Genomic DNA, 288,358 nt, shown 5'->3' with positions numbered 1-288,358 from the left:
TCTTTAATAACAATAGATAGTAATACTCATTTAATAATAAAAATAGTATTATTAAATAAATAATAATAATAATATTTATTATTTATTTAAATAATGTTATTAAATAGGGTAAATTTCTTAAACTACCCTTATGGCTTAGCTAATATCCTTACTGTTTGAAAATTGACTAACACTACCCTTATTATTTATGACAATTAACTAACTCTACCTTACCGTTAATATTCCGTCAAAGCTCGTGTACACATGACATATAGTTTTTTAAACCCAGTTTTACCCTTATGGTCTTCTTCCTTTCATGAGCAGCAAAACTGAACTAGTCGGTCCTTAGCTTGCGGCGGCGATTGTCCCCTCCACCTCCAGCCCCTTCATTTGAGTTGTAGGGGTGATGGCGGAATAGCAGCATATCATGAAGAACCTGAAATTGTTTGCGTTGAATTTAAAAGATATCATTGTAGGGGCCCACCACATGAACTTCTCGTTGGGAACGTTTGCATTGAAACCTGATGGCACTAGCGGCTGCGTCATTAACTCAGGTTCCGCTTTCAGTTACATTGATTAGAAACTTTGCAAAAGTATGAAGAATGTATTGGTAGATTAATTTGCTTGACTGAAACTAAAGAGGATTTATCTGAAGACATGCACTTTGGATCTCTTTTACGCTTGCCTAAAAATTTTTCTGGTTTTCCCAAGTTCCTGATCTTGAAGTGATACCAAAAAATGTATTCTTCTAAGTTCTTTGTATAAGAATCAAGAAAACAAGAGGATATAGGTAATTAGAAATGGAGTCCAAGATGGGTATGGAGATGGAGTCAAAGACTGCCCTTTCCATCCCCTACGAACTCAGACCAAATAACTCTTCCATCCCGGGCAACTCATCAGTGGCAAAGAAGGCGACAGGACAACCAATGAAAGAGGCCAAAAGTGAGACCTCACTGCCAAGATTTTTATGGAAGTTTGTTGGAAAATGGCGAGCAGACTCGGAGGCGGCCTAACAAGTATAGTTTGGATTTTGAAGAGATGAAGCTCCGCCTCAGACTACCCCAAGAGAGAGCTCACTTATCTCAATGGAGATGGCGGAGGTGTCAGTGGAGAGGAAAGCAGAGGAGGCGTGAAATATGAACTTGTCATTCCAGGGGGGGTTTCGTAGCTGACAGACACTGTAGGAAAATGGGGTCACTATAACTTTGGAGGAGAAGCTCTGAGGCGTGTTTGAAGACACTATCTTTAGAACGTTATTTGCCCCCACTCAGTTTCACTGTATTTGCGGTTGGGTTACAGGAAAATCCGTTCCAAGGATACAACAAAGCCTTGGGCGAGAATATGCAACCAGCAAAGTTGAATAATCTCCGAAGAAACCTTTTGTGAGACTGTAGCAGACCGGACTGAGAGAGAGAGAAAAGTGGATTTCAAAAATGTGTGTTTTTGAAGTCTGATTTATGATCCTTAAATAGTTTATGAAGAGGTATGAAGAAAAGGTAGGTGCTGGTTCAGAGAAGGCACCTTGAACAGAGCCTTGGGCGAGAATCTGCAACCAACAAAGTTGAAGAATCTCCAAAGAAACCTTTTGTGAGACTGTAGCTGACCGGACTGAGAGAGAGAGAGAAAGTGGATTTTGAAAATGTGTGTTTTTGAAGTCTGATTCATGTTCCTTAAATAGTTTATGAAGAGGTATAAAGGAAAGGTAGGTATTGGTTCAGAGAAGGCACCTTGAACAGTCACAATTTCAAACATTATGACTATTAACTTTGAATTGTGCCTCTTGATCACACCTGATCAAATCATGACCGTTGATCTCATCAACGGTCAACATTGCACCAAAACCAAAGCCGCCTTTCGCGAGCCACACCCGCGTGGCTCACAAAGTGCACCTCTAAAGCACATCATTACACCGCACACATTAGCACAAATGCGTAACCGCGCGTTGCGCAGTATCAAACCCCCATACTCTCATCTACTATTTCTAAGGAGTGTAAATCAGCTCCTATTTAAATACTGGAAACAAAGCTTATAATTTTCCAATGTGGGACAAATTCAAAACTAGGTTTTGTAAGAGAAAAACTAATTTTTCAATCAAGTGTGCAAGTGCAATTTCTCATGTAATTAACCAAAACCCTTTTGATTTAATCTCTTATGAGATTAAAACCAACAATCCCCCACATTGATTGATCAATTACATAGTTTTCTCTCAATCCAAACTACTATGACACAGTTATGCATACAAAAGGTGTTTATCAATTTAAACCTTTTGTTAGTATAGATATCTCAAAGCATTGTCAAAATTATTGGTGGTAAGACCTTAAATTAATTACTCTTAAGACAAACTAGAGACACCCATACACACAAAAATGTCCAGTCTCTGCAAGAGTTCAAGTTTTGCTCAATACTGTTATGGCCATGTGTTTCTTTCCTGGTTTCATGAACAATCTTGAGAGTAAATCTAAACTCTCATGAGAAGCGACACCACTTCTATGTTCACATAGGTGAAGTTCCACTATGTGTTCCATTATTTGACACGTTTCAGAACTTCATTAAGAGTTTAAATCAACTTCTCATTATAACGGACAACACTGTTTATGTTGTGATGGGAAATTTTTCAATGTCAGTGTTAATAATCACATTGCTGTAACTTGTTGTTACCCATTAAATCCAATACTGATGGTTTTCAGTTCAAGTCGGGTTACCATTACAGGTGACTAAGTAAAGAGTTCAAGTCGGGTTACCCATAACCCCTACTATGCTTTTTAATTTTTATTCCCAAAATGGTATCAATTTCTCCTAAATCTTTCATGTTGAAGACAAAAGTTAAGTAGTTTTTAGTTTCATTTATTCCAATCATATTTGTACCCACAATAAGCATATCATCAACATAAATATATACAATTATTCTATAATTTTTAGTGAATTTTGAGTAGATGCATCTATCAGCATTATTATGTTTAAAACCAAAAGCTAGAATGCAAGAATCAAATTTCTCATGCCACTGCTTAGGTGCTTGTTTTAATCCATATAGTGATTTAACCAGTTTATAGACTTTCTTCTCATTTTCAGGAAGAAGAAATCCTTTTGGTTGTTCCATATAAACATCTTCATTTAAATCATCATTTAAGAAAGCAGTTTTAACATCCATTTGATGAACAAATAAGTGATAAATGGATGCTAATGTTATGAGCGTTCTAATAGAAGTTGTTATAGGTACTGGTGCATAGGTATCAAAGTAATCAATCCCTTCCTTTTGACTTAAATCCTTTGGCTATCAATCTAGCCTTAAAAATTTGTACAGTTCTATTAGTGTTGTATTTTTTTCTCAACAACCATTTACATTTTATTGGTTTTGATCCTGGAGACAGGTTTACTAGTACCCATGTGTTATTTGACATTATTGAATCCATTTCACCATTTATAATTTCATTCCAAAAGGCAAAATCTCTAGAAGTCATGGCCTCATTGTAGGTTTTTGCTACCGCCGTTGGTTCGAGTTGTAGTAGCGGCAATGGTTGTGCGTCTTCGGAACAGGTGAAAACAGTAACAACGGTATAAGGGAAATCCTAGATCTTCAAATTTGATTTAAGGGCAAAACATATATTTTAACCCTTCAATTAATATTTTAACAACGATGATAGTTTTTTGAAACAATAGGAATAGTGTTAATCAATTTTCATGCAATAAAGTTATACTTATTCAATTAACTAAACCATAAGGGTAGTTTAAGAAATTTACCCTATTAAATGTTATTTAATAATAATAATAATTTTTATTTAGTACTAGTTAATAATAATAAATAAAAAATAACTACTATTATTATTATTTATTTAATAATAATAGTAATATTATTATTATTATTTGATACTATTTTTATTTAATATTATTTTTATTATTTTTAGTATTGTTGTTAGGGGATAAACTCATGTAACAATGAAGTAATGCCAAAGACCGGCAACCATGACTAGATATAACCAAGTGTGGACCTTTAGAACATTAAAACTCAGGCTAAGGAAACAACCATGGACATCCCTCAATAAAATAAGCCCGTAGAGATACTTAGTAAGGACAAAACTAAGCATAGGGAACAAGCGACTAAAAAAGCCGTGGTTGGTGCTAGGGATGGCCACGAGCCAAGCTTCTCACGAGCTATTCAAGCTCAGCTTGGCTCATTTAAATCGAGCCTCGAGCCTATTATATAGGCTCATTTGTTAATCAAGTCGAGCTCAAGCCTAGTGAAACTCGGCTCATGAGGCTCACGAGCCTAATCGAGCCTAGTATAATAAATAAATAATTTTTATTACATACATACATACATATAAATATTTATATAATTATTTTTTGTATGTATAATAATATATATTTTTTATAATTTTTAATTTTTTATAAAAAAATATTTTTATATGTATAATTTTTATTTTTTAGAAAAAGCTTGGCTTGCAGTTGAGCTTGAGACGAGCCGATCTCAAACTTGTAGGCTTTTGATCTTAGCTGAACTCGATCTCAAGCTCATGCCTAACACTATTTTTATGAGCCGAACTCGAATAACCAAGTATTTGGCTCAGCTTGACTTGAATCCACCCCTAGTAGGTGCTTGCAAGTATGGATTAGAGTGAATATGCTTCATGAATGTAGCCTGACATGTGCCACCACATCAATGGCTCAAAGACTTATCTTCGTAACCATTTGGATGGTATTCTGAAATTCTTGATATGCCCAAAATTAATCCCCTCCTTTGCCTCTAAATAGAAGGGTACTTGACGGGATAGAAATATATCCAAGACCAAACATACTGAAACTCTATCATTTTCTCACTAGAATTATTCTTGATGTTTGTAGAGATATTCTGATTCCATCCTTTTATTACTTAAAGCCCCCTTTTCAAGCTCACTTACACTATTATTTTCTTTGTATTTTTGAGAATAAAATAGTAAGTTTCACTTTGAAATTTTAGAGAATTGCTCAAAGTCAAACGTTCTTATCATTTCATTGCCTGGGCATATGCAAAGTAGAAATCATTTCTACTTCTTTTTCCGATTTATGATTTGAATAATAGCTTTTTAACCTCTCATACATTAGATTTCCTGATTCATCAAACTTGGCCAATCCACTGATGGCGTCTTACTTGGTAGGATATTTGACTCATTGTGATAGTGACATGGGATTTCTGCCACTAGGCTGGATTGGAGGGGTTATGGGGATGGGCCAGTTCTGATGTTTGGAAGTAGGGGTTGGGATCTCATGCCAAGAAAACGACTCCTGATCTCCTGCCCACGTGAATTCTATTCAAGTCTATCCACAACACACTACCCCTTTGAATTGGGAATATCAGATGTTCTTCATGTGTGGCTGTAATGTTATGTGGGTAGACTTGGACAGGAGATCTTGGACTTGAAAACACGCTCCAACACTCTTGCCCAAGGTTCAAAATTTTGACAGTCAATAGTATCATATTGGGGCTTCCTGATATGCCCCTATAGGGGGGTGTTTAGGGTTTAACCCAATTCAGGGGGCAAATAGGCCTTAAATCGATCCATCTGAAATAGATTTAAAAAAAAAAAGGGAATGAGCCGATGCAGTCTGACATACCAATATTGGCATATCGCGCTGTATTGATATTTTGAACCTTATTCTTACCAACATCATCTGATACCACCCATCTCACCATGAGACTTGCCATAAAAGTGGGACTCGTCATATAAATGTGGGGCCCACCATGTAGATGTACAGTATCAGATGTTGGTAGGGTGTGAGAACGTATTTTGTCAACAGTTGATATTGAAAAAGGAAAAAAAATAATGAAAGAAAAATACAACCGAACTAATGACATGATGAGAATAGTACATTATTAGCTAATAAGTCCACATTGAAGTTGCTAAACTAGTTCGAGTTCAGATCTCCTGTTCACCAAAACTCTACCCACGTCTACCAATATCTCATCCTCCTATATAGATGTTTCCAATTACGGGAGTAGTATGTTATGGGTAGACGTGGAAAGAGTTTTTTCTGCGTGACACGTTAGTTCATAAACGCAGCCGTATGCTTACGGCATGGTTTTAGACTAATGTATCACGTGGGGACTATCGAACATGGACAGCCCTTGTTTTCTCCATTGATCTTCGTTGTTATCCGTCAAATTTGGAGAGCTTTCTGCGTTCAAAACTCAGCTCTGCGTCAATTGACAAGTAATTAGACGAACACACGAGCGAGCGAGAGAGCTTCAATGGAGTCTCCGTTCAAGCCCGATATTCTGAAAGGGAAGGTTGCCCTTTTGACGGGTGGAGGCTCTGGAATTGGGTTCGAGATAGCCACTCAGTTCGGCAAACATGGTGCCTCTGTTGCGATCATGGGCCGCCGCAAACAGGTCCTGGACTCTGCTGTTTCCACTCTCCAGTCGCAGGGAATTCGGGTAATCTTCCTTTCTCCTTTATACATTTGTTTTCTTCTCGTTTTCTGCAACTCCAGTTCCCATGAATTTTTTCTCCGCCGACCTTTATTGTTTTTTTTTTTTTTTTTTACTATTTTTCCTGAACATTTCATGAAATAGCAATTTGGTTCGATTCTCTTTGGTGGGTAACTCTCGACTTCGAGTGCATCGAGTGCAATTGGGTGTTTCTCAATTCCAAGGACAATTGGGCTTTTTTTTTTTTCAATCTGAAAAATTTGCAAATTATTATTTTTATTTCTTTTCTTACCCTTGATATGGGTAATTTTATTCGTCTCCTTATTTTCTTGTCTGGATTACAAGTTACGACAAAAATGCACATATAATATCTATCTATTTGCCTTCTGTCTCAACGTTGCAGTGCAATTGATCTCTTTCTGGTTTGTTTGGTTTATCTCCTTTGGAGGTTTGAAGCTTGTCGTTTTGATTTGACGTATTTTTTTTTTCTATTCGACTGTTCCTATGAGTTACTGGTTCAATTGAGTTTCTGATACTAAAAATCTTCAGCATTCGATTACTAACTCGTGCACATTCTTGACTAGGATTCTGCTTTTAGCCTGTCTCAACTCTCAAATAAGAAATTTCATATTTAGTGATGATGCGCCAAATCATATGTTGCCCCAAAATCTGATTTGTTGCCACTTTTCCAGTTTCCCTTTGCATGTGATATTTTGAAATGAGTTAGTAAGGTTATTCCAGATACCTCCAAGAACTAGCGGCAGCTCTATTGCTATCATATCCATGATTCCTATGTCCATGCTTGGATTTTCCTGGCTGCTTAACCATACTGTCATAGGTATATATATATTTTTTCTCAGTAATGCCTTGTCCATCAAATCCTCAAATTGTATATCCTTTAGGTTCATGAGTACTTTTTTTATAGGTTAGGTCCATATAGCATTTTTAGAATAGCAAGCGTAACTATTTAAATGGACTTAACCATTTAACCATAATCGATTTACTAATTTTCCAATAATTGTATTGCCAATCTGAAACAAAAAATTTCTTATGCTTTCTATTTAATGAGGAATTTCTTTATGACGTCATGCGAGCGAACAAATTCATCCAAGCCTACATGAATTCTGTTTCGCCATTCCACTCTATTTAATGTCATATCTATTGTTAAATTATCGTCACTTTAAATCATTTCTTACTACTTCTACCCATGTTCTTTTTGGTCTACCCCTAGCCCTTCTAGCCCCTTCAACTTGTAACAAATCACTTCTTCTTAGGGTGTTATTAATGATCTTCTCTGGACGCGACTAAACCACTTTACTCTACTTTCTCTTATTTTATCACCTGTTTGATCTACTCCTAGGTTCCTTTGAATGACTTCATTTCTAATCCTGTCCTTTCTATTTTTTTCCACTCATCTCATCCATCTCAACATGTACATATCTACCACACTCATTTTTTGGACATGTTGTTTCTTGACTACCTAACACTCTGCTCCATATAGCATATCTGGCCTCACAACTGTTTTATAGAATTTTCTTTTAAATTTAAGTGGTATTCGCTTATGCATAGAACTCCATATGCACCCCTCCATTTCGCGCATTCTGCTCTAATCCTATGGGCGGCATCCTCCTCAATATCTCCCTTATTATGAATTGTCAAACCAAGGTTTGGAAGAAAGTCACATTGAGTTATCTCTTGGTCTCCATTCCTAAATAGACCTTGATTTTCACTCCTATTATATAATTAAATTTACATATCATATATTTCATTTTAATCATTCTTTTTTAAAACCTTTTGTTCTTAAGGTATTTGACCATAAACATAATTTTGCACTTAATCCTTCATTAGTTTTATCAATTAAAACAATGTCATCAGCAAACAACATGCACCAAGGAACTTCCTCCTGAATATGTTTAGTCAATTCATCCATGATTGGTGCAAATAAATAAGTGCTAAGTGCTGAGCCTTAGTAAAGGCCCATCTTCATTGTAAAATCTGATCTCTCTCCCACAAGTGTTCTAAAATTGGTTGTTGCACCCTCATATATATCCCTAATTAAGTCTATATACCTATTTGGAACCCCATTCATTTCCAATATCTATTATAATATCTCTCTAGGAACTCTATTGTATGCTTTCTCCAGATCAACAAACACCATATGATGATCCTTTTTATTTCTCTCTAAACTTTTCTATAATCGTCACAAGAGAAAAATAGCTTCCATAGTTGATCTCCTTGGCATAAAACCAAATTGGTTCTTTGATGTACTTATTTCATGTTGTAATCTTTGCTCAATTATTCTCTCCTAAAGTTTTATAGTGTGGCTCATGAGCTTAATCTCATGATAGCTATTATAACTTTGTAAATAGGCACCATACTACCCTTTCTCCATTCACTAGGCACCTTCTTTTCTTCTGTTATCATATAAATAGCTTTGTTAGCCATAATAAGCATACTTATCTCATATCTTTCCACAATTCTGTTGGAACCTCATCAAATCTTAACGACTTTTCCTTCTTCATCTTATTTAGCACTTCTTTTACTTCAGTAGTTCTAGTTTTATGAAGGTACATGTTATTTTTAACATTATTAGTATTATTAATCTCTCCTCCATTAGCACCCACATGTTCGTTTAATAAATTTCAAAATAGCTTTTGTCTTTACTTGGCTTTCTCATCTTCTACCCAAACTCTTTGATCTTCCTCTTTAATGCACCTAACATGGTTTAAGTCTCTACCTTTCCTTTCTCTCATCTTTGATAGTTTATAAATTCCTTTTTCTCTCTCTATTTAGTGCTTAATTTATGATAAAGATCATCATATGCCCTAAACTTAATTTCATTTTCTTTCGAACTTCCTTATGGTTTTATGTTTTTTCCCTGTTTTCTGTTTTTAGTCTTTTACCATTCTTTGCAGTATGTTCATTTTAATTTGATTATATTTTGAGCCTCTTCAGTTTACCACCAAGTTTCTTTGGTACTTTATGCAGTTTTCTCATCTATTTTTCTTCCCTTTCTTATACACACATTTATCACCACTAATCTATGTTGTGTGGTTAAGTTTTCTCCAACTTTGCGATACTTACACATCATTCGTTCTATTCTCCTAGTAAGAAAAAAATCTATTTGACTTATGTTTGATCCACTTTTAAATGTTTTCAAGTGTTCATCCTTCTTTTTGAAAGATGTGTTTAAAATTGTCATATCGTAAGCTACTACAATTCTAAGCTTGCATCTTCTTGTTGTTAGAGATGTTAATGGACCGTAAATGGGCCGTTTGTGGGCCTATTTATGTGTTTAATTCTGTTTGTGTAATCAGGAGTATTCTTGTAATATTACCTCTTTTTTTGAACGCCCTAATATATAAGCTAGTGGGGTGCCACCCCCTAAATACTTTTGGCAAACTCTCTTCTCTTCTCTGCTATTTTCTCTCTTCTCTCTTCCTCTTCTTCCATTCCAGATGATATCAGAGTGGGTGTGACAGCAGATTGGTACTTGAGTGGACTTCTCTTCCTCTTTCTTCTCTCATTTTTCTCTGGAAAGGACCGTAACACTTCAGATTTGAGAAGGAACTGCTTGGGTAAGGGTTTCTTTTCTATTTTTTTCCCTTTCTGGTCGTGGGACTGAAAGGGTCATTGTTTGAGTGTATCCCTTGTATCCTGTAATGGAGGTTTGAGTACAAGGAGAGGTGTCTCTCTGTGTTCTACATAGTTGTATGGTCTGTGGTCCAGTTGACAGAGTGTAAGCCTAGTTTCTTGGATTTTTTATATCAGGTCTGTGTTGTTAACTTGACTGTACTGTGTTTCTGTGTGCTGGATGTTCTTAACTTTGCTTGAAAGTTCAAGACTGTAGAAGTGTTTGACCTGTGGAGTTTGGATGGATTTTTTTTTCTCTTGTTCCTGATTTGACCTATAGGGCCATGGCACATGGAGTTGCAGAATTTTGTGGTTAAAGAATATGTTAAAGGAGTTGGTAGTTGAAGTTCACAGCCCAATGTCATTGTATTGTGACAACAAGGCAACAATCAATATTGCCCACAATCTTGTGATGCATGAAAGAACAAAGCGTATTGAAGTTGACAAGCATTTCATTCATGAGAAGCTTGAAGCTGGTGAAGTTTGTATCCCTTATGTAAACTCTACGGATCAGTTGGGTGACATCTTCACAAAGGGTGTTTTTAGTACCCACCATTTGAATATTTGTACCAAGTTGGGAATGATAGATATATACAACCCAACTCGAGGGGGGGTGTTGTTAGAGATGTTAATGGACCGTAAATGGGCTGTTAGTGGCCCTGTTTATGTGTAATTAGGGGTATTCGTATAATCTCCCCTCCTGTTTTTGAATGCCCTAATATATAAGCTAGTGGGGTGCCGCCCCCAGCCCCCTAAATACTTTTGGCAAAATCTCTTCTCTTCTCTGCTCTTTTCTTTATTCTTTCTTCCTCTTCTTCCATTTCAGACTCCTATTTAATTCCTTTCCCCAAACTCAAATCCTCCATGCACCATATGACATCCTATACTTATTTTCCTCGCATGCCTATTTAAGTCTCCTCCTATAAAAAATATTCTCATTGCTTGGAATTTCTTGGATTAATTCTTCTAAGTTTTCCCAAAATTGTCTTTTAATGTTTTCTTCTAAACTTACTTGAGTGCATATGCAGTAACTATGTTAATGATTTCTTCACATAAATAAGTCTAATTAAAAATTATTCTATCCCCATTTTTTTGAACATTTGCACTTTTGTTTTTTTAGATCCTTAACTATTATAATTGATACTCCATTTCTGTTATTTACTTCTCTTATATACAATAATTAGTAGCCATCTATTTCTTTATCCCTTTTACCCTTTCTTTTAGTTTCTTGTAAGCATGTAATATTAACCCTTTTCCTCTTAATTGTCTACTAATTCCATAGTTTTTCCTATTAAATGTCCCATATTTCAAGTGGCTAAACAAAGTCGTGTTTCTTGCATTAGTTTCTTTACTTGCCTCCATTCTGAAGGATGTAGGGACCTTGCCTATTTAACACCACAACTAGGCTTTGTTGTGGGTAGTTAATTCCTGGGACCGTCATAGCATACCCTTGCCTTTTTGACACTAAACTTGGGTTAAGGTGCATCACATTATTTTTGAAGGACACCCTAGCATGAACTTGAAAAGACAGATTAGGATCCATGATCATGGTTTGGCAAAAGTTTTATTGCTTGCTGCCAACTTGACACAACCCTCCTCTATTCGGGATTGGGACCAGTAGTGTTGGACAAGCTCACACTGGCAGACTTTCTTTATATATAACTCTATATCTTGATTATCATCATCATGCTTGAGATAGTCATTTACTTGAATAACATTGAAGATGGGACTGGCATTAGTTTCTAGTTGGAGTTCCAATAAACCAGAAAGTATTCCTACTTCGAGAAGAATTTTCATGTCAATTTTCTTCATTTCCAGTTTGTGACATGTACCTTGCAGTGATCTCTCTTCCTCATTAGCACCATAACCTGATTACTCACCATATTCATTGGCTCATATTTGCAAAATTAGTGCTATCCTTGTACCTTCTTGCTTTAGGCTTTTGTCACTTAGTGTAATTGCTGGATATGATTTTCTTATATTCCTCTTTGATAGAGCTCCAATGTCTATGGGTTCCCCATGTTCTTTTATCAAATTCATTGGATACTATCAAAGTGGACTTAATGGAAGTATTTAGGGGCTTCTACCATGTTCCAACTGATGCTACAGTAACCCGAACCAGCAAGAGGAAGAAGAAGAAAAGAAGAAGAAGAAAAAGAAGGGACTGTCGAATCTGATGGGTAAACCCTATAAGTCGACCCCTTAATAGTAATTAGTCTCTAATAATTTCTACAAAGACTAAACTGCCTTACTTAAGTGTGGGGCAGAGTGTCTCTAATAAAACTGCCACATAAGCATACAACTTAATAAGGATAAGATGACTAAACTACCCTTAATCGGATCACTTTAACACTCCCCCTCAAGCTGGAGAATATATGTCATATAATCCCAGCTTGTTACATAGATGGTTCACTTTCTCTGAGCTTAGAGCTTTTGTAAACAAATCTGTCCACTGATCATTTGAGCCCACATGTTCTATGCTTATCTCTCCAACAAGAACCTTCTCCCTCACAAAGTGGCAGTCAACCTCAATGTGCTTCGTTCTCTCATGAAAAAGGGTTGGATGAGATATGGAGTGCAACTTGATTGTCACACTACAATTTCATAGGTTTATCCATGTGAAACCCAATTTCTTGTAGGAGATTCCTCAACCACACTAATTCATAGGTAGTGTGTACCATGGCTCTATACTCGGCTTCAACACTACTTTTAGCCACAACCGTCTACTTTTTACTCTTCCACGTCACAAGATTTCCTCCAAGAAATGTGCAATAGCCTGTAGTAGATCTTCTGTCATTCACTCCCAGTTTGCATCTGTGTACCGAACTACTTCAAGTTTTCCTCCTGGTTTATACAATAGTCCACGGCCTGGAGCTCCCTTTAGATATCTTACAATTCTAAGAACTGCATCCCAGTGATGTATACGAGGGTTCTGCATGAATTGGCTCACCACACTGACTGCAAAGGAGATGTCAGGTCTCGTGATAGTTAGATAGTTCAGCTTCCCCACTAGTCGTCTATACCTCCCAGGATCTTCAAATACTTCTCCTATATCACTACTCAACTTAACATTTGGTTCCATAGGGGTCTCAGGCGGTTTTGCATCTAATTGTCCTGTTTCTTCCAATAGATCAAGAACATATTTTCTTTGGCACAGATTTACACCTTGTTTTGACCTGGCAACTTCTATGCCCAAGAAATACTTCAATGTCCCATGGTCTTTTGTTTGAAAATGATTTTGCAAAAATACCTTTAGTTTGTCAATCCCCAATTTGTCACTGCTAGTAATAACAATATCATCTACATAGACCACTAATAAAATCTTTCTAGCTTTTGAGTAATAACTGAACACTGAGTGATCAACCTGGCATTGTTTCATTCCAAAACTCTTCACCACTTCACTAAACTTCCCGAACCAAGCATGCGGTGATTGTTTCAACCCATAAATTGCCTTCTTCAGTCTGCACACCTTACCATCCTCCCCCTGAGCAACAAACCCAGGTGGTTGCTCCATATATACCTCCTCCACAAGGTCACCAGGAAGAAAGGCATTTTTGATGTCAAGCTGAAACAGAGGCCAATCATACATAACTGCCAGGGACATTAGCACACGAACAGAGCCAATCTTAGCCACCAGAGAGAATGTCTCCATGTAGTCCACTCCATACAACTGTGAGTAACCTTTAGCAACGAGTCTGGCCTTCAGACGCTCCACACTACCATCTGGCAAGTATTTAACAGTATACACCCATTTACAACCCACAACATGCTTACCAGGTGGGAGAGTAGTGAGCTCCCACGTTTGAGTATGTTGAAGAGCAGAGAGTTCCTCCTCCATTGCCTGCCGCCACCCAGGTGAACTAAGAGCTTCTTGGACATAGTTAGGTGTGGAAATATATGACAAAAGTGAAACAAACTAACGGCGTGAGGTGGAAAGGCGAGATAATGAAACAAAATTGGAAATGGGATGGAGAGTAGAACTGCGTTTACTTTTCCGTAAGGCAATGGGTAGGACAAGTTCTGATGGTTCAACAACAGGAGCCATGACAGGATCCGTAGATAAGGTAGAAGCTGGAGGAGGGGCCGGTGTCGTTCGATGTGTATACACTTGCCGGATCGGTGGTCGTTCAGTGGTGATCTGCACTGGATGAGGTGATGAGTCTACTCCAACATCAACATCCAGAACTGGATCACTGACAGGAAGAGGAAGAGGAAGTAAGGGTGGAGACGAAGGTGCTTCAGGTCCTGAGAAGAAGGGGACAAACTTAGAAAAGGTGACATCAAGACAGACATAACACTTTCGAGTAATGGGATTATAACACTTGTACCCTTTTGAGTTTAAGAGTAGCCAAGAAAGACACATTTAATGGAGCGTGCATCTAGCTTGTCTATTCCAGGACTCAGATTGTGGACAAAGCACACACAACCAAAGACACGAGGAGTTAATGGAAATGGAGATAAAGTGGGGAACAAGATAGAGAAGGGGGACCGACCATGAAGAATGAAGGAGGGCATTCGATTAATGAGGAAACATGCAGTGAGTACAACATCACTCCAAAACCGTTTAGGAACATTCATATGATGAAGAATAGACCGAGCAGTTTCATGGAGCTGACAGTTTTTTCGTTCATCCACCCCATTTTGTTGAGGAGTGGATGCACATGAGGTTTGATGAATAATGCCATGTTGTTCTAAATACTGTTGGAATGAAATAAGAAAGTATTCACAACCATTATCTGAACGAAGGACTTTGATTCGAACACCAAATTGTGTACGTATTTCAGCATGGAATTTTTGAAAAATGGAAAATAATTCACTTCTTTCTTTCATTAAGTAAATCCATGTCATCCTTGAACAATCATCAATAAAAGAGACAAAATACTTGTACCCATTATAAGACTATTTTGATCGAGCCCCAAACATCTAAATGAACCAAAGAAAAAGGACTCAACATACGACTTTCAACTCTAGGACTGAAGGAAACACGACAATGTTTCCCAAATTGACATGACTCACACTGTAAAACTGACAAATGATTCAAAGACGGAACTAATATCTTGAGTGCCTTGAGAGAAGGATGTCCCAGTCGGCAATGCCACTGTAGAGGAGTAAGTGAAGTCTGAAGAGCAATTGAGGATCCACCACCATCAAGGTAATACAATCCACCAGCTTCATGCCCCCCACCAATCTTCTTCCTCGTTTTAAGATCCTTAAAAACACAAGAGGAAGGAAGGAAGGTAACAAAACAATTAAGAGTCTTGGTTAATTTACTAATAGACATAAGATTGAATGGAAACTTAGGTACACATAGAACAGATGATAAAGAAAGAGAAGCCATGTCAACATTACCAACACCACAGATGGGAGATGAATAGCCATTGGCAAGTGTAACAGTTTGTGATGTGGAAATTTCAGAAAGAGAAGAGAACACACCTGGAGTCCCAGTCATGTGATCAGAGGCTCCAGAGTCAATAATCCAGGGAGAGGTTTTAGATGACATGCAAGCAATACCTGAGTGGGCAAGAATAGCAGTGGTATGCTGTGAAGTGGTTTGAAGGAACCGTTCATACTCATCACGCGGTACACTCACCATCTCCCGACTAGAAGCAGATGTAGATGTGGAAGGAGTTAGGTCTGCCTGTTTACTGTCACTAATATCAACCTTACCAGCTACAACATGATTAGCCCATTTAGAGGGAGGGCCATGTAGATCATAGCAGAAATTCACCGTGTGTCCTTCCCTGCCACAATGAGTACACTTCCTTGCAGAGTTACTCTTTCCTTTGCCACGACCTCCCCCTGAGTCACGACCACCACCCCGGCCAAACATGAAACTGCCACGGCCTCCTCGGGAGGCATTGTCTCTCCCTTTCGTACCATGTCCACTTCCTCTAGTTGTCACAAGTGCTGATTTATCAAACTGTGTGGGATTCTCTGTCTGTCCCAAAGAAATCCTACGGAGCCGTGCAAATACTTTCTCGAGAGTAGGAAGGGTAGAGCCCCCTAATATTTGGGCTCTAACTGGTTCATACTCCGATTTCAACCCCACTAAGAATCTTGTAACATCTAGTTGTTCCCTCTGTTATTGCTGAACTTTAACATCTGGAGTGAGGGGATGATAGACATCGAGTTCATTCATTATATTCTTCATGCAGGCATAGTACTCTTCTAGGGTTTTGTTTCCTTGTTGCAAATCAAAGTATTCCTGATAAAGTTGATATACCCTTGTAGTATTATCTTGTCCAGAATACAACTTCTTAGCATGTTCCCATATATCCTTAGCTGTATCTAGGAACATTAAGTTGGCACTAATTTTGGGTTCCATACTATTCCATAGCCAGGTCATGATTTGAGCATCCTCTTGTTCCCAATCATCAAACCCTGGAGAGTCAGTCAGTGGTTTATCTTCTTTTACATGCTTCACTTTCCTCTTTGCCTTGAGGAAAACTTCCATTGGTTTGGCCCATGGAACATAGTTCTCCCCATTCAGTTTAATTGAGGTCATCTGTACACCTAGGTAGTCAAAGGGAACCACCACACTAGGTTTCTGATCATTATACCCATCTCCAATTGCTGCCGTGGTACTCTTTCACCGTTGCCTCTAACCTGAATTCTCAGCTACAAACTGAGTGTTGTTATTAGGAGTTTGATGTTCCAGCACTTATAGCAGCCCCTAAACACAATAATAGGTACACAAGCCTTGTTCTTGTTCACACTACTACTGATTTCACAACAATGAACCACATAAACATCAATTCAACACTTACTAATCACATGCAAGCCCTCTTACAACCACTCAATAAAAATTGTGCATCACAAGCACCACCACATAGTCATATCTGTTACACCCGGTACAGACCTGTTTAACACCTTTAAGAGGGCACTACACGACCACAAGGCACTCGGCTAGGTCACTGCATTATACTTTACACCACTCGGCCATTTACAGCAGCCCTTAACCACTCGACAACTTACAGCAGCCCCTACACCATTCGGCTACTGTACACAGCCCGTTCTTGGGATTTTCTCCAAGAACTAGGGCAACAATAAACCTAGTTCTCTAGGTTCTGATCAATACTAGCAGGTTCTTGAAGATTTTCTACCCAAAAATACTAGCAGCGCAAGGAGAAGAAATAACCAACCTTCTTTTGAGAGTCTCAACCAACCATTCACTGCTGAGGTCGTTTTTCTTAATGAAGAAGGTTATGCGCAGCAGAGAGAGATGAGCTGAGATGTTTCAGACCTAGGACGAACCAGTTTTCTCCATTGACAGCCCAGAAACGAAGAAAGAGAGGTCACAAACACTGCTGAGATGTTTCACGAACTGAAGTAGGTCAGGAACATGGCTTTGATACCATGTTTCGACTGCTGCTACAGTAACCCGAACCAGCAAGAGGAAGAAGAAGAAGAGAAGAAGAAGAAGAAAAAGAAGGGACTGTCGAATCTGATGGGTAAACCCTATCAGTCGACCCCTTAATAGTAATTAGTCTAATAATTTCTACAAAGACTAAACTGCCCTTACTTAAGTGTGGGGCAGAGTGTCTCTAACAAAACTGCCACATAAGCATACAACTTAACAAGGATAAGATGACTAAACTAGCCTTATTCGGCTCACTTTAACATACCAATTGGCTATTGTGAACATAGACAAGAAATTAGCTTTTATTACTCTAATCCCAAAGAAAGAGGGAATCTTTGAAGTAAAGGATTTTAGACCAATTAGTTTGATAGGGAGTGTTTACAAGATTATGGCTAAGGTTCTAGCGAGGAGGCTGAAGGATCCTGTGATTGAAAAATGTGAAAAGAAGTTGGCCATGTGGAAGAAAAATTATCTTTTTAAGGGTGGTAAGATCACTCTAATAAGAGTTTCTCTTGGTAATTTGCCCATTTATTACCTTTTGGCGTTCCAAATCCCTGCCAAAGGATCCAGTTGGAAAAGTTGCAATGGGAATGTGATATAATGGTTGCAGAAAGGGGAAGGGGTGACATGGCAGTTGAAGAATGATTTCAGAAGATTTAAATGGATATCAAGGAACGCGCCAATTCAGGTGGGATGAGTAAGGAGATCTGCCAACAGTTTGGCAGATAGCTTAGCAAAGCAAGGGGTTCAAAGAACATATATGTTTTGGGCACATTTGTAATTCTGTACTGGGTCAGCTTACTATGCTGATTTCTTTTGTAACTTATTGTTGTATCCTAAAGTATTTTAATCAATAAAAGTTTCGAAGTTATTGATCACAAAAAAAAGTTGCAATGGGATTTATTTATTTTTTGATCAGCAACACAAAAATTGATTCATTAAATTAAAATCGATATATACAACAAGAAGTTGTGGGAAGAAACAACAAGCCCGAGAAGAAACCACCCCAATATTTACAAATAATCCCAAAACATGGATTGTCTCTGAATTCCTTGTTTAGCTAAACCATCCACCATACTGTTTGTAGATCTCCTAATCCAATTTAATTTGGATCAACATGTGTTTAGATAGTTGTTTTAAGTGCCTGAACTCGTTCCTTAGCTGCCATATTACCCCTTCCCCTTTTTTCCGCCAACCCACAACTATTTTCGAACACCTTCAATGATCAGCCTATCAATCCCCATTTCTTTAGCTTTCTCTACTCCATAAACTGCTGCCATCAGTTCTGATCTCACTACATTTCAATCTTCTTCTTTAATTACCCCACCAATACCCGATGGGCCATGATTGCCATCCGATGGGCCATGATTGCCATGCAGCTACAATCAAAGTTCAATTTCTTCCACCCAGCACATGGAGGTGAGGCCTCATGTACTTTTTGTCTTCTAGAGGAAGAGTTAGCAATTAATCCTGATGAGCTGAAAAAATCTTCAACTTTAAAGTCAGCAAAGAGCTTTAAAGTTTTCACCCAATGTGCCACCCTTAATGTTATAACCTCTATCACAGCTTCCTAACTCCTTTCTTTGTCTTCAAAGATTCTTAAATTCCTTTCTTCCCAAATTGTCCAAACCACTACTGCTCTAGTGCATCTGCCCAGTATCCTGTCTCTTCTTTTAGAGCAACTAAGGCAGGAGAGATGAAAAATCCTTCCAGGCTATCAGGGGGAGCCATTTACAACTGAAAAGAGACAAAAGGCACTTGCAAATAGAGATTGCAAAATGACAGGAAATTAAGAGATGAAAAGCAATCTCACCTTAGAACTTACATAAGAAGCACCAACTTGGGGACAATCACCAATTTGGTCTTTTCTTTTGAAGCATATCATAGGTGTTAATGGAGCCATGTCCCAATAGAAAGCATTGACTTTTGGAGGAATGGGCTGAGACCAAATCTCCTTAATAGGGAAAGGAGAGTGGGAGGTGGCTACAAGAGAATTCAAAAAGACTTTGTAGGAAAATGACCCTGTTTGATTAAGGGCCCACACTCTAGAATGTTATGGGATGGGTAGGTGAAAAAAGAAGCCATCTAGTAAATTAAGAGTAGGTTTGTAAATCAAAGGAGACTGGTGGCCTTGGCATCAGACGTATTAAAGAGAGGAACATTGCTCTTTTAGGTAAACGGCTGTGGAGATTCCCTCTTGAATTTGGTGGGGTGAGTCTACCTTAGCTGAGTTGTACCCTTGTGTTTTTAGCCTATCCAAAAACTGACAAGCTACCATCTCTTCTTCTCTTTCTTCTCCCTCTCAAGGAATTAGGTGGAACCTTAAACCTTGGAAGACCCTTGAGGAATGTATAAATTGATGAGATTGCTGTCCTTCTCCATTCTTTAAGGGAGCTCTATGTATCTCCCTTTTCTAGTGATCACCACATTTGAAACCTCCACCACATTGGTAAGTTCAACGAAGTTCTTTTTCAAGGCTCTAATTGTGGGAGGGCTAAATGCTTGAAGAGATTAAATACTTTTGACCAAGGTTTAAAATGTCGGTATTGATGGAAATGTCAGCCATCCAAATATAGGAAACATGTCGGAAATGATGCAAAAATCGTATGGAAATATTGTAAAAATTATAGACATGGTGGATACATTGTAAAATATGCAAAAATATAGAATGATATTTTATAAAATGATAAAAGAAGCATAGGCACACTTTTTTAAATTATTATCTTGCTCCAAATCATTAAACAAAACTAAGAAACTAAGGTTATAGACAAAAGATTACGTTATGAAGTTGTCCTGTAAACCTTAAGATTCAAAGCTTTGGGATGGAATGAGTTAAAGCAAAGTTTAAACTCATAGAAAATGTAAATGGTTGTAATAGATCAATCAAATAATCTATTACAAAAACAAAAACTAATATTTAACTTCATGTTTCATTTTTTAAATGAATATGGAATTAGCTCAAAGTGGTAACGTGTAAGTTAGATAGGCAATAACATTGTTACTCCACATATCTACAATATTGTCACCAACTTATGTTATAATACCATATCTTGTGCTCTGCATAGTGTTCATTGGAAAATATTTTGATTCTAGTAAAATTTCACATTGCTACCCATGGAGGTGGAAATGGAAATATGTCGTTGAAGCTATCTCTTGTACTCCACAGTCCACAGTGCTGGTAGTGTTCATTGGGGAATATGTTGATTCTGGTAAAATTTCGTGTCGCTACCCATGGAAATGGAAATATGTCATGGAAATATTAGGGAAATTAGGGAAAGTATTGGCTATGTTTTCAGGTCCCTTGGGGTTGGGAGACTCCCTAAAGGCAGAACTGATGGCACTATTGCAAGGCTTAAGACTTGCTAAACAATCAAACTCTTTAGGTTTCAGCAGTTGGAAGTAGAGGGGGATTCGAAGATGATAATTTCTTGGGCCAAGAAAAAACAGCTCATGCCATGGATCTATAGGCATGGGGTTTAGGGAAATAGAAAGCATTACACAGGAGCTGAACATTACATTCAATTTGGTAAGGACTGCAAATGGGACGGCTGATACTCTAGCAAAACAGGGGGTATTATAGGCAACAATTGTTTTGGGTGCAATTATAACTTGTGGGGATATGCCTGACCTATTGTACTATAAAGATTTAGTACATCTTAATAATCTCTCTCTCTCTCTCTCTCTCTCTATATATATATATATATATATATTAGGGAAATTAGGGACATTTTTTAAACCATGCTTTTGACCTCTGTTAGAGTGAGCCGAATAGGGGTAGTTTAGTAATCTCATGTCAGTTAAGTACTTTGCTTATGTGGCTGTTTTATTAGAGTACTCTACCCCACATTTAAGTGAGGGCAGTTTAGTTTTTGTAAATGTAATTAGAACCTAATAAACATAAGGGGGTCGATTGAATGGAAGACTAATAAGTTTCGACTAAACCCTCCTGTTCTCTATTTCTCTTGTCTTCTTCCTCCTTCTTCACTGGTTCGGATTACTGTAGCTGCTCCAAAACATGGTATCAGAGCGAGGTTTCTGACCTGCTTCCGCTTGCAAAGCATCTCAGCTGTGTTCGTGGCACCCTCTTCTTCGTTTCTGGTTAGTTAATGGAGAGAGCTGGTTCGCCCTAGGTCTGAGACATCACAACTCGTTGCTCTCTGCTGCGCACAATTTTTCTTCATCAAGGAAGGTGATTTCAGCAGTGAATGGTTGGCTGATACTCTCAAAGGAAGGTTGGTTATTTAGTCCTTTTGTGTTGCTGGTATTTCTGGGTAGGAACCCTTCAAGAATCAGTTAGTACTGATTAGAACCTAGAGAACTAGGTTCACTGTTGCCCTAAGAAGGGCTGTGTGTGCAGTAGCTGAATGGTGTAGGGCTGCTGTGAGTTGTTGAGTGGTGTTAGGGCTGCTGTAGGTGGCTGAGTGGTGTAAGGTGGAATGCAGTGACCTTGCCAAGCTCCTTGTGGTCGTGTAATGCCCTCTTAAGTGTGCTGAACAAGTCTGAACTGGCCGAGCCTTGCCAAGCTCCTTGTGGTCGTGTAATGCCCTCTTAAGTGTGTTAAACAAATCTGAACTGGGTGTAGCAGTTTGATTGTGTTGTGGTGCTTGTGATGCACAATTTTTTTTATTATTGAGTGGTTGTAAGAGGGCCTACTGTTGTGTTGTGGTGCTTGTGATGCTTATGTGGGTCGTAGGTGTGTGAAGTCAGCAGTAGTGTGAAGAAGAACAAGTGTGTGCTCCCACTGTTGTGTTTAGGGGCTGCAATAGGTGCTAAAGTATCAAACTGTGAACAACATCAATCAGCTTGTAGCTGAGAAGTAAGGTTAGAGGCAACTGTGAAAGAGTACAATGGCAACAATAGGAGATCGCTACAATGATCAGAAACCTAATGTGGTAATTTCCTCCGACTACCTAGGGGTACAAATGACCTCAATTAAGCTGAATGGGGAGAACTATGTTCCATGGGCTAAATCAGTGGAAGTGTTTCTCAAGGCAAAGAAGAAAGTAAAGCATGTAAGAGATGAGAAGCCACCGGAGGACTCTCTAGGGTTTGATGATTGGGAGCAAGAAGATGCTCAAATCATGACTTGGCTGTGGAATAGTATGGAACCCAAAATTAGTGCCAACTTCATGTTCCTTGATACGGCTAAGGGTATATGGGAGCATGCTAAGAATCTGTATTCTGGACAAGATAACACAACAAGAGTGTATCAGCTTTATCAGGAGTATTTTGATTTACAACAAGGAACCAAAACACTAGAAGAGTACTATGCTAGCATGAAGAATATAAGGAATGAACTCATGTCTATCACCCCCTTACTCCAGATATTAAAGTTCAGCAACAACAAAGGGAGCAACTAGATGTTACAAGATTTTTAGTGGGGCTGAAGTCGGAATATGAACCAGTTAGAGCCCAAATATTGGGGGGCTCTACCCTTCCTACACTTGAGGAAGTATTCTCAACGCTTCGTAGAATTTCTTTGGGACAAACAAAGAACTCACACAGTCTGATAGATCAGCACTTGTGACAGCTAGAGGGGTTGGACATAGTACAAGAGGGGGAGGTCATGCTCCCCGAGGAGGCCGTGGCAGTTTCGTGATTAGTCGGGGTGGTCGTGACTCAGGGGGAGGCCGTGGCAGAGGGAAGAGTAACTCTACAAGGAAATGTACTCATTGTGGTAGAAAGGGACACACAGTGAATTTCTGTTATGATCTACATGGCCCTCCCTCTAAATGGGCTAATCATGTTGTAGCAGGTGAGGTTGATACCAGTGACAATAAACCGGCAGACCGTGGTGAGCGTACCGTGTGATGAGTATGAACGGTTCCTTCAAACTACTTCACAGCATACCACTGCCATATTTGCCCAATCAGGTATTGCTTGCATGTCATCTAAAACCCCTCCCTGGATTATTGACTCTAGAGCCTCAGATCATATCACTGGGACTCCAGGTGTGTTCTCTTCTCTTTCTGAAACCTCCACATCACAAACTGTTACACTTGCCAATGGGTCATCATCTCCCATATGTGGTGTTGGTAATGCTGTCATGGCTTCTGTGCCCTTATCATCTGTTTTATATGTCCCTAAGTTTCCATTCAATCTTATGTCTGTTAGTAAAATAACCAAAGCTCTTAACTGTTCTTTTACCTTCTTTCCTTCCAATTGGTGGGGGGCATGAAGCTGGTGGATTGTATTACCTTGATGGTGGTGGATCCTCAATTGCTCTTCAGACTTCACTTACTCCTCTACAATGGCATTGCCGACTGGGACATCCATCTCTCAAGGCTCTCAAGATTTTGGTTCCGTCATTGGGTCATTTGTCAGTTTTGCAATGTGAGTCATGTCAGTTTGGGAAACATCGCCGTGTGTCCTTCAGATGTTTAGGGTCCAATCAAAAGAGAGTCTTATAATGGGTACAAGTATTTTGTCTCCTTTATTGATGATTGTTCGAGAATGACATGGATTTACTTAATGAAAGAAAGAAGTGAATTGTTTTCCATTTTTCAAAAATTCCATGCTGAAATACGTACACAATTTGGTGTTCCAATCAAAATTCTCCGTTCAGATAATGGTCGTGAATACTTTCTTACTTCATTTCAGCAGTATTTAGAACAGCATGACATTATTCATCAGACATCATGTGCATACAACCCTTAACTAAATGGGGTAGCTCAACGGAAGAACTGTCAGCTTCTTGAAACTGCTCGGTCTATTCTTCACCACATGAATGTTCCTAAACGTTTTTGGAGTGATGCTGTACTCACTACATGTTTTTTCATTAATCGGATGCCCTCCTTCATCCTTCATGGTCGGTCCCCCTTCTCTATCTTGTTTCCCACTTTATCTCCATTCCCATTAATTCCTCGTGTCTTTGGTTGTGTGTGCTTTGTCCACAATCTGATCCCTGGAATAGACAAGCTAGATGCACGCTCAATTAAATGTGTCTTCCTTGGCTACTCACGGACTCAAAAAGGGTACAAGTGTTATAATCCCATTACTCGGAAGTGCTATGTTTGCCCTGATGTCACCTTTTTTGAGTAAGTCCTCTTCTTCTCAAGTCTTGAAGCGCCTTCGTCTCCACCCGCACTTCCTTTTCTCTCCCTGTTAGTGATCCAGTTCCAGATGCTGTTGTTGGAGTAGACTCATCACCTCATCCCGTGTAGATCACCACCGAACGACACCGGCCCCTCCTCCAGCTTCTACCTCATCTGCGGATCCTCTCATGGCTCCTATTGTTGAACCTTTAGACCTTAACCTACCCATTGCCTTATGGAAAGGTAAACGCAGTTCTACCCTCCATCCCATTTCCAATTTTGTTTCATTATCTCATCTTTCTACACCACATCGCCAATTTGTTTCACTTTTATCCTCTATTTCCATACCTAACAATGTTCAAGAAGCTCTCAGTTCACCTGATTGGCGGCGGGCAATGGAGGAGGAACTTTCTGCTCTTCAACATACTCAAACGTGGGAACTTACTACTCTCCCACCTGGTAAGCATGTTGTGGGATGTAAATGGGTGTATACTGTGGAATACTTGCCAGATGGTAGTGTGGAGCGTCTGAAGGCCAGACTTGTTGCTAAAGGTTACTCACAGTTGTATGGAGTGCACTACATGGAGACATTCTCTCCGGTGGCTAAGATTGGTTCTGTTCGTGTACTAATTTCCCTGGCAGTTATGTATGATTGGCCTCTGTTTCAGCTTGATATAAAGAATGCCTTTCTCCATGGTGATCTTGTGGAGGAGGTATATATGGAGCAACCACCTGGGCTTGTTGCTCAGGGGGAGGATGGTAAGGTATGCAGATTGAAGAAGGCAATTTATGGGCTGAAACAATCGCCGCGTGCTTGGTTTGGGAAGTTCCGTGAAGTGGTGAAGAGTTTTGGAATGAAGCAGTGCCAGGTAGATCACTCGGTGTTCAGCTATGACTCAAAAGCTAGGAAGATTCTATTAGTGGTCTATGTGGATGATATTGTCATTATTGGCAGTGATAAATTGGGGATTGGCAAATTAAAGGTATTTCTGCAAAATCATTTCCAAACAAAAGATCTTGGAACGTTGAAATATTTCTTGGGAATAGAGGCTGCCAGGTCAAAAGAAGGTGTAAATCAATGCCAAAGAAAATATGTTCTTGATCTATTGGAAGAAACAGGACTGTTAGGTGCAAAACCGGCTGAGACCCCCATGGAACCAAATGTTAAGTTGAGCAGTGATACAGGAGAAGTATTTGAAGATCCTGGAAGGTATAGACGACTAGTGGGGAAGCTGAACCATCTGACTATCACGAGACCTGACATATCCTTTGCAGTCAGTGTGGTGAGCCAATTCATGCAGAACCCTCGTATAACTCACTGGGTTGCAATTCTTAGAATTGTGAGGTATCTGAAAGGATCTCCAGGCCGTGGACTATTGTATAAACCAGGAGGAAAACTTGAAGTAGTGGGGTATATAGATGCAGACTGGGCAGGCTTAGTGAATGATAGAAGATCTACTACAGGCTATTGCACATTTTTGGAGGAAATCTTGTGACGTGGAAGAGTAAGAAGCAGACGGTTGTGGCCAGAAGTAGTGTTGAAGCTGAGTATAGGGTCATGGCACATACTACTTGTGAGTTAGTGTGGTTGAGGAATCTTCTACAAGAAATTGGGTTTCACATGGATAAACCTATGAGATTGTATTGTGACAACCAAGCTGCACTCCATATCTCATCCAATCCTGTATTTCATGAGAGAACAAAGCACATAGAGGTTGATTGCCACTTTGTAAGGGAGAAGGTCCTTGCTGGAGAGATAAACACAGAACATGTGGGCTCGAATGATCAATGGGCAGATTTGTTTACAAAAGCTCTAAACTCAGGGAAAGTGAACCATCTACGTAACAAACTGGGATTATATGACATATATTCTCCAGCTTGAGGGGGAGTGTTAGAGTGAGCCGAATAGGGGTAGTTTAGTAATCTCATGTCAGTTAAGTACTTTGCTTATGTGGCTGTTTCATTAGAGTACTCTGCCCCACACTTAAGTGAAGACGGTTTAGTCTTTGTAAGTGTAATTAGAACCTAATAAACATAAGGGGGTCGACTGAATGGGAATCAGTTTCGACTAAACCCTCATGTTCTCTCTTTCTCTTGTTTTCTTCCTCATCTTCTTCTTCCTTCTTCACTGGTTCGGATTACTGTAGCTGCTCCAAAACAACCTCTTACAAGAGAAGAGCCATGGCAGATGAGACTATCTATTTACTCATGTCTGTGTTTTATGTCTCAGTGAGGGAGAAATGGCTGAACCTATCCTTTTTTTATAATAAAATAAATATTTTTTAAAATAAAAAGAAAGTACAAGAGGAAGGTGATAAGAAACCACCCGAGAGAAGAGAGTAAAGCCCCCACATCAAAGTCACTACGTTGCTCATTTACAGCTTACAAGAAATCCCGACCAAGAAGATGCAGCTAAAACTATTGACAACAATCAATATCCTTTTCACAGAACATAACAAAGAACAATGGACTTCAAAGTCTTTTCTCTGAATGATATTTTGAGAACCTGGAAAGAGGTGGCACTATCGACTCAAGACAAGACAAGGATAGTGATGGAGTGGAGGAAGCTTTATTGGGAACTGGGGATTGGCTGGGGTAGGGGGTATTTTCAGAGATATAGAAGGTAGAGTGGTGGCCTTGTATTCAGGACCCTTGGAGCATGGTGATGCATTGACAGCAGAACTGGTCAATCTATTGCAGGGGTTAAGGCTTGCGAAACAATTGGGCTTCCACAATCTAGAGGTGGAAGGGGATTCCCAACTACTCATCTCATAGACCAGGAACAGTTCCCAGATTCCTTGGGTATTCCAGTATAAATTCACGGAGATTGTAAGCCTAACAAGGGAGTTAAATGTTGCCTTTAAGTGGGCGAGAAGAACAGCTAATGGAACGGCAGATTCTTGGCCAAACAAAGGGGCTGTGTGACAGCAAACGTTTTGGGCAAATCTGTAATATTTTGTTGTTTTGGGGTGGAATTTACACCCAAGCTCTTGTAACTCATAAATTTTCATCAATAAATTTCTTTTCCTGCTGATAAAAAAAAAAACAAAGAACTCCACAAACTCCTCCCAAAGCCAAAATTATTTGAGAGATCTTCTTCCTGACCTTTATACTCGATTCATGAGTCTCTCCCTTCCCTTGGAATGGTCTTCTTATGCCTTTTCCTCCAGATTTCGTTTCTCGAATTCTTTGAAGGATCTTCTGGTGAAAGCCTCTCCACCTAAGAAAAAAATGGCTGGACATATCCTTGTCCATTGTCAGGAAACTGGAAAAATCCGGTATCACTTAAATCTCAATGGCTATAGCTGAGTTGCTCCTGAACACAATATGGAGTTTATTTGGCAATGGCATGGCAAATGACTTGGAAAAAGGGGTAAGATTTACTGGCTATAGCCTTGCATGTCATGTTGTGGGGTGTGTGGGAAGAAAGAAACAACCAAATTTGTGAGAACAAGGCAAGATCTCTGGATGAGTTGATTGCCCACATTACCTTTTTTGTGTAATTTATGGCTGGAAAGTTCTATGGAGTTTCAAGGAACTTTGGTGGGAGATTTGCAAAGAAATCTTAGTGAACATCTTATAAGATCTCTGGATGAGTTGATTGCCCACATTACCTTTTTTATGTAATTTATGGCTGGAAAGTTCTATGGAGTTTCAAGGAACTTTGGTGGGAGATTTGCAAAGAAATCTTTGTGAACATCTTATAATCTTCACCTATGATTCTGACCTGCCAATCTGGCCCTGTCTCTAGACAAGTGTGGGTTAAGAAATTAAACTTTGGTGGAAGTGCTTTTGACAGTCCAGGTGATGCTGGCATTGGGGGGTGTGATCAGGACAAGCGGCGGAAATATCTATTGGGCTTTTAGTGGCTTCATTGGGACTGCTGATTCAACTAAGGCAGATGTGCTAGATGCTCTTACTGGAATCCAATTTGCTAGAAATTTGGGTATCTCAAGTTTAGCCATCGAAGGAGACTCTGTAAACACTATAAACTGGTTAGGAGCGAAAGATGGTGGTTCCTAGAGGCTGGCTCATTTCCTGAAAGAGGCTAGGGACATTTTAGATTCAATTACTGTGACTTTTCTTCGGATTCCTAGAGAATTAAATTTTCTGGCTGATAGTCTAGCCAAGTCTGGGACTCAGAGGGATGGTGGGATACTATGTATAGCAACAGAAATCTGCCAATGTAACCTTGGTTTAAGTTGTGCTGGCTTCAGCTGTACATTATCTTATGCACCTTTTTTTTAATGAATTTTCTGTTATTTTCTCTCCAAAAAAAAAGGAAAAAGAACCAACTATATTTGATGACTTGGTGTTCAATCATATAGGACTCTAAATGGTGCCTAGCCTACACTCCTATTGGTGATGATGGGTATGCATGTTTAGCTTGCAACAAACTTGCAACAATGTAATATCCCATATGGAAATATGGAAATCTGGTTAATGGCCCTAGATGTGATTGATTACCTTAATATGGGCATTTGGATGAGGAGGTTATGTGCCAGAAAGCTTGAATTTGGTTCCAAGCTTCCTCTACCATGTTGGTTAAAATGGCTCATTGACTTAAACATTCGTGGTCTGAAACCATGGATTACTTAACTGTGTGTGATCACATTGGGTGTATTTTAGATATTATGGATTGTATAAGAGTTATGCTAGGAGATCCTTTTGACTGGCTGGACTTGTTCAATGAATAGGGCAATTGAATGGTGGGAGACAGTTCAGATTATCTTTAATGTTCTAGTAAATTCTTGATATTGTACAAGTATAAAAATTGTTGATATGTACAAGTATAAATTCTTAATATACTCATCAATTTTCATTTTTCTTTGATAATCATACATTCATTCAAATTACTGATCTGTTTAGGACCTTTAGGTTTTGTCTAGCACATATATGTCATGTCTACTAGATCTGAATTTTATTGGATTGTGAAATTTAGTATGTCTTACACAAAGTTCTTAAATGAACAGATGTAGTGCTCACCTGTACCACATATCTTACTGCATCATGTCATAATGCTTTAAATTTCTTGTATAACTAGTAAGATTGTAAAGAACGCATAAAGACTAACTAGAAGTTCAGGACTGTTATCAGTCTTGAACCCTAATGAATCTCAGGATCGAAGATAAGAAGGAAGAAAGAGGAGAGAAGAGGAATAGGGAGGAGAAGCAGTAGAACACAAGGGTTGAAAGGAGGAGCAGAAGCTTAATGTTCTGCCGCTGCCACTTTAATTAATATTTATAGGTTATGCTCATTACATGGAAAGGACAGATCTGCCCTTAGTCTTTACATAACAAATAGAGTAAAACAAAGACTGAAATAAATAACAACTGAAACAACTAAATGACCAATAGCGAACCCTAGGCAGACTAGAACATCTTCTACCCTACTAACACAGTGGGACCGTAGCTGTGGGGCCCACATCAGTGTTCTCTACAGACTATATAAGTAATAAGATTGCAAAGAATATATTAGCTTGTCTAATTAATAATGTTGTAAAAAAACAGGTGAATTAGTTTGGTTGTATCATATTCTCCAAGAAATTAGGTACTTTGTACTGACCTCTATAAAGCTATATTTTGACAATTAAGCTGTTGTTCACATTGCCTCAAACCTAGTCTTCCATGAGAGGACTAAGTAATGTCTACTGCTTTTGTGAAGCCTGAAAATCAGTGGGTAGATCTGTTAACTAGAAGTTTGAAAAAAAGTAACAAGCATGTAATCTATATATATAAGTAGCAGCCGACTGGTGGAATTCGTTAGTCATTTGAATCAGTTTTATATTTGCTTAAGTTTTGTCCCACTTCACGTGGCAGAACAGACATTTTATTGTATCCTAGAAATCTATATAAGTGGCAGCCGACTGGTGGAGTGACATTCTTTTTACTCTCACCTTTTCTTTCTACTTCTCTCATTCTCCTCTTTTCTCTGTCTACTTTTCTGCACAGGAGTATTATCACACATATTGTGGAATTTTTTGAACAATAGTTAATACAGCATAATTAACATGATTTTGGAATCTGTTATTTTCTTATTGATGTTTCAGGCTATTGGACTTGAGGGAGATGTTCGCAAGGAAGATGCAATGAGAGTCATTGAATCAACCATCAAGCATTTTGGCAGACTTGACATTCTTGTGAATGCTGCAGCTGGGAATTTTCTTGTAAATGCAGAGGATTTATCTCCTAATGGATTCCGCACAGGTTTTTCTTTAGTGCAATTAACGGATGATAGGCATTCTATCAATTTGACACTGTTGATCTAAATATTAATTGGTATTTCTAAAATAAAACTAAAAATAAGTCCTTAATCTGTAGTTGAATTAGTTTAATAGTTTAATCGATTTCCCATCCAATTTGATTTTTATATTGTTGTTGGGGGGCAGATTTAAAGAACAATAAACCAGAATTCAAAATTTTCCTTCATCTTTGGCTGAATGGAATTAGATTAGTTTGACATGAATTTAGATACTGTTAAGACGCAATAGCAGTTTAGTTTTTGGTCCAATTTAAATGGGGTAGGCTTAAGGATAAGTAGACAATTGATTTTTAAGATCACAAAAGAGAGAATACAAACATGCTTTTATGATGATAATCTGGTTCCAAGTTTTTTTTTTCCTTTTTTTTTTGTGTATAAAGTCCCAAGATATTGAATACTAATGATTTTGTCTATTTCTAAATTTATCTTTGCAGTTATGGATATTGATTCTGTAGGCACATTCACAATGTGCCATGAAGCATTGAAGTATCTTAAGAAAGGGGGACCAGGAAGGGGCCCATCTAGTGGTGGAACAATTTTGAACATTAGTGCAACTTTGCATTATACAGCATCTTGGTATCAAATTCATGTATCTGCTGCTAAGGTTTGTCAACTTAGTTTACTAGTTGTAAAGGGGGTTAGCTTTTATTGTTAGATTACTTTATAATATTCTCCTTCTAACAGGCAGCTGTTGATAGTATTACAAGGTCCCTGGCACTGGAGTGGGGGACCGATTATGATATCAGAGTTAATGGGATTGCACCAGGACCCATTGGTGATACTGCTGGAATGAGTAAATTAGCACCCGAGGAGATAGGGAAGAAAAGAGAGGAATACATGCCACTTTATAAATTGGGGGAGAAATGGGACATTGCAATGGCTGCTGTCTACCTAGCATCAGATGCAGGTCCGCTACCTTGTCCACTTCTACTTTATCTATTTGTGCTGTTATGTAAATATATTAATATACCTTTATGCTTCTTAGGTTGTGATCTCCTCCTATCTGGTTTATTAAAAAACCAATGAAAGAAGCAATGGAATTTCAGTGTTTGTTTTCAGTGAAGGAACTGGTGGGAATTGTTAGCATGACTTGCTCCTTATATAGGAGGTGCTTGGTACAGTTGTGTTGTGTTGCTGTTGCATTTTGGGTTCATCAATACAAATTTGTGAGAACTTTTGTTTTTACTTGAAATGTTTTGGGTTGATCAATACAAATTGCTATTTCTACCTGAAACATCAAACCTGATTGTTAGTGGTGTTAGTGAAGGGGTATTTCGGTCTTTATACTTGTTGAGAAGGTTGATGTGTACTGTTATGTTAGTTCGAGTGCTTCTTACTTAAAGAAGGACACTTAAGTCTTTTCCATTTAGTTAGTAATATAATAACAGGTCTGGCCGAATCTAGGGAGATAAATCTTTCTCTAATTCGAACCAGCCTTTCTCTCTTTCCTCATCTTTCTCTCTTCTTCTTTCTTCTCCTACTTTATTTTACTTTGCTTTACAGTCAACGAACAAGACAGAATTCTAGGGTAGGTCAAACTTTAACATGGTATCAGAGCAAGGTTCAACAAATCAGACTTGCTAGAATTCTGTCTTTTGTGCATTCGAATTAGGGTTTCTCTTGGGTTTCTCAATTGTGAGTTGGAGACTGGGAAAAGGGCTGAAAAGGAGTGATCGCCCTCTTCCCTAGGAGGTTCTTATGCCTCCGATTGTGTCATTGGTGATTGGTTGCTGTGGTTTCTAAGCCCTGGTTAGGGCTGGTACGTGTGGTGCAGTGATGTCTCAGCCCTTCGTGTGGTTGGCCTTCAGGTGATGAGGTAAAGTGTTTTTTTATGCATATTTTCTGTTATGGAATGCATGAGAGGTGTAGTACAGTTCACATGATGGGTTTCGATTGCAGTGTGCTAGGGTTTATGCTAGGGTTTATGCTAGGGTTTATTTTGGTTTGTGTGTGATTCAAAGGGCAATAGTGTGGATTAGGGTTTGTGATGTTACAAGTGTGGTTTTCAGCACTTGATATCGCTGAAATCAAGTTGTAGACTTCGGTGAGTAGGGGCTGTGGTGTTGCAGTTTTTCAGCATTTAATACTACTAAAATCAGTGTGCAGATTTCGGTGATTAGGGTTTGTGGTGTTGCAGTTCTCAACATTTATTACTGTTGAAATCAGTGTGCAGATTTCGGTGAAGTGTCTGTGTGTAGTGTGCAGTGTGTAGTGCTCATAATTTAGTGCTCAGAATTCAGTGATAAGGGAGTTCGGCAATGGCAAATAACAGTGATAGTAAACCTAGTGTCATGATCTCTACTGACTACCTGAATGTCCAAATGACCTCCATTAAACTGAATGGAGAGAATTATGTTCCTTGGGCCAAGTCTATAGAGGTTTTTCTGAAGGCAAAGAAGAAAGTGAAGCATAGAAGAGAGGAGCAACCCCCCGCTAAACAGTCCCCTCGAGCATGGTTTGGTAGGTTCAGTGAGGTGGTCAAGAAGTTTGGTATGAAACAGTGCCAAGTTGATCACTCTGTCTTCAGTTTTGACTCTTCAGCAGGCAAAATAATATTGGTGGTGTATGTGGATGATATCGTTGTGACTGGGAATGACAAAATGGGCATTGACAGATTGAAGGCATTTCTACAGGAACACTTTCAGACAAAGGACCTTGGCAAGTTTAAATACTTTTTGGGCATAGAGGTAGCAAGATCTAAGCATGGCATTAATTTGTGTCAAAGGAAATATGTGCTCGATTTATTGGAAGAAACTGGGTTGTTGGGTACTAAACCGGCTGAGACACTTATGGAAACAAATACGAGGCTGAGCAGTGATATAGGTGAAGTATTATAGGTGAAGTATTTGAAGACCTTGGCAGATATCGACAGCTTGTAGGCAAACTAAACTATCTAACCATTACTCGGCCAGACATTTCATTTGCGGTTAGTGTGGTGAGTCAGTTCATGCAGAAACCTTTGGTCACACATTGGAATGCAGTGCTAAGGATTGTGAGGTATCTGAAAGGAGCTCCTGGTTGTGGTTTGCTGTACAGGAGTGGTGGAAAACTGGTAGTAGAAGGATACACCGATGCTGATTGGGCAGGTTCTATGTCTGACAGACGATCCACCACAGGCTATTGCACATTTCTAGGGGGTAACTTGGTAACGTGGAAAAGTAAGAAGCAAACAGTTGTGGCAAAAAGCAGTCCAGAAGCAGAATATAGGGCCATGACACATACTGCTTGTGAATTAGTGTGGCTGAGGAACCTTCTACAGGAGATAGGATATGACATTAGTACTCCAATGAAGCTCTATTGTGACAATCAGGCAGCAATTCATATCTCTTCCAATCCAGTGTTTCATGAAAGAACCAAGCAGATCGAAGTTGGCTATCATTTTGTGAGAGAGAAGGTGCTGAATGGGGTGATAGAAACTGCATATGTTAGTACGGAAAACCAGTGGGCAGACTTGTTTACAAAAGGTTTGAGTCGGGGGAGAGTGGACTACATATGTAACAAGCTGGGATTATATGATATATACTCACCAGCTTGAGGGGGAGTGTTAGTGGTGTTAGTGAAGGGGTATTTCGGTTTTTGTACTTGTTGAGAAAGTTGATGTGTACTGTTATGTTAGTTCGAGTGCTTCTTACTTAAAGAAGGGCACTTAAGTCTTTTTCATTTAGTTAATAATATAATAACAGGTCTGGCCGAATCTAGGGAGATAAATCTTTCTCTAATTCGAACCAGCCTTTCTCTCTTTCCTCATCTCTCTCTTCTTCTTTCTTCTCCTACTTTACTTTACTTTACTTTACAGTCAACGAACAAGATAGAATTCTAGGGCAGGTCAAACTTTAACACTGATGTTTCTCACACATGCATTTTTCTAGTTGAAATGATATTCATATATTATGTGGCAAACTGGCAACACATATTTTCACAAATTTGTATTGATCAACCCAAAATTCAGCAGTATCACAATACCAAACACCCCCATGGTTATAGTTACCAAGGCAATTACAGCAGACTTCAACTATATGGGACTGAGATACACTTATCTCCCAAAGGTCCCTTTCTTGTTGCACTGATAAAAATTGTAATGACTCCCCAAGCTGACCCAGTTGGCCCCCACCACAACCAAAGAAAGCCACTTAGGTAGAATGGATCCAGACTATTTAACACTCCTGCCTATACTGCTCCCAGCTAATCAATCGGCTAGCTAATTGGTTGGCTGATCTCCAGACCTGACAGGATGAGATGTTGAAGTATCACTTTTTAGATATATGCCAATCTCAGTCTCTGAATAGAGTTGAATAAGGTTCCTTTTTCTAGCTCTTGTGAACAAGGGAATGCTGTTTAAAAAATTATCAAAAAGAAAGAAAAAACAGAATGCTGTTTAAAGGCTACTTTCTTTTTAATCGGATTACTTGATCATACCTTTATGAAAATCTAATATTCTGGAGACATGATCTTTTACTTACTACTTTTTAAGGTATGTGCCTCACCTAACCCCTAGGGACACTTCATCCTTATACATTTAAATAATCTATATTCCTTCAAGGAACGTATCATCCTTATACATGTAATTCCAGGCGCATTTTAAGGTATGCGCCTTCCTACTCCCTAGGTGCAACACTGTCAAAGGTGTGCATCTGGTGCGCCTTGTGCTTCAACCAGAGCACGTGCCTTCTGAAAATTTGTGCATTTTGATTTTTTTTCCTGTTTTTCGCTTGCTCATCAGAGCTCCGAAAACCCCATATTTGCTAATGTTGCTCATTCATTCATCCTAATAAAAATATTTTTAAAAGAAATTAAAGTTATAAACTCTTTTTTGTAGGGATTAAGAATTTAAGATCCTGATATGGATTTGTTTGAATGTTTGGGCTTGCCGCAAGGGGCTTGGTACAAAGGCAGTTCATAGAAATAGGAATGCTTAATGTTTAACATCACATTATCTATTTGAAGTAATGAGAAAAGAATAAAGAGACAGAGAGTTTTACATGCTTGAATATCTTTTATATGTTATACTTGATTTTGTTTTTAAATTTTCATTTTAAATATATTTTACATGTTATTTTTATGTATTTTAATTTGAGTTAATAGGTTTTTTTAAAACATTTATTTTAAAATTAAAATTAAAAATTTTAATTAATATTATGTTTAATATATTTTAATTACTTTAGTTTTTTTTTTGGTGCCTTGCTTTGAAAAGGTGCGTGCCTCGCCTTGCGGCTCCCGCCTTGGGTGCAAAATCCCCCTTGCACTTTTTTTCTCCTTGTGCTTTTATAACACTGGAGACATGATAGCTAGAACAGCAAGAGGGTTTTCAGAAATTGAAGGAACATAGATTATTTACATGTATAAGGGTGAAAGCTGGTCAAATTAATTGGAATTTGATCGACATTCAAGCACCTGTTGCAAGCAACAACCAATTGTGTCAAGTAAATAGCAAGGAAAGAATTGTATAGAGAGAACAGGGGAAAGCCCTAGAATTACTCATGTTTTTAGGAATCATACCTAGGGTTTCGGAATCACAGGTCCAAGTTGTAGCAGAAGCCAAACCAGTCATTTATTCATCAATAAAAAAAAGATACACTAGGAACTATTCTTAAAATTTTGTTATTCTGCCCCTATGGTCTTAGATACATAATTCCTCATTTACTGGATAAATGACTGGTGGGACTTCAAATAACATAAAAAAGATTTGGACCCAAGTAAGGTGAGACTCCACACACACACACACACACACACACCCACACACACACACACACACCAAGTAACTTAACATATCTGAAAAGATATCCAAAGACCCACCATATGCCGCATAAAAGATTTGTTTGGTAACGTTGCTCATCCTAGAATAGGTTTTCAGTGGCTTAGGGAAAAAAGAAGACTAAAGAAAAGTCTTAGGACAAAGAAGACCAACTGAAAAGACATTCAAAGACCCATCATGTACCACATTAAATACTTGTCCAATAGCCTACCTCCTCCTAGAACAGGTCCTTAGTAAGTTAGGATCCCAATTGTAATATTGCGATACTATATTGCCTTTATGCAGGCCTTGAGCTTCATGTTTTATATTCATACTCAACTAAGTTTTGTCTGAACTATATGGAATGGGTTACATAAATCCTATTCTAGTGCCCAACCCATTGTGAATTTGTGGACCATTAGAGATCCATTTCATCTTGTACATTACTTCCAACCGCCTAGAATTTTGTCTACTTCAAAGGTCTGCTTTTCTGTGTTATGATCTGCAACTTCATATTTTGTTTTGTTGTATGTACTTACTGATTTAGTAACTTTTTGGTACTCATAGATGCTTAGGTGGTTTTGAGTTTAAGTGGGTGAGTTTGATTCAGGTTTTTGCCTATTCATGTGAGAATGTACCTCATCAATAATTTAATGTGTGAAGGTAAATACATTAATGGAACAACACTTATTGTTGATGGAGGACTGTGGCTGAGCCGGCCACGCCATATTCCAAAAGAGGCAGTGAAGCAACTCTCACGGGTGGTAGAAAGGAGGTCTAGAGATGCACCTGCTGGGCTTCCAACAAGCAAGCTGTAACATTTGCATTGAAAATGATCATAATATATTTAGTCTGCTATTATAGCCTCCATGACTCCATCAGGCTCTTCCAAATTGAGACTTTCATTATATCTTCTGCTGAGTAGTCAAAAACCATTATAGCAACCCAGGAAAGAGGGAGTTAGTCGCATGTATGCATACAAGCTTAATATAATTTATAATTATGTATTAAACAATTCAAGGAAGGACATGCTCGTCTATTTGTTGATGGATTTTAACTTAAATGGTTTCTCTGAATCCTACTAGCAAGCCTGGAGATGGGAATTTGTGCCATGATTTTTCCAGGTACCTAAAGAATGCAGCATTCCGGTACTTCTCAAGATGTAGTTACTGGACAGATGAAAGACTTCTTAAACTTCACTACTTGGCGAAAGAGATTTCAGTCCAAACGTTTATTATCAAAAGTTCAAAACAATAGAAAGGACCACGAGCATGTTAATTTGATAACAATTTTACTTATTTCTCTGCTTTTTTGTCTACAGTATCCTTTACAAGATGGTGATGGGGTTTGGTACTGTTGTCATAATACAAATTTAAGATCAGGGGTCGTAACGTGAGCTTGGAACTTGAGTAAAAATTTCACTCATTTCTTTTCCTCTCTAAAGAAGAAAAATCACTTGATCCAGGGAATACAAATTACCACCTTTTGCTCAAAAATATATATAACCAACAAACTAGACTAGACAGCCCATAGAGGATTTAAGTCGATGAATAGGAGACGAGACTTCCAAGGGCAGGGCCAAACAATCAAGTTCTCGGCATTTCATTCACAAGCGAGACTGGCGAAAGCGAACTGGAGATTGATTACTTAGCAAACATGATGAGTGAGTCTTCAATACTTGATAGAAATTATGAGACAAGCAACCATCAGCCATCAGCATTCAGCACAGCCAGTAGTCGGGATGAAGAGGAATTGAATGGAAATTGAATAAGCACGGCAGCACGGCCAATGTTCAAAGAAAGGACCCCACACACTGACACACATTCAAGTCCACACACTTTTGGCTCTCATAGCATGGTCACAAGTAGCTAATAGCAAATCAAATAGTAATCTTTCTACCTCTCTCTTTCTCCTCCAAGGAATTGAGGTGCTGGACGATAATCTCAGGATCTTGATTCATAGTTTCTGAAGTTTTCTCCCTGTTCTTCAGACTTTCAGTGAACCAAGCAGCATAATATAATGACAAACTTCAGTGAGATGGATCAAGGATTCTTTTGGCCTTTAGACACCGAGAAGTGAGACCCAGTTGAGAATCAAAGTGGTTTTAGATCAAATAACTTCTGGTAAACACCAGGCAACCCACCGATACCTTCTCCACAGACAAATACAGATCAAATCAGGTTTATTCCCCAGACCAAATTAATGAATTATCCAAGACACATTAACTTTAGTAATCAAAATCATCAACAATAAATAGCTAGCTTGAGTGCAATAAGCTAATAACCAGACCATATAACTAGGCAGTTCACAGTAGTAATACTGATCACCCACATCACAATTCAGATCGAATAGCCAACTTTCATCATTTTCATCTCTCCCTCTCCCCCTCTCTCTCCCCAACAAGAAGAACAAAGTACAACAATTTGATCAACAAAAGAACAAGCTTATGCTTGCATATTCCCATTACCTAGAAAAGCTGAAGCCTTCATTCTATAAAATAAAATTGAAAACCCAAAAAAGATTAAAAAATATATAGAGGATCATAAATAAACAAATGAAAAAGAAAGTAAGAGGAAAGGTGGATCCCCCATTTTTCAGTCTAATCCTAACTCCAAGAATCAACCAAAAGGATGCTTATGAATGATGATCTAACATTCTAATCTATTCAAATCCAATACTACAGAACGGTTCTAATTTGTGCAACTTCGATGCAAAATCAAAAACAAGTGATTAACACCATTCACCACCACATAAAAATAAACCAGTTCATTCAATCGTCTTTGCAGAAAAAGATAGATGTGAATGTGATCCTCCAAGAATAACACTCGATGAAAACATTTCTCTTTTCTTTACAGAATGACATTATAATTTTAACAAGGTACAAATCCAAATCAAACACCTCCCTCAAGCCTCCAAGCTCTCCATCTGAATACTACCCTTCAGAGGAACATACTCCCCAAGATAACCCCCAAGATGATCATACAAAGCGCTCTTGTCAATTCCCTGGTGATGATAACTCTTGCAGACATAGTAAAACACACTCTGAACCAACAGCCCAACCAAATTCACAATCACCAACACTCCGACCAAGAATCCACCAGCCACAATTCTAACAAACGCCCCGTAGTCCCCGCCGTGAACCACAATCGATCCAAAAACACCCCCGATCACCCCGCAGATGGACAGGTAGGCGAAAACAAGCACGGCGGCCATCTGGGTCTTCCCCTTCAGCAATTCCCTACTCTTCTTCATCGCCGCAAAGCCATAGACTGGTTCTAGCACCGAAATGACGCTGGCGAGGTGCCAGAGAGCAGTAATGTAGACGTGAATGACGAGGAAGAGCGCGAAAATGGCGAGGAGAGAGAACAAGAAGAGAAGCGCGTTCTGGGTATCGATGGCAATGATGAGGGCAACGAGGGCGGCGACGAAGACAACGTTATAGACGATCATGAGCAGGGAGACGTAGATGAAGGTGATGAAGAGGCGTCTGAAGACGCGGGGAATTGCGGAGAGGGTGGAGGTGAAGGAGACGGGCTTGGAGGTGTAGAGAGAGGCCACGGTGAAGACGACGGCGGCGGTGGAGAGGAGGGAGAAGGCGAAGAGGAAAATAAGGTAGCAGAATTGGAAGATGAGGAGGAGAGTCCATTCATGGCGGGCTTGGGGATCTGTCGGGGATAGGGTATCGATTTGCTTGAGGAGAGGGTGGGTGAAGAGTGAGTGGGCAAGGATGGCAAAGGAGAGGGGAAAGATGAGGGTTAGGGTTATGAGAGAGAAGGTTCTGGGAGATGATTTGGGGATTGACACTGATTCTTTGACGATGTCTTTTAGGGTTAGAAATTGGAGCTCTTCTGCTGCAAGATCCATCGAAGAGCCCTGTAATTCAGATAGACAGAGAAAGCTTTGGGTCGGTGGGGGTAGAGAGAGAAGAAAGGGAGCAGCTGATCACAGAGAAAAGGTAGGTGAGAGAGAGTGTTCCTCTTCCTTTTTGTTGGGTTGGTTGTAAATTAATGAAAATTGATGCGGTGGATCTTTGTTTTGTGTCGGTTGGGCAGTAAAAATTACCTAACTTCTTCTGTTAAGAGAAAAGTTTAGGAACGTTGGATTGGAATCTTGTTCGTTGGGGGATTGATGATGAACTCTATGACCACGGATTTTGTTCTAAGCTGTGAAGATGACAGCATCTTCTCTAACCAATTTCTGAATATATATTTGTTGCCCGATGCAATTCTTTGAGCTTTCAACACCGTCGATCTTATCTTTAGGGCACAGAGATTTGATGAAGAATCTACACGGTATACCATGGCTGTATCGAGATGGAATTGAACAGCTGAAGTGGCTGAATTGATGGCCTGTTACTCATGGTCCATGAGTCGAGATCTCCTGCCAACTGAATACGTTCCTCACACTCTTCTGCCATGATCTGAGACCGCGCATCTCATGTAAGATGGGTTCCAGTTTTACGATATGTCCCAATATTATGGTGAGATGTGACAGTCAAGTGATGTTGGAAGGGAATTAAGACGTTTTGTTGGCAAGAGATCCCAATTGTTGGCTTGTTTGAGAGGGTTGAGATCACATCTTCGCCCATTGCACATCCCTGCCGTGTATTAAAATCATTTGGAAGATGTTATTTGTGAATCCTGGTTTCAATATGATCCATGTCAGCACATCTCATCATAATAGATTTTGTGGGACGTATTAGAACAGTTTGGTTGGGAGGAGATCCCAAGTTCAGCTAACATTCAGCTAAACCTAAGCTTAAGAATTCAGATCTCCTCCCAACAAATAGAATTCGACTTTCCTCCTCATAGGCACACACAACCTTACAACACTTGCAGCTACACGTCGAGAATATTTTTATACTTGAATGTTGTAATTCAATGCATGGTTGCAACATGTTGTGAAAGAGATCAGCTTCTATCACGGCAAATCCATGCCCTCACCGTTCCAACCGCCTTTTGCATCTTTGCATTAGGAATATCTCCCCATGAAGTAAAGCACATTAAGGGAGACATTTTCAATATGCAAGGTTGTAAAAGCTGTTTGAACTGGCTTTTCTCTCCGAAGCCGAATTCATTGTGAGACTGGTTTGAGGCATATTTTGTGAGGAATAATTCCAAATTCCAACAAATAAGTACACCTCATACATGATGGTAGACCTGTTGATGGGCCGGGCTTTTACTCATCATTAATGGAAATACGCTAGGCCCGAGCTTGAGCCCAAAGCCCGACCTAATAAAAAAAATTACAATTTTCCCTATTCAAATTAGAATTAAAAATTCAGATGTTTTTTTTATCCTATTTAAATGAACAATGGGTCTACAATATGTTTTTTTTTTCCTTTTCTTTTACGTTTCAAAACACTGTTTTACATTCTTAAATCAAAAAATTTATTCAAATGGATATAATCACATAACCCATTTTAAGTCTAATTTTAGGTCGGGTCGGGCCGGGCTCGGGCCGAGCTATTTTGACAAAACCCAAGCTTGACTTATTGCGGACCAGGCTTTTTGGCCCAAGTTTAAGTCTGCGGGCCTATAAACATGTTCAAGCCATCTGGAGGCCGGGTCAGGCCACCCGACCCATGAACAGGTCTAATGATAGGTCCCAAATCTTATGGTAAGATGTGCAGACATGTTGGGATGTGTTGGTATGATTTTCTTCTTTTGTTGGGCGGAGATCCAAATTCTAAATGAGATAGGCTTGCCATAGATTGTTTGAGTGGTTCCTGTAATTTTAACCAATATTTTAAGGTCGCATTTGGTTGCAGTGCCAATTATTTATATTGGTGCAAAACTATGATGGTACAAATGATTTGAGTGTAAATTTTGATTTATTTTTGTTTCATATTTTATCTTATTTTGTTCGATTACATAAAATAAAACATGATTAGAATGAAGTAAAACAAAATTAAACCAGAATTTGCATTCTTTCATTTACACTCCTAATATTCCGATAAAGCTATCCCCCCATCCCACCTTAAAAAAAAAAAAAAAAGAATACTGACCCACAAGTGATATAGGTTCTTTTGGTTTGTTTGTTTGTTTTTAATCAAAGATGGCATAAAGGTAGTCCATGGGACTGACCTCATAAGGTCAAAAGCAAAAGCTCTTATACTTCAGCTCTCCCAAATAGACACTTTGGTTGCTACTTAGGCAAGTCTAACATGAGATTTTCCATGAATTAGGTTTAAGATTTTGGACTTTAGGCCTGGCCCTGGGTTAGGAAATTAGGGCCTGACCTAAACTTAGATTGGGTTTGGGGTGAGGTCTTAGGTAGCCTTAACCTGATCTGACCAATCTGGGAAAGGGCAACATAAAGAGATAGAAGTTGTTTTTAGGTTTCAAGCTTTTGATCCAGACCATTTCTGGGAAAGGCATTAACCATTAAATTGACCACTTGTCCTAGATCTTTTATCTAGGGTATTAATGACCTTGAAAGTTAATACTATCAATCAATATGCACCGACATATTGTGATATTTTGAACCTTGCAAAAAGAGGGGAAGGTATTTATAATTCACTGGTTCCGAAGAGGGAGGGGGGAGTACAAAGTGCAGCTTGGGTGGGTTTGGGGCAGTGTTTTTAATCCGCCGTTGATTTGGTTGGTTGAACCATTTGAATTGTCATTCGATTAAGAATTCGAATCTGCTTTAGTCAAGACCCGTTAGATGGTAAAAAATTGTTAATTTGGTTAAGACCATTCAACCTAGCCGATTCAACCATTGACCCATTCGACCTGGTCATCGGGTCGTGGGTTGCAGACTCAATGTATGCAAACTTTCGGAGACCATAACTTTACACTCTGATGTTCAATTGAGGTGTTTTTTTTTTAATTTTGGGTAATTTTTCGAGATCTATGTGTCGCTATTTTTTTGCAAAAAAAAAAAACCCTTTCTTGGCCTCAAATTGCAAATTTTTAATATTTTTTTATAAATAAAAAATTGAATTAAAAAAATAAGTTAAATATAAAAATACATATAGCATATTTAAAACATATCTATACATTATTTATTTATATAATATATATTTATACACATATATACGTATGTATATAAATACATACATACATACATACATGCATACATACATACATACATATATATATAATGGTTTGAACCGTTCGACCCGGTCGATCGAACCGATGACCTATGACCCAAAGGCAAAAATAGTTCGGCCTTCGGGTCAATTTTTAAAGCATTGATTTGGGGTATTGTGTTGGGTCTCAATCCAAAATAAAGTCCTTTGCATCCCAACGACGTCCAACCTAATTGTAAGGTGCCAACCAGCTGGTTGGTAAGGTCTTATGCTAGTTGTAACTGAGATTTGGGATTGAATCTTGCTAACACCTGGTTTAGGGGATGGGCTACCTGCCATTGGGCCAGGATATGCATGGTTGGGTTTGGCTAGTTATATCACCAAAATTCTAGAGTTCATATTGGCGCCCCACAAAAACATCCCAACCTTGTATTGGGAATATCTCCTATTGATGCTAATGCATGCTTAGATGTGCATGTGGGGCGCTTATGCGAATTCAAAATTATATTCCATGTTCCATAACTATCTCATGCAGGGTTTTAAATTCCAATTAACTTTCACACAAATTTGGTTTTAGAGATGGTATTAAAATATGAATGAATTTTGGCTGAATTTATTCATCATGAAGTTTTAGAATCTTTGTGAAATTTAAGGATGTTTTAACTTGTTTCGTTCAAGATTTTGGGATGTAATATCAAGATTATAATAAATAAATAAATAATATCTATCTATACTATATATAAAGAGGATATTGCATTTATTTCAGTGCAGGTCATAAAAGTTAAATCCAAATATCATATATTATATATGGGTAATACTTATTGGACACGTGCATAGTACATTCTCTTACACTAAATATAAAAACAATGAAAATATTATACAATTTTTTTTTCAAAATGTTGGGATTTTTGTGAAGCTTTGGACAAATAAATGAAAAATTATTAATTAATATAGATAAACCATGTAAATGTAATATATATATATATATATATATATATATATATATATATATATATATATATATATATATATATTGAGATAAATATTGACAAAATAATAAAAATTATAAAAAATTTAGTCCAAAAATAATAGTCTCAATCTTTTCCATAATCAATTACCCCCCAAAAAATGGATTCTAGCTATGATACTAGAAAGACATGATATGCAATAAACTTGTGACCAATCAACTACTATCATAGACATAATAACCAATCAGGTGGTATTTTTATATAAATTCACAGGTGGGTTTTATTTGAAGCAAGCTCCTTCCGATCATGTCTTTATGGCATTGTAGATTTTCCTAAAAGAAAAAGAATTCAACTATGATATTGGAAAGATATGATACCCGAAAAACTTGAACGTACACCACATATTATAAATGCACACACACACACACACACACATATATATATATATATATAGGCCCAAGTTCAGTGTGGGCCTATCTAAGAGTGCAAAATTCCAGCCCAATACCATTGCAAAAGCTCGGGTTTTGTCGAAATTGGTTCAGGTTGAATAGCCCAAGTTTTGCAGTCTTAATCAGATCCGAGCATCAATCCAAGATCTGTGTGAACAAAATTTCTTATCTATCTTGACATCTGACTGTGTGCAGCAGACCCAAACTTGGCAGCTGGTAATCTGGTTTGTGCTAAAGCCAGACTGGTCCATACATTGAGTCCACAGCTTAAAATTCTCAATGTTAAAACAAGGGTAAATTATTTATACCTCCTATGGTGTTTTGGTCACATACCAAGATCTCTCTTCATATCTGCTCATTAACTTTATTGGGATAAAGCTTTTACTTTGAGGTTTGGGCTGTAGAAAACAAAGTTGAGCTAAAAATGTGTTTTAAACGTTTGTAAAACACTTTTAAGCCGCAAAGCACAGAGACTGCAATTTTGACTTTGTGCTTTTGTCATGTAAAACTGTAAAAGCCAAACCCTGAAGCTTATCAAAATGTAATCTTATTCATATTATGCTTTTGGGCTGTAAAAGCACCAATCCTAAAGCTTGTCCAAATGCAACCTTATTCGAAGGGATAGTTTGATGTCAAGTAGCTTATTCCACCCCTTCACTAATATAACATGTCCTCGAGTTTTAGCATAGACATGGCATTTAAAACTTGAGTTCAACTGCAGTGCATTCATTAATATTTGTTGATTCAATCAATCACATTAAAGATGTTATATAATTTACTTAATTTTTATTAATTCACATTTCACAAAGTATATTTTCATGTTTTATAAAATCTATTTATCATCAAAACTTTTACAAAGTTAAAAGATGTTAATTGGGTGCACCATAGACTTTGCCTTGCCTTACAACTTTTGACACTTTTGGCATTTTATTGTATTTTACATGGATAACAGGATAAAACAATTGTTTTAAAACTGGACCGGACTGGAAATTAGGAATTGGTCACTTGACCTGTTCCGTTTCACCCCAAAACCACTTTTTGGCCAAAAACCATTGATTTGGTCAGTAAATCACTGACCTAGGCAGATGAATTGTCAACCTGGACAACGGTTTTTGGCCATTTTTTGTTTTTTATTTTTTTTGTCAAAACAAGCTATCTATTCAGTCCGGATGGTCGGACCATTTGACTTGAAAACTGGTTCCCAAAAACGGTTCCCTGTCCAGTCTGATTTTAAAAACCTTGGGATAAACACCCTCATCTATAATTCTTGAAGGGACACAATCGGCAAAGATGGTAAGGTTTCTAGCTCTAGAGCTGTCAACATTCGGTGTACCTGATAGATCAAACTAAACTGAATCGCTTATACCAGTTCTGGTTTTAAGTTCTGTGTCCCGATTATAATTGGGCTGGGACCTTTTTTCTATTGAAACCCATTAAGATCATTATGTGTTTAATAATATATAAAGATTCTATGGTTGTTTTTAAACTTGTGTTATAGGGAAGTCTATGACATGAGAAAGGTATTCTAGAAGAGTGTTGATCAATGGATTTTGATAAATTCCACCTAACGTGTGTTTGGAACTGTGGGTGTTTATTGAACAAACGCTGTTACATAGGTGTCACTTCAGCATGTCTCCCATTATGTGAATCTGTATGAATAGGGGTTTGTAAAAGTATAGTTTGGTTTATGTGTGTGCCTACCATTGGGGGAAGCTTCATTTTAGCGCTTCCCCCAATAGGTAGGTGTTTATTCACTGTTTTGTTGATGTAGTGCCTAAGTATCAATAAACGGGTTCATCATGGCTTTTCCCAGTTTTCCAAACAAATCAAGTACAAAACGTTTAGTCAATAAACGTCCATAATTCCAAACACATACATAATTGGTTCACACGTTTATGATACCGATTGATTGGTTACAAAATCTTCATATATCATGTCTTTTCGCTATCTTAATTGTATTTTATCTCCAAAAAGGGTAAATTTTATATGTTATATAATATAATTTTGGTAAATAAGCAGTTTATTATTTACTATCATATTTATTTATTTATTTATTTGTGATGAAATACAATCATTTTCATTAAGGTTATTGATGACGCGTGATCTGGTCGGTCCTAGCTGCCGGTAACCTTGCCTCTGACGGAGTGGGAGATGCCTGAAATAGGGAGGAAGCAAGAGATCCTCGGGGGAGGAACCCGGCGGGAATGCTCCGACTTTCAAGTTAGCACTCTGAGAAGGCAAGGAAGATGAGAGATTCTCTTAGACCAGAAGGCGCAAAGTATCACTTACCTTTACTATGGGGGAATAGGGCCTTTTATAACTGCCTGGTGCACTCACTCCCAAGCCTCTGTTAGATCAGGTGTAACCGCCTCTGCAGGGGGCAGACATAACCGCCATTGTCTTCTTTGTCAGAGCCGTCTCTACAACAACCGAGATGGTGGTAGCAGGTGGCTGTTGGAGTGCGGCTGTCATGTATCAGATCCCTGATCAGTCAGGCGCGCCACCTAAGAGTATGGACTTCTTTGGTGTTAGGTACGGTCGTTCAGTCACGCGACCTAGAGCCGAGGTGCCGGAGTCGCACATGAGGTGAAGTCTTGATTTCGGACAAGAGCGTGGCCTGGACTTACCTGAGGTGGGTTAGTCCGGGTTTTGCCTTTCGTGGTGTTCATTGTAGGGCTCAGGATTTCTAAGGAAAGCTCGGGTTCTACCTCTTGGGAGGCACGAGTTCTCTTTGGCAAGCTCGGGCCTCTTCTTGGGCTATGGCTATGTCGCTGTGCCGAGTTGACGCTCCTGTCAGGTCATACCTAGTTGCCTCCACGTGTCGCACGGCCAAGGGGTCGATCTCCCTCCATCAATTGCCCCCCACTCCCCGTGTCTGGGGTCTCGACTTGGCGCGGGGAGTTCACGGGATGATGGTTGGATTTGCCTCGTGGCGCACTTCGTCCAGCTCGGTGATCCTCCGGTCTGACCCACCTATGCCTTTGGCTTGACTAGGGTTAGCTCGGCTCGACCAAGGGTCAACCCGGTCACATACAGCTAACATGCAGACGCCAAAAATTCGCGCTAAATTGATTTCACCTCAGGGGTCGTGCAACCGGTTTTCTTGAGAGCTGTTGGATGGCTTTGATCTTGGTCGTTGATGCACGGGTATAGCAGCTACAAATAGTGGGGGTCTTGGTCATTTTTCCCTCGCCATAGTCTTTAGCACTTGTTCTTTGAGCTCGCGTTCAAGGTCTTCAGCTCGTGTCACTTTTCCTAGTCCGGTAGCTTTTCCTTGGTGAGTCCCCTTAGCTTTTCTTTCAATTCCTTTCCTTTCAATGTCTAGTTCGGGTAGCTTAGATAGTCTTTTAGGAGAGCCTGAGGTGGGGACCCTGGTACGGGCTTCTTCTTTCAACAGCCTTTTGGATGAACCGGAGGTAGGCCTTCAGTCCGGGTTACCTCTAGCAGCTTGGCATCCACTTCTCGTCGAGTTCGGATGCCAAATAAGTTCGGACCTTCCACTATGACGTCTAGGAGACTTCGGTCTCTTGTTCGTTTGTTCAATCTACCTGGGGAGTACACCTATAGTTTACCTACGAGTGACTTCCCTTGGGAGCACGGTCCGGATGAGATGTGATTTTCCGGGAGTAGCTCATCACCGGGCTGTGCCTTCCTCTTCATTCCCTTATCGTCAAGGTCTTGAATCACTTCGGCATCACCGTTGGTCAACTCTACCTGAACTCCATCCGCAATGTTGTTGGGACCATCTTCCTCTGTTGTGAATATGTCCTCCTGCTAGACTTAGAAATCTTCTCCGCCCTCCTCACGTTTAAGAAGCATGCGAGCTTCCTCCCCCAGCACAGGTGGGCCTATTACTTGTCTCCTGGTCCGGGGTTTAAACTTCTATATGAGCTTCCAAATAAGGTCTCAGCGTGGAAGCGGGACTACTTTGTGGTCCGAAGTGCTACGGGGTGTCCGTTCCCCACCCATTGGAGGGCGACTATTCATGACCCTGGTGCCATGTTAGACAAGGACATGGCGGAGATCTTCCAGTCTTGGGCCCAGCTCGGGTTCGAGTGCAAAGATTACCTTACGGAGGCTAAGCTTATCCAGGCCGGTCTGAGTTCGGGTAGGTTTCTTACTCAGATGAATTTTTTTTTACTGATACTGAGCTCTTTTCATAGGTGTCATGGAGGAGGAGAAGACCCATGGCGACAACCTGCTCAACGGGATGATGAGGAAAAAGCGGGCTACTAAGCGGGCTCGTTTCGAGTCTCCTCGGGCTGTGGAGCCTGAAGTCCCAAGCAGTCCTCCAGTCATCAACCTGGAGTCTCTTAGGGAGCTCGAGATGGTCGGGCCTGCTCCGAAGGTTGCAGAGGTTCGGGACGTCAACCCTACGAAAGCTTCCCACACTCAGACGGTATTCTCCAGCTCGGGGAGCCAGGAGGGGGTCGATAGTGTGCTGACGCCGAGCTGTGCTCTCCGCAAGAGCAAAAAGGCTATCTACCCTGGGGAGGTTTCGGAATGGGCTGACCTTCCTCCAGGTCACATCGGCGCACGCGCTGCTTCTTACGCCATGGTGGTAAGTCGAAGTGGTTTCCCTTGGTGTATTTCCTGTGCTTTATTATTCTCTTCTTGCTGATTTGACTTGTTCTTGCTTGGCAGGTAAACTCCTCAATCCATGCCCTAACTATTCAATTGGAGAGAAACCTGAAGTGGGCACAAGCTGCCAAAGAGGCTTCCCGTGCAGTGCATACTGAGCTGAGGATAGCTCGGGAGCGGATCCATCATCTTGAGGGTGATACTTCAGCTCAGAAGAATGCCATCGAGACCTTGACGTCGGAGAAGGTCGCAATGGATCGCGAGTTGGAGAGGCTTTGGAGGGAGAACAGGGCCTTGAGGCTTGATGTAAAGCATCTCGCGAACTCAAAAGGGGTCTTGGAGCATGAGGTGGAATACCTTAAGGCCGATATCAAGGAGAAGTTCGAGATCTTCTTCCAAGCCATCGAGGACACTAAAGTGAAGGCCATCAAAGATTATATCACACCGGAGCGCTTTGACGACCTGATGGTGGGCTTGTATCGGAGGGGTTTCAAGTTGAGCCGATGGATGATAAGGCATACGTACCCCAAACTTGACACTCGTGCCATAACCACCTCGCGCATTACTCCGGAGATGGCTCTCTAGGCTGACGATGACTCGGACTCCGACGATGAAGCTGACGCCCCGAGTGCCGCCGAAGTTCCTTCTGATGTCTTGGCCAAGGGAGGTGTGCCTTTGAAGTGACATGTACCGAGCCTGTGAGCTCGTTTTTCTTTTGTCTTTGTATTGAATCGATTGTAAATGAAATGTTGGTAATGAAATACCTTTTTTTGGTTAAGTGTTGTGCATTGTCATTCTTTCCTTTTTCCGAAGTGACTATATTGTCGAACTGTTAGAATTAGGTCCCCAAAGCGGGGGCTTTCTCGAGGCGAGTTAACATAGTAAGGCCATAGGCCCAATCTGTTTTTCGCTTGGGTCAAAGTTGATGTCGGTTGTGTACTTCGAAGTGGGCTATGCACTTCGGGCTTCACACCCGTGCTGCCTGCTCTTTCGGCACTAACACTTGGTCGATGAGTTGCCGAGGTCATCATTAGCTCGGTGCTTTAGCCCCTGGACTAGAATACTCTCCTAGGGTTTGCCCACGCCGAAGAGGGGTCTTACGGTGCTGAGGTCCTTGTTAGCTCGGCATTTTGTCCCTTAGGCTCTAGGAGTGACTTATAGTCCACTCAGTTCGACAATTTATAGGTAATATCGCCTTAAGTTGACGATATTCCATGCCCGGGGTATTTGTTTTCCCTCCAGGGTTTCGAGCTCGTATGCTCCTTTGAGCACTCTCTTTACTCGGTAGGGTCCTTCCTAGTTTAGTCCGAGTTTGCCAACGCCGTGCTTAGGTACCATGACCTTGTGGAGAACCAAGTCGTCGATGCAGAAGTTTCGCTTCTTGACTCTGGCATTGTAGTACCGAGCTACCCTTTGTTGGTACGTTGTGGTCCTGATGTAGGCGAGGTCCCTCACCTCGTTGAGTAGGTCGAGGTTGGTACGTAGCTCGTCTTAATTGGTCTTGTCGTCATATGCTTCTAGTCATAATGAGGGGATTTCGATTTCGACTAGGATGACTGCCTCCGTGCCATAGGTGAGATTGAAGGGAGTTTCTCCGTGGCGGTCTTCTCTGTAGTTCGATAGGCCCATAGGACGCTGGGTAGCTCATCCACCCATTGTCCTTTAGCTTGGTCTAGCCTGGCCTTTAGTCCACAGAGGATAGCTCTGTTCATGACTTCTGCTTGACTGTTTGCTTGTGGGTGTGCAACTGACGTGAAGTTCTGTCGAATTCCCATGTCTTGGCACCGTTCCTGGAATTTGATATCCTCGAACTGCTTGCCGTTGTCGGAAATCAGTACCCGAGGTAATCAGAAGCGGCACACAATGTTCTTCCAAAAAAAGTTCTGAACGTTTCGGGTCGTGATTGTTATGAGAGGTTCATCTTCTACCCACTTTGTGAAGTAATCTACCGCCACTACTAGGAACTTCCTCCCACCTGTTATTGGTGGGAATGGCCCAAATATGTCGATGCCCCATTGCGCGAAGGGCCATGGACTGGTAGATACTTGAGATCGACAGTGGGCTGATGGTGGATATTGGCATGCTTCTGGCACTTATCACATTTTCTAACTAACTCAACAGAGTCTGCTTTCATCGTGGAGCACAAGCTCGGCTTCGGGGGGCCACAAGCAGCGCAGGTAGGGGAGCGTGTAGGATCTTTGGTACAATCGTCCATAAATCATGATGTATTTGGTTGCCTGGCACTCCACCCTCCTGGCAGCATTGCGGTCTATGGGAAGGGTCCCATGTAGCAAGAAGCTCGCGAGTGGATTGATCCAGCTCGGCTCTACTTGGACAATAAGAGCTACCTCCTCTGCCCCCCCGAGAATACTAGGCCAAGGTAAATCTTCTATGTACACGGTCCTCATGGTGTTATCACTAGTGTTGGCTAACCGGGACAGGGCATCGGCCTCGGTATTCTTTGACCTCGGGATTTGCCTGATGAAGTGTGATTGGAAGTTAAGAAGAGCCTCCTTTACTTTGGCTAAGTAAGCGATCATAGTCAGTTCGCAGGCTTCGAATTAGCCTGTAACCTGATTGACCACAAGCTGGGAATCACTACAGATGACGATGTGTTTGGCTCTTACCTCTTGGGCCAGGGCTAGTTCGGCTATCAACGCTTCGTACTCTGCCTCATTGTTGGATGCCGTGAACTCGCAGCGTAGTGCGTACTCCAATTTTGTGCCAATCGGACCGTGTAGAACTATTCCGGCTCCGCTGCCATGCTGATTCTAGGAGCCATCTACGTGAAGGATCCAGAGCTCTTCATCCCAGTTTGTGCTTGGCCTAACCAGGAGATATACCAAACTGGGTGTGACCTCAAAGTGCTCGGACTCAACAGACCTGGGAGCGCTGAGCTCGCCCGAACTGGGGGGCTTCGTGATCAACCGTGCTAGGGACTTCGGAGCTGAATGTGCACTCCGCAACAAAATCCGCCAAGGCTTGAGCCTTGATAGCTATTCGCAGCTTGTACTGGAGGTCGTATTCACTGAGCTCGATGGCCCACTTCGTCAGTTGACCAGAGACCTCGGGCCTGAGTAACACTTGCCTTAGGGGTTTGTTGGTGAGGACGATAATGGTATGGGCTTGGAAGTACGGGCGGAGCTTGCGGGCTGCAATGACTAATGCGGATGCTAGTTTTTCTATCTCCAGATATCTCGTCTCTGCTCCCTGTAACACTTTACTAACATAGTAGATGGGTCGTTGGACCCGATCTACTACCTTTATTAGTACCGAACTGACCACTTCGTCACTTGTTGAGAGGTATAGCTCTAGGACATTGCCCTCTTCGGACCATGTCAAAACTGGGATACTGGAGAGGTATCTTTTGAGCTCGTCAAACGCGAGTTGGCAACTTGGGGTCCATTCGAACCCTTTGCTTTTCATTGTCTTAAAGAAAGGCAGGCAGTGGTCTTTCAACTTAGACATAAAACGATTCAAAGCGGCTATTCCACCGTTTAGCCTCTGAATCTCTTTTACTTTTCGGGGTGGTCTCATATCTAAGATGGCCTTTATTTTGTACGGGTTGGCCTCAATGCCGCGCCGGTTGATGATGTACCCTAGGAATTTACCCGATGTGACATCGAAGACACACTTGTTTGTGTTTAGCTTCATATTAAATTGGTGAAGAATTTGAAAGACAAAATGCAAATCTTGTATTAACTCATGTGAAAATTAGGTTTTGGTGACCATGTCGTCTACATAACATTCTATCTTAGTGCCAATCAAGGGTTCAAACAACTTATTCACAAGCCTTTGAAAGGTCGCTCCCGCGATTTTTAACCCGAAGGGCATGACCTTGTAGCAGTACAGGCCAAACTCGGTTATGAAGGCGGTCTTTTCCTCATCGGCGGGGTCCATCCTGATCTGATTGTAGCTCGAGTAGGCATCCAAGAAGCTTAGCAACTCGTGCCCCGAGGTTGCGTCTACTATGTGGTTGATCCTAGGAAGGGGAAAACAATCTTTCGGGCAAGCTCGGTTCAAGTCGGTGTAGTCGACGCACATGCACCACTTGCCTTTGGCCTTTTTCACCAGAATGGGGTTGGCCACCCAGCTTGGGTAATGAACTTCCCTTGTGAAGTCTACTACGAAGAGCTTCCCGACCTCCTCGTCGACTGCCCTCCATCGCTTTGGGGCTAGGTTGCATTTTTTTTGTCTAATGGGCCTAATTACGGGGTCAGTATTGAGTTTATGAGTTATGAGGTTAGGGTTTATGTCGGGCATTTATGCCGTGGACCAAGCAAAAACATCTAAGTTACTGAGTAAGAAGTGTACCAGTTCGGATCGCAAGGGCTCCTCCAGGGAAGCGCTGATGTGAAGTGCTCGGGCTGGGTCCTCTGCCGAGACAGGGATGAGGACGGTCTCCTCCGTGGGTGTAGCTCACTCCTCATTCTGTTCCACGGGTTGCTCCAGCTCGAGGTCGCTGGCCACCATGGCTTTTCCCTTGAGGGTGGCGACGTAGCATTTGCGGGACTCAAGCTGGTCACCCCGCACTACCCCGATGCCGAAGTCCGTGGGGAACTTCATGGCCAAATAGTAGGTGGACACCACATCCCTTAAAGCATGGGTGATCGGCCGACATACTATGGCATTGTATGAGGAGGGGGTCGCAACCACCAATAAGTCATGTTTGAGCCTCACTGTGCTAGGCCACGTGCCGACTTCCACAGGTACTGTAACCCTTCCCAGGGGCCTGACTTCCTCTCCGCTAAAGCCGACCAGTGGGGTGTTCGTGGGCTTCAAGTCACTCCCTTGAAATTGGAGTTGGTCGAAAGCCGCTTTGAAAAGGATGCCTGTCGAACTGCTTGAATCAACGAGGACGCACTTGACTTCAAAATCATTGATCTTTACCTTTATGATGAGCGCGTCATCGTGGGGGTAGTGAACTCCGCGCATGTCGTCCTCGGTGAAGAGTATGGGGTCTTCTGTCCTTGGCCGCTTTGGCGGATTCTGCTCTTCTCTGGCGGCCTCACGGGTTGATGCCCGAGCTGCGGCCGAGGTGCAACCCACTACAATCGACCCTCCGACGATCACATGGATCACTCCCCGAACTGGTCTCTCCTCTGGGGGTTGCTTCTGTGACTACTCTGCTGGCCTGTTTCTGGACTCGGGAGCATCCCTACTATGCTCCCCCTGCCAACCTGCCTTATTATTATTATTACCATTATTCTGTACAAAATTCCTTAGGTATCCGCGATGAATGAGTTCCTCTATCTCGTCGCAGAGATTCTTACAGTTCTCAATACTATGACCATGGTCTCTATGAAAGCTGGAATATAAATTTTTATTCCTTTCATTCGGGTTCCCTCTCAGATGGGGTTGCCACTTCATGTATGGGGCATATTTGATCGCCATCAGGATCTCGGCTCGCTTCGCGTTCAAGGGTGTATAGTCTGCCCGATCTGCCACGGGGTCTTGGAACGGCTAACTTGGCTTTGCCCCCCGAGCTGAGTCTTTCTTCCTCCTATCCTCTTGGTTGGAGGGTTCGTTTTCACTCTTCCTTTTTTCAAGCCCGCCCTCAGTTCTTTGATTAATCTCCTCCTCTATTCTTATGAACTTGTCCGCGAGCTTGAGGAACTCAGCTATGGTTGCGGGCTGGTTGACCACCATGTGCCATTTGAATTTCTTGTGCGTCACACCCCTCTTGGCCGCCACGAGTTGTACTGTGGGGTCTAGGCGTGGTATCTGTAAGCACGGGTCGTTGAATCACTTGATATAGCTCTCAATGGACTCCCCTTCCTTCTGGACTATACCGAGGAGGCTCTCCTCAGTTCGGGGGCATTGCTTGCTGGTGATGAAGTGCGCGATGAAGACCCGCACGAACTGGGCCTAGCTTCTTATCGATATGGGGGCCAGGTTCCTATACCAGGTGCGGGCCACTCCTCTGAAGGTGGTAGTGAAGGCCACACACATGCAGGACTCGCTGGCCCTCACTAGTGGCATCTGGGACTGAAAAGCATTAACATGGTCACTCGGGTCAAAGGAACCATCGTATTCGTCTAGCGGGGGGAGTTTGAAATCCTTGGGCATGGGGACAATGAGGAGTTTCGATGACAGGGGGAAGGGATTGAAAGGATAGGAGTAACCTTTACCTCGTCCGAGCTCACTTCCTCTTTACCTCTGAGCTCGGGTAAGACGCGGGTGGTAGTTCGGCAAGCTCGTCGGCACCTCCGCTGTTGCTTGGAAGGTCCAGTGTTGGCACTGCTCACTTTGGTGTTGTCGAGCTCAATGAGCCCGAATTGCTGGTGGTAGTCTGCGGATAAGGCGCCGAGTTGGTTTTCCACGAGCAGGAGGCCGAACTGAGAGCGTCGAGGTGATGCTGACTTAATGGGTCGGGAGGTCCCCGATCCACCGGCGTGCTGTGAAGCGGGGATAATTGGTCTCTCCCTCCTGCCAGGGGATGAGGCTTGGCTCTTGGAGGGGTTCTAAGCCTGAGAAATTTCTCCTCGGTGAGGACGCCCGCCCTGAGGAGAGGGCTTGACTTGCTTGGCAGCGGGGTGTCGAGGTGGGAGCTGCGGTTGGCTTTGAGGCAGTTGGGGGAACTGTTGTTGGTAGTGGTATTGAGAGACGTGATGCAACACCTGCTGTTGGTAGAGTTGGTGTTGCTGAATCTGCTACATTTGGGCTTGCATGGCCCGCATGCATTGCATCAAAACATCGAGTTGGTTCTGGCTGGTCGCTAGAGGGGCAACGGTTGGTTCATCGAAGGTTGTCTCAACAGAGGGGAGGAGGGGAACATTCATAGGCGCCACTGTCCATGGCACATGCAGGCTAGGGACTCCGTCCACAGAGAGGGGGGTGGTGAACTGCCCGATGCAGATAGTGGGGGGCTGAGGGTGTTCCTCGACGGCATTCAGGTTGGTGTTACGTCTATCACTGCCGGAGGTAGCCATGAATGCTAAGTTTCCTCTTTTTTTTTTCTTAGGAAAGAGCTAGAGGTTGGGGGAGGCTTTTTGAAGCGCTTCCCACAGACGACGCCAAATGATGATGCGCGATCCGGTTGGTCCTAGTTGCCGGTAACCTTGCCTCTGACGGAGCGGGAGATGTCTGAAACAGGGAGGAAACAAGAGATCCCAGGGGAGGAACCCGGCGGGAATGCTCCGGCGTTCAAGTTAGCACTATGAGAAGGCAAGGAAGATGAGAGATTCTCTTAGACCAGAAGGCGCAAAGTATCACTTACCTTTACTCTGGGGTAATAGGGCCTTTTATAACCACCCTGGTGCACTCACTCCCAAGCCTCTGCCAGATCAGGTATAACCGCCTCTGCGGGGGGCAGACATAACTGCCATTCTCTTCTCTGTTAGAGCCGTCTCTGCAACAACTGAGATGGCGGTAGCAGGTGGCCGTTGGAGTTCGGCTGTCATGTGTTAGATCCTTGATCAGTCAGGCGTGCCGCCTAAGAGTACGGACTTCTTTGGTGTCTGGTATGGTCGTTCAGTCACGCAACCTAGAGCCGAGGTGCCGGAGTGGCGCATGAGGTGAAGTCTTGAGTTTGGACAGGAGCGTGGCCCGGACTTACCCGAGGTGGGTCAGTCCGGGCTTTGCCTTTCGTGGTGTTCCTTGTAGGGTTCGGGATTTCTAAGGAAAGGTCGGGTTCTACCTCCTGGGAGGCACGGTTTCTCTTTGGCGAGCTCGGGCCTCTTCTTGGGCTATGGCTATGTTGTTGTGCCGAGTTGACGCTCCTGCCAGGTCATACCCGGTTGACTCCACGTGTCGCGGGGCCAAGAGGTCGGGCCAAATCTCCCTTCATCAGTTATATTGTAAAAAATGAAGTTCCAAGTTCTCATATTATAGATGTCAAGTATAATTGGCTCTAATGGGGTCACACCCAATAATCCCAATTAATAATTGATTTAATTCTGGTTCTGAGTTTTGTATCCCGATTATAATTGGGTCGGGATCGGTTCTGCCCTGTCTAGACCATGCCTGACCCATTGCTAGTTCTGATTAGGAATGACAACGGGGCGGGGATCATATTCCCCGTCCCTGTCCCTGATTCTGAAATTAACCCCCGTCTTCGATCGTTGTTGGGGATAGAATTTGTTCTCCATCCCCGATTCCTGACGGGGATGGATTCCCCGTGGGGACCCAGATCCCTGAAATGTTTTCAGATAACAATATTTTTTTAAATAAATTTACTTAAAATAAATAAAAAAATTTAATTATAAATTAATTTTAAAATATGCTTTGATATATATATATATATAATCAGCGAGGACCTTAATCCCATCCCTGGCCCCGACCCTAACCGGGGATTCCTATTTATCCCCGTCTCTATCCCCAATCAACCAAAACAATCCCATCCCTGACCCCATCAGGTCGGGAAAGTTGGATCCCCGTCGGGAATAGGAAAATTGCCATCCCTTGTTCTAATTGTAGCGGATACTTGGGTTGGGGGTTATGGGTATAGGGGACAGTCCACCCCTTGTTGGGTAGCCCCATGATGAGACCAAAGGGGGAAAATGTTACATATTTTTGCCATAATGTCAAGGTAGAAAAGAAATTAGAGAAAAATACAGTAAAATAAAATTTTGAGATGGTAAAATCGTATATTCGTATTCAATATTTATATATGAGAGCATTTTATCAATTTCAATGTATATATCGTAAAGACAAAACTAATATTTCATGTTAAAGTTATTTTTATAAAGGGTTTCAACTCTCTATTCTCTATATACTGTAAAAACTTATAACCAATCAATCCGTATCATAAAAGTAGTAACTAATAAGGTGGGTTTTCATCAAAATTCATGGGTCTTTGATTGGTTAAAACCTTTTTAATATTATGTCTTTTGGGTATCATAGATTTTTCCCTTTCATAAAATAAAGGAATTTTTTTTTTTGTTTTTTTACATACTGTTATTATATTGTTTTAATTCAGTTTCTTTCACTAACAACCCCTTGTAATTTGTGGTTTTACTTAGAGAGGAGGTGTTAGTCTTTGATTCAAACCTAAGGACTAAGGGTGGTATAAGTAATTCACCCTTAAGGGGCATTCTTTTTTTGGATTTTGAGATGGGGGAAGTTGGTCAATAGGATTTTGGTTCCCATTGACCAATAATACCATGTTCTTTTTTCAGATTAATGTGGGGATCAGGGAAAGTTCATTTTCTTGGATATCATTTACCTGGGTAAGTGATGCCCATCTCCTAGGTGGGTAAATAACTTTTCCACATGAGGGAAAAGATTCCAACTAATAATGATTTTTTATGGCTAAAATGGTTATTTTCTTTTCTTTTTACTTGGAAAATAAAAGAACATGGGTAAATACATTTACCTGGGTAAGTATTTCCCAAGAAAAACTCAGGTAACTGCATTTACCCGGATAAATAACTTACCGAAAAATGAATGGGGCCTAAAGAGAAATGTTAATCATACTTCTTTAATACATTTACATGTATCCATGTAATTAAGGTAGCCAAACTACCAAACCACCTTGACGTGAAATGACACAAACACCCTCGGCAGGCATTTACAAAATTAATGGTAAATATTTGTACAAAATGTATCTCTTGCTCTCTCTCTCTCTCTCTCTCTCTCATACAATACAACCATTTGGTTGGTTGTACTCCATCTTGCTTATGTGGTTTTCTCGAGACTGATAGTAGTTTGACTTTCATTTCTGGTTTTCTTGAGCTATCTTGGAGAAAATAATATCACTTTTTCAAAGTGCTTTTGCCCCTCATAGATATGGACAATATTCTCCCAGCACTTCGAGCTTTTTGATTCACTAGGAAAAAGAAAGGACCATCTTTATGGATGTGCTATAAGCTTAGGCTACGTTTGGATAAGCTTCAAGTTTTATAAGTACTTTGCTTTGGGGTTTAAAGTGTTTTGTCTTCATATCGTTAAGTTTTTAAAAACAACTTGCACCAAATACTTAAAATACTTTTTAGCTGATTTTTGTTTCCCACATCTCAAAGCTCAAAAAATAGAGGTTTATCCAAATAGGGCCTTAGGTATGAACAAAATCTTGTGATGAACCAATATAAGAACTTCATAGAAAAACTATGTAAAAGTTTGGATTTCATGAACAATAGAATATATGGCTAACAGAATTTGTTTTGTTGACCTTCTTAAGTCATTGTAATTGGATATATGAGTGATGGCTTCTAGGAAACCTACATAAGAAAAGAAAATCCATTTATCTATATAATTTCATTTTATTGTGCAATAACATTCACAAGAAGGTCGTTCGAGGAAGCAAATGATAAGTTTATAGTTAAAATAAAATTTTCCTACAAGAATAAGGGTCTATTTGGTTCACAACCAAAATTGGAAGTAAAATCAGAACCAAAATCCTTTGAAATCAGAATCAAAATGGTCAATTCTCACAGTTTGTTTGATTCAGACAGGAATGCGAATGGGAATTGGAATGAATAGGAACGGGATTTCATTCCCAAGGGGCAGAGAATGGCCATTCCCTCAAAAGGGAGAATGATATTCCAGCAGGAATGGGAATGGGATTCCAATTCCGTTCAACCAAACAGTTGGAATTGAAATAGCCCATTCCGATTTCAATTCCCGAGAACCAAACGGGACCTAATAAAATATCTATCCTTTAATTTGGAGATGATTGGATTATCTATGTAAAAGCATTTCTTGGATCATGTAGTAAAATTTTAAAAGTACTATGAGAAGTTGAGAACTTATGGAGGCTTTGGGATTAAAAATAAACTTTGCAAATTTAAAGCTTTTCTCACAAAAAGCCCTTCCAAATAAACTCTGAATAGAGAAGATGAGGCCGAGTTCAGATCTCCTACCGATATGGGCCACATCTACCCATGCCTCATTGTACATTTATAATATCTCTCCCATTTCTATTTGCATGTTTCCAGTGTATAGCTGTAGTGTCATGTGGGTAGGAGGTCTGAATTGGATGAGGCCTCGGCTGGGGATGCCAAACTTGCTAGTGTGAGATGGGCGTGAGGCTATGGTCCTTGCTGGAGTGGGGTTTATTGATCTCGACATGTACCAGTGACAATTGGGTGGGCTGGGTTGGGTTGGGTTTGGGTTGAGTTGGGTTGAGCTTCAACTCAATCCATCTAACCCGCCAGCCCATTAATGGCCCAGTTATATAAAATTAAATGGGTTGGATTCAACCCAATTCAACCTGCCCAAACCCATTAATCTTATATTTATGTACTTAAAACAAAAAAACTAGCTCTCTTTTGACAAATAAGTTGGTCATAGTTTGGTGGTAATAGTAGTTGTTAGTTACACAAGTGGTGAATGTTCAAATCACATAGCAAGCAGAGAAGCCATTTGACTATGTTTGGGTTTTCAGGTGAAATGTGTTGATTCTAGACAAAACTAATTTTAGTCAATAATTAATAAAAAATTAATACATTAATTATAAATTATTTCATTGAAGAAAAAAAAAATTGGCTAAGGAATTAATACTTATACCTATAATGGTTAACCCAATGGTTATCCACAACCCAATCCATTTAAATTGACCAAATGGGTGATAAAAAAAAATTGCCACCCCTATCAACATGTTTCACAACTTGTATCCCTATGACAGACGTGCATTTCATGAACCAAACTCTCTCCTCGCCAAAAGACCACGTCACCCCTTGCCCGAGCCATTTGGACGCAATCACATTAGGTATAAGGGTCGTACAAACTTGTGTGAAGCGATGAGCCCCATAGAGTGTGCCCCACTGGTGCCTCACAGCATATCCCAACCATTTGGTGTATTGAGAATATCTCCCAATGATAACCATGGGACCCATTAGGGGTGGATTCGAGTTGAGCTGAGCCGAATGGTATGAGGCTCGAGCTCGGTTCGAGCTAGAAGCTTGAGCTTGGCTCGACTCGAGCTCTATTTAAGACAAATTTAGAAAAATAAAGATATTATATATAATATTTTTATTATAATTTAATAATTATAATATTTTTATTATGTATTATTTTCTATAATTTTCTATTATTATTATTTATTTATTTATGCTTGGCTCATGAGCCTCATGAGTCGAGCTCTATTAGGCTTGAAATTGAACATTTTTAATGTTATATATTCATCATGTTAAATAAAAATAATTGTTAAAATAAATTATTTTTATTTATGACTGAAATGGAATACAAATAATAATAATAATAATAGTAATTGTTCTTGTAATTTAAAATTTTCATGTGCGCATTTACTGCAAGTATTTAAGTTTATTTTTAATCATATTATTACTTTTTAATTTTCAATTAAAATCTTAACTATGCTATATACAAAAATCAAGTAATTAATATGAAGAGAATTTTATCACATAGAAAACATGTGCTTAATTACTAGTCATGAAAAAAGTATGTATCATATCTCGAGTATCATTGTAATATGTTAATATAAATAGATAGACATATTTAATTGGTTTGAGTCTTAATCTTTATAAATGAGGGATCAAGACCTAGATTGGATAACCAACCTGAATCATAAAAAATTTGGAAAATCAAAATCCAACCGAAGATGAAACCTGGGCCAGTAGGCCACTATTAAGATTCAAAATTCGCACAATATTCATACTCAATTTTTGATAGGAGGAGAAAAATTTTGCTGCGACCATGTTCGGAAGAAAAAGAAAAGTCGATTGATGTGATGTTTTGATTTTTCTTTCAAGCTCTGATGTGTGTTTTTATTGAGAGTTAGATGTTGGGAGATCATTTGCAAGGAGTACAAATACAAATATAAATATGTTGAATGTAAAAGTTTGTATTTTATATTATTTTGTATGTATTGAAATTCATTCCAAACTGAGGCTAAAGAGAAAAGCCCACGCACAAGCAAGCCTCAAAACAGATGTGAACCCTGCTGGAAAAATACATAATGGAAGCGTTTTGATGGGACAAATTGAGTTGGAGGAACAAATGAGAAAGGAATGTAGAAAAAATGACATATTTAGCATTTTTGGAAGCAAAGGAATTGCTCAAATTTCCAAAACTGCTCCTGTGTCCAATCAAGAATGATTGAAGATTCTATATCAAGCATTCAATCCTTAAGAAGACATATGTAGAGCAAGAACTGTAGCAGCTAAAATAGACTATTTTCAGTTGCATGTGAAGAGCAAGAACTGTCTTAACAAATACCTATGTAGTAAGCAAGAAATTAACTTCACCTAGGTTATGTTTGGTTTGAACGAAAATGTAGGGAAAGACAGGGAAGCCAATAAAAGGTTTCCCTACCTTTCCCTACATCTTCCTTCAAACCAAACATAGCCCTAGGGAAAACCATAACCAACATTTCTGAAGCCATGGCAACTGAGTTGGGATATAAGAAGAAATGGGTGGAAAGCAATTCAAAGCTAGTAGTGGGCTGTTTCACTGGGAAAGCCCAACCATTGTAGTCAATCATCAATGTAATTCTTGATGGGCTCTTACTCTTATGTTACCAAGTGGCTATCAAGTTCAAGCACACATTCAGGAAGTAAATCAAGCAGAAGATTGCTTTGTATGTCATTTGGAGAGATTGATTGTGTTAGCAGATATTCCTTTTTTGGGAAAATCTGGGACTGCACTATCCAACAAATCATTTAGTGCAACCCCTTCATGAACAGAAAAGAAAAAGCCTATCAAACTTATTCCATTTTTAGGATCATGTAGCTAGTAGCTATGATAATTTCATGATTCCTTAGAGTAGGGGTGCAACTTGGGTCTGGTTGGGTTGGAAATTTGTTAAATTTTTCAATGGGCCCTAAACCCTAATCGAATCCATGTAGTTGAAACCCTAGTTAAGAGACATTAAATTCTTATACATATTTTGACATATGCAGATCCACCCAAAGTAACAACTATTTTACTAAACATCTCAACTTTCATTGTCCAAACACCTAAGACCTCATAAGAGACTTGTTGGAAAAGTGCACTACATTTACAACTTTCACTTAGAAACATGTTAAAATATGTATTTTCTAAACACATTTGAGCAGAACATCCTTTGATATATTTAGAATTTAGACATCCTACATTTTTCTCTATAGCTCAGTTTGGAAGTAGTACAAATACAAATATGTAGAGTGCAAAACTTCATATTTGTATTTGTATGTATTTGTACTCTTTCCAAACTGAGCCTATACTTTTCAAACTAAGACTCCATTTGGAAGGACTACAAATACAAATATGTAGAGCACAAAATTTTATATTTTACATTATTTTGTATGTATTTGTACTCCTTCCAAACTGAATTTAAGCAATAACGTGTTTAAAGACCTGTACATGTGAGAGTAACTGATTTTACCCAGAAGCATACAACCTCAACCCCCAATTTTAGGTTTCATTGTTTGGGGCTTAAAAATGTTTTGGCTTTAGATTATTATGTTTTTAAAGCACTTTTTGGCTCATTTTTATTTCCCACAGCCCAAAGCAACTTTTTGGCTCATTTGAAAGTAACTCTGGGTAGCTCATTATATATGGACAAGTCCTTTTCATGTATCTATGCTATTTTTAATTATAACATTGCATTTTGTCATGTCTTTAACTTTCAAAGTTCTACATGCACTTCTTCAACTTCTTATTAGTTGTTCTTCGTTTCCAAGCAATAAATGCAAAGGTCTTGTCTACTCTCAAGGTTACTTAGATTAGAGTGTTGGTGTGGCTTTTGTAGTAGAGTGGCCATATCATAATCAGAACCGATTAAGTGAAATAATGAGCTAAAATAGGATCTTGTCCTCTTCCTTATTAACTTGAGGTACAACTTTGGTGGACCTAACTTGAATTCATTGCATTGTGGATTAAAAAAAAGTAATTAGAAACAATTGTGGTTTGATTTGGGGCATTGTATTGGATATACTCCAGAAAGTCATGAAGCCTACCCACAACTTGGGTTGGCTTGGATTGAGCCCTAGTGTATCTTAAACTCAAACCTAGCCTAATCCAACTTGATCCCAGTTGATTCATCATAACCCTATGGGCTATTTGCTGTTAGGGTACTGGCTATTGACACTTCTAATGCCAGATCTTTAGGCTTCATTTGGTTGTAGTGCAAATTTCAATTGCACCGGTGTAAATATATAAGAGTGCAAATGGACTATGTGTAAAAACTGCTTTACTTTTCCTTCAGATTTGAGACTATTTTGTTTGTAAGAAGTAAAATGTGTGGTCCCTAATTTATATGGAAGAGAAATGATGTGGGAAGAAGGTCATTTATTTGAGGAGAGTAAGGTAGGAAGCAAAATGATGTAATCCCTACATTATATGAGAGAGAACTAAGGTGGGAGGAAGTGATGCAAATTTTGCATCAGGTAAAATGCAAATTAAAGCTTCAAAACAAAAGAATGCAAAGCTGAAACAGGGTGCAAAATTTGTTTCATGTTCAGATTTACATTGAAAAAAAAAAGCAGCAGCCAAAATAAATTTATTTTAAGTTAAATTGTTGTTGTTTTCTTTTGAGTATTTCAAATGGTGAATCATTATATAATATGGGCATCCTCATCGTAACCCTTCTAAGCTGCCACGTGTCTAAATAAAGAAGATCAGAACTGCAAAAATAGTTCAAGAATCAGAAGGGTAAAAATCATCCTAGCCTTTGGATTTTATTAACAGGTGATCACATAAATGAGTTATTATATGGTGATGGATCTATGTAAAACTGGGAGACATGATGACTCAAGGAAAGGGTGGAGGGCAACTCTCATTGAGTTATAACGAGGGCACCCTCACATAACTTCTTTTCTTATGAGTTTTCTCTTCAGTTTTTAAACCCTATTTTTTTAGGAAAAATGTTATTAGTCAAGAAGGCATTTAAGAATTAAAATTAAGGCTGTGAAAGTAAAAGAAATTTGGCTTTGGGTTTGGTTTTGTTATTAGTTTGGGTCTAAACTTGGGTTGGTCTTGGGACACTTAACTTGACCCAATCCATCCAATATATACCTACTTTTCCAGATGGAGAGGAAAGGAGGTATTTAATGGAGAGGGGAAAATGTTATAAACATTGACTTCAGAGAGTTTATTATTTTGGTTTACAAAGCATCTAAATTCTCTTTGTCTTAATTCATTTATGAAGAAGTGCGGGGGGGGGGGGGGGGTCAGAATTATGGCTTTTTCAACAATGAAAGGAAGAAGATCAGGTGGCTAAGCAGAGATATGGAAATAGTTGTTGGGTGGGTTAAGAGGTTTGCTAATTCTGTAGTAGATGTCATAGATAAACAAGAGGTGGAGAAAGGCTCTATCATTCTATTGGCACACCTGTATTTAATGTATTGCACCATCCTTTATAAAAAAAAAAATCAATTGTGATTTAGTGAGTGAGTCCACATTACTTAAAGGGTGGTCTTGGGTTAAGAGGTTTGCTAATTCTGTAGTAGATACCTTAGCTAAACAAGAAGTGGAGAGAGGTTCTATCATTCTATTGGCACAACTTAAGTAGGTTGGGTTTGGAATTTGTCACATTTTCATAGGATTTGAAGGGCCCTAAATCCTAATTTGAGTGTGATGCAATTCAAATTCTTCAAGTTGGACAATCCAACTTGCAGCCTTAGCCTTAATGAGATTCTTAGAAAGTGGCATTAACTATAGAGAAGCAAATTAATCGATGCAAAGACATACTTTATATATACATACATTCACACACACACACAATTTGAGGTTAGGGGTGAGCATGGGTTAGTTCGGTTCGGTTCCATGGAACCTACCATGTAGGGGTTGATTCCAGGTTTTTGGAACCAGAATCTACCATGTAGATTTCAGCTTTAAATACTTATTTTTCAAAAAAATATAATATAGTTTAAAATTTATATTATTTTTATTGATTAAATTGAGTACCTAATATGTAGATTATCATTATACAGTTCAAAACTTTTACATTATTTATACTCATTCAAATATTAAAATGGAACAAATGATCAAATCACTTAAGTAACTCAGACTCAATTTGGAAGGAGTACAAGTACAAATACATACAAAATAATATAAAATATAAGGTTTTGCACTCTATATATTTGTATTTGTCCTCCTTCCAAGTTGAGCCTCAATGTCAAGTGAGACCATGGCCTTTGTAACCATGAGTGCTTAGGTTCAAATCTTTACATCCCCAAAAGTATGTTGGGGTTTATTTCAAGGCAAGTTCAGTTCCACCAAGGCCAAGTAAGGCTGGTTCGTCGGGTCAATCCGGTAGAGTAAACCCCTAGACCGTAAAACTGGCCTAAGTGGAGAATTTGGAATTAGAGACTACCCTGTAACAGACTGGATAGAATTGGTTCAAGATCGATTCAAGGCCGGTTCCATCAGTTTCGGGTAGAACCTACCCATTATCAAGTGCAGCCTTAACCCATCATTTTTGGACCGGTTATTTTCACAAATGAGCCACTTGGGTTAAGGGAATTGTGGTCACTGCCATTGGATTCCACTTCATAGCCTCCGGACAAATTGGACTCCTCTCACTTCACTCTCCTCATGTGCTACTGCTTCCACCATATCCTATAACGTCTTAGTCACCCCACATGAATTAAGCTTACTTTGGTACCCATTGATTTAAACCTAGGAAAGAAGCCAAGAGAGCAATACAAATAGACAGAACATACCTTGTTTGTAACATGTAAGTTGACAAATTTAGAGGGAGAGAGAGAGGAACCAACAACACTGGGCCCTAGGTGGGGTTTGTCCTAGCCATTGACTAGCATTATTTACTTTTAAAAGTCCAAACTCCCATTTGTAAAAGACTACTCTCCCCTCCCACATCCCAACCAGAGTCCTTTTGAAAGTTTTTACAAGGTTGTCTGAAGAATCTCATTATCTCAATGCGTGGTCTTCAAAGCAACCGATCTTTGGTTTTGTGTCCATCGCCTCTCTCCATTAGTCTAGTGAAAACAAAACACCCTACATGTCCTACTAAGGACCACAGAAGCATTGTTGCCAAAGTCCAAGGTCTGTACATCCCCATTCACAGAGATAAAAAAAAAAAAAGGAGACCATCCTTGACCATTTTACACATGGGCCCCACCAAGCCTAGATGAAGACATATGAATGTGTTTAGTACATCAAATTGATCAGATGTGAGAGGGCAATTTGTGTGTGGATTACTTGGCAAACTCTGCTCCCCTTTGTATTATTAGGTGGGCCCTCAAGTGGGGTGCTCATAATAGTGACATACATTCACACATGCCACAGCTCATAGCTTGTCCCACAGAATGGAATGGTATCTCTTCTATACATGAGACCTGGTCAAATGCTTTCATTAGATATTGAAGAAAAATAAAGAAAGGGAATTTCCTTAGATTAGGTTTAGGTTTAGGTTTTTCCCAGGCTAAAAACCGCCAACTGCATTGTAGCTTTGTACAAGCTAACCTCATCTTCTACTAAACTACACAAGAACCAGTTTATCAAAACAACAAAAACATATTAATTTCCCATTTGGTTCATGGTTGGTAGTCTTGCAATTGTAAATTAGGCTTGGTTTTGTAGTGGAGTTGTTTGCACTTTGCAGTCCTCCACTAGTTTGTCCATAAAGCAAAATTTGATCCCAAAAAAATCTTGCCACGTGGCTAATATTAGGGTAGGTCATCCAGAGGAGAAATCTAATTCAGCTGCTTAATTATATACAGGAAGTCCCTTTCTTGTGGAAAATTGGCATATGGTTGGGCCCCGCATACATATGTGGCAAACCATAGTTTAAACCCTTTGCCACGTGGCTATGTTAGCCTCCACACCCCAATTTGAGGAGGTCCTTATTAAATAAAACATTAAATTAAAGCTTTAAATGGCTTTAGATAATCTGGGTGGAGGGTGGAGAGTGTCTTATTCTGCCATAGGATTCCTCCACCTGGCAAAAGTGGGTGAGATCATCTACCTGCCCCACCGGGTAAGCTAAAAGTATGTTGGATAAATACTAGGCTGGTTGGAGGATCATAATTGGGGGGGGGGGTGCTGTGTCAAGCATTTAAGCCGTCCAGATGAGATATGGGATTAGTGTGAACCCAATCTAGATGCACCTTTTGAATGGCTTAAATGGCTGGAACTTTGCCAAATTGGTGGCCCTCTTGACAGCCTAGCAGTCCCCCTTGCCATTATCATACATGAAAATGTTTCGCTGTCTGCTAGCAAATTTAAAATTGCGTAAGGTCTAATCATGATTGAAACTTGGCATCAAGAATTTCTTGGGGTTGATTTCTTTGCAGTGAAGGGTGGGACCAACCTTGTCACTTCTACCCTATCACGAGCATTCTGTGCGGTCTGATGCTCTCAGCAGATCTCCCCCAATCCCAGATGCAGAGAGAGGTGGGACCTACGCTGTCTTTTATATTCTATTCTAAGTTCTAGGTTCTAACCCCATCACGAGCTGGGAAGTGGGGAACGCTCATACACAGACGTTGTGCTTGGTGTGATGGTCAAAATCAAGTCTTCCTTTTCCCATGAAGATAGAGATAGATAAGGTGTGAGAGTGGAACCCACTTTGTCGTTTCTGTTTCCCGAGACTCATTTTTGCCAGGTGGCAGAAGGCTTTCCATGGGTGAGAAGAAATAACTTGCCAGGTAGCATCAGTCTGGGCTGCCACGTTTGTTGCAGTGAAGTGGGAGCTTTGTCAAAAAGGGCGGATGATCTAGTATGGTAGTTCACAGAGATTTGCCGCTGGGAAGCGGCCGCTTTTGCCTCTGGCCGTCCAGAAAGAATCTAATCTCTTTTAGGTGGCCATTAATGCCGTGCAGGTTACAGAAGCAGAGAAGATTTTAAGTGAAGTGATTGTTTTGGTGGGACCAATCAAAGCTCTCATAGATTTCAGACCTTTCTCTTCACTCCACAACGTCAACGGTTCCTTTTGTGTATTGAGCCCTGTTTTACTCTTCTTGAAATCCCCACACCCCCACTTCTTTCACGGTTTCTCTCTCCTCCCTCCTCTCTCTTCACTTGTGGTTCCCTTTTTTCTTATTTTTGACTTTGGAGTTAAGGAGTGAGTCTGGGCAAGCAGAAGGAAAGAGAAATTGCTCCTTGTCTCGATACAGAGGGGAGGGTGGGAGAGGGGGAGGGGGCGGGTGGGTGGGGGGGGACGAGAGACACAGGGAAAGAGGAGCAGATTTTTTCTCTCTCCAGGGGCTTTTTTATGTTTCTTGTGTTCTGATCTGAAAGGGGATCCATCAGAGCTTCGGTTGTATCTGCAAAATCGTTTCAGCAGTTATGGTGAGGCGCCATGGGTGGCAACTTCCTGCCCACACCTTTCAGGTTTGTTTCTCTCCTTGAATGAGCACATTACTTCGAACCAGTGAATGTTTGGTTTCAAATGGCGCCTTGGGTTTGCAAAAGGTGTAGTTTCAGGAGGTGGGTATCTGTGGAAAGGCTTCAAAAGAGGGTTTAGTCCATGACTTTTGGTCTTTGCTTTTCATGTTTCTGTGAATCATTTCGAATTTGGTTGAGTGACTAATTTTTCCCCCATTTTCTTGTTTTGTTTCTGAAGGATATTTCTGCTTTGTGGTTTAGGTTTCTCTTAAATGTTCCTAGTTATGGTTTAATGCATGATTTTATGTGGGTTTTTCTCAGTTCTTTGACCAGTGATTATTTCAACTGACAGATTATTCGCCTATAACACAAAAAATTATATTAATTTCTAATTCGAACCCTTCCTTGTGATAATGTATTGGCTAGTTTCTCTTGCTTTACAAGAAATTAATTGGGTATAATTATATTTTCTACTTTTAGCCTTTAAATGTGTATAAAGGACTAATACTTTGCTTGAGTTGGTTGCTTGGTTATTTGAGTCTTCTTCTTCTTCACATAAAAATACTAACTTTGATATTAATGTTATTGTTTTCATTTGCTATTCTGGTAATTTTGGGGATAAAGGTTGACATAACCTTTAAAGAATTGGATACTGCTATATCGCTCCAAATCTATATTTTTCTAGTATGAGATTTATCAGTGTCTCTACTCCTAAACTAATATCTTAAGTGCTTTCTGTTTCATCAGTGCAACTTGCATCCAATAAATTGTTATGAGCTCATTATATAACAGAGCTTCCTTGAGAAATGGTTTGGATGGTCATACTAACATGAAATGGCTAGGGATTGGCTTCTTCTAATTTCATTTGCCTTCATAATTTGATTTACCTTGTGCTAATTGGTTTTATGCCATCCTTTGGGGCATCTTCTTCATTTATAATGATTTTTTTTTGTGGGTTTTTGGGGGCTCGTAGCTCTTGTTTTCATTTCATTTATTTTCTTATGTTGGCACTAACAGACTCGTGAAATCATTTTGTTTCTTTCTTTCCTTGGAATAGGTTGTTGCAATTACCGTATACTTCCTGTTAGTTGTTGCATTCTATGCCTTTTTTGCACCTTTCCTTGGTGGCCCTATCTTGGAATATGCTTCATTCGGAACTTACACTCCTGTGGTATGTTTAATGATCTCAATGAGCTACCAAATAAGATTCAACTGTTTTCTCGTATGGAGACGTAGCATTTAATTTGTTTATTTTTGATATTTGCGTTTTCCTTTTTGTATTACAGGCACTTCTTGTCTTCATTCTTTATGTCCGTTGTACAGCAATCAACCCTGCTGATCCTGGGATTATGTCAAAGTTTAATGGTGAGCTAATGAATAAACCAGATACAGCTATGGGAATACCGGGTATGAACCTTACTGGTAATTTTGGAGGTGGCACTGGGGCACGTTACTCTCCATCATCAGCTTCTAGAAGCTCCATAACAGGAAACTCTAGCAAAAGGGGTTCAGTTGGTGAAGTTGCAAGAGGGGACATTCCAGTTGCCCTTCCAGGTGGAAAATCATCAACTGGTTTCAGTATTGGAGGAATTTTCTGTGCATTGTTTGTATATGAAGATTGCTGCAAACACGAAGGATCCACTGATCCACAAGGGAATTCCGAAGATGCCTTGTTCTGCACATTGTGCAATGCTGAGGTAGTACTCCATGTCTTCGAAATTGCTTTGATAGACAGATGTCCCACTTGCATCTTTAACAATTTTTTTTTTTTTCACTTGGTGTTAGGACTGCATGGTCCTTGGTTTTGGTTGCCTTTTCAGCATCTTTAATCTTAATGCCTCTAATAGTCTATTGATCAGTCTTTAAGTGGGTGAACTCTTTAAAGCTTAATTGTGATGTTAAAAGTTCTATACTTCTGTACAGACAAGTTGTTAGACGGAGACGTAAATACTTCATACTGATAACATGTGTTTTATTATCTCTATAACAAACATCATTAAGTTGAGGGTCTGTATTTAGTCTAATCCAAGTTATATGTATCAAAAGACATCCAGTTCCAGTGTATCTGATAATTTTTTTATAACGAAGAGGGTTTCTTAGTAGTTATTATGCCGAAGCCTTGGAGTTTTCACATGGTCCGGAAAGGGTGGTGAACCTGATTTAGCAGTCAATGCGGCCTTCCCAGACACATGGGAGAGTGCAGCTTGTTGAGGGTAGAGGTTTTAGATTTTCTCCAGGGTGCATACCTGTGGTCTATTTAGTGGATTGCTGTCTAGGGAGTATCATAAAACGTTAAGATGGATGAATAATGAATAAGGTAGCTCCCAAAGATTCAAGCTCATGTGGAGAGAGGCCAGATTTTTCTGCTGGGCTGAACATCTTGATCAGCTAGATCCAGAGATCTGCCAATTCCATGGCTGATAGCTTGCTTTCTCAAGAGAATTGAGGGCCTAGTTACAGGGAACTGAGATCCCATTCTCTTTTGTTATATGACTTATATCACTTTCTTCTTTTAGTTTGTGGTCTTATAATTGTATGCCTGGTTTCCCTTTTTCCCCTTTGTGGAGTAGAAGAGCAGTGTTTTTTCTTTCTTTTTGATGTGTGAGTTCTTTTATCAATTACAAAAAGAAGAAAAGGAATGGTAAACCCATCATTGTAGTCTAGGTTGAAGACTGAAAATTGATGTTACTCTAACTTGACTTAATTTATTCTGTATCCAAAGTTGCCTTTCTGGTTTTGATTATGTTTTCCCACTTTTTGTGTCTAAAATATTAGAAAGAAATAAATAAAAGTAATGTTTATCAAGGCTAAAAGTGTTGATACGTATCACTGTGTCATAAGATACATATTGGTTTTCAGGGTTGCCAATATGTGAAAGACATGGACTTTGGTCTTTTTAATAGATTTAAATAATAATAATCGTCCTGATAGGCTAATATACTTTTTTGAGAACCAATCATATTGATACTTTGAACCTTGATGTTCATAAGGATTACTAGGGGCTGTTGTTTGGTGCAATGACAAAATCTTGGCCTGACAAGCATGAGAATGTGAACTTGAGTCTAAGAGTTGCCACTTCTTGCAAAAACCAAAGGAAAAAAGAAAAATACTAAATGTTAGGTCCTCATCCACTCTACTCTCCCAAGACTCTAGATAGTAGGGCAGGGGCCAACATTGGTCAATGTGGCCTTTAATGTTTCCTTTTTTTTCTGTCTAATTTATTCTTTTAGTTGTGGTGTTTATTCTGTAATGGGAGGGTTATAGCTTTGACATGAGAACATATCCATAAACTGATGGAAGAAGACTCCTCTTTTGTCCCTTTTCTGTGTCATTTATGGCTGAGACTCTTCATCTTGTAGGTGCGCAAGTTCAGCAAACATTGTAGAAGTTGTGATAAATGTGTGGATGGATTTGATCATCATTGTCGGGTACTTTTGTGCTTTACATAACCAGACATTCAATTTTTTTGGACTTCTTGGTTATTGAGAATGCTCTTAGGAAGTTAACCTTGAACATTCTTCTGGATTCAGTGGCTTAACAATTGCGTGGGGAGGAAAAACTATGTAACTTTTATATCTCTTATGGCCACAAGCCTCATCTGGGTATACATAAAAGCTCTATCCTTTATTTTTTCAGAGTTACTAGTATTGAGTTTTGCTTGGTGTGTTAGTTAATGATGTCCTTTTCTTCCCATTTAGCTTGTTATTGAAGCTGGAGTAGGTATTGCTGTCTTAGTGCGCTGCTTTGTGGATAAAAGGGACATGGAGAATGAAATTGTTGAGAGGCTTGGCAATGGCTTCTCACGTGCTCCATTTGCAACTGTTGTGGTATGTCTTCTTTGTCAAACAATTCAATTCTGAAATATCTACATGGTAGATTATATGAACAACTTATAACTATCAGAGGCATTATGATAAATTCAGAGATAGAGTGGATACTGACTAGGTGATCACTTATGCTAATCTTAAGTTCCTTATTTATGCAGTCTATATGTTCTGCAGTTTCATTGTTAGCTTGTATGCCTTTGGGTGAACTTTTCTTCTTCCACATGTTATTGATAAGGAAGGTGAGAGAGTTTTTTCCTTCAGTATTTCTTTTTCATATAAAAAAAGAATTTTTTTTTACAAGGATATGCATATTTCAAAGTTTCTTGTTGATATTTCTTTTCTTTTACTCCTATTTGTCACTATCAGGGCATTACAACATATGAGTATGTTGTGGCAATGAGGGCCATGAGTGAGGCACCTGCTGGGGCATCTGTAGATGAGGAGATGCCGAATGTTCTTTATTCTCCGACAGGGTCTGCTACAACAGGCTTAAGTGGTGGAAGTTCTCTTGGCCTGCAATATAAGGGTGCATGGTGTACCCCTCCAAGAGTATTTGTGGATTACCAGGTACAACCTTTGAGAATATACTGTATATTTCATAAAGTTGACATTCTTGTCTGGGAAACTAGAAAGATGGATTGCAAAGTTAAAGTTATATTGTGGCATTTCTGTCTAAGATGGGATCCATCATTTAATAGGTTTGAGATGGTAGACTCCATGAGAAGTCCACCAGATCAGATCAATGCAAGCATCTGGATGTATATGCTACTAAATGTTTCAAAATGTGTGTGAGGCTACAACGTTGCATTCTCTAGTTAACAGAAGGATTAACCCATGCCTCTACAGTTTAACAGTTTGTCCATTGCCTTGTGATATGGACATGTCACAGTTTAGGTTACTAGGGGGCCATTTGGCAAGTCTTTTTTGAAAGATCTTCTGGAATCTCAGACGGTCAAAAGACATAGTGAGCTTTTGCATCAAGATCTTGACAGCCTGAAGACCGTGGCGCGGAGACGAGTTGAAAAAAACCTAAAAGCTCCATTTGGAGCTTCCTGAAAATAGCCAAAATGGGCTTCACGCGTCTTTTCAGCACAATGTCTTTTGGTGGTTAGATCTCCTGCAAACCAAACGGAAAAAGACCACAATGCGGTCTGCCGGGTTTCTAAATAGCCAACAGACTGCGTGGAAAGATGTGCCAAACGGGGCCTAGGTTATTCTACTAAGTCTTCAGGGTGTGCAACCATTGCTGTGCAACATAGTTGATCCATTTATATCGTTTTTTCCTGCAAAAAGCACTTAAAATTTTTTTTTTCTAAAAAAACTTAAAATTTGCTGAGGTGGCATAATGCTTAACAGCTTTAGCATCATTTCTCAAGATGGATTCCTGAGACATCTGGAGATCCTGGCACCTCACCTTGCATCTTTTACAAAACTGGTGAAAATGCATTAGATACTCTTGTAATATTTCTGATGGGTTCTCATTTCTAGTCAAACCTTTTATGTCTCACTTTAGTTTTAGGAAGCTTCTTTTCATTTCTTTTGCATTTTTTTAATTGTCTCACTGATTCTCTCTCTCTAATATATGATTGGAACCTGTACAGCCACAAGGATTGAAGTATCCTAAAAAATATTTACAACCAAAAAGGAAGAAAAGTTATTCTCCTTGAAGTGAGCTGTATTTGATAACCACTGCCTTAGAGCCTCAATAATGCCATTAAGCACTCTTTCCACAGGGCTATTTTTCTGCTTATAAAATCTAAGATTCCTTTCCAGCCAACAAACCATAATGCTGTCAAGGGAATAGTAGACCAAAACAAACTGCCTTTCCTGCCCATTCCAGCTACTTTCCATCCCTGTAACAAGGCCTGAACAAGGGAATCCTGCATGCATCCTTGGTAAGAGATGGCCTTGAAGAAGAAAATTCAATTCTTGTAAGTGAAATTGCAGTGGAGGAAGAGATGGTTGGAATACTCTTTCTTCTATCCTGCACAAGGGACAGAGATGATCTGGTAGATTAAACCCCTTTCTTTCTAACATTTGCTTAGTAAGACATATCTTCCAAGCTACCAACCAAGTAAGGAACTTGATCTAGGGTGCAGCAGATCTCCATATTGCTTTGTTAGGAAAGGGGAAGCCACAGCTATGTCCAGACTCCAGACGCAAGATTTAACAGAAAACATGCCAGATTTGGACCATTTCCAGCATCTGGAATCTTGAGCTTGGGGGGGTTAACTGCTTAACATTGCAGCATAACCAAATGATCTAATACTAAATGAAACTCCCAGTCATTGAAGTTCTTTCTGAAATCTGTGGACCAAACAACATTACCCCCTACAAACCACAATAATCTGCCACAAAAGCATCTCTATTGCTAGAAAGCAAATAGAGCCCAGGAATGAGATAACATTAGGACTTTCATTGTACCATGGATCTGTCCAGAACTTTAGCTTCTCACCGTTACCAAGCTATATGCATTTCAGAAAGTGAGGGTAAGCCTTAAAAATCCCTCACCATACACTGCAACCATAAGGCTGCAAGGGGTGCTTGTGTTCCAGCCATTTTCACTATAGCCATACTTTTCAACCCACAGCCCATTAGTTTTGGAGTTGAAATGCCAGAACCATCTTCCTAACAAAGCCAAATTGGTTCTTTTGACCTTTCTTACACCCAAACCACCACATGAAAGAGGTTGGCAAATAATCTACTCCCAATTAACCAAATAATACTTTGTGCAATCCTTTCAACCAATCCACATGAAGTCCCTCATGGATTTTTCTATTTTGTCTGCTACCTCTACTGGAATGGGAAAAATGGACATAAAAAGCTGGAATACTAGCCAGTACACTCTTAATTAAAGTCAACTTTCCTTGGGCAACTTTCTTTCTTCCTTTTCAAGCACTGGATTCCAAATATACTTGGGAGTTACAACTGACTCAGGTTTTCTCAGCTCTAGTATGAGAGGTCTTGGTGTTGGAATCTCTATGCAAGTTGTTCCTACTTCCCATTGGATAGTATTCATTATAGGAGCTGTATGTCTCAGTCTTTTTCTCTGGTTTAATAGTTGGATCCATTATAAGGTTTTAACTGGTCTTGTGAAAAAAAAAGAGGACACAGAAGGGGAACTGGGAAGAACTATGGTCTAGAATAATAATTCATAGTTTAGCATCTCCCTCACCTATTCCTTAAAAATTAATTTTGTGTTTGTACAGACTACTAACCCCTTCATTTATGGACATTTCTGCTTGTTGGACTGATTATATCAGGATGAGGTTGTTCCTCACTTGGAGCCTGGAATGGTACCATCGACAGTTGATCCAGATGCTGCTGGAGTAGCAGAGAAAGGCAAGATGCCTAAAAAGAATGTGCGGATTAGTGCTTGGAAGCTTGCCAAGTTGGATTCAAGTGAGGCAGTGAGAGCAGCAGCCAAAGCTAGGGCGTCGTCCTCTGTTTTCCGGCCAGTTGAAAATCGCCGCTTGCCTGATCTTGATCTCAGCTCCAGTGGAAATTTGAGTGGCCGAAGTAGTATGAGTACTGATATGGGGGCAAATAAAGAAATAAAGAGTGATCTTAGGTTATCTCCTTTGAGGAACTCGTATGCTCCAAGTCTTGCTAGCAGGGATGAATATGAAACTGGAACTCAAAGTGCAAGTAGCTTCAGCAGTCCGAGCCATGTTCATGAATCAGTCACGTTGAGTCCTCTCCCACTAGACCACTCTTCAGGTCCTCCTAATGCTACAAATGCAGTGCCCCAATTTGTAACTGAGCGGCCCTTCACTGCTACTCGTACTAGTAGAGCAGTTTTGCCCAATACTCTCAACAACCCAGTATTCCAGTCTTCTTCCTCGGGATTTGATGACAAGATTATGCAGAAGGGTAACAGTACCGATGCCCTGCTACTATCAGCTCCAACTACTTCTCTTCTTCGAGATAGTAAAAGAACATCTGTCATTTGGGATCAAGAAGCTGGAAGGTATGTCTCAGTCCCTGTGTCAGCTAGAACTGCTGAATCTGCATTAGATGCTCGAATTAGATATTCAGCACAAGTTGGAGTAGCACACAGTCATGCAGAGACAAGCAACTATTTTAGAAAGCCTACTATTCCGCCATCTGAATCTTCTGCAGCAAAGGCTGCATTTCAGCAGTCGGAGAAGCTGATGTACACGGGGGATTCTATCTTCTTTGGTGGCCCTCTTTTGAGTGTCCCGGTCAAGGATACTACAAGAAGCGAGGCCAATACAAGTTTGAGATCAGATCAGGAGAATGTCTTATCTAGGGAGGTTAGAGCAGGAAGAGCCGTTGCTCCAAATCAGTTCCCTGTGTTCATCCCAGGGGGTTCTGAGAGGGACCCACCATTCAAGTCAAGATAAATTGGGACATGAAGCTTGTGACAAGAGATGCCTTAGAGTTGAGAGTATATGCCAATTGTTGCATGATCATTTGCCCAATTTCTGGGGATGACGAAAACACGTGGATGCACCATCCAGGAAACTTCTAACCCATGGAGCTCTTTAACTTTATATTTGCATTCTTGGACCGAGGCTTTGATGGATGGCATAGACCAAGAGGGCGACTTTCAGCCTCTTTTCAAGGTTGGGTTCTGTCTTTTTCTTTAACACGCTGAAGTCTTGGTAGTCTTTGCATGCATTTGCTTTTGTTGTAAACCAGATGGTGATCAGAGACTTGTGCAATTTTGTGCATTCTGGAATCAATTCTTTGTGAGCTCTCTATTAAACCTTGTTGTTTCTGAGTTGCGCTGTTGTTCATGTGGATCTCAGTAACACCAGAGGGCAAATGAGAGAAAGAACAGGATTCAGGACTTCAACTGGTAGTCTCGTGTAAATTATTTTAGTGAGTTTCAGTAATTTGGTCTGTTAACTGTTGAAGTTGTGGTTGATACTGTTCAAGCTACTGGCCTGAACCCAAGGACAAAAAGCAACTGCCCAGGGGCACATGCAAAAAGCTTTTAAAAAGAACCCAGCATTATTTAATTCCAGGTTTGTATGTACCAACATTCCAGTAAGGTGAATTATTAAAATTTGATTCCATTTCCTGAAGGGCAGTCATTTTTTCTCTTGTCCCATCCTGAAGGACATGAGGCTGGTCTTATTTCCCTAAAAAGATGAAGGACATGAGACTGGTGGAGCCATCTCCACCAAACAGTTCAATTCCTTTTGCTACCACTAATTCAGTCCTGTTTTGCCATGATGTTCTTCTCCAGGTGGGTCCTTTAAATAAGTGTTTTGGAGTATAAAATCCCGGTTGCAGTAGGGTTTGCATTTATTGCATTAACAATATAGAAAGCCCTTCTTCTGAAGAGTGGTGGGTCAGTTAGGTCTCTTTCCAGGTGAAATTTTCTAATCAGGCCACATGGTGAGATAATCTGGTTGATTCTTGTTTTCATCGGAGGCGGGACCCTCTGGAGTTGGAAACCAGAAACACCCAAACCCAATCCGGTGAGCAGGGTCTTGGGAGGACTTTCATATGTTGGAACTCTCCAAGTTGAAACCATGGACTCAAGGCTCACGAGGATCAAGGTTGAGGAATCAGAAAACCAGCAGTGCTCTTTAACATGGATTGATTCTCATTTTTTCAGCTTGTTTCCACGAGACCATGACCATGAGTTGGGAGTTGGACCCGTAGAGTGAAATCGATTGACTGGTTTCAAACACATCAAAAAAGTTGATTCAGAAACTTGGGGAATGATCCATTTTTAGAATTTGAATGTTTTTGACCCAGAAATAACATTTTAGAGAATGGGTTTTTAGTGATTCTGAATAATATTGATCTCAGAAGTCACTGGGATTGAATCGCGCGTGTTGTTAAACACCATCGGAATTTATAGAGGAAACAAATAAATCTATTTTTTCTTTCAATTTTTACCTCTCTACTCAATTAATTTTATAATTTTAGTGTTGCTTTTTGAAAGAAATTGTCAAGTTTCAAATAACCAATTAACAAGCAATATCTGAATTCAAATTTGATTAAATATTTAAATAGTCCATTAGGTTGATTAATTAAGCCATATGAATAGGATATATAGTTTTACTGATTATGATATTTCCCAATTCAGGTGCTGTTCATTAGTGTGTTCATCTCGTGGATGGACCATTTTGATCCACGCCACGGGGTGAACTCACTGTTCTGTTGGTCGTGGATGGGATTCATTCATAATATATCGTGGATTGTTTCCGTTCAAAGCCCAAAATCTTGGCCACATTTATATCTCGTGGATGTGGTCGGTTCACAATATTTTCATATTGTATTTTGATATAGTAGATCTTTTTTACATACTTTTCTTTTTTCTTAGTTTTTAAAATTTAATATAATATTTTTTTAATATTTTATCAATAAAATAATATTTTTAATGTTAATTCTAGCACAAGCCTGATGGTGTTCCTTTTTCACTCTTTTTATAATTTATTTTAATATTATTATTTTAAAGTTTTTATCAACAAAATAATATTTTTAAATATTTAAATTGTTTTTTTATTATTTTATTATCATTTTATTAAAATTAATATTTATTGATTAATATTAATTTATCAATGCTTTTTTTTCAATATATTTATTATATAAAATGCAAAAATTAGACATTTATGATTGACTGTGTAGATCATTCATAAAACGTACGAGATACATGGAATCAAAATGTGTGGCACCACACCTACAAAACACCATTGGGTGTGGATTGGTCCAATTCACATAGTCTATCCATAGTTCAGAATAGTTATGAACTGTGTGGTGTGGATTGGTCCCTATCACAGGGTGTGGTGTAGATTAATCCACACCCACCAATTTTTCATCCACACTACAGAACACCCCCTTAGTTTTCTCAAACCAGACTTAGACCCAGACCTAGACCCAAACCCAATTATATGCATGAGCTTCGGGTTTTGATGTGGCACTAGTAATGAGTAATGACCCAACCAACCAAATAATTGGTTTTAATTGTAGAGGGGTCAATGGCATCCAAAAATCCTATTCCGAATTCAATATTCAATATTCAATATTCAATATGTATTCGATCTATCCGTTTGAAAGGGCTTTCTAGCATTGCAAGCGTAAAGAAACCCAGAGAGAAGTCATGCCTCGTTTAGTAAAAATCTAGAAAGCCAAGTAATGGCTTGCATGAGCTGAAAAATCAACTTTAAGAATTAGTTTTTTGTTCAGTGAAAAAACACTTTTTATTTTAGGCAAATTTCTTAAACTACTCTTATGGTTTAGCTAATTGACTAAATATACCCCTACTGTTTGATTATTGTCTAACGCTACCCCTACTATTTCAAAAATTTACCATTGCTTTTAAATATTGACAAAAGGGCTGAAATCTCAAATTTACCCTTCTATTAAATCCCTATAAAAACAATTATCTTTCCTCTATCTCTCTCATTCTCTCTCTCTTCACCTCTGCACAACGAAGTCACCGTCGCAACCACTACATCCCTTCTTCCCCTTCTCTCTCTCTCTCTCTCTCTCTCTTTCCCTCTCCACATCTCTCTCCCAACACACTTTGTTCTGTAACCTATTCAAATCCCGCCCAAGATGATTGAAGGTTGCAGAAACAAAAATGGAGAGGTCTGAGGAAGGGAGGCTCTTGAAGAAGAGCCAACACTGCCTGGATATGCTTGGCGGGAGATGGTGGTGGAAAAGGTTTCTTAAAGAACCTCCTTGGCATAGAATTAGAGCTTGGTGCCAGAGATTTCTTAGAGAGCAAATAATGAGCAGGACTTGGACCATAAAAAGGAAAAAAAAAAGGAGAATTTTCCTACTTTTGCCTCTGCTTTCTTCTACTACCGTTGTTGTTGGTGGCGATGCTTGTTGCTTTCTACTTTCTACAAATTGGAGCTTTGCTTGCTACTTCTACCTTTGCTTTATCATTTCCCCATTAACAAAATTCTCAAAAGGCTTAGGGTTTTCCTACACTCGCTCATCTTCTCTGTTGGCACAAAGATCAAGTCTTGGGGATGGTTTCGAAGTGCAAAGCCCCATTTTCCCTACTTAAACTCTAATCTAACACATCTCTCCCCAAATCAAACTAGTCCAATCAAGACCTCTCTCTCTCTCTCTCTTTGCTACTCTCAACTTTTTCTCTTAGAGAGAGAGAGAGAGAGAGGAGTAAAATGAACGATGAGGAAGAGAGCCAAGATTAAGATCATGGAGAAGAGAAGTGATCTTTTCTAGGGCTTGCTGAGATAAAGAAAAGGAAAGAGGGCTGAGAGAATATCTCAGCGGGAGAGGATTTTTTCTAGCTTGGACATGGTCTTCATGATTCCTCCGTTGCCGTCGTTCTCTCCAGTGGCTCCATCTGCTGTGCTTGTTGTGATAGCTGCTATTGTTCTTCTATCCTACACAAATAGATGGAGGGAAGAGAGGTCGGAAGAGGGTGTCTTGTTTTAGAAAGAGAAGGAAAAAAGGAAGGAGAATGAAAGAGGGAGAGAGGTTGGAGGAGGAGGGGGGTGTCGGACCTGCTAGTCGAGAGGAAGGGGATGAGGGTAATATTAGGTTTTAAAAATATTTAAAATGTCACGTGTGTACGGGTTTTGACAAAATATTGACAGATGTTAACGATAAGTGTATAGCTAGTCAATTATCAAAAACAGTAGGGATAGCATTAGACAATAATCAAACAGTAGGGGTATACTTAGTCAATTAGCTAAACCATAATGGTAGTTTAAGAAATTTGCCATTTTATTTTTTTTTCATTTGTTTTGGGATACTAAACTACACTTGATTTTTAAAAGAATAGGATCAGCACCAATGTAATATCTTAAAAGCTTTGTTTGTTTGACTTGTAATTAAGGATATGAGTTATTTTTTTGCAAGGTTCAAAATATTGGTATTGTGTATCATTTCGGTAAGCTTAAAAATTCTCATAAATACATTAATAACACTAAATCTAACATTGAAATATATATGAATAAGATACAACCACATAAGGAATGCCCTAAAAAGTGACACTAGTAACAAAAATAATTCCATTGACACATGGTCCATACTAGTCTGTATCAACCTATATTGGTCCATATCAACCTATACAAGTTAGTTAGGGCATGATATGGATGACACCTACTAGCACGTGTGGAATGAATGGGCACCAAACCCATTTCTCTAGTGCCATGTTGTGAAGAAGTAAATTAATATTATATTTCCACTATGATATGGAAAAGATATGATATCCGAAAAACTTTTGACCGATCAACTGGAATCATAAAACTAGAAGCGAATGAAGTATTATTTACCAAAATTCATGGGTGGGTTTTGATTGGTCAAAATTCTTTTCATACCATATATTTTTCTGCATCATAAATTTTCCCATTATATAATCAAATTTAACTTTTATAACTTGCACCAAAATCAAGGCAAAGTATAGACTGGATACAAAAACCATGTCTTATGTGAGAATTAAATTATACACGTTTTAACTAGAATCATAGAAACCATAGGGAGTGCCTTGTAATCGCTCCTGCCCTATAACACAGGCTTTGGTGGGAGAAAGAAAGTAGGAGGAAGTTTAGGAATTAGAAGCAAGTTAGGAGAGATGTTGCTTGGATTTACCTCAATAAGACTATCCTGAAATTTTAAGGCTATATCTTGGGGGCCTTTTTTGGGTAAAACTAATCAAACCTCTCCTAGGTTTTTTCGCAAATACTTAAACTTCACCTGTACCTTGACCTATGCACAAACCTCCTTTGACATAGAAAATTTATGATGCCCAAAATGTATGATCTCGGAAAGGTTTTGGCCAATCAAAGAGTCTCATGAATTTTGCTGATTGGTTACCACCTTTATGATACTGGTTTTTTAGTTGTAAGTTTTTCAGTGTCACGTCTTTTTATTATCATAGTTGAATCCTTTGAATTTGCAGAGGTCAAAGTACAGGGAAGAAGCAGATGATTTGGGGAGAATGACGGTTCAGTCCAGTGTCAAAGTTCTTAGGCCCAATGTACAGTTGGGGTAGGTCCCAGCTCGGAATTGATGCCAATTCACGGGCAGACATTGGTGTATAAGGTGGGGGTATTTGACATTTTGAATTTTTATAAGTCGGCAGTGGAATTCAGAATTCCGCATTGAGTTGCAACGTACTTCTCCAGATGATTTATCCCATGAAAATGCAACTTCAAGTCCTGCTACTATCATCTTTAGAAGAAAAAGAGTAGAATAAATGGGAAAATCTATGATGTGAAAAAGATATGATATGGGAAGAGTTTTGACCAATCAAAACCCACCCATCAATTTTGATAAATAACACCTAAATAAATACTAAACTGATTATTGATGTAATGTTATACTGTTCATAGAAAAAAGTAACTGCCTCTATAGAGGATTCAAGCGTTGATTAAAATAAAATGAGGATTCAAGCGTTGATTAAAATAAAAAAAAGTAATTTTCTTTTTTAACTGCTATTTAATCCACCAAAGCCACCTTTTATAAAAGTGTATAAAGAATCGGCCTGTTTGAACATTTAATAAGTTGCGTTCTCTACTGGCATTGTATTTTAAAAGGGTTTGATTGAGATACCAGAAAAAATTGTAGTCAATCAAACTAGTGTCATCAAAGTGGTGATCAATCATGTGGTTATTTATAAAATTCATAGTAGGGTTTTATTGGTCAAAACCCTTTTGATATCATGTCTTTCTGCTAATATAGATTTTTCCATTGGTTCGACTATGAGATCAAAAAGACATGATGTCGAAAAAATTTGTAGCCAATGAATTGGTATCATGAAAGTGATAATCAATCAAGTGGTGTTTATCAAAATTCACGGATGAATTTTAATTGGTCAAATCCCTTCCAGTATCATGTCTTTCCGATAGCATAGAAAAATAGAAAAATCCTTTATTCATATTAAAAGTGTCATTCTTTCCTAGTATGTTGCTTGGTACCGATTTGATTTATGGACCATTGTCTTTAATTTATGAACCATTGTACAAATATATAAAAGCTTCTAATTTTTGGACCATTGTCTTAAGAACAACAAAAACAATGTTGCCCTATAAATCAATGACATGGGATAAGTAGACACTACTCCACCTCAGAATTCTGAATTTTACTGCAAACTTAAAACAATTCAAAATTTCAAACACCTCCACCTAAACACCAATATCCCATTAGCATTAATTCCGAACTGGCACCTACCTCAACTGTACTGTAGAGCTAAGGTTTATGGGGTGGACTAAACAGTAAAATCTCCTAAGGACAATGGGATGAATTGGCACATGTAGCCAATCCTGTATTAGTCAGGTCACATTTGATAGAGGGAGAATGATGGTTCAGCCCAAGATCAGAAATTTTAGGCCCAAAGTACAATTGGGGTGGGTGCCAGCTCAAAATTGATGCCAATTCAGGGCAGACATTGGTGTGTAGAGTAGGGGTTTTTGACATTTTGAATGTTTATAGCTCTGAAGTAGAAATCAGAAATCTGTATTGGACCTATCCGTACTTCTCCCTATTCCTAAATCCAATGTCCATATCAGTCTATCAGATATGCGAACAAGTTGTCCAACAAATGCAGCAAATACCTAATAGTAACAACATGATTTGTATATGAAAATGAACGGTTGCATACTGTAAGCAAGTCATTCAGCCCAAGTAGCCATGAAATCTGGACACAACATGGGTCATACAAACACTGTGATAATCTATTTCTAGATCAGATCAGAAGTCCCTAATTAGTCTGTTACAAGTTGAAGGGGGCTTGAAGAGGTAGGGCAGATGGAAAAGAATTTGAGTGGAAAATAAAAAAATAAAGAATTTGAGTGGAAGAATAAAAAAAATGATTTAGGGGGTGTTCGACAAGTGGTTGATTTTGTTTTTTGAAAACAAAAATAAATGCCATGTTAGTAGAAACAATACAAATTTGCTGATGTGGCAATTGTTTTTATTTTTATAAACAAAACCAACAATGCTGCCATGTCGGGAGTGTTGTTTTTGAAAACAAAAACAATTGCCATGTTGACAAAAAAAATGTTCGATTATGATACTAGAAATATATAATAGAAGAATGATTTACAATCAATCAACCGGTATCATAAAAAAGATAATCAATCAAGTGGTATTTATCAAAATTCACGGGATTGCTTTGATTGGTCAAAGCTATTTCAGTACCATGTATTTCTGGTATCATAGATTTTCTCCAACAAAAAACAACATAATTTTGTTTATGTGGCAGTTGTTTTCATTTTAGAAAAGAAAACCAACCATTGAACACCCCTTTTTTAAGTGTCCATAATGAAAACGAAGGGGTTTATGTCCTAATTGTTTTGACAAAATAGCTATAGAACTAGAATTATTATGGGAACTAATTAAACCCAAATAACTTCAAAATTTTAAAAAGAAGAAACATAGTGCAAACAAGCTGTCGAAATCCAGTTCTGGTTCAAGGCTAGACAACATGGAAATTGGGATTAATTCCTAATTATCTCCATATCTGTTCGACCATCGATCTATCAAGAGAGAAATTTTGTAGATGGGAAAATCTATGATGCCGAAAAGACATGATATTGGAAAGACTTTGACCAATCATAACCCCCTTGGTGAATTTTGGTGAAAACCCAACAATTGATTCCAACTTTTATAATGCCAGTTGATTTGGTTGTAAGTTTTGCCAGTATCATGTTTTTCGACATCATAGCCAAACCCTTTGTATATACATAATTTTCACACTATTTCGGCTAGGGATACAAATAAGTTGGATCATCAGATCCTATCCAAATCTGATATGAATCCATTAAGTTAACATATCAAATTTGAATTTTGATCGATCTACTAATATATATATATATATGTATATATTTGAAAAATTGTGCTTAGTCTCTAATTTTTCCACTTCTGACCTGCTGCTGTTCTACATTTTCGAGCGGTTGAAACTCTGTCCTCTGCGGGCCTGCGGCTGAGAGGCTCTGCTATTCCATCACCGGCAACACCACCACCCAATGCTGTCACTCTCACTCAGCCATTTAACCATCTTCCACTCCAGAGTTCCAGCTACCAACTAGGTTGTTGCAACTCTCTTTCTCTTATTTACAGTAACAATCGGATCGAATTGGATTCGAATCAGATATTCATTAAGATTAATGGGTCAAATTGGAATCAGGTTTTGTAAAATCCGCTGGATTATTAATGGTTTTGAATCAGTAATAAATATTATCAAATCGAATCCAATCCAATATACCTCTAATCGAATAAGATTAGATTCATTGGCAACCCTAATTTCAATTAGAAAAATGCAAAGAAAAGAAGGAAAGCAAATGAACCTTTCTTGACGGTGGGATGTTTCTGTTGCACTCGATAGCAATGTTTGGGTAATGTTATGTATTTGACCAATACGCTAAATGCCCTGTGACTGTTGGAACGCATCAGTGCAAGCCATTTAACATTTGGGATTGTGACATACTACCATGATTCTGTAACTAACATTTTGGTAGTGATTTGATTTATTTCATCTATTCCATGACCGGAACAGGGGGGGATATACGTTACACCACGATTTTGAATCAGAAGAGAGATTTCAAGAAATGGCAGATCTATTCACTCTATCAATAACCGAGCCGGATCTGGTGTATCATAAGGGATTTGCCTTTTCTATTGATTCCTACGGATTGGATCAAAAAAAATTCTTGAATGAGGTATTCAACTCCAGGGATGAATCGAAAAAGAAATCTTTATTGGTTCTACCTCCTATTTTTTATGAAGAGAATGAATCTTTTTATCGAAGGATCAGAAAAAAATCGGTTCATGCATAACTTCCATACCAAGGTTAGCACGGTTGATAATATCAGCCCAAGTGTTAATTACACGACCTTGACTGTCAACTACAGATTGGTTGAAATTGAAACCATTTAGGTTGAAAGCCATGGTGCTGATACCTAAAGCAGTAAACCAGATACCTATTACAGGCCAAGCAGCTAGGAAGAAATGTAAAGAACGAGGCTGTTGCTGAATTTGCTCCAAGGTAAGTTCTTCAGCCTTGTGCAGAAGCTTCTTCCTGTAATCCTTCCAAGAGGGTGGAAGTTTGGCAATGATTGCTCCCACTTCGAAAGATTCAGGATTGATGATGTCAAATGATCGAATTTTGTTGACTATCACCTGTAGTTCATGAACTTGCTCCACTATGGGTTTATGGTCGTTCATGGTGAAGTCAAAGTATTTTGCAATAAAATACTTATTCATACCTGCTTCTTGCACCTTGTATTTGAATTTCAGGGCCTTTTAGATTTCTTTTGGAGATGTAAGTTCCTTGTAGAAGTTGTAGAGCTGATCTAATAAGGCACTTGATATGTGTCATCGACACAGAAGTGAGTCATCTTCTCGTTTTGCTCTTTCTTTCTTTAGTTTTTCTGAGTCTTTGTCAGTGGGTTCAGGAAGTGATTGCATATTCGAGTCCAGTAGATAGTATAGTTTTAGTGTGGTCAGAAAGAAGATCATCTTGTCTTGCTATCGGATGAAGTTTGCTCCATCGAACTGGTCTAGTCGAACAAGATCTTGGTTCATCATCTTGATCGAAATCATGCTTGCTTCCGCCTCCATTGCAAAATAACGTTCTAAAATTGTTGGAAAATGGGGTCACTGTAACTTTGGAGGAGAAGCTTTGAAGCGCGTCTGAAGACACTATCTTTAGAATGTTATTTGCCCCCACTCAGTTTCACTGAGTTTGCTGTTGGGTTCACAGGCAAATCCGTTCCCAGGATACAACAGATCCTTGGGCGAGAATCTGTAACCAGCAAAGTTGAAGAATCTACTGAGAGAGAGAGAGAGAAAGTGGATTTCGAAAATGTGTGTTTTTGGAGTCTGATTCATGCTCCTTAAATAGTTTATGCAGAGGTATGAAGAAAATGTAGGTCCTGGTTTAGAGAAGGCACCTTGAACAGTCACAATTTCAAATATTGTGATTGTTTAAATAATAGTTAACAGCTAATGACTGTTAACTTAGAATTGTGCCTCTTAATCACACCCGCGTGCGCGCGCATTGTGCGGTATCAAACCCCCATACTCTCCTCTACTATTTCTAAGGAGTGTTAAATCAATTCCTATTAAAATACTGAAAATAAAGCTTATAATTTTCCAATGTGGGACGAGTTCAAAATTGGGTTTTGTAAGAGAAGAGCTAATTTTTCAATCAAGTGTGTAGGTAGAATTTCTCATGTAATTGACCAACCAAACCCATTGGATTTAATCTCTTATGAGATTAAAATCCAACACTGAGCTTTTACCTTGGAAAAATCACCCGAGTTGCACCGTCTCTGTGATTTAAACTTGAGACATGGGTTAAGCTCTCAGATCAGTTAGTGTTTGCAACCCATCATGACCTAGCATGTCAAACTGCTCAAATTGTCACTTGGAGAGGAGAATGAGTTTGTTTTACCCTAAACCCAAGAATTCTAAAGCTTAGTTTGGAAAGAGTATAAATACAGATATGTGCATTACAAATACAAGATTTTGCACTATACATATTAGTATCTGTACTCCTTCCAAACTAAGCCTAAATGAAAAATAAAACAAAAAGAAAAGGTTGAATGTGATCCAAATTCATCAAATTGGATGATCAAACTAAAGAACCATTAGGATTATTATTAAATGGTTAAAATTAAATAATTTTAGGGTAAAAGGCTTAGACATACCCTGAGTTTTCATAAATTGACTTAAACATATCCTAAATAAAATTTTCAAATAGACATATATACTCTATATACTCTATGGAAGAAGAAGAAGACGACTTAAATTCTATAATGCTTTTAAAGTTCTTATACCTTGAAAAACCTTGGTGGAAAACCAAACTTTGATTAGTTGGACACATGGAGAAAAGGTAGCCATAATTGAAAGCTAAATGTTGATATAGGAGAGAGAGAGAGAGAAGCATCGAAGCCACGTATGCTGAAATAATATGGTTTGGAAAAGTTGAATTTAATCTTTGAACAAGGTTTGAACGTAAAACTGGAATCTGCTTCTTTATTTTTTATTTTTATCAAGTTGAAATTAGTAGCACATTTTATTGAAATTGGGAGAGATAGAGAATATAAGGTTTGTGTTTGTTTTTGATGAAAAATTCATTGTTGTAAAACTCAATGATGGGTCTAAAATTTTAGTGGGCCATTGGAGTATTTTTTATGTGATAATCGATGTAAATGTACATCCATTATTTATATTTATTATTAATGGAAAAATCAACTGATGGGAAGGATTGCCTCGAGTGAACCGGGTGTGGAGTTTTACATCGGTTTGTATTATTTACCCGGTAAAATAAATACATGTAAATGCGAATCCACAACGGAGTTTTACATGGATTCGCATTTACACTGCAAACAAACATGTACCAAAGAAAAGCGGAGGTTCACTAATTTGCAAACCATGGTCGTTGGGCATGTTAGGCATCATTGTGTTGGGTGCCTGTTTTCCCACCTCATCAACACCATATAGGAAATTAGACTTCATCAAATCAAACTGTAACCCTGTTTGGTTGAGTTCATTAGATATAAACGTTTTGTATTATCTTTTGTTTTGGGTTATGTGAAATTCATTTGGTCTCGTTCGTTTTTTGGATTCGCGGGGGGAGGGGGAGTCGGTCAATGGGATTATGGTTCTCATTGACCACTTTTCCCATGTATATGTAGGACCCATCTTGAATGTAGGTAACTTTTCTACATGAGGGAAAAGTTGGAAATAGTGTTAGACAATTTTTCTTATTCTAACAATATGATTATTTTATAGATAAAAGAGTCATTGTATAATTTAGGGTCACTTACTAAAACACCCCTTGTAGTTTCATAGAATTATTAAAATCTACTCTATAGTTTGCAGTTTATTAAGACACCCCTTATATTTTGCAACCAATTTACTTAATTGACATTCCATTAGATGGGTGTGAAAAATGACAATTTTGACCTTAACATCTCATCACAAAAATGGAAATATCATTCTTTGTCCATTTTAAAACACAGGCAACAACTCTATTCAATAAAATTTGTTGTCTATTTGAAGAAAGAAGACATGCCATTGTCCATGAAGAACCATAGATACCATTGTTCTCTCTTCTTCATTTTGCTGAAGCCAACATTTGTTGATAGATCTGAAAATCAAACCTTATTTCTTTCTAGAAATTTGATGTAAAGTTTTAGGGGTATCTTCAAAATAAAAAGGCATGGACTCATGCCCTTAAAAAACATTTTCCACTCTATTTTTATGGTCATGTTACCATTTTTAGACAAAAAATACAAAAGATTCTTAATAGAAGGTCAATTAAGTAAATTGGTTGCAAACTATAGAGGTGTTTTAGTAAAATGCAAACTATAGGGTAGGGTTTAGTAAAATTGTGAAACTATAAGGGGTGTTTTAGTAATTAACTATATAATTTTCTTAAGGTTTTATTCATTTACAACTTTGTAACTTACCTGGGTAAGCGTGCATACCCAATTATATGTTTTCTAGGTAATATTTACTTGGGTAAGTTCACTTACCCATGTTCTTTTGATCCCTAGGATTCCCAGATAAGTAACAAAATAATGACATTTAAAAAAACTAATATTAAAATGGGTAAAGTTATCCTATTATGTTTGATAAAAATTTCCTCGGGTGGATGGAAAAGTTACTCACTCACATGGGAGATGAGTGAGTTTTACCTAGGAAAGTGAAACTGATTTTACCGTGGGTAAATGTTATCCAGGCAACTCACTTACCCAAGTAAATAGCTTTCAGAAAAATGAACAGGATTAGAGGAAATACCACTTTTACATTTCCTACGGGGGGTGGGGTAAATAGCAATGGTTAAATCTTGGCACTTTGTGCCCGACCTGTTTTCTTCCTTTTATCAAGTGTAAATGGAATGTCAACATAGTCATCGTTTCTTCAAAGGCCTTGTTCATTTATCAATACGCAGGTAATGCGCTTATTCGGCAAGTGATTCTTAGGCAAAAGTTGTCCATAGACTTTTGGAGCCAATGCTTAATCACACTTCCACTTACCCAAATAGGTGGGAGAGGATTAAAGTTTTTGGCAGGTGGATAAGTAAATAGGAGAGTATTAGTCAAGGTTTTTAAAATCGACTCAGAGAATGAACTGGTCAAGGGTCTGGTTCCTGGGTCAAACGGTCTGATAATTCGAATTCAATGATCAGTCTGTTTTGACAAAAAAAATAAAAAAAAACGGTTAAAACCGTTGAATGGGTGGAAGGTTCGAATGCCCCAGTCAGCGGTTTACTAACCAAATCAACATTTTTTTTGCAAATATCCAGTTTTGGGGAAAAACGGAATGATCACCTAACTGGTTCCCAGTTTTTTCGGTCCAGTTCGATTTTGAAAACCATGGTATTAGTCACTCGCTTGTGCCCCCCTTCCCTCCCTTCAAATAAATTCATTTATCTTGTAAGATCATTGGGCCTCACATATGACCTGCTGACCTGCTGTAGAGTCTGGATGAGTTTACATCTCCACCCCACAACGCCCCACACCACATCCTCGTCATGTATTGGGAACATCTCCCGATGATAATACCAGGATCGATGATATCATCGGAAGATATTCCTAATATACGGCGGGAATGTGGTGTGGGGCGGAGATGTGAACTCAGTCTGGATATCCTGCCAGAAAAACACGTTCCAACAATCCCACGACATGACCTGATACTACACATCCCATACATTGCTCATCCTAATTAATGGTGTATCCTGGTCTCATGATAAGATGCGCGGTGTCAGATGATGTTGGGACGTGTTTTGCTAGTAAGAGATCTCGGCTCCTTGATTTGTCCCTAATAGGTTGAGCAGGGGCCAAGCTGGATTAAGCTTAACACATAATAAAAATATATATAGACCAAGCCTAGGCTTGGTTTGAATTGGGTCAGGTTTCAGGACTACGCCCAAAATTTTTAGGCCGGGACAAGATTTTCTGAATAAAAACAATATATTATATTATTTAGGTCAAATAAAAAGTTTTATAGGATTAATGCGAAAAAAATATTCGATAAACCATTATATGCACATTGGTTTTAAATAAAACGAATTGATGAAACAAAATTTCATGTAGTCGATCAATATAGTTGGGATTAGGGATGTTAATGGTCGAGTTTAGCATTGGTTTGCCTCAGCACTAATCCAACCCTCCAATGTCAACTTGAGCCTTATCCAACCCGGCCCAAAAATTCATATTTCCGGAAACAACCTGACCCTATATGGTCAAACTCGACACAGACCTGACCTAATCAGTAGGATTTCGATTGTATTTAATGCATTTTCAAAATTTAAAAGCCATTAATTTAAGTTAGGAATTTGTTTTATAGATCGTAACGTGTCATTTTTTCCATTTAAAATAAAGAAGAAAACCAAAAGGGGTAATAGCAAATAAGGCCAATTTTGGGGGTTTAATAGCAATAAAAGTAATATATTTAAAAAAAATTCAAAAATATGTTAACTTCTTAAAAATAATATCAGTAAAGGGCAAAAACACTGTTCATCTTCTCCCATTTGTTCACCAGAGCCGTTATCTACCGCTGCTCACCGCCATCTGCCACCGTCGTTTGCCGCCGCCTCCGACAATGCTGCCGGAGGTGGCCAGAGGCAAAGGTGGTGGCGGCGACACTAGTGGTTTCTTTGTTCAACGCCACCACCTCCGCCCACCTCCGCCTCCGCCTCCGGCAACGTCGCCGGAAATGGGTGGAGACAGAGGTGGTGGTGGCGATGGCGGCGGCGGGCGGCAGCTCTAGTGAACAAATGGCAAGAAGAAAAAGATGAACAATGTTTTTTTCCCTTTATTGATATTTTTTTAAAAAAGTTAACATATTTTTGAATTTTTTTTAAATATATTACTTTTATTGATATTAAACCCCAAAAGTTGCCCTTATATGCTAGAAACCCAAACCAAAATTAACATGTAAAGAAATCTAGACTTTACAATTATAGAGTTAGAACTTAGAAGTCAAAAAAGTTACAAGAATACAAATGCAGAGGTATCATGACCCAGTGGAGTGGATTGGTCAAAACCCAAACCCAATTTGAAAAAAAAAAAAAAATCAAAACCCTAACCCACCCTAAAGACAAATATGCTTGATTCTAACCCGAGGGTGGGTCAAGCTGAATTTACCATTTAACCTGACCCATTGACATCCCTAATTATGATAAGGAATGAACTATGATGATCGATGATGAAACCAACTAAACAATTACATAATTCAATCATTTTATTTGTAAATTATTACTAAATGATAAAATAATAATAATAATAATAATAACAATAATAATAATAATAATAATAATAATAATAATAAATGAAAGTGGGGACAAAAAAACTAAAGTGTTATTTTCCCAGAATTCAAAGCAAACGCTCTTAAGTCTTTTTCCTTCCATCCATTCACCTTAATAAAAGTGGGTTCCTTCACGGGCTACTACTCAACTACTTACTACCGTAAGAGAAGTGGGCAATTTCTATGATGCCGCAACCAAGAACCATAGCCCCAGTTGTCGGTCTTCAAGTTAGATCTCATCCCCATCCCTATCCGTGATCCGTCCATCATGAGAAAATTAATGTAGATGAAGATTTAAAATATTCCGATCAGATCTAGAGAGAATGACGGTTCAGCCCAGGGTCAGAATTTCTAGGCCCATAGAATAGGTGCTAGCTCGGAATTGATGCCAATTTATGAGTGGATATTGGTATTTGACATTTTGAATGTTTATGGGTCTTAGTGGAATTCAAAAATCTGCATTGGGCCTGTCTATACTTTTCTGAAAGATCTATTACCATAGCATCTGCTGCATAATCTACATAGTTCATTTGGTAGGGTACCTACTTGATGGGTCCCTGTTCTAACCAATCGAAACATATAATTAGAATCAATAATTAGTCCATTGAACATTAAGGTGGCGATATAATTTTTTTTTTTTTACATTTTTGAGGCTGAATAAATAAGGTTGTTTGTGTCGGATCAAACCTTGAGCATATGAAATTCCCTGATTTTACAATTTAGCCCTAGAATAGACTATTTGGCCATTTTGAGTTCAATTTGCACTATTTCATAAAAAACAGTTTATCAAATTCAAAATAATATTGAAATAATACAAATACAAATATTAATATAATAATTAATAATTAATACCAAATAAAGATTAAAATAATTAATAAAAATTAATGAAATTAATAATTAAAATGAATAAAATTTAAAAAACATACTTAATAATTAATAAAAATATTAAAATATATAACATTTATTAATAATTATCAGGAAAATAATATATGAAAAAGTAATAATATATTTAATACTTAATAAAAAATAAAATATTTAATAACTAATACAAATAAAAATGATAAAAATTTTAAAAATTGTCAGCCATGTCCACAGGATGAGCTTCCCTAGTTCCCAAGATCATGTGGTTATTTCTAAAATGGGATTAGGAACTCCACAAGCCGAAGGGTCAGCCATGTCCTTGGGATGAGCTTCCCAAGATCATGCAGTTATTTTTGAAATGGGATTAGGGACCCATTAGGCTGCTTTTGGAAATGGTGCAAATGGAGTGTAAATTCTGATTTATGGTAAAGTTGCACTCTAGTTCACTTTTCCCTGTGTTTGGCAACTTACATTTATGCATTGACAAATGATAGATCAATGCATATTTACATTGATAATAAGATGTAAAAATACATCAATAAAAAAGAAGTAAATTTGCATTCAAGTGGGCTTTTGGTAAAAAAAAAAAAAAGCATATGCTTTATTGGAATTCATGTTTGCATCCATTACCGCTAAAAATCTGTTTGGTAAAAAGGTAAAATTGTTAGTGCAAAACTAACCCAATTTTGTAATTTATATGAACCATTTTATACTACATATTTGCATTCACACTTATTTGCATTGTTTCCAAACGCAGCCTTAGTAACCTAATATAATCCCTCTATCAAATGAGATAAGGAACCCAATGCAAATCAATGGCATCACAATAATGGAGAAAAAATGTTTACCCCACACCACAGATCGGGATTCGGGGAAACCTAAAACTCTAGGACCGAGGATAAGACAAGAATGGTATTTGTTTACCCCACACCACCTTCGACCCTGAACTAGCCCTGACTATATTATATTACATAACATATATAAAACTATTATTATATATTATATTGTATAATATAATATAATATAAGATAATATAAAATAGTTTTAAGTATATTTAAAAAAATAAAGAAATTATAAACGTACAAATAGAAATGAACGGGGCAGCCCTCTCCTTCTCCCTTTCCCCCTTCTCTCTTCTCTCCTTTCCCCCTTACCTAGACCTGGCAAAAAGTTGGCCCTACTCGTGAACCCGACCCAACCCAATCCAACCCGAAAAAATAGAGTTAGGGTCTCATAAGTAGTTACCCGAATGTGAAAATGGACCGATTCAACCCGAAAAAAACTGGGTTGGGTTGGGTTGCATCATAGGCCAACCCGTTGACCCGATTGTCAAATCTAATTGGGATTATTTATGCATTGTTAGAAGTTCCCACTCTTTAATTTTTTGTATTTAGTCTTTACTTTTTATTGTTTACTCTTTAAATTGTTAAATGTTCAAATTTTTTATTTTATATTTGGAATTTTAAGGTTAATTCTTTTAATTTTGATGACATTTTTCATGTAATTTTTCTTTATTTTTTTAAATTTCAATTTTTTTTTGGGATGATCTAAATTGACCCATGGGTCAATCCTAACCCGAACATTTAGGGTTAGGGTCTAGCATTTGACAACCCAACCTGAATCAACCCGAAATACCTTGACCCAACCCGAACCCAAGCCACCCAACCTAATTGCCAGGTCTATTGGCCTTACCCCTTTCTAGTTCTCTCATTCACTCTCTTTCTTTCCTCTTCTTCCCTACCTAGCCTACCCATTAAGCCATGTGGCAAGGTAGATTTGGTTTTATAATATCTAGCCCCCACCTTCCCCTAAATTATCTCTAATTCCTATTTGTCCTCTCCCACTTTTGATCTATACCTATCTAAAGAAAGTTTGAATTAAAAATTTAAGAATTATTTAAATATTATAATAAAATTATGTATTAAATTTAAAATATTTATTATGAACACAAAAATAATATTTTTTATGGATTATTCAATTTAATAACTAAATAATATTTTAAAATTTAAATGACAAAATTATTTAAATATTATTCACATAATAAAAATTTAAAACTAAAATATATTATTTAGATATTTCAATAACTAAATACTTTAAATAAAAAACTCTAAAAATAGCTAAATAATTATATAACATAATATTGAATATTACATATTATAATAGATTTCATAATATTTGAATTAACAATATAACAAAATTATATAATAACAATATAAATTATAATTTAATATTATTAAATTCAATAAATAATTAATATTTTAAAAATATAAGTAATTACATTATTTGATTAACTAAATAATATTGTAAATAATTAATTTTTAAATATGTTAAATATAAAAAAATTAATAAGTAAATCGTATTTTGGATATTAATTAAAAATAGATTAAATAAGGAGATTATGTAATAACTTTAAAAAAATAATATTTTTGAAATATTTATCTATTTATTATATATTTGTATACACTAAAGTTAATATTTATTGTATTTTTAGTAATTATTTATTGTATTTGTGATAAATATATTTTTGACAATTATGTATAAATATAGTTTTGCTGTGTTATTTAACAAAAAAATTTCAATAATTATTAAAGATAAAAATGTTATTATTTAAGTTTTAAATTTAATTTATTGTACTTTTTGGATTTATTATATTTTTGTTATAATTTATTGATTAATATTTGTTGGAGATTAAACTATTATTGGATATTACACTATTTATTGACTCATTTAATATGTTTTTAGTATTTATTGTATTTTCATAATTATTGTATTCATTGTATATTTATTGGTTATTTGTTGTATTTTCATTATAAATCTATTTTTAATAATTATGTATTTTTTCTATAAATTCTCAATAATTATTGGAGATTAAACTATTGCTATTTACTAGAGACTTCACAATTAATTTAGCTAAAACTAAGAGTGTTCATGGGTCATTTTGGATCGGTTGAAGGTTGTTTGGCAAACTAAACCAACTTGGTTGGGTTGGGGAGTTGGTCACCTGAAACTAGATGATCATGAGTCGGGTAGACCAATGGGTTGGCTTGGCTCGACCCATTCTAAATCGGTCTTGGACAACATTTTAAGCCCACAGGCTCAAGCTTGGGCTTTAGACATAGGGCTTGACTAGTTTTTGGGATGGGCTCAGGCTTTTCCAAATAAGCCCATCCCAAGCCTGACCCGATAATTTTATATATAGCAAAAATATAATATACATTAATAATGCATAAAATATTTATTATATAATAACAAAATTAATAGTGAAAAAGGTATTATATATTATAATATATAGAACAATATAAAATTTATAATATAATATTAATAATGTATAATTAATATAATATAAAATATTTGTCTAGATTGGGCTTCGAACTTGGGTTCAAGATCTAGGCCTGATGGTCTGGCTAGGCTTAGGCTTAGGCCTGGTCATTTTCTGTTCATAAAGAGGAAAATCTCAGCTTGAGACTACCTGTGTATAGGTCTATATGAAATTGACCAATTGTTAGTTAAAATTAGCCAACTCGGGTTGTATCAATTTGGTCAATCGACTCAAAAGATTTAAACTTAAAAGTTAATTGTAAAATTCAAAATTATAGTAGTATTATTAAAAATAAATAAATAAATAACTTAAATTTATAATAAAAAATATTTTAGATTAAGAAATATGAGAAATTTTCCACTTTCTGTATTAAAAATCATATTAAAAATATAAAATATTTATATATATCTATGGTCAAGTTGGTTCGATTTTGGTTAGTTTACAAATGGTCAAAGTTAGGTTGGATTGGTCAAAGTTAGGTTTGATTAGGAAATTACTGAACCAAAGCTAACAAAAAAAAAAAGAAAAAAAGAAAAAGAAAAATGACCAACTCAAATCAAATTAGGTCGGGTTGGTTGGTTTCACCAATTTGATAAACCATCATAGCTGAAATTAATTATTGTTATTTTTATATTACAAAAAATTATTAAAAGTAGTATATAAAATATAAATAATTATTAGTTATTTAAAAAATTAAAATATAAAACAATTGTATATTCTTATATATTTGTATTGTCTTATATTCGCTTTACAAAGTGCGATGTGCATCGCATTATTTAATGACTACTTAATATATTTTTACTAATTATTGTATTTTTTTTCATTATTAATATATTTTCAATAATTGTGTATTTTTACTATAAATTTTCAATAATTATTGGAGATTAAACTATTGTTATTTATTAGAGATGAGATTATTGATTTAGTTGAAATTATGAGTGTTTATGAGTTGGTTCAATTCGGTTGTAGGCTGTTTGGCCAACCAAATTGACTTGGTCAAGTTGGGGGAGTTGGTGAGTTGAAACCGACTAACCATTTGTGAAACCGACCCACTCACATTGTATCAGTTTGGGTTGACCTTTTCGTTTGGTCACTTGGTTCAAAAGATTTAAACTAAAAAATTAAATTTAAATTTTTAAAAATTTAGTGCAATTATTAAAAAATAAATTTATGATATAAAACATTTTAAACTAAGAAATATGAGAGGTTTCCCACTTTTTCATATTAAAATTTATATTTAAAATATAAAATATTAATATATATCAATGGTCGGGTCATCCGATTTTGGTTGGTTTACAAATGGCCAAAGCAAAACTGGTCCAATTTAGTCGAGTTGGGAAATGTTTGAACCAAAGCCGACCTAAAATATTAGAACTCCAACCAACTTGGGTCGAGTTGATCAGGTTGGTCGGTTTCATTAGTTTGATGAATAAACCTAACTAAAATTAATTATTGTTATTTTTGCATTATAAAAAATTTATTAAAAGTAATATAAAAAATATACATAATTATTAATTATCTAAAAAATTGAAAATATAAAACAATTGTATATTCTTATGTGTTTGTATTAGGGTCATTACTAGCACACACCTTATAGTTTTACAAATTTACTTAAGCCTACCTTATAGTTTTCATTTTAATAAAATATCCCATATATTTTACAACTTATTTACTTAATCAATATTTCATTAAGGAGTGTTTGTTTTGCCATTAGCCCCATGATTTTTTATTCCAAAAATACTCTTAACACTTTTTTGTATAGAAAACAAAATTGACCAAATATAACCAATAGAGTGGTTGCTCATGTCTTATTAGGGACAAAAATGATATTTTTTTATTTTCTTTTGATTAAATTTATTTAAATGAATATTAGGGTTGATATGTCATTTTCCATTGTTATCTAATGGAAGATTGATTAAATTCATTGCAAATTATAAATGGTGTTTTGGTAAAATACAAACTATAGGATAGATTTTAATAAATCCATAAAACAATAGGGAGTATTTTAGTGAATAACTCTTTTTATTATTTAGCTTTTGCTTAAGAGGGTCCCCACTAATATGGTTTTAAGTAGATAAATACACAACAAGAAATGAATGGGACCAGTAGGGCAAATTCGAGGGTCCTCGTTCCCGCGATGGGAATGGGGTTGAGATTTTACACCCACTGACCCACCTTCGGCGCTGAACTAGAAATGAACGGGACCAGGTAGGGCAAATTCGGGGCGGGGCATTTTAGTTCCGGGTCGGGTAGGAGCACGGAAAAATCGGACCCGCCCCGTTTCCATCAAAGAAGAAGTTTGAGGAGTTACGGTACGGTACGCTTAGTTGAAACTAGAAACGGATTGTTTGTTGGCTAGTTTAAGACTTCAGAAAGGAAGACAGATGAGACGGACTGAATCGCGGCCTTCTCTGTTTTTACTCGCGGAAGCTCTTCCCTTCTAGCGTTATTTCTTGTCTTATTGACTTCTTGTTCGACCCTTTTGCGCCGAGTTGTTTTCGGAAATTACTTCTTGTTTTTCTGTTGAAACTTTTTCTTTTCTTGATTAATTTGATTAGCTGACTTGCGAAACCGAAGCAGAAGACTAGGGTTTCTGTTTCCGTTCTCATAGTTGATCTCTGATTCTTCTAATTAGAAGTTTAGAACCCTACTCTTAGAGGTTTTCTCCTTTGTAATAATCGAAGTAGGTTTGTTTTTTCCTTAAACTCCCTTTTTTCTTACTTTTCATTGTTTTATTAATTGAACAAGTTAATTTACTTCAGCTGAGATTTATATGATTGAACGCGTAATCGCTGATTCAAAAAACTGCTAATTTGAATTTGAACATGAATCTGATTCTCTTTTTTCTTCATAATCTGTATAATTGAATTTGGAGATATTGTTCGAATTTCATCTTGTGTTTTACGTGATTTTAAGGTTGACCAAATCTGTTTTTATTAGATATGGATGAAAGCTGGTATTTATGGAATCTTTTAATGAGAACTTTGAATGATTGTTTTTTGTTATTTTGTTGAATCATATTTTGTTTTTAGTTCTTTTTTTTTTGGTATTTCTTTGTTTTTCCTAGATATGTTTTGATTGATCTGTAAACTTATTGGTACTTGTAGGTTATTGATTTGAGCAAGATGAATACAGCAGTTGTATCGTTGTTCTTTGCCTTGCTGATGCCGTTGACAATTGTGAATGCGAGGAATATTTTGAGGTTACAATATGTTGGTAAGAAAAGTAGATAACAATTTTGTTGATTGTCTGTGGCCTATTCATCTTACAGTATGCCAGGCAACAGGGTTTATGTCAAGATAATGATGAAAAGAATTTAAGATCGGTTTCAACAAATTCATCATATCTATTGATATATACTGTTCTTTTGCATGGGTTTGTGTATTAGGAACCACTGAAGGTGGTCTTCTTTTTCATTTTAAGCTAAAATTAAAAGAATGATATCTCTTAAATTACCCATGTATTAGCTTCCTTTGATTGATCTCAGAATAAAATGTTAGATTTTGTAGTTTTATTGTTACTAATGAAAATCCTTTCCTTCATTGCTGTTTTACTGCACCTACGAAGGAAACTAAATAGCATGGAGCCATGGACTAATTTAATTAAAAATAGAGAAAATGGACAGGATAGTTTTCATCAGACTGTTCAATGCTTTTAGTCAATGCACATTGGTATTTATACTTGCTTTTTATTTTGCAATGGGGTACACATATTTTGTAACCTTACTGAATTGACCTTAACAAGTATGGGATTGTGGCCATCATCTTATGCAGGAATTTCAATCAAGGGTGGTGTTACCTCCACCTTTCGGGGTTCAGAAGTATCAGCTTCCAGAGTCCTTCCTTCGACTGAATTATCATCAGATCTTATCTGTTTTTCATGTTTGGAATCTTCTCGAATGATTGAAAAAGTATTAAATGATCCCGAGTTACCGGATAAAATTAGCATGTTAAGAAATGAGGTCTGCCACGTTCTGCCTACTGATTTACGTGTAAAGGTATGAACTTTGGCATAAATTCTTAACTTATGGTTCAACAGCATTTATTGATTTTTTTTACCTTAAAAAACAGCATTTATTGATTTTTTTTACCTTAAAAAACAGCATTTATTGATTTTTTTAATAGAAATTCCTTTTGCCTACACTGCAGTGTGATGAGATATTGGAGATGTACACCAATCAAGCTATTGTGTTTCTTCAAGTGTATTTTAGTGAAGAAAATCTTTGCAACAGCACAGGGTTGTGCCCTTCAGATTCTGATATACTTAAGGTGGCAAGCCTTGGCAAGGGTCAACAGTTACCTGAAGTGGAACCAATGCACGATTTGACGAGTAAACTGGTGAAGCGTCTTTCTATGTCACATGAGTCCACTGATAAGGTAATTGCCATCTTAACCATTGCTTTCTTTGGGGAGTGAGTTGGTGCTTATTAAGTTAGATATACATTTTTGACCATGTGCAGGAAAATTTTTGTTTTTTTTGTTTTTTTGTTTTTTACATTTTCTTCCCTAGGAAAATTTACATGGATAAGAATTGGTTTTGATTTTTCCTAGAACCCTATGCTATGTCTGAGTTATTTGTGGTTGTGGGCCAACTAGAGTTGATCTTGTTGTCTTATTTGAAGGCTAGTATGTTGTTTGGAGAAGCGGGAAGAGAATCCCATTTCTGCAACATAAATTACACATGACAGCAGGGGGGAGACAGGAATTTTTTATAAGGGGGGCCAACCATTGGGTGGAAAGTGGGGGGAGGGAAGAAACTAGCATGGAAAAATGTACTATGTGTGGAGATTTCTGGACCATAGGGGGGGCCATGGCTCCCCTGGGTCCACCCTTGGCTCCGCCCCTGCATGACAGCTTTGGACAATGTTGGTCCTGGCTATCCAGAGTTTTTAGAGGGGTGGACTAGATCCAGATCTGGCATTTTCTTGCCTGAAGTGGCTTCTCTCAGATTTGGACCTGCATTTTTATGTTTCAGTGTGAGATATTACCATTTCACTAAGCAATAGCCACTTCATTTCCATGTCACCCTCTATCCAAATGGAAACTTCCAGCATCTTAACTCTCTTCACATGGAAAGTCTTACCTTTTGAAGGGTTATGGTTATTCATAAGAACAGAAGCCTTGAAGACCAAGATATATTCTTTAACTTGTCTTCTTTAGCTTGCTCGCCTACTATTTATTTGAGCACTCTGAAGGTGACTAAGATTCTGTTATAGCACATTTTCCACAAAGGCATCCTTGTTAGTGCAATTTATTTTGGTTGGTGGCAGGCTAAAAGTATGTATCTTGGACCTCTCACCTAAGATTTCTCCTCTCTCAGAGATGCTACTTTGAGACACTGTGCTGAAATCGCACTGTATTAGGGTTGGTTTCACCTGATTATATAGAATGACCTTACAACCTCTTTCTTTTCTTCTTTTAATCAGTGAAATGGCCTTACACATCTTATTCATATCATGTAAACAGTTCCAACCTAAAAAGTATAGACATTTACATCAATATATGCATAAAGTGGCATGAGAAAAGGAAAATTACCCTTCTATTTTTCAAAATTGTAAGTAAAAAGCATGTGCCTAGTTTACTCATTTGAAGTTTAAGGTGACTGGTAATTTCCTCATAATACATATTCTAAGCCTCTCTATTGTCCATGAGAGCTAACTATGCCATATTTTCTACAGTTATCAAATAACAGAAGCTGTGCTGCTTGTCATGAAGCGATGGATGAGATACATGATGAGTTGGAAGACCCTGAGAAGAAGGTAATGACTTTGGATTGGATAGATGAATTACATAGACTTTTAGCTTTTCATTTATTGTCATATTGTCTCAGTCGCTTGTTTGTAATTTACAGATTGAGGTCATTCGTGCATTGCTCAAGGCTTGTGAGAATATTGATGGTTATGTCAAACAAGTGAGTGAATCCTTGTTCCTTAGGCTCAGTTTGGAAGGAGTACAAATGCAAATATGTATGGTACAAATACAAGTAAAATAATACAAAATATAAGGTTTTACACTACATATTTTCATTTGTACTCCTTCCAAACTGAGCCTTAATAAAACTTGGGTCCAGGAGAAAAACTGCATCTTTTCCTTCTGTTTTTATTTAAAACTGACAAGAAATGAAATATTCTTATATTCTTACGCTTTTGCAGTGCAAAAGGATGGTTATGAAATATGGTCCTTTGGTTTTGACAAACCTGGAGAAGTACTTGAGTGACAATGATCTGTGTAGCATGCTTCATGTGTGTGAAGCCCATCTGCTCCACGCTTCTGAGTAAAGATTGAAGGTATTTGATCTGCATTTGGAATTCTGAAATCAGCTCAGATGCTAATACGATCTTTGAATGGATCATGTGTGAATAGAATACGTTGAAATGGTTTGGTTCTGATGTACATAAGTATGTTTCAGTTTGCTTGTACAGCCATAATTTCCACATCTTAAAAAAAAAAACTCAACATCTTGATACGTTTTATGCAGATGAAGGTGATAAATGGTTTCATTTGCCTATAATCATTAGATTTGATCAAAATATAATTCACAAACTCGTAATAGATAAAATGATAAAAGTTCCATCAGTCGATTAGATTTGGAAGGCCTATCTCTTAAGCAAGGTTCAAAATATAGACACTATCGGGTCAGCCACTACAGGGGTTGTATCGGGTCAGCCACTGGTTTAGAGGGTAGTCGGGTTTTAAACCAGCCCCTCTGAACTGATTAAAAAAAAAAAAGTAAACATAAAAAAAAACACCGATACATGGCCATGTTGATACTTAGAACCTTGCTTTTAAGGGAATTGATTAGTAGAAGAGTAGGCAATCCAGACTTGGGGTGTAACTGAGCTGAGTCCACTTGCAACTTGCGAGCTACTCCAAGTAGTTAATCCGAGTCCAGTTCGAGCTTCACAATAGTCAGCTCTGGTGTTTTCAACCCGCCATTGCGAGCTATAATCTAGTCAAGTTGGAGCTTCACAATACTTGACTTTTGTTTTCAACCCGCTGTTGATCCAGTTGGTTGAACCGTTTGAATCATCATCTGGTGATGATCATGATTCTGGGCCCGGTATTAGTGAAACTCAGAATTTTGTCACTGTTGACTGGGTCAAAATTTTAATTATATTACATTTAGATTATAATTATATATTACATTTAGATTCTGGACCGGGTCATGATCATGATTTTGGACCAGCAATTTTTAATTTTTTACAAATAAAGTAATGCATATATTACATTTAGATTATAATTATATATTATTTATTGATAAAATGTGTTTATACACACACACATAAGGGTGTCAATTGCACTCGATTAGGTCCAATCTGATCCAGTCCAATGAATCCATTACAAATGGACCTGGTCTAATCCAGTCCAATGAATATTTTAGACCAGCAGACACATGTATACTTATCTCTTATCAATGGATTTTGATATGAACGGAGTCCAACTTTTATATATATGTATATATTGAAAATTGGAAAATTGATAGAGAAAGACTGGAAGTGTTACGAAGGTAGGGCAACCCTAACCAAGACTCAAGAGACCTTGTAAATTGAAGGCAGCCCCGGCAAACAGAGGAATCCAAGCTGCCCACATTTTGTATTCTATGTTCTAGGCTAGTTTGGAAGGAGTACAAATACAAATATGTGAGTGTAAAACCTTGTATTTTGTTCTATTTTATATGTATGTGCACTGTACATATTTGTATTCGTACTCCTTCCAAACTGAGCATAATAAACTGTCAATGGACTCCAATTGTTTGAAACGCTTATCCAATATCTAATCCAATTAATTTGGATTCAGTCATTCAGATCCTAGAAACTGCTTCTGTTTAATAATCGGATTACAGACAGATTTGACCCCGACCCCAACAAATGATCCAATCCATCGAATCTAATTAAGATCCCTGTGAAATTAAAATCTGATTTATATATAATATCTACATATACATATATGTAGATATTATAACTTTATTAAGATTTAATGAGTGATCATGTTTTTTTTTTTTTTTAACTTAAATTTCTCTTCATTTTAAACACAGCAAATCCCGATGTCCAGTTGGATTGTTGGGATTTTCCCTGTTAAAAACGTTTTAACATGCTTTTGCTGGCAACGGAGCCCACAAATACACTAATAACGTTAAATCCGATGTTGAGATAATAAAGCATAACATGCGTTAATAGTTTATAGGAAGAGATGTACTACAATCAAGAATAGCGGGAGTTTAAAACATCTAGATATTATATAATGACTCTAATAATTAGGGGTGTAACCTGAAACCCGTGCCCAAAACAGTGTAAACTGTAACTTGCACCCCTACTAAAAATATATCAAACAATGTTTGAGCTTCCAATCTATTATATACTCATTATAAGATGCACTAAATTGTTATTAGATCAACAAGTTTGATAGATTATTGATAAATCCATCTTATGGTTCTTCCTTATCATGAAAATCATTTAAAATATATAAAACAAATTACTTTTCTTTTTATTGGATTTTCCTTAAAGAATTAAGAAAAAAATATCATTTATATATAAACTATTCTTAGAACAATTACTTTAATAGATCATTGATAATTCCATATTATAGTTCTTTCTTGCAATGAAAACCATTTAAAACATATAAACCAAATCCTTTTTTCTTTTTTTACAGTTTTTAAAAATTTTCAATATTTAGGGGAAAATACATAGATCCAACGTGTTTGGACCACTTCTATAATTGGATATATGTTGGCAGTCCAAATTGTTGAGATAGCATAAAAAAATTGTCAAAAAAATGTTGGATGAATGTTGAATAGGAATTCGTTGACCAGTGCTGACAACTTTTCTTTTCTTTTTTCTTTCCTTTTTGATCAGTAAAAGAAGATTGCATTAATTAAAAGAAAAAAAAAATTACAGAGCTGAGATTCTTCCAGATTATATCATCCCAGATACAATTCAGCCCAAAAATGGTCGTTCCCTATTAGCCCTTGCTTGGCCAAAGAGTTTGCCATTCCATTTACTGTTCTTACCCAGCAATGCTGATGATTAGAAACCTTTAGCAGTAGTAGCCTAGTAGTCCCTCAATGGCACAAGGCTATTCACCAGTGCAATGTACCCATGCCTTTAGATACCAATATGATATGCCCCATATCAGTAGGTGTATTGTGTTGATAATTTTCACCTTACCTCTTGCCTTTTAAGCTGCGAAAAACAGGCTGGACCAACCATTTCTACTCTTACCATTTATTTTAATAGGAATCTGTAATAATAAAAAGTTCTGGAATATTTTACATAATCTTGATGGTTAAAATTATTCAATGAGCCAGAATCTTTGGGTCTACTAATTTGAAAGCCTCATTTCACAAAGAAAAAAAAGACTATAATGGAGAAACCCATAAGCATGCCTGGGCAATGGAAAATTCAGGCACAACCAATTTACAACAGCCATCTCTACCTTAGCTCTGTCCACAGTTGAAGTCTCTGCAGTATGCACTCCTATAGCTTCATTTAGTATCAATTTCAGGCAATGCAGCAGTGACTACCCTGTGACTACTGACTTCCTTTGTCATAGAATAACAATCACCATTTTTCTTTTTGTTGGCAATGGAAGATATGTCATGATGTACATCCCGGAAGTTGAGAAGGCTACGAAATTTCTGAATTTTCAACACCTGTGAAGTGGTGCAGGATATATATCCAACGGCTGATAGCGCAATCTGTCATTATGAGGCAGTGGTCCATCCTGAAGGTTTCATGAAAAATTTCAATTTATTTACCAAGATGAACAGGGACAAGCATAAGTAACTTCTAGACTATGAAAAGTAGACTGAGACAAGCATCACATTTGGCGGATGACAAATATTTTACACTACTCTCCTATATCTAATCTTAATTTGTTTCCTATTTTGGCTTTTAATGGTTTAACTATGTAGAATGCCAGACTCAGTACATACTGGAAAACATGATTTCAAATCACAGTTCAGTTTGCTTATTGTCATGGCTGTTTTTAGGTCCCCTCTATCCTTGTTGGGAACTGCTGATAGTTGACTTCTGCAATAATGACATAATAAATTCAGATAAGGAAAGTGTGAGGGAAAGTGTATTGAAATGTGAAGGGCAGCTGATTAGGATGGTCCACTAGGTTTTGACAAGAGAAGATTTCAGAGACCCTTAGGTTTACTCCAAAATAGGGTCGCATAACAAGATTAGGTGTTAACAGGCAGAAGATTTGACAGTAGCCTTCCTATCCTCCCCAAGAAGGAAATATTCAGTATGAAATTGATGATTGCTACCTTGGGAATCATGCCCCTTTGGTACAATTGGGGTTTCAGAGATAGTGCAGGCAATGTTATCATGATCTAATCAGGACTAATTCATCAAATAAAATCCATTCATGAAAAGATGAAAGCCCTGCTTTAGGAGCTTAGATTCCTTTTTCTTTCAGGAGTGTGGAGAGTAGAAACAGAAGGGGACTCTTAGGGGGAAAATGGATGGATGCTATGCTTCTGAATGGCTTGTCCAGATGGATTTCTAGGTTAGATGAAACCATAGCTGAGGGCTTGGCTGAATGTGGGCTTGGGAGGGTTGAGTTTTATTGGGATCCACCCATCATAAATTGATTCTCTTGTTTTGGTCATGTGTTGGCTAACCATATTTCTTGTACCGATTTGTTTCTAGGGATTGATAGGGTGTCTTCTGTCTATACCTTCTAATGCTTAACAACAATTTTTTTTGATAAAAAAAAGTCTCATAATTGATGAAATTAACGAAACACTACACTCAAAATTAAGTGTATGGACAAATACCTTAGATACATGAGGTTTTAGAATAAGTAGGACTAAAACATAACATATGCTATGTAAATTTAATAATAGTAGGAGTGGAAATCAGGGTACAATTAGGATTGGATACCAAGAGATAACTCAATGTAACCTTTTCCAGTACCTTGGTTCAATAATTCATGACAAGGGAGAGAGACTAAGGAGGATGTTGTCCATAGACTAGTAGGATGGGCAAAATGAAGGGGTGCACCTGGAGTCTTATGTAATAGGAAAATACCACTTAGATTAAAAGGAAAATTATATAAAACAGTAATAAGTCCAGCTATACTGTATGGAGCAGAGTTTTGGGCAGTTAAGAAACAACTGCCCAAAAATGAGTGTGGCAAAAATGCATATGCTGAGATGGATGAGTGGAAAAACAAGAAAGGATAGGGTCAGAAATGAAGTAGACGAAGATGGTTTGGTCAGAGTCATAGAAGATGACCTATAACACCTGTAAGAAGTGATCTGTTACAAGTTGAAGGGACTAGAAGAGCTAGGAGCAGACCGAAAAGGAAGTAGTAAGAAATGCTTTAAGTGTTCATAATTTAACAATGGATATGGCATTAAACAAAATGGAATAGTGAAACAGAATTCACGTAGCCAACTGTCATATAGTTGGGATAAAGCTGATGATGATGATAAATAAGGCCCTAAAAGTTACTCATTTTCATCTTGTTAAAGCATTAATACATCAACAGCTAAACCCTAGCTTATACCCTCTTATCCTCTATGGTTGCAAATGAGGTATTGAGTAGCTTGATCCAAGCCTGAGCTAGGATTTGAAGTTTGTAAGATGAGCTTGAGCCTTAAAATTAATCTCTTTAAATCAAACATGATGGCTCGTTATTATATTATGCATGATGTGTTTTGTTGATATTCATATCTGTATGTTGGTAAAACTATAGAAAAAGGGCTGAGAATGCAGAAGTTCATGGTACCAATCATTCTTACATCAGTTACAAATGCAATTTTCAAGTTTGATCATCAATTGCACTAAACTCAACAAAGCCATTTCCAAACTATATGATGAAGTCATAGATGTAAACCTCTTTTGTCATTACACTTTATCAATGGCCGTGTCCATAGTTCCACTACTAGTAGATGTGCATGTGCGGTATTGAAGCATGTAACAAAAACAAGCAATTGAAGAAGCATGGTGTAGTGGTGGATTTATTGCCTTTCAACTTAAAAATTCAAGTTCAAATCTCCCTGCTTAAGCTTTATATCAATGTTTTCAACCTGCAGTTGAATTGGACAGTTGGACCGATTAACCTGTCACTGAATTAGATTTATGGGTCTGTTTCACCCCAAACTGCTTTTTTTTTTTTGCAAAAAATTGTTTACTCAGTCCAGATAACTTGATGGGTCAAACTACTAACCCATTTGACCTAGTTAATAGGTCACTGGTTTGGCATTAGTTCTCTTTTTCTATTTATGTATTTTTAGCCATTTCCATCATTAAATGATAAAATCATACTATTTTTGTTTAATATTGATAAGTATATAATATTAGAGACATGTCCAGGTTTTCTATTTTTATAGTTTTCTATAATTTTCTATTTTATTATTTAATTTATGACACCATAGGTTGACTTGTTTGACCCATACAGTTGAACTGCTAACCCTCCACCTGGAGGGAAAAGCTATTCTGATCAGTTTTTAAAAGATTGTTTTTTCTGAGTGTTTTCAACTTGCAGCCAAATTGGCCTATCAAATAAGTTGACCTGTAAATCAGTCAGGATTTTGGGTCCATTTCACCACTAAATTACTTGCCTACAAAAATTGACTTGGCCATTGACCTAGTGATCCAATCGGTTGAACCATTGAACCGTTTAACTCGACCAATGGGGTTATGAGTTAGATATTAATTCTCTTTTCTGATTTTCTTCTATTCCATTTCCAACATTAACAAAAGTAATTGTTATTTGGAACAGTTATTCTTTGTTTAACAATGATTAATATATAATATTAGATACTTGTGCAAAATTCTTCTAGAGTTTTCTAATTTTCTACATTTTTTGTATGTTATCTATTTTTAATTTTTATAACTTAATTGTGACATCACGTGTTGACACATTTTGACTTAGATGTTTGCCACCTGGACTAAAAAATTGTTTTGTTTCCGGGCCAGTTTAATATCATTGGTTTTTATACCATTAAAATTATGGGGTATAGATGGAATTTAGTGGTAAGAGAAAAGGGTTAAAAACAAGAGTTAATGAGAGAGAATGGGAGTAATACCTCAAACATAGAAGTTAATGAGTAGGATGAACTGAAATGTAGCAGTTCGAATCACATTTTTTGCCCTCACAATAGAAAGGGGCCAAATTCAAAAATAGGGGTATTTGACAATGTGCAGAGAACCAGACCAGGCATAGAACTGGAAAAGAGAGGTTCACGGGTCATAGGTTCAACCATGGTCGAGCTGGAGGTCAAACCGAATATAACATATATACATATATATGGGTCACATAAAAACTATATGTAACTGTAGAGATGATGGGCCGAATGGGCCCTAGTTTCTTTATTTTCTTTAAGTTATGTTTATGCCTAATATTTTAAGTAGTGGGCCTTTTTTCTCTTTTTTATTAGTCTTTAGTGCTGGCCGCCCTACTAAGGGTACTAATGTAATTGTCCTCATTATTACAACTAAAGAATAAAAGATATTATTGGGGGCTGAAGAGAAGATCGAACTACTCTCTCTTCTTCCTTCTCTTTCTTCAATCTTCTTCTTTTCTGTTTTTCTTTTCTTTATTTCCGATTATTGCAGGTGGATCTACAACTATAACATATTTTACAAATATTATTATACTTGAATGTGGTGTTAAAATAGATAATTCCTAAATTTTTAAAACAAACAACCATGGTTCAAGCCTCTCAACTCACATTTTCTTTAGAGCACGTGTGCATTAAAGCAAAAAATACATTAAAGTTGCATAAATGGAAACAAATAAAGAGAAAGATTAATGGTAACAAGGCAATACATTTTGAAAACAAGAGGTCTTGGGTTCAAGTCTTGCCATTACCATTTTGAAGTTTCTACTCATGTGGTGACCTGAGTGGTTTTATAAAACTGGGACTAGCTCACCAATTTTATAAATCCGAGTGGTTTTATCTCCTAACTGGCCAGTTGGGATTGGGGACCTCTTACTTAAACGCAGGTCCACTTAAGAGGTCTTGGGTTCCCATTCTAGAGATGCCATTACCATTTTGAAGTTTCATAAGAGGTCTTGGGTTCCCACTCTAGACTCCTCAATAACTACTATATATCATCGGTAAATTGCATACATCATGGAACCTCATCCTTCACATGCTTGGTTAGTTCATCCATAATTAGTGTAAAATATGGAGTAAGGGATAACCCCTGATGAAAGATCAAGTAACTGTCAACTTTGATACTTCTTTGGCAGGTTTTCTAACATTGATCATTACACAATCATGCATATCCTTAATTAGGTCAATATACCCATTTAGGGATTCGTTCTTTTCTGAACTATTCTACATAATCTAACTGGGTAATTTATCATATGCATTCTATGGATCAATGAATAGCATTGTCAAGATCTCTCTTCTTCACTGTGCCATATGTTACATATAGGTTCTTGTAATTAATGAATTTTTTGATAGGAAAAAGAATTTGTTAAAAACTTAAAAATAAAAAAGGAGAGTGTGTATACAAGGAGCACAAAGATAAGAACCCTGAATCATAATAATAAGGCAAGGACCAAACCCCAAACTATACAATTGCTGCTAAAAATACCCCAAGCTTAGACCCATCAATTAACCTAGTGTCAACTGAAGGAGGACCCATTCCATAACTGAAAAGCTCTAATAAGAAAAACCAAAAAAATGTGACCCTCTACACTTCTGGAAATTGCCAGTGTACAGACCTTAACCAAAATGACACAACCCATCCATTTCAAAAAAGTCTTCCTTTCACTTTTATTTTTAGATGTCTCCTTGGTACCATTGATCTGTTTCTTCTCAATTTTTACCTCCCTCTCCAACCACCTACAACCATCCTTGTATAACACCTTGCTCCACATGGTTAATACTTGAAAGGTTTCTGACCTCAATCAGATCCTCCACACCTACCTAAGAAAAAAGTCATTACCCAATGCTGATGGCAACTACTGTTGTCTTGGGAGGGGTAGAGTGGTCACTCTCAGACTTGAACCTGCATTCCCATGCTTGTCAGCCGGATATTTTATCATTGCACCAAGCAAATTTCCTCCATATCTACCTCTTACCCATAATCAATGATATGAAGTGATTGCATTTTCCTGTTCAACTGACGACTTTGATATTCTTTAATTGCTAGTTTTTTTTTTTATCAATAACAATGAAATTTTATTAATGATCGAGAGAATCAGAATTACAAGGGAAGGAGCTAAAAAATCTTAACTCCCAACTACCCAAAGTACATCCTGACCATGAGGCAATTACAAAACAGCCCAAAATATAGTGTTTCTGTTTACCCCTTGCCTAGCTAGACCATCTGCCAATGCATTTGCACTTCTCTTTATCCATGTACAATGAATTTCCATGTCCTTGGTGAGCCACTTGAACTTCCTCTTTTCATTGTTGTATTTCCAAAGCATAGAACTATCCTCTTTTAGCCAATTCACCACAATTTCAGAACCACCTTCTATAATCAACTTTTTAATATTCATTTCCTTGACCCTTTGTATCCCTTCAATAGCTCCTAGAATCTCAGCCCTCAAGGAGTCTCCCACCCCAATCGGACCAGGGTACATGGCTAACAAATTCCCTTTTTCATCCCTCATCACCCCCCTACTTCGGAAGGCCCTAGATTGCCTATGCTGCTACCGCTGAAATTCAGTTTGGTAAACCCATGAGGTGGAGGTGTCCAGCAAGAGTTTAAGGTCTTCTTACTTGAGCCTGAATCTGCAATCTCTTTCCAGCTTCTTATCATCTCATCAACTGAGAACACTTTAAACAATTCCACTGTTCTCAACCAATGTATCATCCTAATGTGGATAGTCTCTAGGATTTCTTCCAAACTTCTCTCCTTCTTTGAGAATATCTTTGAGTTTCTCTCCTCCCAAACAGTCCAACATACCGCAGTCCTACCACATCTCCACATGATCTTGGCCCTTTTGGTTGGCCAGTTAGGCATGGATGTAAATAAGCTTTGCACATTCAAAGGGGGAGTCCACCTGCACCCAAACAGAGAAGTAAACCATTCCCAAATAACTTCAACAAACTGACAAGAAATTAGTAAATGGTATACAGACTCACCATTGGATTTACATAGAACACACCGGTGAGGAGACAAACAACTGTTGGGTCTTTTTCTTTGGAGTAGATCCCCTGTATTAACTCTTTCCAGAAAAGCTTCCCAACAGAAACTCCCAACCTTTGGAGGTATAGGTCGACACCACACTTCTTTAACAAGGAAAGACGATCCAACAGGAGGAGAGGGTAACAAAGCTTTAAAGAAAGAGGCACAAGTGTAGGAACCCGAGGGAGTGAGTGTCCATATTCTGCTATCTGTCTTTGATGGCTCAATGAAGATTGAAGACCCCTTCAAGAATGGATAGTAAGGCTAAAGTACAAGCTAACTCTGTGTCCCTGACATCTCTTCTCAAGCTCAAGTTCCATCCAAACCCAAAAGGTGAATTAGAAGGAACAAGAAAGGAGGAGACTGATTCATTTTTAAGGGTAGAAATAGCAAAGAGGCCTGAAAATTGATCTTTCAAAGAGGAATCCCTAACCCAAACATGTTCCTAAAACTTAATGACGTTACCTGAGTGCAAGTCGTACCTGATTCATGGAGAGAACAAGGGCAAGATGGCTTGAATAGCTTTCTAAGGAGAAGCTGTTGTAGTCCTAGCTAGAATCCCAGAGTCCCATCCATTGTCTGCCAGCCCATGTATACTTCCCACTATCTTAACCCACAGTCGTTCTTTCTCCAATGAGAATCTCCACAGCCATTTCCCTAGTAATGCTAAGTTCCTAGTCCTAATGTTCCTAATTCCCAAACCTCCCTCCTTTTTACCCCTACATACCATTTCCCACCTGACCCAAATGATCCTTCTTCTCCTCCCCCAGCTCCTAAAGAAAATCTCTTATTAGTTTTTCCAGCCTACTAGCCACCTTAGCCGGAATCTTAAAGACTGACAAAAAATAGACAAGGTTAGCCAAAGTAGACCTAATTAAGGTGATTCTCCCTCCAAGAGACAAATAGTTTTTCTTCTAGTTGGCAAGTCTCTTTTCAAACCTCTCCACAACAGGGGGCCCAAAAATCGCCCTTCTGAGGATTATCCCCCAAAGGTAAACCAAGGTAATTTAAGGGCCAATTAGAAACTTCACACCCCAAAATGTCTGCATACTCACCAATCTCCCCTTCCCCCATATTGACTCAAACTATACAACTTTTCTTAAAGTTCACCCTAAGGTTTGACATTTGCTCAAAAAGTTGTATAGTGAGCTTCAAGTTTCTAATCCAATTGATATCCCCTCCACAAAACAGAATTGTGTCATCTGCAAATTGTAGGTGTGTAAGTGGTATATTATCTCTTCCAATTCTCCACCCTCTAATTAACTCCCTAGAATCTGCTTTGGATATTAGTCCCCCCAGCACTTCTACAACCAATGTAAACAAAAAAGGGGATAGGGGGTCTCCTTGTCTAATCCCCCTCAAAGCTGGGAAATAGTTCACCATTGTCCCATTCACCAAAATGGAATAATGACAATCCCTAATGCAACCCATCACCCATTTAAACCAGATGTCTCCAAACCCAAAGTTAATCATCACCTCCAACAGGAAGAACCAATCAACCAAGTCATAAGCCTTTTCCAGATCTAATTTACAGACCACACCTCTTCTCTGGATCTCTTATAATCCTCTAGACTCTCATTTGCTACAAATATTTGATCTGTTATTTGCCTTCCCTTCACAAAAGCTCCTTGATTGTTTGCTATGATAGTTGGGAGCACCTTCCTAATTCTAAAGGACAGCACACTAGTGATGATCTTATAAAGGCTATTTACTAGACTGACAAATTTAATTGCTAGTTACTGACAAATTTGATTGTACAAACATCATTATGCCATCTTTCTATCAATTTAACACTTCTTTTTGTGCTCTCAATGATGGTTTCACAACACTAAAGTGAACCACCATTTCTGAGAACAAAGGAAACAAAGATTTAAAAGTAGAGAAATTTTCAATCGATCTATTTTTGCTCATTGAGAAGGTATTGCTTACTCTCAACTTGACAGCATGCCTCATAGATGAACAAAATGTAGTTTGATACCTCAATGTTGTTGAAACAATGCACATTATCTTTCCTCTGGAAAAATGAATTCATGAAAATTGAACTTGGTTGCAGCTGGAATTCGAAACTTTAATTGGATCTTGGAATTGACTGCTTCTTTCTAGTATTTGTCCAAGGTACACGAAAAAGTAGATTTCACAAGGTTTCCTTTCTAATACATTTTTCTTACCAAATATCTATTTATGTTCACAGCTTGCTTGTTTCATTCCTAGTTTTTCATTAAAAGTTTTAGGTTTTACTTCAGAAAACCATAGACATCAATACAATAACTTGCCGAGCTGAGCCAAGCTTGTCAATATTGTAGTGAACCAACCTCAGGCAGTCAGGTTCAGAATGAACTTGAACCAAGCCTGATCATGATCCTTGAGTGATTGATGCATTCTCAGTTGGGTAAAATTTGGCTCCTTTATGGCTCTATCATCTACTACCATTCTCCCTTTTCTTTATTAATACCAACAATTGTTATTAGTTCTTAAGCAACTAAAAGATAGAAAAGAAATATAAGGATAAATAGAAAACCTCTTCTGAATTTATCTGGAATGGTTGTACAAAATCCTCGAACATTGTTGGAGACATTTCCTTCATCCTTTCCTCTACTTCCTAGAAAAAGAGGCAACATAACATAGTTAAAGGAAATCGTGTGATATTCCAATCATAAAGTATATAATGATACTTTGCCTTTTCTCAAAAAAAAAAAAAAAAAGGTAATTCCATGAAGTTGCAAAGTATCCAATCAAGATATCATTTGATTAAGACTTAATTGAATGGATAGAAACACTTGTGGATATATATACAATCAGTAAACCTAAAAACAATCCTAATTTTTCCTTCACTCTGATGAAAATGCTATCAAGAAAGTTCTTTCCAAATCTCAAGGGAAAAGGTTGAAGAAAAGAAAACAATTCATTAATTCTGCAGACTTGTAGATGCATTGTCAACCAGAAAAGAAATAATTGAGCAGTCAATTCTTATTTGATTTAGCAGAAATTTAGTTAAATAGTGTTGTAAAATTTCTGCTTAATTGGATATGAGAAAAACTCCATCTCAAGGCTTGGACACGTTTTTTTTGGCTCTGCAGGTCATGATCAAAGTCGAAGTCAAAGAATTGATCAGTGGACTCCACTGCTTGTGTTGCCTAAAGTAATAGAGTCCATGGATCAATTTTGGTTCACATTGCATTAGTAGTTAGAGTGATAGTGGTGTCCGAGTCTGTATAGGAAGTTCTAAATTAGTTAAACACGAGTAGAAGTTGCTTATTTTTGTTTCTTATTATAAAAGGGTGTCAGCAGGTCTTGTAAAGGGATCTATTCTATTATTTTCTGCTCAGACATCAATAAAATAGTTTATTTTATGTTTCCACCATGGCCAACAACTACATTAGAATTTCTTTATGCTACTTCTATTTTTTTCTTTGTTTCTTTTTAATATTTGATGTAGGAAAAGGTACAGGTTCTGTAAATTTCTGATCTAGTAGTGAGCTTTGGGTGGGGTTGGGGGGGGGGGGGGGCATGGAGAGGCTTTGGGGTGATTAAGGATGAAAAATAGGGATGGAGAGGCAAGTAAGGAGCTTTCTGTCCACCTAATAATGATCAAGAAATTAGAAAGAAAGAGAAGAAATTTTGTTGTTGTAAAAAACAGCAAAAGGATAAAGTAGGCAGCTTGTGGGTGATGGATGGTGCTAGAATAAGAATTGTAGAAGATGAGTTGTGTGGAGCTCGAAAGTTGAGTGAGCTATGTGCAAGACTTTATAATTCGGTCTTCTTGATTGGGAGGTGGATGGGTGCATCTTGCTGCTGGAGAAGTTAGAACAATCAAAGGCTTCAAGTTTATCAAGAGATATCAAGAGATGAACTGCGGTGGATGGGAGATTCTCTGTAAAGTCCTTTTATTCTGCTTTAATTCAAAACCAGATGGATACAAATCAGGAGACAGGTGTTTGGGGTAATCCTGTTCCACCAGGAGTGGAAGCATTCGCATGGCTTGTGGCTATGGATAGTTTTCTAACAGCAGATCACCTGAAAAGTAGGGGTTTGAACTTTCAACTTGGCCAGTTTCTGTTACATCTGTAAAGAGCAGGAGGAATCCATTTATCACCTATTATTTGGTGTGAGAGTTTTTCAGCCACAATCCCCTGCAGAAATTTTCTCCTTGTGGCCAAAGTTTAGAGGTTGCAAGAAGACCAGAGTAGTGTGGAGCTGCATTCCCTTAGCTGTTGGATGGTAGCACTCATTGGCAAGACAGTGGCAGATTGGGGGGTAATCCTTCCTGATTTGCAGAAGTTGGAAGAACAAATTTGGGGGATAGATTTTGGGACGTGCTTGAGTTACAAGCTTGTAATTCTGATTACTTGTTTCGAGTTGTTATAGTTTTCGGGTATTACCTTGACACCTGTTGAGCTTTCCTTTTCATTAATAAATTTTTCTTTTTTACTTATAAAAAACCAGCAAAAAGATAAATCAGTTATAAGAAAAAATAGGTGAGAGAAGAAAAGAAAAACTGCCTAGCAACAATTACAAAAGAAAAGATCAATTGAATTTCATATCAGATTTGGAGTACAGTTTTCATTAGTTGCATTGAATTCAGATGTTGCTGAATCTGATTTGAATCCAACCTGATTACAGCCCTATTTCAGATAGTTATTATGGGCTGTATGCATTTTATTTTATCTCCAATAGCTTCCCTTTGCTCTGGATTTGAAAAGCTATCCAATCCAACCTGATTACATCCATATTCTAGATAGTTATTATCATCCGTATGCATAATTTTTTTTAACCAACCAATTAAAATAGGTTCCCTTTGCTCTATATTTGAAAAGCTCAAAGAATTCCTCTATTTGATTTTCACCTCTAAAATGGATGTTATGTTCTTATTCATCCAAACAGTATACTTGGTTTCTTTGTCCTTTTCTCTTCCTTTTTTTTTTTCTTTTGAAGATAGTAAATTAATAACAAGATAATAAATATGCAAGGAGACTTATACATTATCCAAAGCCAAAGTAAGTTCCCCATTTACCCCTACTTTCAATTACCTCTCGTCAACAAAATATATTATTCTTTTCCTCTTATAAATGTTGTTGAATAGAAAGTGGGAAAATCATATATTATGCTTTTTCTCTTAAATATGCAAGGAGGCTTCCTTTCTTTTTTTTTTTTTCAATTCCAAAAGTGAGGTTACAGTAAAAGTTGATCCTCTATCCTGTACATGTATCGATATCATATCGTATTATATTGAAACGGTACCTATGGCTATATAAAGCTTTCCAGGTTCATTGCTCTTAGAAAAAAGTTATTTTCTTAGGAAACGTAACAAAAAATAGAGCTGCATTTGTTGGTAGGAAACTCATAGTTGATAATAGCTATTCCTAAGTCTTATAAAACCATGCTATCCACCATCATTTTGGTGACAAATACAAGGATGCAAGCATCCAGATATTCAGTGCCTGTTATTAATTTGAAGTCCAACTGTACTATAAAATTTCACTTGCAAGTAGGGTTGTCATGTATCCAGATACTGGGATCCAAGTTTGAAAACCAATTTAATTAAAATGGATTTCAATTTCAAAAATCAAATCCTATTTATAATTGGGGTGGATCCAGATCCACCCCAATCCAATCTGATTAAGATCCATCTATAATATTAGCATGTATATATACATTTGTCTGTAAAAATGTACACATTTATTGATAAAAATGGTTTAAACATCATACGTTCATGATAGGCTCACAATTTTAAGTCTGATTTAAGTTATTTTTAATTCATTTTATTAATAAACATATTAATTTAATTTAATAATCATATTTAATATCCAAATCTGATCCAAGTCTGAACATAATCTGATGGGTAAAATTAGATTCAAATGCAAATGTAAATAGGATCGGATTCAAATATAGGTAGATCTGATCCAAATCCTATCCGGTTACAACCTTACTTGCATGGAACTTGTTAAATAGATATCGATCAACCTAAGAATACTTGCTAAACAAGGACTAACATGATCTCTTCCAAAAAATCAGCTTCAGATTTCTTTTACTGGAAAAAAAGAATGAGAAAAAATAATGGTCATGCATTACCAATCCAGTTATCCTTGATTTTTCTACAAGTTCCCTGGCAATCATATCCAAGATATGCCTGTTCTGCTTTAAACCATTCATTGCAAATTCTTCTGTCTCTTCAATGTACTGGAGATGGTGGAAAGGGAGAAAAGAGAAAATCAACCATCACTTGCTAAATGCACAGAGAAAAATAAAAAGAACAAGAAATGTAGATAATGTAAGATAGATCAAGCATCCATAAATGAACAAATAAATTATATTACTAGCTGATAAAAAAGTGCTAAAAGAAACAATATCATATGATAAATTATTTCGGATGTGAACAGGAAAATGGTTGTAATGTTTGTGAGGAAGAGATAAAACAGTTATAATAATTTTATATCCTTTTGTGTAGTGTTACCATATGATGAGTACATAGAATCCTATATGTACATGCATTTTATTTAGCTCATAGGGGCAGATTGGTCTTTGCATAATGTATATATCTTAAACATAAAATAGAAATATCTTTTAGGACTGGTTCCAAGACCAATCTTTTGAACTCTCTTTGCATTTTGTGTTCTTGGGTTTCAGCATACATCTTGTTTAGTTCTGACATGATAACTGAGTAGGATCAGGACAAGGATTTAACAGTGATTTGGGCTTGGATTCTGGGCCTAGAACAACAACCAACTGCATTTGTAGTAGTCTGTTGATAGTCAATTGAAGTAAGGGAAAATTAACTTAATCAGTTGAGTGATTTTGTATCAGCTTCTTTACTTGGTTTTATTTGACTGTTCAGTCAAGGAGTTTTCCTTGATATCGTTCAATATATACTTTCTCCATTGGAATGCATGGCCAATTTTTACTCAAAAGAGTATTATCAGACCATAAAGGCTGATCATAGTTTTGATCACAGATCTAGGTGCTATGGTCACAACTGTTTATGCTATTCTGGACAATATAAAGGTTCAACTGTTCAAGGCCTGTTTTTTCACATCCATCTTGGAATTTAATAAATTTGCTCTTTTTCTTATATATATTTGTCCATTGAAAAGTATTGGGGTGGTGTCTGAAAGGGTGACATACTTTTCAGCCTTAATCATCCAGTGGTGAGTGATAACTTCTTTGTCTGTGACAGACTTGTTTATGGTGGTTTAGATGCATTTTGAAAGATTTGACTGTAGGTTGTACTTTACAGGAGCAGCACTTGACTGAAACATTGATGGCCTTTGGTTTTGAGACAAGAAGGATGAGTGGGTATCATGATAGTCGCAACATTTAACCTTTTTTTTTTTATCAATAACAGAATTTCATTCGAAATATTAAGAATTACAAGATAGAGAGAGGTAAACTATCTTAACTCTCCACAAACAAAAACACTGTTACAGCTGAGCCCAAAACAACTGATTCCTCCCCACCCCTTGTTTTGCTAAAACATCATCAAAACCACTTACTGCCCTTTTAACCCAACTGAACTGCACTTCCATATCTTGAATCTCTTTTTTTCATTATTAAAGATCCAAAATCCTTTATCATCCTTTTGCAACCATTCCAAAACCAGTTTTGAATCACCTTCTACAATCAGCTTTGTGACATTCAGATCTTTTGCCTTTTGCAGACCTTCCATAACCGCCATAACCTCAGCCCTTAGGGAGTCACCTATTCCAATTGGGCCTGAATAAAGACCAATGATCTTGCCTTCACTGTCCCTAAACACCCCTCCTATACCAGATGGGCCTGGATTCCCAGCACTACTTACATCAAATTCAACTTGACGTAATCAAACATTGGAGGAGAACAAGCAGGCTTTATGATAGGATTGTGGCAATCAGAACTAGCCACTCCCTTCCATTTGTTCATGATATCATCTGTTGAGAAATCATAAAAAATCTTCATAGAGTTAAACCAATGAACCACTCTCACCATAATAATATCAATGAAAGCTTCTCTATTTCTTTCTTCTCATAAGGTCCAGCTCACAGCCACCCTTACACATCTCCATAATACTCGTCCCCTTTTCTTTGGCCATCTCAAGAAAGTAGAGGCAAATAAGCTTTGCACATTAGCCAGGGGAGACCACCTGCATCCTTACAACGAAAAGAGACATTTCCAAACAAAGGATGCAAGCGGGCAGGAAATTAATTAATGAAAGCAAGTTTCTCCATTAGCCTTACACAAAACACGCCAGTGTGGGGATAAACACCAATTAGTCCTTTTTCCTTTGGAGCAAGTCACAAGTATTAACTATTTCCAGGAAGACTTCCCAACAAAAACCCCCAATTCTTGGAGGTATGGAATTACCCCAGACCTCCTTAACCGGGAAAGGTGTCCCCAAAGAGTCAAAAGGTTGGATCATGGCCCTAAAGAAAGAGGCGCAGGAAAATACACCAAAGGAAGAAAGGGTCCAAATACAACTGTCAGGTTTAGAGGAATCCAAGTAAATCCCATTAAGGATATGAATCAAGTCCAAAACATCATCAATTTCTGAATCAAGTCCAAAACATCAACATTTAACTTTATTCAATGGTCTCAATTGGAAAAAGGTTCTGGAGTGGTTCCGTGATGCGTTGATAGTTTGACATAGTGGTTATGGAAATGACCCTATTAAGATTGAGATATTAAAAAGGGTTTTGGCATCAACGTTTGAAATCAAAAAGTTGGGGAACTTAAGTATTTTCTTCTTCGCCGTTGAAGTAGCAAGATTGAAGAAAGGTATATTTGTCTCCCACTACATGTATGGCCACAAGAGGTGGTCATACATGATCATAAACTCTAGATAGGTCAATGGTACCAAGGATTTCGTGGTGTCATGAAGGATGGGACATCTTAAGTTGTTGGATAAGGGCCTTTGGCCTGCCAATAAATTTGTGGGGCAGTAAAATCATTGAAATGATTGGGGAGTTAAGTGTAGGTTTTATGAAGCTGATAACTCCTATCAAGAAAAGGAAAGCAGTGAGTGGGTGAGGATGGAAATAAGGAAGAAAAGTTTGGTAAAGGTGGCGGTTAACATAGTGGTGGAGGGGATCCTTTATTTCCATTTGGCTGGAGTTCCACCCAAGAATCTTCAACGTCCCAAAGAACTTGAGTACCAATTGAGCAATTCGTGTGTAATTAGTGGCAAAGATCTTGAGGGATAGCAAAGGTGGAGCCAATGGTGTCTGGCTTAACTTTATGCCAGAAAATTCCTTTGGAAAATTTAGTTTTAGGTGATGCAGTGATAAGGGTCTAAACCACAAGTGAAAAGGAGGGAGATCCTAAAAGACCCATCACCTATTGTGACCCCCAATGGTGATTCTCAATGCATTCTCTTTGTCAAGACGTTGAGGTTTTTGACAATTCTCGAATAATGCAATGGATAAGGAAGGAGATAGTTACCCTTGAGTTCAAAAAGTCATCAAGTTTGTACTACCACTTTCAATTGGGGCACATTGCTCCTCTTGTAGGCGAAGTAGCTCCCATATCTCTACAAAACTTTTCTAGAGATGCACTAAGGCACTAATAAGGGAGGTATTATCAAAACCTTTCCAAGCAAAGGGTTGGTCAATTGAGCAATAGGTTGGAAAGGGGCAAAAAGGTAATTTAAGGTGTACGTAAATGGAAAAATATCAAACCCCAAATCAGTCCAACCAATTGGTAGTTTTTATCGGGAGACATTCCTATAAACAATTAACACAGGTGACCTGCTTCCAAGAAAGAGACCCAATTCTTGTTTATCCCCGCATAGGTGTATTCTCTACAAAGTTGATGGGGAAACTGGTTACCACCTATTGATTTCTTGCATGTTTACTAGAACTATTTGGGAATGGGTTTTCTCCCTTAGCTGGCCAATAAAAAGAGGGAGAATTATGTGGAGATGAATTAGGGCAGCGATCTGTTGGTCTCAGAAAAGGAGAGATCCATTGAGAATTTAATAGAATTGATATACTTAAGGGTGGCTCATTGGCTAAAATCCCTGGACCTATTCACAGATTTCTTCTTGGGTGACTTGCTGAGAAATTGGAAAGAGATAGTTATTTCTGACTATGTTAATAAGGTTTCTAATCCCCTTGGGCCTCTCCCCCCTCTGAGTTCATAAAACTGAACTTTGATGGCAGTAGCTTAAGGAACCAGGACTCTCTGGTATAGGGGGAGTGTTTAGGAATAATGAGGAAGGGCTTATTCTAGCCATGTTCTCAAGCCCTATTAGAGAAGGAGACTCTTTTAGGGCTGTGATCCTTGCAGCTCTAGAAGGTGCTCAAAGAGCAAGGGAGTTAAACATAAGAAGATTGGTTATTGAACGTGACTCGGAGGTGGTGGTGAGATGGCTAAGGAAGACAACTCTGGTATATGGAATTACATCAAAAGGAAAAAATTTAAGTGGCTGACTAGGGACATTGAGGTGTGTTAAGAGTCGGCTAAGGAAGGGTATTTCTGTCTTTTCATCATGAGTTAAGATGTGTTTTGTCTGTTTGGTACTGTGTTAAGTTACATGTCCCATACTTAAAGTAGGGGTATATTAGACATTGTATATTTTGCATTGACAAATATATACATATACATATACATATACATACATACATGCATACATATATATATGGTCAACTGGGAGGGTCTCTTTGACTTCTCAGAACAACAGTTTTTCTTCTCTTTCTCTTTTCTATATTTCTGAACCTGGTTCGACTGAACTATCAACACATGGTATCAGGGCGCTAAACAGGAGAGAAGAAGACTACAGCTTCAACTTCATGGTGCTATGATCAGTCCTCCCCTTCTTTCTTTTTATTTTTTTTCTGGGCTGCGCAACCTGGATTAAGGGTAAGAGAAGGCTGCGGCAATCTACAGAGGGCTGTGGTAACTTATTCAGGTGCTAAGGTTACGGTGGTCTGGATTACAGGTGAGAGAGGAGTGCAGCAGCTCTATTAGGAGGTTTCTGGACTGTTGTCACCATGTGTGACAGCCTTAGTGGTCGTGTGGTTGTGTTTGTGATGGTTTGAACCCTCTACTGAGCAGTTTCAAGAGGGATTTTTTTTTTTCAGATGGTGGTTGTGGTGTTATTAGAGGTCGTGGTTTTTTTTTATCCTAACAAGTGGCCAAATGTGTTCTTAGGTAGTATCATGGTGGTTGGATGAGGAGGTGCTGTACGGTGGTGAGTGAACTGGTGTAGTACTCAAAGAACAACAGTAGGTGTGTCTGGACTGATAATTACTTTTTTTTTTCTGGAAGGGCAGAACCAGTTTCTTGAATTGAAACCTTGATGGCATCAATGGGAGATGTCAGTGGTGACCAGAAATCAAGTGTGATGATTTCCTCAGATTTTTTAAATGTGCAGATGGCATCCTTTAAACTAAACGGTGAAAACTATGTGCCATGAGCTAAGCCGGTGGAAGTGTTTCTTAAGGCTAAGAAGAAAGTAAAACATGTGCGGGAGGAGAAACTTACAACTGAATCTCCGGGTTTTAGTGATTGGGAGTAGGAGGATGCTCAAATCATGACGTGATTGTGGAACAGTATGGAACCCAAAATCCGTGTTAACTTTATGTTCTTAGACACAGCAAAGGAGATATGGGAGCATGCTAAGAAAATCTATTCCGGCCAAGACAATACTACAAGAGTTTATCAGCTTTATCAGGAGTACTTCAGTTTGCAACAGGGAAATCAGGCCCTTAAAGAGTATTATGCCAGTATGAGAAATCTTCAGAACGAACTTAATGTCTATTATCCCTTAACTCCAGATGTCAAAATTCAGCAACAACAAAGGGAGCAACTTGATGTTACCCGGTTCTGAGTGGGGCTGAAATCAGAGTATGAATCTATCAGAGCACAAATATTGGGTGGATCTGCCCTTCCCACTTTAGAGGATCTCTCTTGGACCCACAAAGGGTACCATAACTTCTGATAGATCAGAATTTATTGGACCATGAGGAGGAGCTTATGGAAATAGAGGAGGTGGTCGTATAGTTCGAGGGGGTTGTGGTAACCCCATGTTCGGTCATAGTCATGGTACTGGTGGAGGTCGTGATTCAGGGGGAGGCTGTGGTAGAGGAAGAGGAAGCACTACTAAGAAATGTACGCACTGTGGAAAGGACAGATGAGCTAATCATGCTGTTGTTGGTGGCAGTGAAATTGGTGATAATCAGCAAGTTGATCCAACACCTTCTACATCCACAACTACTTCCGGGAAGGAGATGATGAGTGTCCCAAGAGATGAGTATGAGAGGTTCCTTCAAGCTATTTCACAACAGGATACTGCTACCCTTGCCCATTCAGGTATGACTTGCTTGGCATCAAAACCTTCCCCTGGATAATTGACTCTAGAGCCTCTGATCACATGACCGGGACTCCAAGTGTGTTTTCCTCCCTTTCTCAGACCTCCACGTCACATAATATTACCCTAGCCAATGGTTCTCCTTCCCCCATTTGTGGTGTTGGTAATATTGACACTACATCTCTTTATATGTACCCAAGTTTTATATGTACCCAAGTTTCCATTTAATCTTATGTCTATTAGTAAACTAACCAAGTCTCTCAATTGTTCTATCGCTTTTTACTCTTCTTCTTGTGCTTTTCAGGATCTCAAAACGAGAAAGAAGATTGTGGAGGGAATGAAGCTAGTGGATTGTATTATCTTGACGGTGGTGGATCCACAGTTGCACTTCAAACTTCTTTGACTCCTCTCCAGCGGCATTGTAGACTTGGTCATTCATCTCTTAAAGCTCTCAAGCTACTTGTTTCGTCATTGAGTCGTTTGTCTTCTTTGTAGTGTGAGACGCATCAATATGGAAAACACCATCAGGTTTCCTTTAATCCTAGAGTTGATAGTTGTATGCCGAGTCCTTTTGCTTTAATCCATTTAGATGTTTGGGGTCCAATTAAAATTGAGTTCTATAATGGTTACAAGTATTTTGTTATTTTTGTTGACAACTGTTCAGGAATGACATGGATTTATTTAATGAAAGAGGGTGAATTATTCTCCATTTTCCAAAAATTTCATGCTGAGATACGTACACAATTTGGTGTTCCAATTAAAATTCTCCGTTCAAACAATGGCAGAGTATTTCCTTCATTTCAACAGTACTTGGAGCAACATGGCATTATTCATCAGACCTCCTGTGCATCCACCCCCGACAAAATGGGGTGGCTGAGAGAAAGAACCGACATTTACTTGAAACAGTGTGGTCCCTTCATCATATAAATGTTCCTAAACGTTTATGGAGTGATGTAGTGCTTACAGCTTGTTTTCTCATTAATCACATGCCTTCATTCATTCTTGGCGGTCGCCCTCCTTTTTCGATTTTGTTTCCCACTCTGTCTCCATATCCCTTGACTCGTAGGATCTTCGAGTGTGTGTGCTTTGTTCATAATCTAGGTCCTGATGTAGACAAGTTGGATACACACACGATTAAGTGCATCTTTCTTGGCTACTCTAGGACTCAAAAAGGGTATAAATGCTACAACCCCATTACTCGAAAATAATTTGTTTGCCATAATGTTACATTTTTTTAGTCTGCGTCATTCTTTTCAGGTCCTGATATGTCTCTCTCTTCCATAGAGGTCCCTCTTCCTCTTCCTCTTCCCCTTCCAATTGATGATTTCATTCTTGTTATTCCTGTTGTGACTGAGTCTCGACCTCCACCAGTGCAGGATCATACTAAACAACCACCAATCTTCCAAGTGTATACTCATCGACAAAGACCAACACCTCCTCTAGCTTCTACTTCATTTACAGATCCAGTTGCTTCTACACCCAAGTTGCTACTCAAGTTGCCTTCTGATCTTGATCTTCCTATTGCAATGCAGAAAGGTAAATGTAGTTGTACTTTGCACCCTATATCCAATTATGTTTTTGTCCTTCACCTTTCCGCTTCACATTGCCAGTTTGTTTCTCTGTTTTCTTCTATGTTTACACCTAAGAATGTCCAGGAGGCTCTTACCTCACTAGGGTGGCGTAAAGCTATGGAAGAGGAACTCTCTACCCTTAAACACAACCACACGTGGGAACTCACCAATCTTCCCCTCAGGTAAGCATGTTGTTGGTTGTAAATGGGTGTATATTGTTAACTATCTATCAGATGGGAGAGTGGAATGGCTGAAAGCCCGATTGGTTGTCAAAGGATATTCTCAATTATATGGTATAGATTATGTAAAAACCTTTTCCCCTGTTGCTAAGATTGGCTCAGTCCGTGTTTTGATTTCATTAGTAGTTATTTATGATTGGCGCATGTTTCAACTTCACATTAAAAATGCCTTCCTCCATGGAGATATCTTCTAGAGGAGGTGTACATGGAGCAACCACCAGGGTTTGTCGCTCAGGGGGAGGATGGTAAGGTGTGTAAGCTCAAGAAGGCAATTTATGGGCTCAAACAGTCTCCTTGTGCTTGGTTTGGCAAATTTCGTGAAGTAGTGAAAGAGTTCGGGAAGATCTTGCTAGTGGTTTACATGGATGACAAAGTCATAACTGGCAATGATAGACTTGGGATTGATAAACTGAAGGTCTTTCTACAAGATCACTTTAAGACAAAGGATCTTGGGAAGTTGAAGTATTTCTTGGGTAATAAAAGTTGCTAGATCGAAGCGAGGTATAAACTTGTGTAAGAGGAAATATGTTCTTGACCTACTAGAAGAAACAAGACTACTAGGTGCTAAGCCAACTGAAACTCCCATGGAACCGAATGTGAAGTTGGGCGGTAATATAGGTGAATTGTTTGATGATCCCGGAAGGTATAGAAGGCTAGTGGGAAAACTGAATTACTTAACTATTACTAGACCAGATATCTTCTTTGCTGTCAATGTGGTAAGTCAATTCATGCAAAGCCCCCGAGTTCCTCACTAGGATGCAATCCTTAGAATTGTACGGTATTTGAAGGGGGCTCCAGGCCATGGATTATTGTCCAAGCTAGGAGGAAGTCTTGAAAAAGTTGGCTATACAAATGCAGATTGGGCAGATTTAGTATCTAACAGGAGATCCACTACAGGTTATTGCACCTTTCTTAGAGGAAATTTGATGACGTGGAAGAGAAAGAAGCAAACTGTTGTAGCGAGTAGTGCTGAAGCAGAATACAGGGCCATGGCACAGACTACATATGAACTAGTGTGGTTGAAAAATCTTTTGCAGGAAGTCGGGTTCTCAATAAGCAAACCCATGAAACTATAATGCGACAACCAAGCTGCAATTCACATCTCATCCAATCCAATTTTTATTGAGAGGATTAAACACATAAAGGTGGATTGCCATTTTGTAAGGGAAAAAGTCCTTAATGGTGTCATAAGTACAGAGCATGTGAGAACAGGTGATCAATGGGCAGACTTGTTTACAAAAGGGTTGAGTTTGGGAAGAGTGAATTATATATGTAACAAGCTGGGACTATATGACATATATGTAACAAGCTGACTAGGGACATTGAGGTTTGTTAGAGTCGGCTATGGAAGGGTATTTCTGTGTTTTCATCATGAGTTAAGATGTGTTTTGTCTATTTGGTACCGTGTTAAGTTACATGTCCCAAACTTAAGTAAGGGCATATTAGACATTGTATTTTGCATTGACAAAATAAGGTGAAATACAACTGAACTATCAACACAAGGTGAAATACAGCTGAACTATCTTCTTCTTCCTCTCTTCTTCTTCTCTTTTTCTCTTTTCTATATTTCTGAACCTGGTTCAACTGAACTATCAACACAAGGTGAAATACAGATGGGTAAAGAGAACTGCTAACTCACTCGCTGATGGATTAACCAAACAAGGGGTGAATAGGGGTTCCTTTTTTTGGGCTCATTTCTAATATTGTATCCTTGTTTTGTGTTGGTGGGGGAGTTAAGGAAGTTTACCTCCCCCTCTCTTGTAATTAAAGTTTCATAGTCTTAATAAAATTTTCTGTTACTGATAAAAAAAAAGGTGTAATACACATGGAGGCAGATGGACAGAAGCCCTAAAGACCCTTCCCAACATCAAAAGACTCCTGAGACAAATCATGTAATGTCTGGTGCAAAGGATGCACCAGTTAGGGGACAGACAAAGGAACAATCTTCTCTTTTGTAAATTATCCAAGGTGTTCATTTTCCCATAGAACACTTCCCAGCAAAAATCCATAACTTAGGAGGAATAGGCCCGCACCAAGCTTGACAGGAAAAGATTGTTGAGAGGGGGACTAATAGAGAGACCTGAAGAAAGAAGAACAAGAAAAGGACCCTTTAGCCTGTGGTGACCAAAACCGTTTGTTTGTTTGTTTTTTTTTGGTTCAGAGGAATCCAAACAAACTTTAGTAAGAAGACTCAACAGCCCTCCCTACGCTTCTTTTCATACAACATGAACGTGATCTATGTTAGCTCATAGCTAGTCTTTCATGAATTACTTGGTAGGCATCACCACACTGCATCATATTCCTTTCAGATCTAAGGATTATTGGCATTTAAAAATGCCCTGACATGTACTCAAAGAAAAGTATACATGTAGTGGTACCCAGACCTCTATTTTGTTAGTGTGTTTTAAAAGCAGTATGATGAAATCTTCTCCCTGCGTCACATTAACTAGATATTTACAACAAAGAATAAATGGAAAGTTTGACCAATATCAGAATTCTTCAAAACAGGCATCAAATACTCAAGTAATCTTAAATCATAGAGAAATACAGATGGAAAGCTAATCAAATATGTTATCTTTATAATCCACTGACTCATAAGATGTAAATTCTTAAAGGAAAGTATGATTACCCTTGTAAGTTCGCGAGTAAATAATTCAGACACTTCAACTGTCATGTCTGCTGGAATCACATCAGGATCATCCCACTATCAAGGTAAAAAGTGTATTTAGACAATCAGGATCATAAATCAATAAAAAAAAATGTTCTGATTAGAGTGAGTTTGGTGATGTTATGAGAAATTCTTAATGGTACCTTATACTTTATCATCTCGCCATCAGGACTATCTGGTCGATCCATTAAACCAACCCTTTTTGTCAATGTTGTAAGCCCCAATCTCGAATTCCTAGGGCTGATAACCATCTCTCTTGCAATCTGCAATAATCAGAGGACTTCACAATTATTAGAACTATAATTTATCATCTGCAGCTACAGAAATTACCTCACAATCTTAAGTGAGAACTCAAATAAGAGAACTTAAGAATTCCTTGACAAGTGGGTAATACAACTTTTTTGATATAAATTATGTTATGCCCATCAAACATTAGAAAATATGAAAAGTATATAAGAATACCTAAAAAATGAGCCTTGAATTAGATCTCAGCCCAACCCATGGTGGTCTTGGGGCAGAGATGCAGAAAGCCAGTCCCATCCATGTGCACCCACCTCAAGCAAATTAAAATGCTCTTAATTTTTCATCTTGATTCCTTGAGTTTTTAGCTTGGATTAAATTTCCCCATTGTTTTTCTTTTTTTTGCTACTTGAAATTATTTAAAATACTTGATGTAAGGTGACTAGGAAATTTTATCCAATGGGAGGCTTGGGTGCACTACTCTGAAACAATGCAGATCTACATAAGGAACACAGCAAATTCTGGTAAACCTTTTCGCTATTGACCAGGACACAAATACCATATTCTGGGAACAAAACATTAGCTATATAAAACCTCAAGCAATCAATAAATTCGTTGGAGAACCTTGGATGTATTTAACATCTACCACCAAGAGAAGCATCAATTTTAACTTCACTTGAGAGAGGAAATACTACATACTTTAGTAATCTTCTCCAGATCATCACTTCCTCCATCAGTGATGTCATCCCCAAACACAATACGTTCAGCACAACGACCACCATGTGCTACTACCATTTGCATCTTCATGTAACCAAAGGTTGTATAGCCTTGATCTACCATATCTTCTCTAGGATAGAACACAGATATTGCAGTTTCCTAATCAAGTTCAAAATTGATACATCAACAAACATCTCGAGAAAATAATTCAATAGCAACAAGCTTAATATCCAACCATATTCCAAATTTGTACCTTGCCACCAGGTAGCAATTGGGAGAATGCATGCCAATCAAATCGAGGAAACAAGTGAGCTAATAATATATGACCAGCTTCATGTACAGCTAGCAATCTCTTCTTTTCAAATGATACCTATTTTATAAGCATAGAGCCCCAATAATTAAAAGAAACACCAGATAACGGCTATCATTTTAGGACGGACCACTTAATAACAATTTCTATAAAAATAGGTACATACACTCTCTTCACATTTCTGCTGCTCTTCCTCTGTAAGTAATACACCCATACCCTCAAGCAATTGTTTATCCAACACATCAACAATATCCTCTTGAAAGATCTTGGAGTGACCCTTCCTCACCTGGAAGTAACGACAGAATAAGTCATACAAATATATATTTGAGAAACCTACAACATGGAACGCCCATTTGATTAAATGAGATCAGATACAAACACATGAAACATAAATATCTCAAACTTTGATCCATCAAAATAAACATATATCAAATTCTAATATTCTTTTTATCCTAATGAAATATATTGAACTTTGACCAAAAAAAGCTATTTAAAAAATAGGGAAGAATCTATGCATAAAGATATTAATCCCTAAGCTAAGGAGAAATTACAAGATGCACACAAGAAACTTTAAGAACCTAAAAAAATCAAAAGTGTTATTTATATGTTTATTTATTAGTTCCACATGCTCATAAAATTGGAAAATTCAACTCCCTCTATGATGCACGTAAGCCTTAATTTCTTTAAGAGAAACAGCAGGGAGAAAAGATCTCTCACAAGGTCCTAATCTAAGCAAACAAAAGCTCTCAGTAGATATGAAAAGCTATACACAAATTATAGATAGCTTTCTTGACCAAACCTCAGAAGGCTAAGATAAAGATGGAGAAGACTGTTCATAGCAACAGTCCAACTTCTAGGCAGTAGTTGTAGACTCAACTTCTCTTGATCAAACTGTTGACTGAGCTGATTCTTTTTTTTTTTATGTTTTTTGATAGAAAAAAGGGAGGTTAATTTGGATATATTGAAGCTTAAGAAGCATATAGCAGGCCCTCCAAATATCAGATCAACCAGACAACAGATAGGCTTTTGTCAAGGGAGGTTAATGTTTTGTTTTTGATAAATAAATTAACATTTTATTAATTTGGAAATATTAGCACATACAAGCAGCCCTTGGAGAGGCGCAAGCTGCGATCTCTCCACTACAGAAGAAAACAAAAGCAATAAGGTACAGTTTTGCCCAATACAAAACTTCCCTAGCTGCCCCTTGCTTGGCTGGACAGTCCACCATAGTATTTGCTGATCTCCCCACCCATTGTAATCTTAGGTCCATGTTTCTTGTCAGCACCTTAAACTTTTTAATTTCAAGGGAGGTTAATGTTGTATTTCTGGACTGTCAATAGTTGGTCAAAGTAAAACATCCCAATTAGGGCTGCAATTGAATCAAGCTCTAACAGTTCGGGCTCGAATTCGATTAGGCTCGATTTGAGTTCGATTCTAATTGAGTTCAAGCCAGTTCCAACCTTGGGGTAAGCTCAATTAGTTATTCAAGCTCGAGCTCGACCAATAAAAAGTTTGGCTCGAATGCTCGCGAGCTTGGCTCGATTAACACATACATACATAAAAATATATATTATATATTATAAAAAGTATCATACATATAAAATATACAAATATATTTATTTTCGAGTTTTCTAGACGAACTCGAACTCATTGAATATTTACTTGTATCAAGCTCGAGCCAGAAAATATAGTTCAAATCAAACTCAAGCCCAAACTCAAATCTAGTAGTATTTTAGCCTAGCTAAGTGAACTCAAATCATTGCCTTGTTAAATTCTCATTTGAATATGCTTTACATGCTATATTTATGTACTTTAATTTTAGATAATAGGTTTTTTACTTTTTTAAAACATTTATTTTAAAATTTAAGTTTATATTTTTTATTTATCTTATGTTTAATATTTTATTTTTTTGCATTATTTTGAATTTTTAGCATTTTTTTTTGAATTTTATGACTTTTTTTATTTTTTAGTAGTTTTTTTTATTTTGTGCCTTGCTTCAAAAAGGTGCGCGCCTCGCCTTGCGCCTTGCACCTCGGCCACAAATTGACCCCTAAGCCTTTTTTGGGCCTTGTGCTTTTAAAACACTGCCTGAATGGAGTGTGTGTGGATTGCTCAATGCTAGTGATGAAGTTTTGGTGTTCAATGGATGGGCTCAACTCATTGCTGAGGATCAAAATGCAAACAAGGGCCATTAGTTAGCAGGTTGTAACCAATGTTTTAAAACGCGAAGGCATGACACGAGACGTTCCACTACCTAAAGGCGTGAGGCATAGTTCAGAACGCAAGAAGCGTAAGCCTCCTTAAGAGGAGGGGGGTTAGGAGGAGGATGAAGAGGAAGGGGGAATCTCATTTTTTCTTTATTTTTAATAAAAATCTTTTATATTAAGAATAAAGATGCAAAACATTAGTTGAAAGGGGGGGTCTTTTCGACGTGCATGAGGCAGGGGCAAACCATTTTCTTTCCCCTTATCTTTTCTTCCCTTCCCTTTCCTTTTCTTTCCTTTTCTCATTTTTTCTTCTTTCTTTTTCTTTCCCTTCCCTTTCTTTTCCTTTCATTTCCTTTCCTTTATTTCTTTTTTCTTTTTTTTTTCTATCTTTTTATATTAGGTGTGCATGAGGCGTACGCCTCATGAAAAAAGCACAAGAGGCGTACGCCTCAAAGGTGTCAGCGCCTCTGGCATATGCCTCAAGGCGTTTTGGGAGCGCCTCGCCTAGAGGCATACGCCTCACATGCCTTTTAAAACACTGGTTGTAACAGTTCAGGTCAGGTTTGAAAAGACAGAGAATGGAAGGCAATGAAAGAAAGAATAAAGAAAGGAAGAGGGGAGAGAAGGAGGTGATCAAGAATCCACTGTTTAGGTTGCAGAAAACAGAGAAGGTCGTAACAGTCCATGGGCAGTGATGATAAATTTTACAAGAATCAACATATTACCCAATGAACAGTACCAGCACTATGTGGAGTAGAAGAGAGAGTATTCCATTTCCACTTCCATGGGTAGCAACATGAAAGTTTATTGGAATTGACATATTCCCCAATGAACATTACACATCACTATGCGCAGTACAAGATATAGTATTATAACATAAGTTGGTGACAATATTGTAGATATGTGGATTAACAATGTTATTGCCCACCTAACTTACATGATTACTACTTTGAGCTAGCTCAAAATTCATATCAAACATGAAATTAAATATTAGTTTTTGTTCGTGTAATAGATTATTGGTTGATCTATTACAACCATTTACATTTTCTATTAGTTTAAATTTTGCTTTAACCCATTCTATCATGAATCTCTGAATCTTAAGGTTTACAGGTCAACTTCAGAAGTATTCCTTTGTCTATAACCTTAGTTTCTTAGCTTTGTTTAATGATTTGGAACAAGATAATAATTTAAAAGGGTTTATTGAATATGATACTGGAAAGACATGATATACGAAAATTATATGACCAATTAACCAGTATCATAAACGTGTTAACCAATCAAGTGGAAATTATCAAAATTCACGGGTGTGTTTTGATTGGTAAAACTCTTTAGATACCATGTCTTTCTGACATCATAGATTTTCCCAATTTAAAAAGGTGTGCCTATGCTTTTTTTATTGTTTCATAAAATACAATTCTATATTTTGCATCTTTTACAATGTTTCCACCATGTCTATAATTTTTACAACAGTTTCATACAATATTTCCGACACCGACATTTTAAACCTTAGTTTGGGGACCCACTACTATAACCTCTAAGGGTGGCTACATATATTTTATAAGTTTAATTGATGACTTCTCTCATTACACAAGGATATTTCCTAGGCAAACTAGAGGTGAAGTTCTGAAAATTGTAAAAGATTTTCAGAAAATGGTGTTTACACAGTTTCATGTGAAGGTTCAAATATTTCAATCCAATAATGCAAAATAATACTTCCATAGTGATTTGAGTTTTTTGCATCACATGGTTCCCTACATTGTATCTCTTGTGAAAAGACACCACAACAGAATGGTGTCGCAGAAAGGAAAAATCATTACCTTCTTTAAGTGATCTCTACGATAGTTATGAAGAAAAACATGGAAATGAGCAAGGTCTTTAAGTGATCTCTATGTGTCTTATGATAATGTTTCACCCTCTTACTGTACCTTCTTGTCTGTCATTGATAGTATCTCCATCCTAGAAGTGTTGTAGAGGCCTTGCCTTACTCTGAATGGATAGATGCTATGGAGGAAATTAATGACCTCCACTACACAAGAATAATACATGGGAATTGGTGGATCTTCCAAAGGGGAAGGAGCCAATAAGGTGTAAATAGTTGTTTCCAAAGAAGCACAATGCGGATGGAATAGTAAAAAGGTATAAGGTGAGGGTGGCAAAAGGCTACACACAGTTGTATGGAATTAATTACGTAGAGACCTTCGCACCAGTTGCAAAGATTAATTCTATTCATGCCCTCCTGTCTCAAGATGTGAGTCTTGATTGGAAGTTGCATCAGCTTGATATCAAAAATGCTCTCTTGAATGGTAATCTGGAGGAGGCGTATATGGTTCAACCACCTAGCTTCCGTACCAAAGGCAGTGAGGAAAAAGTAATGTAGACTGGAGAAATCTTTGTATGGGTTAAAGCAATCCCCTAGATGTTGTCTTAGTAAGTTCCATATGGTTGTTCAACATATTGGCTTCAAACAATGCCAGTCCGTTCATACACTCTTTGTCAAGAGGAATCAGGGAAAGGTTGCAGTATTGATAGTCTTGTAGAGGATATTATAAGTGCAGGTGATTAGAGCCCTGAGATACAAAAGTTGAAGGAATTTTTTTGCCACTCAGTTCGTGTTAAAGGATCTAGGACCTCTACAATACTTTCTTGAGACTGTGGTTGCCCATTCTAAAAAGGGTATTTTCATGTCTCAAAGGAAGTACATTCTAGACCTCTTGCAAGACACATGAAAATTAAGTGCAAAACTAGTTGATACCCCTATTGATGTGAATTACAAATTGGGTGATTGTGATGGTGAACCTTTAAAGGATGTGTAACGGTTCCAAAGGTTGGTGGTAAGGTTATTGTACTTGTTAGTGACATGCCCTGATATTGCATATGTTGTGGGGGTCTTGAGCCAATTTATGCACTCTCCAAGAGTACCACACTTGGAAGTTGAAGAAAGGGTACTTAGGTATTTGAAAAAGTTTCTAGGGGCTAGGTTGGATGGTGCTATGGATGATAGAAAGTCTACTAGTGGGTATTGCACCTTTGTAAGTGGAAACATAGTGACTTAGAGGAGCAAGAAGCAAAGTGTAGTTGCAAGATCAAGTGCTGAAGCAAAATACAGAGCTATGGCACATGGAATTCCACAAATGCTTTGGTTTAAGAACTTGCTAGGAGAGCTAGGGATTAATGTTGACAGCCCAATGTCTCTTCACTGTGACAACAAGGCAGCTATAAACATTGCTTCTAGTCCTGTTCCCCATGACAGGAAAAAAACATATGGGGTCAAACACTTTATAAGGGAAAAGTTGGAAAATGGCGAACTGTGCAGTGTGCGCCACCCTATGTTAATTCAGAAGAACTTGCTGATGTTCTTACGAAGGGACTTCTAAGTCTACAACATAATGAGTTATATGACAAGTTGGGCATGATTGACGTATACAGCCCAACTCAAGGGAGACATGTACAAATACAAGAATGCCCATACAAGGCTGAAAGAGAAAAGAAGAATAAGATGTAAAAGTAATATACAACAAGGACTATACTAATAAGGTACATCAAGTTATAGAGTCTCCACACCCCCCCTCCAATTAATGCCTCAACATAAGCATCAGTTTGTCTATAAGAAAGAGATGCCGAACTCTAGTCATAGCTTTGGTGAAGATATCAGCAATCAGCATGTCCAAGGCTACATGAGGAAGTGATATAGACCCAGTAGTGAAGAGATCTCAGATAAAGTGGCAGTCCACCTCGATGTGCTTGGTCCTCTCATGGAAGACAGGGTTAGATGCAATCTTGATAGCACTCGTATTGTCTGCATAGAGAGGAATAGGAGTAGTAACCTGAATGCCAAGATCCATAAAGAGAGACGGTAACCAAACAATCTAACTGCAAATCGAAGACATGGCCCTATACTCTGCTTCAATGGAAGACTTGGAGATTGTTTGTTGTTTCTTACACCTCCAAGAGATGAGTGAATCACCCATAAAAACACACCACCCAGAAGTGTACCTACGAGTGTTTGGACAACCAGCCCAATCTGCATCAGCATATTTCCAGTCTTAGCATACCCTGAGACTGGGAATACCCTGAGGACGTTGCCTAACAAATAAAGAGTGATCAGAAGAACTCTGGCTATATCCAGCAGCAATTACAACATCACGAAAGCGTTCAAACCATGTCGGGGAGCTTGTTTTAGACCATATAGAGATGTTTTGCGGTGACATACTGAAGAAGGATCACTGTAGTATCCAGGAGGAGGCTTCATGTAGGGGTGTAAATGGATCGAATTCGAAGCGAATCAAGATATATCCGAATTCGATAAAGATTCAAATTCGATTCGATATCTGTCGAATATTTAAAATTAATAACTGAATTTGAATTCGAGAGAATAATCGAATATTCAATTGATTAGAATTCAACTATTTAGGTTTGGCATAAAACATAAAAATCTAATTGTAATAAAAATAAAGAAATTGGGGATAAATGAAAGATGAGCCCTTGCAGCAAAATTTCATTGCTCCAAACCCAAAAAACAAGCTACCTATTTCTGTTTGTGAATTAAAAAACAAAAATATTACCTAGAATCAAAATATGGTAGCTACAATTTTGACAAAACTGAACCTAAATTCCGCAACCATTCCCATAGTAAAGATTAAGCAAAAGAAGAAATGAAAAAAGCTACAAACACTAGAAAATTTATAGAAGATAAAGCAAAAAGAACAAGTCGGAATTTGGCCTTAGTTGATCAGTTGATTTACCATTGCTGCTAATGCTCCTTGTTGCCATCGACAACAATCGCATCTTAGACAAAAATGACTTCAATATGGACATCGATCTTTGTTGAAATGCTGCTAATAATATTTGTGAAGAATGCTGCAGTAGCAGAGGTTTCTCCAACTTGTTCGTTCACCATTTTGCTTGTGCAAAGATATTAGCACTAAATGTGCCTTGTATCGATCAAGAGATCCCAAGTGTCATTCTCATGTAAAGCATGAATCTCTGCATCCATGGCTTCCTTCCAATGAGGGTTACTATCAGCTTCATGGTAGGAGCGAGGAACATTTGTGGAGGATAGAACAGCAAACAAAGAGCTATGGTTTGAAGGAAAACCATAGCGGTCAGGAGGTCTAGATATACGAGTAGAACGACGAAGAGGAACAAAAGTATGAAGAATGTCTAAAGTAGAGGTATTACTTACAAGAGCAGTGGTAGGATGATGATTTGAACCAGGAGAAAGGAGAATCACGGGCACAGCGGCTGGAGCACATAATCGCTTGTGAGAGAAGACGAGAAAGTCCTCAGCAGAAAGAGGTGGAGCATCCTGTGAATCAAAGTTTGGCAAAATAGAAACAAACGATGCAGACAGTCTAGCAATTCTAGCAAAAAATGAAATGTGCTCAAGGAAAATAACATTACATGATATACGAATGCGACGAATAGAGGGATCATAACAAAGAAATCCTTTGTGGTCAGGACTATAACCCACAGAGGCATACATGACAGACTGTGCAAACAATTTAGAACATTCACGAGAGGGAAGATGAACACATCCAAAGACATAAAGCATAGACAAATTTGGAGAACGACCAAATAACTTCTGAAAGGGAGACATTAAAAACTGAGGAAGGAATATAGTTGATCAAAAACATAGTTGAACTGGCAACCTCTACCCAAAAGGAAGGTGGAGTATGGGACTCTTGCAATAATGTCCTCACAACACTAAGGATATGTCCATTCTTACGCTCGGCCACACCATTTTAATGAGTATCTGGACAGCTTCGTTGCACTTGTATTCCATGATCTTTCAAATAGGATAAAAAATCTCCATCAGTGTATTCTCTTCCTGAATCTGAACGGAGAATATGCACTTATGATTGAACCGAACCCGCACCATAAAATGAAACAACTTAAATGTTGGGAACACCTCAGACTTGTGTGAAGAAAGTATATCCATGTGTACCTGGTACAATCATCAATGAACGACACAATATTTGCATCCAAGCCGAGAAGAGACAGAAGCAGTCCAGACATCACTATGTATAAGCTCGAAGGGAGAGGTAGCATGCTCAGATATGTGAGGAAAAGGTAAGGTACGACTCTTACTTAAGCAACAAGAAACACAAGATGTATCAAAGGTGTGCAAGGAAGGAACTTTTTCTTAATAAGGCTTGAATGAAACAAAAATTTTAATTTTTCAGAATGTAAATGACCTAGGCGTTTATGCCATAAGTCCCAAACATTATTTCTATGATTTAGAAAGGAACTAGAAGTGGAGGAACTGAAATAAACTGATGATGTTGTTTAAGGCTTCTCAAACTCCAATTAAAATAGATGGCCCAACCTGTGCCCCTTCCCTTTCACCTTCCTAGTGTTCCGGTCCTGAATCAAACATCTATCATTAGAGAAATTAAGAATGTTACCTTCATCAATTAATTGGCCAATAGAAAACAAGTTTGTAGTGAGATTAGGAACAAGAAGGGTCTTGGTAAGAGGGAAAGATGCAGTGGGTGAAAGCTTAAGAGATAGATCACTACTACCAATGATGTTTAACTTTTCACCATTGGCAGTAACAATATGTTTGTGATGGGTTTTAGTAAGGTTACATGGTTGGTTAGGGTAGGCTCCTGTCATGTGGTTGTTAGCTCCAAAGTCAATGATCCAAGTATGAGAAAGAGAAGCACAATAACCAGAAAACTCACCAGGTAAGCCAATAGTAGAAAGAGCAGAAGGAATAGCAGAAGTTACCAGTTGTCGAATGTTTTGCTCAACCATAGATGCCAAAGAATTACCTTTAACAAAAGAATCGCCACTATTGAAGGTCATTTCAACAAGAAAACAGCAGTCCAGGCACAAGGATATCAAAGAACCAAATTCAGCAATCAAGAACTCAAGATGACAGTCCAAAAAAGGCAAGTTTTTTAAGATTGTCGAGTCTAAGGCCCTTCAAATATGAATCTAAAGTCTGAATCAAATAAATGGGAGGCAAGAGAACCCTACGACAACACCAGATCTAGGGTTATAGGTTGATCGAGTCAGTCGATTGAGAGAAATCTGTGATTTACCAACACATCAGATGTCTTCTTCACAAACAAGGAGGTATCTTATGCTGATTGAGGCAGTCGTCCTTAAAACCTCCAAAGCAGAAACTGAGTGTAGGGTTAAGGAGAGCTTGAGAGAATCCTTCAATCTGGAGAGAAAAACTTAAATTGCAAGCTGATGTTAAAGGTCTGAAATCCAATAAAGGTTGCAGTCCAAAAATGGAAACTATACAGTGCTGCCGCCCCAAGAAGAAGATCAAAACTCCTTCGAAAACTTCACCAAATCAGATGATGTTTGTAGGTGGAATAGATCAGGTCTAAGCGACACCAAATCTGAAGTCCAAAGCTGTTGCAGTCCAAAAAAGGAAACTGTACAGTGTTTCCACCCCAAGAAGAAGATCAAAACTCCTTCAAAAACTTCACCAAATCAGATGTTGTTTGTAGGGAAAATAGATCAGGTCTAGGTGACACCGGATCTGAAGTTTGGCCTCAAACCAATGTCTCCCAAGAGAGATCTAAAGAAATCTCTCCTGCTGGTTGCGCAAAGAAGAAAGAACAGAAAAGGGTTGATCAAGACAGCCCAAATACGACAGGTATACTGCTTCTAGTAAGGTTCAAGAGAGCGAGAAAATAGATCAGAGAGCAATCTACTCTGATACCATGTCAACACTCTTGGCTGAATAGAGAAAACAAGAATAATCTTAGAGGCATCAAGAATGAATGACCCCCACCTCAAAGAGTCTCATATATTAAAAGATATGTACAATTACAAGAATGCCCAAACAGGGCTGAAAGAGGAAAGAAGAATAAGATGTAAAAGTAATATACAACAGGGACTATACTAATAAGGTACATCTAGTTATAGTCTTCACAGTCAACCATTATTACTCCTTTTTTTTTTTATTATTATTAGTTAGTGCCATAGGAGTATATTTGTAATTCTCAATTTTTATTACATTTGTTGTCACATACCTATAAATACCATTGGGAGTTCCACCAGCCCTGATTTTTGGGTCTCCAATCTTTCTCCTCTCTTCTTCCCTTCCTCTCCTCTTCCTCTTCATTTTTTCAATTGAATCTAAGTGAAAACAGGAAGGAAAGAGAAGGGAAAAAAGTGGGAAGAACCCCCAACCCCTTTTCAATGCAGCCCAATTTGGTTTTTTGTGCTAGGGGATAATTTCTCCGCTCCAGCTCATCCGCTCACCTCTGCTTCAACAAGATCCCCCCTTTCAGCTAGTGTCATGCATTTTCGTTATTAATATAAAAGATTTTTATCAAAAATAACAAAAAATGGGATCCTCCTTCCTCTTCTTCCTCCTCCCCCTCTTCTTAAGTAGGCTTATGCCTCCTTGTGTTAGGGAGGCTTACGCCTCTTACATTCCGAACTACACCTCATGCCTCTAGGTAGTGGAATGCCTCGTGCATGCCTCATTGTAATAAAACATTGATAAGTACAATCACTTTGGTGAATCACCCCATTCTCCAAAAGAGAAGACGCTAAAGATTTCTCAAAATATTCCCGATTATTATTAGATCATAAAACTTTGACTTTCACTCAAAGTGAGTAAAATCAACTGATAAATTTGGTAAATAAGTTCAGGAACATCACTAGGGGAATGCATAAAAAATAACCAAGAAAAACAAGAATGGTCACCAACAAATAGAAGGAAATATTTGTAACCCCTCATAGTATGATATAATAGGGCCTCCACACTTCAATATGAACAATATCAAACAAGGATGCATTTTTTATTACTTAAAAAGAATGTCTACAACTGTGTTTAAAAACGTGGAGGTGTGACGCAAGGCATTCCACTACCTAGAAGGGGCAAACCACTTGCTTTCCCCTTATCTTTTCTTCTCTTCCCTTTCCTTTTCTTTTCTTTTCTTTCCTTTTCTCTTTTTTTCTTCTCTTTCTTTTTCTTTCCCTTCCCCTTCTTTTCTTTTCCTTTCCTTTCCTTTCCTTTTTTTCTTTTTTCATTTTTTTTTCTGTCTTTTTATATAAGATGTGCATGAGGTGCATGAGGTGTATGCTGCTAGCACACCTCATGAAAAAAGCACATGAGGTGTACACCTCAGAGGTGTCAACGCCTCTGGCATATGCCTCAGGGCGTTTTGGGAGCGCCGCACCTCCAGGCGTACGCCTCCCACACCTTTTAAAACACTGGTCTACAATGCTTAGCAAGTGACAGCTATTACACTCCAACACTAAAGAAAAAAATGACTTAATTGATTATGCCAAAGCATAATCTGACAAGGATTTTGACCAAACACTACTACTAGCTACTTGATGACCTAAGATTACTAGGTGTCAAAACCTAAAGGTAGATGTCATTCGCCTAATGACCACTCTCAAGCATCTCCTTTGATGCCAAATCCAAAAAATGAACACACTAGTTAGAGAAGAAAAAGGTCACTAATCAGTTCAAACTCTTAGGCAGACTACTAGCAGCAAGAAGGTTATAATTAACTTGGGAACATAGAGGACAAATGTTGAAGTAATAGCATTAGAGACTAACATTTCTTCCACCAAATGTAAAGGAAAGGGAATCATCAGTAATAGAAACCCTCCCTACCAAAACATTACTAATAAGATGAGAACAAGAGAATACTAGTAATGTGATCAGGTACCACAGAATATATAATTCAAGGAGGAACCTTATTACTTGACATGGAAGCATGCTTTGTAGTAGCTCGAATACCTATGCAAGCAATGGCTAAGTATGCTCTCCAGTACCAAAAAGATTCAAAAGGCTAAAAACTGTAGAGGAACCCCCAACATTACTCTCTACTTGACGTATGCTCTCCTTTACACCTCTACTTTGGTTGTTGCAAGCATCTGTGAGGGTAAAATAGAGATCCAATAGAGTCCTATGTAACTGCAATATTTGCAATTTGCATATCCCTCCATATTTCTCAGACAAACAGGCACCAGATTAGGATGAAGCTTCAAACATGTTCCTATGGCATATGTGGGCTTCTTAGTCATATACCAGTTCTTTCTTACCCACCTTCTTACAGTCACATGCCTTTTGCTCTCATTTCCATGAATTAAAGAATAAGTTTGTGAGAGTGTAATACTCTCACATGTGAGAATGTTTTTATTTATTAGGTTAAGAATTCTTGAACATTCTGACATGTGTTGACATGTGTGAGAAACAGCCATTTTTGGAGTCCCTAGCGATTCAGCAGCAGATTGAAGATTTCTTGGAACTTCCCAGTCATGCATATTTCTTCTAAATCCAGGTATCCAGCTGGGTTTTCTAGGACCACTCTAGGAGTGACTGCAGATCTTCAAAAGTGCTTTGATATTATGCAAATGTTATTGCTATTTGTTGTGTACAAGAGAAGAAAGAAGGGTGAGAGAAATGGGAAAAACAGATAAGAGAGAATAGAATAATTTCCCCACCAGTCAACAGCCACTTATATATAGGTTTTAGACTACAATAAAAAGACCATCATGCCCTTAACAAAGTGTGGCAGAACCTAAGTAACTATTATAACATAAAAATAAGTGCCTGAAGCAGAGATTTCTGTCAGAAAAGAAAAGAAGGAAGTTCATAGAAAAAGAAAGCAGTCACAAAATAAAGGTATGTTTTTGCCTTAGACACAGTAAGATTGGTAATGGTTGCTCAATGGAGATTGTTGTAGGAAAGAAGAGGCAAATGACCAGGGTGGAGGAACCTCAAATTTCTAAAGTGTGGAATTCACAAAAAAAGGTGCTTTTGGATGGTTCCAGTGGCTTGCCAGAAGTAGGGTGTGGCTGTGATTGACAGATCTGATGTTGATTTGCTGGTAAGTGAAGAGCAAATTTCATCAGTTCAGGATAAAGGTGAAGAGCTTGTTTTGGTCGGGGTTTTGAGATTCAAATGAACCTCAAGGGGTTGGAAATGAAGACATGCATTGATTCAAACAAAGATTTAAGTTTGTTGAGAGGTTAGAAGGTAGTGAAGATGAAGGTACAAATGCATTTGAAAATTTTGAACGTGGGCCTCATGCAGGGGATGCGGGAAGGAATCATTTAGGACAAAAGGAAGGGGTAGCTTTCGGAATTGAAAGTTGGTTATTTGGGTAATGTCCAGTTGCAGAATACAATTGATGTTAGAGTCTCAATTAACTGCATGGGGTGTACTGCATTAGTTGACGTAGAAGTTGCTGTTTTTTTTTTTTCTGATAGAAATGTGGAAGCTGGTGCTAAGGTTGTTCAAAATAGAGTTGAGATGGGAGGGGTTGCTGACAATAAAGGTGGGTTGTTGGTAAATGGTGATTAAGAAGGAAGCCAGGAATGTGCTTCTACATGAGTTTATTAAACAAAAAAAAAGAATTTTAGAATGTGGCCTTTTGTTGATAGTGCAGACAGTGAAGATGAGGGAGGAGCTGAAGATTAACTTGCAAAAGAAACTTATCAAGTTGATGGCACTGTTGACTCAGAGACTGTTGTAAATGCAGAGGTCAAAGTCAGAAAAACCTTGGGTTTATTTTTCTTGGGTGGGGAAGAATTTGTGAAAAAAGATTTTTAATGAGTTGAAAGAAAAAGATATGGAGGAGAAAATCTGGGAGAAAGATAAAGAAGAGTTAGTGGCTCGTGAAGTGGAGGGTTCTAATTTTAGGGCAAAAGATTCTGTAGATAGTTTAAGCTCTTTCAAAGCTGCAAGGGAGGTTGACAGGGAGGGAGAAGAGGTTACTGCAAAATAACTCTTTACAAAGAATGTGATTCAGCGTTAGAAAGGATAAACGTCAGTACAAAGGAGATGAAAGATCTTGAGAAACCTTCTAATGCTGTAAGATGTCTCAGAAGGCAGAAGAATCATTCATCAGGTTTCAAAAGTTTTTTCTAGGTTGAAAGGGGGTTTATTTGGGGTTAGGCCTAACAAAATGGTGATGAAATCAAAAAGAGGTTTTAAAAAGAGTAAAGATGTTCCAGTTTAAGCTACTAATAGGCAAGTTTTCATTGGTGTTAAGTTGGAGCTTGGTGGTCTTTTGTTGTAAGGGCTTGATAATTTGCTTAGGGTTTGGTGTCATAGGTGTTGGGTTGGTTGGGTTTAGTCTTCTTTTGCATTGGTTTAGTGTGTTCTTTTGGAGTTTGTTTTGGAGGTTACTAGAAGGTTTGGAAAGTTTGGGTTGTATGTTGGGATGTTTATTTTCTTTTTTCTCCTTTTGGGTGATTTCTTATCACATTCCTTGTATTCATTTTTTTCTCTTAATAAATTTTTTACTTACAAAAAAGGAAAGACCAAAATACCCCTAATCTTGTGCCTCTTAACATATATGGTAAGGCCGAAATACCCCTAATCTAAGACTCAGGTCTTTTACTTTTCAAACTCAACACCCAGGCCATACCTGCAAGGTGCCAACTGGTTGGTTGGAAGGTATCTGGCTGGTTTTAGCAGAGACTTGGGATCAAATCCTGCCTGCTTTGGGTTTGAGGAATGGGCTACCCCCTCCCCCTTGTGTAGCCCCATGAAGCCAAAAAAAAAAAAAAAACAAAAAAAAAAAAAAAAGGCAATGCCTAGGTCAGTTGACAACCAGGCGTTTCCCTAACACCTAGGTTGAGCTTACTGCCTTGACAACCATGTTTGTAACCTAGATACATAAGGCAATATTCGCAAAAAATTAACAAATATAGAGAATAAATGGAAAATCATAGCAAATGTTTACCTTGCTTGGCAATTTAATTATATCACAAGATTCATAACAAGTCCATTGATTCCATGGAGACACAAGAACTCTTTAGAAACATAATGATGGAAATTTGTTATTTTATTTTAAAAATTGCATGAGATAATAAAGAATTATAATTATTGATTAAAAGACCAGAAGAAAAAACTTAGAGAATAGGGTTTATTTTATGACAGACAAGGTTAAGTTCTCTAACTCGATATAACTCTTTCAAACGCTCTTTGATTTTAAATAACCAACTCCAGGTTATTTTATCATTCACCAAACATGTGTCGACACGTACTATACATTACCTGTAGTCATTTAAGCAGTAAAGGAATTTTGTTCATGTGTGTTTGGTCAGCACACTTTTCTTTATCATCTTAACTCCACCAGTGTGGCTAAGTACTTTCAAGTGCATCCGTGAAAAAAAAAATTGCATCAGAGATGACATACATCAAAATCAATATTTCAAACTCTTAGTGCCCCCATGAGATCTATAGAGAACGCATTTCTTGAGACTAAACATTCTAAACTAAAGAATACAGAAATGATAAACTTACAGACATTATTCCTGCTTCATTGACAAGATTTCGAATATCTGCCCCAGAATAACCAACAGTACGGAAAACAAGCTGTATAATTAAGAAGTAAAAAAAAAAAGCAAAAAAAAAATGTCAAAGTTGTCATTAATCAAGAAAAATTTTAGCACATACTGAGACCTTGATAGTAAAAAACAAAATATGACTAATAATTATGGATCATTTCCAGTTTTAACACATGACAAATAAAATAAATTTCTAAAGTTATTTTTTGCAAAATTTTCTTAGAAAAGAATCTACTGGAAACATTAGCTGTCAATTTAAATATATTGAGATGTGCAGTATCTTCCACTTGTATGGAAAAAATCACAATAAAACATGCAACTATTGTTACAATGTGGATGAAAACATGGAAGCAAGAATGAAACCACCAAAAATGATTGGGATTCTTTTTGTCTTGTTCTTTTGTGTTGTCCACAGTAGCGGTTGACCAATAGACCCAACTAGTTGTGTTGTCCACAGTAGTAGACCATTGTGTCAAGTTTGGTTCATGTTGATTCACATGGACCCCACATGCGCTCCACAGCACATCTCAACCGTGCATTAGAACCTCCCCGTGACAAGTATGGGAGATGTTCCCAATGCATGCAGAGATGTCCATGTGGGGAATGTGTGGGGTGTGCTCTCTGGGGAGCCGAGCTGAGTTCCATTTACTCATCAGAGAGTGAGGTTTCAATCTTCTATATATATATTTTTTTTGAGAAAGATGTAAAGTATTGTATTGTATAGATTTAACTGCCATAAAGATGTACAAATATGATCAGGTACAGTGAGCCACTATACAAAATAAACTGCAGATCTCCTGCTAGTTTTGATGTGGAACATCTCTAAAAATATTTGTTGCTGCCAACCAATAATGGATGATACCCAGGATCTAAGTATTTCCCTTCCTCTGCTGAACATCTTTCTAAATATTTCTGGGCGCTCAAATGGTCGCCACCCCCTCCGAGAAAGAGCAGGAAAGATTAAACAGTCTGCAAAAGTTAAGAGTATATTTCTCTTACTATTGAACATTGCAGGAACAGATGTTTTGTGGTTTTTCTGTCAGGTTCACACAGACAAAGGAATCAGATTGAATGGTTATGCCCCTTCTAAGTAGATTGTTTCTTGTGACTTGTGAGACATCTGTCTAGAACTACAGATCACATCAGAAAAGCTACCTTTGAAGGAATCTGAGGTAATGAGACCTCATTGAGAGGGAAGTTTGAATCCTGAGACCTCTTTGAAGGAATTTCCTGATTGTTCCTACCTCCAGTATCTAGCATCCACCTGATCTGGCTTTTGATAATTTCTGTTAAGCAAACTGAGTAGGGAAGCCAGCTGATTTATCTCCCAATCATTTGGGTTCCTTCTTAGAGAAGGGACCCACGACACCAGTCCATCTTGGGTCTCTGTTTTTGCTAGTATGAATAGGGAGGGGAATCTCTCCATCAGAGCTTTATTACTGCACCATACATCTCTCCAAAAGCTGACTCTTTCACCATTGCCCATCTTCAAAGAGATGCCTGGAAGGAATTTATTATGATATTTTCCCAATGCCTTTGCAGATGAAGCAGCCATAGGAACCCTCATCAATACCATGATAATCTATTTCCAAAGGAGCAGAGGCTGAGTACTGAATCTCCAAACCATTTTGCAATCAGAAAAATATTTATCTCCTTCAACTTCTTTATTCCTAACCTCCAACCCCCCCCCCCCCCCATTGCTTCAGGCAGGCAGAGTTGGTCTCACTGTACCAAGTGAGCCTGTCTCTTCTTGTCATCCTCTCCAAAGGAAATTCTTTTGGACTTTTTCCAGTTTGTCTGCACCTGCTGCTGGTATTGGGAATAAAGACAAGAAATACATGAGTAGTTTGTGATAAGGTGCTTTTCCATAAAGTTTTTTTTTTGCTCCAGCTAAAGACAAGAAATACAAGAGTAGTTGTGATAAGGTGCTTTTCAATAAAGTTTTTCTTTGCCCCAGATGAAAGATAGCCATGCTTCCAAGCTGCCAGTTTTTATCACTGGGTCCCAAATGCTTCTTGCTGAACATTTGCTCCCCAAGGGTAATCCCAAATATGTGGTAGGGAGTTTTCCCACTTTGCATCCAAGGATGCCTGCAAATTCTTCAATATTTTCCATATTGCCTACTGTAATGATCTCACTTTTGTTCAAATTCACCTTCAACCCAGACACCACTTCAAACCATATTAACACTCCTTTAAGATGCAACAACCGTTCAGGTTCAACAAAAAGAAAGAATGGTGTGTCATCAGCATATTGTAATAAGATCACCATTGTACATTGCTCTCTTACCTCAAAACCTTGTATTACCCCCACCCACCATGTTCTTATCATGAGAGAGCTTCCATCACACAAATGAACAAGAATGGTGATAGAGGCTCTCCTTGCCTGAACTCTCTGGAGCTACTAAAAAAATCAGTTGATTCCCCATTTAACAGGACTGAGAATTTTAGAGTTGGCACATACTCGTATCCAATCCCTCCATTTTCTGCCAAAGTGCACCTGGTCAATATGTGGTCCAGGAAATCCCAACTCACATGATTGTACACCTTCTCCAGGTCAAATTTACATAACGGTCTTCTTTGCCACTCTTCAGCCCTGAATGTATAACCTCATTTGCAATTAGAACCCCATCCAACAACTACCAGTCTGGCAAAAAAGCCCCATGTGAGGAAGATATTATGGAAGCAAGGACCTTTCTTATTCAATTAGCCAATAACTTTGCTAGTACTTTATAGAAGTTGCCTATTAGGCTAATCAATCTATAGTACTTTATAGATTGCTAAATCTCTCCTTTGGAATTAGAGTGGTCATTGTAGCAATCAAGTTCCATTCAAAGAGGCATTCTCATGGAACTCTTCCAGTGATTTCATGATATCATTCTTTACAAAATCCCATGATTTTTTATAAAATAGCATTGTGAAACCATGATACCAAGGAGTTTTGTAACCTTCCAAACTTGAAAATACCTTCACAATTCTTCTGCAAAAGGTTTTTCAAGTTCTTCTCTCTGCCCATCCAAGATAGTCAAGAACTGCAACCCATCCAGCAAGGGTATTTTACTCCATTTTTCCTTGAAGAGATCCTCATAGAAGTTTTGGCTATTCTGTTTGAGGATAGATTTCTCTTCCACCCAATGCCCATTCGCCAGAAAACTTCTGATTGCATTGACCTGATGCCCATTTAATAGTCCATGTGTGCTAATGAATTCTGAAAAATCATTCATCACTGCTGTCCTTCTGGAGCCACATTTCTCTTCCTCTAAATAGAAAGAAATGCTGAAATCTCCCCCTGAAAAATGGAATTTGCCAACTGCACCTGATCCCATCCAGTTCCTTAAAGCATTTTTCTGCTTGTATCATCATTAGGCTCACATACCCCGGTAATAATGCTTTTGAAGCCATTCTCCAATGTGGCTTTCAAAGGTCTTTGCGTGGATAAAAGGAGGCTTATTTGGCATTGGGCCTAAAAAGCTTGTCAAAAAACCCAAAAGATCAGATAGAAGGTGACTAGAAGAATGTTCTCAAAAAGCTGATAAGAAGAGTTTTTTATTGGGAGTCCTTTGTGGGGGTTGGGTGATAGGGGTGGGTCTTCTGTGGATGTCAATTTTGGTTTTTAGGGTCTGGGTTTCGTCTTAGTGTTGCTGTTTTGATTTACATTGTTTATTCCTTTCTGGTTTGCAAGGGTTTTGCTCTGGTTTGGGTTGGTTTTTGTTGGGGTTTGGGGTATTTTCTCTTGGTATCCTGGGTTTGTTGTTTCCTCTCTGGTGATTGCCTATCACCTCTCTTGTATCTTCATTTTGTTTAATTAAATTTTTATTTTATCTTCAAAAAAATTATTGGTTACTGAAAATTTCTACACAAAATGGCCTGAGACCTAAATTGATTCAGTATTCAAATCACCAAGATTCCCTCAGCAGTATTCACAGCCATGAAGAATCTTCACACATTCCCATCTCCACATACATTTTGTACTATTGCAACATCCATGTACACTCCAGGTCTGAAACTCTTACTGTTCTGATGATTAAAACCCTTCTCCTTTCTAAACACAGTCCATGTACATTCCAGGTTATTAGGTCCATTTGGGAAACTTCTACATCAGCTTATCTGTTACTTACCTCCCCCTTCCTTCCTCCAATCTGCCCTCAGTGCCATTTAAACCCCAGGTAAATCTTAAAACTTTCCTGTGAGTCCTTTGGAGTTCTTCCTTGTTCTCACATTCGCCCTCCCTCTTTCCTCCAAATTTCCCTTTGTTCAATTGCAATCAGCAGGTTCTTCATTTCAGTTTCCATCCCTTTGATTGAGATACACAAATACTACTTATAGAAATTTACTACTTAAAGTAACCTTTTTTATAAATACTACTTATAGTAACCTTCAGGCTTACTATTTACAATCATTCTCGTAAGTCCTATTTATAATAAAATTATGACTTTTCATTAATTTCTGGTTTCTTATATTAAGTTAGTATTATCAAAATTATGAAAGTTACAAAGAATTAAAGATGTGGAGAGTGAATGCTTGGAGAGGGGGAGGAGGTTCAGCTAAACAGAGTGCACCAACCTAGCAAATCATTCCCTGTGGAGAGTGTAGTTCCTCACGAGATCCAGATGGCAAAATTTTTAGGCCTTTTCTGTTTGCTAGGAACAGCACAAAAAAGGCTGTTGTTCGATGCTCGGAAGAGGATGAAGCAAGGAATAGAAAAAGGAAAGAGACTTTAGAGGAAAGGAATGAAAGGGAGTAAGGGAGTCTTGAAAGGAGGTGTAGAAAGAAGACATCCTAAGACCTGAGTTGACAACAATGTCACCAAGGCAGCTAGGTGCACATTAAAAGCAGAAGGGATAAGAAGGCGAGAAGCATGAATTCAAGCTTGATGGGTTGAAAGGTGGGGAATGGTTGTCTGGGATAGATTTCTCCTTTCTTTGTTTAGTTTCTTTATTTGTCTAGTAGAGTTTTGTTGGCAGGTGTGTTTTTGCCCTCAACCCCCAAATTGGTCGTTTATCTTATGGAAAGATTTGTTGTCCGAATGATCACTCATTGCAGGGCAGTGAGAGCCCCAAACTCAGTGCAGAAGCTTAGTGCTACAACTTCACCTTTCTCCTCCACTATATCAAGTAAAACTTTCTTTTTCCAGAAGGAGTTAAAATGACCATACCTTTTAGCTTCAATTCATTAATTAAGATGTCAAGTAGTTACTTCCGGTCTGAAACAACTTTTGTAGCTTTGACCATTAGCTCGTTAGTCCATTCCTCCTTTCCCAAATTCACCATTGTTTTGCAGTTACCATTCTGTTTCATAACCAAAAATCCACCCTAAATCTGATCATGAACCTCCCACTGGGAACATCTCCAGCTTCTTTTCACAGACTCTTGGCTGTTGTGGGTCCTCTAGCCATAGGTTCAGAATCTCTTGCACTGTTTCATAAGTCAACTTCCAGCCTTGAACATTCTTACCTTCTCGAAAACAAACCATCTGCATCCTTCCCATGTCAATAAACTCTTGTAAAGTGATGAATTGTCCTTTTTTGATTCTTCTTGTTTTCACAACATACTTCCATTGTCCCTCCAACATTCTTGCAGATCTTTCTTCCTTTTGGAGGAGCCGACTTCTTCTAGAAAACTTCCAAACCATTTTAGAGATTTGGTACCAACTAGAAGCACCAACGTTAGATTTGCTTCCCTAATCTTCAACGATTAAGATTGCAAAGAACTAGGAAAAAATTATGAGAGATTGCTTGTGGGAGCCAGGGGATGAAAGAAGGCATCATCTTATAAAATGGGAACAAGTATGTAAACCTAAAGAATTGGGAGGACTTGGAACAGGGAATCTAACAAAGAGAAATACAACTCTACTAGGAAAATGGTTCTGGAGGTTTCCTTTAGAAAGAGGATAGATTGTGGCACAAACATAGTTGTCAAGGCAACGCCTAGGCGACAAGGCACCCTTGGAGGCTCGCCTAGCAGTTTTGTATAGTGTCTTCTAAAATACTTTTATATTGTTACTTTTTTTGAGATTATAGTAAAATAGACACTATTAAACAGAAATATTCAGTTTTTGTGTTTATAAACTAATTTCTTTTTATTATTTTCTTATTTGTTAGGGTTTAATCAACACAAACATTGCTAACTGCTGTATTGAACCATCAAAGACTTCAGAATTTGAACCAATAAGGGAAAAACTTAAAGTTTTGTCTAATCAACACATTTCTTCTTCTTCTTCTTCCACCTTTTCTTTTCTTCTTTTCATATAACAAAAATAGGGGTTCAGTCCCCATATTTTTTGAATTTTCTTTTCTTTATCCTTTTTCTTCTCATAAATATGTTGATTTTCTAGACATAAACATGAATTTTATAATTTTCTTATGAAAATTATGGATAGTTATTAAGGAAAGATGGTTATGGAACCTAGGGAACTACCTAGGATATGTATTTTTCACCTAAAAAAAATCCATCACCTAGGCGACTAGGCACCCCCTTGTTGCCTAGCCTCGCCTTGGCGCCTTGAAAACTATGGGCATAAGGTCATTGGAAGCATTCACGGTATGGCAGAAAATGGTGGGGAATCAATAATAGAGGTATTACCAACCTTCCTCAGTTTCGGTTTGATGTGGGCAATGGGGAGAGGGTCCTATTTTGGGAAGATATTTGGGTTGGGGATCTACCACTGAAACAGCAATTTCCCTTACTTTTTTCTTTATCTAATTACAAGGCTGAACCCATCTCAAAATTTGGTTTACCATCAGAACTTGGTATAAATTGGGATTTTGAGTTTAGGAGGTCTGAGAGATTCTAAACTCGATTCCCTTGACCTCTTACTGTCAAAGCTAGAAAATGTTTTCTTGGACCCTAACTATCCAGATAAAAGAATTTGGTTCCTTTCACCTGATGGCCTTTTCTCTTGTGCTCCCTTCTTTAACCTTCTTGTCTTGTCAAAGGCTTTGGGGGAAAATTTCCCGGTTAAAGAAATCTGGTGCAAACCTATTCCTCCTAAAGTACAAGCTTTGTGTTGGAAAGTGCTCATTGGGAAGATCAACACCTATGACTTGCTACAGAAAAGAAAGCCAAACAAATGCCTTTCTCCACATGTGTTTATCCTTTGCAAGAAAAGTGATGAAACCCTTCCTCATTTACTTGTTACCTGCCCTTTTGTGTCTTGCATATGGAAATACATTTGTTCTCTCTTTGGTTGCAAATGGGATCTGCCACAAGATGCAGTAGGCCTATTCAATTTCAGTTTCTTAAGGAAACAGAAGAAGAGAGAAAGAGTTATGTGAAGGACAGCAAGAGCAGCGCTGACGTAGACTGTATGGGAAGAAAGAAATCAGAGAATCTTTAATGAGATGAGCAAATCAAAGGAGGAACTGTTTGAAGCCGTAACAGTAAGAACAGCACACTGGGTAAAAACTTTGAATCTCTTTTGAGAATTCTCAGCAAATGACATAATAAGATCCTGGACTAAAGTGGCACAAACAGTTAGACCTGCAAAAAGTGTAAGAATAGTTTGGGAACCTCCATCTTTTAACAAACTGAAGCTTAACTTTGATGGTAGCTCATCGGGTAATCCAGGTGAAAGGCAGGAATAGGTATTTTTAGAAACCACAAAGGAGTGGTCATGGCATTATTTTCAGGACCAATTGGCTTTGGAGATTCAGTACAAGCTGAAAAGATGACTCTTACATGGATTAAGGCTTTCTGTACAATTTGGAGCAAGGGAAATACAGACATGCTTTTAGGGAGATCGACACCTTGGCAAAGAGATCCAATTCCACTTTTGGGTGGATAAGATATGCAAATGGAATGGCAGATGTATTTACAAAGCAAGGAGCAGATAGAGATGGCTTGTTTTGGGCTAAATTGTAATCTGATGTATTTTGGGGTGCCGGGAACTTATTAGCCTTTATCGGATTTCTTTGTAACTGTAACTTGATAAGCTCTTGGGGATGACATCCTTGTCATCATATTGTACTGCTACAGCTTTCTTTAAATCTAATAAAATAATTTCTGCTGCTGATCAAAAAGAAAATCTTCAAGGCCAATCTCCCATTGTATCTTAGCTCTTTGAACAAAAAATTCTTTGCTTCAACCATCACTGATTTACTCCAATCTCCTATTGTATCTTTGCTTCAACCAACTAGCAGCACCAATTAGACTTGACTACTCTAGAAAGGACAGAATCAGAAATGAGTGCATTAGAGATGACTAAAGAATAGTTCCAATTAGTGACAAGACCAGGGAAGCCAACTGAGATAGTATGATCAAGTACATATATGAAAAATGACTGCACCAAGGAGGAATAAATTGGTGGAAGGAAAAGGCTGTAAAAGAACAAGAGAAAGACCAAAGAAATTTGGTCTAAAGCGGTACAAAATGATTTAAAGACAACTTGACAGAAAACATGGCTATTGATAGAACAAAATGGAGGGACAAGATTTCTATAGCTGACTCCAGATAGTTGGGATTAAAGCTGAGCTAAGTTGAGTGTTCTGAAGATGAAGATGCTTAGATGGATAGGTGAAAAGACTAGAAAGGACAGGATTTTAAATGTGCACACTGTGGGAACTTAGGAGTGGCCCCAATAAGAGAGAAAATAAGGAAAACAGAGTAAGATAGTTCATAGTTTCAACATTGAAGATGATCAAAACTGCTATCAGTCTTGGAATTTCAGGTTCGAACAGAAGAGAAAGTGAAGAAGAAAGAGGAGAAAGATTAGTGAGAGAGCAGTAGAACACAGGTTTGAAAGGAAGGACAGATTCTAATTAATCTGCTAACGCCACTTCAACTTAATATTTATATGTTATGCTAGTTACATGAAAGGACACATCTGCCTTGGTGTTTACATCATAACAATTAACAATATAAAACTGAAAAGTAAATAACAACTAGAATAACAGAAAAACATAACAAATAGACTAGGTACATTCTACCCACATCAGTTTCTCTACACTCCCCCTCAAGTTGGGAGTAAATGTTTATCATTCCCAACTTGGATAGATCCGCTTCTAGCTTCTTTCTTGATACGGCTTTAGTGAGGATATTTGCTAGTTGCATACTGGAAGTGATGTAAGGGAGGAATACTTCTTGAGATGAGACCCTCTCTCGTACAAAATGCCGGTCAACTTCAATGTGTTTGGTTCTGTCATGCTGCACTGGATTATGTGCTATATTAATGGCTGTTTGATTATCACAATACAGCATCAGAGGCTTCTCATACTCAATACCCAACTCCTCAAGTAGAGATCTTAGCCATAGGATTTCAGCCACTCTGTTCGCCATGGACCTGAATTCTGCTTCAGCACTAGACCGGGAGACAACACTCTGTTTCTTACTTCTCCAGGAGACAAGGTTTCCTCCCACAAGGGCACAATATCTTGAGGTAGACCATCTGTCATCAACATTCCCAGCCCAATCGGCATCCGTATAGACCTCCACCTTCATGTGGTTATTGTTCTTGAACAGTATACCTCTACCCGGGCATCTCTTCAAGTATGCTAGTATTCTTTCTGCTGCTAGAAGGTGTGTGGTTCTAGGAGAATGCATGTACTGACTGACAACACTAACTGCATAATTGATATCTGACCGAGTGAGGCACAGATATAGGAGCTTTCCCACTAACCGCTGGAACATAACTTTGTCTTCAAGCAGCTCTCCACTCTCTGCACTAATCTTGTGGTTCTGTTCAATGGGTGTATCTGCAGGTTTGACACCCAACTTTCCAGTTTCAGCCAACAGATCTAAAACATATTTCCTCTGTGAGACAATGATCCCCTGTTTAGACCTAGCAACCTCAATACCAAAAAAATACCGTAGTGGACCCAAAACTTTCACCTCAAACTCTTGATGAAGGAGCTGTTTGAGGGACTCAATCTCATGGCTGTCATTTCCTGTCACCACAATATCATCAACATATACTGCAAGTAGTGTCAGTGAAGACTCCGCCCTCTTGATGAACAGTGTATGATCTGACTGGGCCTGTACATAACCGAACTTCCCAAGAGCTAGTTTGAATCTGTCGAACCAAGCTCTAGGTGACTGCTTCAAACCATACAATGCCTTATTGAGTCGGTAGACCTTCTTACCTGTCTCTGTATCATAGTATCCAAGAGGCAACTGCATGTAACCTCTTCCTGCAAGTCCCCATTCAGGAAGGCATTTTTAACATCCATTTGGTACAAAGACCAAGTGTAGCTTGCTACAAGAGATAATAGAACCCGAATGGTGGTCATCTGGGCTACCGAGGCAAACGTCTCCAAGTAATCTATGCCATAAGTCTGAGTGAACCCTTTTGCAACTAGCCGAGCTTTGTACCTCTCAATGGAACCATCCGCATTGTGCTTTACAGTAAATACCCATCTGCATCCAACTGGTTTCTTTCCTTTGGGGAAGTCAACTAGCTTCCAAGTATTATTTTTCAACAGAGCATCCATTTCAACTTGCATTGCACCTCTCCACTCCGGGACTGATAAGGCCTCTTGCACTGTTCTTGGAATAGGAACATTGGAAATGGAACTAAGGTAGGACCTATAGGTAGGAGATAGGCAATCATAGGATAAAAAATGGGAAATACAGTGGGCTGTAGATGTGGCACAATGTCGTTTCCCTTTACGAACTGCAATCGGAAGATCAAGGTCATCAGTAGGAGGTGAAATGGCAACAATAAAAGAAGTCTCTATGGGTCCTGGGACTGTAATGCCTGGACCTGGAGCCGCATATGAGATTGGAGCTGGCCTGGACTGCTGATGATCGGGATCAACCTGCCTGCACCGCTTGTGATAGACTCTCAACTCCTAATCCCTCTGACCACCCTCACCATTGCAACTCCCCCTCAACTCCTGATCCCTCTAGCCACCCTCACCATTGCAGCTCCCATCACCCAATGGAATAGGTAAAGGAACTACCCCACTCTCACTGCTCTCCCCCTGAAGACATGGACCTAAAACCCTACTCTCACTGCTCTTCCCCTGAAGGCAAGAACTTAAACCCCTACTCTCACTGCTCTCCCCCTGAGGAGAAACCCGAGGATAATAGGGTGTCTCCTCAAAGAAAGTGACATCCATGGAGACGAACTTCCTCCCTGAGACAGGATCATAGCAGCAATACCCCTTTTGAGTTCGTGCATAACCAAGGAAAATGCATTTGGAGGCATTGGGTTCAAACTTGGAGTGATGGGGTCCGAGAAGCTGAACAAAGCAGGTACAACCGAATGTCTTAAGGGGAATAGAAAACAACTCCTCATGTGGGTATAAAAGGGAAAAAGGAGATCGCAAATCAAGAACCCGGGAAGGAATCCGATTAATAAGATAGACCACCGTGAGGATAGCATCACCCTAGAAGCAAATAGGGACATTGGAGGTAAACATAAGACTTCTAGCCACCTCCAAGATGTGCCTATTCTTCCTTTCTACAACCCCATTCTGCTGAGGTGTATGAGGGCAAGAGCTCTGATGGATAACCCCATAAGTAAGATGGTAAGATGCCAATGACTTATCAAAGTACTCTTTTGCATTATCAGATCTAAGAACTTTAATCTTGGCATCAAACTGGGTTAGGATCATTTGGTGAAAGTTTTGGGTCAGGGCGGGAACCTCATCTCGTGAACGCATAAGATAAACCCAAGAAAACCGGGTATGGTCATCAACAAATAACAAAAAATATCTGTACCCACCCATAGAAGGAATGTGATATGGCCCCCAAACATCCATATGCACAAGATCAAAAGGATGATTACTCCTTTTATTACTCAATGAATAAGAGTTTCTACAATATTTAGCAAACTCACAATTTTCACATTGCAACTGGGACAACTCAACAGACTCAAACAAAGTAGGAAACAAACTCTTTAAGGATCGAAAAGACAAATGACCCAATCGGTTATGCCAAAGCATAACCGAACTCACACTCTGGGAAACAAGTGACCTCTTACCCACTGACTCTTCCCTATGAGAACTCTCCCCGAGCGGATAGATCCCATTCGTCTCACGGCCAGTCCCAATCACCTTTTTCGTCTCCAGGTCCTGAAAAACGCACCGATCAAGGAAGAAAGTTACTGAGCAGTTCATGTGTTTGGTAATACTACTGACTGAAAGGAGGTTAGTATCAAGCTTAGGAACATGTAAGACAGAAGGCAAGGAGATCGTATCTAATAACTTAATGTCCCCCTTCCCAGAAATAGGAACCAGGGAGCCATCAACAATAGATACTCTATCCCTACCAGATGACAAATGGTAAGAGGTAAACAGTGAAGGCAAGCTAGTCATGTGGTCGGATGCACCTGAATCTATTACCCAACAAGGTTCAGTAGTACCTGAATTTACGGTTGTAATCTGACCACCCATCTCAGAAGCACTACCATAACTGATGCTCCCAAAGCTGCCTTCTGCCTGATTTTTAAACTCCATCTCGGTCAAGTCTTAAAACAGCACTTGGACTACCAATCACAACAAAAAAACAGAATAGGCCTGATTTGATTCACAGTGTATGTGCACAACTGGGATAACTCTGATATGAAACCAACTAACAAACACAACAATGGCTATCCGTAGAGCTCTAACCCCTTTAAGAGAGTTCGAAAACCCCAAAACACTCTGAAAAACAGCTTAGAAGGAGGTCTGATTTGCCTTTGCAGAATTAGGGTTTTAATCAGTCCTTAAAGTGATCAATTCAGTTGCACAATCTAATCAGTACTGTATAGATAGATTTGCAATAGGGTTAATATGAAACCCTAGAATCCGATCAATGCCAACAATTAACTTGAGGACAACTCTAGGTAGATCACAAGGTTCAGTCCAGCACTAGGGCTTGCCGCAAGATCACTTTCAAACTCTAGTGCAGAAGGAAACAAGGCTGAGACAGTTCGGTGTAAACCAGTAGGGTTTTAATCACAGTAGAACAGTAGGGTTCGCTGTAAAACCCTAGTGAATCGAAGAGATGAAAACCTAGAATGGTTCAGCCTTCCTCTCCAGATAGGTCCAACATATCTTTTCTTAGAAAAGTAAATGACTTAAAGAAAAGAATTGTTCGCTGGCTTCTAGGGTTACCCGAACCCTAGTCTTCTCTGATCCTTCCTGACCACCAATACTCTACAACCATAACAAAACTTCCAACAGCTGCTAGCACTTCTGGCGATCTCCAAGAATCAGTTTGCGAACTCCACCTTTTCAGCTTCTAGTCCTAGGAGATTCTCATGTGGTCGGCTGGTATTAGACTCACATAAGAAACCCTAACTTGGCTCTGATACCATGAAGATGATCAAGACTGCTATCAGTCTTGGAATTTCAGGTTTGAATAGAAGAGAAAGTGAAGAAAGAGGAGAAAGATTAGTGAGAGAGCAGTAGAACATAGGTTTGAAAGGAAGGACAGATTCTAATTAACCTGCCGCTGCCACTTCAACTTAATATTTATATGCTATGCTAGTTACATGAAAGGACACATCTGCCCTTGGTGTTTACATCATAACACTTAACAATATAAAACTGAAAAGTAAATAACAACTAGAATAACAGAAAAACATAACAAATTGGCTAGGTACATTCTACCCTACGGACAAAGTGGCCCCACAGCTACCCTATGGACAAAGTGGCCCCACAGTTCAGTTTCTCTACAAACATGTAAATGAAAGACCACCTACTGTACCAGTGAAAGTAATCTAATGAATGTTAAAGGGTCTAAAGAGGAAGGCCAAAAAGAACATCAGTTGTGATAGTGCTAAATGAGTCGAGGGTCCATTGCTTAACCAGGTTATAGCCATTGATAGAATGATAAGGTGAAATGATGAAGAACTCATGTGGTGGACCATGCATAGTTGAGATGAGGCTTTGCTTAGTTGAACCAAGTTAAAATAAGGGGTGATTCAGGAACAACTATTTCTTTATGATGGGGCACATCCCTAATCCTTAGGAAGTATATATTTGAAATGACAAAAAAAAGGAATTATCTTTTTGGATTTGTGATTATAAATATAGCTATTGTCTATTCACTAGGATAAAAAAACGGAATGAACCAAATCAGGCCCTAAAATAAATGACACCAAAAATTAGAATCACGTTCTTGACAAGCACATTGCTGAGGCTAAATTTAAATTGTAAAACAACAACCATAACTAACCTTCCCAAAGTCTACATCCTCAGCAAGTTGTTTTCCAGCACTATGTACACCAAAAATTTGCACCCGCTGCTTGGCATCAGGTAAACCAATATATAGACGACGATCAATACGCCCAGGACGGACAAACTCCAGGTCTAGTTCATCTGGTCTATTTGTTGCGCAGAGAAAAATTACAGCTTGTCGTAGTGAAAATCGATCTATGCCAGTTTTCTCTTTACTGTACAAAACAATTCTTCGACCATGAGAACACATGACAATAAAATGATGTTTTAATTTGAAAACAAAGCATAAATGAAAATGTTGTGCCTATGGTTCATTTTTCTTGAAATCAGAACAAGGAAACAAACAAGTCAAGGAAAAAGAGTCTATCTAGGTCCCTTGCATTTAAGTTCATCTTATTACCAACTACCACATAAAATCAAGCCACAAAACATTCAGCTTTTCGATATGGATAACAAGCAAAAAGGACTATTTCTTCCAAATAAAATCACCCGAAATCCTTGGCTAGAAACACCTTAATCCAAAGAGAGAAGAAAAGAAACAACAAATAAAATCAGTCGCCCTATAGGATATGAACAAATGACTCACATTCTCCTCATCATCAAAGCACATGTAGCCTTGGAGGAATAGGAACACCCCAAATTCCTTTTAAAGAGACAGACTCCAACTGGATTTTTAGTTAAAGCCAAAAGATATGATTCCATTGTGAATCTCCTGCATTTGCATTCCTTCCACCAATGTTCATCCCATGCAGTAGCTTGATATCTTCAACTTCTCTACCTGCTTTACAGCAAAATACACTCTTCCGCTTCAATATTCAATAAAGGTCTTCTGCACAGCCACTATGCTTTTAATCACATCAGGTCATAATTTGCCTGTATCGACAGGGAAACGCCACAGTGCCTTGCCCCAACAATGAGGAGTTTTTTTTGTAAGTAAATAAAAATAAAATTCATTAAAAGATAAAGGGAGTACAATCCAAAGGGTGATGAGAATCACCAATGAAAGAAGTCAAAGAACAGGAGAGAGAGAACAATACATCAAATCCCCACGTCTAATTCCAATGAAGACCAAAAATAAGCCCCAAAAGAAGCTGTTGAGAGATCTGAAAATTCTGGAAGAATCAATATCCAATCCAAGATTATCTTCCCTATAACTGAAGAAATCACTTCTTTACTTCTTGATTTGTCTTCAGAAATTCTTGTGTTCCTTTCTTTCCAAAGTTCCCAACAGACTGCAAAGGCATTACACAACCAAACCAATTTTGCTTTCTTATTTCCACACAAAACTGGAGAGGAAGAATTTTTTTTCTGCAGGGGAGCTTGGAGACCAAAACCTAGACCCCCTCAACCTTGCTTCTGGACACAATATCCCACTTTATTAGTAGATTATTAACAGCCGAACAGAGGAGAAGAAAGGTAGGAAAAGGGAAGAGGAAGAGAGGAGAGAAGAGAGAAGAGAGGATAGAAGAGAAGAGAGAGATTTGGAGTCTGCTACAGTGCTGGCAGCGCCAGCTTATATTAATATATATAAGGCGACCATAATTAGAAGGGAAAGGACCCTTATGCCCCTACTTAAGTTACAGCATAAAAAACAAAAGAAAAAACTGCTTTAATTTGTCCAAACGGACCCTAGTTCAGCAGAATACAAACATAATAAATAAAGTTAACATTCCAACACTCCCCCTCAAGTTGGGACATGGATGTTAATAATGCCCAAATTGTCACACAAATTATTATGCCGCATGTGTTGAAGGCCCTTGGTGAAGATGTCTGCAAGTTGTTCCTCTGAACTAACATAAGGGGTGCACACTTCTCCGCTCACAAGTTTTTCTCTAATAAATGCCTGTCCACTTCAATATGTTTTGTTCTATCATGGAGGATTGTGTTAGCAGCAATGTTGATAGCAGCCTTGTTGTCACAGTTGAGTGACATAGGTTTGTTAACTACAAAACCCAACTCTCCTAACAAATTTTTTATCCACATCATTTCAACAACTCCATGAGACATGGCTCTGTATTCTACCTCAGCACTGGATCTAGCCACCACACTTTGCTTCTTACTTCTCCAGGTGACTAGGTTTCCTCCCACAAAGGTACAATACCCACTAGTAGATTTTCTGTCATTGATTGCCCATGCCCAATCAGCATCTGTATACACCTCCACTTTCAAATGCCCATGTTTCTAAAAAAGCAAACCAGCTCCTGGGAACTTGAGGTATCTAAGGATTCTTTCTACAGCTTCAAAGTGAGTTTTCCTAGGATTATGCATGGACTGACTAAGAACACCCACTGCATAGGCAATATCAGGTATGGTCATAGACAAATATTAGAGTCTCCCTACAAGTCTCTGGAACTTCTTTGCATTTTTAAACACTCCCCCTGACTGCCTCCTAGCTGATGGTTGGGTTCAATGGGTGAATCAATTGGTTTCACTCCCAACTTGTCTGTATCCTCTAATAGATCTAGTACATATTTTCTTTGGGAAATAAAGATGCCCCTTTTTGAGTGGGCAACTTCAAATCCAAGAAAATAACGTAAGGGGCCTAGATCTTTCACCTCAAATTGAGTGGCTAGGAATTTCTTCAGCTTCTGTATTTTAGTCTTCCAGTCTCCTGTGATTACTATGTCATTAATATAGACAATTAAAGCTGCAATTTTCCCTCCACCTTTTTTCACAAATAAAGTATGATCTGACTAGCAATGTTTGGATCCCATCTATTGCACTGCTAACTGAAACCTACTAAACCAGGCCTAAGGTGATTGCTTCAACCCATATAAAGATTTTTTTAACTTGCACACATTCTCCTCACTACCTTTGGCACAGAAACCTAGAGGTTGAGTCATGTAAACCTCTTCCACTAGGTCATCATTCAAGAATGCATTCTTGATATCCAACTAATGAAGTTCCCAATGAAGGTTAGCTGCCAGTGAGAGGAGGATTCTAATTGAATTCATCTTGGCTACTGGAGTAAAGGTCTTTGCATAGTCTACTCCATACACTTGTGTAAATCATTTGGCCACCAGTCTAGCTTTGTATCTTTCTACTGAACCATCAGATCTATGCTTTACTATGAATACCCACTTGCAACCCACTAGTTCCTTCCCTTCAGGCATTAATCTTTGTGTAAGGCATTAATCTCTTCCTTCATTGCATTTGTCCATTCAGGTTTGGATAAAGCTTCTGCCACATTCTTAGGAACAGAGACAATGTCAATAGAGGAAAGGAATGCAAAGTATGAAGGTGAAATATGATCATAGGACACAAAGTGAGAGATAGGATGATTAGTAGTACAAGACCTAACACCCTTTCTCTTAGCAAAAGGAACATCAAGATCATTAACAATAGGAGGATCAATGTTAAGAGATGCAGGCATATCAATGGGAACAAGTGTACCTGGATGATGACGAGGATCTACCTCTAGAGAATCCGATGATATTGGTTGCATAGTTTCAGGTTCCACGGCTCTTGAACTCTGTTGGCTCTTATGGCAGCGAAGAAAGACCCGAAATGCAGAAGGGTTGGGAAGAAGAGGTAATTGAACCTTAGTGTGTTTCTCCTTAACCCTACACTTCCCCTGAGTAGAAACCAAGAAGAAGGGTTGACTCTCAAAGAATGATACTTCCATTGAGACATTATACTTTCATGAAGCAGGATCATAGCAGCGGTAACTCTTTTTAGATAATGGATAACCAAGAAAAACACAAGTAGTGGCACGGGGGTCGAGTTTATCGCGAGTAGGAGACAAGTCATGAACGAAGCAACGACACCCAAAGACACACATTGGAATGGGGGACAACGGAGCTATAGGAAACAAGAGTTAATGTGGGGGCTTATACTTTAGTAACCGAGATGGCATATGATTGATGATATATGCAACACACAAAACAGCATCCATCCAAAAACGTTTCGAAACATTCATATGAAGTCATAAACCACGAGCTACCTCAAGTAGATGACGATTTTTCCTTTCAGCAGCACCATTTTGTTGAGGTGTCTTAGCACAAGAGCTTCGATGAAGAGATCCACACGAAGCAAAGAACTCCGTGAGATCACTATGGAAGTACTCTTTTGCATTGTCCAACTAGAAAATGTGAATTTCAGTTTGAAATTGAGTGAAAACCATTCGTCGAAAGTTTTTCACAATCTTTGGCACTTCAACTCTAGATCGCATAGGATACACCCAAGTATATCTAGAGTAGTCATCGATCAAAGTAATGAAATATTTATATCCAGTCTCAGTAGGTAGAGAAATAGGGCCCCCAAACATCAAAATAGACAATATGAAAAGGAAATTAAGATCTTTTATTTCTTAAAGGAAATGAATTTCTACAATGTTTGCTCAATTGGCATGTATGACACTGCAATTTACTAACTAACAAAGTCTTAAACAACTTGAAAAGCATAAGTTTTAAAGACTCAAACGAAAGGTGACCAAGACGATTATGCCACAAGTAGGCATGACTCTTAGAAGAACTTAAAGACTCTATAGCCACAAGACCAGCTTTATTCTCCAACACGTAGAGGCCATCCACCATGCTTCCTCTACCAATGGAAAGTAATACTACTAATGGAAAGTAAATTGATAGGTAATTTAGGAATGCGCAACACATTAGAGAGAGCAAGACCAAGAGGAAGGGAGATGGTTCCTTGACCGGCTATGGTGGTATAAGACCCATCAACCAGTCTCACCTTATCTCTCCCAAAGAGGAGGTTATATGCCTGAAATAAATTTAACTTACAAGTCATGTGGTTTGAGGCTCCAGAGTCAATTATCCAAGGGGAATCAGATGTATGAGATGGCACATGGAAGGCAGTGGCAGTGTTACCTGATGTAGACACAAAGGAGGAAGGAGTAGGGCCAAAATCCATTTGGCGAAGTATCCTACCATATAATTCCAAGTGGTCACGAAAGGAGTTGATGATCTCTTCCTTGGGGTCAGAACCAGAGTGTCGCTCTTGGGGTACCATGGGACTAGTCTCTTGAGATGCCACATTTGCTGAGTTATATTTCTTTCGACTCTGTTGGGTTGGCTTCTTACTTGGATCAAACTTCTTACTCAATTCCTAAGCCCATTTCGGCTTGCCATGAAGATCCCAACATGTGTCTCTAGTGTGCCTGGACTTTTGACAATGAGTGCACCAAAGTTTGTCTTTGTCATCCACTCTCTTCTGTGAATCTCCCTTTTTAAAAGAACTTCCAACATTTGAACTTGTATCCCCTCAGACAGCGCAATCAGTTCCCCTTCTGTACAATTCATCACACTTCTTCTGCTCTCTTCAGACTGAACTAGGGCATAAACTTCTTGGACTGAAAGTAGGTTTTTACTTCCTAAGATTTGTACCCTCATGGATTCATATGTAGGATTCAGCCCCAAAAGAAAGGCAAATACCCGTTGCTGGGAAACAAGTGATTTGTAGGCCTTTGCATCCTCATCACACTTCCAATTCATATTTTGATAATGATCTAGTTCCTTCCAAATTGATGTCAAGTTTGAATAGTACACCAAGAGACTCCTCTCCCCTTGCTTGCAAGTGGAGGATTCTGCTTGTAATTGATATATCTTTGCATAGTGTCTCTGTTCTAAATAGGTAGACTTTGCTTGTTCCCATATTTCACAAGCTGTTTCAGCCCACATAAAGGTCTTCTTTACTTGTGGCAGCATGGAAACCAAGAGCCATGACATCACCATGCTATTTTTTTGGTCCCATCTGTCATGTTCAGCACTACCAATCTTTGGTTCCTTGATTTTACCATTAATATACCCAATTTTTCCTCTAGCAATAATATAAAGTTTAACTCCCCTAGACCATTCAAGATAGTTTAGTCCATCAAAAGGGATTACAGCCATGGGGAAACTCATATCCATCCCCCCACTCATTCCATTTTGACCTCCTGAAATTCCTGAAGTTGCAGAATTCTCAGAGGACATGATTCAAACACCTTTCAGACCTTACACACACCTTATGATCCCTCCTATCACCAAACAAACAGTCCTAGAAACACCAAAGATGGAGCCTACATGCACACACTACAATCTGGACACAATCTGACCACAAACCAACCTAGATTGTCCAAAAAAGCCAAGATTAGGATGATATCAGAGCTGATCTGACCTAGCAGTCACAATCCACCAACTTCCAGACACCCCAAATACATCGACTGCTAGGAGGGGTCATAAACCAGTATGGTTACTCCACAAGGGTTAAAAGATCAGGTCATCCATGACCTACAGATCTGAATTCTCAGACATGGGATCACACGATCCATAAAAAAAAGAAGTTTGAACCTCACAGCTTCTCAGAAAACATTCAGCAGTCTGGAGTCATATAGTTTCTTCTTGGTACACGACCAAGGAAAAGGAAAAAAACACTAAAAAAATCTGTACCAGTCGTAGGTTTGCAATTTTTCCATCTCAGTTGAAGAAGACAGCAGGTTGAAGCTTATTCGATCTACTCACAGGCCTAGCAGAACCGCTCTGATACCATATTAATAGCCAAACAGAGGAGAAGAGAGGTAGGAAAAGAGAAGAGGAAGATAGGAGAGAAGAGAAAAGAGAAGAGAGAGATTTGGAGTCTGCTACGGTGCCAGCTTATATTAATATATATAGGGCGACCATAATTAGAAGGGAAAGGACCTTTATGCCCTGACTTAAGTTACACCATAAAAGCAAAAGAAAAAACTGCTTTAATTTGTCCAAACGGACCCTAACTCAGCAGAATACAAACATATAAATAAAGTTAACATTCCAACAGAGATCAATTTGCACCCTTGAAGATTTATTCTAGAAGGAAGATCTTACAACATTCCTGATATGACATAATAATGATACTCAGGATTTGGGTTTGACTCACTATCAGAGGTATTTGTGCCATTTCATAATTTTTCTGCGAATAAATGATAGGGTTTGATTTCTATAGTAATAGTTGGTTTATGTTTAAAGTTTCAGAGCATTTATACTTTATGCTTAAAGTATTTATAGGCACACTTTTTGTACATGACAGAGGGCTACTCACCCTCTTTTATGGTTTTTTATCAATACAACCATCTTACCACTTATCGAAAGAAAAAAAAAAAAAGGATCGAGTCTGAAGAAATAGTTGGTTAGCCATGAGTGTGGGGTTCCATACCCACACTCAAGCTCTAGTGGGTGTGGTTTCATACCCACACCAAGTTGTTTCTAATTTCTTTTGTTAGTAGTTTCTAATTTCTTTTATTAGTAGTTTTAAGTTTCTTTTATCAGAAGTTTCTAATTTCTGTTAAGTTGGGCTGGCAGGCCTTATTGTTTCTAATTTTGTTTATTTCCTATTCTTGTAAGGAACCTAAGCTATAAATAAAGAAGTATATGGGGCGGCAGATCATTAACCACCGAACCCCTTCTCTCTCTCTCTCTCTTTTTCTTCTCTTCGAACCTGTATTACATCTCTAATACAGTAAGCAGTTCTTCTTCTTCTTCTTTCAAGTTGGTATTAGAGCCTTAGATCTAGGGATTCTCATGTGGATTTAATTCAGCCGACCACATGAGAATTGTTTAGGGCTGAAAGTTCAGAAAGATCCTTACTTCGGCTGATTCTTGGAGGTTGCAAGAAGGCTTTAGCAGCTGTCCAAGGAGGACCCTACTTATGCTAGGTGGGTCCAAGAGAAATTTTTGGTGATGACATGGCTATACAACTCTATGCAGCCACACATCAGCCGAAACTACTTGTGGGCCAAAACAGCTAAGGAAATATGGGAATGTTATGAAGGAAATCTACTCTCGGCCCCTTAATGTTACTAGGGCTTATGAGCTAAAATGTGAGGTTAAAAACCTAAGGCAAGGAGAGAAGCAGGTCTCTATTTACTTTTCAACCTTAAAATCCCTGTGGCATGAAATTGACCATCTTGAAACAATTGAGTGGGAGAGTCAGAAAGATGCACAAACATATAAAAAGCAGGTTGAAACTAATAGAGTTTTTGAGTTCCTAGCTGGTCTGAACTCTAAATATGGCATTGTGAGACAACAGTTGTTGATAAGAGATAGTGTGACTTTATCACAAGCCTATTCCCTAGTGCATAGTGAAGAAACTAGGAGAAAGGTTATGTTGCAGCAACAACCCTCCGAATAAGCCTTGGCAGCACTTAGACCTAAATCTTGGGGGGATAAGGAGAAGAAGGAAGCTAAGAAGGACCTAGCATGTGAACACTGCAAAAAACTTAAACATACTAAGGACACCTGTTGAAAGTTGACCCTCATCTAGTTCCAGCAAAGCTCAAAAATAAGAAAGGGAATGCTAATATGGCTGTCAACACTGATAGTACAACTTCATCAGGCACAAGAGGCACTCATCTAGATACACTAGTTGCAGTCCGAGCTGCTCTGACTAAGCTAGAAAATGAATTTAATAATTCAGCTCAGCCTACTTCAGCCCTTGCTCATACAAGTACAAGAGCTACTACTTGCCATGCTTCTGTCCCAAGTAATACTAGACCTTCCTGGGTAATAGATTCAGGTGCTTCAGATCATATGACCAGCATATCTACTCTATTTAGTACCTATTGTTTATCCTCTGGGAGAGACAAAGTTTCTATTGTTGATGGCTCTCTTGTACCAATTTCTAGCAAGGGAGACATCAGATTATCAAATACCATCAGCCTATCCTCAGTTTTGCATGTTCCCAAGCTTAGTGCTAACTTACTTTCAATTAATAGTATTATTAAAAATCAAAACTGTTCGGTAACTTTTTTCCCTGATCGGTGTATTTTTCAGAATCTGGAAACGAAGAAGGTGATTGGTAATGGCCATGAGATGAATGGAGTCTACCTACTGGACATTCACAAGGGGAGCAGAGTGAAACAGGGAAATTGTTTGTTTCTCAGTCTTGTAGTAAGATTATGATTTGGCACAACCGCTTAGGACATTTATCTTTTGGGTCTTTAAAGAGTCTTTTTCCAAACTTGTTTGAGCCAGTAGAAATGCCTGGGTTAAAATGTGAAAGTTGTAAACTTGCAAAACATAGTAGATCATCTTATCCTTTAAGTAATAAAAGAAGCAACCTTCCTTCTGAGATTATGTATACCGATGTTTGGGGGCCCTGCCATACTCCCACCATGGGGGGTACAGATATTTCTTATTATTTGTTGATGACTATAACTGTTTTTCATGGGTCTATCTTATGCACTCTCGAGATGAGGTCTCCTCTCTGACAAAGCTTTCCATCAGATGATCCTAACTCAATTTGAAACCAAGACCAAGATTCTTAGATCTGATAATGCCAAGGATACTTTGAAAAACCCTTGGCATCCTATCTCCTTGATCATGGGATCATTCATCAGAGCACTTGTCCTCACACACCTCAGCAAAACGGGGTTGTTGAGAAAAAAAACATGCATATTTTAGAGGTAGCCAGAAGCATCATGCTCAACTCCAATGTTCCCATACGCTTCTTGGGAGATGCAATCCGTATAGCCATATACCTCATTAACAGGGTTCTTCAGGATCCTAAACATGCAAACCCCGTTTAGTCTTCTATATCCAAATAAGGACCTATTCACTACTTCCCTCAAAACTTTTGGGTGTACTTGTTTTGTTCAAATCCTCAAACCTCATCGCTCCAAGTTTGATCCCAAAGCCACTAAGTATATTTTCCTTGGGTATGCACAAAATCAAAAGGGATATTGTTGTTATGAATCAATTTCAGAGAAGCGCTTTGTGTCCATGGATGTCACCTTCTTTGAGGATACGCCCTACTATCATAAGGCTTCTCCTCAGGGGGAGAATAGTGAGGAAAGGATTTCAGTTTCAGCTCCAAGAGTTCCTTTACCTGTCCCAGTTATTGATGTAGGGAGTTTAGAGTGTATCACAAAAAGTGGTGGTGGCAAGTTGATTCTCGTACTCAACAGCAATCCAGGCCAGTTCCAATATCTTCTACAGCTCCAGATCCAAACACTACTACTGCTCCCACTATTACAGATGTTCAGCCTTCACTGACAGATGGCCTTGATCTTCCAATTGCTATTCGTAAAGGAAAGCGTCGTTGCACCTCATCCACTACCCATTGCATCTCCACGTTCCTTTCCTATAATTGTCTCTCAAAATCCTACAAATCTTACTTGGCATCTATTTCTACTATTCCTATACCCAGAAAAGTGCAAGAAGCACTTTTGATACCTGAATGGAAGGAAGCAATGCAAGTAGAGATGGATGCTCTTGTCAAGAACACATGGGAACTAGTTAACCAGCCTGAAGGGAAGAAACCTGTTGGATGCAGATGGGTGTTTACTGTGAAATATAATGTTGATGGTATTGTAGAGAGGTATAAGGCCAGATTGGTTGCAAAGAGATTCACACAAACTTATGGCATAGACTTTACAGAAACCTTTGCACCTGTTGCAAAAATGAACACTATCAGAGTACTTCTATCCATTGCTGCAAACTTTTCATGGCCACTATTTCATATGAATGTTAAGAATGCCTTCCTCAACGGAGACTTGCAAGAGGAAGTATACATGGATTTACCCCCTGGTTTTTATAGTACAGAAGCAAGAAAGAAAGTTTGCCTTTTGAAGAAGGCCTTGTACGGGCTGAAACAATCCCCGAGAGTTTGGTTTGATAGGTTTAGACTAGCTTCGAACAAATTCGGTTACATACAGACTCAGTCAGATCAGACTCTCTTCTTTAAGAAGACAGGGCATTCCCTGACTCTACTTGTAGTCTATGTAGATGACATTGTGATAACAGGAAGTGACACTAGTGAAATTCAAACCCTTAAGCAGCACCTTCACAAGAAATTTGAAGTGAAAGACCTAGAAAAGTTACATTATTTCCTAGGAATTAGGGTAGCTCGATCTAAGCATGGCATTTTCATCTCCCAAAGGAAGTATGTTTTGGACTTATTGGACGAAACTAGCAAGTTAGGAGTGAAACCTGTTGATACTCCCATTGAGCCTAACCATAAGATAAGTGCAGAAAGTGGAGAATTCCTTGAGGACAGGGCTATGTACCAAAGGCTGGTTGGGAAACTTCTTTATCTCTGTCTAACCCAACCAGATATTTCTTATGCTGTCAATGTTGTCAGTCAATACATGCATTCTCCTAAGACCACCCATCTCCTTGCAATAGAAAGGAACCTTGCCTACTTAAAGAGATGTCCAGGGAGAGGTATACTCTTCAAGAATAATGGTCATATGAAAATATAAGTGTATACAGATGCGGGTTGGGTTGGATGTGTCGACGATAGGAGGTCCACCTCTAGATATTGTGCATTTGTGGGGGGAAATCTTGTTTCCTGGAGAAGCAAGAAACAAAATGTTGTTGTCGCTCCAGTGCAGAAGCAGAATACAGATCTATGGCCAATGGTGTTGTAGAAGTGTTATGGATGAGATCCTTGCTTAATGAGTTGGAGGTGGATTATGAAAAGCCTCTAATGTTGTATTGCGATAATCAAGCTACAATTAATATTGCCAACAACCCAATACAGCATGACAGGACTAAGCATATCGAGGTTGACAGACATTTTATCCGAGAGCGAGTCACATCTCAAGAAGTATGCCTTCCTTACGTTGCCTCGGACATGCAATTAGCTATTCTCTTCACCAAAGCAATCACAAAAAGCAAATTGAAGACAGATCTACACAAATTGGGCATGACAAATATCTACTCCCAACTTAAGGGGGAGGGAAGAAATAGTTGGTTAGCCACGAGTGTGGGGTTCCATACCCACACTCAGGTTCTAGTGTGTGTGGTTTCATACCCACACCTAGTTGTTTCTAATTTCTTTTATTGGTAGTTTCTAATTTCTTTTATTAGAAGTTTCTAATTTCTTTTAAATTGGGTCGGCCGGCCTTATTGTTTCTAATTTTATTTATGTCCTATTCTTGTAATGAACCTAAAGCTATAAATAAAGAAGTGTATGGGACAGCAGATCATTAACCACCGAACCCCTTCTTCCTTTTCTCCTCTCTTCTTCTTCTTCTTCTTCTTCTTCTTCTTCTTCTTCTCTCTCTCTCTCTCTCTCTCTCTCTCTCTCTCTCTCTCTCTCTCTTTCTTCTCTTCGAACCTGTATTACTTCTCTAATAGTGTAAACAGTTCTTCTTCTTCTTCTTTCAAGTGAGTCATTGGATAAGTAGTTTACGAGCTATCAAATTACTCACTCTAATGTTTGGAGCCTTGCTACCTTTGTAATTGAAGGAGGTTACTGCTACTTTATTAGTTTGTTGAAAATTTTTCTCGGTACACATGGATTTGTCTTTTCGATCCAGAGAGGAGGTTGCAGAAATTATACAAAATTTCCACTATATGGTTTTAAATAGTTTCATGTTGAGATAATTTTTTTCAATCGAATAATACCAATGAGTATTTGAAGGGGGATTTGCAAGACTTCTTTGCTTCTTGCAATTCCATTCACAGAAGATCATATCCACATAAACTGCAACAGAATGGTGTTGTGGAATGAAAAAACTGTCATCTTCTTGAAGATTCTCATAGTTTGCTATTCATATGAATGTCCCAAAGAAGTTCTAAATGGACGGTGTGCTTACAGCTACCTACCTAATTAATAGGACGCCTTCTTGTTTTCTATGGTACCAGGCCCCACATCAATGGTTATTTCCCTACCCTCCCTTGTTCTCCATTCCTCTTCATACTTTTACATGTCATTGTTTAGTCCAGAATCACTCTCCTCATGGAAAACTCAATGCTCGTTTTATTCCTTGTATGTTCCTTCAGTATCTTCCTCACAAAAGGGATACAAGTATAATGATCCTAAATCCCAACGGTATTTCATTTCCATGGATGTATCATTTTTTGTGAGTCACCCGTTTCTCACCACCTCTCCTTAGGGGGAGAATGCTATACTTGAGGAGAAGCAGGTTCAACATCAGTTGTATCTTCCTGTTTCTACTCCCTTTCCTCAATCCAGTCTTCAAGTGTTTGCCAGTGATCATTTCCATCATCACTATAATCATCAAAGCTTGCAAGATGTGGAAACACCAGAAACTATGCATCCAATGCCAATAGACTCTCAATAGGTAAATCCACAAGGTACAATCGTTCCTATTGTACTCCCACTGATATTGTTCCCAATTTCCCATTGATGTTGTTTCTAGTGATACTCCTATTGCTATTGATGACCTTGGCACTCCTATTGCTATTTGTAAGGGTGCTTGTTCATGCATCCTTGAACACCCAATTGCCCATTTCACTTCTTGTAGTCGATTTTATCCTTTTCATACTTTTCTGACAGCCATTTCCTATGTCTCTATTACTAAGAATGTCTCCTTTTCGTACTTTTCTAACAGCCATTTTCCATGTCTCTATTACTAAGAATGTCCGAGAAACCTTGGTCTAACCTAAAAGGGCAGATGCTATGGAGGAAATCTGAACCTTACACAAAAATGATACATGGGAGTTAGTTGATCTTCCCAAAGGGAAAGAGCCAATTGGGTGTAAGTAGGTGTTCACCATCAAGCATAGGGCAAATGGCTCAGTGGAGAGATATAAAGCAAGGGTGATAGCAAAGGATTATACACAGGTTTATGGAATGGACTATGCTGAAATATTTGCCCCAGTCGCAAAAATAAATTCAATAAGAGTTCTTTTATCCCTAGTAGCCAACCATGATTGGGGTTTGCATCAACTTGACATTAAAATTGTTTTGCAAATCACATCTTACATGATAGGATGAAGCACATAGAAGTTGACAAGCATTTCATAAGGGAAAAGATTGAAAAGTTTGAATTTTGTACTCCTTATGTAAACTCTGGAGACCAATTAACAAATGTTATTACCAAGGATATAAATGCCTTGTGCCATAACGAGTTACGTAACAAGTTGGGACTGATTAACATCTATAACCCAACTTGAGGGGGAGTGTTGAAATGTTAGTACATGTATTTTATATTAAAAGAAGAGGGGGCCGCCAGGCTCACATTATTGGATTCTTCCAACATTTGATTCTCTCTTTCTCTTCTTCTCTTCCCTTTCTATTCTTTTCTCTTTTGTAGGTCTGAATTTATGTTTTACAGTTGCCCTATCAACTATTTCTCCTCATCAACATCTTTCCACCTCCACCTTATCAAATTCCACTATTTTAGAGAGAACCAAAATCTTTTGTTCTCCAATATGCCCAAGACTCCCTTATTCCAATCCCTTAGCTCCCTTTTGGTCATATCTATAATTTCTTTCAAAACTAAAACCCTTAAATCAAGCACTTTTTACCTCCTCATCTCACCAAGCATCTGTGTTGCTCATAAAGGATGGGTTAGTAAGCCATATATTCTCAAATCTAAAAGGTATTGGCCCTGTCCTAGAACTAGTTTGGGCAAGTAGGATGAGACAATGATCTGAGGTTGGTCTTGGAAGTGCACTTCATTGTAGTCCATTCCCATGCTCACAACTATATGGTGTTGGCTACATGAATCCCCTTTTTCCATTCCATTCTGTTTTTACTCCACAAGTGTGAAATTGTCATACACCACCAGTGCCAAGCCCAAATAAAGGAAGATTGTGTAAAGGCTGCTGAAACAGAACAACGGAAAACAATTAGTCAGTTTTACAAGAGAAGGCCACGTCAACACAACAGCTCAGCTAACTGACCGTCCACTTGCAGTGGTTTTAACAGAAATAAATTAAAGAATGTAAGAAGAGGAGCCCTGTAAAACATTATAAATAATCAAAAACAAGGGAAATAAGGGGATCGATCTTTCAGCATCATTTCTTCTCTCTCTCTCAGGAGGTTGGCTCCCTCAAAGAGCCCTGTGTTAGGCAGATTCCTAACAAGTTGGTATCAGAGCCAACATGACCAACACAAGGACAACATTAATAGACGCCCGGGTGGATTAGATGGAGGTAGAGATCCATTGGATGTCATCAGACCTCTGAGAAATGAAGGCAGGCTTCACCACTCTCCTCAATCGGCTGGAGCACATGTTAACAAACAACGGCAGAGAAAGCCAAGAGGAGCACAGCAATGAAAACAGTCGTAGAACAGGGTCCGCAGCAACACGAGCAGCAAGAATATTATTGCTGGATTCTCAGAGCCGAATATTATTTCGATTACCATGAGACACCTAGGCAAGATAGGGTGGCTCTAGCTTCGACACATCTTGAGGGAGAAGTTATCCTATGCTATCAGTGGTTTCGATGGGGGCACCCTCGCCAATCTTGGGCAGACTTCACCGATGCCTTGACCATCCGTTTTGGGTCGTCTGGGTTCGAAGATCACGATGAGAATCTTGCAAAATGCGGCAGATGGGATCGGTTAAAGATTACCAGAAGGAGTTCGAAAAGCTAGCAGTGCAAGTCCAAGGGTGGACAGCAAAAACGCTAGTGGGAAGCTTCGTCAGCGACTTGAAGGAAGAACTACGATTGGAAGTAAAGGCAATGCAACCTACTTCGGTCATAAACGCAGCAACGCTAGCAAGGTTGTATGAAAACAAGTTCGCTCGAGCAAGAAGGATACATCGACCATGGGGTTCTATAACAAGACCGGCAGCACTAGACAAGGAGGAAGGAATACTGGGTTCAGGCCCACCCGTCCCATTGAAACAACTAGCCATCGATACAGCTTTTGATGCCTTTTTTTTATTTTTTTTCGCAACCGGTTTAGGGCTCCACCATCCCTGAACCAGTCAAACCCCCAATACACCCACTGTAGGGGCGTATTGGAGGGGTCCCAGAATGATACGTATCAGCTGATACAGGCCGATACGTGTCGATACTTTCAACCTTGGTTACAACTGCGAAGAAAAACTCAGGTCAGACCATCGGTGCAAGAAATAACAACCATTTTTCCTTCAGATGAAGACCGAGGAGGATGATGGCTTCATCTGTTACGGGGAATCTAACCCCGAGTGGGAAATACAACTCAACGGGACACTTGAAATATCTCTACAAGCCCTTACGGGACTTGTGTCCCTACAAACAATGAGAGTAGTCGGGTTTATCCAAGGGTGCCACGTGTGAATCCTCATAGACAATGGTAGTTCCCTTAATTTCACATCTCAAATTTTGGTGGATAAACTAGGACTTCCAATTCAACCAACAATGGATTTGGCTTACCACTGAAGGTTCAGGGTCACCAGTTTTCGATGGACCTATACCCCCTTCATCTTAGTGGAGCGGACGTAGTGCTAGGCATTCAGTAGTTAAGACAATTAGACTTCACATTGGGGGACTCTACAGTCCATCTACAGGGGCAAACATGCAAAGGTCCAAGGCCCATCAGTATTGCAACATTAACAAAGCAAATGGGAGATCCGGATCAGCCCCTATTCATGCACATGGACTCGAATTGGACCAGCCCATCCTTAGCTAACAGCAACTCAAATGGGCTTGGAGACTACCACAGCCGCCTACAACAACTCCTCTAGCAATATGACAGCGTGTTCAGAGAACCCCAAGAGCTTCCACCACCCTGAGAGCATGACCACTGCATTCCTCTCATGCCAAGAGCCGCCCCAACCAATGTAAGACCTTACCGATATCCTTATTTCCAAAAATTTGAAATCGAGAAGCAAGTTCAAGATATGCTTGAGAAAAGAATAATACAGCCCAGCCATAGCCCATTCTCCTCACCGGTGTTATTATTCAAAAAGAAGGATGGGACTTGGCGATTTTGTATTGATTATAGGGCCCTCAACAATATCACCATTAAGGACCAATTCCCAATACCAGTCATTGATGAATTACTTGACAAACTTAGTCAGGCCACCAATATTCTTGAAATTAGATTTATGGACTGGGTATCATTAGATAAGGGTGCATGTGGAAGATGTTCACAAAACGGCTTTTAGGACACATGATGGCCACTACGAGTTCTTGGTCATGCCATTTGGGTTGACCAATGCTCCAGCAACATTTCAAGCCTTAATGAATGACATATTCCGTCCATATTTACGTAAGTTCATTCTTGTTTCTTTGACGACATATTGGTCTATAGCCCCAACTGGGAGGAACATCTAAACAATCTACAGGTCACCCTCGCAACACTTAAGGCCCATCAGTTGTCCGCTAAAGAGTCCAAGTGCTCCTTTGGACAAGCCCAATTATATTACCTAGGACATGTTGTAGAAAATGGAACTGTTTCAACAGACCCAGATAAAATCTCTAGTATATTGGGCTGGTCGCAACCCAAAAATGTGAAAGGATTGAGGGCCTTCTTGGGCCTAACAGGTTATTATCATCACTTCATCAAAAGCTATAGCCTAATACCTGCCCCTTTGACCCAATTACTAAAACGAGATGCCTTTCACTGGTCAGCCCAGGCCCAACAAGCTTTTGAGCAATTGAAACATATTGTTTCGACACCTCCAACATTAGCACTACCCGATTTCACAAAAGACTTCATCATTGAATGTGATGCCTCCGGTCAAGGTGTTGGGGCCCTCCTCATGCAAGAAGGCTGACCATTACCCTTTTTCAACAAGGCCTTGACATCACAAAAATGGGTCAAATCAGTTTACGAACAAGAATTAATAGCAGTGGTCTTAGAAATGCAGTGTTGGTGATCCTACTTGCTCGGTAGATGATTCATAATTCGAACCGACCATCGAAGTTTGAAGTTCTTGTTAGAAGAAGTTGACCTATCACCGGAACAACAACAGTGAATGTCCAAATTATTGGGGTACGACTACACAATTGAGTACAAAGCAAGGGTTACTAACCATGTTGTTGACGCCCTCTCACGAAACCCACAATCATTTCAGCTACTCGTATCATCCCCAACCTCTCCACTCATGGATCAGCTTCAAAAGGAAGCCCACTTCCATACAGAGTTACAGCAATTAAAGGCCCAAGCATTGGCAAATCCGTCACAACACCCCGGGTATACCATCAAAGATAATCTACTCTTCTTCAAAGGACGCCTGGAAATCCCAGCAGATTCTGCACATCTCAAGAAGCTCCTTGAATTATTTCATGCCTCACCCACAAGTGGTCACTCCGGCATTCTACAAACACAGAAATGCATTGCCACACAATTCCATTGGAAAGGCATGTGTACCTCGACTCAGAATTTCATAGCCGAGTGTGCAGTATGTCAACAAAATAAGACAGCTACTACAACACCAGTAGGCCTCTTGCAACCACTCCCAATCTCAACTCAAGTTTGGGATGATATATCAATGGACTTCATCACGGGGTTAGTTGTTTCCGCCGGTAAAACCATTATTCTTGTGGTGTTTGATAGATTGACGAAATACAGTCATTCTCTACCTCTATCACACCCATTCATAGCAGTCACAAATGCTGAATTGTTCCTTCGGGAAATTGTGCACCTTCATGGGCTCCCCAACTCAATTGTGTCCGACGGGGACCTTATTTTTATGAGCCGTTTCTGTGCTGAACTTTTTTGTCTACATGGGGTTAAACTCTTCAAATCAACTAGCTACCACACCCAATCTGATGGACAGGCAGAGGTGGTTAACAAGAGTCTTGAAACATATCTGAGATGCTTCTATGGAGATCGACCAAGGCAAGGGGTGAAGTGGATCCACTGGGTGGAGTGGTGGTACAACACCACTTTCCATAGCGCTGCCGGGATGACACCTTTCAGAGCTCTATATGGTCAGGACCCTCCCCCTCTACTTCCTTATGAAAAAGGGACCACTACAGTAGCAGCCTTAAAAGAACAATTAATACAGCAAGATGAGGTGTTAAAAGAGCTGAGAAATCATCTCTTGCAAGCACAACAATGGATAAAGCACACTTGTGATAAGCATCACAAGAATGTCCAATATGAAGTCGGTGATTGGGTGTTTCTTAAATTACATCCCTTCAGACAGATTTCAGTAGCAAGCCAAAAGTGGAACAAATTCAGCCCACGCTATTTTGGACCATTTAAAATCCTTGAGAGGATAGGGCCTGTGGCATACAAACTGGACCTCCCGGCAACATCAAAGTTGCATCATGTATTTCATATCTCCTTGCTGAAGAAAGGACCGAAGCCAAGAGTCATTACAAGTGCTACTCTTCCCACATTTTCAGATGAAGGACAAAGTGCAGACTAAGCCAGCCCGCATCATTGATTTCAGATGGGTGCAACGTGGAGGAAGAGTCATTCCAGAAGCACTAGTTGTTTGGTCTAAACTTCCAGAAGAGGACGCCACCTGGGAATCTTATTTGGATCTGCAAACAAGTTTTCCCACATTAGAACTTGAGGGCAAGGTCTCTCTAAAGGAGGGAGGGATTGTAAAGGCTGCTGAAACAGAACAACAGAAAACAGTTAGTCAGTTTTACAAGAGAACGCCACGTCAGCACAACAGCTCAGCTAACTGACCATCCACTTGCAGCGGTTTTAACAGAAACAAATTAAAGAATGTAAGAAGAGGAGCTCTGTAAAACAGTATAAATAATCAAAACCAGATAAAATAAGGGGATCGATCTTTCAGCATCATTTCTTCTCTCTCTCTCTCTCTCTCGAACTGAGGAGGTTGGCTCCCTCGAAGAGCCCTGTGTTAGGCAGGTTCCTAACAGATTGCATCAGGTTGGCAGCAAGCCCTGAAACCTTTGCCAAACTCTCATGTCATGAATCCTAATTTGTCTAATCATGAACATTGAAATCCCTCCTATATACCAAGGGCCTGCTGAAAACCTCTTATAGAGAATAATTCTTCCCATAGTTCTTCCCTTTCCCCATAAGAGTTGTTCACAAATACTGGTAACCACCCATGCAAACCAATTGTCTACTATTCTCGTTCACAATTCTATAGAGCTTTGTTCTTGCTTCAAAGGTTTATAAGAGAACATCCATTAAAGTTAATCTCTATAACTCCCTGAGAATGGGGGACCTGCTTCTGACCAATGTACAGCCTCCTCATTAATGAGCTGTCAATCGAGCCAATATACCAACTTCTAACATATTGAAGAAAACCCTCCAAAAATATAGGACCAACAACAAGGAAAAGAATGTGTACTAGCTACAAAAAGAATGAACCAAACAGTTTAACGTCTTCAGGATAGATAGAACATCATTAACTTCAACTTTCCTTCACAACCCAGTAATTCTGGAAACTTTTGAAGAAAACCCTTCAAAAAATTTAAAATTACGACTAAAAACATGGAAAGGAATGCATACTCTCCATCAAGCTGTGAAATCAGTGCTTCAAATGTTGCTCGCCTTCGCGGATCCTTTCTTGCATGCCTTCCAGCAATAGCATCAATTTCATCTACAAATACAAATGATGGTGCCTGCAAAAAGAATATTAATGCTCTGAGTCTAATAAGAATCACTCAATACATTTGAAATAACCAGAACCCAAGAATACAAAGTTTAAAAGGCTTTGAAGATGGAGACATTGCAAAAGGAATAAACTCATTGTCAGTCAACTGCGATAGCATAACCTTGGGATTGAAACGTTCAGAAGAGACCTAATCTTCCATTAATTGAATTTACAGTTGAATAGATTGGATTGGCCTTATTTGGATGGGAATGTAGTTGTTTTTCTGGAAAGAAAGTGTGAGGTTGAGGTGATAAAAAATGCCGTATTCTAAATTAAGAATGATCTTGTTCAAATTTTTGATGAATCCTATGAAAGAAGTACAATAAACCCAAGACTCAATGCTCCTATCTTAGTCATGATCCCTAAAAAACTGGAGGATGCATGTCCTAGGGAGCTTAGACCAATTAGTATGGTGACTAGTTTGTACAAGATAATTGCTAAAGTACTCTCACTAAGAATCAAGGTTGTAATTCCTTCCATAATTATACAATTCTAAGGAGCTTCTACTCAGGATAAGCAAATTGTGGATCAAATTCTGATCACCAATGAATGTGTGGAGGAAAAGAGAAGGTCTGGAGGCAAAGGGGTAGTATGCAAGTTGGATGTTGAGAAAGCCTATAATTTAGTAGATTGGTCTTGATAGAGGTGATGAGAAAATGTGGTTTTAGGGATAATTGGTGTAAATGGATTTTTGGGTGTCTTCAAACTTGTCATTTTTCATTGCTAGCGAATGGAGTGGAAAGAGAGTTTTTCCCTGCATATGGAGAACTCAAACAAGGGGACCTTTTGTCCCCTTTCCTTTTCACACTCCTTGTAGATGTGCTCAGTAGGTTGATTTCAAGAGCTAATAGGAAGGGCCTGATTAGAGGGTGGAGGATTGAAAGGGATAATGTTGTAGGTACTCGCCTTCAATTTCCAGTAATATAATAGTGTTTTGTGATGATAACAACAATCAACAGTTTAGAAATTTGAGAAGTTTCTTGATGCTCTTTGAAAAGATGTCATACTTAAGAATAATTTTGAGAAGAGCTGTGTAGTGGGGATTAGTATGGAGGAAAGTGAATTAGAAGCAGCTGCTAATGTCTTCAGATGCTCAACTAGTTTTTGGCCTATGAAATATTTGGGTCTACCTTTAGGAGGCATTCCTAGGACTATTAGCTTCTGGAATCCTATTTTAGAAAGATTTGGGAAAAGACTAGTGGCTTGGAAGTGTAATTATATCTGCATGGGTGGAAGAATAACTCCAATCAAGTCCACATTGGCCAACCTTCCAATATATTACCTCTTGGTTTTTAAAATGCCAAAAAAAAAAGTAGCAAATAAATTAGAGAAATTCATGAGAGACTTCTTGTGGAAGCCAGAAGAGGGAAAGAAGGATCACTTGGTCAAATGGGAAATAGTCAGAGGAAGTAAGGACCAAGGAGGTTCAGAGATGGAAAATGTTGTGTCCAAGAATCTAATTTTGTCAGATAAATGGCTATGGAAGATGCCCATTGAGAATGGAAAGTCCTGGCATAGGGTATTAGCAACCATTGCAGGATGACGACGGCTGGAATGTTGGTATATCTCCTCGGGCTACTTTGGTTTCTCCTTGGAAAGTTATTCACGATAATCTTCTTAAGTTCCTAAGCTCTGACAAGTATGATGTCTACTCAGGGAATAAAGTTTTACATTGGGTGGGTGTCTTGCCCCTCAAAGATGATTTCTCAACTCTTTATTCTGTATCACATTCAAGAAAAAGACTATTTCAAACTTCTATTCTTTGGCCGATGATTGATTGGGATTTGGGATTACAAGAGCATTGAAGAGCATGAGTGTCATCAAGTTGTTGAGTTTTTAAAAATTCTTGAGAGAGTTGTTTTAGATCTTTATAAGCCTAAGGAAGGATTTGGGCACCCAACCCTAAGGGAATTTTCTCCTGTGCTTCTTTCTTTTGGGTCCTTGTTTCTTTAGATGTCCCTTCTTTTCCTATTCAGGAAGTCCAGTGTAAGCATGTCCCATTAAAAGCTAAGGTGTTTTGCTAGGAGGTTTTTCATGGAAAGATTAATACTTTGGATGTGTTGCTAAAAAGAAGAAATGCTTGCTTGTTCTCAAACTGGTCCATAATCTGCAAGGCTAATGATGAAACTGATTACCACCTATTAATCTCCTCTTCATTTGTTACCTACTTACCTGTTTTTGGAAATTGTTTTTCTCTATATGGGTGCAAATGGACTCTGCCTACGAGCTTGGCCAGTTTGTTTGAGGCTGGAACCTTCAGGCGACTGAGGAAAAGAGGAAGAATAATGTGGAGATGCACTAGGGCTGTTGTGTTATGGACAGTATGGGAAGAAAGAAATGTAAGAATGATTTATCAAAAGAAAAAAAGAAATGTAAGAATATTCAATGAAAAAGAAAGAAGCATGGAAATGATTTTTGAGTGTATCATTGCAAGAGTAATTCATCCCATAAAGTCAATATACCTCTTCTCACCTTTTACATATGAACTTTGTGAAGGAAAGAGGGGGGAAGGGGGGGGCTATATCCTCAACAAGGAAGAAAAAGAATTCAAAAACAATGGGAACCACATGAAGATAGGCTCATAAAACTAAATTTTGATGGGAGCAATTTTGGAAACCCAAGCCTCCCTAAGGTGTGGAAGGGGGTTTTTTGGGATAAAGACTATAATATATTAGCTTTTTTTCAAGGGCCATGTCAGTTTAGGGGACTCTACAAGAGCTGAACTCCTTGCTATCTTATATGGAGTACAAAAAGGCAAAAGAATTGAACCAGGGGAGTAGTTATTAAAGAAGACTCTCAGTTGGTGAAAGATGAGAAGAAAACTGTGTGTGCACGTGTGGAAAAGCTCCACAAGTAAGAAGAAAAGTGTAAAGAAAAAATACCAAATATAGAAGACAAATCACTCCAAAATATTCAAGTTTAATATTCATAAAAAGAGACCAATATACTATGGAAGATATTTTGTCTACCATTAACACATGCAACTGAAACTTATTTGGCATAGTTAGGAATCACTAGATGAAATTTTGCACTACAGACCAGAAACAATGGTCCTTACATTTCTCCTTGCAATAGAAAATATTTCATTAATCCTTGCTGCACCACTTTTTTCACTATCAGTGAACTCTGCACCGGAAGCAAAAACAAAAGGCATTCCACTCTCCTTTGCAAGTGTCCTTGCAAAAAGTGTTTTGCCAGTTCCAGGTGGCCCAGATAAAAGAACACCCTGGCATGCATGTAAACTTAAAAGTTAGATTACAGTTAATAGAACATGCAGATTTCAGCTCATCTCCAATAAGGAATCCATCTAACAAGAAACTAGAAGAGATTACCCGAACAAATTTCACTTCTTTCTCATAGTACTGCATGGGGTTTCCCATGTAAATCATCAACTCATCCAGCAGATCCCAAACGTCACCGCCTAATACTACTTCTTTATACATGGATTTTGTTTCTCCAGAATCTCCTTCTGGCTGAAAGACAACAAGGAACTCAAGTATTATCCTAATAACTGAAACCAAAGCCTCCAATTGAGAAATCAAAATTTTACCAGGATAAAGTTTTCCGCATAAGCCATATCAAAGAGTTGGTTATATTTCTTGTAGAGGTAACGCCTTGATGTGACATGTAAGAGCATCACAGACTCCCTAATAAGCCACAGGATCAGTATTCCAGGAATCAATGCAACAACAACACGAAGAAAATAATTGATTTGCCGCTTCTGAAGGAGATCCACCTCTACTCCAGAACTCGTGATAATTTCAAACAAGTATGGATCAAGGGGAATATCAACCTACAGAAGATTTACCATAAAATGTCAAGGATTCAATGGACCAAACAAGGAGTATCCTGGTTTAATTCTTCCACTAGAAATAACAAACGTGAGAAGAAGAAGAAGAAGAAGAAGAGGATATTAGACTCACAACATATTCTAAAGGGAACCCTTCTTTCATTGTAATATATAATTTCTTGAGGTCCTCAGAAAAGACAACAGCAGCAACCTGATCAAAAAGAAGAAATCATATATTTCCTTCTTTTGTTGGCTAATGGAAGAGGCAGCATAAAAATGAATAAAGAAAGAAAATATATAAAACCACTATACACTCCAATGTATTAAGTAATTATAGCAGAGTTTGTTTGCATCCCTTATTCAATGCAAGATAAGAATACACACTTGAACAGAGATATGTAACATACCTATACAAGTTACGTATTTGGGTAGTCATGTATAGAATGCAAGCTACATATTACATGCATTTATTTATCGTGTATGTTAAGTCCACCAATCATGTAATAGGTCTGTAATGCAGACAGATAATTGGAAGAATTTGTGAAATAATCTAAACATTGTACAAACATCAATTCACTCCCAATTGTTCTAATGACTGGAAAAGAAAATCACAGTCAACCCCTCTTAAGTCTATGCTAAGTTGGAGATTATAAAAAGCACATTATAGCAACTAGCTTTTACCTCAGAACAATCAAGTTTGTGAAGAAAATAAGTATATGGAAGCTTTGGACGGTAGCGCCACCATCTTTTAGAAATCCACAATGCCCTAGTGCCTTGTGTACTTGACACCTTTTCCACCACATCTTTCTGAAGACTCTTCTCAACTTCTTGCAAGTCAAAGTCAACTACATACTTAGCACTTAAAGAATCTAATTGCTCAGCAAACTTATCCTTTCTGAGAATTTCTCTCCATGCATGAAGCCTTTCACGCCATGTTTCCCTAATTTCTTTTTCCTCCCCTGTCAAGCAAGCATGGATAGATTAGCAGCAAGCAACAAAGATGTTGACTTGGATATTTAGCACACTTCCATAAGAAATAAAGAAGATAACCCTTTGGTTAGGTGATCATAATTCATAAGTTCCCAAATGTAAGATTATAATGACTTGAACATATTCTCACATACCACAGTATCTTTAGAAAATTTCCACAAGAATGATCTGAACTTGTGGACTTCGGATCAGAGGTAACATCGGTAAGACAATATATATATATTTGATAATGAAAGATAAAATTTTATTAATATCAAAAGAAAGGAAAATACAAACTGATGAGGAATAACCAATAAACAAACAAAATGTCAGCAGCCCATCAACCCACAAAAGAAACAAGAGAAAAACAACAAAACGCAGGCATCCTAACTCTCCCATATACAAATTCCAATGTATACCAGAAAACGTTTTCTAACATACAACTTTCTACCTCACTAAAATCCTTAACAGCCTTTGCCCACTCCAGTAGAGACACTAGAATATGCAAAGAAGTACCTTTGCTACAGGTCACAGGACAGTACACCTTTATATTCTCAAGTCTTGTTTTTTTTTCCTTTCTGTAATCAACTTTAAATTGATCTTAGAACCAAAAGAAAAATAAAGGAAAAGGATTCAGAAGCAGGGAAAAATTAAGAGAATAGAAAGAATAGAAGAGAAGAAGGATAGGGTATGGCATGATAGGAGATCCTAACTGATCTCCCATAACTGTTTCCTTCTTATATTAATATTATAATAAGTGGTGAAATTACAATGCTGCCCTTGATTAAGTAAAAGAATAATAAATCTACCACCGCATACTGCTATCACTCCCCATCAAGCTGGAGTATAAATGCCATAGAGCTCCACCTTGTTGCAAATGTAATCCATCCCTATACGACTCAAACCGTTGTTGAAAGATCAAGCTAACTAATCTTCTGACCTTACAAACGGAGCAACTATATCACCACTCGCAACCTTCTCACAGACAGTAGCAATCCACCTCTAAGTGCTACGTTCTTTCATGGAATACCAGATTGGATGCAATCTGAACAGTAGCTTGGTTGTCAGTTGTCACAAAATAATTTTGTGGGATTTGAGATAGACACTCTGTTGAGTTGGGCCGATTTCTAGTTATTGGACCCAGTTATTTAGCTCTTACTTTTTAAGTTGTTAAGTTAGGAAGTTGTTGGGCTTTAGGCCCATTAGCTTATGTTTTTAAGTTGTGACTGTTCAACTACTTTAGTAGCCGCCCTACTAAGGGCATTCTTGTAATCTCTTATTCTTTTAAGTTAAGTATAAAATATAATGAGGGGTTGGCGGCCAGATCTAATTCAATTCTGGTTGACATCCTACTCTTTCTTTCTTCTATTTTCTCTTCACAATGAATTCATCTAGACTTCCAAACAGTGATTTCTACTTGGTATTAGAGCAGGCCGAAGGTTCCTTGAGCTGTTTTCTCATGCAGCCCTAGATCAGCTGACCGCATGGTGATTTAAGAAACTGATCAAAGATCCCAGGTAAGCCCAGTTTTTGGATTTTTTGGTGGATCTGTTTTGCCTTATAGCTGGTCTAGGGTTTCCCATCAAAATCAGGAGAAACTGGAGAAAGGGGGAGATTCCGGTTTCTGTTGGACTCTTCAGTTTTGACCTAGGAAGTAGCGCCCTAATTTTTTAGGGTTCCTTGGAGTTCTTTATAGGGGGCGGTTCAAGTCCTGCCTGATTTGGAGGTTTCTAGAGAGAGCAGCTGCCTCTTCTCTCTCTTCTCCCGTCTCGCAGAAAAGGAATCTTGTGGGAGGACCATCTAGGGCACCAGAAGGGTGTTGTTGGTACCAAAAGTGATTTATTTGATATTCTTGCATATTACAGTAATCTTCTATCCCCTTTTTGAGAAGTATGGAGGGTAACGAAGTTGAAAACAAGCTCGGGAGTGAAATAAGACAAGTGTGAGGAGGTGTTGGGGACCTTTTCGAGGTTGGGACCATTACTACAGTTAATTTGGATGGTTTGAATTACATTAAATGGTCACAATCTGCAAAGATGGACATTGGTGTTCGTGGGAAGTTAGGGGATATCACTGGTAAAGAAGTGAAACCCGAAACTAACAGCTCCCAGTGGGTACAGGAGAACTATATGGTGATGACTTGGCCGTGTAATTCCATGCTGCCCCATATAAGTAAAAACTTTTTGTGGGCAAATACAGCTAAGGAACTATGGGATGGGGTTGTAGAAACCTATTCGAAGAGGGAGAATGTTGCTAGGACTTATCAGTTGAGAAATCAAATTATTGCTACAAGGCAGGGAGATAGGCCTATTGTTGTTTACTTTTCAGCCCTTAAAACCCTATGGTAGGAGATTAACCATTTGGAGACAATTGCTTGGGAAACCACTAAGGATGCAACTGCCTACCAGAAGCTCCTAGAGAAGTATAGGGTGTTTGAATTTCTTGATGGCCTTAATCCCGAACATGATATTACAACAAAGCACATTCTTTCCAGGGACAATGTTACTCACTCCCAAGCATATGCCTTTCTGTCAGGGGAAGAGAGCAAGAGATATGTAATGATGAAAAATTCTGGGTTTGATCAACCAGCCATGGTTAGCACTATGAGACATAAACAAGGTGGAGACCGGGCTGGCAGTGAAATCAATAAGGAAGACAAAAGGGATTTGATCTGTGACTACTGTAAGAAGCCTAAACACACAAGAGATACTTGTTGGAAGCTTCATCCCCATCTTGTGCCAAATAGACTCAAAAATAAGAAGGGAAAAGCTCACATGGCAGTCACTGGTGACATACCTGGCCTTCTGGAGTCTTTTGCAACTACTGTAGTGAGGGGCGAATTTGAGAGATATGAACAGTTCCTGAATCAGCGGGGTACAATCAGTCCTAATTCAGTAACAGGTGGACAGCTTGGTAAAGGTGGTTCTGGTGGAGCACACTCTACTTCCTTTGCTCACAAATGTAGTTCACATGCCACTACAAACTATGTTTCTACTACAGATAAGGAGGGACCTCCTTGGATTATAGATTTTGGAGCCTCAGAGCACATGACCCGTAGTTCTACTATCTTTTCTTCTTCCAACTCTATTCTGGTAGAGACAGAGTCTCCACAACTGATGGATCTCATGTTCCCATTGCTGGGAAGGGGTCTGTCAAGATTAATGATTCCATTTCCCTACCCTTTGTCCTTCATGTTCCCAGATTGAGTACTAACTTGTTATCTGTTAGTAGTTTGACTAAGAACCTGAATTGCTTAGTAATTTTTTCTCCTGGTCATTGTGTTTTGCAGGATTTGCATTCAAAGAGGACAATTGGGAGTGGCCGTGAAGTGAGTTGGGGTCTGTAAGTCAGATTATGCTTTGGCATAATCGGTTGGGCCATTCATCCTTTTCTTCTTTGAGTTTCTTATTTCCAAAACTTTTTGAGTCTGTTAATTTGTCCAGTCTGGAGTGTGAAGGTTGTCAGCTTGGAAAACATTGTAGACGTTCCTTTAAAGCTAGTAATAAAAGATGTTCATCTCCTTTTGATGTTATTCATTCTGATGTGTGGGGACCTTATCATGTTCCTTCTATGGGTGGTTATTGATATTTTCTCTTATTTGTTGATGATTTCTCTCGATATTCTTGGATTTACTTAATGAGATCCCGAGTGAGATGAGGTGCCATCCTTGGTAAGGCAATTTCATCGGATGGTGCTAACACAGTTTGAAACACAAATAAAGGTGTTCAACTCAGACAATGCTAGGGAATATTTTGAAAAACACATTGCTTCATATCTGTTAGAATATGGTGTTGTCCATCAGAGCAGTTGTCCATATAGTTCACAGCAGAATAGTATTGTAGAAAGGAAGAACAGACACATTGTTTAGATTACAAGAAGCATGATGATCACATCTACAGTTCCAATTTGGTTTTGGGCTGATGCAGTTCTCACAGCAACATTTTTGGTTAACAAGGTGCCCTACCGTATACTTGGATTCAGCACCCCATTCAGCCTCCTTTTTCCTAAGGGGGAGATGTTCCATATTCTTCTCGGAGTATTTGGGTGTGTCTGCTTTGCACACATTCTTGGTCCTCACCGTTCGAAGCTTGATCCGAAGGCAAAGAAGTGTGTCTTCCTTGGATATGCAGAAAATCAAAAAGAGCACTACTACTATGATCCAGTCTCTGAGAGTCGGTATGTTACTATGGATGTCACTTTTTTTGAGTCCACATACTTCTTCTCAAAGAATCCTTCTCAGGGGAGTGTTTTGGGGAAGTGAGTGAGCAATCTATCCCTCTTCCAATTCCAGATCCCGTGTCTACTCCTGTGCCTGATCCTCCTATGTCACCAACATTACCACCTCCCTTACGTCCTGCTTCTCAGCGTTACTCACGACAAAGACTTCACAGGGAGGTTGATTCCACTGCAGCAAAACTCACATCACTTCCTGTCGGTTCCTTGGAGACTCCAGATTCAACTGATACGGATTCAAGTATTCCTCATGATCCCTCTACTGTTTCAGTTCCCATTGATTCTACTAACCCCATTACAGATAACCTAGACCTCCCTATTGCTCTTAGAAAAGGGAAGAGAAAGTGTACTGCTCATTGTATTTCACAGTACTCCTATTTATCAGAATCACTGAAATAATGCATCAGAAGGTGAGCCAATAAAGGACATTGGGAGATATCAGAGACTTGTGGGGCGGCTGCTATACTTGTGTATGACAAGACCAGACATTTCCCATAAAATGTGTGGTAAGTCAATATATGCATGCTCCACGAGTCCAACATTGGGAGGCTATTGACAGGATTCTTGCTTATCTGAAGGGACACCCGGGTAGAGGCATATTGTTTGTTGATCATGGATAGTTGAAACTAAAGGCTTATACAGGTGTAGATTGGGCAAGATGCCTTGATGACAGGAGATCTACTTCAGGAGTATGCACCCTTATTGGGGGTAACCTTGTCTCGTGGAAGAGTAAGAAACAGACAGTGGTGACGAGATCGAGTGTTGAAGCTGAATACAGGGCTATGGCACATGGAGTTTCAGATCTTCTTTGGATTCGTTCCCTGTTAGGAGAGATTAGTGTATAGGAAGAAGAACCTATGATGTTGTACTGTGATAACCAAGCAGCAATCAACATTGCCCATAACCCAGTTCAGCATGACTAGACAAAGCACATTGAAGTGGATAGACATTTCGTCAAAGAAAGGGTGACTTCTGGGGAAGTTTGTCTCCCATACATTGCTTCTTATTTGCAACTTGCTAATGTTCTCACAAAAGGTGTTGCAAGGAACAAACTGGAGCATGATCTACGCAAGTTGGGAATGTGTGACATTTACTCCCAACTTGAGGGGGAGTGTTGAGTTGGGCCGATTTCTAGTTATTGGGTCCAGTTATTTAGCTCTTATTTTTTAAGTTGTTAAGTTAGGAAGTTGTTGGGCTTTAGGCCCATTAGCTTATGTTTTTAAGTTATGATTGTTCAACTACTTTAGTAGTCGCCCTACTAAGGGCATTCTTGTAATCTCTTATTCTTTTAAGTTAAATATAAAATATAATGAGGGGTTGGCGGCCAGATCTAATTCAATTCTGGTTGACATCCTACTATTTCTTTCTTCTCTTTTCTTCTCTACTGCTGAAACTCTTCATCTTCTTCTTCATCTAAACTTCCAAACAGTGATTTCTACTCACTCCAAGTTCCTGAAGAAGATGCCTCAGCTAGATTAACTCACAAGTTGTATGTGCCATTATCATGTATTCTGTTTCAACATTCAACACTGTTCCTAGTAACTACTATACTCTACTTCTTACCCAGAAAAGTGCAATAGCCTGTGGTAGACTTCCTATCTATTGAAGGTCCTACATAAAGTGGGAGAGTGGTGGTTTCAATGAAGAGGGATGTATAAGAGTGGCACCAAATAAGAGATAAGATAAGAAAGTGCCTTAACCAGAAGAATATGATGATGATCACACCCTTTCAATCAAATATGGCAATATTGTATCTGTTCAAAGTTGTTGATATCAAGGAGATAATGGCACTGTAGCTTCCAACAAGCTTGGGAGCAGTACAGAACTATAGATCCAGAAACAAGGTCTCAAATCAAATATGTAAGTTTTAGAAGGAATCTCAATCATCAAAGGTGTTCGGCTACCATTCCATGTGTGAACTGAGTCAACATTAAAGACTGGCAACAGTGTACAGAGGTGTTCTAGAAGACTACAATAAAAGAAGGCATTGGGTGGCAAGCATCAAACTGCCAAGTGTGAAACCAGAGGTAATTTCAAGAATGATGAAGCTCTCTGTTGATGGTAAGGGGTATAAGGTCTAGCTCCTCTCGTCAATGGAAGGCATGCTCTGGAAGGAAAGTTCAAAGGTTGAAGACAATGAGCTGGAGTCAAAAGGATACATGGTGAACTCCTAAAAGTCCAAAGGCAATTTCAACTTTTTAATGAGAAAATGTAAGCTAAACTGCCAAGGAATAAAAGGGAAGCACAACAAACCCCAAATAACAACTCATATCTAGGTCTGTTGAGAATGGATCCGATGTACAGATTTAAATTGTATGCTAAAGTTGTGTCAGAAGGGGAAGGCAGGTCAAAAGTAGTAGTTGAAGAGGCACAAAACTCTATCCCTCCAATCGGGCCAAGTCGGACAAGAGAGTCAAACCAAAGTGAACCAATCTGGCCACACGATCACTTGAACTTGCACGTTATTAGCAGGCCAGCTCACAATATCAAAGCAAACCAACCTAGCCACGTGAATCACTTAAATTTGCGCCTGACCAGTGGGCCAGGTAAACCAATGGAGGACTGCAACAATAGTCTATCATCATCCTCGTAATTGACAGCAGGGCAGAAGCTTGTGCATGAAGGAGCAGAAAAGCAGGGTAAAAGTGACCTGCTGGAAGGCAGAACAATGATTCCAAGGGGCTCCCACTCAAAAGAAATCCAAACAGAGTGGAGACCAAGGCAAACGAAGTTTTCTACAACTCAAGAGAAGCTAAATCCCAAGATATAATAGAAGCAAAAAGGAGGATGACGAAGAAGAAAATGGTTGGGAACGTTTCCGCTTGAAAGCAACAAAGAAATGGATCAGCCTTCTTTGAAATTTAAGTAGGTGGAAGATGGTTTTGAATGGGCATTAACAAATGTTTACAGTCCCAATCATTATAGAGAGAGGAGGAAACTGTGGGAAGAGTTGGGTGATATCAAGGGATTGTGGGAAGGACCTTGGTGTCTAGGAGGTGATTTCAATGTAATAAGATTCTCGGAAGAAACCAACAATCCTAGGCAGAGGGTAACCACAAGTATGAGGAAATTTAATCGGTTTGTGGATATCTTTGAACTGAAAGAGATTCCTTTGGGGCATAGTAACTTTACTTGGTCCAATCTCTAATTGAATTCCATATGCTCTAAGCTGGATAGATTCCTTTTCTCAGCTGACTGGGAAGAACAGTGGGGGAATTTGACCTCGAGGGCACTCCCAAGGGTGACTTCAGATCACTGGCCTATTTTAATTAGTAAAGAAGAATTGGAAAATGCTAGACCTGCTCCATTCAGATTTGAAAACATGTGGCTGCACCATCCTGGTTTTATTAAGAAAGGTTGAGATTGATGGATGGAGTGCAATCCAACAATGAATTGGAAGGCTATGAGATTCCATAAGAAACTCCAATATTTAATGAAAAAAATTAGACTGGAACCTCTTGGAGTTTGGCAAGCTAGAAGAAAGGAGGCAAAATGTAATTCATCAATTGGAGGACTTAGACTTGAAGAAAATAAGGGGGTGTCTTGAAGAGGAGGATACGGAGCAAAGGTGGACATTGAGAAAACAGCTGGAGGAATGCTTACACAAGGAGGAAATTAGTTGGAGGAAAAGTCCAAATGTAAATGGCTGAAGGAGATAGGAATACTAAGTTCTTTCATGTTGTTGCAAATGGTAGGAGGAAAAATTACATCTCAAATTTAGAAATTGAGGGGTTAACCTTATCCCATCAAAATGAGATCGATGGGGCCTTTGTCGATCACTTCAAATCTCTTTTTATAAGTCCCCTGAGTGATAGGGTGTGGCTTAAGGGTAAGGTTCAAAATATCGATATAGACCGATACACCAATAGGGGCATATCGGCCTGTATCGTGGCTTTTTTTTTGTTTCTCTTCTACAACTGGTTCAGAGGGGTTGATTTAAGGCCCTTCTACCCCATGAACCAGCGCAGACCCCAAACACCCTCTATAGGGGTGTATCAAGAAGCTCCCGATACGATACATGTCAAAATTTTGAACCTTGCTTAAGGGATTGGAATGGCCAAGTTAGTGGATAGGGAGTGGTTGGAGAGAAGTTTTGAGTTGGAAGAGAAGTCAAGGAAGCGGTGTTTTCTATGGATATATCAAAAGCACCAGGTCCAAATGGTTTCACAATGGCATTTTATCAGGATTGTTGGGAGATCTTGAAAGAGAACCTAATGGCTGTGTTCGAAGAGTTTCACAGAAGAGGAGTAATTAACCTGGGTAGTTTGATCACTAGAGAAAACTCTAGGAATCTAATAAGAGGGTGGAGGGTAGGAGGGAGGACATACCTCTAACTCACTTGCAATTTGAAGAAGATACCATATTATTCTATGGAGGGGTCTGAATTGGATTAGGAATGTGAAACTTGCAATACAACTTTTTGAACAAATGTTAAATCTAAAAGTTAACTTTGACATAAATTGTATTATGGGAGTCAATTTGGGGGAAAGGGAGATACTTGGTTATGCAGGCATTTTGGAGTGTGTCGTGTCTAATTGGCTTCTAAATTACCTAGGTATGCCGTTAGGGGACAATCATCTAAAGGGAAGTTTCTGGAATCCAATTGTGAAGAGAATTGAAAAGAATTTGCCTCTTGGAAGAAAAATTACTTATCTCTTGGAAGAGGCATCAAGGGAACATTTATTCTGGGCAGCTCTGTAAATTTTTGTTTCCTAGTCTGATGTAATACAATGTTGTTGTTTAGAAGAGGTACCAGCTCGTGCCTCTCCTTGGGCAGTCTGTATTGTATTATCATATTGTTCTTTTTTTGAATAAAATATCACTTATTTATCAAAAAAAAAGTCACCTTGATTAGGTCTACACTTGCTAACTTTCCTCTTTATTTTCTATTGATTTTTAAGATTCCAATAGTAGTGCCTAACAAGTTGGAAAAGCTAATGAGAGACTTTCTGTGGAAACCATGGGAGAAGAAAAAGGACCATAGGGTTGGGTGGGAGGTAGTGAGGAGAGGTACGAAATTTGGTGGTCTTGGCATAGGGAATATTAGGAAGAGGAACTTGGCTCTCTTAAGAAAGTCATTGTGGAGGTTCCCTTTAGAGAAAGAGAAGTTGTTGGCTAAGGTTGTAGCTAGTATTCATGGGCTTGCGGATAATGGATGGGACTCTAGATTCTGGCTAGGACAACAAGAGCTTCACCTTGCAAAGCAATCCAAGCTATCCTGCCTCTGTTTTCTACCTAGATCAGCTATGATTTACACTCAAGTAAAATCATCAAATTTTGGGAACAGGTTTGGGTTAGAGATTCCCCTTTTAAATACCAATTTCCAACCTTATTTGCTATCTCTAATTTCAAAAATGAACATATTTCAACTTGCTTTGTTCCTTCTAACTCAACTTTTGGGTTTGGATGGAACTTGGGTTTGAGAAGCGCTATTAGGCACACAAAATTGGACAATAATTTAACTCTCTTGGGCATCCTTGATGGGATCTTTCTGGACCCCACAATGATGGATAGTAGAATTCAGACCTGTCACCCTCCAGTTCTTTCACTTGTGCCTCCTTCTTTAAGGCCCTTACTCAACCAGTTGACCTTTTTGATTTGTCATTCCCTGTTAAAGAAGTCTGGTGTCAGCTTATCCCTCCAAAGGTTGGGAGTTTTTATTAGGAAGCTTTTCTGGAAAGAATCAACACAAGAGATTTGCTTCAAAGAGAGAAACCCAATAGGTGTTTATCTCCTCATTGATGTGTTCTTTGTAAGATTGATGGTGAGTATGGTTACCACTTATTAGTTTCCTGCCAATTTGCAAAAAAAATATTTGGGAAAGGTTTACTTCTTTGTTTGGGTGCCGATGGAATCCCCCTCTAAATGTGCAAAGCTTATTTACCTCTTCTTCCTTCAGCTGGGCAACAAAAAGATTAAGGATTATGTGGAGATGTCTTAGGGCCGCTGTATGCTGGTCTTTGGGAGGAAAGAACTCAAGAAAATTTTCTGATAAGGAGAGAAGCCTAGAAAATGTTAAAGTCTGAAAGAGTGATCCACATAAGGGTAATACATTGACTGAAATCATTGGAATTGTTTGCAGACTTCTCATTGGATGATTTGCTAAGACACTGGAAGGAAATTGCGAAGTCAGTCCCAACTAAGATGACTTCAAGTCCCTTATAGAATCCTCCCCCTCATGGCTTCATCAAACTGAATTTCAACGATAGCAGTTTGGGAAATCCAGGGCCTTTTGGCATTGGGGGAGTTCTAAGGAATGAACAACGGAATATAATAGCCAGGTTTTCTGGTCCAATTGGAGTGGGAGACTCCCTTAGGGCTGAGGTAATGGAGGCCATGGAAGGGGTAAATACAGCTAGGGACCTGAATATAAATAAGCTGGTCATAGAAGGAGATTCTGAGATAATAGTGGGTTGGTTAAAGGAAGACCAAGATTGGGCTCTGGAACTACAGCAATGAGAAGAGCAAGTTTGAGTGGTTGACAAAGGACATTGATATAAAATGTATTTGGGTAAAGAGAAGTGCCAATTCCCTCGCCGATTGGCTAGCTAGGTAAGGGGTGAATAGGGATTCTATTTTTTGGGCTCATTTGTAACTATTCTTCTCTTTCTTTGGACTATTTTTTCTGATCCCTCGGGGAGTTAAGATACTTTATCTCCACTTCTTTGTATTTTAACCTTTTATATTAATGAAATGCTTCCTGTAATTGATCAGAAAAAAAAAAAAAAAGTGGATCAGCCTTCAAGCATTGGAAGCTTAGACAGCACCAAAGCATGTAAGACATGGGATGAAGATCAGTTGGGTACAGAACTCTTGTTTGAAGAATCCCCATCTCTCACTATCAAAGAAGACAACAGCAGCAAGGGACGAAGATCAAGAGATGACAAGAGGCAACAGGGGTTGAACCATCTATAGGAAAAAATGAGCAGGGTGTACGTTCTTGAGGTAATTGGTCGAATCAAAAGTCGAGCTTAAGTGCTACAGAGGCACTACAGGAAGAATTGAAGGATGTGGAGTGTACACAAGAAAGAATAAAGAGCAAGGCACAAAATAAAGAGAAAAAAGAGTGAGTTGGAGAAATTAAACTGTTGGATAGATTATGAAAAGGATGAGAATGGAAGGAAGGAGAGCAGGCAAGGATGCAAAGAAAGGAATGTAGAACTTTAGGGTTGCAATAGTTGAAATCAAATGTAATTATTAGCCAGAATGTCAGAGGGTTAGGGATGCAAGGAAAAGAAGTCTGGCTAGAAACCTAGTAAAAAAAGAGAGAGAGAGAGAGAGAGAGAAATCAAATATGGTTCTGTTTAAAGAGACTAAACTTTCTGAGGTTGATAGGAGATGGATAAGAAGCATCCACAGTGTTAGAGGATAAAGCTGGGTTTTTGCTCATTCATGGGGGGGGGGGGCATGGGCATCAGGTGGCATCTTGACGGTTTGGAGGAATGAATAGATTGAATGTCTTAAGAAATTAATTGGGCAGTTCTCTGTTTCAATTAAAATCAAAATACCGAAACATGGTAAAATATGGACTCTAACGAATGTCTATGGTCCTTTTTTTGGATCAATTACTGAAACAGATTAACTAAATTAAGGATAAAGATAAAAATGCACAAAGAGAGGAGAGATAATTCTCTTAACTCTCCTATAAAATAAGCAAGATTACAACAAATCCCAAAACAGCTGATTCCTTCCCACCTCTTGTTTGGCCAATGTATCAGCAAAGGAATTAGCCTCTCCTTTTACCCACTGAAAAGATACCTCCATTTATTGTAACAGCCATCTAATTCGCCTCTCATAAATGTAGCTCCACCACCTAACATCCTCTTTCTTTTGAAGCCAGCTCATAACAAGCTTTGAATCCCCTTCAGTTACCAACTTACGGATTTGCATGTCCTTAACCTTCTGAAGCTAAAATTCCAGCCCTCAAAGAATCACATACCCCAATTGGACCAAAGAAAAATACAATAATACTACCTTCATCATTTCTTAAGACTCCTCAATGCCTGAAAAATCTAGATTTCCTTCACTGCTACCATCAAAATTCAGCTTTAAAAAAACTACCAAAGGTAGGGACCAAATAGACCAAAGAGCCACCTTCATGGGAGCAGAGTCAGCGACTTCCATCCACTTTCTCACCACATCACCAGCTGGAATGTCCTCAAACAGCTTCAAAGACTTCACCCAATAAACCACTCTAATGATAATGGCTTCAATAATTAAAGCACCCCTACTTCTTTCTTTGTCAGAGAAGGTTCTTTGATTTCTTTATTTCCTAAGTGTCCAGCAAACAGCTGCCCTTGTACACCTCCATAAAGTTCTACCCCTCTTCTTCGGCCAGCTAACAAAGGTAGAGGCAAATAGTCTTTGTACATTGGCAGGGGGTTCCACCTGCACCCAAACAACAAAAGAAACCATTACCCAATTGAAGAGGTAAAGGGGCAGAAGTTAACAGTTAGTCTTTTTCTTTGCAGTAAGTCAAAGATGTTAATTCTTTCCAGAAAAACTTCCCAACAAAAATCCTCAATCCTTGGCAGAATAAGTGTACTCCAAATCTCTTTTATAGGGAAAGGCACTCCAAAACTATCATTCAGCTGTGTTAAAGATGGCACGAACGAGGCACAAGTAAAAAGACCAAAAAAAGAAAGGGTCCAGATTCGATTGTTCCTTTTGGAAGGATCCAGGATCACCCTATCAAGACCTTAGAGTGGAGCTGAGACACAATCAATTTCAGACTCACGAAAGCCTCTCCTAAAACCCAAATCCCAATCTTGAGTTATAAGGAACTGTAAAAGAAGTAATGGGCTCCTCCTTACGGTTGGGAAGGGCATAGAAAGAACGTTTTAAAGGTGAATTGACCAGCCACACATGTTCCCAAAATTTGCCAAGATTTCTAGAACAAGGATTATACCTAATGAATGGTAGGAAGGAAGGATGGCATGAATGGATTTCAATGGAGATGCTCTTGTAGCCCTAGCCAAAATTCCAGAATCCCACCCATCAGTTGCAAGCCCATGAATAATTATTACCACCTTTACCAACAATTTATCTCTATCCATTGGCAATCTCCACAACCACTTCCCTACCAGAGTGATATTCCTATCATGAATGTTTCCAAAACCTAAACTACCAAACCTCTTGCTTCTACAAACCACTTCCCAACTTACTTTATGGCCCTTCTTCTCCTCCCCTACCTCCCACAAAAAGTCTCTCATCAACTTCTCCACTTTCCTACTAACCCCCACAGGAATCCTAAAAACTGACAAAAAGTGTACAGGTAGTGTAGACCTAACTAGTGTGATCCTACCTCCCAAAGATAAATAATCCCTCTTCCAAGAAGCCAATGTCTTTGTAAATCTTTCAAGTCATAGGCCATTGTGAAACTACACAACCCAAATTTCTACTCCATCTAAGATCTCCCTCTCCTCCATGTTCAATCCCACAGAACTTTTATCAAGTTTGATTTTCAAATTGGAGATTTGCTCAAAAGTTCACATGACCAACTTTAAATTTCTCACTCAACTAGGATTGCCTCCTTCACAGAAAAGGATTGTATCATCAGACAATTGTAGGCGAGTGATTGGCACCTCATCTCTACCCACCCACTAACCCCTAATCAGGTTTCTAGAATCCACTCTTGAAATTAATCTTCCAAGAACATCTACAATTAAGGTGAAGAGAAAAGGAGAAAGGGGTCCCTTTGCCTAAGAGCTCTTAAGGCTGAAAATGGTCCACCACAATTCCATTCACCAAGATTGAGTAGTGGCATGTCCTAATACACCCCAGAATCCATTTGCACCATCTATCGTCGAACCTAAAGTTCTTCATTACCTCTGATAAGAAACCCCAAACAAATTTCTATGGTCTTAACCCATACAAGGAGAAGAATCTTTTTGAAAGGAGTTAAGTGTAATTAGGGGTCTGTGGGAGAGTCCTTGGTGTGATGTTGGCAATATTAATGTGATAGGACTCTTAAATGAATCAAATAATCCCAACCAAAGTATAACCACTAGCACGAGAAAGTCCAATAATTTGGTGAGACTTTTGAATTGAAGGAGTTGCCTCTCTTGTATGAAAACTTCACTTGGTCCAATTTTCAAGCTAACCCAGTTTGCTTAAAATTGGATATATTTTTATATTTGGTAGATTGGGAAGAGATGTCGGAAGACTTAATGGCTAGAGTTTTAATAAACAACTTCAAAACACTGTCTTGTAAGTCTAGGGCAGAGAGAGGCATTTAAGCGGTCTAACACATTTTGGGTTTGAATATGTGGTTGGAAGATCCTCAATTCATCTTGAAAGTTAAGAGTTGGTGGAAGGAAAGTGGAATTCAATTAGAAGAAAGGAAGTGAGAATTGTTAGGTCATAGAGAGACCTCCCAACAGAAAACCTTGATCATTGGACATTGGAGGGGAAGGGCCAACCAAAATGAACTTCCAAGGATAAGAGGAAAGAGGAAACTGAGTTTGGGATAGCTCAAGAAGTTTGAATAAGGGAGAAACAGAAATAAGAACCTGATGGGCAAGGGTACCAGATTCTTTCATCATATCCAGAAAAAGCAATAAAGACAGGACTGATAAAGTTCAGGAAGCCCAAGAGCTCATTCATTTTCCAAAGCTAAAACTATCCTAAAACCCAAATTCCAATAAATGTTGCCCTCTCCATAGTTGACCATGTCAGCAGTGGATTTGTTTCCATGCAAGGACAGGTTATACAAACGAGGGTACGCAATAAACAAAGGAATTGCCTTTATAGTTACTCTGTTCTACTTCTGTGAAAGATGAAAGCACATTAAAGAGAGTGTGGTCTCCTCTAAACTAAAAGAAAAGAAACTGCTTTCATAGTGACTATGCAACTCACCTAAAAAACCAAAGCCTAAAAGAAGGATCATGTAGAAAGACCAAAACCCTAGGCTTGATGATCCCATGAAGACCAACATATGCTTGATAAAAATATTCTGGAAAAAGCTAAATGCTCAAAGAAAATGATAACACAGAATGAACCATCAAAGCACAGCACATATTCTTCTGTTCCTTGAACCAACCTGAAATTCCAAAGTCTTTTTTCAGTTCCTTCTTTTCCTCTGGGTTCAATTTTATATCAGTGTCAATAATTTGTTTTACTTTCTCTTGAGTAGGCTCTGGATCATCAACCCATGCATCTTCCCCAACATAGGAACTGTCATGAATAAGTGCCCCATCAGGTCCTTCAATGAACTTCTTCATTTTCAGGCCCTTGGGCATTGTTTTCCTCCATATACTCTTCTTGTACCTGCAATATAAAGAAATAGGGTCTCAACCATTTTGCCACACAAATGCTTAAGGAAGGGTGTGGAGACCATTGAAGAAAATTAGTTGAAAAATGTTGGCCTTTATCGTCCAAATTAAACCAAGCATTAAGCACATACAGACTAACCATTTTACAGATACCATGTCAAGGTTCTATGAACATTTTTGTGAAAAATGAGGTGCTTCTATAGTCATTAGTTTTGATAGTAAAGTACAAACTCAATCGCAAGCTTGGGTTCAGAACTTGTGCTCATAAGCCTCATATTATAACCTACAATAAATACCAATCTGAAAACCTACAAATGGTCCACCAACCTGTTTTGAACCCCTCCCAAAAGCACAGATATAAAGGAATATAGGATGCCAATTAAAATTATACCTACACTCAAAAGCATGACCACTACTAGGGTTGTAAATGGATCAGGTCTACCCAACAGAACCAAACCAATTATGTCAGTTCTGGTTTCGTGGCTGTCCTGATTAATAATTGGGTCAGATGTGCTTCTTGCTGTTTTGGTTAAAACACTTGTTTTATCAACATAATCATTAAGTACAATTGGGTCTAATCAGCTCAGACTTGATTGGGTCCCTTGGTGGAGAAACAAAGTAACAAACACAGCCTAAAGAAAAATAAAGGGGATGTAGATCTGATTAGTCAAATGGCTCAAATCTGAACTGTTGCAGAAACAATAAGCGGTCAGATGGGGAAGGAGAGTGATGGGTCAGAGGTTGGCTATCTAGGAAGCTCGAAATGGAGTGGTGCAGGTTGAGGCAAGTCAGATGAGGAAGATAGGTAAGAATTGAAGGCCCTTAATAATTGGGTTGTAAATGGATCAGGTCTACCCAACAGAACCAAACCAATTATGTCAGTTCTGGTTTCGTGGCTGTCCTGATTAAAAATTGGGTCAGATGTGCTTCTTGCTGTTTTGGTTAAAACACTTGTTTTATCAACATAATCATTAAGTACAATTGGGTCTAATCAGCTCAGACTTGATTGGGTCCCTTGGTGGAGAAACAAAGTAACAAACACAGCCTAAAGAAAAATAAAGGGGATGTAGATCTGATTAGTCAAATGGCTCAAATCTGAACTGTTGCAGAAACAATAAGCGGTCAGATGGGGAAGGAGAGTGATGGGTCAGAGGTTGGCTATCTAAGAAGCTCGAAATGGAGTGGTGCAGGTTGAGGCAAGTCAGATGAGGAAGATAGGTAAGAATTGAAGGCCCTTAACGCGAGTCTAGTTGGAAGGTTCGTTTGATTGGATTTGGAAGAAGAAAAAGTGGAAGCTTGGACAGGATTTGAATGGGGAAAGAGAGTTTTGGGTGTTCAAAAGCTGAATGGAGGCTTGTTCCTGTTTGTGTTACATACTAGAAAAGCTGCAGAGTGGGTTGTGGAGTCAGAAGAGAAGAAGAGCAGGAATAGTGATCTAAGGTTAAGCTAAACCTTGCAGACGCTGATTAAGGAGAAAACGCATTGAATCCCAGTTCCAACCATCTCAGGATTATTCTTATTTTATGTTCAAAAGGAAGGAAGACATGGAAGTGGTTCTGAAGAATGAAGCTGGAGCCATTATCAATTTCCAGAATTAAGATTAAGGTGATGGTCTTCGATGGTTGGGCAGATAATGAGCAATGGAGGAGGTGTTTGTGAACCCAAAAAATGATGTTCATTTTAATCTTAGGGTGTTGGAGAGGAGTTTGGTTGGCCGATTTGTTAATTACTTAATTCGGATCCAGATGCGGAAGATGTTAGGGAGTGGGATGTTGCTATATGGCGCCCAAGAAAGTCTTTGCAGGTAAGGAAACTAAATTCTGGTTCCTTCCTCTTTACATTTGATAGTGTTGTGAAGGCAAACCTTATTCTAGAGCAAGAGCAAAATGAGATGCAATCTCCAGATCTTAGAAACGAGAGATGGTTTCCCTGGGTTGATGCTATCAGAGATGCGGGTCCATCGAGCTTGGTTGGATTTTAATTTTCAGTATTCCTTTATATGCTTGGAGTTTTCCTATGTTCAAAGCTGTGATGGATGCTTGTGAAGGTTTAGATTTGTTGATCCAAAAATGAACTCATGGCGGAACATGAATGCTGCGGGAATTCTGGTCAAAGTTGCAGAGATCCAAATGGTGCCAATTTTGTCATCCATTCATTTTGCTAGGGAGGTGTGAATTAAGACTTGACATTGAAGGATCCTACCCTTTAAGGTGGGCGGATAACTTCAAAGAGTGGAGGGAGTTCAGCAGAAAGAGAGCTCAGTTTTCTGAATAAACGAGTGAGAAGCTGAACAGACAGGTGGTGGCAGGAAAAACAGAGGTAGATGATGAGGGTATTTCTGGTATTTTTGGAAAAAGTAATGGGGATGGCTTGATGGTCACGACGAAGATAGAATTCGTAAGAAATTGAAGAGTCGGGAAGTGTGTGGGCCCAGATGAAGTCAGCTGACTTAACCGAAAGGGTGGGCTCAATTGTTTTAGTGGTCTGCAGAGATGGTGTGGAGAAAGGGGAGGTGGGACACATGGATAGCCTTAACGAGAAGTCAGTGGATTTCGAAGAGATGCTTAAGACTACTGGACCCAATGAGGAATCAAGGCCTTGAATGTTAACATTAATGATAGTAAAAGAGGGCTTCTAGGTTTCAATCACCCAAAATTTTAAAGGTGGGACATCACAAAGAAGATGTTCAACCAAAGTTAGAAAGGAAAAGGAAGAAAGATGGGTTTGGGTGATCGCCAAGTATGATAGCAGTGGTAAGAAAACGATTATTTGAAGAACAAGGGCAGAAAATGTTTATCGTCACTCTTCTCCCGTTGATGGAAATTCAAGCTTCAGCTTTCAGGTTGTTAGAGTTCCCACGGTGGTATGTGTTGCTTCTGAAAATGCGGAGGATGCTGTTGCGATATCTCAAGAAATCAGGTATGTTTTGCACAAACCAGCATTGTTGGACTTAGGGGAGGATTTTTCTGCTGAGAAGGATAGGTCGGAAGAGGGGGAGGAGGCAAACCAAACCACCATGAAAGGTCCTTCAACTTGTAAGTCCACTTTCCTGGGTATCTCCTCACTCCTCAGTCTTGACTCCACTCAGTAAAATAGCCGCACACCGAAGGTCCCCCCTCCCCCCCACACAAGAAAAGCACCATCAAGACATGCTCCACATAGCACTGCGATTACTTCTGCTACTTCATGACTCTAAAGATGAAATGGTAGTCCAATAACACACACTACTAGCTCATCCATAATAGAGAAGTCCTTCAAGTTTGATGATGGGGACCATCTGAAAATATTTACCAACCCATAATCATCTTGCAGACACAAAGCCTCGACTTCTAATTTATTCTCGAGCGGGTCGAGCAAAGCTCTGCAACTATGAAATGGCATTAGAACAAAAGTATTTTTAAGCTTCAACTATTTTGTCAAGAGATCAGAAATCTTCTTCCAATCTCTGATTGGGTCTTTAACTTCAACAATCAACTTGCTTGCCCATTCTCCTTTCCCAGCTGTCACCAACAAAGCCGACTTACTTTTAGCTTGTGACAAGGACAAGATCTGCCTAAGGGACTCAACACTACTTGCTGCCTTAGATAATTGGATTTCTACAATTCTATGATCGAAATAAATTCAATCAAGAATTAGTTCTCTACTTTTCCATTCTTTTGTTTATATTTAGTTTTGTCAAGGGAGACCTTTTGTAAAGCCCTTACTAGAAAATGATTTATTTACGTTATTTAAAAACAGAAATTGAGTTTACTTTCCATCATATCTAGGTAAAAGATTTGTAATTGGATTTATTTGACTTTCAAGTCAAACTTGATCATATCATCTTAGCCTTCTATTGCATAGGTGGTAAATTCTATTGTTTTAGGTACATATGTGATAGTCTGGTAGATATGGATTAAAATTACAATAAAGTCTCTTCATTATATATATTTATCCTTTAATATATCTATATTTAATTTTTTGACAAGTTTGTAATAATAGCAATAATCTTATGATTTATGATACAATTCACGATTCAATTTGATTCAACATTCTCTACGATTTTCAAAGCCGTGCACCTAACCAGCTTCAGTTGACTCAATCATGTCTCCAATAAGGGCTGTATAAAAGAATTTGCAGTTTTCTTTCCTCAAGAATCTTCTTTCCAACTATTATCATTCCAAAATAGGGGGCAGGTTCCAATTTTTGCAACAAAATAAGACATTTATCAATCTCTCTTTGAGGAATAGGTCAATACAAGATGGGTTTCCAAATTACTAAGGCTTCATGGATGGAGCAAAATGCACTAATAGCCCTACAGAGCTGAGAGGAAGTACAAGACAGTATGAAAATACCAATTGGATGTACAAGATAGTAAGACACTAACAATTTTAACCGTAAGAATAAACAGGAGATTCACTTCACAATAACCTGTGTTTTTTAAATAAAAAAGAACAGGAGTTTCTTTTGCAAATCCACATTACCATAGAGATCTTCTTGCAGTGCATATTGTATAGTGTTGGCATGGACTCATGATTTTTGGTTCGATGTCCAGAATATATATATATATATATATATAGTAAGAATGACTTCAGCGATCATAATTTAACAATGAATATGGCACTAAACAGAAAGGAATGGCAAAACAGGGTTCAAGTAGCAAACCCCATATAATTGGGATAAGGCTTAGATGATACAACATCATCATAGCTATCCATACATATCTATACAACAATAAATTGATTGCTACTTCTCAAGAAAACAAATAGAAAAAAAAAAGAATGAGAACTTACTTCCTAATATTACTTGGAGATGGCTCAGGAATCAAAGCTTCCATAAAGGCCTCAGTCAACTCCTCCTTGCTTTGACGATCTAGACGAGGTGTCTTTAAAGCCGCATACACTCTTTGACATGAAATTATGACAACAAAGATAAAGAAGATCAAAGCACCAATTCTTTTAGGTTCCCAATTCTTGACATCCTGAGGAAACAATGCCCTATATTGTTAATTGGTTTATATAAATGTTGTGTAAACAGTAACAAAAATAATTTAAATAACTATGAAAATATATGTCAAAGAATAACAAGCATTTATAAACCCAACCAACTATTTATATACTGTTGCTTTCTATATTTGAGATATTGCCTCTTTGAGGCTTTTTTTTTTCTTCTCCCTGCCTTGGGAGCGTGAGGTTGTAACATCCTCTCCCTCCCTCCTTCCCTCTCTCTCTCTCTCTCATTAAAAGTGTTGAGTTGAGCCGATTTCTAGTTATTGGGCCCAGTTATTTATCTTTTATTTTTAAGTTGTTAAGTTAGGAAGTTATTGGGCTTTAGGCTCATTAGTTTATGTTTTTAAGTTTTGACTGTTCAGCTACTTAAGTAGCCGCCCTACTAAGGGCATTCTTGTAATCTCTCATTATATTTAATTCAAGTATATAATACAAAGAGGGGTTGACGGCCAGAACTAATTCAATTCTGGTCGACATCCCACTCAACTTTTCTTCTCCTCTCTTCTTCTCTACTGCTGAAACCTTTCATCTTCTTCTTCTCTTCTTCACAAGGAATTCATCTAAAACTGGTATCAGCAATTTCTACTTGGTATCAGAGAGGCCGAAGGTTCCTTGAGCCGTTCTATCATGCAGCCCTAGATCGGCCAACTGCAAGGTGATTTGAGAGGCTGATTGAAGATCTCAGGTAAGCCCAGTTTTTGGATTTTTTGGTGGATCTATTTTTCCTTGTAGCTAGTCTTAGGTTTCCCATCAAATTCAGGAAAAACTTGAGAACGGGAGAGAGTTCTGTTTATGTAGGACTCTTCAATTTTGACCTAGGAAGTGGAGCCCTAAATTTTTAGGGTTCCTTGGAGTTTCCTAAAGGGGGCGGTTCAAGTCCTACCAGTTTTGGAGGTCTCTGGAGAGAGCAGCTACCTCATCTCTCTTTTCACCCGTCCCACAGAAAATGAATCTTTTGTGGGAGGATCATCTAGGGCACCAAAAGGGTATATGTGGTACTGGAAGGGTTTTATTTCATATTCTATCATCTTACAGTAACCTTTTAACCCTTTTATGGGAATTATGGAGAGTAACAGAGTTAAAAACAAACCCGGGAGTGAAATGAGACCAGTGGGAGGAGGTACTGAAGACATTTTCGGGGTCGGAACCATTACTACAGGTAAGTTGGATGGTTCAAATTACTTAGAATGGTCACAATCTGCAAAGATGGCCATTGGTGCTCGTGGAAAGTTGGGGTATATCACTGGTGAGAAAGTGAAACCCGAGACTAACAACTCCCAGTGGGTACAGGAAAATTATATGGTAATGACTTGGTTGTTTAATTCGATGCTGCCCCATATAAGCAAAATTTTTTTGTGGGCAAATACAGCTAAGGAGATATGGGATGGGGTTGCAGAAACCTACTCACAGAGTGATAATGTTGCTAGGACCTATCAGTTGAGGAATCAGATTATTGCTACCAGGCAAGGAGATAGACCTATTGTTGTTTACTTTTCAGCCCTTAAAACACTGTGGCAGGAGATTGACCATTTGGAGACAGTTGTTTGGGAAACTACTAAGGATGCAGCTGCCTACCAGAAGCTCCTAGAGAAGTATAGGGTTTTTGAATTTCATGCTGGCCTTAATCCTGAGTATGATATTGCAAGACAGCACATTCTTTCCAGGGACAGTGTTTCTCTCAAGCATATGCCTTTGTATCAGGGGAAGAGAGCAGGAGAAATGTAATGATGAAACTTTCTGGTTTTGATCAATCAGCCACGGTCAGTACTATGAAACCTAAACAGAGTGGAGACTAGGGTGGCAGTGAAATCAAGAAGGAAGATAAGAAGGATTTGGTTTGTGATTACTGTAAGAAGCCTAAACACACAAAAGATACCTGTTGGAAGCTTCATCCTCATCTTGTGTCGAATAGACTCAAAAACAAGAAGGGAAATGCTCACATGGCAATCACTGGTGACATACCTGGCCCTCCTACTACAGCCACACTGGAGTTTATTGCAGCGGCTGCAATGAGGGCCGAACTTGAGAGATAAAGGTTGTCCCTGAATCAACGGGGTACAGTCAGTCCTAATTCAATAACAAGTGGACATCTTGGTACAGGTGGTTCTGGTGGAGCACACTCTACTTCCTTTGCTCACACAGGTAGTTTACATGCCACTGCAAACTACGTTTCTACTACAGGTAAGGAGGGACCTCCTTGGATTATAGATTTTGAAGCCTCAGAGCACATGACCCATAGTTCTACTATCTTTTCTTCTTACCAACTCTGTTCTGGCAGAGACAAAGTCTCCACAGCTGATGGATCTCATGTTCCCATTGCTGGGAAGGGGTCTGTCAAGATTAATGATTCCATTTCCCTACCCTTTGTCCTTCATGTTCCCAAATTGAGTACTAACTTGTTATCTGTTAGTAGTTGACTAAGAACCTGAATTGCTCAATAATTTTTTCCCCCAATCATTGTGTTTTGCAGGATCTGGATTCAAAGAGGACGATTGGGAGTAGTCGTGAAGTGAATGGGATCTATCTCCCAAATGTGCTTCCCAATCATCAGGGTCATCATGTCAACAGAGATAGTGAGTCGGGATCAGTGAGTCAGATTATGCTTTGGCATAATTGGTTGGGTCATTTGTCCTTTTCTTCTTTGAGTTTCTTATTTTCAAAATTTTTTAAGTCTGTTAATTTGTCTAGTCTGGAGTGTGAAGGTTGTTAGCTTGGAAAACATTGTAGACGTTCCTTTAAAGCTAATAATAAAAGATGTTCATCTGCTTTTGATGTTATTCACTCTGATGTGTGGGGACCATACCATGTTCCTTCTATGGGTGTCTATCAATATTTTCTTTTATTTGTGGATGATTATTCTCGATATTCGTGGATTTACTTAATGAGATCTCGAGATGAGGTACCATCCTTGGTTCAGCAATTTCATCAAATAGTGCTAACATAGTTTGGGATACGAATAAAGGTTTTCAGATCAGACAATGCCACGGAATATTTTGAGAAAAACCTTGCTTCGTATCTATTAGAGTATGGAGTTGTTCATCAGAGCAGTTGTTCTTACAGTCCACAACAGAATGGTGTTGCAGAGAGAGAACATACACATTGTTGAGATTGTAAGAAGCATGATGATCACATCTACTGTTCCAGTTAGGTTTTGGGGTGATGCAGTTTTTCTGATTAATAGGGTGCCTTCATGTATACTTGGATTCAGCACCTATTCAGCCTCCTTTTTCCTAAGGGGGAGATGTTCCATATTCCTCTCAGAGTATTTGGGTGTGTTTGCTTTGCACATATTCTTGGTCCTCACCGTTCGAAGCTTGATCCAAAGGCAAAGAAGTGTCTTCCTTGGATATGCAAAAAATCAGAAAGGGCACTGCTACTATGATCCAGTCTCTGAGAGTCGGTATGTTACTATGGATATCACTTTTTTTTTAGTCCACATCATTTTTCTCGAAGGATCCTTCTCAAGGGGAGTGTTTTGGGGAAGTGAGTGAGCAGCCTATCCCTCTTCCAGTTCCAGTTCCTATGTCCACTCCTGTGTCTAATCCTCCTATGTCACCTACCTTACCACCTCCAATTGCATCTTGCTTCGCAGTGTTTACTCACGACAAAGACTTCATAGGGAGGTTGATTCCACTGCAGAAGAACTCACATCACTTCCTGTCGGTTCCTTGGAGACTCCAAATTCAGTTGACATAGATTTAGGTATTCCTCCTAATCCCTCTATTGTTTCAGTTCCCATTGATTCTACTAATCCCATTACAGATAACCTGGACCTTCGTATTGCTCTCAGAAAAGGGAAGAAAAAGTGTACTGCTCATTGTATTTCACAATACCTATCCTACAGTGGACTTTCTCCTTCCTATCATACTTACCTTGCTTCTCTTGACTTTGTGTCTATACCCAAGGGTGTCAGTGAGGCTCTCTCTAAACCTGAGTGGAAGATAGCTATGCAGAAAGAGATGGAAGCCTTAATTAAGAATCAAACATGGAAAATTGTGGATATACTAGAGGGCAAGGAGACTGTTGGATGCAGATGGGTTTACAAAGTTAAATATAAGGCAGATAGGAGTATAGAAAGGTATAAGGCCAGACTAGTTGCAAAAGGGTACACACAGACCTATGGCATTGATTACTTAGAGACCTTTGCACCAATTGCAAAGATGATTTTTGTTCGGATACTTCTCTCTCTTGCTGCCACATACTCTTGGCCCCTATTTTAACCTGATGTGAAAAATGCTTTCCTAAATGAAGATTTGCAAGAAGAAGTGCATATGGATCTCCCTACTGGTTTCTACAGTGATGTTGAAAAGGGGAAGGTATGCAAACTTAAGAAGCCACTTTATAGTTTAAAGCAGTCTCCCAGAGCATGGTTTGATAGGTTCAGGAAGGCATTGATTGCTTTTGGCTACATTTAGACTCAATTAGATCATACCTTGTTTGTGAAGCGGAGGGGATCCTTGGTGTTAGTCCAAATTGTTTATGTGGATGATATTGCTGTCACAGGAAATGACCTAAGTGAGATTGACAGTTTGAAGAATAATCTATATAAAGAATTTGAAATTAAGGATCTTAGGGAGCTTAGGTACTTCTTAGGCATTAAAGTTGCAAGATCAAAACATGGAATCTTTATTTCTCAGAGAAAGTATGTTATGGATCTGCTACAAGAAACAAGGAAGCTTGAAACAAAGGTTTCAAGTACTCTTATTGATCAGAATCACAGAATTAATGCATCAGAAGGTGAGTTGGTAAAGGACATTGGGAGATATCAGAGACTTGTAGGGCGTTTGCTATATTTGTGTACGACAAGACCAGATATTTCCTATGCAGCGAGTGTGGTGAGTCAATACATGCATGCCTCACGAGTCTAGAATTGGGAGGCTGTTGATAGAAATCTTGCTTATCTAAAGGGACACCCAGGCAGAGGCATACTATTTGCTGACCATGGACAGTTGAAGCTAAAGACTTATACAAATGTTGATTGGGTAGGATGCCTTGATAACAAGAGATCTACTTCAGGAGTCTACACCCTATTGGGGGTAATCTTGTCTCATAGAAAAGTAAGAAACAGACTATGGTGGCAAGATCAAGTGCAGAAGCTGAATATAGGGCCATGGCACATAGAGTTTCAGAGCTTCTCTGGATCCGCTCCTTGTTAGGAGAGATTGGTGTAGAGGCAGAAGAACATGTGATGTTGTATTGTGATAATCAAGCAACAATTAACATTGCTCATAACCCAGTTCAGCATGACAGGACAAAGCACATTGAAGTGGATAGACATTTCATAAGAGAAAGGGTGATTTCAGGGAATGTTTGTCTTCCATACATTGCTTCTGATTTGCAACTTGCTGATGTTCTCACAAAAGGTGTTGCAAGAAACAAGCTAGAACATGATCTACGCAAGTTGGGAATGTGTGACATTTACTCCCAACTTGAGGGGGAGTGTTGAGTTGGGCCGATTTCTAGTTATTGAGCCCAGTTATTTATCTTTTACTTTTAAGTTGTTAAGTTAGAAAGTTATTGGGCTTTAGGTCCATTAGTTTATGTTTTTAAGTTGTAACCGTTCAGCTACTTAAGTAGCTGCCCTACTAAGGGCATTCTTGTAGTCTCTCATTATTTTTAATTCAAGTATATAATACAAAGAGGGGTTGGCGGCCAGAACTAATTCAATTCTGGTCAACATCCCACTCAACTTTTCTTCTCCTCTCTTCTTCTCTACTGCTGAAACCTTTCATCTTCTTCTCTTCTTCACAAGGAATTCATCTAAAACTGGTATCAGCAATTTCTACTAAAAGATTGAAACTGATATTTCACATGTTCTATTTTCACATTTTATTCACATGTTCTATTCTTCTGTGTGTGTGTGTATACACCAAAAAAAAGGCTTCATCCTCAAGTTCTAGCTGAGTATCTACTGACTTCAGTATACTCTTTTGAATTTGAGATACCGACTTTGGCCTGATTTTTTAGCCATATGATATGTGTATGCGTTCCAATAATAACATCAACAGTCTACCTATTGAGGTTGGACCGGGCTGGCTTGGTTTGGGTTGAAGTCGAGTCAACTGGGTCCATTGCCTTTTATAAATTCATACTCTTATAGAAGGAGTTTTCATGGATGAATACAGAACCATTTTATAAGTGCATTCCTATTTATCAAATATAAGGCAATGTATTCAGGTCCTATAGGGGTTGGAAATTCCACCAAGGCTGAACTGGTTGCAGCCTTGCAAGGTTGGAGATTGGAAAGAACCTTAAATTTCAGCAATGTGCAAGTGGAAGGTGATTCAAGAGTGGTGTTGAGTTGGCTAAGACAACAAGGACAATAATAACACTAGCAGTATCGACAGAAATTAAAAGAAATCAAGAGCCTAACAAGATGGAAAAATTGTAGATACACCTGGTGCTAATGGTTTGGGTGACACTTTAGTTAAATAAGGAGTGCAAAGGGAATTTGAAATTATCATCTTTTTTTATCAGCAACATAGAATGAAAGTTTATTAATAATGAGAAACAACAAAATACAACAAGAAGTTGTGAAGAACACAAACCCATTACAGAATTAACCACCCAACTGAAACTACAGATATGCCCAAAACATCTGTTGTCTCTGAACCCCCTGCTTAGCAATACTGTCTGCTAAGCTGTAAGCAGATCGTCTGACCCATCTAACTTGGGCATTCATGTCTTTTGCAAGCCACTTAAAGCATCAGAACTCATTTCTCAGATGCCAAGTCACTCCTACTACTTTTTTCAGCCACCCCACTACAATTTTCAAGTCACCTTCAATGATCGGCCTATCCCCTTCTTCCTTCCTTTTCACCACTAGTTCCCATCTTAACAAATGATCTTTATTCCCTTCCCCAGGTTCCCAAAGAAAGTCTCTCATTAACTTCTCAATTCTTTTCACCACTGCCTAAGGCATCCTAAAAACTGACATAAACTAGAAGAAGATTAGCAAGAGTTGATTTAATTAAAGTTATTCTTCCACCCAAAGAGATATAATTCCTTTTCCAACCAGCAAGCCTTTTCTCAATCATTTACCACCTAAAGCCAGCCCTAAATATCTTAGAAGCCACTCTCCACTCCCACAACCCAAAGTCTATGCAACAACCCTAAGCTTCTCTTCTTCCAAATTAATACCAGCCACCAAGCTCTTATTCCAATTTACACTTAAATTAGACACCTTCTCAAACAAACTAACCACCAGCTTCAATTTCTCAATCCTCTCCCTACTCTCTCCATCACAGAAGATTAAAACATCACCTGCAAACTAGAGGTGAGTCACCAAAATCCTATCTCACCCTAATGACCAACCTCTGAACAACTACAAACAACTGATCTTGAAATCAGTTTACTAAGGACCTCAGCCACCAAGTAAAGAGAAAGGGAGAGAGGGGATCACCCTACCTTAAACCTATAAACCCTTCAAAAAAAAATCAACCACTGAACCATTGACAATTATTGAAAAATGGCTAGTTTTCAGGCATCCTTTAATCTACTTGCACCACACCTCCCCAAACCCACAAAGCCTCAAAAGCTTGATAAGATCATAAGAAATAAGGGAATTTGAAATTATAAATAAAATTTGGGGTCTAAGGGGGTGGTTTTTTGGCCACATGTAAATGGAGTGTTGGACAAATTGTAAATACAAATTGGAGTGGTGGAATGAATGTAATCCAAGGGTGGAATGGGAAGGGATGAGGTTCCATAAAAAATTACAATTTTTGAAAGCAAAAAAATAGGAATGGAATCAGTTGGAGTTTGGAAGGCTTAAAGAAAGAAAAAGAATTTTGATGGACCAACTTGAGAGCTTAGATTTGAAAGAAGAAAGAGGAGTTTTTGGAGAGGCAGGTAGGGAACTAAGAAGAGATTTGAGAAGACAATTAGAGTAATGCCTACACAAGGAGGAAATAAGTTGGAGGCAAAAATCTAGATGTAAAGGGTTACAAAAGTGAGATAGAAACACAAGGTTTTTTCATTCTTTGGCTAATGAGAGGAGGAGAAGGAATTTTATATCCAAATTGGAGGTGGATGGAGTTGAGTTAACACAACAAGATGAGATTGTTGGGGCCCTTGTAGGACATTTTAAATCCATACTAAGAAGGTCTATGAGTAGGGGGTGTGGCTAGAAGGTTTGGACTGGCCAGATGTAGGGGTTGAGAACTAGAGAATGTTGGAAAGAAGATTTGAGGTGGAAGAAATTAAGGAAGCTATATTCTCTATGGATACAACTAAAGCTCTAGGTCCAGATGGTTTCACAATGGCCTTCTACCAAGATTGTTGGGATACATTGAAAGGTGATCTGATGATGGTGTTTGAGGAACTTCATAAAAGAGGAGTGGTTAACCCGGGTGTGAATTCTACCTTTTTAGCATTGGTTCCGAAAAAGAAAGATGCATCCCATCCAAAGGACTTTAGGCCAATCAATTTGGTAAACAGATTGTACAAGATCCTTGCGAAGGTTCTACCACTGAAATTGAAGGAAGTATTGTCAGATATCATTACACCAAACCAAGGAGCCTTTGTAAGTGGAAGACAAATTACAGATCAGATCCTAATTGCAAATGAGAGTGTTAAAAATGTTAGGAATGATGGAAAGAAGGGAGTGGTATGTAAGTTGGATCTGGAAAAGGCTTATCATTTGGTAGATTCGGATTTCTTAAGGAGAATTATGACTAAATTTGGATTTGGGGCTAGATGGTGCAAATGGATTATGGGATGTGTTCGGAATTGTCATTACTCTATACTGGTGAATGGGACAGCGGTAGATTTCTTTCCAGCTACTAGGGGTATAAGATAAGGGAACCCCCTTTCTCCTTTCTTGTTCACACTGATTGCTGATGTCCTGGGGAGATTGATTAATAGAGCAGACTTTAGGGGTCTCATTAGAGGATGGAGAGTCAAAAGGGAGGAAACCCCCCTCACCCATTTACAATTTGCAGATGACACAATTTTGTTTTGTGAAGGAGGAAACTTGGAACACATTAGGAATACGAAATTGGTGATACTACTTTTTGAATACATGTCAAGACTGAAGGTGAACTTTGAGAAAAGTTGTGTAGTGGGTGTGAATTTGGAGGAGGATGAAATTAGGGAGAGTGCAGAAGTGCTAGGGTGTGAGGTTTCGGGATGACCATTGAACTACTTGGGAATGCCATTGGGTAACAATCCAAAGAGGAAGAATTTCTGGAATCCGGTGGTGGAAAAATTTTGAAAAGAGACTTATTTCTTGGAAAAAGAATTACCTTTCTCTTGGTGGTAGAATGACACTGATTAAGGCTACCCTAGCAAATTTACCCAGTTATTTCCTTTCAGTGTTCAAATCCCAATTAAGGTTGCTAACAGATTGAAAAAGATGATGAGAAACTTCCTTTGGAAGCCGGGAGAGGAGAAGAGGGACCATAGGGTAAAGTTGGAAGGTGGTGACCAAGAGTAAACATAGTGGTGGATTAGGGCTTGGGAACATTAGAGAAAGGAATTTGGCCCTTTTGGGGAAATGGTTGTGGAGATTCCCACTAGAAAAGGAGAAATTATGAGCTAAAATAGTGGCAAGCATACATGGTTGGAGCTAAATGGATGGGATGTTGGATTCCAAACTAGGACCACAAGCCCTTCGCCTTAGAAAGCCATTCATGATCTATTACTAGTTTTTTCCTCTCTTATCAGGTACGATTTGAACTTAGGTAACTCCATAAAATTCTATGAACAAACTTGGGTAGGGGATACCCCTTTAAAGGACCAGTTTCCTTCTTTGTATGCCCAATCTGTTTTCAAAAATGAAACAGTTTCCTCTTTCATTACCCCTTCCTCTTCCATTTCTGGGTTTGGTTGGAATTTGGGTATGAAAAGGGCTGTGAGAGATTCAGACCTTGACAGTGTTTCGAGTCTACTCCAACTTCTTGATAATGTATTCTTAGATCCATCTAAGGAAGACTCTAGAATTTGGACCCCCACTCCTACTGGCTCCTTCTCCTGTGCCTCCTTCTTTAAAGTGTTAAGCCAGTCCACCAATCCTATAACCCCTCCCTTCCCTGTTAATGAGGTATGGTGCAGACCAATTCCTTCTAGGGTTGGTAGTTTTTGTTGCGAAGCATTTCTGGAAAGAATCAACAATGGTGATCTGCTCCAAAAGAAGAGACCCAATTCTTGTTTGTCCCCTCATTGGTGTGTTCTTTGTAAGGCTGATGGGGAGACTAGTTTCCACCTACTGGGCTTTATCTCTGTTTGGGTGTACTTAGAATCCTCCATCAAATCTGCAAAGTCTGTTTGCTCCTCTTTTCAGGTGGCGTATGAAAAGGGGACTCCCCCGCCAGCGGGTTTCATAAAACTAAACTTTGATGGAAGTAGCAAAGGGAACCCTGGACAATCAGGGATTGGGGGTGTCTTTAGGGATGAGTATGGGGTTGTTTCTGCCATGTTTTCAGGCCCCATTGGAGTAGGAGACTCCCTTAGAGCTAAGATCCATGCCGTCTTGGAAAGAGTTTAGAAAGCTAGGGAGATGAATCTCAGAAAACTCATAATTGAAGGGGACTTGGAGGTGGTGGTAGGGTGGCTGAAGAAAGACAATAGTGGTTTATGGAGATATGGCAGAAGGAAATTCATATGGTTGGTTCGAGAAATGGAAGTTAAAATCAGTTGGGTAAAAAGATCAGCTAATTCTTTTGCTGAGGGGTTAGCAAAACAAGGGGTGGACAGGGAGTCAATGTTTTGGGCACAGTTGTAGTTTAAATTTGATTTCTCCTTTTTCCTTTCTCTCCTGTTCAGTTCTTGGGGATTAAGATGAAGTTGGAAGATAAGAAAGTTTGTCTTCCTCTTTGTAATTCTAATTGTTGATAATTAGTGAAATGTGTTATTGATCAAAAAAATTGTAAATACAAATTCTTGCATCAATATTAACAAGTTTAAAGTTATCCATCAAATAATAACTATAAATTTCATATCAAGACATAGAAAATCATCATATTGATGAGAAGACAGACATTTAAATATCTTATTTTTTATAACAAAGTGAGAATTTATTAAAACAAAAAAAAAAAAGGTAGAAGAAGAGTGGAAAGGAGTCACCTAAGGTAAAGGGAAACAGCCCTTCACACAACCAAAATCAAACTCCAAACCAACAAAATCAAAAATATATTAATTTCAATATTTCAAATATAACATTGCAATATAATTATAATTATAATTCAATAAAGCAACTAACTTATTATTCTATGCCTTTTTTACTATTTTTTGTTTTTATACCATAATCTTTTTTTGTTGGTAATTTTTAATATATCGTATTGATCAACTAACCAGAAATATACAGCAACCCGTGTACATTGAGAAACTGTACAGTGGAGATGTGCGATAAGAAGCAAAACATACTATCAAGCAAAAAGAAGCAAAACATATTATCAAAAAGAGGTCCATCAGGAATGGATTCCCTGAAATGATTTATGTTATCAGTGCTTAGCCAAGACCCAAGAACATAACAGGCCTTTCAAATTACTTCTTACTGTATCCATATCTGAGAACTTTTTGTTGGTGATTTTAAATGCCATAATCTAATCATGTTCCATAACAAAATATAAGCATGCATTATCTCAAATAATTCTAAATACAAGCAAACAAATAAGGCTTTAAAATGATTTTGTCGTTGACTAGCCATTAATCAAGTGGTCAAACCTATTTGATAATCAGTTGTCCTATGTAGCTGCATCAAAAGTATCAACCAACTAGATAGTGATGCATTTGCTAGTCAGTCTGGCCCTAAACTGGCTATGCAATGACTAGTTGACGCTTTGACAATACTAGTGAGCAGAGCACCTTTTCTAGAAGCAATGCAATCAGACAACACCCCAAAACTGCTTAGTCATCTAGGCAATGCCTATGAGCCCACTTAAGTATGGGCTTGACAACTACAGTGAGGGCTTGCTTTACCAAGAAAAAAAAATCATCATATATAAGGCCTCTAGCCAAGGAAAGGAACTTCTGCCCCAAATAGAACTTCAGCCATATCTGTTATTCCCTAGAAATGAAAAAAAAAAGCCATTACCCAATGTTGATCCCAGCTATCTGGGATCTGGGAGGGGTGGACTGAATATGCACCTAACTTTTGGCATTTTTACACAAAGTGGCCGCTCGCAGACTCAAACCTTCGTTCTCACACTTGATGACCTGAGATGTTACCATTACACCATGTAATGGCCCCTTATCATTCCCATTTAGAGAAACCAGACCATCCTCTACCTTTTGGAAAAGAAAAATGCATTCAGTTATTCCTTTGTTTAATAGGGGATTCCAAACCACCAAATTGCCTTGCAAAGAGAGGAACCAATATACATTCCATTGCCACTTGAAGGGAGAATCTACGGACTTTTAGACGGAAGGAGCTTGAGATGCCTGCCCCACTCCAATTTAAATTCAGTCAAGGGGGCATATTCATATAACTTCATAATGCTTTTCCAGAAAGAACAGTACTCTGCAAGTATCACCCAGCAAATTTAACATTTTTTACTCAATTGAAATTCTATCCTTTGACCAAAAAGAAGGTATCTAACTTAGACTATTTGGGACTAACGACAATTTGCAAGCCTTTAACACTATTTGATTGATAGAAAGAAATACTACTGAAAATTAAATTAATAATGGATGTTAAGGTTGGGCCGTGAAAAAAAGATTTTCAAAACTATTATAGAACCACTAACACTCGAACCAAATTCAAAACCAGAAGGATAAAATGATTGAAATGGATTGAGAAACTACCTTCCACTGCTCCCACTTATTCCAGTCAATGAACTTGGGGACCCATTCGAACTTAAACCGATCAAATACGATCTCACCCTTCTTCGCCGTGTCCCTAACCTGACCCAGAAGCCCAACCACCTTTTCATTGGCGTCTTCTAAATCAAACCCGGTTTCTTTCTTCACCAACTCTTCGAAATTCGACAAAATTCTCTCGGAACCTCGACGTATCGAATGCCTGACCCTCGACCACGAGAAACTCTCCGACCCATTTTCATTACCAGAAGCAGAAGCTCGGACAATCAGTTTTGAGCGGGAATTTCTTGCTCTTTGCTTCCAATGTAGGGGTACTGGTTTGAAAAGAAAGAATTTTAGTAAGTTTCTGTTGAAACAATTAGATGGAAGGAGAAGAGGATTTGGTCTGTGTTGGAGACTAAGCTCCATTGCAGACCAACAACAGGTGCGACAAAGAACCAATAGACAGTGAAATCTTGCGAAGTCTCAGACTGCCGAAGCAGCTGTGTTCTTGGCTTGGTGGAGAGGCTGGGTTTATGGGTTTTATCTATAGAGAGCTTTCTGCTTCAGTTACCAGGAATTATTCTATGGTGTACACAAACACCAGTCATTGAGAACGCACATCTCCATCTCAACTTCCAAGGCACCTGATGCGATGAATACAACGGTAGATAAGCCTTTCGATCACATCTTATAAGAAGATTTTTAAGCTGCTTTCACTAAGCCAAGCTTTACCGAAAAGTCAATTTAGTGGCCGTTTCATAGGGCTTTCACGCAGCGGCTTTAGGTATCACACACAAAGCCCTCGGTCCATGTTTGGCGAAAAGCCCAGAAAGCCAATTAGACACGTTCATGAGCCGAGACATCGACTTTCCCATGAAGCTATTTATGATTGTTTCTCTGAAGCAGTTAGTCAACGCAACTCAATCAATAGATTTAACACTGAAACCCTCCCAAACATGCCCTGGCCCATCCCCCAACTCGTATCTAGGGGTGCTCACAGTTTTAACCAAACCGTGGGGCATTTTTTGGAACCGAACTGGTACTACTGGTTTTTGAAAAATCGATAATTGAAACTGAACCGAAGCCAGTTGGTTAACCAATTGACGGGTTCGGTTAACCATCAATTTTTTTGTTTTCTAGTTTTTACAATATATATTATAAATATATATAATAAAAATATATAAATATATATAAAATATTATATTTTAAACAATATATAATATATAATATATTATAAATATATATTTATATAATGCATATTTATTAATTTATAATATATAAAAATATATAATATATAATATACATAAATATATATAGAAATATATGTATACTAATCGGTTTGGTTAACCGCGGTTATCTAAATTGGTTAACCGAAATTGTACTGGTACCTTCGGTTTTTTAAAAACACCAAATCAAAATCGAATTGACCTCAGTTAACAGATTTTTTCGGTTTGTTTTTTTTATTTTTTTGCTCACCCTACCAATTAGCCAATTGGCACCCTATAAAGCCAAATGAAAGTGTATATGGGCTTTTAGGTTATTTTTTCTTTTGGATAAATTGTAGAAACCTCCTTTGAAGTTTTTGACCATTGCTAAAACCTCCCTTGAAGTTTGGCAATTACCTCCCCTCAACTTTCTGACATAATTTTTTTTTGATAAATAACTTTCTGACATAATTGCAAGTTCACCCCTTTCACCCTTTGTTAGAATTCTCTAGAGGTATGAAAACGTCCAAAATATCCCTATAGTTACTTTTGACCAAACTGTTTATATTCCAAATTTTCTCTTCATATGAATCGCTAGTCCAAACCCTTCCAATCTTTTGTAAAGTTAGTAACTTTAAATTATCTTTTTTTGTTGTTTTTTTATAAAATTTGTATTGTTTTTTTTGTAGAACCAGCTTCAACAATAACTGCATAGGTATTTTGGACATTTTCATGCATTTTGTTAGATGATTCTAACAAAGGGGATCTACTTGCAATTCTGTCATAAAGTTAAGGGGAGGTGATTGTAATTACCAAACTCAAGGGAGGCTTCAACAACGGTTAGAAACTTCAAGAGGTTCCAACAATTTACCCTTTTCTTTTTTTTCTTTTGATAAGTATATGGGATTTTTAGATTTTTTACCAAATATAACTTCTATAGGCTTTCCATGTGGGACCCACCTTGTAAAAAAGAAACTGATGCATACAAGCCCTCCCATATGGGCAATGATCTAATAGCATGTGCATGAAGAGCACAATAAGAGAGATGAAGAGGTTAAATAGATTAATAGAGGAAAGAAGATGGTCTCACAATTTAAATAAATTAAATTGATCACTCCATTGTCCCTTCAGTTGGATGTAGTGAAGGTTTTTGGCTCCTATGATCTCACAATATCTCTCTTCATATTGCCTTTTTCATCCAACCATATTATTCTTGTTATATGTACTAGATCACCCTACACACTTTCAATGGAGCACTTTCTTTGTTTATGGACAACCTAATAAGTCATAGAGAGCGCATGTTAAGGGGTTAAATGGTTGTGAGACCAACGAATTTGGATTAACTAAACGCTTTAGCTGTGTAGCAAGTTGTGGGATCAATGACAATGCCCATATCAGTGATAAAATGCACAAGTCCCACATTAAGGGGTTGAAAGGTTGTGGGGTCCATGTATTTTATGACTGATGTGGAGTGTTATAATTGATTCCACAGTTTGTTGAACAACTATTATGTTTATCTAATCCTATCTCAGATCCAACACCTTACAGCGATGGCCAATGATCATTGTCCAATTATTTTACACTATACAATACCCATTTCCAAGGCTTCAAATTGTGCAAGGCACAAATAAAGGGGTAAATCAAGAGAATATGAAGCAAAGCAAGAATACATCAACAAGGGGTAAACAACGGGGAGAGAAGACAAATTGTTGGATTATTGAAAGGACAGAAATGCTTCTCAATCAACTTAGGGAGACAAATAATTACCAACTCTTGGAACTAGTAAGGGAAGTTGAGAACTTTTGACCGGATCCAACTCCATCCTTCCAGACAAGCGCAAGTAACCGAGTAAATTCAGTTTTTGCTATTGATGCATTTTCTGTGTCCTACATTCCAAGTTCTACAGCCCTAGTATGCGAAGCCAACAAAGGTAGTGGGTGCTCTAACATTGTGGAGAGAGTGATGAAGAACCAAGGGGGGTTGATAGGGAGGTATAGGAAATTATTGAAGGAATATTTAGTGAAGTGGAACAAAATGTGTTGTGGAGGAAGGATATGAATGAGATCAAAGGGGAGGGATCAATAGAGAGGAGAGTAGGAAAGAAGAGGAGAAATGAAGGGAAAATGGCAGAAAGGATATTGGTGGAGGGAGACATGAGAAAGGATTCAATAACATAATTTGTGGGAAAGTTGGAATGTAGAATGGAGAACTTGAATGTCCTAAAAGGTGTCCTACAAAAGAAAAATGAGGAGATCATAGTGAAAAAAAAAAAAAAAAGAAATTGAGTGAAGTTGAGAGGTTGAAAAGGGATGTGGAAGGTGATAAGAAGTTCAGGGTGAAAGGAGATAGAAGAAATGGAGGAAGTAGTGGGTAGGTGAAGAAGGGAACTAAGAAAGAGATGATAATGAAGATACTTAGCTAGAATATGAGGGGTATAGGAAGTGCAAGGAAAAGAACAACGATTAAATATGTGTTAAAGAGGTTTGACTCGGACATTGTATTAATACATGAATCCAAAAGAATTGAGTTTGATAGTAGATGGGCAAAGAGTGTATGGAAAGCCAAGGAGAATAGCTGGGTGGCTGCCCCATCATGAAGAGCTTCTGGGGGGATAGTAACAATGTGTAAGAAGGATGTGGTTTAAGGTGTGGAGGAACTAATCGTGAAATATTCAGTCTCATTGAAATTTAAGCAGTAAGAGGATGGTTATATGTGGGTACTAACAAATGTTTATGAACCAAATGATTACAGAGAAATGAAGGAATTGTGGGAGGAATTGGCTGATGTCAGAGGACTATGGAATGGAACTTGGTGTCTAGGTGGGGACTTTAATGTGATTCGATTCACAAAGGAAACCAATATTATTAATTAGAGAGTGACAACCAGTATGAGGAAGTTTAACCGATTTGTGGATGCCTTTGAACTCAAAGAGATACCTTTAGCCCACAAGACATTCACATGGTCAAATCTCCAGTCGAGTCTCATTTGCTCTAAACTGGATAAATTCCTATTCCCATTGGATTGGGAAGACCATTGTGGGAACCTAGCCTCTAGAGATCTTCTTAGATTGACCTCAGATCATTGGCCAATTGTGATCTGCAAAGAGGAGAAAAGTGGAGGACCTACCCCTTTTAAGTTTGAAAATAAGTGGTTGCTCCATTTTGGACTTACTACGAGAATAAAGGAGTGGTGAAATGAGTGTAACCCATTTGTGGAATAGGAATGCATGAGGTTTCATAAAGAAATTGCAATTTCTGAAAGCCAAGCTCAAGGAGTGGAATCAATTGTAATTTGGGAGGTTAGAAGAAAGGAAGAATACCTTGATGGATCAAATTGAGTTCCTTGATTTGAAAGGAAAAAATGGGAGAATTTGGAGAGGTAGATAATGAACAAAGAAGAGGTCTGAGAAAGTAGTTAGAGGATTTTCTACATAAAAAGGAAATAAATTGGAGGCAAAAATCTCGATACAAATGGCTGCAAGATAGAGATAGGAATACCATATTTTTTCATTCTATGACAAATGGAAGGAGAAGGAAAAACTTTACCTCAAGACTGAAAGTGGATGGTGTTGCTCTAACACAATATAATGAAATAGCAGGGGGCTTTGTTGAACACTTTAAGTCCATATTAATAAGGCCATTAAGTAGAGGGATGTGCTAGAAGGACCAGATTGGCCAGATGTAGGGGCGAACAATAGGCAAAGATTGGAAAGAAGGTTTGAATTAAAGGAAATTAAGGAGGTTGTGTTTTCTATGGATAGAACAAAAGCTCTAGGCCCGTATGGTGTTACAATAGCTTTCTATCAAGGCAACTGGGATATCGTGAAAGGTGACTTATTTTTAGCATTTGAGGAATTTTATAGAAGATGTGTGGTTAACTCGGGTCTGAACTCCACTTTCTTAGCATTGGTTCCAAAAAAGAAAGATGCATCACATCCAAAGGACTTTAGGCCAATCGGTCTAGTAAGTAGCTTGTATAAGATCTTAGCAAAGGTTTTGTCTTTGAGGATAAAGTAAGTATTTCTAGTAATAATCTCTCGAAATCAAGGAGCTTTTGTGAGTGTAAGACAAATTACTGATCAAATCCTAATTGACAATAAAAGTGTGGAGACTTTTAGGAAGGACAGGAAGAAGTGAGTGTTTTGTAAGCTGGATTTGGATAAGACTTATGATTTGGTGGAATGGTCATTCTTGATGAAAGTTATGACCAAATTTGGTTTTGGGACTAAATGGTATCCAATCAATTGGAGAAGATGATGAGAGATTTCCTCTGAGAGCCGGGGGAGGATAAAAGGGACCATAGGATGAGCTGGGAGGTGGTGAGCAGAAGCAAAAAATCTAGGTGGCTTGGGGCTTGGGAACATCAAGAAAAGGAATTTGGCTCTTCTAAGGAAATGGCTGTGGAGACTCCCAATAGAAAGGGAGAGACTGACTAAAGTAGTAGTAAGCATACACGTGATAGAGCAAAATGGATGGGATGCTGAGATCCGAACTAAGACCACAAGTGCGTCACCTTGGAAAGCCATTCATGACCTGCTTCCAACTTTCTCCCCTCTCATCAAGTATGATTTGAACTCAGGTAACTCATAAAATTCTGGGAACAAACATGGGTGAGGAATGCCCCTCTTAAGGACCTGTGTCCTTCTTTTCTGACTTAAAAAATGAGCCAACCTCTTCATTCATTACCCCATCATCTTCCTCTTCTAGGTTTGGGTGGAATTTGGGCTTGAGAAGAGTTGTGAGAGATTCTGACTTGAATAGTATTTCGAGCCTCCTTGGTATCCTTGATAATGTTTTCTTGGACCCTAATAAGTTGGATTATAGAATCTGGACCCCCATCGGCTCAATTTCCTGTGTCGCTTTTTTCAAAGTTTTAAGTCAGTCCCCTAAGTCCTGTTACTCCTCCCTTCCTAGTTAATGAGGTTTGGTGTAGACCAATTCCCCCTAAGGTTGGTAGTTTTTTCTATGAATCTTTTCTGGAAAGAATCAATACTGGTGATCTGCTCCAAAAAAATAGACCCAAGACATGCTTATCCCCTTACTAATCTATTCTCTGTAAAGTGGATGGGGAGACTAATTTTCACCTATTGGTGTCTTTCCAGTTTGCTAAGTCCATTTAGGTGTGGGCATTATCCTTCTTTGGGTGTAGGTGGAATCCTCCATCAAACTTGTAATGTCTTTTTTCCCCTTCTTCAGGTGCCAAATGAAAAGAGGAAGGATCATGTGGAGATGTTTGAGAGCTGTAGTATGTTGGGCTCCGTGGGAGGAAAGATATTCTAGGATCTTCTCTAAAGTAGAGAAAGGCAATGAAGAATTGAGAGAATTGATCCATATAAGGGTATTATAGTGGATGAAATCTTTAGAGTTGTTTATAAACTTCACAGTGGATGATTTGTTGAGTAAGTGGGGTGAGATGGTTAATTGCACCTAGACCACAACAGTATTGAGTGTGTCTTGTACCTCCCCACCAACTGGTTTTTTAAAACTAAACCTTGATTGGAGTAGTTGGGGGAATCCTGGACACTCGGGGATTGGGGGTGTGTTTAGGGATGAGAATGACTTTGTTTCAGCCATGTTCTCAGGCCCAATTGGAGTGGGTGACTTTTTTACGGTTGAGTCTTTGCAGTTTTGGAAGGAGTCCAAAGAGCAAAGGAGATGAGTATAAGAAAACTCATAATTGAAAGGACTCGGAGGTGGTGGTAGGGTGGCTGAATAAAGAAAATAATAGGTTATGGATGTACAGTAATAAGAGGAGGAAATTTAGGTGGCTGGTTCAAGAGATAGAAGTCAAGATCAATTGGGTAAAAAGATCAACTAACTGTTTTGCTGATGGGTTAGTTAAGCAAGGGGTCAAGAAGGAGTCAATATAATTACTTCTGTTATTGGGAGTTCAAGCTCCAGTTGCAAAATAAGAAAGTTTATCTTCCTCCATGTAATTACTTCTATGTTTAATTAATGAAATGTTGTTATTATTGATAAAAAAAATACAATACCATAGAAGGAGACATACTCCTAGACTTTTGAATCTTATTGGATCAAGCATGTCCAATTATTTTACACTATACAATACCACAGAAAGAGCCATACTCCGAGGCTTTTGAATCATATTGTATCAAGCTTATAGGTTTTTTAAGATTTCTTATAGACAACTTGGATGCAAAATACTAGTGACTTTTTAACTAAATGTTTCACTATTGAAGGATTCCATGGACTATTGGACCTTTGATGCCTCTATCATTAAACACCAGATTTGTTTGACTGTTGGACCTTTGATTCCATGGACTGTTTACTTCATCATCTCCATCATTGTTAGACTACCCATAAAATTTGTTTGATCAAAAGGTTATAGATGTGAATGACACCTTCCTATGTGCCATTTCCACTACGGCAAAAATCAAGACTACTCTTTTTGCCATTAAGCCCACTAAATGTCAAGGCCCAAATGGCACTAATGCCTGGATTTTTTAGAAATGTTGGATTGAAGTTGGTGTTGAACTAGTCACATATGTTCAAAATATTTTTTCCCACCCAGAGAATATTAAACATATTAATGGTACTCGTATTGTTTTGATCCAAAGAAAGATAGTATAGAGGTTGCTTTAGACTTTAGGCCCATTGGAAAATAGTGGCTAAAATCATTACTATATGAAAAGGCACCATACCTCCCTCATATCTTCCATGAATGCTTTACTTACAGGAAATAACATTTTGGACAATCGGGTGATAGTTTCAAAGGTTTTGCATTTGGTAAAGAAAAAGACAGGTCAACATGCACAAGGGCAGAGCTAGGATTTTTTATTGATGGAGGCCAAAGTGTAATAAACATGTATAGGGGGTCCAAAAGATATGAAACATGGGTAGGAGGGGCAAAATATATGTGAGATTTGAATGGCTACTATGGCGATTTTCAAGGCATGAGTGGGCCATGGCTCCCCTCTGCCATGGCTACTATGGCGATCAAAAAACCCCTGTCAACATGGGTGTTTCATTATGAAAGTAAAACTTAGTAACTAGTAAGGCATATGAAAAGATGGAATGGTCTTTTTTCATACATGTTCTTTCATTATAGGGGTTTTTTGATCAATTTTGTCATCTAATTATAATACTGGTAAATCAATTTTCAATCAATCAAAATAAGGAACAATGTTTTAAAAATCGACCTAGAGGTCAAGCCGTTTTTGCCTTCAGGTCACAAGTCACTAATTTGACTAGCAAGGTCGAACGATTTAGACTGTGCAGCGTCAGTGCATATATGTATTAAGTATATATTAGTTGAAAAATGAATGCACGTGTTAGCGTGCTAGATCGAGCAACGACATTGCTTGCTCTAGTTGCTTGGCCAGGATAGAACCAGCGCTTAGTAAGCAACGGAGGCGCTCCATTTGTTAGGTTGGAGCTCTACTTTTCCCCTCACTAGCCCTTCATGTATGAGCAAAGCCGCCTGGAAAAAAGAATAGCATACTACAACTAGCAATCAATTTAAAAACATGAGCGCGCTAGCGCGATACGACTTTTCAACTACATCTTACTAACTATGCTAACAACATAATTCCAAACTATAGAACAACAAGCAACGAATTAAGCACTAACGCGTAGCAGGCGCAACAGCAGCATGCTAGCTTTTGCCTCTGTTTGTCATCTTGCTGCTTGTCGTAGTAGCACTCAAGCAAGTAGGCTCGAAAGTCGAAGTGCACATTAGCTCACTTCTATTTTCTCATTTTTTGCATCTGTTTTTTTGCAAGGCATTAGCACAACTGTTTTGAAGTTGGGCGCGCAAGCTAGGTTAGGGGCTTTCTTCACATAATTCTTTTCAGCCTTTGTTTGCAGGCTTAATAGCCCCTAGCCTAGGTTAGGGCACATCTGCACACTATAGTTTTCTACACGCAACAAAATTCAGTCTTCGAGACAAGCGAGTGTGCGCCCTTGTAGATCGTGCCACGTCAGTGCATATAAGTATTAAGTATATATATACACACATACACATAGGCATATATACACATATATATACATATATATGTATATATATGTGTACAAATATATATATTTTATCAATAAATAATGTATAAATATGTTTTAGATATGCTATATGTATTATACTCATGAAAAAAAAAGAATATAGTAAAAATATTGCAAAAAAAAAAGTGATTGAAGAAAGAAAAAGGAGAAAGAAACTAGGAGCCCCAACAGTTTCAATAATTCCCCCTTAAGCAGCCATCTGGGAACAAGCTTGACATGTATTTCCTTTCATGAATTGTGCATATAACTCCTTTTAATTAATCTGCTAACCAACCCTTTCAACCTTTATGTTAACCATTTTTCTTTGATTAAACCCTTTTCCAAGAATCAAATATCAAAAGTTCAAATGTCCTTACAACAAAACAAGAGAAAGCTAGGGAAACAACAAAAAAAAGATGAGAGATTGGAAAATATAGTCAATCAAAAGGAGAAAATTACGACAACAAAGTACAATCTTGAAAAAAAAAGAATAGAAAAAAAGGAGATAATGTGTTAAATGCCTATATATCAATTCAAGCATCCAAAACTCATATAAAAAAGAGCGCTTGAGTATTTTATCCTTTAGTTTTAATCCCTGCCCTAAGCCATATTTTAATCTCAGTGCAAAGCAATGTACCCAAAGAGCTCGACAACCTATGATTGGACCGTCATGTAATCAAACTTTTCACATGAAGTCCAAATCCTTACTGGGGGCATTATACTTAATTCAACACTATGACACTTCACACTATAAAATTTTGATTGTCTAATTTTTTAAGGTTTTGATGCCCAATTTGCTCCCATTTGAAGGACTCTTGTTACCTATTAGAACGATAGCATGCACTATGTTAATCATATGACCTCTACCAAGTTTTCAAAATGATTTTCTAAAAAGTTTTCAAATCAAATACCCATAAAAATGTATTCAACACTAACTTCTATCAAACATAAGAATCCATAAAAACTCAATAAGATTCATCAAATAACAAATTTTTGAACCTAACTAAAGTATCCAAAAGCATCAAATCAACACATTAATCTATAATGCAAGCCTCAATCAAAAAATTAAAAGAAAAATAGAATAGAAATGTTAGTTACGAGTAACTATTTCTACATTGACATCACTATGTTTTTCACATGTTTGCTTGATGGTTGCATTTACCTTCGAAGGCTTAGGATTGTCCTCTACATTCCTAGCAAAGGAATTACACGACATCAATTTCAACCTTGACTAAAATTTCAGTAGCAAAATTCTTCTTCCATTTTCTTTTCCCTTGCAAAAATCTGTGGGTTTTTTTTCTCTATTGTTTGACAACTCACTACCTCCAACAAAAAGGACAATTGTCAATACCCAATATTTTCTCAATCCCTTCACCCCACCTCTTTATACCCTCTTTTGAGAACCTAAAACTTGAAAACATAACCGGATCAACTTGACACTTGTAGAAATCCAGAATTCCCTCCTTTTGGCACAATTTACACGTTAATCACCTAACCAATAAACTTAACTTTTGATTAATGAGAACATTGAGATCAACATCTAATACTACATAGGCTTTAATACCCCAATCAAGCACAGTCCTTAGACCTAAAAAACTATAACATAGTTACACGTTAAATTTCATGACCAAACTCCAAAGATCCATTGTCCATTACACTAACTTTCTCATTAACAATCTTTATCTATACAATGTTTAAACCTTGATTCAACAAAATCAAATTTGATACATTCATTGCCAGGGCACTAAGATAAAATCAACCCCCAAATCCCATTTTAAATCTATAACAATCAACCTTGAAAAATGTTGAGATTCCATCAATGGCCTTGGATGAATAAAACTAAACAATCAAGATCAACAAATTCCTAAGCAATCAAACACCTTTCATTAAATCTAAAATCCTCAAAATAATCCACTTGTTCAATGTTAGCCTTAACTTCTTCAATTTCCTTCTAAAATAAGCAAGACTCCATTTTGAGCCTTCTCATTGGTTCATAAACCATAAGATAAAACCTCGATATAAACCTAATATTTCTATCTACATCTTTGATCACATATCCATTTCTTCATCAGAGTCAAGACACTCAAAAGTGCCCCTACATGTCAAATTTCATCCCAAGATTCCTCCATTTGACCCACTATCAAGCCAATATTATGTTTTAGCAAATCTCGTTGATTAGAGCATACCAACCATAGATCTCTACCATCCAAATATCATTTAAACAACCAGACCTCGCTACCACTTTTAGAGACAAAAAAAAAGCCCAATACATTAAGTTTCATTACATAATTCCTCTATTTGACTGTTAAACAAGCAAAATTTTCTTCTAAACATCCTTATTAGTTGATAAACCATAAGCTAAAACATTGATCCAAGCCAACTTTTTCAATCCACACCTCTAATTAAAGATTCATCCCTTCCATAAGATTCATGACATTTAAAAATGACTACACTATTAAAGTAAGGTTTTATTTTAGTAAATTTTGTTAATTAGAGCTACCAACCATAGATCTCTAGCATCCAAACCCCAATTAACAAATCAAACTTCACAACCAAGCTTAGAGACCAAAAAATTCCTTTATTGTCAAGTTTCACAACCAAATTCACCTATTTGACCATTAAACATAAATGATTCTATTTTAATGCTCCATATTAAATTGCCCTTTATCTGTCCCAACTTGAGACCTTAAGAAGGTGGGGCTGATGTCAGCCCTATACTTGATCTATTAAAATATGCAGAGCAATAAAATTGGGCCTAGTAGATTTAACCCCCCTCCCAAAAAAAAAAGACAAAATGGCATTAAATTTACATTTTACCCCATTGGGAGCCCAAATATGAGACTATAATGGTAGACACACCCAAGACCTTCATTGAACACGCAAAACCTGTGAAAATCAACCCTAAATTGAGGAAAATTATTGATTGCAAACCTTTTCCATTTGAAAATCCTTGCTAATTTCATGAAAATGCCCTCTTGAAGTCCAAGCTTTGTGATTGCACAAGTTTAGGCTTGGTTTTCCTTCCTTTCTTTATAAATAGAGCCCCAACTCAAGCCAGAGAAGAGGAGAAGTCCTAGAAATATTCATAACATCTATAGAGATCCCATTTACCAGAAATCTCCAAGTATTTGAGTCTTAAACTTTAAATCCGCCTGCTATGTTTCAGACTTGAGATTTGCAAAAACTCTTCAATTTGACAGTTTTAGATTTTCTTTGACGTTAAATGCCAACTAAAAGTATTTCCCCAGCTCAAGAGTTCATTAAGACACCACTTTAGCTTGGTTCAACTGTTGAAAAATCCTTACTAATGTTACATACAAGGGGTAATGCTCACCCCTATGCTTACCTAGTTTCTTTTTTTTTTTTTTTTTTTTTTTTGTATTTTGGTATTTTGGTGCCACACGCCATTAATAACCCCCTTCCCCAAATTATTGGTTATAGGTATCGATTATGTGCAAATGCTGGAGTGAACCAACTAGCATACCAATGAGCCACCCCCCTAATTAGTCCTATGCTTAATTAGGATTTTAAGTTCATTTCACCACCAAGTTGTTTGCTTGCCAAAAAAAAAAAAAAAATTCAAGTAACAACATTGTTACCTAACCAATTGAAACATTTGACCTGATTAATAGAGTCCCGTGTTATGCATTAATTCTTTATTTCCTTATTTTGTATAGTTTATTTCCATCATTACTAAAAAAATTCTTATTTATTAAACTTTCTTTTGTTTAATATGATGAATACAAAGTACTAGATATGTACCTAAATCTTTTCTACAATTTTTATATAACATTTTTCTATTTTTACCATTTTTCATCTTCATTTTGTAATTTTGATATCATGGATTGATTCATTTAACCTAGACAATTGAAGCATTGGCCTACAATTTGGATGAAAACGATTTTGATTCTAGAAAGTTTTAAATTTTGTATTCAATTTCTATATTAATAAAATAAATCTAGTTTGTGAGTTGAGATGCTATGTTTACTTATTATGATGAATATATAATATTACAAATGTGTACAAATTTTTTTTATAATTTTCTATATAATTCTATACTTCTTTATATTTCTATTTACTTTATTTGCTTAATATTTAATTAGAACATCATGGGTTGACTGGATTTTAGTTGGATTGTTGGGAAAACAGTTTTACTTTTTTGTCAGTTTAAACATCATGGGTTGACTGGATTTTAGTTGGATTGTTGGGAAAACAGTTTTACTTTTTTGTCAGTTTAAAATTTTTGTATTTCATTTTCATCATTGATAATAATTCTTCTCATTTAACATACTTATTTATGTTCAATATGAAGAATTAATTATATTAGAGATGCACACAGATGTTTTCACAATTTTTTATATTTTTAATATTTTAGTTTTATTATTTAATTATGATGTCATGAGTTATCAAATTTAACCTAGATGGAAATGGTTTCATTTGTGTTGATTTAGATTTTCTATTCTGTTCTCATCATCAATAAAAACAATCATTATTTAACACTTATTTTTTTCACAAAGCATTAACATCCACCGACCTTGCCACGAGGAGCCTGCAATAATGCGCATTTGATTTTACACCCCCATATATGGACGGATACCAAGTAACCATCTCAGCTACTAGGTCATCGGTTGTTCTTGGGCAGAATTGGTACATTATTCGGATGGCCCAGATTAGTTGAAATGTTGGTTTTACTTGGATGATATAGATATACTAATTTGATACCTTATGTGAGTTAGCTGAATTAGTTTAAATCACTACAAATAATTGAATAGCTGAGATAAATTGACTATAAGCCATTTTGATGCTCCAAATCTTTTGGCTTGTTTTGTATATCACTTCATTTGACATAGATGATCTAGAAATTTATTGCTTTATTTGAATGGATAAGGTTAGTTGAAACCTTAGTACATTACATGGATGGCTACATTAACTCCTATACTTAAAAGACATTTTTCTATTTCAAAAATTTCTCTCATTTAGACTTTGGTTTGAAAGAAAGGTAGGGAAAAAAAGGGTAAGGCAGGGAACCTTAACAAATTTATACAAGGTTTTCCTACCTTTCCCTACTTTTTCTTTGAAACCAAACACAGCCTTAAGGTCAATAGATGGTTGTAGCTGAACTAGAGATCGAATCCTAACATTACTAGGGTTTGGGGGACAGGCTACCGCTACCTCCTCTTGTACAGCTCCATGAACCAAAAGAAAATTTCTTTCCATTCAAATTACCTCTTTTAACGCTTCTCACTCTTTCTCCATCATTAACACCCGACTTTAAAGCGTTTTTTATATTTACTTTTATTCAAGGTGATGACCTAAATCCCTGACTTGAGGGTTGAGGCCTCCTACTTTAGAGAAATGGTTAAACAGTACTTCTATTCTCAATACAGATTATCCACTATCTAGGGAGTAATTGTTTCTATTCTCAGAAAAGTTTCAAATCACTTAACAATAGATGATGGCTCAGTTAGTAAAAATTATTTGGTTGCATAGGACACCTAAAATAAAATCCTACTGTCACTAGGGCTGGTAAGTTCTGAAAGACTGAATGACCTTTTTGAATCCCAATATGAACCAATATTTTTGAGCCACCATTGACCTTGAAACTGTCCAGACAATCAATTCCATTTTACCCCAAACCTTGTCCTTAGCCAAAAGCCATTGAATCAATCAACCCCCCACTGACCAGGGCAGTCAAACTGTCAACCCATTAAACGATTTGTCTTTTTTTTTTTTTTTAATTATTTCTAGTTGGAATAAACTGTTTGTTTAAACTGAATGGTTGAACCATCAACCCAAAAACCAATAGCCAGAACGGTTTGGGTTCTGGGTCAGTTTTTAAAACCTTGGTTTGAACAAATAACTGTCCAGGCAACCAATTCCATTTTACCCCAAACCTTGTCCTTAGCCAAAAGCCATTGAATCAATCAACCCCCCACTGACCAGGGCAGTCAAACTGTCAACCCAGTAAACGATTTGTCTTTTTTTTTTTAATTATTTCTAGTTGAAATAAACTGGATGGTTGAACCATCAACCCAAAAACCAATAGCCAGAACGGTTTGGGTTCTGGGTCAGTTTTTGAAACCTTGGTTTGAACAGGTAACTGCCAAGCATGTCCGACTCTTCTAACATTGATCCTAACCGAGTCCCAAGGCTATATTTAACTTTGAGCAGAAAAGCGGGAAGCGGGTTCAAAAGGCTCGACTCCTTTTACAACATAGCCTGATACTTGGATTCTTCGGTTATTTTCCCTCTTCCCTCGAGTTGTAACTTCTCACCGTCTCATCACCTCTACCTCAATGAATGTCATGTATACGCATACAGACCAGAGGGAGAATGAAGCATCAACAAATTAGTAACCAAATCTCTCTTTATCCACTTCACAAACTGAATAAAATGATTATATAAACAAGGGTGTTGGTGTTACCAAAGCGAACAAAAGTAAAATCTATACAGAACCAGTCTTAAACGGCACTTCTAACCAATCATACTACACAAACCCAGCTGGAATTGCCGCCTCAAATTGATCACGAATAGTGAGCATTCAATATCTCCCGATATACCATGTCAATGAAACGATTGTCCTACAAGATTGAAGGGAAATGAGGGGAATTAGTATATGAAAAACTTCACTCAGAAGAGGAACTATTAATCTTACAAGAAAAGCAGTAAAACGATGCTTAATGGAATAAAACAGCAAAATTATAATGGTGGTGGACCTACTCTTCTCATTTTAGTGATCTACAATTTAAAATATAACAACAATCCTAAAACAATAGGCCACACATTGATCAGTGGCTATCACTTTGTGCTTGCATAGTATGCCAATGTAAATGCTCAATAACCCTAAGCAGCCTCTTACCCAAAACAAAAACCCCAAATAGTTAAAGATATTGCTTAGTCATTTATAATAGCTCTGCTGTCTTCACCACCAATATTACTAGTGCACTGAAACTAGGCAATACCATATCACTAAAAAGTTTAATAAAGAAAATGAATAGATTGAATTCCAATGAGGTGCAATGAATTACGCCCAAGAAATTGCTTCCCTTCTCGAGTGGAATTTAATGTTCATTGGCCAATGCAAAGCAAGAAGACACAGAGTCTAGGCATTTGGCTTAAGCCATTCAACACAGCGAAACGCTAATACTCTCAGCATTACTTACATGCATGCCCACATGAGGTGGCATAACTAATCAAATTACCACCATCTCAAAACCGTTGACATGGACACATGTAAAAACGCTAGCAGGTCCAATAAAAGCCCTTTGTTGTTAAAAAGTTCCTAATTTGATGAAGTACAGAAACATGTCCCAGTTCATTTCTGTCGTGCACCATACCAATTCGATCTGTCCAACATATGGGGACATCTGAATTGACAATGTGTTCAACCTGCAATACCATCAGCCCTGTACATCTAGTATTGATATTGCCTACAACTGCTTTCTTTTTTTTTTTTTGAGCAACATAAATTTTAATTAATGAAAAGATAAAACAGAATTACAATAGATCAGACAACAGTCGTTGGGATGAACTGATCTCAAAATAATACATTAATGGGACATCCCATCCCCCTAAAACAGATTCTTTCTACCCCTTGTCCTGCTAGCCCATTTGCAGATCTGTACACCCAACTGATATTAGCAGTTCAAATTGTTGACTTTTTAGTATAAAGCTTGCCCAAAAAGCTTATCCTGGACATGTGCCAAGGGTTTTGGGGTTGAAATTTGCCTAATCAAAAAAGGTCGGGAAAGAACATGTGAGAATGCTTTTAGCCCCCATCCATATTGAAATGTACAAGAACCCATCCAATGGACATATAGAAGACACCAAGAAGCCACTCAGGCTTGAAATCAAAGTTTACTTTTTCTCGTCTCATCTTACCGTATCCCACAGAAAGTCCACACTTTCCTCTTTCTAGTATTAAAGAACCATCTGACTTGAAACTCAGTAACTTGGAAAATGTTTAGTTATCAATTAACCATGAAGGTTAGGTATTTCCCTGCAAAGAAATTTTGGTTCACATTTGACCACCTTCTCCCAACCCTTACATTTGCATTTTAACTCCTATACCATACACAATTTACTAGGACAAGAAATCCTATTTCGTCTTCCAACTTTTTTATAGCTTATTTTATTTATGAACCTAGACGTTCAAATCTCGTAATTAACCCTCTTTATTGGGATTAGAATGGCATCCTATTGAACCCAAGGTTCAAAGTATCGATACGATACGAGTTTCGTCCGTATCATATCAGCACTTAGAAACGGCCAATTCTCTATTTTTTTTTAGTTTTTTTTTTCAAATTTTGGTTTTTGGGAAGCTTTTAGCATGCTTTTTGTTATTAAAAAAAATTGGGGGTCCAAAACACCTGGAAACAGGCGTTTCGGACCATATCATTTTCAAAAGATACGATACGATATGCCCGGTACGGGGCATATTGTATCGATACTTTGATCCATGATTGAACCTTTTTCTGCATAGACTGCCATTTTACTTGAAATCCTAAGTACTGATTTGAACTTCTTTGTCCAGAAATTCTTAAGTAATTTTCCAGATTTTATTAAGAAAATCCATTATAAGTAGGGAAGGCAAATTTCCCCTTCCCTGCCAGGTACCCAGCTTCCCTGACCCAATGAGGTCAGGAATGGAGATTGCCTTCGTAGGGGACAGGGGCAGGGACAGGGAGTGAATATTATATATATATATATATCTTAAAAAGTATACATATAATTCCATATATAATACTATTTATATCATATATCAAAATATACTTAAAATATTTTTTTATTTTAAAAATTTCCCTTATTTTAAATAAATATAATTTCTAAAAAACTTGTAATTTAAAAATTTCGGGGATTCGGGTCCCCAACAGGGAACCCATCTCCATTGAGGACCAGAGATGGAGGGTCATATTAATCCGCAGCAGGGATTGGGGTAGGGGACAGGGATTTATTTCAAAATTGGGTTGGGAATGGGGAATATGGTCCACACCCCATTGTCATTCCTAATTATACAAAGGATATGGGAGGGGAAAGAATATCTCAAGATGTACCATTTGGACAGATTGGAAAAGTTATGGGTATTTCCCATCCTCCATCTTCACTTTGATCATTTTAACGAATGAATTTGGAATCAGTCAAATACAGCAGTTTCAAAACCACATATTATTTTGAGCGAAAATCTGCACTTATAAAAAGATTTAAACTTCAGACGAATATGAGGTGAGCAGCAGTTGAACTAAAGACAGGAACACTTCAAGAAATCTTCTCATTAATAGAACAAAATCAACCAAAAGCCTAAGGGTACATTCAATGCTCTTCTAATTTTAGTTGCAATATCATTGATCTAGCTTATCCATAGCATGAGCCATTTACAACAGAAAAAAAAAAAAAACATCCAACATATCTACTTCACGTACATTAACAAAATTCTGAAATCTATATTTAATGGCAATATATATAGTGGCATCTGACTTCATTCCATTGAAAAAAAAAAATCTGTGAGCCTTGTAGATGGCGTTTAATAAAAAAGTGAATAAGTAGACAAATTACAAGGCACATACCTGAACCAGCCTCAGAAGTGCATCACGGACTTTGTCTCTGTTAATAACTGGGCCATAGTTTGGAGCAGGAGCAGGTGCAGGTGTAAGAGATGGGGGTGGAGTGGGTGGTGGAAAGGGTTGAAGCAGCGGAGTACCATATGGGCGCTGCAGATTCACAGGAGGATGAAGAGGAGGAGCAGTTGGCATAGATGAGATAGGTGGCATCAATGCAGATGAGGATGGAGGTGTAAAAAATGAAGGCTTTACAAGATTAGTAGCTCGGTTACTGCCACTGGATTCAGTTGTATCAAGGAGTGGCATTATAGGAGTAGATGAAGCTGGCAAAGCAGATGGCATTTGTAGGGCTGGCACAGGAGAAGGAACAACACTAGGAGTGTGGGAAGACAGAGGGATTGTTGCAGAAGACTGGTGAGGTTGCCCTGAAATTGCTCCACCAGGAGTGTTCCCTATGTTCATAGCCGCCTGTCACAACAGCATTAAAAGGATTTCCAATTGTCAGATACAGGCAAGAAAACTAAGCTTGCATGTGCACCAAAAACAAGCTGAAGGATAGATAATGACTGTAAACAAAAAATCCAGAATGAGATTTCATATAGAGGAAAAGTCAGTTATCACTTATCACATTGCCATCTTGCAGAAATGGGATCACTGTAGGATGCAACTGGAACATCCAATCCATTATATAATTTCATAACACCATAAAGACTTCCTTTCACTCCAATCTGTATTAGATTTTTGTGTTTCATGTTATAATTCTAATTATTTATTAGCAAGTGTTATATCCAATGTGACTTTTACAGTTCACATAACCCTTTCTTAGTGCACTTTAGTTCTTGTATTTTCTTTCCTTTTTCTTTTGCAATTTTTTTCATAAAGAAAAGGCAAATTGTCACCTTTCCTCTTTAGCATTTCAAGAGGAGAAGGACTTTTGCCTTGAATCAAAAAGGTTTTCCCCTCATTTATTTTTTTTTTCTTTTGATAAATAGTTCTCCCCTCATTTATTTCCCAGTTTCAAGGGGCCTTCACTCAGGAAAGGTAAATTGTGGATCAGATCTTAATTGCTAATGAGCGTATTGAGGCCCAGAAAAGATTAAAGAAGAAAGGAATTGTGGTTAAATTGGACTTGAAGAAGGCATATGATCAAGTGGATTGGAAGTTCTTAATTAATATCAATGAGAAGTTGTGGCTTTGGGGATTTATGGTGTAAATGAATCAGAGATTGTCTGGAATCTAGTCATTACTTGATATTTTTCAATGGGTCGGTGGTGGTTGATTTGTGGTCCTAGGGGAAGTTGGCTTGGATAGTAGGGTGTGGACCCTTAATCCAGCCAGACTTTTCACCTATACGTCTTTGTTTACCTCTCTTATTGCCTCCTCACTTTCCCCTTCTTTTCCTATTAAGGAAATCTGGTATGCTCCCATTCCTCCAAGAATCCGTGCTTTCTGCCAGTAAGTGTTTCATGGTTGTATTAACACTTGTGATATACTTCAAAACTTCAAAGGAAGAGGCCAAACTGGTACTTGTCCCCCAACTGGTGCTATTTATGCAAGTTAAATGGTGAGATTCTGTTTCATCTCCAAATACCTTGTCCCTTTGTTGGCTTTATCTGGGATTGGTTTGCTTCACTTTTTAGTTGCGGGCTCTTGATAGTTTGGAAGGGTTGTTTAGCCCTTTTGTTTGCAGTGGTATAAAAAGGAAGGAAAGGTTAATGTGGAAATGTACTAGGGCAGTAGTGGTTTGGACAATTTGGGAAGAAAGAAACTCAAGAACTTTCCAGGATAAGGAGAGGTGTAAGGGAGCCTTAATAGAAATCATAACTCTAAGAGTGGCACAATGGGTCAAGACCTTGAATCTCTTCTCTTATTTTAAGCTCAATCACCTCTTCTAGAAGACAGATGGTAACAGAAAATAGTGTAATGGTCACCCCCACTTATTGGCTGGATGAAGCTGGACTTTGATGGGAGTTGTGTGGGAAATCCTGGTCCATCTAGAATTTGAGGGTTAATCAGGGATGAGGAACGAAACATACGTCCTTTTTTCTCAGGTCCAAATGAGCAAGGTGATGTTGCCATAGCAGAATTCTTGGCAGCAGTTTCCGGAGTTGCAAAAGCCAAAGAATTGGGTTTCAAAAGGTTAATTATTGGACGATTCAATTAGATTTCCAAGGACATGTCCATTCAAGTTAATTGGGTAAGAAGGTCTGCTAACAGCTTGGCAGATGGTCTAGCTAAGCAAGGGATTCAGAGACGATCTATTTTTTGGGCTCAATTGTAATTCTGTGGGGGATTTTGACTATGTTGAGTCTATTTGTTTATTCCACAACTTCTTGTTTTGTTTTCTCATAATTTTAATAAATTTCTTTGTGTACTAATAAAAAAAAAAATTCAAGATGGGAAGTTCCATTGGTACATTGACATGAAGTGCAGATCCTTAACCCAAAGGGTGGACACCTTGTTCAGATGGATCTGATGATCTATAAATGATTTGGCAATACTCTCTGCTTATAGGTGAAATGGATGAACATTTGAGACAGACATCAGATTGGAGAAGCATGGCACTTGTCATGTAATTTGGGTACAGAATTTCAACGGATACCCAGATCTGCCAAGTGCTAGTTCACTTGCTGATTCCCTAAGCTGCAAAGGAGTTAGCAGACATGCCTTGGCATGGGGTAATCATCCTTTGAATACTTGGCCATTGTAAAATTGGAGACCTGAAAGGACCAGGGGGAAGCAGTGCAGGACCGGCTCCATGACACTGCCTATACATCATCAGAAATGCATACACTTTGTATGTATTTCTGATAACATTAATAAAGCATCATCAGTTATTGATCAAGAAAACCTCCAAATTCTTCAACAGATTAACCAGCAAGGGAAGGGGCAAATCAGGATTAGTATTACAAGGGATTTACCATTCTTGGGTAGTTCATACAATTGAGAAACAAAGGGTGACTAGGCCCCGTTGGCTCAGTCTTTACATCTGCTAAGGAGCTTTCTGTACTACTATATCTATACCAGTGTTTTAAAAGTGAGAGGCACAAGCAAAAGGGCCTTTCTAGCGCCCAGTTGCATGGCAAGGTGCAGATCTAGATGGAACAAAGCCCAAATTGTTGGAAAATAAAATAATGAAATATACAGATTTTTACATAAAAATATGACAACCTGAATTTAAAAGAAATTAAATGTTTAAAAAAAAACTATTAGCCCAAATCAAAATACATAAGAAGGATATAAAACAATTCAATGTAAAAGCAAGGTACTTCAAGCACTCAACGATTCAAGTATGCTAAACTCTGAATGAGTTTGTCTCATCTCATAGTTATGTTACTTAATGTGGCTGTTGTGGTGTTAGATGTCTTATATTCCTTATCCTAAGGTATTGAGGCCTTTAAACTGGTATGTCTTCAAGGCCCCTTGAGGCAAGTCCAAAAACATTTGGCAGAATTTTTTGCCCATATATACAAGGGTGTTGGTTTTGTGATGTTTCTCTTTTGATAAATAGTTGGTTTTGGTTTTGTTGCTTTTGTGATGTTGGCCACAGTTTATTTTATTATAGTGCTAAGGATGTCTGATTAGTTGTAACATCATTGCTTCTTTTAACTAGGAGATCCCCACATCCTGGTGCAGGCGGGATTCAGAGACCTTCCAACTAGCCAGTTGGCACCTTGCAACATCATTGACAATATCTCCATCAATATGGCACATTGGATCAAAACCATAGAGCTTTTTGAATCATATGCAACTGATGACATCATTAGGAATTGGAGAAGAGTGAACGGTTCTGCCCCAAACAGGTCAATAGCATGAGCTGAATGGTTTCCACCGCCCCCCTATATGAAGCTGAACTTTGATGGCTGCAGAGAAGGCAACCCTGATACATCAGGTATAGGAGTAGTAGTTAGAAATCAAACAGATGACATCATGAATAAATATTCATGACCTAGTGGTGTTGGGGATTCAACTTAGGAGAGAACCTAACGCTGTTCTGGCAGGTTTGAAAAGACTTGAACTTGTAAGGTAAAACAATACAATTAATGAAGAGGGGGGGTTCAAAGATCATAACAGGCTGGTTGGGAAGAAATCAGGACAGACCATGGAAGCACAGATATGAGATTGGAGAAGCTAAAGAATGAATAAAGGAATTGATAGCAGCCATAAAGCAGATACCTACGTCTACTAATAGTCTAGCAGAAGCTAAACAATTAATGTATCAGGGAATTGTGTTTGATACTAAATCTCACAAGGATGGTTAGTTGAGGCCGACCATCCCCATATAGCTATGTACATTAACTTATTTCCTATTAACCAACTAATAAAACTCTTCAATGTTACTAAAAAACATGCATACATACAATGAAAATATGTCAGGGTTGGGTTGGATCGGGCTGCCCATGGCCTCAACCTTAACCTAATTCAAAGTTAAGTTGGGTTCATATCCAGACCCTAATCTGACCTTCAACCAACTCATATTTTTTGGGTTAGTTTTAGGCTAGCCCGACCCAAGTTGCACCACCAAGCGCACCTAAGGCATACCTTATAAATCACTGATCCACACACACACATGAACATATCTATCTTATATCATAAGTTTTGTTAATAAGAAATCAAGCATTATCTATCTAAGGTATGATCTAAACCTGTGGATATAACAAATTTGATCAAATTAGGGTTGTCAAAAACACAAAATTCCAATGTTGTAATTCAAGTACAAAAATTGATTATTAACACCCCATGGTACCAAACATATCCTAGGAGGGAACCCAATCTATCATTCCAAAAGGGTCTGAAGCAGATCTTGTATGGAGTATCCTTGAATAACCCTTCATACACATTGCTTGCATTCTCCCACATATACGGACTTTCTACAATACCCACCTTCCCTTTCCTATGGTATTTTATTATATATAGTACCTTCATATATCAATATACACACATACACACCAAGCTCTCGTCCAAACCCTAGTGAGTGCACTCATTCATGCATGGATCACACAGATGCATGTGAAATACCACCAAATCTCTAAAACTTTTCATGTTTAATGCTCACAACTTCTTTATCCTGGTCTACACTCATTGGTTGAGGTTGAATATGCATTGAGTTCTACAATATAATAATGCACTTTAAAGGAAGACTGAATTAGAGAAATATGGCAATGAGTGATAAAAAATGCAAGTTCAAGGCTATTAATGTTCATGATAAAATGTCTCAGTCGAGAATACATGTATCGGGGAACAAAGCCCAGTCATGAGAGTAAAAAGCTTCCTTGAAAAAGAAGAAAATGAGTGTAAAAAGGGCCTTCGAAAGAGAAACATCAAATACTAGATGGCTGCTGAAGTGTGATAATATTTGCATAGTGACTTTTCAATTTAGTATTGAGAAACCATACACTAAAGAAATTCACAAATGAAGAATCATCAGGAACATCAGGAACACTAGCAGCAGTTGACGATGATGGCTCCAGTGGGCCCTCCATCACGGCCATCGTTGGGACTGCTTCCAATTCCTCAAACTCACTGCAAAGTAGCATATGCTAATAAGTAGACAATGAAGAGTCCTCAAAATTATATCAAAATTTTCTAAAAGTTATTGTAAATATGTTGTCCTGGAAAAAATTTATAATGCAGCATAGGAAACTGAAACAAAAGACTGCTCAGTGAACTACAAAAATGTAAAATTAAAATGTAAGTTCTTAATCATGGGAGATAGACAAAACCTGATTTAATTCTAAAACTAAACACAATTAAAACAAATGCCAGACAAAAAGAACCCTAACAATCTTAGTTTCTCTTTCAAAGAATCTACTTACAGCCTTGAATCACTTTGTCCTCCAATTTGAAACTTTAGATCGGCTAGAAATTTAGTTTATTCAAGTGACTAAACCATCCTAAGAATACAAAGAAAAAAGAAATAACTAAAATTGATTGATATCAAATGAGAAGGAAACAAGACAAAACATAAATCGTGGATCAACTAAGCTCGCTCAAGTTCTTCCTATAATTTCAAATGTTGAAGGAAACAAGACAAAACATAAATTGTGGATCAACTAAGCTCGCTCAAGTTCTTCCTATAATTTCAAATGTTGCGAAATGTCGCTAATGTCGCCCAACATATGTCGATGTCAAGGCTCACCGACATGAAAATGGATGGCAATATAAAAATTACATTATTTCGGTCGACATTTCCTATGTTTCAGAAATGTCGACCAAATTTATCCAAATAACAAAATAAAAGACAATTTTTCCTATTATGTCAATAGGATGTCGACTAATGTACATTAATAATATAATATATTAGTATATTATATTAATATAAAACAGTATATTAATATAACTTATTCCATTAATAATTTCTATTTAATATTTCGAATAAAATATTTATAAAAAAGAATTACAAAATATAAAAACAAAAGAATAAATTAATTACTTTATAATATAAAACATAAAATATTTAGTATTTTTTAAAATATTTATTAAAATCAGAAAATGTTTATTAAATTTTATAATAAAGCATATTCTACACTTAATATAAAAAATCAGAATAAATTTATTAAATTTTATACTAAATCATAATTTATTATAAATTTAGTATTAAATTTTAGTGAAATGCTTTGAAAGGATCTCCAACTTGAAAGTAAACTTGGGTAAAAGCTGTTTGGTAGGGCTGAATATAAGAGAGGAAGGGTTGAGAGATGCTGCTGAGTTATTGGGTTGTTCAATTGCTCAGTGACCAATCAAGTATCTTGGCCTCCCTCTTGATGGGAACCCAAAGGCCTCTTCTTTCTAGAACCCAAAGGTGTTGTCTCTTAGGATTAGATAGGGAGTGGTTTGCAAGTTGAGGGTTTCAAGAAGTCAACCAAGGAGCTTCTGTGAGGGTAAGGTAGATAACTGATCAAATACTTATGAAAGTATTGAGGGTTTCAAGAAGTCAAGGAAAAAGGGAGTGGTTTGCAAGTTGGATCTAGAAAAAGCTTATGATTTGGTAGATTGGTCTTTGCTGGAGATGATGATCCACCTTGGGTTTGGAGATAGATGGTGCAGTTGGGTGATGGGATGCATTAGGACTTGTCACTATTCTATCTTGGTAAATAGGACGGTGGTGGATTTCTTTCTGGCTTTGAGAGGAATAAGACAAGGAGGCCCCCTTTCTCCTTTTTTGTTTACTTTGGTTGCAGAAATTTTGGGGAGACTGATCTCTAGAGCAGATTCCAAGAACTTAGTTAGAGGGTGGAGAGTAGGCAGGGAGGACATACCACTCACGCACTTGCAATTTGCAGATGATACATACTCTTCTGCAAAGGAGGGGATTTGAATTGAATTAGGAACCTAAAACTTACAAAACAACTTTTTGAGCATATGTCAAGTCTAAAGGTAAATTTTGAAAAAGTTGTATAGTGGGAGTTAATATGGGGGAAGGAGAGATTCTCAAGTATGCGGACATTCTGGAATGTGCAATATCTAATTGGCCTCTAAACTACCTTGGTCCACTTCTAGGAGATAATCCTTACAAAGGAAGGTACTAGATTTCGGTTGTGGAGAGTTTTGAGAAAAGACTTGCATCTTGGGGAAAAAATACTTATCTCTTGAAGGAAGAATCAACTTGATTAGGTCTGCTTTAGCTAACTTGCCTGTCTATTTTTTGTTGACCTTTAAGATTCCAGTAGGGGTGGTTAGCAAGTTGGAAAAACTAATGAGAGACTTCCTTTATGAGCCAGGGAAGGAGAAAAAGGACCATAGGGTTGGGTGGGAGGTGGTGTGTGGAAGTAAGAAGTTGGAGGTCTTGGCATAAGGAAGAGAAACTTGGCTCGTTTAGGGATGTGGTTGTGGAGGTTCCATTAGAAAAATTGTGGGCTGAGATAGTAGATAGTATTCATGAGCTTACGAAGAATGGATGGGATTCAGGGATTCTAGCTAGGACTACAAGAGCATCACCCTGGAAAGCAATCCAAACTATTCTGCCCCTATTTTCACCCTAGATGAAGTATGACTTGCACACAGGAAATCTCATCATCAAGTTTTGGGAACATGTTTGGGTTGGGGATTCTCATTTGAAAGACCAATTTCTGGCCCTTTTTGCTATCTCTATCTTCTTGTACCCTCTAACTCGAACTCTGGGTTTGAATGGAACTTCGGTTTAAGAAGAGCTATCAGAGACATAGAACTAGAGAGTACTTTGACTCTCTTGACCATCCTTGATGGGGTTTTCCTAAAACCCACAAAGATAAACAGCAGAATTTTGACCCCGTCTCCATCAAGTTCTTTTACTTGTGCTTCCTTCTTTAAAGCCCTAATTTAATCGGTTGTCCCTCTTGGCTTGTCATTCTTTGTTAAATAAGTTTGGTATCAGCACTATCCCACCAAAGGTTGGGAGTTCTTGTTGGAAAGCCTTCTTGGAAAAAGTCAACACAAGAGATTTGCTTGAAAGAAAGAGACCCAATAGATGTTTTTCTTCTCACGGGTGTGTTCATTGTAAAGCCGATGGTGAGTCTGGTTACCACTTACTAGTGTCCCAGCAATTTGCAAAAACTATTTGGGAATGGTTTACTTCTATTCTTGGGTGCAGGTGGACTCCCCCACTGGATGTGCAAAGCTTGTTACTTCCTCTTCCTTCAACTGGCCAACAAAAAGGGTAAGGATTATGTGGAGATGTGTTAGCGCTGTTGTTTGTCGAACTATATGGGAAGAAAGAAATTCTAGGATTTTTCGGATAAGGAGAGAAGTCTAAAACTTGTGCTAGAAGTGATTCACATAAGGGTGATACCTTGGATGAAATAATTGGATTTGTTTACAGATTTTTTCAGTGGATGATAGGATAAGGTTAAGAAAATGGAAAGAAATTGCTAGTTCAGTCTCAGTTAAGAAGACCTCAAGTCCTTCTTGGAGTCCTCCACCTCAAGGCTTTGTTAAGCTGAATTTTGATGGTAGTAGTATGGGAAATCCAAGGCCTTCTAGTATTGGGGGAGTTCTAAGGAATGAGAAAGGAAATGTAGTAGCTATGTTCTCTGGCCCAATCAGAGTGGGAGATTCTCTGAGGGCCAAGATACTAGCAGCTTTGGAAGGGGTAGAAAGAGCTAAAGACCTAAATAATAATAAGCTGGTCATAGATGGAGATTCTGAGATTCTAGTGAGCTGATTAAAGGAAGACAACGCTAGGTTCTGGAACTACAGCAATGAAAGGAGAATTTTTAAGTGGCTGACTAAGGACATTGGAGTTAAATGCACATGGGTAAAGAGAAGTGCAAATTCTTATGCAGATTGGTTATCTAGGCAATGGGTGAATAGGGATTTTGTTTTCTGGGTGCAGATGTAATCATTTTTCTTCTTTATTGGGTGTTTTCGACATCCTTGAGGAGTTCAGATAATTTAGCTCCCCTCCCTTGTAAGTTACATTCATTCAGTTAATGAAATTTCCTGTTGTTGATAAAAAAAAAGATAAATTCTCTAAGAGAATGGCTACATGGAAGAAAGATTACATTTCCTTGGGGGGAGGATTACCTTGACCAAGTCCACTCTAACCAACCTACCTATTTACTTCCTTTTACTTTAGAATTCCACTTAAAGAAGCAAAGAGGATTGAAAAACTCATGAGAAATTTTTAATGGGAGCCAAGGAAAATTACATTTCCTTAGAATTCCACTTTTCCATTGACTCTCAAAGGACACATCTGTTAGCAAACAGAAACCTCTACTCTTGACATGATTTTGTGTAAGAATACTGTCAAGCAAAACCATACAATGCAAATGTCTCCACCCTTGGGGGAACCAGATTTCCCCAAATTCCTTTCACTTTGGGACCAACCACCTGATTTCTTGACAGTACCCTGTAGAATGATTTAACTGTAAACTACCATTCCTACACTCTTTCCACCATCTTTCATCTAGCCTATTCACATCAATCACTCTAAATGTAATTTGGATTTTGGACAGAAACCGAATGCATTCTTCCACTTCTCTATCCAGCAAAGGCCTTCTAAACTTTGGGGCCCAAACCACTGAACCCTAGTTTAATTGATAACATTGTGAAATTACTACGTCCTTTTCGCTCAAATTGTAAAGTCTAGGACAAATCTCACAAAGCTTTCCCACTCCCAAACAACCATCCTCCCAAAACCAAGTGGTATTACCCAAACCTACCCCCTTCAACCTGTTAAATTGACCATTAAAGAATGAGACTTAATGATGATCCCCTTCCACACCCCTACTCCATAAGTTGAAGCTTCCCTAGAATCCGACCCAAAGTTAATCACCTTGAATTTCCTTTCCACTATCCTTCTCCAAAAAGTTTCCTTCTCCGCCCCAAATCTCCAACCCCACTTACCCAGCAATGGCTTGTTCATCAACCCTACCTTCCTAATGCAGCCCCCCCCCTCCAAATCCTTTTTGGCTGTACACATCCAATCCCATTTAACCGAATGAAACTCCTGGACTTCATAATTAAAATCCCAGAGAAACCCCCTCTGAATCTTTTTTATCTCGTCTGCCACCATAGCTGGAATCTTGAGAGTGGAAAGATAATACACAGGAAGATTGGACAAAACACTTTTTATAAGCATAATCCTTCCTCCCAAGGATAAATACCTCCCCCTCCACTCTGATAGCTTTTGGTCAATCCTATTTATTACAGGATGCCACATTGAAAGCGCAGAAGCTTTTGCACCAACGGGAAGTCCCAAATTAGTAAACAGGAATGCCCCAACTAAATAACTCATGGCTTTTGCACACTCCTAGTCTTCCAGAACAGAATTAGACATAGCCCTCACACCAATCATTACGCTTTCCTTCAAGTTAATTTTCAAACCAGCCAGCAACTCAAAACCTTTTAAAGTCGCTCTTAAACTCAGCCATTATGATTTCTGCCAGCCCTATTACAATTCACCCAAAACAATTGTTCCCTATATGCCCCTTGCTTTGCCATGCAATCTACCATTTCATTTACTGTCCTCCTATTCCAAATGAAGGTAGCTTCCATTTCATTGGCTAAAGATTGAATTTCGCTTATTGTTGTCTATACTCCAAATCTCCTGGAATATTACTGCTTAACCAAGAAATAACCAACTTGGAGCCCCCTCCACCTTCAATAGTTGGGTTCCAACGCTCCTGTTGCATCTCAAGTTGTGTCGCTTTCTTTCAAAATGGAATTTATTGGAATTTAGGACTAAGAAGGCTTAGGGAGTTTGAATCATAGAGGAAGCCATACCCCCTATGCATTGGTTGGAAGATGTTTTTCATGATCAAACTAAACTGGATACCAGAACTGGCCCCTTCTTCTGGCATCTTCTCCTGTGCTTCATTCTTGGAAGTCTTTCTTTGGATTCCAAATCCAATCTGTCTTATGAATGCAATTTGTGGAGGCCCTGTACACCCTAGAATAAGAGATTCCTATTGGGCGGTTTTTAATGATAAAATTAACTCTTGTGAGATTCTGCAAAGGAGAAAACCGTTTTGATATCTCTCTCCTCATGTTTGGCAAGCTAGTGGTGAAAATACTCCCATCTGCTAATCTCCTGTATCTATGTGATGACTATCTGGAAACATTGTTGTATTTGGGTGTAGACAACCTCCTGACAACTTGAAGAGCCTTTTTTTCTTATAAGCCACTGATAAATTTCATTAATAAAAGAAGCAATTACCATATCCAAAATACAGCAACAAACATCATAAAGAAAAAGGCTCCCAGACAAATGCAGCCCCAGAAGGCCAGAACACGAAAAGGAACAAGAGAACCAAAACAAAACTATTACAGATACAAGTTATAGCCTGGATCAGGACATCCCCATTCTAGATGTTCCTTTAACACTCCTGCCCTTGCCAGTATGTCTGCCACCATATTGGCACTTCCATGTATCCAATTGAATGAGGTATTCAAAGAGCTCCAACAAAAAAGTGTCTGCCTCACCATCCATCTAACCCTCTGAGGTACTTCATCTTGGTTATTAAGCCAACAAGTAACAGTTTGACTTTTACAATCTCCTATTTCCACGTCTTTCATCCCATATGGTCTTAGTAGCTTTAGGCCTTGGATAACCACCATCAATTCAGCCCTTAGAGAGTTACCATGCCCAATTGGACCTGAAAAACTTAAAGCCTTCCTGCTGTTAGTGACTTGGTGGGGACCATTTTGGTCAATCTTTGTGGTCTTGTATTTTGAACTCACATCAGGTGGTCTCCTCCTGACAATTTGAAGAGCATATTTGAGACTTCTTTCTTCTCACCTCCAAGGGAAAGCGGTAAAATCCTCTGGAGATGCACTAGAACAATTGTTCTGTGGTGTATTTGGAAAGAGAGGAATGCAAGATTGTTAAGAGAGAAGCAAAAAAAGAGTGGAGGAACTCAAAGAAATCACAATAAAGGTTGTTCATTGGGTGAAGACTTAAGACCTGTTTGTTCCATTCTCTATCGATGATATATGCAGATACTGGAAAGTAGCATCTGATTTTTCCTTGCCATTTGGAAGCCAGTAGTTTATTTGAGCCCTCCCTCCACTTTACCTCAAGCTGAACTTTGACGGGTGTAGCCTTGATAACCTTGGAAGCTCCAGAGTTGGAGGAGTGTTTTGAAATGAGGTGGATCATATTGCACCTATGATCTCAGGGCCAATATTCGTGGGAAATTCAACAAGGGCAGAGCTAACAGTGGTTCAGTTGGGCTTGAAAAAAGGCAAAATCCTTAAATTACAGAAATATCATTTCAGAGAGAAACTATAAAGTGGTTATCAGGAGACTGCAGAATGATTGGAGGGGCCGTGGAAATATAACCATACGGTAAGGGAGATCAGGGGCTGTCTAAGGAGCTTCATGTTAGCATTAAGTGGATACCAAGATCTGCTAATAGTATAGCAGATGAATTGCACAACAAGGGGTTGTTAGTAATCAGATGTATTGAGTGCAGTGGACACAAGGGGGGAGTTGTAATTTTGTATTGGGAAGACTAGCTGAGGCTAACCTATGGACTAATGATGCTTTGTACTTTCCTGATTGATTAATACATACATATGTGTGTATAAACACATACATATACATGTATCTATATAAGCATATTTCATATGAGAGCAGAAAACCACACCAGCCTAGTATTCTAGAATGGAAAGGCAAATGCAAATGCAAATGCAAATCAACATGATGCTCAAAACGAAGATCCACAGGACAGGATGGTTTCAGTCAATGTGATGATAGGCAGGAAGTTCAATGTTACAACCTTCTAAAATGGCAAATATCTTAGTTTCCCTCAATAATTTACAACAACCTATCTTTAATCGCTTCATCTGCTGAAATAATCATTTTTTGGTTAAAAGGATAATTCATTGAAACTAAGAACTAGTACATAGCCTTGGATACATGCAAATGCAAATCGATATGATGATCAAAAAGGAGATCTACAAAACAAGATGATTTTAATCAATGTGATGCTAAGCAGGAAGTTTGATGTTACTACACTCTAAAATGGCAAATGTTTTCGTTTCCCTCAATAATTTACAAAAACCTACCTTTATTTGTTTAATCTGATGAAATGATCTTTTTTGGTTAAAAGGATAATCCATTGAAACTAAGAACTAGTGCATAGCCTTGGATACATGCAAATGCAAATCAATATGATAAAAGAATCTCAGATACCATGCCAATGATAGCTCAAGTAATAGCAGACAGAAATGAACTTCGTACCATGCAAATGGAAGACAAGAAAATAGATCCCAAAATAACCCATTACATAAAAGTTCAAAAGATAATGTATACAATTAATCTTGGTTAATTAAGTACCAAAAAAAAAATCTTGGCTAATTTGGCAGTAGACAAAATAGTACCTTTTATTAGAGGATACTTTTTGCTTTGAAGGAACCTTGGAGTATGCATTAAGTATCCTGAAAAAAGAATGAGAAGTTCAACACACACAAGGAAATATACATGTTCCTCAAACAATTAGAATGATTCAAAGGCCAAATAAGAAGTTCCTTTAAAGACAGGATCAGTCATTTGGTGCTACAAGGACTTCCTAAGAAAAGCAAGCTGGTTAACAAATAACATGTCTGTTAGCTCACATTGGGTGAGCAGGTCAGCAAATGCTTTGGTTGATCATCTTGCTGAACAAGGGGTTTTGAGGGAACATCTGTACTGGGCAACATTGTAATGTTTTTGGTGCAGCTTTTACACTTTAATCTCAAGGGAGGCTGCACCTCATGCCTCTCCTTGGGGTGCTTGTAACATTTCTGATATATCATTAATAAATCTCTTTTCAATTATCAGAAAAAAAAAGTAGTTCCTTTAGAGATATGTAATAGAAATTTATAAATTCTGCAATGAAACTTACCTAACCTATATAGTTTTAGATATTTGAATAAAAGCATATACAATAAAATTTTGATATAAAAAATACATAAATTAAATCTAGAAATTCAGGTGACTAGGATTAACAGCATGAACGTGAAAAAGGAAACCAGAAAGATATTTCTACTACCTCCAGAGATACAAGTTGTTTGTTCAGAACATTCTCGCATGTGCAAACATTAAAGTTTACTAACTTAACATGAGACGAGAAGATCTTGGGGACAGTTTATGGTCAACTATGGGGTTGGTTTGTAGTTTTTGTTTGCTTTGGTATATGTTTATGTTTTGCAGTGCAAATTGTTATTGTTTTTTCCTTTTAATGAAATTTAACTTTTTACTATTAAAAAAAGACATGAAAGAGAAATGTAATAACCTTCTCCTACATGTGCAAATATTAATAATGCCTAGACTAAAGGGCAACAAAAATAGAAATGTAGTCATCAGATGCTATAAGCTTAAAAACTCTAAATTACTGAAAATGTCAAATGGATTTTAAAGAAACCAACCATATTTTAACATTTCCAGAAATAGTATAGACTACTTCTAATCATCCACAGTAGATTATTTCAGAATTTCTTCTGGACTCCACAATGAGGGATTGGCTCCTGTTGCCTTAGGGGCAAGAAATACAAGATTACTTGGACCTGGTGAGTGAGGCACCAGCAGAACCAAGACAATACCCATTGCAAGGACCTTAAAACTTTAAGTTTTTTTTTCTTTTGAAAGTAAAAATAAAATTTCTTGGAAAAGAAAAAAGTTACATCCTATCCAGGTGTTAAGGCAACACCCACATGCCAGGAATTCTGGCCAAATAACTACATTTGAATCCTCAAAACTTTCTCAAGCTTATCTCCAATGTCTTATTTTGGTTACTTGTCTAATTCTGGTACTAGATCTTGGCCTACAACAGTTTTGCTGACTGTCGCCACTATCCTCTCCAAATTTTAAGCTTTGGCTACAAAAATTCTTCTAATTCTTTCCTTCCATATATTCCAACACCTTGAAAATGGAATGAAACTATAAATCAACAAATTCTTCTAACTCTTTCCCTCCATATACTTCTTCTTTCATGTCTCAATCCCCTAACATTCCAATATACTGACTTCATCTTCAAAGTCAGACTCCAACTCCCCCCCCCCTCCTCTACATTTTCTGCAACCTCCATCTACTCTTCATCAACTATTCCTTCTTCCTACGCTTCACCCCCTTCCCCAATAAATTTATTTTTGTTATGTTCTTTCCTTCTGCTTCTCTCAAAATGTTCTATTGCCTTTCTCACTACCCCCATCCCCTAGAAAAAATAGGCCCAGACCCAAAAGACAATCCCTTTAATTACAACACAACCCAAAGGGTAACCCAACAGAAACTTCCTACTAACTAGAACCATAGCCCAAAACATAAATTGTCTTTGAACTCCTTGCTTAGCTAGACCATCAGCCATGCTGTTAGCTGATCTTCCAATCCATCTTATTTGAATCGCTATGTCATTAGAAGCCTGTTTGAAGCACCTGAACTCATTCCTTAACTGCCAAATAATTCCCTCCCCTTTCTTCAGCCAGTTCACCACAGTTTTTGAGTCCCCTTCAACAATCAACCTATCAATCCCCATTTCTTTGGCTTTTTCAACACCAAACACTACTGCCTTCATTTCTGAACTCACCACATCACCATGCTAAATAGGACCTGCAAACATGGCTAGCATATTTTCATTCTCTTTCCTTATTACCCCACCAATGCCCGATGGCCCCGGATTTCCCAAACAGCTGCCATCAAAATTTAGTTTCTTCCACCCAGCATCCAGAGGGGACCAGGATTCAATCACCATAGATTTCCTAGATGCAGTTTTTGCAATTGTTCCCCTGGACCTAAAGGAGTCCTCTGTCTTAAAATCAGCAAATAAATTTAGTGTTTTCACCCAATGCACCACCCTTAGAGTTATCACTTCAATCACAGCTTCTTCTTTCTTTGTCTTCAAATATCCTCAGATTTCTTTCTTCCTAAATTGTCCAAGCAACTGCTGCTCTAGTGCATCTTCCCATAATTCTGCCTCTCCTTTTAGAACACCTGAATAAGTGAGAGCTAAATAAGCTTTCCAGGTTAGCAGGAGACGTCCAGCAGCATCAAAACAGAGAGGAAAACCACTCCCAAATGAAGTTAGCAAAAGGACAGGAAACTAAAAGATGAAAGGCAGTCTCACCATGCAGCTTAAATAAGGAGCTCCAATTTGGGGACAAGCACCAATTTGGTCTTTTACTCTAGAGTAGATCACAGGTATTGATGGAGCCATGGAACACTTCCCAACAGAATGCACTGACTTTAGGAGGGATTGGCTGAAGCCAAATCTCCTTGACAGGGAAAGGAGAGGAGGATGTGGCAACTTGAGTTCAAAAAGCCAATTTGGTCTTTTTCTCAGTATTGTCTTCCCCAATATCCTTTCAATTTCAACCCCCACTCTCTCCTCCTCTTCTCCCTCCCCTGTAACCTCTCCTCTCTCCCTTTGGTCCTCCATTTCTAACCTTTTGACCAAACCCCTAAACCTCCTTGCCCCACCGTCCTTTTTCTGTTATAGACCTTGTGTTGGTCCTCCCCTGCTTTTTTTTCTTTTCAAACTACTTCCCCTTTCGTTCGTTACTTCAAACCCATCTCCCCTATTATCGCCCTCTCGCAGGAATTTTCAAGTCCAAAGAAGTAAATGAAGCGGGTGGAGAAGTGGAAGACACAAAGTCCAAACCTACCTCATTGCGCAGTTGAGCTATGAGGTTTTGGAAGGCATCCATGCACAACCACTAGTTAGTACTAAGATAGGTGGAGGCTTTTGTTGAATTTTCGCTTGCTTAGACAATGGCATGCTTATACAAGAGCACAACCAAAGAAGAAAGAAAAGAAAATTCAGACAATACAGGGGCCGAGACCCTATTTTTGTCCTAGGAAAAGAAGAAAAGAAAAGATGGAAGAAGAAGAATGTGTTGATTGGACAAAATGTTAAGTTCTTCCCTACTTATTGATTCAGATTTTGAAGTCTTTGAGGCTCGAGACAGCATACAGCAACATGTGAGCTGATTAAACCCTAATAAATAAGAAAAAAAAAACTAGAATATAAACCCACAAAATGAATATCTTAGTTTAATAATGTCTATTTTATTATGATAATCTCAAAAAATTAAGAATATAAAAAGTATTTCATAGTATCATGGACAAATTAACTTGGAAAATAAGCAAAGCAACCCTCCATAGTCACCTTTTCACCTTGACAACTATGTGTCCAATAATCTAATTTCACATTTATACTTTCTTGCTTGTCTTTAATAAATTTTGTTACTAATAAAAAATTCCTAATGGTTTTCTCCAGTATCAGAACTCAAAACATAAGGAACATGAACATGAAGAATGCCATGTGACTTAAAATTTCTGAGTGTTGTATTCATCAAAAAAATTCTGAGTGTTGAAATGGAATCGTGGAATACCTGCTGAATAGATTTGCAACTTCTTCACATTCTCGTGAATTGTAAAACCAAATACCATTAACTTCTTGGGCTGCATTCCGATACAATAAATATGGAACTTGGACTTCATATTCAAAATCCCCCAAGAGGTTTTCCACCAGATTATCTGATCATACAGACATGTTAAACCATTCAATAAAAATAAATACATAAAAATCATATGCAATATGAGATTGAGATTATAAAACACCAATATCAACATGTAGTGCAAACACCATAAACAAGTAATGCAATATCTTGGTTATAGGGCTACAAAATCAGTAGGATGGACGAAAGAGTCCCCATACTAATCCCATATCCGATTACCATTCACCAGCAGCAACTAAGGCTATGTTCAAATAGTGGGGAGTTGAAAGTCAAAGTGAGAACCAAATTTTCAACTTCCTTTTCTGCCACCATTGTGGGTGTGTGGGTGTGGGTGTGTGGGTGTATTTTTATAAGCAATGATCAAATTTATTAATTACAACATAAAAAAATTATTTACAAGTACAAGTAAGAGAAGCAAAAGCTCCCATATCATTAGACCAGCACCTGATGGCTGGGGAGTCTTCATATGCTGATTCTCATCCAGACATATTTGGGTGTGTTGCAGCATTAGTGGTCTCCCCACAAAATACTTAGGTCCACCATTGGGCCACTGTGAGACCCAAACAAGATAATGGCTACTTAGAAATCCAGATAGTTCTCTAAGGATGGGAAGCTCATTCATCAGAAGTGCTCTCTCATCACTACCAATTTATTATTTATCCCTATTCCAATGTTTTAAAAGGCATGGAAGGTGTACATCTGATACATATTCTGGAAGCGTCCTATTTCAACATTCCATTCTGTTCAATGTCATATCCATCATAAGATTATGGGTTCTTAAACCATTTCTTATTACTTCCACCCAAGTCCTTTTTGGTTTATCCCTAGCTCCTCTAGTCCCTTCAATTGAGGATCTTCCATGCAGGCATGCACATGACCAAACTATCTGAATCTACTTTCTCTTGTCATGCCTCTTGGAGTTATTCCTAGGTTTCTTCATTTAACTTCTTTTATAACCCTGTCCTTTCTAATTTTATCATTTGTCCCATCATCCATCTAAACATTCATATTTCTACCACACTCATTTTTCGGGCATGTCATTTCTTGACAGACTAATACTCTGCTCCCTACAACATCAATGGCCTTACAGCAGTTTTGTAGAATTTTCCTTTTGGCCAAAGTGGTATTGGACTTTCATATAAGATTCTATATGCATCAATTTTACCCATCCTGTTCTAATTCTATGGGTGACATCCTCCTCCTGTCTCTCCTTTATTATGAATTATTGAACCAAGGTAGTGGAAGAGGCCACATTAAGTTATCTTTTGGTCTCCAAATGTGCCCTGGTTTGCTCTCCTTTTTTTATCAATGAAGAAATTTTTTTAACGGCATTACAAGCATCATTTTTTATCAATCAAGAAGAATTTATTATTTCAAAAAATCAAAGCCATACAAGCATCCCTAAGAGAGGCGCGAGCTGCATCCTCTCCTGTAAACAATCAGCCAAAAAGCATTTGCTGCCCTTCCCGTCCATTGAATGCTTATATTCATATTCCGTGTAAGCCACTTGAATTTCTTGATTTCATTCTTATTGCACCTAATAAGTGAATAGATTTTGAATCCTTCAACCACCCCACCACCACTTTTCAGTCCTCTTCTATCAGTAGAGATTCCACACCAAGCTAATTTGCAATATGCACTCATTGAATAGCCGCTAGTAATTCAGCCCTTATAGTCTCTAACTCCCAACCAATGTTTTAAAAAATGACCCAGAACCGGAACCATTCTGGCCACCGGTTTCCAGGTCGACGGTTCAACCACCTGGTCCGAACGGACGGCCCGTTCTGACAAAATAAATTAAAAATAATAATAATTAAAATTTAAAAACGGCCAAAAACCGTCGAACAGGTTGACGGTTTGACTGTCCGGGTCAACAGGTCATTGATCGATTCAACGGTTTTTTGCCAGGGACTGGACTTGGGGTAAAACAGAACCGGTTGCCTGGACAGTTCTCGGGCCAAACAGTCCGACCGTCCAGGTCAGCAATGGTTTGAAAACTATGCTCCCAACGGACCCATGGAAAAAAATAAAATATATCCAACCTCATTTATTAGGACCCCACCTATTTCAAACAGACCTAGATTACCATGGTACTTCCATCAAAGTTTAGCTTTACATAGCCTTCTGAGGGAGGTATCCAAGTTGCCAGTGGTTTGTTCTTTTTGGAAGAGCAACTTCCAAGTTCGAACTGATAGGCAATGACAAATTCCTTAATAAATCATCAAAGGAAAATTGACCAATTTCTCCTATTACTATTATTATTAAGGATCCTTTTGGTTCATGGGAATAGGGGTCTGGAATCAGAATCAAAACGACCCATCCTATTCCAACCATTTGGTTGGGCAGAGTCAAAATCCAATTCCCATCCCTAGTAGAATGGCATTCCCCATTCGAGGGAATGACCATTTCCTCCTCTCCCTTGAGAATGAGAATCCCATTCCAGCTGATTCTAATTCCAATTCCAATTTCCATCGAAACTGAATAGGAGGGGGGAATAAACCATTCTAAATCCGATTACGAGGGGTTTTGATTCTGATTCCAATTCTGATTTCGAATGCAAACCAAACGAACCTTAAATTTACGTTGTTTAATTCTATTTTAGCCCTACTTATTTTAAAACCTCTTATTTCTAAAGCATTTGTCCATAAACCTAAGTTTGCATTTAACCCCTCATTAGTCTCATCAATTATACTATGTCATCAGCAATCAAACATTAGGCATCATGGGATTCTTGAATATGTTTAGTCAATTCATCTATAACTAGTGCAAATAAACAAGGAATAAGTCCTAAACCTTCTTGAAGACACATTCTAGCTGCAAAATCTGATATTCTCCAACAGGTGTTCTAACATTGGGTTTTTTTTTATAAATAACATCAATTCCATTAAAATAATGAATAGATACAAGAAGATCCCCTTAGAGGCGCGAGGAGCAGCCTCTCCAAACAGCAAATACACAAACTACAACAGAAAAAACATGAATGTTGAAATTAAAACAATAGTTACAATTGTGCCCAGAACAATGATTCCCTATTTATCCCTTGTTTTGCCAAGACATCAGCAAAAGCATTAGCTGATCTCCCAACCCATTGTACTGTTATAGACATATTTCTTGTCATCCATTTGAATTTCTTTAACTCATTTTTGTAGCCCCAAGTGACATCCTCCGGATTATTTAACCAGTCCACCACTGTCTTAGAGTCTCCTTTAATCAGAAGTTGCTCCATGCCCACTTCTTTTGCAAGAAGTATTCCGAACTCCTAAAGAGCCAGAGTAAATTAAGACAACCTTTCCAGCCTCATTCCTCAGTACACCTCCCATCCCAGAGGGACCCGGGTTACCCTGGCTATTCCCATCAAAATTCAGCTTCAAAGAACCAAGAGGAGGGGGGACCCAACTAATCACTGCCCTTCCCTTGTAGGAGGAACAGCTTGCTACCAACTTCCAATCCTTCCAACAATCAGCAAAAGTAAAATGGTTAAATAATTTTAGAGTCCTTAACCAATGTAAAGACCTGGACAAAATGCAGTCCTTCAAGGTTTGATTGCTTCTTCCTTTTTCTTGGAAGATTTTGGCATTCCTTTCTTCCCATACAGTCCATAACAAAGTTGCTCGTGAGCATCTCCACATTTTCCTTCCTCTTTTATGGGGCCAAGAGAAGAAGGGTTAAAGGTTGTACTTACTTCTGCTGGCATATCCCAACTAGACCCAAACAAAGATAGAAGCCAAGCCCAGAGCTCTGCAGTGACACTACAAGATAAAAATAGATGATTACAATCCTCACCATGAGATCTGCAAAGAATGCACCGGTTTGGTGAAATACAAAGGACGGGTCTTCTCTTTTGTAGGTTGTCCATCGTGTTTACTTTACCACGCCACACTTCCCAACACAAAGCCATAACCTTGGGGGGGACCAGCCTACACCAGACTTCTTTGAAAGGGAAACTCTGATGAGAGGGAGATTGGCGGAGGAACTTGAAAAATAAACCACAAGAAAAAAGACCTTTGGGGTGAATGGCCCAAATCCTTTTATCAAGTTTCGAGGGATCCAACCAAACCTTATCAAGGAGACATAGAAGAGTAGACAAACACTCAATTCTAATATTGGTTTTTGCACCATCATACATATCCGTAATTAGGTCCACATAACCACTTGGAACTCCTTTCTTTTCCAGAATCCACCATATTACCACTTTAGGGAGTATATATCATATGATTTCTCTAGATCAATGAAAACCGTATGAAGATCTCTCTTCTTCTCTCTAAACTTTTCTACCAATCATCTTAACAGAAAGATGGCTTCCATGGTTGATCTCCCTGGCATAAACCCAAACTGGTTTTCTAAAATATTTAAAGCAACAGTATAAATACAAAAAAATACAAACATATTATATATTATTTCAAATAATAAGAGATAAACAAACAAAAAGCTTTAAAACAATTTTGTGGATAACTAGTTAACCTAGTTGATGATTAGTGGCCCTAGGAGCCCACATCATGAGTATCAACAAACTAGTCACTGATGCAGCGATCTGGCCCTCAACAGACCAGACAGTGCATTAGTGGACGCTTTGGTAACACTTGTATCATCTTGAGCAGTTGAGCTAAATGGAATAAAAAACTGCGCTACCTTGATTTCTCTTAGACCTAGAATGTCGGTGTTATTTCTTATCGTGCATCATGAATCACATAACTCATCAAAATAGATCAAAGGGATCTACGACAATGGTGGCAATAATCAAAGAAAAAAACATATAAAACAATGAAAATGAAACCACAGAAATGGAATATGCTAACCCGTATTTCGCCTGTTCATTACAATAAACTGAAATCGAGGCTGAGTATTCCTGTATCAACAGCAACGACCACATAATTATATAACAAATGAACAAGAACAAGAAGACAACGACGACGACGATGATGATGATAAGGAGGAGAATCTATGGGAGTCACAAAATGATCAATCTCAAAATATTTATCAAAAAAAAATGATCAATCTCAAAAAGAAGAATCAGAATCCGCACCTATTCCAAGTATGAAAATGCCAAAATCTTATTCCTACAAAACACTTCCTTAAGAACGCTAATTAAGAACACTAAACTGTTACCTTTTAACGACGAAGAGAGATCCCTCAACATCCTTGCGACTCTGCAAGTGAATCAGAAGAAGTGAATCAGAGAGCGAAAACCAATCTAGTAATAAAAATAAGGGAAAATCAAAACAAGAAATTCTTTACAAACCCATTGATTAAGCTCAATGTTGAATTCGTAGAAGGTGACATGAGCTGCAGTAATCAAAATCTCTTCCACGAAGGGATCGATCCTCTGAAGCACCGTGAGATTAAGAACTTTGGTGCTTTGTTGATCGAGATTGGGCATCAATTTCCCGTTCTGAGACATTCTCGCACGGTGGGATTCAGAACCCTAACTCTTACCGGAACCGGAAAACAATAAGCTCTTCTCACATGAGCTCGAAGTCGGTTTATTCTCACCTGGACAGAAAAGGTATTACAAATTTACAATGGTTTTATTTTTCGGGGACGAGTATGCTGGGCGTGTCGTCTAGTAAAGAAATGACCTATAATCTACCACGTGGCAACCTTACGATATCGTCTACTACAATCCTAGTATCCCACTTGTGATGTTGGGCCAATCACCATGAGTTGGGATCTGCTCCTCACAGAGCGCCTCCCACCAACCTCACAGATACATCACACTCTAAATTGGGAGCATCTCTCGGGAGATGTTTACGATGTGCGGCTAAGATATGCTGTGAAATCGGTGTGAGGCACTAACCGTAATTGGCAGATCTGGACTCTAATCATCATATTGTCCACACAGGTCAGTTCCATACACTGTGTCTGACACGCCATGCTGATGTGGGATGTCACAATCGGCTCTAAATAGTGATCGGATTGAGAAACAAGATGCATCACTGGAGTTCGAATGTTCCCCCACCCCACAGAAGTTGTGCTCAAAAAAGTCCCACGGCATCTTGTGATGCCGCGTGTCTTCCCACATCCGAGTACCTCTCTCACGTGCGAAGTTAATGGGACAGCCGTAAATTCCCATTTTGCCCAAAAAGCCAGTTCGATCCCATCTCTCACCCTTTTCTTACGAATCTCAGCCTCTCACCGGAACACTCAACCTTCGCTCCCTCAAATCCATTCGATACCGCCGGAGCTTGCCGAGTTCCATCTTCACTCTCATATCTGACATTCTTAGAGTCGCTTATCTCAATTCTTTTAATTTGTTTTTTGCAATAGAAAAAACATAGAGAGTGCGTACTCCCCATTTCAATAATACATGTGCGGTGATGCCATGTTAATGAAAACGCACCATCAAAGCTCAACGAGTATGCACCGTGCGGTGATTTCAGATCTAAGAGTGAAGATGGAAATGCATCGTCGGTTGGCTATCTTCTAGAACAAACTCAACAAGTTCGAGAAAGTGTATGAAATTTTAATTTTAATATAGATTAAATCCAATGGAGTTGATTAATCAATTACATAAAAATCAAACTTATACACATGTCTTGTAAAATAGTTTTTTGTACTTTCCTTGGGTTGGAAGATGAAAACCCTAAAGTCTTTGAGCGAGGTTTGCACCATTTGAGCCTTAGTTCTTCATACTATCACCTTGCATTTGGGCTAATTTTTGAGTTGTATTTGTTTCATCAGCCTATAGAGAGGCATATTCTTGTACCTAAGCTTCACATGTAATATCTGATGTAAAAGAGTAGTGTTCTAGGTTTGAACATTGAGAAATGTATAATAGGCACCCGTGAAATTCTATTAAGAGTAGCGCTCGTGAAATTCTATTAAGAAGCATGAAAAAACATATAATTATAAAGGCTTTGCTGGCTCTCACGAAGCTTAGTTGATTGTTTTAGTGAAAATCCTTAAAGAGGGTTTGAAGTAGAGGATGTAGGCAAGAATTTTTACAAAATCTCTATAAAGTTTTGTATGCATTGTCTCGTCTTTTTTTTACTTGTGCTTTTCTTTATTTTTACTCTTAAGTTCTTGCAGTCATTTATATTCCTTGCTTTTCACTAACTACATTTGACTTTCATGAAGAAAATATGTGCAGCTACTATCTTATCTCATTTAGATTGATAAGCTGCAATTTATACTAACTGCATTTATTTGTTTAAGCTTATTTCTCATCTAATGCACATTTTTGTAACCGCGCGTTACTTCATTTGTCACATTTATTAGAAGTTGTTCATTTGCAACCACACTAAGCCTTCATTTTGCTATACTTAATTAGTTCCAATTATTCAAGAAGGCTTAGAGATTTCAAAGTATTGAGGGGAAGTTTTAGTCAATACCCAATTGCGTCTAACAAACTGAACAACACCTCTAGCATTGGAAGGAGAATCACGCCACTGGTGAAGGTAAGCCCATATCCGCCATTGAAAAGCCTCCATATTTGTTTCGTTTAAGTAATTTTTTTTTTCATTTTTTATCACCACCAAAAGATCATTTCTGCCACTGTCGTTTATTCTGCATCTGTTTGGCATCAATGCCGTCGCTCTAGAAGACGGTGATACATCAGCATCACATCAGAAAAAACGGTTCTTCAGGAAATGCCTGTTTGTTTGAAACCGCTTTTTCATAAAAAAATTGTACTCCAATCCATGCCTTAGAAATTGAGAATATGTAGTTTGGAGCAATGCCGATTTTGGCGTTTTCTCATATTGTAGTTTGTTGTTATCAATGAGAACATGATATGACAATGACATGGACTTACTATAATGGGTACTAGTGCTGAAAACAAACACAGAACACTGATACCAAATAAAAGTGTTGTTGTTGCCCAGTAAATGTCTTACCTAGCAGCAATTTTTCCAAATAGAAAAAAAAAATAAAAACACCATTTTTTCAAAAAATGATGCTTCCAACCCATATATATATATATAAGAAAGCACTCGATCCCAAACATATACTCTATTAATTGACATTTATTCTCTTTAAGTGTTGATTTGTAACTAGATTGAAGGAAAACAACCTCCCTTTTGTTGAAATCCTAGATATGTTAAAAAAGAAACCAAGCAAGATCTAAACTAAAAATAGAATTTCATGTGCAATAGTACAATTTCTTTTAATTTTTTCGGAAATCTAATGTTATTTACCTTAGTGAATCTACATTCAGATCCGATTCTTAGCTTTTTAATTTATATTTTTCAGAAATCTAATTTTTAAATTTTAAGTAATTTTAGACATAAGAAGGAAATTGGACCGTCAGATGATGACAAGTTGGACGTATAACATTATTGGAACCATTAGATTGATATTTTATGCAATCCAAGCTGAAAGATCCATTTTTAAGTCATTCTACCTATTAGATGCATTTTTGAAGTCATTTTAGCCATTAGATCTTCATAACATATTGACGATGGGTCGTCGATTGATGGCTAGTTGAATTCCAATCGCAAGATGAGCATTGATTTATGACGAATTAGTGTAAATGCTTTACATGCTATCAGGAAAAAAATAAAAATAAAAAACTCATTTCATTGCAAGAAATACCTCTATCCAAACAGAACCTGTGGAATCATTGCATTTCCTCCCATCATGGCATGGCGTCGCGCAAATATTTCCAATGAACATGCCACGGCCAAAATAGCTGAGTTAATATTAGCTCCTCATAGAGCGCGCCCCACCTGCACTTGCCCACATGCATCGGAAATATCTTTATACTTGTCACGGGAGATATTCCCAATGCATTGTTGGATATGCACGTGGGGCATGTATAAGATAGGGTTGTGAACGGGTCGGGCTTGGATAAAACCGGAGTTGATCCGATAAGAAATATCAAGAACCTGAAATTGATCCGGATTAAATAGAGTTTGTAATTTTAGACTTAGAACTAAACTGATAGGTTCTCAGGACAATTAAGTCTAACCCGATGGATCTGATAATAATTGGGATTGAATTAGTACAGGACCGGGTGTAATTAATTCCAAATCAATAATAACCAGAACCGACCCAACTGATTCCTGTAACCAGTTGGTTCTGATCCATCAGGGCCGACCCCTCCCACTGGTGAGAGATATATGTTGTGAGCCAATGAGAATTTAATGCCGCCCAATTCCAAACACCACCTTGACGTTGGTGAGAGAGATGTGTTGTGATATCAAATATGGGATTCACCTCCGCTAGAATGATTAAATTTCAACACAATCACAATCACAGAACAATGGGGAGACCCCTCCATAAAATGTGCCATCCATCTCTTGAGTGGATAAATAATTTTCCCACGTCAACACTTGAATGAAACAAAAATGTATTATTTAATAATGAATTTTTATATTTAAAATGATCATTGTATTATTTAAATGAGAAATAAAATAACATGGGTAAATGCATATTCCTAAGAAAAATTTATCCAAATAACTATATTTACCTGAATAGATAACTTATCGAAAAACAAACAAGGCCTAAATATTTTTGACGGAAACCATTGAAACCCGTAAAATGCATAATCCTTCATCCAGTCATCCCTCGCATGCTTCTTACCTGGTTGTACAGATGTAGGCCAACCTCAATTTTTTTTTTTTTCACAAGTTACGTATGTGTACTTTTTACCCGAAAAAGAGCCTTCTCGGGTCCAGTAATCTTTTGTCATGTGGGGAGTAGAGCCTTTGTTTTGTAGTAATTTCATGGACAAAAATAATGCAATAATACATAGGATAGAGGAGGGAAATCCATGTAGAATGCTTTAATTCCTTAATTATTAAGATTCCAAGTTTCCAAAGTTTTCAATTCATGGTTGATTTGATTCATCCGGGTAGAGCGGTGATCCGGTTACAATTGCAATTTGGGTCAACCTCTAATGTGTTATATCACAAAAAAAAAAAAACCTTTGATTTGGTCAATGACTCAATGATCTGGATTGTTCAATCGTGGATCCATCCAAAGTTCCAAACCATGCAATTGGTCACTGGTTTTTTATTTAATTTATTTTTTCATTATTTTATAATGATGATATCATAAGTTCACCTAAGTTTCAAAGTATCGATTCCAACCATTCAATTGGTCACTGGATGTTTCAATCATACTTTGTTTTTTCTAAAAAAAGAGTGGTTTAAGGGCTGCCTATCCCCAGAAATAGATCAAATAAACTCCAAAAATCCTATATTCCATGTATCTATCTGTGACCTATTCATACAACACATATTGGCCATCGGCTAATACGTTGAGAAATTTTGATCCTTTAGGCTCCATTGGAAAGATTACAAATACAAATGTATACAGTATGAATATTTACAAAATAACACAAAATAAAAGATTTTGCACATACTCCTTTCAAACTGAGCTTAGATTCACCCACTGACCTGGATAATAAAACTGTTGACCCATTAACGCATAAAAAGAGAAAAAATGCTTCAACCTTTAGATCAAGTTTTAAAAATTACCAAAAAAATGAAGAAGCCGAAGAACTTCCACAAGATCTGGACTTAAGGATGGCGCAGTAGTACCAGTGGACCACAGCCGGCTTGTTCTAAATATGGCCCAAGCTGAAGTACTTGGTTGCATGTGGGTAGGTGGTGTGCTTGTATTATCCAAGCTAGCTACTTCTTTCTCCTTCACAGGAACCAAAATTAACACAGAAATCCAAGTTTCAAATTTGATTTATAGACTGTGATTTCAAGTGGGCTATTAAATTATTTCAATTGTTTTATCATGGATACCTCAGACTATCCACAAACAAATATTTTTGGCCGAATACGTGGTTTTCCTCTAATTTAGGGAACATAATAGTGCTGAAATCTGATATTCCCACCAATAATGGGAACTGGAGCAGTTTGTTAATCAAGTCAAGACAAAAAACCATCATAACATTGCTTCAATTGGTTTGGTGGGTAGGGTGACAACGGAGCAAGTGAAGCATTTGGAGAAATCAATTGACCTTCAGAGGGTCTGAGCAGAAAGTTTGCTGGAGGAAAAGAAGACGACAAGAGAGTTAAATATACTTTTAATTTACATTAAAAAAAAAAAAAAGAATGGGCTCCAACATAAATATTCCAACACAAATGGGAGGAACCCATCCAGTACCCATGACATCTGAGTACTGAGAGCAATTATTGGGTTCATTCAACAACAAATGTTACAAATGTTCCTTCTATTATTGCCCTTCACTGCTGATTCTCGTGCTACCTTTAATGGTGGCATCCCATTTGAACTCTCTATCTCCCTCACTTCTGAAATAGTTCCATGTCTGAAGATTCTTGATGTAATGATAAACATGTGTTAATAGGGTAGGATTCGAGTCAAGTTGAGCCAAATATCTATATATTCAAGTTTGGCTTGACAGAAAAATATGAGACTGATTAAGTTTGGCTTTGAACTCGATTGAGACAGAGAATATGATTTTGTATTCTATTCTATTCAGCTCAACTCGAATTCGACAATGAATTAAGTAAATATAAAAAGTTAAAAAAAACTAAAAATACTATAATATAATATAAATTCAATTAGGCTTACAAATTTCATGAATCAATTTTAAATAACCAATGAAAAGCTCGATTTGTATCCATCTCTACACATAAATGAATTGTGGAAGTATGTTGGTGAGAAGAAGAATTCACCCACATTAAAACAAGAAACACCCTCTTGAAATATAGAATTTAGGTTAATAGTACTCTCTACTCTTTGGATCTAAAGCCTGTATGGTCATGATGCAATTTCCTGCTTTTGAAGTTTGATTTGATTCTGTGCCCCAAAAGCACATGCTTCTCCTTCTATGGCACATGCTAGTTAGATAACATTGAATTCTACATATATCATATCCTTTCAGCTTAGAGTCTAGACTCTAGCATTGGCAATTGCATAATTAAATGGGTCTCGGTCGTCTGACAAATCTCTATCTCAACCAGTGTGAGAGAACCCATGAACTTGGAAGGATTTTAAAAAACGAAAGCATGTTACTGGGTGGGGGCCCATTTGACTTACCGGTCCGACCAGATTGAACAGACCTGTCCCATTGACTTGGTCAACCTCCGGTCCGAATGGCACGCTTTGATTTGATGGTGGGTTCTCTATCATACAACATAGTGGTCCCTACAAACAACAGAGTACACAGTGGGGCCCTTCATATAATAAGTGGGTTAATGATGGGCGATTCGAGTCTTGGGTCATCGAAGCAGATGGTGATGGTTTAGCTATCATGCTGCATGTGCATCACGACATGTGGACAGGCTCTCCGGAACCATGGGCCCCATGAATGAAAGGCCCAGTTCAACTTAACCCCCCCCCCCCCGCAATTAAAGCTTGGCTTCGAAGGTGTCCATCTATCACCATCGCTTGATCCCTTCATCCACCATATCCAACCCATCCCATTGGATCCACCACTGCCTATCTGCTGATGTCGACTCCGCACCTTTGTTGGGCCTGGGAGTTAGACCGCAATTATTCTCGTCTCTGCCGGCCCACCCGCTTGTGGGCCCAGCCGGCGTCATAAGAATCAGAATAATTACCACGTGGATGAATCTGGACGAGCTGATGAGATTTGTAATGGATGCTCTCTTGACTCTTGTGTCCTGTGTAAGAGAGAGAGAGAGAGAGAGAGTTAGAGTTTTATAAAGAGAGGTCCTATCCACTTGTTGATTTCACTTGTTTATAGATACAATTTAAGGGTCCCACTGAGGTGAAATGACCGAAATAACCTTGCGATGGGGAGAGAGAGGACTTGATCTTGATGGGTAATTAGGATAATAGATGGAGGGTGAATGTGGAAACGCAAATATCCTCTCTCCTAGTTTGAGACTAAACTAAACAAAGAATAATAAATAAGACGACAAGAGGGGACTAGAGAAGGAGAATAAAGCGGCAGCAACACCTCATGCGAGTGAGTATTAAAATCCCCATTCTCTGCCGTTGGACAGATGAGCTGTCCCTTTTGTCTCTTACCAAAAAGAAAAGAGTAACTCCTCCTCCTCCCCCTCTCTCTCTCTATCTTCCTTCCCTTCTTCTCATTTCATTTCTTCCTCTCTCTCTCTCTCTCTCTCTCTCTCTCTCTCTCTCTCCCTTCAAATGCCACAAGCCTACAGCAGATATCCCAATAACTAAGCTTTTTCCCCCTCAGGCCTCAGCTTCCCTCTCTCAGAGGCACAGACACAAACACATTTGTGAAGAGTAGAGGATCATGGGATCCAGAACTAGAAGAAAGCAAAGGTGGTACTCCCAGCCTCTAACACCTCTAATGGAAGGCCCGGATCTCGAAGCTCAAGGTGGGGGGAGAGAAGGAGAGCTCCTGGGAGGTAATTCGCAATCGGGTTCGGCTACAAAGAAGCTTCTCCCGGAGCAATTTCCCTGTTTCGTTTTACGGCAGCGGTCCAGCCAAGAGGCAGGATTTGAGGCTTCTGCTCGGTGTCTTGGGTTGCCCTCTCGCTCCAGTCCCTCTCTTCAACGACTCAATTTATCATCTCCCCATGAAAGACATTCCCATTGTACGTTACATTACAGCTTTCAGTTCTTATTATGTGATACAGTAGGTGGACGACGAGCCCTCATACTTCTTCAAGCTTCCGGAATCGAGAGCAATAGTGTTGCTGCTAATTTGTTTATGAGGCCATGGGTGCCACTCGACGACCGAACTGATGAGGAAGAACATAACAATGGTGGTCAATAAGTCTGAGAAGCACTGAAACAAGTGGCGCAAAAGACGGGCAAACGCAATTTCTGGGAACATTTGAAAATGGAGGCAAAGTGGAATATCTGAGAAAGATGGGTAAAACGGTCTTTTTCATTTATTTCTGGATGTTACGTTAGGAGGATTTAGTTAATTGTCTGAAAAATTAGGGGTATTTTAAGTTAATTTCTAAACAGTAGGAGTGAAATTAGTTAATTAGCTAAATCATAGGGATACTTTAAAAATTTACCCAAAAATTAATTCAACAAGAATTCTAAATGGCTCCGAATTCGGTGCATCCCCCCCTAAGCTATAAAAGTACATCAGTAATACTAAATATGAGAACTCAATGAGGTTATATATATTAAATTAATTTATTTTGATGGATTTATGAAGAAATATATAGTAGTCAATTATAATTTCATTAAAAATCCTATGCTTAATTTATAAATTATAATTCTTAAGTTTTAATGTTTTGTGGGATAGGAAAAACCTAACTCTCCTATCAAACCATAAAACATGCATTGGCACAACTTCCAAGTGAAAATATAATCAATAATTATTTATAATTATTTCCAAAAAGTATAAAAAATAAATAAGCATTATATAATATATTAAAAAATAGTTATTAAAGAAGAAATTTCAATTGCTTTGTGGATATGATAGATCATCCATAGAATTATAATATATTCAATCATTGTGATCAAATGATAAAATATAATTAATTAATTAATTTTTTATTCTAAAAGTATAAAAATAAAAAAATAATTATTAAATAATAAATTTCAATTGGTCTATGGATATGATATATCATCCATAAAATTTATAATATATTCAATTGTTGTGATCAAATGATAAAATATAATTAACTATTATTTAATTTTTAATTCTAAAAATATAAAAATAAAAAAAATCTAAAGAAGAAATTTCAATTACTCTATGGATATGGTAGTTAAATCCATAAATTTATAACATATTTAGTCTTTATAGGTAGAGAAAAATTACATTTTCAAATATTTTATTAATTTATATTTTTCCCAAATGACTTCATGAAATTTCCATAAATTTATTAATAACACCAAAAAAATTATGATTTTGAATGTAAGAAATGTAGATCAACATAAATTTAAACATTCAAGAAAAAAAGAAATCACAAGATATTATAAAAAAATGAAAAAAACTTACCTATTTTTGCCATATTTTTTCAAATTAAAAAAAAATAAAAAAAATTAACAATTCACACTTGTTTCTTGCAAATTTTTGCAAATCTAGCACTATAGGAATGGAGTTTGGAGTTTTAGAGTTATTTGGGAGGGGGGTGTGAAAGAAGATTTGTTTTAGGGAAAATAAGCTTGCTTTTCCTCTTTATTTATTTATTTTTTTTTTCAGTTTCTGGTTGTATCTTGTTCGTTGATATGCTACCAATACGCCCCGATACGGGTTCGATACGCATGAAAAAAAGATGAGACGTCCAATTTCTATGCGTATCTCGTATATGTTTTTCAAAGATACGATATAATATGCCCCACATCAGGCATGTCGTATCAAAATTTTAAACCTTGCCTCTTTCACTCCTTCTCTTGGCTCCCATACTTCCTTCTCGGCTCGGACCAACCTGTTCTCAATATCTTGGCCTGACCGACCTTATCACTCGGTTACTGACTTGAGCATCAGAATGCCTTTCTTGGAGACCTCATCCTTAGGCGTCAGACTTCCTCTTTGTTTATAGATCCCCTCGGTGCATGACCCTGTCTTTCTACCTCGGCTTCATCAAAGTTGGCAGGACTATCTATTGCGTGTTCGGATCATGTTGATAGAACAAAATCAGATTGACGCTGCCTGTGGGAACTGGTACGAAAAGCCTTTGATTTCTTTCTCTCTCCTCATGCATTAAAGTGATCATGCCTCCTAAGAACATCTTTGATTGCTATGGCACTTGGTCCCCATCACAAGGGTGTTGTACCTCTCCTCTTCGTGAGCTGTGACAACTAAAGCAAGTGAACCCCAAAGAGTTTGCTGCTCTGCAGGAGATGATCGATTGGCTCATCGTGATGATGGAAGCATTAAGACAGTTTGGAGACTCTAGACGTGCCCCAATGACTGCATTGCCCCCAGTTTAAGTGCTCGCTATGGTTGATCCTTGAGCCGATGACCCCAAAGGGCGCCTAGGAGACTCATCGAATCCTAAAGTCAAGCGTGAGAAACCATGACGATGCTGAAGACAGTTCGGGCTTATGGTCGGAGCGGAACCCATGACACTCACTCGCAATCGCATCGTTTTGGCACTCATATCGCCTCGGACCTTAGGTGCAACACCAATAACCCTAGATTTTCCAGGCCAAGTCATGGTGTTGGGGCCATATCCTAGCCATTCGTATTCGCCACGTAGATGCCATATCCGTTAATCTTGGCCACGTTAGCAGCACTGGGTCAGCATCAAGTATGTGATCAAGCAGCCTCATGAAGACCTCGTGCGGATAAGCTCCAAGACACTTCGTGCCATAACACACAAGGAGCATCCCATTGAATTACGACACATTGCTATTTAAAGGTATCTCCCCCTAATGTCAAGCATCTTTTACCTCTCTCACTCGCTCTCTTGGTTCTCATACTTCCTCCTCAGCTCGGACCAGTTCGTCCTCAGCAACTCGACCTTACCATCTTTATCACTCTGCTACTGACTTGAGCGAGATTGCCTTTCTTGGGGTTGGGGACCTCATCCATTGGCCTCTAACTTTCTCTTTGCTTATAGATCCCCTTGGTGCACGACTCCATGCTTCCCGCCTTGGCTTCGTCCAAATTGGTAGGACTATTTGATGTATGTTTAAATCACATATTGGCTCTATATAAAGCGTGCTCCACAACACATCAAAACATTTCTTCGTGACAAAAAGGAAGATACTTGGTATTCCCACTTCACGCAGAAATGTACAGTGAGGGACACCGAATTCAATCCTCACGAGTGTATTCATACCGATTTCCAACCGTGTATTGGAAATATCTTCGTAGTTAGGGAGATTGCCAATGTATACCTGCGAATGGCCGTTAAAACGATGTATACAAGGCCTTTTGAGGACTGAATCCGTGGTCACGTGGGAAGCCAATGCGAATCCGTACCCAGTCGTGTGACTCGTCTCAGCGGGGAGACAACTCTAAACCATTTCCTACCGCTAAAGTAGCCGAACTGAATGGCTTATTTCATTGCTTTTTAGCGAATAAGTAATCAAGAAGGTTTTTAAGCTCTTTAATGGCTGAAAGCCTGAAACTGAAATTGGGTTATTTATTATACATATAAATATTTAATCATTTTATCCAGTAAAAAGACAAAGCAATTCCCAATACGTCATTGGCTTCATACACCGATACACGTCAGCCCTTAGCCCCTTGCCAAACATAAACAATCGTTACGTGTATCGGCAGCCATCTCCTCGGATTCCAATCAGACGCTTGGCATGTACTTACCAATAGGATTTGAGAAATTTGCTGCAGCAATTATTACACTTCTACCAGATTATTTGGAAGTGTTTCCGAGGCCCCCACAATCAATGCATGAAACAAAACGTTACCCAATTGACTGAACAGATCCTCTGCACCCAAAGAATCAAATTCGCACTTTTATTTTGTCTTGGATCCAATCCAATCCAAACTTTAACCCACTCTTTTAGTGATAAGCTGACTAGGATCCACCACAGCAAAACAAGAGATGAGAGAGAAGCCAGAGAGAAGTGTCAAATTTAATATGGGTCTTTTCCTCACCTTTTCCTTCAAACCAAATAACAAATCCTTGTTGAATGTTCAAATCCAAAGGGTTTCAGAAAAATCAAAGGGACGATAAATCTAATATTCTTGTTCCCAAATTTACCCTTGAATGTCATCATGATCATCCCTTGAGAATATTATTAGGGTGGCCTTGTACCAAATTATTCTGAGCTCTGATGCAATGAATAGATTCATGGGCTCTTTCTGTCTGGATATTATTATTTTCTCGCTTTGGCCCCATTGATGGTGGAATATGAGCGTGATGTTCGTATTTTTTGGAAACAGAAGAAGGGTATTCTAGTCCAATGAATGTTGACGAGCTACCAAGTTTGTTAAGAGTTTGTTTTTTATAAGGAGAAAATGATGGCCATCTGCACTCCCTGTAGGAACTTGCATTGCTGAGAGGTGAAAGATGACGATCCACCATCTCCTTCGATCTGGTTTCACTTCAAAGGTTCCAATCCTGCAGACCCATTCTTTGGTTCATCTTGTTTTTCTCTCCTTTGTATTTTGCTACTTGGACTGTTGGATATTTTGTGGTTTCTGCTTCGGAAATTGGTAGTTCGTCCATGGTTTTTCACAGGGAATCCTGTTTTGATCTTTCTAACCCATCAATATTTTCATATTTTTTGTTGGTTTCAATCATTTGGTTGATTTGTGTCTACATTTCTGTTGGTATTTGATGGTACAGTTTTAGCATGGTAGCACAATATTCTACTCCCTTGAAAGAATATTTAATGTGGCCTGTACTCTGTAGTTAACGGACTTTATATGTTTTTGTTTGCTGCTTCGGTTTTATTTTATATTTAGATTGATTCATGGTTTGAGTTATTTTTGGACTCTGGAGAAAATAAATGATGCTAATGAGGAACACTGGGAGGACATCTGACAAGATTGTACAATATGAATGGCTCTCCAAATCCTATATTCAGTCAGTTAACTGGTGGCCTTCCTCTTAATTGGGCACGATCCGGATCGGAGCAACTTCATAAGTCTTAACCTTTTGATATATTTTTTCTAAACTAACAAGTGTAGAGAGTCAGGTGGATCTTTTGCTTTTGTTTTCTTGTTTATTTCTTCCTCATCGTCTGTTTCATTTTTTATTCCATGCCCTGTCAAACATTTTCTAATTGAGTGGCTTATCTTGGCAATTGCCATGAACACAATGTTTTGGTGGTCTGCATTGTTGGTTTAGACTTTCGAGTGCAAGCAGCAAACTATTAATCTTCCTGAGATGCTTCTTTATAAGCAGCCGTCTGGTTGGTATTAGCCTAGTTAGAACCTGCCTGCACCCATTTCAAGATAAAAGCCTTTCCCCCTTTTCTCCTTCCTCAGTGGATTCTTCATGTACATTTTTCTGGTTGATTTATTTGCTTTTTTTGTCATCTTCCGACATGGTTTTAGTGATATGATTATTATTATTTTTTATTTTAAGCAGTAGTTTTCTTTAGTACGGAAATTGGTAAACAATTTTGGATTGCAATGTTGAGTATGTATCTGATTTGCATAATCAGGATTTTTTTTAAACAGAGTTTATTGCACAGACTTTGTTGTACACAAATTATTTTGTCCTTGGCATCAGTTGTCATGCATGAGGCCCATGGAAATTACAATTCACATTGGCGTCCATACAATAGCAACGAGAAAGGGAAAAAATTGACAAAAGTTATGCATGACACGTTGGAACAGGAAAAACTACCATTATGTCTCCTAAGAGAGCTATTCATGCGGAAAAATGGTTTTCCTTGTAGCTTCGGTCTTACAATTGCTTCAGAGTACTCTAATATATGCATTTCTATTAGTTCAAATTATGTAAAACTTTTCTAGAATCTAGATATGCAAATGTTTAAAAACTTGAACACTTGCATAAATATTCAAAAAGGTCCATGATTCCTCTTGTCTAGACTATACTTAAGTTGTAAATCTAGACCATTCTTCAGCTGTATAATGTAGTTCCAATGCTGCAATGCTTGTTATCTCATGATCTTTTATTATTTTCTTCTTGCTCTTTTCCAGGCTGGTGGGATTCTAAGACAGGTTTCAGCATCTGGAAGTTTCCAGGAGCAATTTTTGTGGACTCCTAAACTTGCTAGATGGAACAGTACAGAGGCATCTCTTCAGAAGGAAGGTCAAACACCTGAATTAAAGGATGGGAAGGGGTATGCAATGTTTCCTTTTGCTCCATGATTTGATTACTTTTTGATGCCTTCACCCCTCTTGGTTTTTGGCTGTGCTTGTAAAATTACATGTACACACACACTCGGATGCACATTACACTGGATCTATTTAGTTATGTTACTGAATAGTGTATGTATAACAACCTGTTTAAGTAATTAGCAGATGCATGCATTATTTTTCCATAATTGGTTTCTTATTTTATCTTAAAAATACAAGAAATCTTGTTAGGGCTCAATGTTGTGACAGGATTTGTGTAGCCAATCCCAAATAGTTGGATTTAAGCTTGTATTAGTTGAGTTGGGTTTCCTATTTCTCCGTATTTACTAAAATATATTAAGTAAAACAGGTTTAAAGGGCATGATATGTTGGCACCATTCACTGCGGGGTGGCAGTCCAATGATTTGCATCCTCTGGTTATTGAAAAGTCTGAGGTAAATAACTCTTTATGATATGTTTTCAATTGGAAAAATTATATCTGAGGTTAAATAATCCATATTCAAGTCTTTTGTAAAAGCATCCTATGCCTTCAATTTTTATTTTCTATTAACCCTAAATCTGAGATAGAACTGAAACAATGTTGGTTATCTTATTTTATTTTTAAGCACTGCCATCTGTTCAAAAGCCATTTGATGATTTCAGATATATGATTTGTTGTTTTATTCAAAAAATGGGTGCAGGGTTCTTATGTGTATGATATCAATGGAAATAAATTTCTTGATTCCCTTGCTGGTCTATGGTGCACAGCCTTAGGTACTTATAAGTCCTTCTCTGTTTCTCTTTTTTCCATACTTTTATGAGGGACTAGATTGCTATTATTTCTGCTTTCCTACTTCTCTGCATGTTAACTGCTTTTCAGAATGACATTTTAACTCTTTATCAAATTACCATCCATCTTTCTGCTCATACTTTTCCGTGGGCTAAAATTGCTATTGTTTCTAGTATTTGCACATGTTAATTTCTTTCTAAATTGGAATTTTAACTTTTTGACTTAAAATTTTCTTTAGATATTGCTTTACTTGGTTTCTTATTATCCAATCAAAGAGTCATTTCATGAAGTTCAAATGTATAATTACAGTTTAGGAACAGCAATATCAATTGCTATTTATTAATAACTGGAGAATTGGCAGAGGAAGCATTTACCATTTCTATTTTGTATTTAAGAAGGATAATTTTCAAAGTTGTCTATATTCTACTTGAGATTTCTCTATTAGGCTCTTTTCATTTTCCTATTGGTAGATTTTATTTGAATAGCACATTAATTTATGCAAAGAAACTATACCTTTACCATTTTAATGTGAAAAACACTTAGTGGTTGCACTCACGAGCAAATCCTTGTAAACATTTGACACACCCAGACTTTATAGTAGAATGGGTCCTTTAGTTGATATTCCATATTATATGAGTGTGCAAGGCCGATTTACTTTTGTTGGCTTATCATGATGGCAAAGAAGAGGACCCCAAATTCTCTATATAGACAATTGTCTTGATTGACAAACGGTAATAAACTGCTTTGATTCAATAATATTATCTAGAATGCTATACCAGCTACTGTTATATTTGCATATTTAGAAACTATCAATTAGGGATAGAGGAATTGAAGAAAGATTTGCCTCTACTTCTATTGCATAGGTTCTTTTGGGAAAAGATTGTTAGTGCCATTGTGGTTTTGTACCAATCACATGCACAAATACTGGAAAAAATGATGGTTCTATTTCTTGGGATACACGTTAAGTTATTTTTGGATGTTTTTACAAACACTCCTAGGGTCCATTTATAATATATTTCTGGGGATTTTTGCAGGAGGAAATGAACCTCGACTTGTTGCTGCTGCAACCAAGCAATTAAATACCTTGCCATTTTACCATTCCTTTTGGAACCGCACCACAAAACCTTCCTTGGTATTCATGATTTGATTCTACATAATAAATGATGGTTTTGTGTCCTTCTTAATATGTTCATTCATGCTTCTCAGCTGCATTTATTCAAATACTATAGTAATTGTGTAAATAAGATGGAAATATACTGGATACCAAAATAATTATGTAGCTAATTCCTCAACTATCTGGAGGGCTACAGAAAGAATGATATAGTAATAGCAATGGTGCCTCTATATATGTGTGCCCACTGAGACAGGTGATAAGCCACTCCATTAGTCCATTTGCTCTTCTAGGAGTGTTTACATTGAGAGTTTCTTATCGTAGCTCAAATGTTTTGTATTAGCTTGTAACATAGAATGCATCTTCCAGGTCCAAAGTGATTCACCATGATCATTCTCTGAATATCCTCAGGCATCCACGGAATCACCCTGATTAACTGTAGGCCCTTGACTGAGGTTGCTCTAGCAAGTGTTATTCTTGCATATATTTCTGTGGGAGAGTGCAAAACTGAAACTTTTCAAAATGAAAAAGAATTTATGAATATAATGAATAATTATAAGATAACCATCACTGTAGAATTTCTAATCATAAGAAGGATTAATATTAATTTTAGATAAGCAAAATGAGGTTTCTCTGTATTACTAAAATGATTACTACATGATTATTAGTGCTGACACTATCTCTGTGTAGTCTTGCATGCTTGAATTGGTAATTTAACCCCAAAACCATATCTACCACCTAGAACTGCCTTATGCCCCCACTAATTTTCCTCTGGAAGAAGACATTTTCCTGCTAACCCATTAGGCCAATAAGATACAAGTGAAATACTGAATCACCTGCATCTTCTCCTCCCATTTGGGAAGGATGTTCCAACATGTGGATTTTCAGGCAGCTTGAGTATCATGGTGCTGTTACCTTTCACATTGGAAAAGGGCATGGCTAGCATTCTCAGTATGGTAATGATAAAATGGGCACTGCACCTACTTGTTTCTTAAACTATGGAATATCTTCAAAGCCACTAATTATTCACTAATTTCCTATGTGAGTTTGAGGTAAGCCACATGTACCAATGATTATAAGCTGATTTTGCTGCCATTGCACCTATTTAAGTGTAAGGCTGATGTTGGGAGTCATCTTGAGGTTGATGAGAAAGATGATGCTTTTTTTTGATAAATGAATTTTATTAACAAGCTTTATGCAATATCTTTACAAGCATTCCATAGAGAGGCACGAGCTGCTTTCTCTCATACAAAAAAGGAAGATGATGTTTTAGTGCCCTACCAAAGTTCCTTTTCATTCTTTTTTTTTTTTTTTGTATTTGATCATGAAAGAGAGTGTGGATATTTGCTTAGCATATATTGGGATGATGGCAACATTTTTTTGGTATTACATGATACACATTACAGGGGGTTTCAGGGAGGACAGAGTGGGTGCATGTGAAGTCCACTTATCATGGAAAGCCTGTGGTTCCACCTGTTTGATTCCATTCCTCCATTTTCAGAGGGATACTTAGTGACCAACTCAACTACTGGGGTCATCAGTGGTATGGTGTCAGCATGAATTTCATGAAAGTTGTACAATCTGCTTAGGGGAGAATGGGCCTTGCTATTGTTGACACTTTTGTTGTGTCTACTAGACATGAGGTTTGGAAGCTTCTGTCATTTCCTGTGGCCACAAAATTAGGTCACCCAGATATTTTTAGATGGTTCTTCACATGATATTGCACGAAGTTGACTTTTATGTCAGTAGGATATTTTTGAGCTAGCCTTTGTGGTTGATCCCTGAAAATTCACCAGATGGCCTAAGATAACACCAAATGGCTTAGATGTATCTGTGACATTGACATTACTTGTTTTGGATAGAGGTGCCCTGTACAAAAGAAACCAATCATCTACAAGCAATGGATGTGAAATTGGAGGGGCTTATCTAACCTTAATCGTGGTGCAAACTGATCAACACTGTAACATTTTTGGTGGCAAATTTTCACCTAAAATGAATAATATGGAGAGATTAGTTACTCTTACAGAATCCACTAAATGGTTGAAAGGAACCATGGAGGAAATTGTATAGCCTACTGGAGAAAGAGGCCACTTTATATTATTATTTCAAGAAGTTTGGCACCTTTCTCTGGTATTAATCCCTGTTTTCTTGTGTTAGTAATAAACCGTGTTGCAATTTGGCCTTGTCAGACTATTGTATTTATTCGAGTAGCATAGATGTGCATTCTATAAAAAAATTGCATAGACATGCAGACACTTTTTATTAGCAACACGAACAACTTAATTTTACATATATCTCTTGTTGGCAACTATAAATTTATCTACCTTAGAAAATATCTCATGCTTTCAAGTATATTTTTTTTTGATAAATTGTTTTCAAGTATAAATTGTATACCATCTACATAATTTTTTCTTGTACACCATATATCAAAAGATAACTTCATACCCATAAAATCTCTAAAACATTCCTCTTATGTTTCACAATCACATGGACTATGTTTTTCAAAGAACATGTCTCAAGGCATTTAAAATGAAATGTATGTATATTTAATAATTTTCTTCCACATTGGCAGTGTCACATAGAGGAGACCAAAATTAATGTTGGTGTCATTGTTAAATAGATAACAATGCTTACTTCTTTTTTGCATCGTCTTCTATAGTATCAACATTTCTCTTGGGTATTGGATGACTGGTTGCACAATTATTTGAATCTCATATTTCTTTCTTGGGTATTTAGGGATTATCCCAGATAAATTTGGATCGTTCATTTGTGTTGCTTCTCTGTACAGGATCTTGCAAAGGATATCCTTGAGATCTTTACAGCAAGGAAAATGGGAAAAGTCTTCTTTACTAATAGTGGATCAGAAGCTAATGATAGTCAGGTTTACCCATTATATATGAAAACTTTCTTTTCTCCTTTTTATGAAGGTGGAGTCATATCATAGAAGCCCATTGTAACACATCCAAGATATTACATCTAGAGTTATTCTTGAAAGAAGTGCAGGTGGCCATGGGAGTTAAAAAAGCTCGAACTTCACTAATATTCAGTTTTAATATGTCACTTGGGGGTAGAATAATCCCAGTTGTCATTTGAATTATTGAATTGAAATATGGTATCTACAGTTTTGTTCTGTAGAACTGATTTGACTTCAAAATCAGTAGGTGGGCAGTGGGCTGAGTAACATGGTTCAGCCAAATTGTATTTCAGGAATATTAAAGAATTGTTTTCATATTGATGCACTTATTATAGACCTTTTATATTCTGACTCCAAATTATAATTTCTTCATTCTTTTGCATTGGTTTATTTTTTTGTAGGTGAAGCTAGTTTGGTATTATAACAATGCGCTTGGAAGGCCAAACAAAAAGAAATTTATAGCACGGGCAAAATCGTATATTCTTGGCTGACCAACTAATTTATATTTTCTAATAGCATATAAATAATTGAAGTAATTCCTAATTTCCTATATTGTTTTGCGTTATTACAGATACCATGGATCAACTCTGATATCAGCTAGTCTTTCTGGGTAAGTAGTTAAAAAGGCAATATTGCTAATGTAATGTCTGCTACTAAATCTGTTAACTTATTTATCACTGGGTACATTCTTATTGCTGGGATTTAACCTTTACATGATATGTTTGGCATTTTTTTGGTCTATTGCCCATTTTATGTTCCTTGATTGATTTTCTCAAATAAAAAAAATAGAATCAGTATTAGAAATAAGAACTTTGAACTGACTAGGCAATTTTGTTCATAAAAAGAAACTGATTAAGGATTTTTTGCAGCCTTCCTGCTCTGCATCAGAAATTTGATCTCCCTGCACCATTTGTATTGCATACTGACTGCCCACATTACTGGCGTTTTCATTTACCAGGTTTGTATATTACTCATTAGAAGTCTGACATTTTCTTTTTCGAATATTTTGGTTTTTACCATTGAAGACATGCTAACTTGTGTGCTAGGTGAAACGGAGGAGGAATTCTCAACCAGATTAGCAAAAAATCTAGAGAATCTAATCCTAAAGGAGGGACCTGAGACGGTAGTTTCTTCAGATATTACCTAACCTTAATGAGTTATTGAATAATTTACATGGGATGTTTCTGTTACTGACCTAGCATCTGTGCTTGTCAGATTGCTGCATTCATTGCTGAACCTGTCATGGGTGCTGGTGGTGTCATCCCTCCCCCTGCAACTTATTTTGAGAAGGTGAGGTATCAAAATCATGAAAGGTTGGAAATACCTCACCTGCTGTTGTCATCTCTGGAAAGCAGTATGACTTATTTACAGAGCCATATGTGCATACATTCACACGAAGAAATACATAACCCTTAACATGTTTGTTAGATATGCATAGAGGTCCATATATATCTGCATACATCATTTTCTTGATGTCATGCACACATGTAGTGCAATGATTATATGGTAAAAGATATACAAACACATACATGCATTGTACAGAAATCCTGTCATGTATTTTTCCACAGTTCAGACGCAAACATAATGTATAAGTCTATGTTACCTCAATATGTCTGACATGACATGACACCCTTGTTCGATATCCACTCATAAGAAGTTCAAAGGTATATCACACAATTCTTTTGATTTTGATGTTTTGTTTTCTTAAAGATATCCTCCAAGCCATATGGTGTTTGCTGGAAGAAATGTATAGTAACTCACTGTACATGTTTTGTATATGATGTTTTACATGATGAATATAATACTACTTAACCTTTTGCTAAAAACGTTTTCTAAGACAGTGGAAATTCTGTAATTTTATTTTCCCTTAGTTCTATTAGGATTGACCACTCTAATTGTGTCTATACATGTTTAAGGTGTAAAAACATGAAAAGTGAATTAAAGTTTGAATTCTAATAGTCTATTGCTAAGAGCGATGAGTGTTTCCCATGCCTTAGACTGAGTAAAGGCACCCTTTTGAGTGGTTCCTGGTTTTTATACTCTCTACTTCTTTCTAATTATGCAAGCAGTAATAACAGCCATAAACAACACACAAAATTTTCATTCAACATCTCTGAAGGATTGAAATTGACCCAAGACAAGGTTGGGTTTTGGTTTGGTGAAGTTGAGGTCATCCTTAACTCTAGTTGTTGAATCCCCACCCCTGACCTAGGTTGGGTTTTGGTTGGCCTGATTTTTTAACTTCTTTTTTTTTCCTAAAATCTTCTAATTTCTTAAATTTAAGATTATCAGATTAAGGTTAACTCAGCTTAGCATTATCATATGTATAAGGACATAATTGTGGCACCAGGATTTTTTTTTCTTTAAACTTAAGATAAGTAATGAGTAAATATATAGATGTATACATTCATGGATGCAGTTGCTTACATACATAAACATGCACATGCATAAATACATATTTATATGATATTAAACATACAAATATGAGGTCTCAACCCTAATCCAACCTGAAGTTAAGTTGGGTTCAAAATTTTCATACCTAACTTTAACCCAAAATTCTGACCCAACCCAACCTTTTTTGGGGTGTTTTCGGGGCTTTGAGCTAACTTGGCCCAAGTTGCAGCCTTGGCCTTGAGACCTTTCCTAACCCAATCGGTTTCTATTTTTAGTCCTAAAATCATCCCAATCCCTTCTTAACCACCCATCATTACCCTTGTAGATGTATCCTTGGTCACTCCGGTCCTACAATGAAATTGGTATTAGAGCTAATGGTTAGTCAATATATTCTGACAAAACGACTGGTTTCATAGGCCTAGGTATCTTCTAAACAATCTTTTGGGTCTATAATGAATAGTAGTTGGTGTTTTGAATCATATCAAGGGTCTTTGGTTTTAATTGTATGTTGTAAAGGGATTGGTGGTGTGGGACTTTCTAGTCTGTTACCTTTTGTTGGGAGAAAGCTTTGGTTAGGGACTCTTATGATATGGTGGTTAAATTAGTGTCATAGTTAATGTGCTTGGTTATTTAATTTGATTATTCATTTTTTTCTGTGTATCTTCCTTCTGGAAATTCCTTGTTTATATGGTAGCTTCTCTGTTTGTCTTTTTTGTTTTTTTTTTTTGTTTTTATATGTGATTTCTTATTAACTTGTTTCATTTCTTATGATGTAGGTTCAAGCAGTAGTGAAAAAATATGACATTCTCTTCATTGCAGATGAGGTATTTTAGAATCTTGTTGTTCGGATTTGCATTTTATCTGAAATCAAAGCTTTCTCTTTCAGTCCTTGCGACCTTGCCTTAGAACTGGTGTTGTATTTACTTCAAACTTGTTTTATTTTAGGTAATATGTGCCTTTGGAAGGCTAGGGACAATGTTTGGGTGCGACAAATATAATATTACTCCGGACCTTGTTTCCGTTGCCAAGGTAAGATTTTATAAGTTCTGCTGAATTTGGACTTTTCATGCATATATCACATAATGCAATAATTCAATTTCCTTGAGCCCTTTCAAATTGGATTTTCAGGCTCTTTCGTCTGCATACATGCCCATTGGTGCAGTTCTTGTGAGCCCTGAAATTTCAGAAGTCATACACTCTCAAAGTAACAAGCTTGGTATGTATGTGATAATCCAATTGTGTTGATGGAAACCTTCTCATCTTTTTTTTTTTTTTTTTTTTGTTCTTTTGTTTCTTTTCTTTTTTAATTCTGTTGAGTATTGTTCCTAATTTTGTTATTTTCAGGTTCCTTTTCTCATGGATTTACCTATTCTGGGCACCCAGTGTCGTGTGCAGTTGCAGTGGAAGCACTCAAACTTTACAAGTATGCTTACTGTACATATCTCTGTGAGTATCAAACAAAAACAGTGTTCTAAAACTTTATTCCTTGTCTCCAGGGAAAAAAATATTGCCGAATATGTCAAGAGTGTTTCTCCAAGGTTTCAGAATGGATTAAAAGCCTTTTCTGACAGTCCTATTATTGGGGAGGTATTCCATGCCTCTTGTTTTTAAATGCGTGGTAGCTGATGAAGATTATTTGTCTTTAATAAAATTTTATGGATCACTTGATTGTGCAGATTCGAGGAACTGGATTGATTCTTGGAACCGAGTTCACCGACAATAAGTCACCTAATGATTTATTCCCTCCTGAATGGGGTAAGTTCCATATTTATCTGCTATCTGATATTCTAAATAAAAGGATGCATTTATTGTGGAAACCATAAAAAAAGAGAATCTCACATGAAACTTCCCATTATAATAGAAAAGAGAACATCTATAACAAGAGATGATTTCAAGGGAATATCAACCATCCAAATTAGGAGACCTATACGCAAGAAATTCATCAGTTGGAGCACCTTAATCGTGTCTTTTTGTAGAAATTTTCTGCTTAGCTTGCAGTAACTTTGTTAGCTGCACAATTGGCTGCAATAGCTCGAACCATGATGATTGCAGTCATAAAATAGCATTAGATGTTTTGGGATGGGAGGTGTAGCTATCAATGATTGTTTCTTGTTATTTCTTTTTCTCTTAACGTGCTTCTCTTGGCCTATGCTTTGTTTGAGTAGCTGATTTGTGTCAGAATATGTGACATTCTCTTAATATCTTTACTTGTGTGTTCTTTTCTAATTGTTTGTTGTTATGCTGTGGCAGGGATTGGTGCATATTTTGGGGCACAGTGCGAGAAGCGTGGGATGTTAGTGAGAGTTGCAGGTGATAACATAATGATGTCCCCTCCATTAATTATCACTCCAGAAGAAATCAATGAGGTATGATTGATATATTTTTGTTGGTTGATGAAAAGTAAAAGAGAAAATTTACCACTATTTAAGGACACTTTTATTAGTGAAAAAGGTGAAACTAAAAATCTTCTTGATGATTTCTATAATACTTGTCGAAACAAACTTGGCTGTAGTGTTATTTATTATCAAAGAAGTTTTAGTTTATGGAGGATTTTCTCCTATTTTTTGGTAAGCCAATGTTTCAGTAAAACAACAAAGGGAAGAACAGATAGTATTTCTTCTCTGACCACAGGGCAAACCAAGAGAGGGGGAGGGGCGTCATTTACAAAATGAGACTTCATCCACAGAACATCCATACAACTCAATTTGCTAAGACACGAACTACCTGGTTTAAATTCATAGCTACATAAACACTGCAGGCTGCATTTGTTTTCATGTAAAAGGAGAGGAAAACAAAGGTTTACCATAAAAAGCTAACACATATTACTGATATTCCAGATTGAAAAGTTTTCTGCTTCTCTAACAGTTAAACAACTGGAACCATAGCAGGAAGAAGAGGCTATAGCACTGGGCTATTAATAAGGTGTAATAAAAAAAATAATATTTCTGCCTCTCATACAATTAACTGGAACCACGGCAGGAAGAAGAGACTATAGAACTGGTCCACTGGACTCTATTAATATGGTGTAATAAAACACTAAAAACCCAATCTATCTCAGCTTTTTGATTGATGATGAATCTGTATCGGATTTGACTTCCAAATACTTCACATTCCTGTGAATGGAAAGCCTGTATCATATGCTTGGAATGATTGACTGAAGCTCCTATTGAAAACTGGGTTTTGTACAAAATATTTCAGATTGCATAATTGTATATTTTTTTTTTGTTTATCTTGTTTTTATCAGACAGTTCATGCTCATCAGTCCAGCCGTGGGTTGTGTTGGTACATATATATAATAATGTTTGTAAGATTTTCACATAGGCTTTGATGGAAATATTAACTAAAACTTCTGTCCTTTTCAGTTAATAAGCATTTATGGAGATGCCTTGAGAGCTACAGAAGAGAGGGTGAAAGAACTCAAGTCCCAACAAAGGAAGCTATAGACTTTGGAATAATTTGATTTTCATAGTCTTGGTCTTGCCTAATAATGACGAGAAAAGTATGTTGGATTATGTAATTTTGATGGTTGCTAGATAGTCACATATTAGTAAATCATCTCCTATTCTTCCATCTTGGTGATGGAATCCATTTTTTCTGATTTTCTACATGTACCAAACTATCAATATATAAATTTAGTGGTGGATTGAATATGAATGGGAGCTAGAGGGTCTTATTAGACTTTTTCTTTGACCTTTTTGTGGATGATGTATTTGGGGACCAGGGGATTCCATTCAACGAGGGCGCTGTCGTTGGATCACCTTTCTGTAATCCGTATAACCATTTGCTTTTTATGACGTTTGTTGCGGAGAAAAATTGCTAAGAAAGTGGATTTTCTCAAAGCCAGAAGGCAGAAGAAAAAACCAAAAAGGGGGGAAAAACACCTGTACATCTCTTGGAAGGCAATGTATTGGGCCTTCAGAGCCATGATCCCTAAGTGGGGTCTGGGACTCCATCTGTCCTATGTATCAAGAAATGGGACCCACCATTGGATGGCTCTTAACTAAAATAACGCCAACTAATTCAGAGTTGCACAAGGTTGATCTTTTAATAACTAATAAATAATTAGGGCTATCAATGAACTGGATATTGGTCCAATCTGATCCGGTTCAACATGAGTCCTTTGTAGATAGACCAGGTCCAATCAGTCAGATAAATATTTTGGATTGGACTTGTCGAATTCAATGTCTTATTGGACGGTTGGACCATCCAATCTGTTCAAATTGGTTTTAATTTGGGTTGTATCCAACCCAAACCTGGTCAATTGACAGCCCTATTCTTGTGCCAATATTGGTTCAGCTCGACTTGATCCAATATAAATCCATTACAGATGGACAAGGTCCAATCAAATCCAATAAATACTTTGACCATTAAGTCTGGACTGGTCCAATTCAATGTCTTATAGCTATAGGACTGTCCAACCCATTCAAATTGGTTTTGATTCAAAGGGTCCAACCAAAACCTGGTCCCTACTAATAATCATGGTTGAAGGATATTCTGAGTTGTTGAAGATTATAAGTAAATGCCATTAAGAACCAGCATATAATTTTTATATATAGATATCATGTCATATTTTATAAATTTCATGTATTTGAGTAAGCTCTTAGATGCATCCTCCTCAGTCCTTACCATAAATAAACTCAGCCCCTTTTTTCATTTCCAAAATACTATCATGTACCATCGATAGATTAAACTAAAAATGATCAGAATATTACATATTTATTGATAAAATGAAATAGAAATGACCTTGATATAAAATACATATAAATATAAATTTATACTACTTTAAAAAGTACGAATGGCCTCAATAATATTTCTGAATTTTTTTGAGGATAAAATTTACCCCTTAATATTTAAATTTATTGATAAAAAAGAGGCAAATAGGGTAATTGGTTATTGATATTAAATGAATTGAAAATATGTAATTTTAAGATATTCAATGTATTCAATTCCTTCTCATTAAATCCAACATTTAAGGTATTAATTTGCACTCACCTTCATTGAATCATATATTTAGGGAATTTTTGTTTTTTCTCATCATTAAACTCTATTAATTAAATCTATATATAATAAATTAATATTTTCAATAACACAAAAACTTATACTTTAAAATATACCTTAAAAAGGTGTTTTCATCTAGGTGGTGGTAAGAAATTAAATCATTTTGGGTCAAATGGGACAATCCATGTTG

General features: G+C 38.1%; 7 protein-coding genes and 1 long non-coding RNA gene across 12 annotated transcripts; 4 read left to right on the top strand and 4 right to left on the bottom strand.

Moving 5' to 3' along the window:
* The first annotated feature begins 5,866 nt into the window (after window positions 1-5,866).
* On the top strand, window positions 5,867-37,477 carry SDRB (short-chain dehydrogenase-reductase B). Its single transcript, XM_088953542.1, has 5 exons — window positions 5,867-6,388; window positions 30,459-30,615; window positions 31,105-31,274; window positions 31,355-31,577; window positions 37,065-37,477. Exons 1-5 carry the CDS (start codon window positions 6,203-6,205, stop codon window positions 37,217-37,219), a joined length of 891 nt encoding a protein of 296 aa, XP_088809668.1. The 5' UTR covers window positions 5,867-6,202; the 3' UTR covers window positions 37,220-37,477.
* Window positions 37,478-39,152: 1,675 nt separating this feature from the next.
* On the bottom strand, window positions 39,153-40,795 carry LOC148846505 (uncharacterized). Its single transcript, XM_088953541.1, has one exon. The coding sequence runs from the start codon at window positions 40,263-40,265 to the stop codon at window positions 39,306-39,308; it is 960 nt and encodes a 319-aa protein (XP_088809667.1). The 5' UTR covers window positions 40,266-40,795; the 3' UTR covers window positions 39,153-39,305.
* Window positions 40,796-69,432: 28,637 nt separating this feature from the next.
* Window positions 69,433-78,485, top strand: LOC148846504 (DHHC-type zinc finger family protein). The gene is made up of 9 exons (XM_088955248.1): window positions 69,433-69,610; window positions 70,662-70,775; window positions 70,891-71,301; window positions 72,964-73,032; window positions 73,135-73,206; window positions 73,303-73,431; window positions 73,590-73,670; window positions 73,798-73,998; window positions 76,695-78,485. The coding sequence occupies exons 1-9, from the start codon at window positions 69,566-69,568 to the stop codon at window positions 77,796-77,798; spliced, it is 2,226 nt and encodes a 741-aa protein (XP_088811374.1). The 5' UTR covers window positions 69,433-69,565; the 3' UTR covers window positions 77,799-78,485.
* Window positions 78,486-100,132: 21,647 nt separating this feature from the next.
* On the top strand, window positions 100,133-104,347 carry LOC148846503 (uncharacterized). Of its 4 annotated transcripts, none has more exons than XM_088954043.1 (7): window positions 100,133-100,520; window positions 100,945-101,053; window positions 101,611-101,834; window positions 101,986-102,213; window positions 103,515-103,595; window positions 103,688-103,747; window positions 103,989-104,347. In XM_088954043.1, exons 2-7 carry the CDS (start codon window positions 100,963-100,965, stop codon window positions 104,112-104,114), a joined length of 810 nt encoding a protein of 269 aa, XP_088810169.1. In that variant the 5' UTR covers window positions 100,133-100,520; window positions 100,945-100,962; the 3' UTR covers window positions 104,115-104,347. The 4 variants fall into 4 exon arrangements, with proteins under 4 accessions (XP_088810169.1, XP_088810171.1, XP_088810170.1 ...); XM_088954045.1 differs by having other exon boundaries at window positions 100,152-100,282; XM_088954044.1 differs by having other exon boundaries at window positions 100,163-100,308.
* A 2,683-nt stretch (window positions 104,348-107,030) lies between these two features.
* Window positions 107,031-220,602, bottom strand: FTSH12 (FTSH protease 12). Its single transcript, XM_088955336.1, has 19 exons — window positions 219,750-220,602; window positions 206,790-206,977; window positions 201,786-202,012; window positions 186,224-186,501; window positions 185,676-185,753; window positions 185,303-185,545; window positions 185,085-185,225; window positions 184,811-184,978; window positions 181,608-181,720; window positions 161,557-161,773; window positions 147,415-147,486; window positions 132,131-132,250; window positions 131,908-132,024; window positions 131,637-131,813; window positions 130,841-130,960; window positions 130,659-130,733; window positions 120,012-120,119; window positions 116,461-116,541; window positions 107,031-107,556 (listed from the first exon to the last, which is right to left on the bottom strand). Exons 1-19 carry the CDS (start codon window positions 220,170-220,172, stop codon window positions 107,479-107,481), a joined length of 3,024 nt encoding a protein of 1,007 aa, XP_088811462.1. The 5' UTR covers window positions 220,173-220,602; the 3' UTR covers window positions 107,031-107,478.
* Window positions 220,603-235,294: 14,692 nt separating this feature from the next.
* DCP1 (decapping 1) lies at window positions 235,295-261,955 on the bottom strand. Its single transcript, XM_088953802.1, has 8 exons — window positions 261,655-261,955; window positions 261,522-261,562; window positions 261,212-261,261; window positions 256,290-256,434; window positions 252,306-252,362; window positions 243,899-244,025; window positions 238,509-238,970; window positions 235,295-235,526 (listed from the first exon to the last, which is right to left on the bottom strand). Exons 1-8 carry the CDS (start codon window positions 261,811-261,813, stop codon window positions 235,470-235,472), a joined length of 1,098 nt encoding a protein of 365 aa, XP_088809928.1. The 5' UTR covers window positions 261,814-261,955; the 3' UTR covers window positions 235,295-235,469.
* On the bottom strand, window positions 250,470-251,013 carry LOC148846501 (uncharacterized). The gene is made up of 3 exons (XR_016102017.1): window positions 250,885-251,013; window positions 250,662-250,769; window positions 250,470-250,576 (listed from the first exon to the last, which is right to left on the bottom strand). It is a non-coding gene; the product is annotated as an uncharacterized LOC148846501 (long non-coding RNA).
* Window positions 261,956-271,399: 9,444 nt separating the features above from the next.
* On the top strand, window positions 271,400-286,820 carry POP2 (Pyridoxal phosphate (PLP)-dependent transferases superfamily protein). Of its 2 annotated transcripts, none has more exons than XM_088953801.1 (20): window positions 271,400-272,599; window positions 274,194-274,261; window positions 275,824-275,966; window positions 276,332-276,416; window positions 276,663-276,735; window positions 277,786-277,883; window positions 280,651-280,743; window positions 281,178-281,251; window positions 281,348-281,386; window positions 281,646-281,734; window positions 281,823-281,899; window positions 281,992-282,066; window positions 283,947-283,994; window positions 284,116-284,199; window positions 284,299-284,386; window positions 284,515-284,593; window positions 284,667-284,757; window positions 284,847-284,925; window positions 285,421-285,536; window positions 286,533-286,820. In XM_088953801.1, exons 2-20 carry the CDS (start codon window positions 274,220-274,222, stop codon window positions 286,611-286,613), a joined length of 1,554 nt encoding a protein of 517 aa, XP_088809927.1. In that variant the 5' UTR covers window positions 271,400-272,599; window positions 274,194-274,219; the 3' UTR covers window positions 286,614-286,820. The 2 variants fall into 2 exon arrangements, with proteins under 2 accessions (XP_088809927.1, XP_088809925.1); XM_088953799.1 differs by lacking the exon at window positions 271,400-272,599 and adding an exon at window positions 273,590-274,099.
* Window positions 286,821-288,358: the final 1,538 nt, after the last annotated feature.

Source organism: Nelumbo lutea, chromosome 7 (genome assembly GCF_056320005.1).
Source record: "Nelumbo lutea isolate HS-2025 chromosome 7, American lotus-T2T, whole genome shotgun sequence".
Taxonomy (NCBI): domain Eukaryota; kingdom Viridiplantae; phylum Streptophyta; class Magnoliopsida; order Proteales; family Nelumbonaceae; genus Nelumbo; species Nelumbo lutea.
Note: the sequence above shows the minus strand (reverse complement) of the source record. Positions and strands in the feature narration are given on the sequence as shown.

Coding starts and splice junctions, on each gene's coding strand:
- SDRB (XM_088953542.1), top strand. CDS start 6,203: ATGGAGTCTCCGTTCAAGCCCGATATTCTGAAAGGGAAGGTTGCCCTT. Junction 30,616..31,104: donor TCCTAATGGATTCCGCACAG/GTTTTTCTTTAG, acceptor TTATCTTTGCAG/TTATGGATATTGATTCTGTA. Junction 31,578..37,064: donor CTACCTAGCATCAGATGCAG/GTCCGCTACCTT, acceptor TAATGTGTGAAG/GTAAATACATTAATGGAACA.
- POP2 (XM_088953801.1), top strand. CDS start 274,220: ATGACGATCCACCATCTCCTTCGATCTGGTTTCACTTCAAAG. Junction 280,744..281,177: donor CAGAAGCTAATGATAGTCAG/GTTTACCCATTA, acceptor ATTTTTTTGTAG/GTGAAGCTAGTTTGGTATTA. Junction 281,900..281,991: donor TAAAGGAGGGACCTGAGACG/GTAGTTTCTTCA, acceptor TGTGCTTGTCAG/ATTGCTGCATTCATTGCTGA.
- DCP1 (XM_088953802.1), bottom strand. CDS start 261,813: ATGTCTCAGAACGGGAAATTGATGCCCAATCTCGATCAACAAAGCACC. Junction 261,563..261,654: donor ACATTGAGCTTAATCAATGG/GTTTGTAAAGAA, acceptor ATTCACTTGCAG/AGTCGCAAGGATGTTGAGGG. Junction 256,435..261,211: donor AATGAACAGGCGAAATACGG/GTTAGCATATTC, acceptor CTGTATGATCAG/ATAATCTGGTGGAAAACCTC.
- LOC148846505 (XM_088953541.1), bottom strand. CDS start 40,265: ATGGATCTTGCAGCAGAAGAGCTCCAATTTCTAACCCTAAAAGACATC.
- LOC148846503 (XM_088954043.1), top strand. CDS start 100,963: ATGAATACAGCAGTTGTATCGTTGTTCTTTGCCTTGCTGATGCCGTTG. Junction 101,054..101,610: donor TTTGAGGTTACAATATGTTG/GTAAGAAAAGTA, acceptor CATCTTATGCAG/GAATTTCAATCAAGGGTGGT. Junction 103,596..103,687: donor TGGAAGACCCTGAGAAGAAG/GTAATGACTTTG, acceptor TGTAATTTACAG/ATTGAGGTCATTCGTGCATT.
- FTSH12 (XM_088955336.1), bottom strand. CDS start 220,172: ATGGAGCTTAGTCTCCAACACAGACCAAATCCTCTTCTCCTTCCATCT. Junction 202,013..206,789: donor TCTCCAAGTAATATTAGGAA/GTAAGTTCTCAT, acceptor TTTATATTGCAG/GTACAAGAAGAGTATATGGA. Junction 181,721..184,810: donor TTTCTATTGCAAGGAGAAAT/GTAAGGACCATT, acceptor TTCTTTTTGCAG/GCACCATCATTTGTATTTGT.
- LOC148846504 (XM_088955248.1), top strand. CDS start 69,566: ATGGTGAGGCGCCATGGGTGGCAACTTCCTGCCCACACCTTTCAG. Junction 73,207..73,302: donor TGGCCACAAGCCTCATCTGG/GTATACATAAAA, acceptor CTTCCCATTTAG/CTTGTTATTGAAGCTGGAGT. Junction 73,671..73,797: donor ACATGTTATTGATAAGGAAG/GTGAGAGAGTTT, acceptor TGTCACTATCAG/GGCATTACAACATATGAGTA.